Here is a 288,358-nt window from a genome sequence, read left to right as displayed (position 1 = left end):
GCTCCTGGGGTCCTTTTACTTCAAGGCTCCTTCATGCCGAGACCTTGTCAACTTACTGAAATTCCTGCGCCTCTGTTTTCTCTGCCTTAAAACAGGCATGACTGTAGAACCTTAATCATCTTGGCATTCTGAAGAGTAAATATAAGCACTCTGTAAATATTTGCTATGTTAAAAATTATTCCACTCTGCTTCCACCTTGAGAATTAGAGAAGCTTCACCTCTCAGACATTTATTGATTGACTGGGCATCTTTAGGCATTTATTTCAGCAAGTGAACAAGATGGCTTTATTAACACCTTCATTATATTTAAATTGGGCTTCCCTGGTGGCTCAGATGGTTAAGAATCTGCCTACAAAGCAATGTGGGAATCCTGGGTTCGATCCCTGGTCAGGAAGCTCCCCTGGAAAAGGAAATGGCGATCTACTCCAGTATTCTTGTCTGGAGAATGCCACGCACAGAAGAGCCTGGCGGGCTACACTCTATGGGGTTGCAAAGAGTTGGACACGACTAAGCAACTAACACTTTCACACTTTATATTTAGATTAAAAAGTATTTTAAAAATACTAATTTAGAAGATTTTCATCTGGGTACAAAATTATTTTAAAAATAAACTTAGGCAGAAACTTCCACTTATGGATCTGAAAGACTGAGACCTTCCGGTAGGATTCCCTTTCCTGGCAGAAACCAACTGTGAAAGCTGGACGTGAAAGAGTGAGATTCTAGATAGCAGAAGCAGACACACCATGCTGGCCAGGGCACGTGTGCTCCCAGGGAGAGAGAGACGTGGTCTTTAGAAGTAAGTTTCCATCACCGTGGCTTTTGGTCTAGGACTTAAGTGTCATCTGCCTGACTCACTCAGCAGTGGCAGGGGCGCGTATAGAAAAACTCAGTTTTTCTGATCTGAGAAAGTATAGTGAAGCCAGGAAACTGAATGCTGGAGAGAGTAGGGGTAATCCTGGAAGGAAAAGAGTCAGAGCATGGATCCCCAATCTCCATCCACAACATCTCTGCTGTACCCCAGATAATATTTATGCATGGAACAGACTCAGTGCAGCTCAGCTAAAGACAAGAGATCCAGAGTGAGACTGCACTTCTGCCCAGGAAACAATTTGCACTTCAAGACCAGCCAAGAAAATTACCTGCTAAAACAAACAAAACAACACCATTAGAGAAAATAACAATATCCAGGATCTGTTAACATTCATAATATCTGAGATACAGTCAAAATTATCCAACATACAGAGGTCCAAGAAAATGGAACACATTCTCAAGAAAAAAGAAAATGAGTTGTGTCTGACCTGAAGATGAACCAGATGCTGGAACTAACAGATAAGTATATTAAAGCAGCTATTATAGCAACAGCCAATGAAGTAAAACAGAACATGTTTTCAGTGAATGAGAACCTCAGCAGAGAAATGGGAGATCTCAGCAGAGAAATAAAAACAACAAAATGAGAAGCACATGGAACTTATAGAACTGAAATTAGAGTTATGATAAAAATAGTCACTGGGAAAACTTAATAGTCAAATAGATATGACAGAGGAAAGAGGAACTGAACTCAAACATAAAGCAATAGAAATTTGTCCAAGGTGAAAAGCAGAAAAAAGTGTGGAAAATGAACCAATGTCTTGTTAGACTGGATAAAATAAGCAAACATATAATAGGAGCACCAGAAGGAGTCATAAAGAGTTGGACACGACTAAGCGACTTCGCTTTATTATCAGAAGGAGAGGAGAGAGAACAGAGCAGAGAAAAAGTACCTGAAGAAATACTAGCTGAATGTTTTCCAAATTTGGTGAAAGTTAGAAATGTTTTGGATACAAAATGCCATGCAAACAAAACCACAATGAGCACAGAAACTCCAAGGCTAAGTTACATCGTGGTAAATTGTTAAAAGCCAAAGATAAAGAGTAAGTCTTGAATGCTGACACATTGCCTATAGAGGAACAATGATGATTAATAGCCACCTTCTCATCAGAAGCCATGAAGGACAGAAAAGAATGGAATAACCTTTTGAAAATGCAGAAAGAACAGCTGTCAACCCAGAATTGTGTATTCTTTGAAAACTGTTGTTTAAGAATGATGGCAACTTCCCAGAACAGTGCTGTGTTCACTCAACCCTCTTTGCATAGCCTTGCTCCTGGGACCAGAGCCAGACATTGTTTCAGGGATAATCAGAAAGAGTTCTGGAACTCTCTCGAGTTTCCAGTTCTGTTGGACCTTGTGTTTATTCCTATTGTTGTGGGTGAAGGACCAAATGAACTATTCAGTACTAACTCAAAGAAGAGAAGAGATAGGACTATGTTATGTAAATATAGAAAAGATAAAAGAATGCAGTCTGCAGTCAAAGATCTCATGGTGACAGCAGTGGGAAATCACACAAAAAATTCATTAGTGAAGGAGACCACATAATCAGATCAGTAAACAAAAACATAGCTTTTAAAAATTTTATTTATTTTTCATTGGAGGTTAATTGCTTTACACTGTTGTGTTGGTTTCTGCCATACATCAGCATGAATCATCCATAGCTATACATTTGTTCCCTCCCTCGTGAGCCTCCCTCCCACCCCTCTCAGTTCTCACAGACCAGCAGTTTGAACTCACTGTTAACAGCAACTTTCCATTAGCTAGCTGTTTTACACTTAGTAGTGTATGTATTTCAGTGATACTCTCTCAATTCTCAATTTGTCCCACTCTCTCCTGCCCCCGCTGTGTCCATAAGTCCGTTCTCTACGTCTGAGTCTCTATTCCTGCCCTGCAAACAGGTTCATTAGTACCATTTTTCTAGATTCCATATATATATATATGCATTAATATATGATATTTGAAAAATGTATTTTTTATTTGAATTTCTCAGTGGAGGCTAAATGGAATTGGAAGTAGAAAGAAATGCTCAGATAAGACATGCTCTCACTGACGACATCCTCACCATCTGAGCTTGTGATCTGTTCTTTTTCTTCTTGGGATTTAATGTAAATTATATAACTATGAAGACTAAGTATCAGCACTTCTCTGGCTAGCACAGTGAGCAACTCAGCAAACTCTTCTTCAGATAATAAAGGAAGACTTCACAGAAGAGAAGACATTTGATATTGTATGTCAGAGTGTGAGCATTTTCACTCAAAGGAGGGGAGGAGAGGGGAGAAATTGCTTATTGTATAGGGAAAAAAAAGCATATGCAGAGCACAATACCATTTTAATTAAACATGCTGCCTCATGAAGAAGTGTAAAATGTCCTGCAAGCGAAGGCTTCAGGAATCATCCTCATCTCTATTTCTCACACATGGTGTTTTCCAAAAATGAGAGCAAAAAAGGCATTTTCAAATAAAAGAAAATTAAAATAATTTGTCATCAGAAGACCATGTAGCATTACAATAAAAGCTAAAGGATATTCTTTAGGCTGAAGGCAAATGATAGCAGATGGAAAGTTGGATCCTCAGGGGGAAAAAAGAAGAGCCCTACAAATGATAAATATCTGGGTGATGATGCAAAAGACCACCCTTTTCCTTCCAATCTCTTTGGAAACAATTGTCCTGTGTAAAGAGAAATGTAATTCTGTCTCAAGGGGTTGTAACATATGGAGCTGTAACACAGAGAGCAACCATGATTATACTCCAGCACCTATCTCCAGCGTCCCCCCGCCAGCTCAGTTCAGTAGCTGTGTCACGTCCGAATCTTTGTGACCCCTTGGACTGCAGCATGCCAGGCTTCCCTGTCCATCACCAACTCCCAGAGTCTACTCAGGCTCCTAGAACAGGCAATATACTGGACAATTCTATCCCCCATCCACTAATTGCTTTCAGTTTCCCCAGACATTCAATTCAGTTCAGTCGCTCAGTCATGTCTGACTCTTTGCCACCCCATGGACTGCAGCACGCCAGGCCTCCCTGTCCATCACCAACTCCCAGAGTTTACTCAAACTCATGTCCATTGAGTCGGTGATGCCATCCAGCCATCTCATCCTCTGTCGTCCCCTTCTCCTCCTGCCTTCAATCTTTCCCAGCATCAGGGTCTTTTCCAATGAGTCAGTTCTTTGCATCAGGTGGCCAAAGTATAGGAGTATCAGCTTCAACATCAGTCCTTCCAATGAACAATCAAGACTGATCTCCTTTAGAATGGACTGGTTGGATCTCCTTGCAGTCCAAGGGATTCTCAAGAGTCTTCTCCAACACCACAGTTGAAAAGCATTAATTCTTCATCACTCAGCTTTCTTTATAGTCCAACTCTCACATCCATACGTGACTATTGGAAAAACCATAGCCTTGGCTAGATGGACATTTGTTAGCAAAATAATGTCTTTGCCTTTTAATATGCTGTCTAGGTTGGTCATAACTTTTCTTCCAAGGAGTAAGCTCCTTTTACTTTAATGGCTGCAGTCACCATCTGCAGCGATTTTTGAAATAATCTGGAAAAATATTGGAAAATTGGAAAAAATAAAAGTCAGCCACTGTTTCCAGTATTTCCCCATCTATTTGCCATGAAGTGATGGAACTGGATGCCGTGATCTTAGTTTTCTGAATGTTCAGCTTTAAGTCAACTTTTTCACTCTCCTCTTTCACTTTCATCAAGAGGCTCTTTAATTCTTCACTTTCTGCCATAAGGGTGGTGTCATCTGCATATCTGAGGTTATTGATATTTCTCCTGGCAATCTTGATTCCAGCTGTGCTTCATCCAGCCCAGCATTTCTCATGATGTACTCTGCATAGAAGTTAAATAAGCAGGGTGACAATATACAGCCTTGATATACTCCTTTCCTGATTTGGAATTAGTCTGTTGTTCCATGTCCAGTTCTAACTGTTGCTTCCTGACCTGCATACAGATTTCTCAAGGGGCAGGTCAGGTGGTCTGGTATTCCCATCTCTTTCAGAATTTTCCACAGTTTATTGTGATCCACACAGTCAAAGGCTTTGGCATAGTCAATAAAGCAGAAGTAGATGTTTTTCTGGAACTCTCTTGCTTTTTCAATGATCCAGCAGATGTTGGCAATTTGATATCTGGGTCATCTGCCTTTTCTAAAGCCAGCTTGAATATCTGGAAGTTCATGGTTCACGTATTGCTGAAGCCTGGCTTGGAGAATTTTGAGCATTACTTTATTAGCATGTGAGATGAGTGCAATTGTGTGGTAGTTTGAACATACATTGGTACTGCCTTTCTATGGGATTGGAATGAAAACTGACCTTTTCCAGTCCTGTGGCCACTGCTGAGTTTTCCAAATTTGCTGGCATATTGAATGCAGCACTTTCACAGCATCATCTTTTAGGATTTGAAGTAACTCACCTGAAATTCCATCACCTCCACTAGCTGTGTTCCTAGTGATGTTTCCTAAGGCCCACTTGACTTCACATTCCAGGATGTCTGGCTCTAGGTGAGTGATCACACCATCGTGGTTATCTGGGTCATGAGGAACTTTTTTGTTAGTTTTTCTGTGTATTTTTGCCATCTCTTCTTAATATCTTCTGCTTCTGTTAGGTCCATACCATTTCTGTCCTTTATTGTGCTCATCTTTGCATGAAATATTCCCTTGGTATCTCTAGTTTTCTTGAAGAGATCTCTAGTCTTTCACATTCTATTGTTTTCCTCTGTTTCTTTGCACTGATCCCCCTGCCAGGCACTAGCTACATCGGAGTGGTGGTTTTGCAGAGTCTCCTCATGCTCTCAGGTCATTGCATTGCCAAGAGAAATATGACAGTGTACACTCCTCAAGGTGAATCCAGAAGCTGGTTCTGCTAAGACTGTAGAGAAGCCATCTGGACCCACAGCAGAATTACCATCTGCATGTGCCTTCCAAGTCCTCTTTGCTGCTTGGCCATTAAGATGAAATGTGGCCCAGGACATACTGCAGTAACACAAGCACAAGATAATCTCATAATGGCCTTCTCCTTTGAGTGAAAACAATTCTTTCCCTGTATGTAATGTATGTATATACGTATGTGTGTATATGTACATATATATATGTGTGTTTATGATTATGCATGTGTATGTTATAGTTATATGTACACCAATTTCACTGTCCATCAGTCTAGGCTTCTTGGAAGAAAAGCTACACAGTTTATTAAAGAGCAGAGACATGCTTTGCCAACAAAGTTCTGTAGAGTCAAAGTTGTAGGCTTCCCTGGTGGGTCAGATGGTAAAGAATCTGCCTGCAATGCAGGAGACCTGGGTTTGATCCCTGGGTCAGGAAGATCCCTTGGAGGAGGGAATGGCAATCCACTCCAGTATTCTTGCCTGGAGAATTCCATGGACAGAGGAGCCTGGTGAGCTTCAGTCCAGAGGGTCACAAAGAATCGGATACGACTAAGTGACTAACACTTCACTTCATGGTTTTTCCACTAGTCATGTGAGGATGTGAAAGTTGAACCATGAAGAAGGCTGAGCACTGAAAAATTGATGCTTTTGAAGTGTGGTTCTGGAGAAGACTCTTAAGAGTCCCTTGGACAGCAAGGAGATCAAAACAGTCAATCCTAAAGGAAATCAGTCCTGAATATTCATTCGAAGGACTGATGCTGAAGTTGAAGCTCCAATAATTTGGCCACCCAATGCGAAGAAATGCCTCATTGAAAAAGACCCTGATGCTGGGAAAGATTGAGGGCAGGAGGAAAAGGGGACAACAGAGAATGAGATGGTTGGATAGCATCACTGACTCAATGGATGTGAGTTTGAGCAAACTCTGGGAGATAATAGGACAGGGAAGCCTGGCGTGCTGCAGTCCATGGAATCGAAGAGTTCGACATGACTGAGCAACTGAACAATAATTTTACAGATGGGGAAACTGAGTCTTAGAATGTATAAGCAATTTTCCCAAGGCTCCTGAAAGAGGTAGGAATCAAATATAGCTGACTCCAGGGCCCATGCTCTTAAAAGATTTTTTTACTGCTTCAACCTGTATCACCTTTTCCCAATCTGTATACATAGCACATTTACTTCCTGTGTGTGGGGAAATATGACCTGACTTGGATTATATCTAGATATGCATACTTTATTATGGGACTCTAATAAGTGTATTATAATATATGTATGTAATGTATATATGCATCCTTGTAAGGTTATGCTATTTTCTATAGGGTAACTAGCTTTAAGAAGGGCTTCCCTGCTGGCTCAGACAATAAAGAATCTGCCTGCAATGCAGGAGACCCGGGTTCAATCCCTGGGTCAGGAAGATCTCCTAGAGAAGACAGTAGCAACCAACTTCAGTATTCTTGCCTGGAGAATCCCATGGACAGAGGCTACAATCCTCAGGTCTCAAAGAATTGGCATGACCAAGTGACTAAGCACTAGCACATGCTTTAAGAAATTCTAAAAAGTAAAATACTAAAATATATTGAGAAGATAAAGTAGGCAATTTTTATTTGGAATCGTTCTTGCTCCTTTTTTCACAGGGACTCAGTAGGGACTTCTTTTTCAGATAAAAAGCTCTCCCAGCATATTTAAAATATTATTCCATTTACAAAATAAAACTAATATGCTTCCCCACCCAAATTGTGTAAAAACTGTTACATCTATAACAGACTGAATAACTATAAGAAATTATATCAACAGAAAAGGTGCTATGGCAATTAACAGGTGACTTTAAAAAATAATTGATGATTCAGTAGCATTCCTAACTATTATTTTTGAAAGCATTTTAGACATTTTATCAAGCAGTTTCAGGGGTAATTGTTACTGTTGTTATTTTTAGCAACATGGCAGAGCCTAAGTACCAATTTATGCTGCAGTCTACATGTTTGACTGTTTGCTACAGTAATGAGATTTATCTGTCCTCAGAGAGGTTGCCCCTTGGCAGCACACTGGGATTTCATTCAGGAGGAGGAGAAGAAGGCAATAACTTGCCCAGGACAAAGCCTCTTACCCTATGTATTCATTCATTTACGTGCTTTTTTGGAATGAAAGCACACCACATCAGACAGCTTTGCATTGTGCTGATCGAAGGATGGAATTCGGAAACTGTGCTTAGAATCTCCCACTCTTAAAATCTTGTCCCCAAAGTATTAATTCTTTTCAGAGTGTCCTGGAAGATTGCCAGAGGCCCTCCAATTCAATCCTTCTCTTCCTCTAGATTAATAGGAGGTTGACTCAAGGACACCACATCAGTATTTTTTAATGTGTTTTTTTTTTTTCTTTTTCCTTTCTGTTAACTGGGTTGATAACTTTTGACTACCTTTCAAGTTCTTTGATCCATTACGGATAAAGTCTTCAGTCTTCACTATGTGTAAGGGAAGGGTTGGGACTTGGTTATCACATGACATGGTTAAAACATGACAAACAAGTGAAGGTCTTGAGGCAAGGATCAGAAGTGCTGTGCACGTTGTCGGAGGCTGGAAATGTTGGAGTTGGGAGTTCTGATTTCTCTATCATCTGTTATCTTTATCTATCGTCAGTCATCTATCTATTATCTATCATCTATGTATCTAAAAAAAGTGAAAGTGTTAGTCACTCAGTCGTGTCCGACTCTGCGATCCCATGGACTGTAACCCGCCAGGCTCCTCTGTCCATGGAATTCTCTAGGCAAGAATACTGGAGTGGGTAGTCATTCTCCTCTCCAGGACATCTTCCCAACCCAAGGATTGAACCTGGGTCTCATGCACTGCAGACAGATTCTTTACCGCCTGAGCCACCAGGGAAGCTCTATCTATGTGCTATCTATCTATCTATCTATCTATCTATCTATCTATCTATCTATCTATCTATCATCTCTCCATCATCTATCTACCTATCATCTATCTATCTATGTCTGTCTATCATCTGTCTATCTGTCTACCATCTGTTATCAATGTACGTACCTACCCACCCATCTATCATCTATCTTTGCAGCTAGTGGCTCAGATGGATCTGGGAAAGACATTCTTTTCAGATGTATATCTGCACAATCAGAATAACCTCCTGTGGTCTTTGACCCTACTTCGGGTGAATGTCAGACTACAGAACAGTACAGACGTGACTACTGACCTACAGAAGCAGAGTGAGGCTGATGTTTGATTAACGACCAGAGGAATCTAGTTGCAACCACAAATGCAAATAGTAGCAGGTGAAAGATATTAGCAAAGCCTGCATGAATTTGAATAAGATATCATCAGGAGATGGAACTTACGCGTTAACACAAAGCCTCCTTATTCTTCTTGGCATCGCCATTTGGGTCACTTTACCGCTGTGCCAATTTTTCTCAATGGAGCTTTTCAGAATCACACACAATTTTCAGTTCAAACAACAGAATAAGCACTGGTAATTTTCCATTTTTCACGATCACCTATAGAATGGATTTTTCTTTTAGTTGAAGTGAGCTTTGTAGCTCTGTTATCTGCTTCATAATATTTGCCACATTTAATTATTATTTAGAGTTGAGTTTTTGAGAAAGAATAAAATGCTTTCAAAAACATCTCCTTCATTGTAAGTAATATGTTAAAAACAAATTGAACATATATACTGAGAAATATATTAAACATATATTTTAAATGGAAAATTTCCACAGATTTAGCCATAAGCTTATTTTCTCAAAACAAAGGTAAATGTTATTATTATTATATTTAAGTCCTGGCATTTTATCTTAAAAGAAACTAAGACCATTCTGTGGCTACTGCTTCAGTCTGGAACCCGAGAAACTTGCTTTCTAATGTTTTCTAGAATACTTTGAACCCATGTTTATCTCTAACTAAGCTGTGGTACCACATATCATTAATCTTTTATTGACAATACTAGGCTCCAGGAAAAGTGATCACTCATCAGATACACAAAACAGCAGCTTAACTGAACTGACATAGAAAACACGCAAGGAAACTACATGCCTGTTCTCTTACTGGTGACATTTGGAACAATAGAACTGTCAGACCCTCATGTGAACAGAGGGGCTTAATCATAGCAGGAATTAGTACACACGACAGGTGATTATGTGCTGGCGACATGCCAGGACCAGCTGTGAGCCTTCACATTATTTGTAATCTCAGTAATTGCAGCTTTGGAAAAAAAATTATTGGGGGACTCAGGGTTGGAGGGAGGAAAGTAAGCAAAAACCACATACAACCCATTTATTTCCACAATAAAGTTCTTTAACCCACATTATAAATTTAGGTCCATCCCCTTTCTCTCCAGTTAAACAAAAGAGCAATATAATCATGTCTTCCCTCCCTTTTTTCAAGTCCAATTTTAGTGGCTCCTTACAAATAAAATATGCCTTCTATCATTTATTTACTAATTTGAGATGGGATTTCCTTCTAAAATTACATAGGCTACAATATCTAAAGCCACTCAGGAAAACATGGGACCTAGTTGGCATTTTCCCATGTGGAATATTCTGTTATTTAGCTGTAGTAAATGTTTGATTTCTTTCTGTTGGGCGTTTATACAAAGAGATAATTCTTTAACTCTGAAACCATTTGTGGAAAATAATCCAAGTGTAACCCATGATTTGGAGAATTCCAGACGTGAGAGGCTGGAAAGCAAAGCAGGAACATGGAAAGAAGACAGATAATGAAGTTTTTCAAGATCCAGAAGCAAAATTCCCGGTTCACATTCTAGTTAACCTGGAACGAGAAGGCAGAATGTAAAAGGCAGCTTTGTCGTAACTGTTTATCTTTAGTCTGTTTGTTGATTGTTTTTCATGGAAATATACCCAAAACCTTTCTGTTTTCATTATACCCATGTGGTTATTACTACAAGTGCAATCTTTCTTTAAATGGTTTTTTTTTTAAGTTATTATTCTATTTATTTATTTATTTTTGGCTGTTCTGGGTCTTTGTTACTGCACAGGCTTTTCTGTAGCTCCAGCCAGCCAAGGCTTCTCTCTAGCTGCAGTGCATGAGCTTTTCATTGCGTGGCTTCTCTTGCAGAGCATGGGCCACAGGGCCCTCAGCCTCAATGGCTGTGGCTCCAGAGGTTTGGTGGCTGCGGCTCCTGGGCTCTGGAGCACAGGGCCAGTAGTGGTGGTGCACAGGCTTACTTGTTCCACGACACGCGGGATCCTCCCGGATCAGGGATTGAACCCGCGTCTCTTCCATTGTGGATCCTTTACCTCTGAGCCACCAGAGAAGCCCTGCAAATGCAATCTTTGCACCACAGCTTTCCTTTACTTATGTTTTGTTTTGCTTTTTGTAACTTTTAGATTTTACGATAATTTTAAACTTATCATTCCAAGAATAGTGTTGGAACTCCCTTAACCAGTTATCCAAATTCACCAAACATTTACATTTGTCTCATTTGATCTATCATTCTCTCACTATGTGTTTATTTACATCTGCATGTTTTTCTGAGCCTTTGGTAATGTAAAGACATTGAGTCCTTTTGATTTCTAAATATTTCTAAGTATATTTCCCCCAAACAAGGATATTACCCTATATAACCACAGTCCAATTTTTTTTAACATTGATACATGACTGTGATCTGATCCACACAGGCAAAACTGTCAGTTATCCTAATCGTGGCCTTTGTAACTAATTTTATTCTCTCATGTAGCATGTAATCCAGGATTACAAATGCTTTTTTGTCATGCTAATTTAGACTATTTTATATCCAACAATCCATCACCCTTTAAAAAATCTTTTGGACATTGCCATTTTAAAGGAAAAGAGGCATTATTTTACAGACTCTTCCTTTTGGGTTTGGCTATTTCTCCTTCATTAGATTCCAGTAATGTATATTGTCAGATATAGCACAGAAGTGATGTTCTGTCTCTCTCAGTACTTTGCAAGTGTGGAAAGCAAACTTACTAACTAGAGTTTAATTTTTCCTTACAGGGTTTCTTTGAATATAAAATTTATATATAATGATATGCACAAGTATTAAGTGCACACTTTGATGCATTTAATTAATACATACACCTGCCTAATGATTTATCCAGAAATAGAATATCTCCATCATCTTAGAAAGTTCTGTCACATCACCTCCAGATGAATCCCCTTCCCCCTACAGAGGCAAGAGTTTTTCTGACATTTTTTAGACACAAATGAGTTCTTCCTGTTCTAGAACATTCTGTAAACTGATCCACCTAGTAGGTACCTTTGTGTCTAGCTTCTTTCACACATAGTTTCTGTGGGATCCATCCATGTTTTCCTCTGTCGGTAGTTCATTCCTTTTTGTTATTGTTGTTATATAGCATTTCATTGTATGATACAGCACAGAAGTTGTATATCTGTGTTTCTATAGATGAGCATTTGTCGTGTTTCCAAGTTAAGGCTGTTACAAGCAAATGACTTTGAGCATGCTTGGAACAGATAATAAATTTTATTCCCTTGAGTAATATCGGGAGTGAAATTTCTAGTTGATAGGGTAGGTAACCAGGCGTGCGTGCATGCTCAGTCATGTTCGACTCTTTGCAACTTCATGGACTGTAGGCCCCCAGGTTTCTCTGTCCATGGGATTTTCCAGGCAAGAGTACTGGAGTGGGTTGCCATTTTCTTCTCCAGGGGGTCTTCCTAGTCCAGGAATCAAACCCTGATCTCCTACACTGGTGACACCTGGGAAGCCAGGCAAGGTAAAACATTTAATTAAAATTAAATAAGCTGCCAAACCTTTCTCCAAAAAGGCCTACAGGAATACCTCAGAAATTTTGTGGGTTCCATCCCAGACAACCACAATAAAATGAGTGTCAAATTAAAGCAAGTCACATGACTGCTTTGGTTTCCTAGCTAGCACAGATAAAAATTTACATGATACTATAGTCTACTGAGTGTGCTCCTCTGTCCATGGGATTCTCCAGGCAAGGATACTGGGGTGGGTTGCCATTACCTTCTCCAGGAGATCTTCCCAACCCAGGGACTGAACCCAGGTCTCCTGCTTTGCAGGCAAATTGTTTACTGCCTGAGCCACAAAGGAAGCCCCTATTATTACATCATAACTTATAAAGCAATGTTTATTCTGATGTGACCTGTCCATTCATATTCTCTACAGTGTCTTTTGATCAGCAGAATCTTAAATTTTGATGAAATACACTGTATCAATATTTCCTTCTGTGTAGAATGCTTTCTGGATCCTAAGGAATTTTCTCGAGACTACCCTAAGTGTGGAGAAATATTTCTCTATGTTTCCTTCTTTCTTGCTGTTCTTCAGTCATTCAGTCATGTCTGACTCTTTGTGATCCCATGGACTGCCACATGAAGGCTTCCCTGTCCTTCACCATCTCCCAGAGCTTGCTCAAACTCATGTCCATTGAGTTGGTGATGCCATCCAACCATCTCATTCTCTATTGTCCCCTTCTACTCCTGCCTTCAGTCTTTCTGAGCATGGGGGTCTTTTCTAATGAGTCATCTCTGCGTATCAGATGGCCAAAGTTTTGGAGTTTCAGCTTCAGCATCAGTCCTTCCCATGAATATTCAGGACTGATTGCCTTTAGAATTGACTTTTTCACTTTTTCACTCTCCTCTTTTACTTTCATCAAGAGACTTTAATTCCTGTTCGTTTTCTGCCGTAAGGGTCATGTCATCTGTGTATCTGAGGTTATTGATCTCTCTCCTGGCAATCTTGATTCCAGCTTGTGCTTCATCCAGCCCAGCATTTCTCATTATGTACTCTGCATATAAGTTAAATAATCAGGGTGATAATATACAGCCTTGATGTACTCCTTTCCCAATTTGGAACCAATCTGTTGTTCTATGTCCAGTTCTAAATGTGGCTTCTTGACCTGCATAGAGGTTTCTCAGGAGGCAGGTCAGGTGGTCTGGTATTCCCATCTCTTGAAGAATTTTCCACAGTTTGTTGTGATCCACACTGTCAAAGGCTTTAGAGTAGTCAATGAAGCAAAAGTAGATGTTTTTCTGGAATTCTCTTGCTTTTTCTATGATCCAGTTCAGTTCAGTTCAGTTGCTCAGTCGTGTCCGACTCTTTGCGACCCTGTGAACTGCAGCATGCCAGGCCTCCCTGTCCGTCACCAACTCTCAGAGTCCACCCAAACACATGTCCATCGAGTTGGTGATGCCATCCAACCATCTCATCCTCTGTCGTCCCCTTCTTCTCCTGCTCTCTATCTTTCCTAGCATCAGGGTCTTTTCAAATGAGTCAGCTCTTTGCATCAGGTAGCCAAAGTATTGGAGTTTCAGCTTCAGCATCAGTCTTTCCAATGAACAACCAGGATTGATCTCCTTTAGGATGGACCGGTTGGATCTCCTTGCAGTCGAAGGGAATCTCAAGAATCTTCTCCAACACCACAGTTCAAAAGCATCAATTCTTCAGCACTCAGCTTCCTTTATAGTCCAACTCTCACACCCATACGTGACTATTGGAAAAACCATAGCCTTGACTAGATGGACCTTTGTTGGCAAAGTAATGTCTCTGCTTTTTAATATGCTGTCTAGATTGGTCATAACTTTCCTTCCAAGGAGTAAGCATCTATTAATTTAATGGCTGCAGTCACCATCTGCAGTGATTTTGGAGCCCAGAAAATTAAGTCAGCCACTGTTTCCACTGTTTCCCCATCTATTTGCCATGATATGATGGGACCAGATGCCATGGTCTTCGTTTTTTGAATGTTCAGCTTTAAGCCAACTTTTTCACTCTCCTCTTTCACTTTCATCAAGAGGCTCTTTAGTTCTTCTTCACTTTCTGCCATAAGGGTGGTGTCATCTGCATATCTGAGGTTATTGATATTTCTCCCAGCAACCTTGATTCCAGCTGTGCTTCTTCCAGCCCAGCATTTCTCATGATGTACTCTGCATAGAAGTTAAATAAGCAGGGTGACAATATACAGCTTTGATATACTCCTTTTCCTATTTGGACCAGTCTGTTGTTCCATGTCCAGTTCTAACTGTTGTTTCCTGACCTGCATACAGGTTTCTCAAGAGGCAGGTCAGGTGATCTGGTATTCCCATCTCTTTCAGAATTTTCCACAGTTTATTGTGATCCACACAGTCAAAGGCTTTGGCATAGTCAATAAAGCAGAAGTAGATATTTTTCTGGAACTCTCTTGCTTTTTCAATGATCCAGCAGATGTTGGCAATTTGATCTCTGGTTCCTCTGCCTTTTCTAAAACCAGCTTGAATATCTGGAAGTTCACGCTTCACGTATTGCTGAAGCCTGGCTTGAAGAATTTTAAGCATTACTTTACTAACGTGTGAGATGAGTGCAATTGTGCAGTAGTTTAAGCATTCTTTGGCATTGCCTTTCTATGGGATTGGAATGAAAACTGACCTTTTCCAGTCCTGTGGCCACTGCTGAGTTTTCCAAATTTGCTGGCATATTGAATGCAGCACTTTCACAGCATTGTCTTTCAGGATTTGAAATAGCTCACCTGGAATTCCATCACCTCCACTAGCTTTGTTCATAGTGATGCTTCCTAAGGCCCACTTGACATCACATTCTAGGATATCTGGCTCTAGGTGAGTGATCACACCATGGTGATTATCTGGGTCATGAAGGTCTTTTTTGTACGGTTCTTCTGTGTATTTTTGCCATCTCTTCTTAATATCTTCTGCTTCTGTTAGGTCCATATCATTTCTGTCCTTTATTATGCCCATCTTTGCATGAAATGTTCCCTTGGGATCTCTAATTTTCTTGAAGGGATCTCTAGTCTTTCCCAGTCTATTGTTTTCCTTTATTTCTTTGCATTGTTCACTTAGGAAGGCTTTCTTATCTCTCCATGCTATTCTTTGGAACTCTACATTCAGATGGGTATATCTTTCTTTTCTCTTTTGCCTTTTGCTTCTCTTCTTTTCTCTGCTATTTGTAAGGCCTTCTAGATGTTTCTTAAAACTTTTAGGTTTACTTTTATCTCTGTGACACAAGCTGAATTACTTTCAACCAGTTTTTCTATCATAATGTTGAAAAGACTTTAATTTTCCCACTATATTAGTTTGGTCACTTGGCTAAAATAGTCAGTTGATCATATAAGAACGGATCTATTCCTTTAGGCTATTTATCAAACATATATCACTGTCATGTGCTGTGTTCAATCATGGCTTTTAAATAAGTTAAGAAAAGCAAAAAATGCATGGAGAGATAGATTACAAAAAAGAGCAAAAAGATAGATTACAAAAAAGAGCAAAAAGGAGTCTTATATATATATCCACTTGAGACAATCTGTTTCTTCCTGTAGAAACGTATTTTTTAATCTGGTGTTATTTTTACCTTCCAAGTAAAGCATTTCTATTAGTATTTCATATACTGCAGGTTTGCTGGTGGAACTATCTAAAGATGATTTTCTTCCAATGTCACTTTTTATATTTTTGCCAGACATAGTAGTCCAACCGTTATTGTTTCTGATGAGAAGTCAGCCATTGTTTATGTCATTGGTTCCTTATGTATAACATGACAATTTTCTCTGACTGCTTTCCAGATTTTCTATTTACTCTTCAGTGTTTGGCAATTTAACTAACGTGTTATGTACTTACTTCCTCCTTCCTCCCCGTACTTTTTTTCTCTTTCTTTCCTCGTCCTTCTGTCTTTCTTCCTTCATTCCCTCTTTCTCTCTGAGGTTTGCAGAGCTTCTTGAGGTCTATATCTTCTTTTCACTACATGTGAAAACCTTCTGGTCATTATTTCATCAACTTTGTTGTGCCCCACCTTGTTCCTCTCCTTCTGTTCCTCCAATTTACATGTGTTAATCATTTGCTGTTGTACCAGTAAGAGTGTTCACACTCTCTTCAATTGTTTATCTCCTTTTCTTCACATTTATCTTCAAGTTCACTAACATTTTCTTTGGCTATCTCCGGTAAGCTGATAAGCCTACACAATAAATATTTTTAATTATAAACATCTTATTTTTTTCTCTGCCAAAGTTTCCATTTGGTTCTCTTTTTATAGTTTCCGTTACTCTGATTTTTTCCTCCTATTAATTTATGATGATCATGTTCCTCTTTAAGTCATTGATATATTTATTAGACCACATCTAAAGTCCTTGCTGGGCTTCCCCGGTGGCTTAGCAGTAAAGAATCTGCTTGCAGTGCAGGAGAGGTGGATTCCATCCCTGGGTGGGGAAGATCCCCTGGAGAAGGAAATGGCAATCCACTCAGTATTCTTGCCTGGGAAATCCTATGGACAGAGGAGCCTGATGGGCTACAGTCCATGGGATCGAAAATGAGTTGGACACCACTTAGCAACTAAACAACAAGAAAGTCTTTGCCTTCTAATTACAACATCTGTATTATCTTAAAATTTGTTACTACCTCTACTTTTCTTTTAGCAATTGTTCACATTTTCCTGTTTTTTCCCATGCTTATAGAGCCCTGGACATTTTGAGTGATAACACTGATTTGTGAAAATAATGATTCAGGGTACTTTGTTTCTTCTCTTATAAGTGTAGATGTTTGTTGTAGCCATGACTTAACTGTATTAACAATATTGGAAGCAAACCTCAATCTCCCATTCCCCTGGAATGAATAGCAGCTGAAAATGCTCAGTTATTGCAACCTTCCAGCTGTTGCTTTTCACAGGAAATCTTGGTGTTGCTCCAGTGCATACAAAGTTCAGGGTTCAGCCAAAGGTTTAGACAGAATCATATGTAGTTTTGAGGATTCCTCTTCTGTGATCCTAATTTCTGGAATTTCTTACTTATTCCCTCTGCTCTCTACTATCTCCTGAATCCATCCTCTGACTTGTTAAGCCAGTGAGACCAGGTTTCTGTTCTAGTTTGTCCACCTCTTGCCACACAGACTGGGGTGTGCCCTTCAACAAAAAGTCATACGAGCACAAAGTTTTATCCAGAGAAATTATTTTCTTTCAAGGACAGACTCCTCTCCAGGTTCTGTGTGCTTTTGGTCAGTCCCTACTGCCTACATATACTTATTTTTTTTAAATACTTTGTCCCAAGTTTATCATTGTTGTCTGCAGATGGATTAGTTCAATAAAAAGTCCTTTGCTATTACCAGAAATGGAACTCTCCAGAGGGGAACTTTCATTATATAACTTTTAAAGATGGTATTTTTGGAGGTTAAATAATGTATTCAATGAAACATATAGATAAAAATGACTTTATCACCTTTTAATGAATATGTGTCACCTATTCAATTACAAGCCCATTGAAGGCTCTCTTGGTCTTCTACTTCTTTGTGGTCTTATTTCTGTCACTGGTACTTAACCAAGGTTTTACAATAATGAAGATGCTTATATTCTTCATTATATTGCTAAACAGACCAAGTGAAGAGTTATATATCCAAAAAAAGAGATCTCAGTTTTGAACACATGGTCAAATTTTAGTTATCAGATTACAGATTTCACAACTCTGGTTTACAAATCAGTAAACTATGGCCCACAGGCCAAATCTGGCCCAGGGCCTGCTTTTGCATAGGAATTTTTATTGGAACACAGCCAAGGTCATTCATTTATGTATTGTCAATAGTTGCTTTCACACTACGATGGCAGAATTGAGTAGTTGTAACAAAGAATGCATGGTTGGCAAAGCCAAATATATATAGGATCTGCTCCTTACAGAAAAAGTTTGCTGACCTCTCCTTTAAATCAATGTGAAATAATCACCAGTACTTAAATGAAGCAGTTGAAAGTGTATGCTTTACTGCTTATCAATATTTTGAGAGGCATCTTGGTTTTTCTAGGTCAGTGTGCAAGACAAGAGACTCACTGTGGCAGGCAGTATAGTGGTCCTTTAAAGAACCCGATGGCCTAATCCTCGGGACAGGTGAATATGGCCAAGGGAATTTTGCAGTTGTGGTTAAGTGTGTGATCTTGAGATGGGGAGATTATTCTGGATTGTCCAGGTGGCCCCAGTATAATCAGAAGAGTCTTCAAAAGCAAGAATCTCTACTGACTGTGAAGTGATGGAGGAAGGAAGGACCAGAGAGATGTGATGTTTCTGGTTTAAAAAGGGAGGTGGGGGATGGGAGCTGAGCCAAGGAATGCAGGTGTCTTCTAGAAACGGAAAAAGGCAAGACAATGCTTTCTCCCTTGGAGCCTCCAGGGAGGTATGGAGTCCTGCTGGCACCTTATTTCAGCCCACTAAGACACATGTCAGACTTCTAACCTATACGACTCTAAGATAATAAGTACTTGTTATTCTAAGCAGTAAGTTTGTGGTGATTTATTGTGGCAGTTAATAAGACTAATCCATTCACACACTGCAACACACAAAGGAATGAATTCATTTCATAATTATGGAGAAATTATATGAAAATTAGAAATATATTAGCTAACCACAGAACACAGCAAAGTATCTCTTGCCATATCAGCTATATTTTTGCAACAATACAGTTTGAACAGGTACTTTTGTATCAGTTTCTGCCATCTGTGGTGTTTGAAATTATTAGAAAAAAATTCATGTCAAAAGGAAGGCAATTCTATGGGCTTCATTCAGTTATGAATGCCAGGGAAACCATTTTACTTGGTGATCAATATGTCCAGTATGTCTATATCGCTTTGTGCTTAACTCCCAAAGAAGGGGCCGGCGGGGCGCGGGGAGAGGCAGTCCATGGAAAGCATTGGGAAAGAAAGGAAAACCCTGAACTTCAGTGAAAGAAAATCTGGATAACTTATTTTTATTCCCGTGAAACTGAAAACTATTAAGAAATGAATGACTTTGTTTGATTATTTTGCAAACTGAATAGAATGGGATTTATTTTTCAATAGCAAATTGGCAGAACCAAGTGAGGTCCCCAGGATTCTCTTGCTATGCCGTGAAAGCAAAGGTGCAGCTCACCCATTGGCAAGCCAAGCCCTTACCAACATTTTTTCCTCTCTGAATTGTCTTTCAATTAAGAAACATGCAAAAATGAAATGAACTTGTAGTTTTTAAGGACTCTTGGCAATACAGAGAATTGAATTCTATTCACTGTCCCTGAATCATAGACTGTTTTACACAGCCAAGGAAGTGGAACCCTAGAGAGACAGGGTGCCTTCTTATTCTGTGTAACTAGAGAAAATTAAAAAGTGCTTAAGGAAGGTCTCAGGGTACCAAGGGCCTGTTTCATGTGCTATGTTTTGAGGTTCAGTTCAGTCGCTCAGTCATGTCCTACTCTTTGTGACCCCATGAACCGTAGCACGCCAAGCTTCTCTGTCCATCACCAACTCCTGGAGATTGCTCAGACTCATGTCCATCGAGTCAGTGATGCCATCCAATCATCTCATGTTCTATTGTCCCCTTCTCCTCCTGCCTTCACTCTTTCCCAGCATCAGGGTCTTTTCCAATGAGTCAGTTCCTCGAATCAGCTGGCTAAAGCATTGGAGTTTCAGCTTCAGCATCAGTCCTTCCAATGAATATTCAGGACTGATTTTCTTTAGAATTGACTGGTTGGATAATAATTTTGAGGTTATTAACGTTCTTTTGCTTAAGAAACCTGAAGTTGACTCTAATTTGCTTGACCACAGGCAGATAATTTCAGGTTGGTAGGTAGCAATCTGAGAAGAGAGGATAAGCGTGACAGAGGGACACAGTGACCCTTCAATAAAGACACTTAGCAAATTAGCAAAGACTCGCTCTTGAGATGCAGTCTGAGACTCAGAACCTGAGGGATTTGACATTTGCTCATCAGTTGCAGTTGCTTTTACTTTTTGCGTGAAAACCATTTTGAAGTACATTATTGTGAGAATGATTAAATTTGAAATCATCTCGGTCAGAGAGACAGGCAGGCAGAAAAAAAAAAGACATGAAATGATGAACAAAAGAGCAAACATAAAAGAGATTTTTTTGTTTTTTTTATGGAACGCTTCACGAATTTGCGTGTCATCCTTGCGCAGGGGCCATGCTAATCTTCTCGGTATCGTTCCAATTTTAGTATATGTGCTGCCGAAGCGAGCACCATAAAAGAGATTTAAAAAAGGAAAGTGGAGAATTACAAGTGCATTAATAAATGTATTAGTGTCTATGTTTATCCAATTAAATAAAAATTTTACTTTTCACATTACTTTTTTTTTTAAAGCTCAGTGGCATTCTTGAGCTATGTTGTTGTGAAAGATGACAGAGTAAAATAAATTGATCTAATTTATATTTCAAAAGACAAAAATTAATAAATATAAGAGACAAAATTTAGATTTGTACCTAGCACTAAAATGGTCTGAAAAGGATGTCAGACAGTGTAAATGGAGACACACTAGCAATAAGATTACTTTTTTTACTGCTTAAAAAAAAGAATAAAAATTGTTTAAAAGATATTACTTATATATAGGTACTTAAAAGTTATTTTTAAAAATGTATAATTTTGTAGGTTCATAGTTCCCACATGAGTGTCCCTTGGGGTTTTGTTTTTTAATCCACTCTGACAACCTCTGTGTTTTGTGTATTTATTTTTTAAATTAAAACATTTTTTTATTGCTCTGGGTCTTTGTTGTGGTGCACGAGCTTCTTTAGTGGCAGTGCAGGCTTAGTTGCCCTGCAGCACGTGGGATCTTAGTTCCCTGACCAGGGATCGAACCTGCATCTCCTGCCTTAGAAGGTAGATTTTTAACCACCAGACCACCAGAGAAGTCCCTAGTTGGTGTATTTAGGCCATTCGTGTTTAAAGTGATTATTGATTCTGATGAGAAGACTGCTGTCATCCCCATCTTTGTTTCTCTGTAGGTAAAATGTTTTATTTTCCCTAGCTTCTTTCAGGTTTTTTTTTCTGTATTTTTGGTTTTCTACAGTGTACGTATGATGTGCCTAGGTATCGCTTTTTTTGTATTTATTTTTCTGGGTGTTCTCTGAGCTTGCTGAAGTTTTGATTTGTTGTCTATCTTTCATTTTGTAAAATTCTTGGCCATTATTAGTTAAAATATTTTTTGCTCCATTTGCTCTTTCTTCTCTGTTGGTATTTCCATTGCATGTAAATTATACTTTAAAACTCTTCCAGTAATTAAATGTCCTGTTCTGTTTTACTCATTCTTTTAAAATTTTCATTTCAGTTTAGGAAATTTCTATTGACCTATCTTCACGCTCACTGGTTCTTTCTTGGGTGGCTAACAGTCTACCAATGAGCCCATCTAAGGCAATTTCCATTAATTACTGTGTTTTTGACCTGGAGCATTTCCTTGATTCTTTCTTAGAGTTTCTTTTTTTCTGCTTACACAGCTATGTTATCTTGCATGTTGCCTACTTCTTTCATAAGAGTCCTTCTCATATTGGTCATGGTTATTTTAAATTCCCTATATGATAATTCCAGACTTTAGGTCATATCTGAGTCTGGGTTTATGTTTGCTTTGTATCTTCAGACTGTATTCCTTCTGGAACTTTAGCATGTCTTGTTTTTTTTTTGTTGTTGTTGAAATCTAGATGTGCTGTATCAGGTCATGGGAACTGAGGTAAATAGAACTTTAATGTGAGGTTTTATGTTAATCTAGCCAGGAGTTGGGTTATGTTTAATGTTGTTGTAGCCATTGGTGCCGGGTGCTCTTGAGGCTCCTTGAGGCCTCTCAGGTGGCTCAACGGTAAAGAATATGCCTGTCCATACAGGAGAGTCAGAGGGTGCAGGTTCAGTCCCTGAGTTGGGAAGAGCCTGTGGAGGAGGGGCAATGTTCTGTAATCTTACAATTAAAATTTAGATTTTTTGTGGGCTTGCACCTGTGGGTTAATACTTTCACAAATGTTTTTAAAATTAAAAACAAATTCCCCTTGGGTGAGACAGGAAGACCAGAGGGGGCTGGAGTTGGATGCCTCCCTCTCAGCATCCATTGAGACAGGGCTCTGGTGATGTCCTTTCCCTGGAGAGGGGCCTTTTCTCGAGGAACCTCTGATATTTCACAGTGGTGACTCCTTTCCTCCATCTGCATCATTCCTGGATCTTCACCTGGAGATCCTGCTGACATTCCTGGATTAAACACCACCACCTCCCTACCCGCCTGCCAAGCAGGAGATGCAAGTTTGATCCCTGAGTCAGGAAGATCCTTTTGAGAAGGAAATGGCAACATACTCGCTATTCTTGCCTGGAGAATCCCATGGACAGAGGAGCCTGGTGGGCTACAGTCCATAGGGTCGCAAAGAGTCAGACGTGACTGAGTGACCAAGTGCTCACACACACACACACACACACACACACACACACACACACACACACACAGTCGCTCAGGCTCATACTCACCCATACTCTGCCTCCAATAACTTACCCAAGCTGCTGTTTAACTGTTCCTACCAGCGTGTGGCTCCTGTAGCTTCTGCTCAGGGCAAGTGTGACTCCCTGGATCCTCCTGTTTTTCCAGATTTCAGGGTGGAGTTTGCTTTGCAACCCCAGTTCTCTGATGAGTCCCAATAAATACATTCCTTTTCCCACATTCTTTAAATTCAGAGCAGGAGCGACAAATTTCTCAGCTCATTACATGTCAGAGCTAAAACAAACCTATCTATCTATTTTGTTAAGCCTAATCTTTCATTTAAGGTTGCACTTACTGAGTAAAATTAAAAAGAAAAAAGACACTACACAGTCATGTAACATTTTGGGAAGGGGTTATGAACTGAGTCAAAGTCACTTTTTCCCATTTCTTTAGCAAACACTGCACAAAGTTGAAAAAGTTGTTCTTAAGCATTTCCCTTTTCTTCTTTTCCACTTTTCCATTGTGTGTGTTTGGTCTCTTTGTTGTTGTTGTTGAGTTGCTAAGTTGTGTCCGGCTCTTTGTGACCCCATGGATTGCAGCATACCGGGATCCTCTGTCCTTCACTATCTCCTAGAGCTTGCTCAGATTCATGTCCACTGAGTCAGCAATGCCATCCAACCATCTCATTCTCTGTCATCTCCTTCTCCTTTTGCCTTCAATCTTTCCTAGCATCAGGGTCTTTTCTGGTTCCCTAGAATTTGGACTTAGAAAATTGACATTTTATTGTAGTTGTTATTCAGTTGCTAAGTCGTGTCCAACTCTTTGCGACCCCATGGACTGCAGCACGCTAGGCTTCCCTGTCCTTCCCTGTCTCCTGGAGTTTGCTCAAACTCATGTCCATTGAGTCAGTGATGCCATCCAACCACCTCATCCTCTGTTGCCCCTACCTTCTCCTCCTGCCCTGAGTCTTTCCCAGTATCAGGGGGTTGGCCACATAGTTTATTGTGTTTTTCTGTACCATCTTCCTGGCCAACCTGATACTGGATTTCATTCCTGTGTACACATCATCACCATTCATTCGTTCAGCCTCTAGGATTCTTTCTCAAGAAGAGCCCTTTTCTGCTGTCATGGACCCTGCCAAGAGCTCAGACAAGACAAGTTTCAAAGGTCCTCTGTCAATTCGCCTTCAGAGCACCTTGACCTTTGTGCCACTGCCTGTACGTTTTCCTCTTAAATTTGGATGGAAAAGTTTGAACAGTGAGCTCTTTAAAGACCCTGTGTGCAGCTTTGAGAGTACAGACCTCTAATCTTCACCCTCAAAATGAGATTTTCATTGTGAGAAGTTTCTACTTTTTCACAAAAGCCCCCAATTTTTATGCCAAAAAAGAACCTAAAGAAATGTCACAGCTAAGGAAAAGCCTCAGTGTGACACCATTGTCCCTTTTGTGAATGTAGTGTCACTTAATGCTTCAGCCCATTTCACGTCTCAGATAAACAATGTCCAACTTTTGACTTTTCATCTCTTTGTTCAGCATGGGCTGGCCCGCTGATACCAGAGAGACTCTGGCTCATTGTGGACAAAATGAGTTCAAAGGAAACTGCTTATTGCAAAGTCTGCCTTTTCCTACAGCATAAATGAGAAATGGGGAAAGCTGTAATAAAATTAATTGTATGTACATAGAATCTTGATGCTGAAGTGCTTAGCGTTAGAAATTCTTTTGAGAACTTAACTCTGAGGAAAAAGGAATTTTCTCTTATATAGCTTTAAATATAATTCAGTTTCCATTAACTCTTTGAAGCTGCCAAAGACACATTAAAAAAATGCCAGTTCCTGGAGTGCACCTCAACTCCGTATTTTCAAGTGTTCTCGAGGCAGCTCATTTAGCAACTTGTTTTAGGTCCCATACGTCTCTATTCTGCTAAGGAAACATGCAGAATTTGTAAGTAATTGTCTCCTTTCATCTTTTATGTTACATGTGTGCTCAGTCATGTCCAACTGTTTGTGACCCCCCGGGACTGCAGTCCGCCAGGCTCCTCTGTCCATGGGATTTTTCAGGCAGGACTACTGGAGTGGTTTGCCATTTCCTCCTCCAGGGAATCTTTCCAATCCAGGGATTGAACCTGCATCTCCTGCACTGTAGGTGGATTCTTTACCATCTGAGTCACAAAGAAGTCCTGGTATGATGTGGAAAGAAGCTATCACAATATAGATCTTTTGATTAAAGAAAAGCAGACAGCATCCAGTTGATAGATGGAAAGAAATAGAGATTTGTTATAATATTAATGAGGTCTTCTTTGACTTTAATTATTTATTTACTTTTCTTCCCCTTGAAAAGGCTTAACTAGACACGGCCTATGTAGGAACATTTAGAAATAAAACAAGTTTCCAAGTCTTCAAGATTTAAGAGCACAGAGAAAGAAATAGGCAAAGAATACCATCCCCACATTTACCTCTGGAGGGAAATGGAAGAGACAAAATCTCTGTAATTGAATTTTCTCCAGTACATGTCAAGAGTACTTGCTTTTGTAAAAAATGTTCATGGGCCATTAATCATAACCTAAGAACCACATCTCACCTGAAAAATGAAAGATCCTCTTTTGGCCACAGCCCAGATGAGTTCCACAAGGTATAGAACGTTTCATTTTCAATTCTCCATGTGCTTATTATTGACCCAACTCTGAAAATCTCTAAAAATAATTCTCATTTACTCACATGGTGAGTGCTTTCATCCTAGAACATTCTCTTCTCTGGGCTTCAATAATGCAATCACACTCTCTTCAAATGTTCCCATCAGATCTCTTGGGACCTGAAGCATCAGAAGTGGATGAGGCCCTTCAAGAATGTTCTGGCATTAAGAGCCTGAGTGCCCAGAGCCATGGGAAAATATCAGCTGGAAGACACCCTTTCCCTGCCTTCTAAGGCCCCAAGAGCAGCCTGATGTTTTCTGAAGAGTTGTGCCTACCTCTTAGGCTCTCCAGGATCCTTCCAGGATGTTTATCCAACTCGACAGAGACATCATCTGAGCCATGGGGAGTGTGACTATGCCCTTTATTCCATACCCCTCACAAAGAACAGGGATTGGGTAATGGCAGAGGCATTTGAACCCTCTGTTTGCAACCTGTGTATCCTATAAAATAGCAGCTTCTTCCAGCCACATTTTTTTTTTGTATTTTTAAAGCCACATATTTTAAACTTGTTTCCTTAATTTTTGTCTGAAATGGTTCCAACACTCTTCTGTTCAGTTCAGTCACTCAGTAGTGTCCGACTCTGTGACCCCATGAACTGCAGCATGGCAGGCCTCCCTGTCCATCATCAACTCCAAGAGCTTGCTCAAACTCAGGTCCATTGAATTGGTGATGCCATCCAATCATATCATCCTCTGTTGTCCCCTTCTCCTCCTGCCTTCAATCTTTCCGAGCATCAGGGGCTTTTCTAGTGAGTCAGTTCTTCGCATCAGGTGGCCAAAGTATTGGAGCTTCAGTTTTAGCATCAGTCCTTCCAATGAATATTCAGGACTGATTTGCTTTAGGAATGATTGGTAGGATCTCCTTGCAGTCCAAGGGACTCTCAAGACTCTTCTCCAACACCACAGTTCAAAAGCATCAATTCTTTGGCACTCAGCCTTCTTTATAGTCCAACTCTCACATCCATACATGACTTCTGGAACAACCATAGCCTTGACTAGATGGATCTTTGTTGGCAAACTAATGTCTCTGCTTTTTAATATGCTGTCTAAGTTGGTCATAACTTTTCTTCCAAGGAGTAAGTATCTTTTAATTTAATGGCTGCAGTCACCATCTTCAGTGATTTTGGAGCCCCCCAAAATAAAGTCTCTCACGGTTTCCTTTGTTTCCCCGTCTATTTGCCATGAAGTGATGGGATCAGATGCCATGATCTTAGTTTTCTGAATGTTGAGTTTCAAGCCAACCTTTTCACTCTCCTCTTTCCCTTTCATCAAGAGGCTCTTTAGTTGTTCTTCACTTTCTGCCATAAGGGTGGTGTCATTTGCATATCTGAGGTTATTGATATTTCTCCTGGCAGTCTTGATTCCAGCTTGTGCTTCATCCAGCCTGGCATTTCACATGATATACTCTGCATAGAAGTTAAATAAGCAGGGTGACAATATACAGCCTTGACGTACTCCTTTCCCTATTTGGAACCAGTCTGTTGTTCCATGTCCAGTTCTAACTGTTGCTTCTTGACCTGCATACAGATTTCTTAGGAGACAGGTGAGGTGGTCTGACACTCCCATCTCTTGAATAATTTTCCAGTTTGTTGTGATCTACATAGTCAAAGACTTTGAGAATGGGTATAAAATAAATTACATGTAATATGAAAATGTATATTTGAAAGAGACTTTTATATTTTATAGTAAGAGCATAATTTTGTATTATTATCTTGAACTTCTAGAACTTTCCATAGCCATTTTATAATCATAAGTATTTTACAACCATCTTAATTAGTAATTTCTCCTAATAGTTTAACAAACCACTTATCTGCATCTTGTCCTTGTGCCAACAGCATGTAGAACCAGAAATAGAAGTTTTGCCTTTAAGCTTTTTCCTTGCTGTTTATTCCTTTATACAGGAGTATCCCAATGTGTCATGTTTGCCCACAAATCATCCAAGAAAGTCTCCCTGCAGACCCATCAGGGAGGCAGTGATGAGGGAAAATTTCAGGATTGCCCATTTATGTTTAAATATTATCTTCACAGGGCTTCCCAGGTGGTGCTAGTGGTAAAGAACCCTCCTGCCAATGCAGGAAACGTAAGAGATGAGGGTTCAATCCTTGATTTGGGAAGATCCCCTTTAGGAGAACATGACATCCCACTCCATTCTCTTGCCTGGAGAATCCTCATGGACAGAGGAGCCTGGCAAGCCACAGTCCATGGCATCACAAAGGGTCGGACACAACTGAAGCAACTTAGCAGGCATGCCTGATCTTCACAGGAGCCTGTAAACAAAACCTTATGGGTTTCTGGCTATTTTGAATGGATTGATGCGCTGCTGGACTTTACAGTGCTTGGGTTCAGTCTCTTGATGAGCAAGGACTAGGCGTGTGGGGCAGCCTGGCTACACTAATTTATACGGAGGCAGCGCATCTTGTAAGACAGGAAAACACCTAGCCCTGCAGTTGGAAAAGTGATGAGATGTTGTTTCTTCAGACAAGGTTGTGGATTTATAGCCTGCACTGTCTGTGCTCAATGTACTTTCCCCAGATGGTACAGAGAAGGGACGGAAGTTGCTTCCCAGAGAGAAGTGATCTTTCTCCATTCTGCTTTTTAGCTTCACTACCTTATGTTAGACCGGACTTCAGCCTTGGATGTTTCATGACCAATGTCCCTCCACGTGAGGATGGCTAACAGCATTTATTTCACTTCCCAAGCCTCCCCTAGCCCCATCAAGGGAGGCATGGCTCTTTTGCACCCAGTCTTATTTATTTAAATGAACCTTTTAAAATCCTCAGCTGTGTAACTAATATGGGTCGCGATATTGATTCCCTTGGTTTTGGCTGCAAGGGGCTTTTTATGAAAAGCATCGGCTCAGCTGTTCGGCTCAGCTGAGCTCCTCTGCATGCTCAGAATTCTGGGTTGCTGTAACTGCTGAGTAGTGAAAATCAAAGAGGGTCCTTTAGTCAAGACAAGTCTATTCAGATGACTGCGGAGGTTTGAAGTCTGTGTTGTGGACGTTTTAGCCCTGTGTTGCTGAGCTGGGAAAATAAAAAGAAAAATGATTGCTTTCATCATCATGGGGTCCTGCCCCATGCTTCCCGCCCCCTCCTCCCCACTCCCAAAGCACAGGATATCTTGAGAAAAGACTTTGCCATATGTGACTTTATTATAACTCTCAGTGAGAGTGTTTATAAACCTTTCCACCTTGTGACCACCATTCTCTGAGAGCCAGGTCAGCCATAAAGATGAACTACTGTGATATTTTAGGGTTCTGTCTTCCATAAATTAATTAACTTGGCTGCATCGGGTCTTAGTTGTGGCACACAGCACCTTTGCTGTGTCATGTGAGATCTTTCATTGCGGCGCGAGGATTCTCTAGTAGTGGCTCCCAGGCTACAGAGGGTGTGGGCTTTTTGTTGCTCACCTGTATAAGAAATTTTAGTTCCCCAACCAGGGATTGAACCCACATCCTCTGCATTGCCAGGTGGATTCTTAACCACTGGGCTGCCAGGGAAGTCCCTAGGGTTGTGTCTTTTCGATCAAAAATTACTGATTAGCCAGGGTGCAGAGATCTTGATAACCATGACTTCACAGTGTAAATAAACAAAGAATCACCAAACCATCCAGTTTTGGAATGAAACTAATAAATTCCTTAGGGTCAGAGATGGCTGGGTTTAACAAGGGTCAGTAATAGTTCAGGGGTTACTGTGCATGCGTGCTAAGTTGCTTCCCTTGTGTCCGTCTCTTTGCAACCCTATGGATTGTAGCCTGCCAGGCTCCTCTATCCATGGGATTCTCTTGGCAAGAATAGTGGCATGGATTGCCATGCCCTCCTCCAGGGAATCTTCCTGACCCTGGGATCAGACCCGAGTCTTGTAGGTCTCCTGCATTGACAGGCAGATTCTTTACCACTAGAGCCACCATACCAGAGGGTACAATAAGCATCTTTATCATTGACATCATGAGCAAGCTATTCAGTACTAGTCTTGGGACCACTAGTATTCTCTGAGAAGCCAGTAACCATTAGCCATTCTTTGGGACTCAAGCAAGGACAGTAACTTCTTCCAAAACATTAAATGAAAGTATTCTGTAGACAGTGTAATTGACTAAATGATATCAGGGCCTCTGAGAATTCATTCAAATCACTTGGCTGAGCACTGGCCTTAGCTCCTCAGAGACTTAGCAGTAATGTAAACAATTGGTCTTGGAGAGGCTCATTTGCTTTTTCTTATTACAGAGATCACACCCTTGAATGCCAAAAGGTTTCCCACTGACAGTTCCTAATATGGGCTTCAGAAAAGTCCAATCTCCAAAATGTATACACGTTTCAACACCTACATGGAGGAAGTCATGTGCTTCCTGTCCACCATGGGGCTGGTGACACAGCCTGGCTGTCTGGGCATGTCTTATCTTTATCTGGAATGTAGTGCATATTCCAACATTAGGGTAATTGTTTTTAACTTGCCTAAAAACTATATCTGTACTACAGTCGTTGACTCTAAATGTGACCACAGGACAGGCACTGTGGACAGTTTTACATACAGCATTTAATTGTCACCAAACTCCAGGAGTTAGATATTCATTTCACTTTATAGGAAAAAAGGAGAGAGAGAAAGTTAAGTCTCTGGCCTAAGGCCACATAGCTAATAAGAGTACATCATATTTTGAATAAAAATTGATCTGATTCTAAAAGCAGGACTTTTGTGCTAACACTGTACTGTCTGATGTGGAAGCTACATGACTAATAGCCCCTAGTGGCTGCTGAGCGCTTGAATGGGGAAACCTGGCTGGTCAAATGTACTGTATACACTGGATTCAAAGACTTTGCATGAAAAATCTATATATAGTATGTCAGTAGTTTTATGAATTGACCTTTATTCATGTTGAAATGATCATATTTTGGGTATATTAGGTTAAATAAAATGCATTATTAAAATTAATTTCATGATAATCAGGAAACTTCTATACTTCTCTGCCCTTTCTCTGATGGTGCTTTATTGTGGTCAACTGAATTTTTAACTCCTCAAGACTGAATCTGAACCACCATTTTAAAGCATCTTCAAAAACCTTGGCAAGTTTTTCAGATCAGGCATCCTGCTCAGTTCAAAAAACCATAATCCTGAACTCTTGCTGTTACCACCAGGGAGACAGGCAGTAAAGATCAATGAGACACGTTTGCTTGTTTCTGACTCGGACATTCTGTCTTCAGAAGCAGCTATAACCTGATTCTTAGAGAAAAAGATAGCCCCAGGATAAGGCACAACAAAAAAGTATCGCTCTCCAAATCCCTGGCCAGTTGTGTATCTCTTCTGCCATTGCTTCTATTGTGCACGGGATTTGAGTTTCTTTATTCTCATGATGCAGATTTTTGCCTATTGTTTATTATTGTTGATCAGATGATTTAAGCTTGTTCCAAATTCAGCCACAGAATTTGAATCCAAGACCTCTATGATAATGGATTCCCCAAGTTCCACAATGGATTGTTTGTTCTTTGAAAGTGAAAGTGTTGGTCTCTCTGTGTGTCCAACTCTTTGTGACTCTAGGGACTGTAGCCCGCCAGTCTCCTCTGTTCATGGGATTCTGCAGACAAGAATACTGGAGTAGGTAGCTATTCCCTTCTCCAGGGGATCTTTCTAACCCAGAGATTGAACCTGGGTCTTCTGCATTGCAGGCAGATCCTTTACCATCTGAGCCACCAGGAAAGCCCCCATCTGCTAAAATCCAGGACTAATTCGTCTGCAGCGTTACAAACTTCTTTGTCTCTCTGGAAAAGTACTGACCAAATACATGTCCATGGATATGCAAAGTAGAGGATGGAGACAAATATTTGGGAAATCTGAAAAAGTTAGGACTATGGATTACCCTGAAATATACTCATTGTCATCATTTAAATACCTGTATTGACTGTTACATTGGGTAGCTAATGAATATCAGTGTTCTAGAAAATTTAGAAAATATAATTGCACTAACTTATTTCTGAAAATTCTTTTTCCTTGGTCTATCTCTGACACAAAGGAAATAAGTTTGCTCAAGAGATATGATAATAATAAATGCAAGACAAAAGAACTTTCCTTGATTAATTTAGACAACAAATAAAAACCTGAAGGTAATTAAAGTAAAATCATAAATGCTCTCCACTCTACAATATAAGAAAGAGTCTCTAAATCCCCATTTAATTTTTTGTCTCATGTAGAATATCCAGCTGCAATAAAAGAAGAAATTTTCTAGTCTCTGCTTTTGTGTATAAATTTTATATTTTCTTTTTTCTAAACTCTGAATATCATCAATTAAACACTGTCCCCAGAGCAAATGCATATTTGCCTTAAATTCAACAGAGCTTAAGGTTTAAAATAACCAATGGTACATATAATAATTAAAAATAAAACTGTAATTTATCATACTTTATTAATGAAGATGACTAGGAAATGACTTCTTAGGAGAGAAATTTTCCATTCACAGCAAACGTCATTTTCTAAGATTAGCCTCCCAGGCTATGTCTACTAAGGAAAATTTCCATTGTAAATGGTTAGGCATTTTTATAGTTTAGGCTTGTTATGAGAAATGATACTTTAGATTATTGAAGATTTGGAGTGACAGAAATACACTGAAATAGAGCTTCCTTGCATGCCTCTATAGTAAGAGGCGTGGGTTCAATCCCTGGGTCAGGAAGATACCCTAAAGGAGGAAATGGCAACCCACTCAAGTGTTCTTGCCTAGAGAATCGCATGGACAGAGGAGCCTGGTGGGTACAGTCTGTGAGGTCACAAAGAGTGAGACACGACTGAACAACTGAGTGTGCAAGCGTGGGAAGAGAAAGAATGAATCTTAGAGCAAAAATACCCATTTGTTTTTGATGCTATTTAAAGTAATAAGGCTATTCTATGACAACCTGTAATGGGACCTACTTCTCCAGCCCCTGCCCCACCCAGCTTCACAGCTCTTTCTTGTAGGATGAAAGGAGGACTGTTTCTGCCTCTTAGCTTTCCTCTTAAAAATAAAAAAAGAATTAATTAATTTGGTTGTGCCGGGTCTTTGTTGTGGCATGTGGGGTCTATTTCCCTGTCCAGGGATCAAGCCTGGGCCCCCTGAATTTGGGAAGTCAGAGTCTTAACCTCTAGACCACCAAGGAAGTCCCCCGTCTCTCAGATCCCCTCTCACCCACCCCAGCACTCCCACTATATAGCCTGCCTTCCACATCGTCTCATCGCCAACATTCCCTCTTGGTTTGGAAGACTCCTCTCCTATTGACCAAATCTAATTTTTGTCAGTGCTAAATATTTCTTGTTGTTGTTCAGTTGCTCTGTCATGTCTGACTCTTTGCGATCCCATGAACTGTAGCACGCCAGGCTTCCTTGTCCTTCACCATCTCCAAGAGCTTGCTCAAACTCATGTCCATTGAGTCGGTGATCCCACTTAACCATCTCGTCCTTAAACAACACCAAAAACAAACAAAACTACTAGAATTCTATTAGCTAAATCTCTTCTGTATTTTGCCTCTTCACAATCCATCTCTAAACCTGGCTATATTTTGTCCATACTTCTGAGTGTAATAATCTGGAATAATCTGTTCAAGTTTCTCCTCCTGAGTTTGTACCCCACTCCCCATTTCAACTTTTATACTATTCTTTCTCTTTCCTACAGGTGAACTGAATGGACTCCCAAGCTATCTTGCAGCAAATTAAGTCTTATTATTAATATCTTTAACCTTTTTCTGTTTGTATCACTCATTTTGCTTGCCTCCATCACCATCAGTAGCAGACTTTTGTCTCTGGACAGAACCCTCATGTCACTACCATCCTTTGACCCAGATCAGAGAAATTCTTGCCCTTGGCTCCATGCTTTAGAGCAGGGGTCCCCAACCCCTGGGCCACAGATCAGTACTGGCAGTGGGTGAGCAAGCAAACCTGGATTAGCCACCCTCTAACTCCCTGGTCAGTTATCTGGTCTGGGAAATTGTAGCTACAGACTTGGGGACCTAGATCTGCTCTTCACTGGATTGTGAAGCAATTCGAAGAGTGACGAGTAAGCCAGAGAGTGATGTCAGAGCACACCTCCTAGAGCAGTCATTTTTAGTGTGGTCTAATGTGCGTGCATGCTTGCACAGTTGTGTCCGACTCTTTGTGACCCCATGGACTGTAGCCCACCTGGTGCCTCTGTCCATGGGATTCTCCAGGCATGAATACTGGAGTGGGTTGCCACTTCCTTCTCCAGGGGATCGAACCCTCATCTCCTGTGTATCCTGTATTGGCAGGCGGATTCTTTACCTCTGAGCCACCTAGCCACAGACCAATCAATATTGGTTCTGTGTTCCATAAAGCTATTGATGAATGATTGGCCTATTGATGAATATGTACTTATTAGGGTTCTCAAGAGAAACAGAACCAATAGGATATGTATATATAAAAAGAGACTAGTTATAAGGAGTTGGATCACATGGTTATGGAGACTGGTAAGTCACAATCTGCAGGGGTGAGGCTGGCAGGCTTGAGACCCAGGAAAACTGATGAGGTTCCAGTCTGAGGGGGCCACTGGAGATCAAGGAGACTCGATGGTGCTGATGAACCAGACAGAAGGCATTTGCTGGGGAATTCCCCCTGACAGGGGAAGGCTGGTCTTTTTGTTTTCTATTCAGGCCCTCAATAGATTGGATAAGATCCATTCACATTATAGATGGCATTCTGCTTACTCAAAGTTCACTGATTTAAATAATCTCACCCCATACACCCTCCTCATTAACATATAACATAAACATCACATCTACTTTCTAGGATTAAATCCCAGACAGCTCAGACACTGCAGAATGAAAGTGATTTGACAGTCTCCCTCAGTGACTCATTTCGATTTACTTATTTAGTTCAAATCATTCTTGCTTTTCATACCTCAATCTTCTGAAACTTCGCATGCATGGAAGTGTCATGGTGTACAAAGGGCCTGATGTGAAGAATGAAAATGAGACTGAAGGTGATGCCTGGGGCACAGTAAAATGCTTGTGCCATCTGTGGAGTTCCGTGATGGAAGGCTATCCATGGTTTCTGGCAGTTAACGAGTGGATAAGTGGTCATTCACGACTGATTAAGTACATTTTGTAGGGCTGGAAATTCCTGATTACTTGTTCACTTTTGCATGAAGAAATTCAGTAATAAACAGACTACCAACTAACGTGACCACATGGTGAGATTCGTCACTGAAGAATGCCTCCTTCTGCTGTTTCCCCGCTCCACCTTGGAAAGTCAAACCACCTGTTCATCATCAGTGATATGTCAGCTATAAAAATTAAATAGGGGTGGGGTGGGGGGGTTAGGAGGGAGGTTCAAGAAGGAGGGGGCATATGTATACTTTCGCTGATTCATGTATGGCAGAAGCCAACATAACACTGTAAAGCAATTATCCTCCAGTTAAAAACAAATTAAAAAATTAAGTAATGCCACAAGACATAATCCATAGAAATGTGATATCTTTTAAAGCATATGGTTCTACTGTATAGATGCTAAGTGTTACTATTGTCACTGTGAAAGGATAAGACCTATAAAGTTGGGGGTCTTCCTTACCTAGAAGAAGAGAAACAAATTCTCTCTGAGAATGCACCTTTGTATGTACATTGCCATATATGCAGGAGTTCTAGCATTAGGTTGTAAATGTCATGTACTCTAGGACACACCCATGCTTAAAATCATAACCAGACATCTCAAACCGGTAACATTTAGGCGTATTGCCCCTCCCATTACTGCAGGTTGAAGTGCTACTCGCTTAGTCATGTCCAACTCTTTGCAAACCCATGGACTGTAGCCCACCAGGCTCCTCTGTCCATGGGATTCTCCAGGCAAGAATACTGGACCGGGCTGCCGTTTCCTCCTCCAGGGGATCTTCCCCACCCAGGGATCGAACCCATGTCTCCTGTGGCTCCTGCGTTGGCAGGCAGGTTCTTTACCACTGGAACCATCTGGGTAGCCCTCTGCAGGTTACCCAAGGGTTATTTTCTTTTTCAACCTGTAAATAATTTATTTGCCACCATCCTTTTAAAATAACACAACCTTGCAGATCCCAACAGCATCTTAGGGCTTCTAGACAGAGCTGTTTCATCTATTCCATAGTGCTGAAGGGCATCAGTATGTTTTAAATTATACTGTTAATAGAAATAATACAACATGGAGTTCATCTTTGAAGTTATATCTCATCCAATGGCTAATACACTACTGAAATACTCTCACAACTATCAAGTTGTGTTACGCAACGTTTAGGGGGGAAGTGAAAAAATAAAGTCAATTAAAACAGCTCTTCTGTTGGTACAATGGAGCAAGTGAGGTGATAAAATTACAGAGATAACAGTGTCTTAAGCCGCAGACCTCAATAGAGTCATAAAAAGCTGTTTATCTGTGTACAACATCATATTCTGTCTCTGCTTTTGATAATCCTGAGTTAGAACCTAACTGTAGTATTTTCTAACATTACCTCAAAAATTGCTTTTATTTCATGTTCATGTGTTGTACAACGAGGAACCATCTTAGGAAGTAAATTATAAGGAGATTTAAAAAAATCTAATTTAAAGACTTTAGAATCGTGTTAAACCCAGTAGAGCTCCCTTTTTTCTTTCAGATTATTTAAATTTGCAATGTCAGCTAAGCTCTGCTTTAGAAGTTGAGCATGTTGCCTTGTTTTCCTTGTTAGGAATGGCTTCAGGTTACCAAGAAGATTGCTTTGTTGCTGTTGCTCAGTCACTCTGTCATGTCCGACTCTGCGACCCCATGGACTGCAGCATGCCGGGCTTCCCTGTCCTTCACTATCTCCGGGAGTTTGCTCAAACTCATGTCCATTGAGTCGATGATGCCATCAAACCATTTCATCCAACCATTCACCCATCTCCTCTTTCCCTCAGTCTTTCCCAGCATCAGGGTCTCAACTCCAATTATGCAACAATTATTGAGTAGAAAGCATTAAGTGTTTGGTTCAGTTCAGTAATCTTTGAGCTCATACAGGGAGACCTTAGGCAGATGTGCGCTAAGGTAAGTCTTGTTCCTCAACCTCAAGCAATTCCCAATTTGGTGTCGGAGAAGGACCCATGTATGGGTGTTTACCACAAGACCTGGTGTGGTCAGGTTCCAAGTCCTGAATGCAGAGGAGGGGACCTAACCCAGCCCAGGTGAAAATGACGAGGCACATGGTGAAACATCCGACTCCTGAGTTTTTGTGTTTCATGAGTCAGCCCATGAGTGACTATGATGTCAATTTATTTGGTCAAAACCAAAAAAACATTTTTTCTTCATTTTGAAAACATTTATTTTTGATTGAAGGATAATTGCTTTTACAATGCTGTGTTGAAAACTTTTTTAAGTGAAGAAAAATAAGCTAGAAAAATTTTGTCTCCATTCTGAAGCTTTCTTTAATCCATTCTCCTCCATCTCTCTGAGACACAAACTTGATTTTATCTTCCTGATGAAACTCTCCTGGGTCTCCCATCGCCTGCCTACAAGGTCTCAGTCTCTCCTTCTGGCATGTTCTTCTCTCGCCCTCCTAACTTGCCATCCTGGCCTGTTACTCACTTTTCTTGTCCTAGATCTCCAGCCAAACTCAAACCTCATGTATTTGCCAATTGCCCTAGAATGCTCGTCTGCTCTTGCGTGTGTGTGCTTGATCACGTTCGACTCTTTGTAACTCCCTGAACTGTAGCCCGCCAGGCTCCTCTGTCCGTGGAATTCTCCAGACAAGAATCCTGGAGTGGGTTACCATTTCCTCCTCCAGGGGATCTTCCTGACCCAGGGATGGAGCCCAGCTCTCCTGCATTCGCAGGTGGACTCTTTGCCAATGGGCCACCTGGGAAGCCGCCTCTACTTTTGATGATATCCTAGTCATCTTTTAGGACCCAGTTCAGGAGTTTTCTCTTGTGAAAACTTTCTTAGTTTCCCAAGCAAAGTGATTTTCCTTCCTTTGTGTTATCATTGTAGCTTATTCATATCTGTTTTTGTAGCAATAAGTGGTGTCTTGCAATTGCTTGTTTATATATCCACACCTAGCCTCTAAGCACCTTGACAGCAAAGAAAATATCTTATGTATTTTTCTCTGCCTAGCATGTAGAAAGCAGCAAAAGAGAAACTTGTGATGCATTACAAATGATTGCTCTTTTTGCTTCATTGTAGCAATTCAGTGTCTTGCAATTATTTATTTAATCATCCACTCCAATTCCAGACTCAGTATCTTCAAGGCAGAGACTATGCCTTATATATTTTTATCTGACTAACGTATAAGATGAGTAAATAACCAGATGAGTTAATTTGGGAAACTGGCTATCAATAATAACATTTCATCTCTGTAAGGACCATTAAATTTTCCTAATGAGAAGATATACAACATAAATATTAGATCACTTGAGAAAGACACAGCAAGAATGTTGTTGGGTAAAAGTTATCAATTAAGGTGATTGTGCAAGAATAAAACTGTGTCTCCCTCACCCCCCATAAAATATTAAGAAATGATGATCTGGAAGGGATATGCTACCAGATATGTACCAGATGTGCTAGAAGCAGGGCTTCCCTGGTGACTCAGTGGTAAAGAATCTGCCTGCAATAGGGAGACCTGTGTTCGATCTCTGGGTTGGAAAGATCCCTTAGAAGAGGGACTGGCAACCCACCCCAGTATTCTTGCCTGGGAAATCCCATGGACAGAGGAGCCTGGTAGGCTACAGTCCATGGGGTCACAAAGAGTTGGACACGACTGAGCACTTAGCATCACCTGAGTCCTATAAAGTCAGCCCACCTTGCTGCTCGTGACAATCTATGAAGGAGACTTAGAAAAACTCCAGGGGTCCCAATTTGAGAGCATTTTCCTTGCTCTCGGTGCAATCCTCTTTCCTCTTACCTAGACTCAGCCCTGGGACATTTAAAGGATGCCCACAAAGCTCCAAGGCTCCAGGTTCCCGGCCTCATAAAGCTCCTACCCCAGAGGGCATCCCATCTAACGACTAGATGTCAAGTAGCGAATACACTGGCACTCACTTCTCTCTCTCCGGTTGTGTTCACCGGCACCCATATTCTTGTTGTTCACTGATCCCATGGGCCCTCCAAGCCATTTGCGATCCATCACATCCTTTTGATCCATTTTCAGCTTCAAGTCCACAGTTCATCACTATGATAGATCTCTTGGATAGGCTCTCAATGCCCTAGACAATGGGTCAGTGAGCTAAGGCCCTCAGGTCAAATAGCCCACAGACAGGTTTTATAAATAGTGTTGAGTTGGAACACAGCCACCCCTCCCCCCTTTAATTGAGATATTGTCTTCGGCTGCATTTGCACTAAAGTGATGAGCTGAGTAGTTGTGACAGACACTGTGAGGTTGCAAAGCAAGCCATATATAATTTCATGTCCTTGTAATCATTATAAGGAAAGGAACAAACTTCTGCACACTTATAGGTGGACCAGGGAAGAAATGATTCCACTCTGCAAAACGCTGAACTTGTAGTTCTAGCAATGACTTAATGATGCTCTACTGAAGGCCTGTTAAATCTGTACATATTTCTTTTACTTTGGGTTCTCCATTGAGACCCTTGGGGTGAGGCTGAGATCCTTCCCTGATTGTGTTTGTAGATACCAGAGGGCTTGACCAGGGCTTATGTTAGGAAGGAGGAAGGAAGGACAGACAGCTGGAGATTTGGTGAACTGACCTGCAGTGCATAATGCAGAGGGGAGAATGTGGTCACTCAGGATACATGGACTTGATTCCATGCCTTATCCCAGGTCTAGTGGTTATGACACTTGCCCCTAGTCTGTTCCTTTTTCAAGAATGTATTTTCTCTCAAACATCCACTGGGGGAGTGAAAAACCCCTTGGAACTTCTGATTCCCATCACATTCTATTAATAATTCACAGAGGTAGACTTCCCTTTATAAGAAGCCTCTGTGTTCTTCCTTTGCCCTATAGACCAGACATCCTAAATAGTTTTCATCTTCTGCTTCTGATAGCATGTAATTGCATGTAACAAAAAAAAGTCCACTGATAGTTTCAATAAAATAAAAGACTTTTAATAAATACTTATTGAGCTATAACAAGAAATGACATATTCAGGTGAGAAAAAGACCCAGGCATCTGAAGAAAAGCATGTTAATTATGCACATTCAAGATTTTACTTTGAAAATAGCTAAAAAACCAACACATGCATCTGATTATCTCATATTCCTTTTCTCCAGGCTGCCCTTTGCATGCTTTCTGTGCACAGATATTTTTCACCATTGTGATTCTGACACACAAACCATCTCATCGCTTCTGCATTAACAATGACACAGAGGCAGCCAGTATCAGGCCAATAGGAAATGAACTACGGTTCTGATTTTATCCCAACAGGAAAGTAGAGATGTTTATAATTTCCCAGTAGGAAATCAGATCTATTTCTCTGCATAGCTTGACAAGATGGTATGTCTTTTCCCTCTCTATTAACTTAATACCAAAATAAATGGCAACTCAGAGTTAAATGAACAGGAATAGACTGCTAATGTCAATCAAAATATATGCCAATCTCACTTCTACTGTCAGTTGCATGGAACTCAAGTTCATTACTGAAAGTATTTGTAATTTTCTTTCCTCATTGTCTAAATCAGAGAAAGAGAGAAAAAAAGCCAGACTATGGGACTTCTGTGGTGGTGCAATGGTTAAGAATCCGCCTCCCAGTACAGGGACCTGGGTTCAGTCCCTGGTCAGGGAACTAAGACCACATGCTTTGGGCAACTGAGCCGGTGTACCACAACTCCCGTGGGTGTCATGCTTTAGAGACCTGAGCCCATGCTCTGCAACCAGAGAAGCCCCCTTGCGTCACAACTAGAGAGAAAGGCCACATGGCATAGCAAAGAACCAGGCCGCCCCCCAAAATGCCAGACTACAACTTTTATCACATCATTTTATTTCAAGAGTTGTCTTCTTATAATTTCCCCTCACTCTCCTCATCCAGTCGACTCCCGCCACCATTTTTAGCTGGAAGGTTACATATGAAATCAGTGATACACTGCTTATACTTACCTGAAAATGCAAATATAAATCTATCTGTGTAAAAATGATCCTTTAAATCAAATTTCCAGACTCAGAAACCTCCTATGTAATGTCCAGAGCTAGTCTCAGATCCTCAGAGACACATTTTGCTGCTTTCCAAGTTGAAAACCATATTCCAGATGACTCACGCTTCAGTGCTGATTTTTCCTTAGCAACATGACATGGACAAGAGAAGGATCCTGGTTGACTGACAGCAGCTCTCTGTCTGTGGGTGGGCATTGGCAAGTGCCTCCATATGTGTCACACTTAAGATGCTTCTTCTAGGAGGCTTCTTATCAAAACAGTGTGTAAAGCAGTGATGCTCCCAAGGAAGTGACTGGATAAAGACAGAGCCCGTAAATTGGTGCCCAAGGTTGGCCTATGCTCTTGTCAGGACATTTACGAATTCCTCCACTGACAACTTTCATCAGGGGTAGGTGGTCATATGGTTTGTGGTGAGTGCAGGGAGGAAATTTAAAAATAGAGAAGAACGAATGTTAGCTTAGATGCCTGCATTGCCATCAGATATTCATTCATATCTGAAAGAAATGGGGCCAGTTATATGCATTCATATAAATGTGTCTATCTCTTACTATATATCTGTCACCTGTTAAAGAGTGTACACACCTGTAGGATTTATTACTGCAATGTCTTTGGAGAATGCATGCTCAGTTGCTCAGTCGTATCCCACTCTGCAACCCTGTGGACACAAACAGGCTCCTGCCAGGCTCCTCTGCCCATGGGATTTCCAAGGCAAGAATACTGGAGTGGATTACCATTTCCTTCTCCAGGGGATCTTCCTGACCCAGGGACCAAACCCACACCTCTTTTGTCTCCCGCATCGGCAGGTGGGTTCTTCACCACTAGTGCCACTGGGAAGCCCAACAGTAGTGAGGACTTAAATAGTATAGTAAGGTGTTCTAGAATCTCATACATGGATCTCTTCCTGGGAAGAGCTCCCTATGCCCACACAGTTAAAATGATGTTTTGGAGAGTCATTAGAATCATGTCTTCCTATTTGGTTCCATACATCGAGGGGAGGATGAAGCCTACAAATAATGGCTAAACTAAATGTATTATATTAAATTACACCTATGTCTTAAATAATACTGCATCATAGATGTCATGGGTAAATTGCTTACTTCTTGACCTTCTGAATTCAATATAGTAAAACCTATTGTGTGGTTTATTAATTAAAGTGTATTTACCTCTTAGGCATGCAAGACTCCTAGAAGCCTCTCACTACAGGTAGAAGGAGAGGAAACTTAAGTCAAACTTTTCAGTTGTTGTTAGGTTATCCCATCTGATAAAGAGGTCTTGGTGAAAGCTACACCAGCACAAACAAATCAACGACAAAAAAGAGCTGCTGTCAGGCTATAACCCAAATCAGCTGACTAGCAACTCCTTGAGATTCTGGGGTCTCAAGATAGTCTTGGCCTTCTTCTCCTGGGGCCAACACTGAGGCCCCTGCTATTGAAATCTGGTCTACATTCATTGGTTAGAAAAACTAAATATTAAGTTTATTTGCTCGAGCACATGATTCAGTTACAGTAAAACTAATGTGGTTGGAAATGAATTAAATTTGAGTTTTAAAAGAAAGCTTTCTCTGTTATGTTTTTATCATGAAAAGGAATCACCAAAGTGATAAGGCAGTAAACATAAATGTGAAACTCATACACAAAAGTCAACAGAACCAAGTCAGTCTGTGAATGTACAATGAGGTTAGGAATAAGCCAGTTCCCAGAAAATTGAGATTTATTGCCTATAATCTAGGAATACAGAGCAAAAGTTTTATTTTCTGATATAGAGTAGTGTCCAAGCTGGGGTTCTGTGTGGGATTTTTTTTTTTTAAGTCTTAATATATGATTACTAGAGTAAAAAAGTTTTTCCCCAGAGAAATATTGGTTTAAAAAATGCTTTCAGACACTTCCCTGCTGGTCCTGTGGTTGAGACTCCAAGCTTCCAACTCAGGGAGCCCAGGTTCCATACCTGGTCAGGGAACTAAGATCCCACATGGCCATGCAATGTGGTCAAGAAGTAAAAATTAAAGATGCTTTCAGCTAACTAGATGGTCAGGCAGTTCCTATAACAGTTGCTTTGTGCAGTGAGTGCTAATATGATGTTTTTTCTGGAGAGTGTACTTCTCTACAAAGGGGCCTCATAGAAACATTTAACAACTGACTATAATTTGTGATTAACAATTCCTATGATAACTGGTTTGTATTATAGTAAATATACGGGCCACCCCCTTAATTAATCCTTACTACAAAATCTACAGATGATGTGATAGATTATCTGTAGGAATTTTTTTAGAGTCTTTTGATGTGGACCATTTTTAAAGTCTTTGTTGAATTTGTTGCAATATTACTTCTGTTCTATGCCTCAGTTTTATGGCCATGAGGCATGTGTGATCCCAGCTCCCCGATCAGGGATCAAACCTTCACCCCCTGCCCTGGAAGGCGAAGTCCTAACCACTGGCCCGCCAGGGAATCCCTACGTGAATGTTAAACTAGCAGTTCTTGGGGTTGGGGGTTGGAGGGTTGGAGTGACTTGTAGTGTTCAGCTATACTCTTGGTGTAAATAAACCCATCACGGCTGATTTCAGAGTACCAGCGTGATCCCACAGATTGTGGAGCTGGGGAGAGATGTATATTGGCCACCATTAGAGAGTGTTTCTACCATCTGGATACAAATAAAAGTGAAGAAACTTTACTCAAGAGGATAGAGCAGAGTAAGATGCAATTAAATAGTGTTGAGTTTAAAGTGTTTATACCTTTTTATAGAATATAACAATGTAATATTATGTAGTAATACAAATTATGTGATTTTTAATAATGGCTATATTTAACAACTAGTTTGCAAATTTCCTAAAATTTAACAATTGGTTCTTGTGCACTTGTGTGAGCTGGCTCCAGTGTATCATGACTTTTGGAGCTAAGTAATATTTTTTTAGGAACAAAGGTTTTATTTTTAAGGAATGAAAATGTAAAAGGCCTTCAGTTAATGTGTATTGCTGTCTAGATGAGTACTTTCTAGACACACTATTTCTTTTTTTTAAAGCTTTTTATTTTGTGTTAAGGTATAGCCAACTAACAAACTGAGAGTTGGACTATAAAGAAAGCTGAACGCTGAAGAATTGATGCTTTTGAACTGTGGTGTTGGAGAAGACTCTTAAGAGTCCCTTGGACTGCAAGGAGATCCAACCAGTCCATCCTAGAGGAGATCAGTCCTGGGTGTTCATTGGAAGGACTGAGGCTGAAACTTCAATACTTTGGCCACCTGATGAGAAGAACTGACTCATTGGAAAAGACCCTGATGCTGAGTAAGATTGAAGGCAGGAGGAGAAGGGGATGACAGAGGATGAGATGGATGGATGGCATCACTGTCTCGATGGACATGAATTTGAGTAAGCTCTGGGAGTTGGTGATGGACAGGGAAGCCTGGTGTGCTGCAGTTCATGGGCTCACAAAGAGTCAGACACAACTGAGTGACTGAACTGAACTGATTGCCTATAAAGAAAAGTTCTTCTTCTCTGCCTTCAAGGTTTGGCTGATCCTTTGTCCCTCGTATCTGACCACCGGGGCTCCTACTGTTCAGGGGTCCTACTGCAGAAGTTCATAACCTTTCCCAAATGTCTCCCAGGCTCTTCTGTCTTCATATCCTTGGTCCTACCATTACTGTGACATCAGTCATCTTCCTCCTTAACTTCCCCACCACATTCTCCAAGGGTGTGATGGATTACTCAGCCAAGGGAGTGAGTATTATGGCCAAAACTTAATGTTGGTGCAAATCAGTGTTCACCTCTAAGGTTTGCTGAAGACCTGTTTTCTGTTTCCATAGGGAACCTACTGTGCCTTTGGGGATGCGGGTGAAAACCCAGCATTTCTACAAACATTGCATTTCATCTTCCTAAAATGAAACTAGATAAAATGTATGATATTCAAAGAGACAATTTGTTACCTCAGAAAATCCCTCCTTGCAGTAGCTTTTAGTCTTAAGTTAATATAAAATACTTGACGTGATGTGTTGTATGTATGTTTCATGGCTCCATTACATTCTCTTCTGTGTATGTATGCTCAGTTGCGCAGTTGTGTCCAGCTTTTTAAAACCCCATGGACTGTAGCCCACCAAGCTCCTCTGTACATGGAATTTTCCAAGCAAGAATAATGGAGCAGGCTGCCATTTCCTTCTCCAGGGACCTTCCCAGCCCAGGGACTGAAACTGTGTCGCTTGCGTCTCCTACATTGGTAGCCAGATTCTTTAACACTCACATCATCTGGGAAGCCCTTTCTTTTTCTAGTAGCTTTATAATAGATATTAATACCATAAAGAAAGTCATCACTAAAACATAAAGTTAATATTCATAGGTAAGGCTTCTGATATTAGAAAATGGTACAAATTCAAGAGGACTTTTGTGACTGACCTTCTGGAGTCAGGAGTCTAGATAATAGAGAAATAGGAACAAATATCAATAATATTTTAAACAAATGGAATAGTAGCAAATATGGAATTGGTTTACTTGTGTCTTTACTGTTTAACTGAGTTATTTAAGAAATATTAATAATTTTAGTTCCATTTATAATTATTTAAAGGGTTCTGAGAGAGATATTTTATTCTCAGTGCTTCTTTTCTAAAAACAGGAATTGTAATAATTTTAGGAGTAAGTATAAACCAGAATTTTGAAAGGGTCAATCATAGTTCAGGATTTGGAAGATAAAATGTTCAAGTGAGCCTCGAGCTGAGTGTAACACATGTGCTGCTTCAATCCTTTTTGCAATAATACCTCAGAGCAAATAAAACCAGCTGTGTAAATGAAAAATTCAAATTAAGTATGTTTTGAACAGCCGCTGGTACCGAAGAATCATTTGCAACTCTATTCTATTCCTTCTGTTACTGAATTCAAGCAAATAGATGGTCAATAAAACTTCGTGAGTATCTAAAGTCAGAACATCTCTGATTTATGACAGACACTATTATAACTCAAAGGTTGTTATTGAGCAGAGCTAAAAGATATCAGAAAACAAGATGATAGAGATAGGTAAACGATAGAGATGAGTAGTGGGTTATGTGTCTAAATATTATGAATTTAAAAATCATCTTTAGTAACACAGTAGACAACCCAGAATTTTAAGAATTATATACTTATTTACTGTTCATATATAGTTCACATATTGTCCACACAGTTATATGTACATGTAAAGTATTTTGATGGTTTATTTAAAATTGGCCTAAGACATTTTATAATTATTTGCTAGCAAAATTACAAGTTTATTCATTAATTCTAGCTAAATAATCTGGCTATTACAAATAAAGGCAGGGTTAATTAAAGATTATTACTATAGTTACAGAAATGATATAATTTTCCTATGAAACAGAATTTTTTGAGAGATTAGTCTGTACCGTTACCTTTGAGAAAGTCTGGGTACAACGTCTCTCCTTGAAAGCAGATGAGCTCCCTTGATGCAGGTGAGGGTTGCATAGAGGCTGTCATTGGTCACAATTGGCCCCAGGCCCCTGTGAGCCCATTTTCAGCTCACAGGGAGATATATGTAGCCCACCCCGGAGAAGCTCCAGGTTTTTGCCTCCCATCAACATCCTTGAGCCACAGGCCTGAGCTAAAGGAGGTGACATACTTACTCGTCTTTCTTGTGCCCCCTCCCCACCCATGCCTTGAGAAGTCTTGTTCTGGGTAGAAGGAGATGGGGAATGAGGCAGGGTAACTTCGAGGCTCTGGATCATTCCAGCGGGAGGCCTGTTAGTTTGGTGTTGCTTTTAACTTAAGGGGTTCTGAAGCAAGAGGAATTGCTGAGAGGCGGGACTGCACAGAAGGGAGGGCTTGAGGCCTCAGGGACCCCAGGAACCATGTCCTCTGGCAATGGGAGAAGCACGGACCGAGCTGGGAGGGGGTAGAGGCTGGCCTTCTTGCTTTACTTCCCACGGTGCGCAGAGGTGTGGGCTTGATCCTCTGGCCCTGTCCGAATAGTCACCGGATATAACGACGTGAATTAATTGACAATATCTTTATCAAATAATTTGGGAGGCCACGTGGAAGAAATGAATTGCTTAGGATGTAGCAGGGAAGACAATGTCACTGAAAAATGCAGGTAAAGCTAATGAAACCTGGACACGTCCAGTGATTTTTGAAACCAACAGGCTGACTACTTTGAATGCACAATAAAATAAGCTATTTTGAGTGACATGGAAAAAATAAGATTCTTTTATAATGTATATTATATAAATAAACAACGTACAAAGCATTTGCATAGATTTTTTACGTCCTCCTGAGGAATAAGTGACGTTTTTCTTTAAAAGGCCCGATCATGCCTTCTTTCTTAACTTTTCCATGATTGTGATTTCACTGGTTCATCTAGAACAGAATTTAAATATCTTTTCAAGGTGGAAAGAATTACACACTTAAACTTAAAACACTCAAATACTCAACTTGCCCTTCAAAATACAGCAAATGGCTTGGGATTCAGAAATTTTAATAAGTTCCAAGTTTTTATACTATTAGCCATCTACTTAGGCAGCAGACAAATGAAAACCTGGGAATATGAATATATCAACTATTTATGGAAATCAAGTGATAATACACTCTTCAGAAAAAAAAAATCTCTGATACTTCTAGATGAACTACACCAGGCAAATCTGCATTTTGTCATCAGGTTTGTGTCTGTTGAGGGGACATCATACACTGTTTACTTTGCTTTAGACGTAACCTATGAACACTGATGGTTCTGAGTGATCTGTTCAAAATACTGTCTCTCCCCCTTCTGTGGGAACCAGCAGGAGCAAGAGGGCATTTTCAGTTAAATATAATTTGTATTCATGAGCTCCCTGAGTCTTTCTTACTCTCTCACTTCAGATCTTTCTCTGTGTGACAGGTTCAGAGGTTCAGTCTTGATAAGCATATGAAAGTTGGGATGTTTATTTAAACTTCTTGCCTCTGCAAAAACCCAGCCAGGATCTTTTGAGAGCAGCCTTTTTAAGGATGTTTGCTGGCACCACTGGCTTTCTTTCACATTAGCAATCCTAGGTACCTTGTCTACCTTCTGGCATTTCATCACTTCTCCTTTGAGCCCTGTCAGCAAAGGAGAGAGGCAGGTACCCGAGTCAACATGCCTATTTTGAGAAAGAAAGGAAGGACTGCACTTTCAGCATCAGCTTCGTGTGATGTCAACAGAAGCACAGGGATGAAGGAACAGCTGTGATCATCTCAGATCTGAGATCCTGGACTGCAGTAAGGTTTAAGGACACCAGGCTTTTAAGCTGTAGATTTTAGTAGATGGGGTGGGGAGGGCGGTGGGAGCGGGGTTCAGGATGGGGAACACATGTACACCCATGGCTGATTCATGTCAATGGAAGGCAAAAACCACTACAATATTGTAAAGTAATTATCCTTCAATTGAAAATCAATAAATTAATTTAAAAAATAACTTTAATCCTTTAGATTAAAAAGTCTTTTCTAGCTCATATACATCATTTTATATGAATCTATGTTTTGGATTTCATTCATCTAGTTGATGATAATCCCCCGACTCGGTTCTGGGTGATGAAGCACTGGGAATCCATCCATGGATGCGTGCTCAGTTGTTCAGTTATGTCCGACTCTTGTGATCCTATGGACTGTAGCCTGACAGGCTCCTCTGTCCATGGGATTCTCCAGGCAAGAGTACTGGTGTGGGTTGCCATTTCCTCCTCCAGGGGATCTTCCCTACCCTGGGACAGAACCCCAGTCTCTTATGTCTCCTGCATTGCAGGCAGGTTCTTTACCACTAGAACCACCTGGGAAGCCCCCATTCATGGATAAACTTGGATAAATAAGATGGATAAATAACTAACTCAAGGAGGTGCTCCCCTGGGAGAATTCCTTTTTTCCCCCTTGCAATGACTCAGTACATTATTCTATGCCCCCAAGGCACCAGATTCATTATTCACCAAATATTTCTTGAACATTTCAATCATCAGGTACTGCTACCAAATGAACAGTCACAATTATAAAGCCTCAGTGACAGACAACAATACCTTTTTGTTCCTTATTCAGTCATCTGCTTGTTAGGTGGGTGTTGGCTGATGGAGGCTGGCTGTGTTAAGCTTGGTTCTCAATTATGAAATGGATCTGGATTTGCTTCATTTACTTTCCATCTTCTTTAGGTTATGGGATATCCAAGGATTGGCAGAAGCATAAGAAGGGTGGGACGAAACATGGTGTTTTGCGGTCAGACCTGGCATGCTGGCACATTCTATGAGCCAGACAAGTCACATGGCCACGCTCACCCATAAGGGTGAGGTACCTGTCTTCCTTGGGGTCTGGCTGGGGAGGGAGGGGCTGAATATCTGCTGAACAACCATCTCCTCTATCACAAGAGCCTGCTGTGTGCCAACTATTGTGAGCTGCTAAAGAGGTAGTGGCTTCCAGGTCCGTCTTTACCCCCTACTAAATAGGCAGAGATAAAGGGATTGATTAAAGACTGTGGGAGAGGGGTTAAGAATTTGAGCTCTGATGTCAGGCAGTCTGTGAACTCTGGTTGCTCTATCTGTTGATTTATTTTTGGCTGCTCTGGGTCTTCGTTGCTGTGTGGGCTTTCTCTAGTTGTGGTGAGCAGAAGCTACTCTTAATTGCAGTGCTCGGGCTTCTCATTGTGGTGGCTCCTCTTGTTGAGGAGCATGGGCTCTAAAACACTCTGGTTTCAGTACCTGCAGCACACGAGCTCCTGGATTCTAGAGCACGGGCTCTGTAGTTGTGGTGCTCAAACTTATTTGCCCCATGGCATACGGGATCTTCCCAGACCAGGGATCCTAACCCTGGTCGAACTCTTATCCACTGTACCACCAGGGGAGTCCTGGTTACTCCATTTATTAAATTTGTGATCACAAACAAGATTTCTTTTATCATCTCTGAACCCCAATTTCCAAATCTGTAAATTGTAAGTGACAATAAGGTACCAATCCCAGAGGGTTCTTGGGGGGATTAAATAAATAATGCATACAAAGTTTTAAATTCAGGATCTGGTGCCATGTAAAAGAAAGTGATAATTGCTCAGACATGTCCAACTCTTGCAACCCATGGACTGTAGGACCCATGGACTATAGCCCACTGGGCTCCTCTGTCCATGGAATTCTCCAGGCAAGAATATTGGAATGGATAGCCATTCCATCCTCTGGGGGATCTTCCTGGCCCAGGGATCGAAGAACCTGGGTCTCCTGCGATGCAGGCAGATTTTTTACCATCTGAGCCATGGACACTCTTATCATCAACACCAGACACCCCAGGTGGCCAAGAAGAGCATCCTTGTTTTGGAGGTGCTGGGCGGTGAACTAGAGTGAGCTCTATCGTGACGTTGCACGTCTATCCATTTGGGTTCCTGGCATCTGTTGGCCCGTCTATGTTCCCAAGGGCCCGGAGAGCTCGTTAAGGACAAGACTGACCCCTCCTTCCTAGGATTCTGCCACAGAGCTGGCACTCATCGCATGCTGATGACAAATCGCTGAAACCCAGTCCCCTCGCCACTGTGCTTCCCACAGCACCACTGTTAAAACGGGCTGTGGTGAAGGATCTCTTTGGCTTTTTGTTAGTGTTCATTGTTGTTGCTTTCATTTCCAGTCTGTCGCAGACCAATGTTTTATCTGCCCAGTGAGACAGAGTTCCTGATCCGATGCTTGGCTGTTGTAGCCATGTCAAGTCGCCAGAAATGTTTCTGAACATTGACTCCATCCTGTAGATCCACACTGCTTCCCAGATGGACTGCTCCCCACCCCTGCCCCTCGAATAGGGCTTCTGGGTGTCATGTGAGTTTCCTCCTGATGTCCTTGCCAAGTGAAGGATGCAGATCAGCAGATGCATCCTTCAGAGCCTTCCAGGTACTCAGGGCCAATGGGCCAAACCATCATTTATCTTGTCAGTGGCTTTCTCCCATAATCTGTCCCTGCTGTTCTCCAGAGACTGGTTTTCCTGTAAAAACACAACAGAGGCTGCTTCAAATGCAGGTACATGAGTCTAGTGTTAAGTGAAAGAAAGTGAAAGTGTTAGTCACTCAGTAGTGTCCAACTCTTTGCGACCCCATGGACTGTAGCCTGCCAGGCTCCTCTGTCCACGGGATTCTCCAAGCAAGAGTACTGCCCTTCTCTAGGGAATCTTCCCAATGCAGGGATCCAACCCAGGTCTCCTTTGCAGGCAGATTCTCTACTGTATGAGCAGTAGAGTCTAGTGTTAGGCCAACTCCAAACTCCAAAGAAAACTCCAGTGTGCTTAGGGGGGCTGCCAAGAATCCTGTAGACCAGACATGCTTCCAGCCAGAGATCATGGCCACGAGGAGACAAGCCTGGCATGAGTGCCTTCAGGGGCTCCCAGGATGTTGATAAAGTTGGCTGAAAACCCAGAGCAGAGCTTCTGCCTGAGCATCAGGTATTATGGGCTGTTTGGCTCCTGTCTGCTTCTGGGTTCTCAGGTCACTCCTACACAAGCTGAGTGGATCTTTGGCCTCAGCTCTTTCTAACCAACCCAGGCTGGAACATGTGTCCAAGACCCAGCGGAAGTTCCACAAAACCTCCAGCCCACTTGCTGCATCTCAGCATGAGCCCCACTGCCTCTGACCACCTCTTGGCTGCTCTGTGTAGCAGGGGCGGGGCGACACAGCAGCTTGGCTCCCCCCAGGCTGCAGCAGCTAGTGGAGGGGTGTGTAACAAGGTCACCTCCCTCCCTCTTGTCCCCTGGGGGAGAGGAGCCCCTCTCCTTCCCTATCAGGCTGTGTGCCTTTATCCTCTAAGGCTCAGATCTCATTCTGAACACCCCCACTCTCCCCACCCAGATTCAGTAGCTCAGGGGGGCTCCCCCACTCTGTCTTCAAATCCTGTGCCCCCTGTACTGGGCCTCTTCACTGTGGAAGATCGGGATAGGAAGAGTGTAGGTGGGTGGGAGGCATGCATGGGTATGGATGAGTGAAAGCCAGCAGGGTCCCGTGGGGCTCCTGGGCACAGAAGCCTTCCAAACAGCTGCTAATCAAGGAAGGGAGGGGATGTGGAGACAGTAGGTCCTGGTTCCACCTCAAGGGGTGTGTGCAAGAGTTCTTAGTCACTCAGTCGTGTCCAACTTCGACTCCATGGACCATACCCTGCCAGGCTCCTCTGTCCATGGAGATTCTCCAGGCAAGAATACTGGAGTGGGTTGCCATGCCCTCCTCCAGGTGATCTTCCCAACCCAGGGATTGAACTGCAAGTCTCTTATGTCTCCTGCAGAGTTCAAATTCTTTAACCCTTATCTACCTTTCCAACATCGTGGCAGTGGTCCTTAGGTCCTTTATATAAACTCCATCCTTCATATAAGCCCCATCCTTCCCACCCCTGGTATGTGCCTGTAGAGCCCCTACCTTCCAAGACCACATGCACAAAGTCTACCCATCATCTATCCCCCTCTCATTCATGTCCTACATTAAACCTTCCTTAGTATCCCAAAGCATGATGCCTTGCACACAATAGGTGTTCATTAAATGTCCCACAATAAAGACATTTAAGCAAAACCTCCTTCCTCTTCAGGGTGCGGGCATCCTGTCATTTTGTTGTTCAGTTCAGCCCATCAAGACTTAGGTTTCTAAGTGCTAGAAGATTTTTATATCTTGAGGATTTTTTTGTTGTTGTTGGAGATATGGCTTTGGAAAATATGGTTCAACTAGTAAATGATTCAATGAGTGAATGATTTTGACCTGTTGTGGGGAGACACTGGGAGTTTTGCTTCATTTTTAATTACAGTTGGAAGGGTTTGCCTAGTGGGATAGGACTTCTTTTTCCCTGTCTCAAATCTAAGATAATGTAGTCATTTTGTCAAAACATCTGACTCTGAAGGAAATTGCTTCTCTTACAACATTCAGAACAAGTTTTCAAATCACACTGCAAATGAACGGTTGCCAAGACTGTGAAACAAGAGTTCAGACAGAAAGATCTACTGCTAGAATCATAGATGAGGCAGGAACTGCCTTTTCCAGAAAGGATCCCTCCTCCCAGCATCTCCACCCTGGCAGCCAGGGCAGGACAGGAGCCCAGGTCTGCAGTATGCCGCTCTGTGCACTCACCGCTAGGCTCCCTTCCCCTTGTTGGAGCCACTCATTACCTTCCTTGTATGTTCGAGGCCTGGGAGAGGCAGCAGGAAGTAGAGTAAAGACTTGGGCTGAAGCTGGATGTCCAGTGAGAGGCCCCACTCTGACACTTTCTTGCATTGACTGTTGCCAAGCCATCAACTTGCACTGAATCTACGTCCTTGTTTATGATGCAGGAACGAGCCTCTCCTATAGTCCCTGGGTTCCTGCGTCCCTGGGCTTGTCATAAGAACCAAGTAAGAGTCTTTCTGCTCCTTCTACATCCCAGTTCCTATTCCACATGGGCTCTATGGAGGTGATGCTCTGTCCTTTCACTGTATCTTACCAGGAATCATGTGCGGTTGGTTTGTCAGAATACTGATGATGTTAACTTGGTTCTGTTGGTTAACATGGTGTCCACCAGGTTCTCCACTAGAAGGTTAATATCTGTCCCTTTGTAATGAACTAGGAATTCGTGGGGAGATTCTTGGACACTACATAAATCCTCCTTCCTCACGAGGCATGCATGCACCCACGAGTCTTAGCATACATTGATGACTCTTGTCTGAATCAATTATTGCTGTGTTGGTGGTAAAATGGTGAAATTCTAATCCATTATTTCTTCCATATTCATTCATTGCCTGAATTAAATACATAATAAAACACTGAATAAGACTTGGGGCTTCCCAGGTGGCACTAGTGGTAAAGAACCTGTCTGCCAATGCAGGAGACAATGAGGTTGCCCCTCATTACTAATGATTCTAGCTGGGCTTTTCATAAAAGCCTGACCATTGTTCCCTGTAGTCCGCTCCACACCTGGGGCTGAGCAGGGGTCACCAGGCTCTGTTTGGGTTGGGGCACAACAAACCCCATATTTATTGGGTATATGCCCTCAAGCCTCTTAGACAGTAAATCTCTGTGACAGTGAAAGGTACGTGACCCCAGACAAACAATATGTTACCTGTTTCCAAACTAAGGTAACAGTGTTTCTGGAGTGATCGCAGGTGTATGGTGTTATGATGAGTACAGACTCTTTTCAGTAAACTGGCTGGAACTCATACATCTAAACGAGGCTTAACTTCTGAGCTGTCACTGCGGGAGATGCCCTACGCATCCTCATACAAGTGTCATTTCTTAAAATACTGCAGAGCTCTGTTTTTGGACTGTTTCTAAGGTTCATTTTGAAAAACTGCCTAAGAATCATCAATGTATCATTTCAGTTCAGTTGAGCTCAGTCGCTCAGTCGTGTCCGACTCTTTGCAAGCCCATGAACCGCAGCACACCAGGCCTCCCTGTCCATCACCAACTGCCGGAGTCTACCCAAACCCATGTCCATTGAGTTGGTGATGCCATCCAACCATCTCATCCTCTGTTGTCCCCCCTCAATCTTTCCCAGCATCAGGGTCTTTTCAAATGAATCAGCTGTTTGCATCAGGTGGCCAAAGTATTGGAGTTTTAGCTTCAACATTAGTCCTTCCAATGAACACCCAGGACTGATCTGCCTTAGGATGGACTGGTTGGATCTCCTTGCAGTCCAAGGGACTCTCAAGACTCTTCTCCAACAACACAGTTCAAAAGCATCAATTCTTCGGCACTCAGCTTTCTGTATAGTCCAACTCTCACATCCATACATGACCACTGGAAAAACCATAGCCTTGACTAGACAGACCTTTGTGGACAAAGTAATGTCTCTGCTTTTTAATATGCTATCTAGGTTGGTCATAACTTTCCTTTATTTACTCTTTATCTTTTTCTAAAATAAAAATAATAAATTCTAAAATTAAAATAAATCACTCCTATTATACTCCTTTGGTTGTTCCCCAAGATAAGTCCAGTTTATAAATACAAAGGAAATGTATCCTATTTCAGGTTTGTGGGCCCAGGTTCAAGCTCACACACCAACGAGGACACTCCCTATCTTGGAATGAGGGCCAAGGAAAGCCACCATGCAGCTGAGCTTCAGTACTTTGGGTGGAAAGAAGACTCCTCTGTCTTGGGCATCTTGGGAGAACAGAACCCAGTAGATGAAATAATTGCATCAGACCTTTATTGAAGCTAACAAGCCTAGCAAACCTGCAAGACAAGACAATACACATCTGGCTCCAAAGCCAAGTGCCCTGAGCACATATGAATCAGGACCACAGCCAGGCTGAGGCCAGGATCATTACCTGACCCACTTAGACCTCCAGTCCTGGAAGTGGCCTTGGCTTGCTGTGCTCCCCCATTTTTGTCTGAATTTCTTGAGTGGGGGTGGTCCTCTGCTCACTCCTTCTGCCCCTTGAAACAGACTTTCCCCTCTGTCCCACGGGGAGCACAGCACCCCATCGTCAGCATCCTTGGGTGCAGCATCTTTTACCTAATTCACCAACTCTGGTCACGTAAGAGATGCTGCCTCACACAGAGGTCAGTGATGCTGGAGATGTAACGGGCTGTGCCGGGCACCGTGTGCTCTTTGGAGAGATGAGGCCTTTGTTTCTGCTGGTTGCCAAGTGGCTGGTGTGTGGGGAACAGTCCCAGGAGGGTGTCTGCAGCTCCCTGGGCAGCCTTGTGTCTTATCTGCAGTCACATCATCTTATCTGCAAGGTCTCAGGGTAGAAACGAGATCAGTGTGCCTACAATAGCGGCTCAGAAAGAGCAAGCAGCAAATGAGTTCGCAGGGCAGAGTCCTGTTCCCTCTATTCACACTTTCCAATCCCTAAATTATAGAGCACAACTTCTCTAATGAAAGTGTAACACGCACACACACACACAAAATCCATTTGATGTAAAGCCTTCTAGTGTTCACTTTCCGACAGTGCCTAGAACATTGCTCCATCCTGTTAGGTGGTCTTGCGGCCCCTCAGCCCAGCGGTGAAAGATGTACACACCAAAGGTCTTGGTCCAAGGAACTCTGTAAATGGGGTGGTTTTCACTCAGGGCTTCCCACACTTGGTCTGTTTTCCAGCCAACTGCCTCCTTCTACTTCAAAGTTCAGGGCCATAACAGCATCACACAGCTGAGCTGGAGTCTTAGTGAGCAGGTATAAATGCTCATCTACTAGGTAAGGTATGGCATGCTGCAGAGTTAACAATACCAAATGAATTCTACAGAAAGCTTTAAAATTCCAGGGACTTCCCTCATGGTCCGGTGGTTAAGGTTCCAAGCTCCCAATGCAGGGGGCCTGTGTTTGATTCTTGTTCATGGAACGAGATCCTGGAAGCCACAACTAAAGACCCCACCTGCAGCAACTGAAAGGATCCCACATGGTGTAACTAAGACCTGGTGCAGCCAAATACTTTTTTTAGAAAACTTTATTTCAATGCTGAAGCTCTAATACTTTGGCTACTTGATGCAAAGAGCCGACTCACTGGAAAAGACCCTGATGCAAGATTGGGGGTAGGAAGAGAAAGGGGCAAAAAAGGATTAAGATGGTTGGATGGCATCATTCACTCAATGAGCATGAGTTTGAGCAAACTGCAGGAGATAGTGAAGGACAGGGAAGCCTGGTGTGCTGCAGTCCGTGGGGTTGCTCAGTAGACTGAGCGACTGAACAAGTTCACAATAGTTTACAGGTTTCAGGGGAACCTCTCTCTCTCTCCTCTTGGTTTTCCTCTCTCCCCTCCACCCCAACTGAAGTTCCTATTAGTATAACAAAGCAGCACAATGGAAAACCTAATTTAAAGCAATTAAATGGTATTGGACTCCAGGCATTCTCAGTGACAAGAATGGCCATGTTCAATTCAGATCCTGGATGGTCTCTCTAGGTCTTTAGTTAACTAACTGTGTCTACACATCTCTACACTCCACTGGAACCACAATTATTTTTTAGGACTACTGTTATTTTTATAGATAAAGCCAAACCAGAAAGTCTCAGGAAGTCAATTTGCATTGGAATTAAAGCTGGGCAGAGCGTAAGCAAAGTGGGTTTTCCCAGATGAAGCCATACTGTGAACAGTTCCATGGGTGGGTTTTCCCATTGCCTTCTCAGTGGGAAAAGTTAATAGACTAAAGTAACATTTAAATAACAATTTCTAACGACAAACTGAAACACGACTGAAGACATGCCATGGGGCCACTCATGATTTATTGCCAGATGTTCTCTGCAATGAGTAATTGTCATGAGCAAGTGTAGAAGCGAGGCCACTTCCTGGTGGGAAAAGCGGGTGTGTGTGAGGCTGGGGGGACAGGCTGGGAAGCGCTGGAGAGGAGGTCCTTCGATTTGGGTTTCACAGGATGGGGGCTGAAAGTTGGGGAGAGGTGGGTGGAGCTCCAAACATGGATGCCCCGCCCTCTCCTCTGCTCACCTGTGGGACTTCTCTGGGTTCCAGACTCTCCTGGCCAGCAGCAGTAATTCTTATGTAAATGAACGAGAGAGACACTTTCCCTTGGCTGATTCTGTCCTAAAGGTTGACCCTTTGTCCTGATGATACATTCTGCCCATCTTTCATGGAGAAGGGAATGGCTACCCACTCTAGTATTCTTGCCTGGGGAATCCCATGAACAGAGGAACCTTGCAGGCTACAGTCCATGGAGTCACAAAGAGTCAGACACAATTGAGTGACTAACACTTTGGGCTTCCCAGGTGACCTTAGTGGTAAAGAACCCACCTGTCAATGAAGGAGACACGAGATGTGGGTTTGATCCCTGGGTTGGAAAGATTCCCTGGAGGAGGGCATAGCAACCCACTCTAGGATTCTTGCCTGGAGAGTCCCATGGACAGAGGAGCCTTGTGGGCTATATTCCATAATGGTCACAAAAAGTCTTAGCGCACACTTCCAACATGGAAGGAAAGAGCACCACAGGGAGGAGGAGGGGAGGCACCGGCCCGTGTTCTGTTGCACACATGAATTTAACCCTGGCGCCTGCCGAGGAGGAGGCAACAGTGTGTCCACTTCACAGATGAGGAAACTGAGGCTCAGCAGATGTGAATGAGTTGCTGGAGGAGGAGGAGAAGGAACTGGGAGTGGGCTCCTCCAATCCCTGTGCTGCCTCCTCCTGGGATGGAGGAGGCAAGAGGGTCTGGCCATCCAGGAGCAGGTTGGAGGATGGGAGATGTCTCCACGGGCAGGAGACATGGATGCTTGGAAGTACCCCGGCCCCATGGTCGACCTAGGTCACTGACTTCCTGCTCTAGGAGACTTGACCCTGCGAATGTCTGCTGATCTCCATGGTTTTTCTGGTTTCTGTTGTCTTTCTTCTCCAGGTGGGGCTGGTGGCCTTTTCCAACTCACCACAGAGCTCTGAGCCTAAGGAGGAGGACCTACTATTACATATACATACACAAATACAGATACACATATACTGACCATGTACACACACACATATACACAGATGCATACATGTATTGTATGTATACTATATACACATATATTTATAAATATATCTATAGTACATGTATGTATATTATGTATGAACATTTAGCATAGGTTATAATCTGTGGTGTTGGAGAAGACTCTTGAGAGTCCCTTGGACTGCAATGAGATCAAACCAATCAATCCAAAAGGAAATCAATCCCGAATATTTATTGGAAGAACTGATGCTGAAGCTGAAACTCCAATACTTTGGCCACCTGATGCAAAAAACTGACTCACTGGAAAAGACCCTGATGCTGAGAAAGATTGAAGGCAGGAGGAGAAGGGGACGACAGAGGATGAGATTGCTGGATGGCATCGCTGACTCCATGGACGTGGGTTTGAGTAAGCTCCGGGAGTTGGTGATGGACAGGAAGCCTGTCGTGCTGCAGTCGGGCTGCAAATAGTTGGACACGACTGAGCAACTGAACTGACAATATGCGTGTATATATATAGTGTATGTATGTATTGATATATACTCATGTGAAAGTGTTAGTCACTCAGTCATGCCTGACTCTTTGCAATCCCATGGACTATAGCCCACCAGGATCCTCAGTCCATGGGATTCTCCAGGCAAGAATACTAGAGTGGGTAACCATTCCCTTCTCCAAGGGATCTCATCTTCCTGACCCAGGGATCAAACCCAGTTCTCCTGCATTGCAGGCAGATTCCTTACCATTTGAGCCACCAGCAAAGCCTATATATTTAAGTAAATGTATGTTATGTATATATAGTGTGTGCCCACTATCTATGTATAAATATAATTATACACATATGTGTTATTACTTTACTATAAGATACAAAAAAGGTGTCTATTTGAAATTATATTATTCTATGTTATTTACTCTTCTGTTACACAAATGCTGTTAATAAACAGGATAAAAATAGGACTGGCTAACGGTGGCAATTGGCAGTAAGGAATTTTTTGTGTGAAGAAAATGGAATATTTTGATAATATTCTTTCTGGTCATCTGACACAGCAGTTCCCTTTATTCCTCCTCCTTTTTCTTGGATTTTGAATGTCTCCAGCTGGTTAGGATACCCTGGAGACACAGCAGGTGCCCCTGAAGTTAGCCCCCACAACCCCCACCCCCACCCCTCAGCTTGCTTCTGTGATCTCTACAGATCTGAGTTGCCCAAAAAGTGGTTCCGGATTCACATACACTTAGGGAACAGTTGGCACTGAAATCGTCTTTCGGAGATTAATGGCTCTGATAAAGATCCCAGAGAAACAGCTTAAGTTTGCTTAACCTGGACTTTCCCCTAAGTGGCATTTGATTTCTAGAACATTTTTCTTTCTTCGATGCTTACCACTAAATAGCTAACAGGCCCTACCCGCTCTCCCTTCACCCCCTTCAGCCCTGGGAGCCAGCCTCCCCAGGTGTATTTGCAGAGTCTGCAGCTGGTCTGCTTTCTCCAGGTGTCTGCAAGCTTCCCCCCTCACTTTCTTCAGTCTTTGCTTACCTGACACCCTGAGTGAAGCCACTTCTAGCCCTCATCCCTGTTTTCTTCCTTCTTCCTAAGCATGCGTCACTGTCTAACAGTCTACGTATCTGACTTATTTGACTTACTCTCTAAGAGGACCAGAGCTCCTTGCAGGTAGGTGTTTGGTTGGGGGGCTCCCTGCTGTAGCTCCAGGCCTCAAGCCTAGATCAGAGTCTGGAGCAGGAGAGTGACTCCCTGAAGGGAAATGAGGTGGAAGAGGCTATGTACGTGCTAAGGCACTTTAGTCATGCCCAACTCTTTTCAACCCCATGGACTGTAGCCCTCCAGGTTCCTCTCTCCGTGGGATTCTCCAGGCAAGAATACTGGAGTGTATACATATCCCCTCCTCCAGGGGATCTTCCTGACTCAGGAATTAAATTCGAGTCTCTTACATCTCCTGCATTGACAGGTGAGTTCTTTTATCACTAGTGTTACTGGGACTGCAGCAAAGGATCATATGTGTAATTATGATTGGGGAACCCAGTGAAGGGAGTGGACACAGCGGATGGGAAGCAACCTGTTGGGAGCCTTTCTGGTCATCCCCTCAGATTAGACTCCCAAAGTGATCTTGGCTTCTCTCTACCCCACATTTATCCAACAAGCCTTAAGCACCTACACCCAGTAGACATCAGACAGTTAACCAGACAGCAGTGACCCACTTGTGGGGAAAATAGTAGAGGTGGGTCTTCGCTCACCCAAGGGCTCAATGATGGCTCAATGCAAAGAATCCACTTGCCAATGCAGGAGACGTGGGTTCGATCCCTGGGTCAGGAAGATTCCTTGGAGAAGGAAATTGCAACCCACCCCAGCATTTCTGCCTGGCAGTCCCATGAGCAAAGGAGCCTGGTGGGCTACAGTCCATGGGGTCGCAAAGAATCAGACACGATTGAGCATGCATGCACTGCCTTCTCACTAAGGAAGATGTTTGCTCTCCATTTCTTTCTTTTTTCCATAAAACTGAATGGGTGAAAAAGCAACTCAATCACCAGGAAAAAAAGAGTTAAGAGCAAATCAGTGCTAAAGAAGAGAAGATGCTTTTTATTTCATTTTTAGCTTGAAATCAGCCTCACTGTCTGCTGGGCTGCATAGAATTTCAAATCTCTCTGAACAGACCTTTCCAAATCACTAGGGTTCTAATTTAAGAAATAACTGTGATGTAACATGACCCTCGGCACATTTGTCTGGAATAAATTCTTTAAGAAATCCAACGTGCACATGCATATGAGCACATAATCGTTTAAGTGCAGAAAATACAAAAATCCATTTCAGCTATTAAACTAGATTTAAAAGGCATCAGGTGGTGAATTTGATGGTGAAAACAAAATCTTGGGAACCCAAAATGCTGTCTAAATCTCAATTCACAGATTCTTTCAACTAGAGAACTCTCAGCAGATGGATGAAAATCCGTAACTCAGGGCATCTTTAGGGAAGGAGGTTGGTTTTATATCAGATGCTTGTACAGTGAGGTGCTCTGGGAAATTCGAAACATGGACAAAACATATCCAGCCTTTGTCCAGGCCCAGTGGAGTGATTCTTCCGCAGCCACAGACATGAGTCCCACATCCTTAAACCATGTGCGTGTGTGCTAAGTCGCTTCAGTTGTGTCCGACTCTGTGTGACCCTATGGACTATATCCTGCCAGGCTCCTCTGTCCATAGGATTCTCCAGGCAAGAATACTGGAGTCGGTTGCCACGCCCTCCTCCAGGGGAATCTCCTGGATCCAGGGATTGAACCCATGTCTCTTAGTTCTCCTGTATTGGCAGGCAGGTTCTTCACCACTAGCACCACCTGGGAAGCCCTCATAAACCATGTATAGCTGTCAATTCATTGGAAGAAAATAGAAAAAGACTTTTGTGAAATAACCACATGATCATGAAGTTACTAAATGAGTATTTCATCATTTTCCACCAAAATAAAATGTTCAGTAGTTTAAGTCCTTAAATGGTCTAGAGCCCAAAAGAGGAAAGGGATGTGACTGAAACATTCGGAAGCCTGTCTGACAGAGCTGAATTTGTAATGCACGTAAATAACTCACCTGGCTGTTCTTCTCCATCTGTTATAAAAGAGAAGAAACAACCAGGAAATATTAAGGTTGCCTAGAAATCCTTGAACGCTTCCAGCTTATTTACACTTAGAAAGGCAAAACCTGCATCCTCAGAGGTGGTACTGTGAGGGTCCCCCCTCCCATCTTTGCTGCCCCAGTTGAAACTCTGTATGTTCTCAATTACCAGCCACCACGGTTTGACTCAGTGGAGGGAGCAGTTGCACTCATGCGTGGTTTGCTTTCTTTTTTTTTATCTTACCCAGTGAGTCTTATCTTACAACAGGCTGGTGAACCCATGTGGTCAGCACACACACATGGGAAGGCTGAGGTGGGAGGTATTTCTGCATCAGCTGTGCCTTGGAGACTGTCGGTCAGGAGACCTTCAGTGGTTACTACAGCAGCGCTACCTACCATATGGATTTTCATACTGTTAAGGGTAAGTTTTGTAGTCTGGCAAAGAAAAGATATGTATGCTGCTCCTTGACCTTTGGGACAAATGAGGGGCACAAGATAAAAGTCCTGTCTTCAGATTTAGAGTTTTGTTCCCCCTTCCTCCCCAACCCCAATAAGTGGAACTTTTCATTGCCTTTGTTATTGTTTGGTTTTATTTATTCATTGACTTTGAGGCATGTGGGATCTTAGTTCCCCAATCAGGGATGGAACCGGCACCTCCTGCACTGGAGATGTGGAGTCTTAATTACTGGGTGGGCCAGGGAAGTCCCTCACTACCTTTGAACTATAGTAATTACTGAGAGGGAGACATCACCTTCCTTGTAAGGTGGTTGTGCAAGAAACACTCATCCCTTTATACAGAGAGGTCCATAGTGTGAACTCCTCTTACCTTAAATGTGCCATTTGTTCATTTTCCAAAAATAAAAACTAGGGAAAGAAAGTCTTCAACGCCAGCCCCAGTCCCCATTTGTAGCTGGACGGTGTCACTGATGGGAACAGGATGGGTGGGAGGACAGGTCGTGGGGTGGGGTTAGTGGAGGGGCATGGCAGGGATTCATGCATTCATTCCAAAGACACATATTATTCACTGTCCTGGCCGGGTGCTGCAACATGTAGAGGGGATAAAAAGTGCCCATGACAGACAATAGCGTAATGAATGACAGTGTATCTGATTGTGGTCAGTGCCAGGAAGGGAAGAGGCTGGGATGGAGATGATCACCAAGGAGCTAAGAAAAATCCCATGAACACAGTGAGTGGAATGGAAGGGCATTCTGGGAAGATGGAAGCTGAGATCCCAATTTTAACATCTCAGAATCTTTTGTGGGCACTTGTTAAAAAAAGCAGATTCCTGGGCCTGGAGCAAAGCTTGGGAATTTACTGAGAACCTCAAGGAATTCAAGTGGGTTTTGAGGGCACACTTTGAGAAAGTTGTCCTCATTCAGGGTTCTGGTGACTCTGGGATTTTGCTGCTCTGAGGAATTTTGTTTGCTGCCATGTTTGGGGCAAGAAAAGATGGCAGATCTGGGACTAGATGTCTGAGCTGTAACTCTGGTCACTTCTACTCATGGTTCATTGGCCACACCTAACAATGTGGGGTGTGAGAATGCAAACTACTTGTGAGTCCAGAGGAGAGGGAATGGATACTGGAAATAGTGGCAATGTCTGCCCTGAGGAATGCAGGAGGCCGAGGCATCAGGCCTGGAAAAATGGTACCTAGGCTCTCATGGAGTTCTGGACATCTATGGATGGTAGAGGCACTATAATAATATGAAAATAGTGGTCCTCATTTCCAGAATTGACAACATTGTCCCTAGAGAAATTTTTTTATTTTTAAAAGGTTTTTATACCTGCTAGGGTTAATTGAAAGATAGTTCATATATATTAGAGCTTCCCAGGTGGTGCTAGTGGTAAAAAATCTGCCTGCCAATCCAGGAGGTGGAAGAGACATGGGTTTGATCCCTGGTCACTCAGTCATATCCAGCTCTTTGTGGCCCCATGAACTGTAGCCCACCAGGCTCCTCTGTCCATGGGATTCTCCAGTCAAGAATACTGGACTGGGTTGCCATTTCCTTCTCCGGTATAGTAGTATAGTAATGTGTATTAACAGAGAGCCTCCTAATTGAAGTTTCTTTAAATATCTGATAGTTTATGAGATAAGGGACACAGCGTAGGAATAACAGAGTCTATGCTAATCACATCATGTGATGTAACTGTTAGTGGTACTGGGTCTCCTGAGTCTGGGACATACTGGTTTGGGGGGTGCCACAGGGCACTTGGCTCTACCTCCATCTACTCTTCAACCCTGGCTGAAACCCATCACCTCATTTCTCTGCATCTCTTTCTTCCTCCATAAAATAAGCTGGAAAGAGACAATGGGTCACTATGGTCTCCCTCAGAAGAACTGAGAAGCTTCCATCTTGATGTGGTCAGGTATGATGAGGAGTTTTGAGTCACTCCCTGTATGAGAAATCACAAACCAAGATACACAGTGGTATTTTAAGCTTCTGAGAAATATTCTGCAAGACAGCTTACCACAAAGAAGCAAAAATGGCTCATACCAGCCTACATGCTAAAAACTCATTGTGGAATGAGTCTTAGGACATGCTTTATTAACTTGGGTTTGCATTTCACTTCTTCCACTTACTGGATATGTGGCTTCGAGAAGTTGTTTAATCTTCAGATCTCTCATTGGCAAAATGGATTCTAATTTATTTCCAAGGTGCTTGTGAGAGTAATAAGATAATGTGACAACAGGCTTATTTTAGCATTGCATCGAAGACATCCTGATGGTTGCTTCGTGAATGTGAAATGAATTAAACGCCCAGCTTGTGAAAGACTATATCGTTATTACTGTCATGCTTGTAGCTTTGTTGTGGTTGGTGGCTCAGATGATAGAGTCTGCCTGCAATGCAGGAGACCAGGGTTTGATCCCTGGGTTGGGAAGATCCCCTGGAGGAGGGCATGGCCACCCACTCCAGTATTCTTTCCTGAAGAATTCCATGGACAGAGGAGCCTGGAGGGCTACAGTCCATGGGGTTGCAAAGAGTCGGGCATGACTGAGTGAATAACACACCCTGTAGTTTTGTGTCTTGTGTGTATCTGGGCACACTCGATTCTATCAGCTTCCAACAACCCAGATAGTTGCTGGAGAGTCCTTCCATTCAGAGAAGAAGCCTTTTATAGATTTTCTCTCTTTCCCCAACTAAAACGTGCTCAGGTGACCAGTGCAGCAAATGCCCTCCAGTAATGGGTCTGGGTCCCCATCAGGCCTTGCCTGCTTTCCTGCCTGACAGGAGAAAGAGGAGCCGAGTCATCTCTGAGTTTTCACTCCTCGCACCTCATCCTGATGCTTCCCAAAGAGCTCTCAGTGCTGTCAAAAAGCCCCAAGGCCAAGGGAACACACACATCAGCCGGTTTCCTCCCACTTCACAGATGAGGGCGTGGAGGCCAACTTAGCCAGATGGGTCTCAGGTATTGAGGGAAGGGGTTCCAAAGGGCTGCGGATGTCCCTCGCCCTCTGAACTTTCCTTCTTCTGTAAACACCCAAGAAGCCCTCTGTGCAGCTGACTTGTTCAGAGCCAAGCCTGCAGCTGCCCAGCCTCTGACCACTGACCTAGCAGCTCTTAGACAGCAAAGGGAACGTCGGTGGAACCTTCCATCATCCTCCAGGGCTAAGCGGACAAGTCAGGTTGGACACTTCAAAAATCACAGTGAGATGAATTATCTTTTCTAAATGAAGACTCTCCTTTCTTCTGGAACACCTTCTCCTGTTCATTCCTTCCCAGGGCACCTCCTGGTCAGTGTACCCTGTGCATCCCTGAGGCTGGGATAGGGGAGTGGTGCCAAATCACCCCATCATCCGAATATGTCTCCTGATCCTTGAATCGCGGCCAGACCTTTTCCTCTACTGTTTGCCCTTCTTCACGTCCTTGACCAAAAAAGAAGGATAGGGCTTCAAAATGGCTCACTCAGAGCTGAAAGAATGACTCTACAGCTTTCTCTCTTTGAACTCAGTGGATTGAAGTCTTTAAAAAAGAAATTAGTGGTTACCATTTGGTAAGACTGAAATTGCTGAAAATCTGACTGTTTGAGACATGCTTGTACACACAGGTGGCAGATAAAATTATCAAGATAAATTTAAGGGTGCTTTGGTTTTTAAGTACAACATACCCGGTCTGTCTGTCCTGGTCCTGAGCTGGGCTGTAGAGAGTGCAGAGCAGGAATCACAGAATTGAGTTCCAGTTTCCTTCTGTCACTTACTTCCTCTGGGATCTTGCTTAAGGAGCTTAATCTCCACGGATCTGAGGTTCATCACCTCCAAAATGCGACAGTAACTACCACCTTGGGTTCATTGTAAAATTAATAACATTTATAGTGTAACCAGTATACGACTTAAATGTGATAGCTTAAAAGTATCAAGCCAACATGTAATGAGATCTACTATATACCTTGGGCTTCTATGCCCAGTTCTGGGGCCGTAGTTCACATCATAACCATCAGAGATTTGTGAATTTATTAGGAGGTTCCACCTCCATCTTCAGGCAGAAAATAAAATATTCTGGGGAAAGTATACCATCTCAAAATTCACAGAGAGGCACCCACGTAGTCCAGCAAAGGCTGGGGCCATGGTGGTCATGACAAAAATCATATCTAACAGGAAAAGGCAATTCTGACACTCAAAAAAAAAAAAATCTTACTGGTTGATAGCTGAGTCTACAAGGTCAAGGAGGGAAAGGAAAGCATTCCTCACAGAACGAAGAGTCCCAGGAACTCAGCAGTAGTGGTGATATTTATTAAAGTAAGTCCACAGGGATGTCCCTGGTGTAGCAGTAGAAGTGATATTAAAGTAAGTCCACAGGGACATCCCTGGCGTAGCAGTAGTGGTGATATTTATTAAAGTAAGTCCACAGGGATGTCCCCAGTGGTCAAACGGTTAGGACTTCACCTTCCAGGGCAGGGGTGCAGGTTTGATCCCTGGTCAGGGAACTAAGATCTCACATATGTCTAAGCCAAGAACTGAAACATGAAGCAAAACTGTAACAGATTCAATAAAGACTTTAAAAATAGTCCACATTTTAAAAAACTTAAAAAAAAATAAGCCCACAAATTCTTTGATCTTCCTTCTTTTAGAACAGTGGAGCCTCCTTCTCCTTTCCATGAGTGTGGGCTGTGTTTGGTAATACTCTCCTGATGAACTGGGCATGGTGGAGGTGTGTGACTTGGCTTCTTCCCTGCCCAGGTCACTCTCTCGTGGAGAGGGGGTAGCCAGCTGCCACTTTGTAAGGACTCCTGCTGATACCACATGAGCTCTCTTAGAAGCAGATCATCCAGCCTCAGTCAAGCATTCAGATAATGCAGCTCTGGCTGACTCCTCTCTGCAGCCTGATGAGACAGCTTGGGCCAGAACCATCTGGCTAAGCCTCACCAGGATCTCTGATCCACAGAAACCAAGATAACAAATACTTATTGTCTTAAGCTGCTGAATAGTGGGGAAATTTGTCAGATCACTGAGTGTGTTAGTTGCTCAGTCTTGTCTGACTCTTTGTGACCCCCAAGGACTGTAACTCACCAGGGTCCTCTGTCCATGGTATTTCACAGGCAAGAATACTGGAATGGGTAGCCATTCCCTTTTCCAGGCGATCTTCCCAACCCAGGGATCGAACCCAGGTCACCTGCATTGCAGGCAGATTCTTTACTGTCTGAGCCACCCTTACCACCACATAGATACAGACAGATCACTGATGCAGTGGTTAAAAAGTCCCCAGGGAAAACTTCGGTTTGGTTGGAGTGCAGAGGCCTAGGCGTGGTGGCTAAAAGGGACACAGAATGTGAGGCCTGACAGCAAGATGCCTGACGATCTTGTTAAGAAGTTAGGATTAATCCTACGAGCAACTTATTTAAGCGGAGGGATGTTTTTACTTAGAAGAGTGACATGAACAGAGTTGATTATAATATCCTTGGCAAGAAATGGGATGGGTAGAGGCTGACTGGGTAGAGGGGGACCTGCAGTTAGAAAGTTGTAGGAACAACAGTGCAGTCAAGAGAAGATGAGAGCCTGAACAGAGTCAATGATAGAGAGGTGGGTATGGGAGGATTGTCTTAAAATATGCTGCTTTGCAGAATGAAACTAGTCTCTAGGGCCAGCTAGTGCAATCCTGCGTCACTCTGCATTGTGTGGGGGAATAAAAGTGGGCTGAACTATATTACAGCCCAATACTCACACCAACAGTATCATCACACACGCACAATCAATATACTTACACCCGTGAGCTAAAAAAAGTGAGCATTTTGCAAAAAGGACTTCACAATTAGGAAGTGGCTTACTCTTAGATTTAATGTGAAGCATTTGAAATCATCCTTTATAGAAGCTCTAATTTCAAAGACAAAAAGAAAAGGAACTCCCAAATTCCATAAGAACCCAAAGCTTCACATTTGTTCATGGTATAAAGGCCACAGATGATTAGACTGAACAATAGTGGGGGTGATTTATAGGTTTGTTAGAACACAGGTTAAGGTGGTTTTGAAGTACTGGAAGACTGAAACAAAATCTATAACTAAAACAGCATAGGCAGTGATAGTAAATTTGCCAAGCCCTCATCTCCAACACCACCAGTTACTTTAGGAAAGTAACATCTATCTTTGGTATTTCAATAGCCCCAGAGAGAGATGGGTATATAAATACTAAAGCCATGAATATTTTAAATGGCTTCATTTCTATCTAAATGATGAAGGAAGAAAATGTGTGTGTATATAAAAATATTAAGCTTTCATCCTATTATCTTTAATCCATTGCACCATCACCACTCAGAGCAGTATTTCAGACTCTTCTGGCAAGTAGAGTTCTTGTTGAATTAAAATTAAGAAGAGAACCAGAAAAATTCAAAACCAGTAGACAGTCAAAGAATCAAGTCTGATTTTCAAAGGAAAATGTTGGTGAGTGTAAGAGTTGCAAATCATAGCAAATCATATTGTTTCTGAAACTTTTAAAATAATCCTTTCTTTTACTTTTACATGTTATATGCAACTTTAAAAAATGTTAATCTTCAAATAACTTGATTCATTAAATAGCTGTTGAATACTCAATGTCCTATTAATAACATGAGATAAGACAGGTCCACTGGGAGGAATGATACTTCACTAGAATGAAAATTCAAGTGAAAATCTAAGTTCCTTGAGGCAGACACTGTGTTGTTGACCACAGCAGTCTTGGGTCAATGGTAAGGCCTGAAAAGGGAATCACTCATCATATACCCTTTTGATAGAGGAATGAATGAATGAATGAGTGGACCACTATATAAACACATGTAACATTAATGAACTGGGTTTGTTCAAATAAGAACGAGGCTATAAATTTCAAAGGTCTGTCTCCACTGTAAGAACTCCACTGTGAGAAGTTGCAACAAATAATTACAACTTAAGAGTTTGGTGGAAGATATGAAAAATCCTGATTTTAAGAAAAGATAAAAAACTGAAAGTTGTGATCTAAGCAGCAGCAGCAGCAGATTTTAGGAACCTCGATGAAACTATTTTAGCAAAAAAGCACACTGATCTAACTACAATGAAGAATACAGCTGTTCAGAATGATTGGGATATGGTGAAAATAATTTAATGAAATGCTGCTTCTTCAAGACCCTCAAAAGTCTCCTTCTGGCTCACAGTCCAAAGTGAAACTTCTGTGGAGGGAGTGAAGGAAAAGACAAAGAGAAACCACCACCATGAAAGCCTGCACCAGAGCTATTTATTAGAGTAACGTTTCTTTTTTTTTTTCTTCTTAAAGATTTCATAAACAACTGAAGTATGTACAAAGTCTTACAACATTTACAGCATAAAAAGTGTCCTATGAGCTGATGAAGGCTAAGGCAGTGCTGCTAGGAGCTCCAGGGCGTGTCTACAAGAGCGAGGAAGCTGAGCATCCCAGGTGGACCCCTTGGCTACTGCCGGATGACTGTCAGCTGACCGACAGCCAACTAGACCACCTGTAGGACAGCTTATGGGGCAACAAGCTGAAATGCAGCCCTAGGGATCTTCGGGTTGAAAAGCTACACAGCGTCATGTTTCAAGTCCCTTACAGCCTCACAGGTTAACATATGCATGAGGACATAGCCATGCTGCCCAGATCTGGTTCAGCTCCCAAAGGTACTGACTTCTGAAGAGAAGGCTCTAAACTGGTATGGCTGGCATTTCCATTTGTGTTCAGTGGTCTTCAGGTAGTTCCCACCACCCAAGCCCCACTCCCCTCTCCCAGATAAAACAGTTACAACAAAGGGAGGGAGGAGAATCCACTTGGAATTCTCAACCAAAAAACCAACTTAAAAAAAAAAACAAAAAACATTCAGTATCAGCTCTAGGGTGGCCAGTTCTGTCAAATGATTGATAGTCGAAATTTCTAAATCAACCCAATCAGATTAATAGTAACAAACCCCTCTAACACCCAACCTCCTGATTTAATTCCCTTCATTGTATCTGATTGTCTTTCCTTGGGGTCAGTATTACACAGAACCACCAACGTTTATACACCAAATCAGACACAGAACGATGTGTCCCCAACCATTACTTGTGTAAATGGCAAGAGGACTGTCAACAGTAAATGACTGACATCGGATTCCCCACTTTCTTTCTCAGAAAGCCCAGCCCAGTCCTCTGGGATCCCTCACTATCTGTTTGATAGCAGAGCCCATTTATTTTCCCGTTTGGGTCTCACATGTAGGCAAATTGGGTTTTTTTAAATTCAAAAAGATGCTACTCCCAACTTAAAAGCCAGTTGATAAAACTTTTAATTAAGACACCATAGCGCGGGATATAAAAACACTAGAACCACATAAATATTGAAGAAGTTGTATACCGTTTTCCGTGTAAACAGTTTTGCCAAAGATTGAAGCCCTAAATTAGGATGTGGCCTGACACTTCGGGGCGGGTGACGCGCGACCGGCCAGGCTCTGCAGCGATGGTAGCCGAGGACGCCAGGTCAGTCCCCGTGTTGGCGGGCATGCAACTGGAAAGACATTGCACAACAAGCAACACAAAGAGAGTGGAGAAGCTCACAACACTTCAAGGAGACCTCACAATCTTCACAAGTGCCGAGGCGCGGACAGAGAACCCCCCCTGCCTCCCTCCGGGCGCGCTGCTGCCTCTTACACGTGGGACACCTTCTGCGACTCCCTGGCCTGCTTGATGCTGTACAGCCACTTGATGATGCGCGCGTTCCTCTCGATGGCGGAGATGCCGTAGGGCACCCGGTCATTGGCACTGTCATCGTTCCTAAGGTCACTGTTACTGTCCTGAGACTGTTCGCAGTCCGAGCTGATCATGCTGGCGCTGCGGAAGTTGAGCGAGATGATGTCCGAGTTGGCCCGCGCGAAGTTCTCCATGCCCAGGTTCTCCAGCTCCTCTGGATCCAGTCCGCAGTAGTTGAAGAAGCGCTCCACGTCGGCGTCCACGCGGAAATACCTGTCGCTCAGGTCCGACTTGGAGCGCTGCAGCGAGGGTCTCCGGCCCACCCCGCCGGCTGGCTCGGCCGCCTCGGCCTCGGGGGACTTCACTGCGGCCGGAGCGGCCACCTTGGGCTTGGGGGGCAGCGGCGGGGCGGAACTGCTGCAGGGGAGGATGGCCTTCAAGGGCCTGGCGCCGGGCCCCTGGCGGATGTCCGAGGAGCTGTGGGACACGTGCAGAAAGGCGTCGGCGGCGGCGGAAGAGGCGGGCTCGGGCGGCCGGCGGCCCACGTGCGAGCCGCCCTCCTGGGGGCTGCCCCGGCCCGGCGCGGGGCGCGCGCGCAGCGACTCGGCGAACGAGTGCCGGTGCAGCTCGGCCGCGTCGGCCCGGGGCGCCGGCCAGTTCCGCGCGCTGTGCTTGTGGCCCGAGCCCGCGCTCGAGCCTTCGGAGCTGTTGAGGATGTTCTTGAGGATCTCCAGCTTCAGGGTCTCGCGAGGCGCGCCCCCCTCGCTCTTGGCGCCGCCGCCGCCGCCGCCGCCGAAGCCTTTGAGCGTGGGGCTGCCGAGCGCGCGCTTGGCGGCCGGGCACACAGGGGGCTTGGCCAGCACCGCCGGCTTCACGGGCTCCTGCTTGGCGTTGATGACCTCCTGGCTCTTGACGTACTTGGCCTTGTCTGCCTCCAGCCGCTCCACGGCGCTGAGTCTCTTGGGGTTGGGCTCCGCCTGGCGGCGAAAGTAGTCGGGCCCCTTGTTGAGGATGCGCAGGGGCACGGCCGACGTGAAGGTGCCGGCGGGGCTGACCGGCTTCACCATGCTACCTGTCTGTAGGCTCTCCGTGGGCATGGCGGGCACTCTCTCCCCGGCGGCCGTGGTGGATGCTCGTGTGCGCGCCTCCGGATGCGCCGGGCAGACACATGTGCAGGCAGCACAAAGCGCAGCGGCTGCTCCAGAACCGAGGGTCAGCGGCGGCGGCAGCGCCTCATCTCCCGCTCGGTCACCGCCCCGGGACTCTAATCCCCTCGGCCCCTCGCCGGCCGGCCGGTGCGCAGAGGCCACCAGCCCCCAAGTTCCTGCAATCGGGCCTCGCCGCCTCCTTTCTCCTCCCCGAAGGATGTGGGAGTCTCCTCCAGGTCTTTGTGTTCAACTGCAGGCAGAGCTGAAACACACAACAACCAACCGCGGGTTAGGATGGGCGAGTGACATCACGGCTGTAGCAACAGCGAAGCCTCGCGCCCCCGCCCCGCCGCCCCCGCCCCGGGGCGCCCCCGCCAGCCCGGGAGGGAGCTGATCCCGGCTGCCGCACGGGGCCCCGCCGCCCGCGCCCGGCGCACGGAGGCCGGCGCGGCTCCGGAAAAAGAGCGGCGGAGGCTTCCCACGCGCCAACTCCTCCCGGCGCCTCCCCATCAGAGAGACCCGCCTCCCGATCACGCCCGGCCCGGCATCACTTAAATCCAAACCTAGGAAACACCAGATGAGAGTAGAAATGCGGGTCCCCAAAGCCCAGTTCCCACTTCATGACATGCCACTGGATTCCTGCGGCTCTCTTATCTGCTTAGGGTACAGTCTCCTTGACTTCTAAGATGCCTGTTTTGCAATGAAGCAAAACTTCTGACTTCTGTCACTCTAACACTTTAACAAGCACCTAACGCTTCAAAAACTTAAAAGATGGCAAGAAACGACAGTAATCACTCACGGTTTTTTAAAAGTCAGCATGTTTATCTTATTTTTGCTAACCAGTGTATTTGAAAACACCATCTCCTGTAAACGGAATGTGTACTAAGTTCATCTCATTAAATAACAAAGCTTATTTTTAACTAAACTAGCACCAAACTGACACGAAACCCACTAGAAATACTTCTAGATCAACCATATAAATAGACAGTCTGATTATAAATGCTCCATAATTTTTCACACAATGGGCAGAAATCAAGTTTTTTGTATGTATTTTACCAAGTCCCCCAGAGAACTAAGAAGACAAGCTGTAGGTGTAAATCATACCTAAATATGTTACTTTATAGAAAATTTGTATAATAGTTAAGCATTCATGGGTCTTATTTATGGCCTTCTGAACAACTTGACTCCCCCACCCCCCACCAAGACCACTACAGTGAAACACTTATTAATACTCCCAAGATAAATCTTTCTACTTAAAGAGATGGGAGTAACAGACCACTTACCTGTCTCCTGAGAAACCTGTACATGAGTCAGGAAGCAACAGTTAGAACCAGACATGGAACAACTGACTGGTTCAAAATTGGGAAAGAAGTATGACAAGCCTATGTATTGTCACCCTGCTTATTTAACTTACACGCAGAGTGCATCAAGTGAAATGTCCAGCTGGATGAATCACAAGCTGGAATCAAGCTTGCCAGGAGAAACATCAACAACCTCAGATGTGCAAATGATACCACTCTAGTGGCAGAAAGTGAAGAAGAGCTAAAGAGCCTCTTAATGAGGGACTGAGAAAGCTAGCTTGAAACTCAATATTAGAAAAAACTAAGATCATGGCATCTGATTCCATCACTTCACGGCAAACAGAAAGGGAAAGAGTGGAAGCAGTGGCAGATTTTATTTTCTTGGACTTCACAATCACTGCAGATGGTGCCTGCAGCCATGAACTTAAAAGACACTTGTCCCTTGGAAGGAAAGCTATGACAAACCTGGACAGCATATTAAAAAGCAGAGACATCATTTTGCTGTCAAAGGTCCGTCTAGTCAAACCTATGGTTTTTCCAGGAGTCATGTATGGACATGAGACTTGGACCATAAAGAAGGCTGAGCACAGAAGAATCGATGCTTTCAAAGTGTTGTGCTGGAGAAGACTCTTGAAAGTCACCTGGATTGCAAGGAGATCAAACCAGTCCATCCTAAAGGAAATCAATCCTGATTATTCATTGGAAGGAGTGATGATGAAGTGGAAGCTCTAGTACTTTGGGCACCTGAAGCAAAGAGCTGACTTATTGGAAAAGACCCTGATGCTGGGAAAGACTGAGGGCAGAAGAACGAGGTGACAGAGGGCCAGATGGTTGGATGGCATCACCGAGTCAATGGACTGAATTTGAGCAAACTCTGGGAGACAGTGGAAGACAGGGAAGCCTGGCATGCTGCAGTTCATGGGGCCGCAGAGTCAGACATGACTTAGCGTGCTAACTACTAGTTAGCACATGATACCGTGTCACATTTGTCTCTGCAGCCCTCTGAGCACCAACTAACTCTCTGTCACTGTTGGCAGAGAACACTGATGGAGCGCATCAGCATTCCAAAAACTGGTTCAGACCCACTCAGCATCGTTGGTTATAATTAGGAGTATTAAGAGAGTAAGTATTCAACTAACATCCTGAAGCTGAAACTCCAACACTTTGGCCACCTGATGCGAAGAACTGACTCATTTGAAAAGACCCTGATGCTGGGGAAGATTGAAGGCAGGAGGAGAAGGGGATGACAGAGGATGAGATGGTTGGATGGCATCACCGACTCTATAGGCATGTGTTTGAGTAAACTCTGGGAGTTGGTCATGAACAGGGAGGCCTGGCATGCAGCAGTCCATGGGGTTGCAAAGAGTCGGACACGACTGAGCGACTGAACTGAACTGATTCAACTAACATATCCAGTAACTAATTTACAAAATAAATAAAGTGGTATTAGTATAAAATCATCTGCTCTCATGGTAAGAAAAGGAAGTGTCTATTAAAATAAGCTTGGGCGGGGGCTGATAGTTTTCCTTAACATCTTTGAAAACTCAGTCTCTAAGAACACTCATCGTCATGTTTTGTTAGAGACCATTTCAGTAATCTGCAAATGGATTCATTCTAATAAAAATATTTTCCTATGCAAGATTTAAGAAGCCTCAAGGCAATTCCTCCTAATGATTTCCTTTAATTGTGTGGTGCTATTATGATACTTCAATTTAGTTTTTAAAAAACCATCTCCTCTTATGAAGATGAAGTAGGATTGTTTCTTTGAACATATTTTGAATGAAATGCCAGAGGAGTGAGGATTCCTCCTCAGAGCCTGGGGGTCCACTCATTCACTGCCTGGGTGCGCCTCCCCCATGGAGCCAGTCCTCCACAGACAGGGTGGGGAGCCAGAGCAGGAGAAGAGTCTGGGCTCAGAGGTAACCCCACTGGACCGCCCCCAGGGAACCTGAGGGCCCCCATGAGAGGACTTGTTTTTCCTAGGCGCATGTAACATTTTCACTGCTTATCACTGCAGCTTCCAAAATGTGTCTGCGGGAGGGACAGTGCTGGAAGATTCAGGAGCAGAGTGAAGGAGGTAACGGACATCTATGCCCATCAGCTTTGTGACTAAGAACCACTGCAAACCTCCAGCAAGTGGGAAGATCACCCATCGGGTGATGGTGGGCAGAGCCTGGGCCCCTTTCCCTGGGGCTTCGTCTCCTCATTTGTGACATGAGTGCTTGGATGAGATCCCCATTAGTCCTTCTCCCTCTAAAAGCACGAGGTTCTGAGCAGCCAAGAATGAGTGTGTGAGTAGTCACTTCAGACATGTCCAACTCTGTGTGACCCCATGGACTGAAGCCCACCAGGCTCCTCTGTCCATGGACTCTCCAGTCAAGAATACTGGAGTGGGCTGCCATTTCCTCCTTCAGGGATCTTTCCCACCCAGCTTTCAAACCCGTGTCTCTTAAGTCTCCTGCATTGGCAGGTGGGTTCTTTACCACTAGTGTCAACTGGGAAACCCAAGAATGAGTGAGTTATTTCCAATTTCAAAAAGGGCCCATAGGAATACTGGCCTGTGACCAGACTGTTCTATGATTCCAGCACTTACTGTTCTTATGGGAAGGTTTTTCAGATGATGAGCTGTAGTTATCACATAGCATCCACTGGCACTAGAGCTCACTCTGGCCTACACAATAGTGTTCTTTCTAAGTCCACCATATTTGGACTGGAACCCCCAAAATATCCACCCCAACTGACTTTCCAGCATGCCCACCTGTTCGTCCAGGGGGCTTTGGTACCATTCAAACTAAATGAGATTCATCCCTCTGCATTCTCAGGACCGAGGGCCCAGGACTCCCAGGCTCTGTTCTAGGAAGCATTCCCCAGAAAGCTTGTCTTCCTTCCACCCTACCTTCCATCTTCATGTAACAGAAACCCTGAGAATGGGTGGACACAGGCAGACAGCCTGAGGATGGTTCCTCCAGGCATGCACGGGGGTGGGGTGGGCTGTGTGAGGGTGTGTTACCAGACATAAAACCCACCTGAGAGGTTTGCGTTAGATAAAGTTATTATTTGTAACCACTTTACACTCCATTTCCTTTCTGTTTCTACCCCCTCTCCTGTCTTTCCTGTCATTCCCAATTTCCCTTATAATAGTCAACACACTGATGATGTCTAGACATGACTGTGGTCACAGTTGAAAAGTTTTAATTTAAACTCTTTGGGGATGGGGGAAAGCATCTTATAAGCAGCATCAAAAGCCACAGAAAAAGCTGTAGGAACTGGTTGGGTATAGGATAATGTGCTCAGTTGTGTCTGACTCTTTGTGACCCCAAGGACTGTAGCTTGCCAGGCTCCTCTGTCCGTGGGGTTCTTCCGGCAAGAATACTGGAATAGGTTGCCATTTCCTCCTCCTGGGGATCTTCCCAACCTAGGGATCAAACCCGAGTCTCTTGTATTGTCTGGAGCTGGCGAGAGAAACCCCGCCCATGACAAGGTCTGGGTTCAAGGAGCTGGCACGCAAAGGCGTCCGGACCTCCGGGGGTTTCTCGAGACCGCCCCACCATCCACCCCCAGGCCTTCGTCCTTTCATCTTTTGATGCTTGGCGTTCTTCTATGTTCCCTAAAAACTAGTCTGACTCTTACCTAAAATCCCTCCTTGAAACCTTTGCATGGCAGCAACACAGTCCCTGGGGGCACATGGGTCCCAATAAACAGGCCTATCTATCCCATAAGCAAAAGTAGATAGAGTCCATTACAGATTGAGAAGATTCCTTAGGGTGTGATCACGAGGGAATTCATGAGACCTCTGACCCTTAGGATTACATACCAGAGCTAAGTTGCCCAGGGCTGAGCTTCCCAAGATAAGGTTTGTAGATGGCTTTTCACAGTTGACTAGCTGCTGCCATTGAATTGTTTAAAAGTTATGTGTAGGTATTGGCTGTTCTGGAAAGTTATTTATGATGTAACCCATGATTATGCACCTGGTACAATCTTATCATTCCCCCCTCCTTAAACCTCTTTAAAGGATTATTGGTTTTAGGATATATAAGCACTGATGTAAAAGAATAAAGTAGTCTTGATCCTACACTCAACCAAGACTGGCTTTCTTTTCTTTGCCGACGCCACTCATCCGAAGGGAACCCCTGGACTCCGCCGGGGCTGGACCCCGGCATTATATTTCCTGCATTGGCAGGTGGATTTTTATGACTAGCGCCACCTGGGAAGCCCCATATGGCACAACTGATGTTTCCTACCTATTTGAGTCGACGCACTGAACCTACTTAAAAAATAATGATGGTGGCAAAGAGTGTGCCTTCTCTTAATCGTGTCATAATCCTTAATTCTGCTCTTTCACTTCTTGGTGCTTCAACAGTGCTGGCTGGCACACAGCAGTATAGACCACCTGGTGTTTTGGAGTGTAGACTCACATTGAAGACACCCGGAAACCTGGAGTTACACTGTGATGTCACAGATGTGATAACCGTGACCTGTGTTCATGAGCTGTGACCAGGCACAAGACCCTCTCCTGACGGCCGGCTCATTGGAACTCTGATGTCAAAGCAGGCCTGCAGGAGTGCCTGGGCACTGGTGGGAGCAGGCCCGGAGGGGGCTCTTTGCCTCTTCATCTTGTTTCAGGGGAGGAAAATTTGATCTCAGCCAAGTAGGGTTTCATCGACTAAAGTATTAGTAATTATCCAATCCTGCTTGATCCCTGGTGGAGGGCTAAGGAGGCAGAATAGAAGCCTGAGGAAAACTCCCATTCACAGACCATTTTGCCTACATTCTACTCCACTGAATATTCATTGAGAATGTCATGAAAGCATAAAAAGAACTGGAGGAGAAAATGTTGCAGAACCAGAGCATAGGGCAGTTCTCTGAGTCAGGGCAACGTGAACTCAACAGCAGCCCGGCCCGGGGGGCATCGTGGGCACAGCCCTCCCTGCCTGCTTCTTCCTGATGGAGAGGACTGGGGCTGGAGGGGCCACATTATCTGTGTGGGGAGGGCTGAAGGGGTGCAGAGCCAGCTGGGGACAGAGGACCCAGGGGTGAAGACAAAGTGGCTCCCTGCCGGCTCTGGCGATGCCTCTCAGACTTAGATGTGCCTGTGCTTCTGGGGATCTGCCCGACACCCTGAGTCTGACTCAGCAGGTTGGGGTGAACCTCAGATTCTGCCTTTCTCATCAGACCCCAGGTGGTGCCTGGGAAATGGGTCCAGCCTTTGGGTGGAAGAGGAATGGGAAAGACTCTGAGTCCTGTAGGGGTGAGCATCAGAGTAGGTCCTAGACACTGGCACAGAGGATGTGAGCCCGGCTTTCTGGTCTCTTACAGAGTAAAAGTCTGGCATTGGAGGCGTGGAAACAGCCATCCCAGCACACTGAAACTTCTAAAACCAGAGTGGCCTGGATCCTTCTAACTTCACATCTGCCAGCTCCTCACTGGGTGGTTAGGTAGAGACCAGGATCTGAGCTGATGTATGGGACACTGGGGAGACCCAGTACACTGGTCTCAGAGTAATTACAACCTGGGGAGCAGTGAGGGATAGAAAATGAGCTGATGTCCACACAGTTTATGTGAAAAATGCATAAAGCCAATTCCTGTAACCCAGGCAACGTGCATCCCGTGATTCTGAGGTCAGGCAGTCCACGGTGACTGTGGCCTCTGTGGAAGGGTCTCCAGCTACAGGACTGCCACGGGGAATGGCCTTCATTGTTGATGCAGCAAACCCAGATCTCTGAGTGATGGCTCTTTATTTTAAAATTCAATCATGGGCCACGCGCTCCTGGTAAGTAAAGAGAACCAAACAGTTAACACCTAACTGATCTTTAAACTTTAGGTGAGAACAAAGTCCTGGAGATGCAGCAAGGATCCTGGGATGGAACACAATCCCTGATTTATGAGTAGAAGCTCCTTCAGTACATGAACACTGATCATTTCTCATGTGTGTTATGGCAGAAGAAAAGGTGGAAATGGCTTTAAAGAGGGAGTCTGACTAATTCCATTCTGAGTCACCTCACATCTCGGTGTCTGGATCTCATCTATGAAAACGAAAATGTGTTGAATTTGGCGAGCTTGAAAATGCCTTCCATTCAAACATTCAGACAGCATATTAAAAAGGAGAGACATCACTTTACCAACAAAGGTCGGTATAGTCAAAGCTGTGGTTTTCCCAGTAGTCATGTATGGATGTGAGAGCTGGACCTAGACAAGTCTGAGCGCTGAAGAATTGATAATTTTGAATTGTGGTGCTAGAGAAGACTCTCAAGAGTCCCTTGGATTCTTTTGCAAAACTCTTTTGCAGAACTCTTGGACTAGCTTGCAAAAGCAAACAGTCAATGTTAAAGAAAATCAGTCCTGAATATTCATTGGAAGGACTGATGCTGAAGCTGAAGTTCCAGTTTTTTGGGCACCTGAAGTGAAGAGCCAACTCACTGAAAAAGAGCCTAATGTTGGGAAAGATTGAAGGCAGGAGAAGAGAATGACAGGATGAGATGGTTGGATGGCACCGCTGACTTCATGGACATGAGCTTGAGCAAGCTCGGGGAGATGGTGAAGGACTGGGAAGCCGGTGTGCTGCAGTCCGTGAGGTTGCAAAGAGTTGGACACGACTTAGCGACTGAACAACAACAAACGGTCTTGGAGGCAAAGAGCAAAGAAGCCGTTTACCTTTGAGGTTAAAAAGAGTTCTGGAAGAGTAACTTTCTTAGCTTCCTAAAGGTCAGATCACAAAATGTTTACAATCCAAGTAAACGTGTCCCGTGTTGCTTCCTGGTTTTCTGGAAACAGCATCTGAGCCTACTGACGTCGGCCGTTAAGATTCCAACTTGACTGGGGCCACCTTCATAACTGTAATCTTGGTTTTTTTCCATTTAAAAGCAGAGAAGCCTCATTGAAATAAGAATATAGTCTCCCACAACAGCATTAACTTTTGAATTCTTTATAAATGCAAGATAAAGGCACTCAAAATCTAATGGTGCTTACGGAACCGTGGGCTGGGTTGACTCAATCCATTAGTACCTAGTGACTGCGCAATTATGTGTAAGATGTAAAGAAACAGGAAAGTCTTGACAATTTAGAAAAAAGATTCAACAGACACACTATGACTATTAATTGAATAATGTTGATCAGCGTGGCAGAACTGTCAGAGCACTGCCCCGCCCGCCGCTTCTCGGGAATCAGAAGACAGAGGAGGAGAGGGGAACTGGACGGGGCGTCTGTCCTCAGGGCAGCTAGCTCTCCACTGAGTTCATGGTTCATCCGAGAAACTTGAAACATACCCAGTGGTCAGTGCGGAGTGCTGAGCTGGGGGGAGAGGGGTGCATGGGGACTGACCTACGGAAGTGAGAACGGGGTGGACAGACTCTGCATTTCAGGCAGCATGACGGGGGAGCCTTAGAGGGTGATGATGCATTAGCGACAGGGTCAGGTGTGTTGTTGGGAGGGAGGGGCTGCGGGGAGGGGCCAGGATGAGAGGGGAGCAGAGCAGCTGCAGGGAGGCTGGGCAGAGCTGGCCCGGGGAGGGAGAGGCAGCGGGCTCTAAGGGGTGACCCCCTAAAGGGCACGACCTTTAGGTCTGGATGCTGTCTCTGCCCTGGAAGGGCTGAGCAGCCATGGACAGGTCACTTCTCCATCCAGGGTCTCAGGTTTCCCATCTCCAAAATGGGCACAGTGATACTACCTACTTACTCAGGGAATTGAGAATGTTAAATAAGGGCATAGAGGCTCTTCTTATCCGTGTCACCCTCACAAGGCGGGTGTCTCTGGGGTTGGAGGGAAGACTGGACGATTTCAAGAGATGTTTTAAGACCTGCACTGGTCTGAACATGGTATTGGGTCTACAGCCAAACCACCCTGAATGCGTCTGAACGTGGCATCCGTCTGGTTGTGGGGGGTAAGGGGCTGTGGAGGACGATTCTGGGCTTCCTGCTCCACTGCTGACAAGCATCTGTGGGAAGCAGACACTAGTCTAATCTTTTCTCCTTCTCTTCTCTGCACCCCAGGCCTGAGCCCACGAGAATGGAACCAGCTGTGCATATCCACACACCTGCCCTCCCTCTGCTGAGATGACCCTAACCAGCGGGATTTCAGGAAACGCGTCCTCTCCCTCATTCACGTCGCAGACAGCCAACGATACTGTGGTCATCACAAAACCTACTTAGAAGCAAAATGCATTCCTAAATTCAATGCTTAGTTCCATGGGTTAAAGGAAGCAATGACATTGCATTTAGAGGACATTAACCTACCCATTTTAATATGAATATGCCATGTTTGTCACCCCCTTTTCCTTCCCCTCCCAATGCCATTCCCTTTAGTGACTCCTTCTATGCTGTGAAAATAACTTGTAAAGAGTGCAACAGGAGAATTATAAAACTGAAAAGGTAAACGGCGGAGTAACAAAAGCACGTATCCGAAAAAGACTGAATTTGCACAAGATAAATCAAATGGAAACTAAGAAATGAGAGGCCCAGACATCTGGAAGCATTAAGCCCAAACCACCACTCTTTCGGTGGGACCTGTACTTTTTCAATTACTGAGTGACGTGCCTCCTTGCTTATCGCCTGCTGCAATTCCTCAGCTCCTGATGGCTGGATCTTCTCTCTTCTGACCTCAGCCTTGCCATCAGCAATCAGCTCCAAGCTGTAAATGAAATCGTCTTCTGCCAAAAACACTCTCACTCTGAATATTCTCAGAAACCATGGACTTGTCCTAATAACATTTAAGCTTTTGATTCCAGTATCCCAGTTTTCAGCTTACTCTTTCAGTTAGCTGGAGAGGGTCTTCATGTGCTACATAATAAAAGAATCCTTGCCCCTGCATTTTCATTACTTTGTTTTCATTTTTCACCTGTTGGGTAAACTATTTCTCCACCTTTCAGCAGGTCCTTTAAGCCTTGTTTCTTCTGACATCCATTCTGTGCAGCTGGAGGATAGAAACGTAGGTTGGAATAGTGAAGAGATGCCAAGAGGCCAACTCTGCCTTCTCAGACCTTCATGGGTGTGTACCAAGGAGTAGAGCCCACCCTTCGGCTCTCCTAGGGCGTGCTGGACACACGGTTGGGCAGCACACACTTGCACTGGTATTTGGATCAATGTGTGAAAATTAGACAGTCATGTACTGCGTTACGGAAACAGCCTCCAGGTGGCGCTGTGACCTGAGAGAGTCTGCATGGAGGAGGGGAGCGGGTACAACTTGTTACCAGGAGCTTTGGTGTGACGTCGGGGCTGGTAGCTCAGATGGTAAAAAGAATCTGCCTGCAATGCAGGAGACCCCGGTTTGATTCCTGGGTTGGGGAGACCCCCTGGAGAAGGGATAGGCTACCCACTCCAGTATTCTTGGGCTTTCCTGATGGCTCAGCTTGTAAATAATCTACCCACAATGGAATTTGGGAGACCTGGGTTTGATCCCTGGATTGGGAGGCTACCCATTGCAGTATTTTGGCCTAGAGAATTCCATGGACTGTATAGCCCATGGGGTCGCAAAGAGTCAGACATGACTGGAGTGACTTTCACTTTCACTTTGGTGTGATGTCAGGGGCAAAGAAGGAGTGGAAGACAACATCACTTAAGGAACCGGTATCAGGCCACCTTGGTTCTCTGCTCAGAGCAGTGGTTTGGACCATGGCCTGTGCCCACCCCCATCTCAAATAGGCTGAGGCTGGACTCAGGACCCCTCACTCTTCCAGAAAGCCTGACACAGAGCTGATAGAATCTGAAAGGGTTAGACACAGGGTCTGTGCTGGACCCTCTACCCCAGGACATCGGCCAGAGGAAGCTCCATTTCCACCAGTACAAAGTGCTGGTTTTCTGGGCCACACGAGCCCTTGGGGAAAGGTGTTCTAGGGTTATCTTTAAAAAAAAAAATTTTTTTTTTTTAAACGTGGACCATTCTTAAAGTCTTTATTAATTTGTTACAATATGGCTTCTGTTTTATATTTCGGTTTGTTAGCTGCAAGGCATGTGGGGTCTTAGCTCCCCAACTAGGGATCGAGCCCACACCCCTTGCATTGGAAGGCGAAGTCTTAACCACTGGAGCCCCAGGGAAGTCCCAGTCTAGGGTTATCTTAGAAGGAACTGAGAGCCCTGCACTGAGGGGAGGCTGTGAGCACCCCCAGAGGTGGGAGACTGGTGGCTGCGCCCAGGGAACCCAAAAGCTCCCAAAGAGACCCAGCTCCGGGCTCCCCCATGCGCGGGGACACCAGGTACAGAGCCAAGGAGAGGACCCTGCCATCTTCACAGACCCTCATGGGGCTGCCCCCAGGTCAGAAAAGTGAAAGTGAAAGTTGCTCAGTTGTGTCCGACTCTTTGCGGCCCCATGGACTGTAGCCTGCCGAGCTTCTCTGTCCATAGAATTCTCTAGGCAAGAATACTGAGGTGGGTAGCTGTTTCTTTCTCCAGGGGATATTTCCCACCCAGGGTTGGAACCTGGGTCTCGCACAGTGCAGGCGAATTCTTTACCGTCTGAGCCACCAGGGAAGCGCAGGTTAGAAGTGACACCTAATAATGAGCTGGAAAGGGGGAAGAGGGAAAACCCACAGGTTTGTGAAGCCCCTGCCTCCACTGAGATTTCCAAGCCAACAGAAGGCCTGAGCTGGGAAACGGAGAGGCGGCCCAAACAGGATGAGAGAGGCTGGAGGTTTTCAGTCTTTCACTCCTGAAACTGATCTAAGGACTCTGAATTATTGAAGATGAACTGAAGAGGCTACTGGTGGTGTCTGAGACTTCATCCCAAAGGTGGAGAGGAGAATTCAGGGTGCATTCTTGGGGCCTGAGAAAAGAGGACATTCACTGCCCATTCATTCCTCATGAATCTAGGCCAGACAGTAGAAAGGGTCCAGGTGGCATCTGTAGGCCTGTTGATGCTGAGCCCCTCAGTTCAGAGCCAGAGCCGGGTCTAAGGTCAACCTCATTTACTCTGGAGTCTGGCACGTAACAGCTCTGTGACCCTGGGCACATTTACCAAGTATGCCTCAGTTTCCTCCTGACGACATGCTGACCGTAATAATGCCTACACGTCCCGGGGCTGTGGTGAGAATTCCGCGAGGGAGTGCGCTGAAAGGGTCAGGCGGGGCAGCCCGTCTGTTCAGGCAATACGAGCTGTTATTAAATTTCGCCCCCATATCCACAACTTGGCACCGTCACCCCCCATCATTACATTTCAAGCTTTACGGTAACTGAATGATCTTTTGTCTTAAAACGATTCCATTGCTCTCAGGAGATAGCGTGGGTGCTATTTCTGTCAAAGTGGGTTGACTAGGCAGTTTCTGTCTACAAGGTCACTGTTGTGACCCCATTTTTATTTGAGTTTCAATGAAAATATGTGGTTTTAGATTTCAAAACAAACAGTTGTGCAAGTGAAACAGCCTAGAGTAAATAATAAAACCATTATTAAAAATGAAATCAAATCTAAAATTGATAGGAGAAAAGCAGCTGGTTAAATCTCAGTCCAGAATGGAGCCTTGACTTTAATGTCATTCTCCAAGGTTACTTAGAAAACTTGTTCACAGGCTTCATTTGTTAGTAAGTCCACTCTAAAAAAGAAAATGTTATGAGTTTGTTTTAAAATGCCCTTCTCTTTATTTAAGACAATTAAAATGAAATCAACAATCAGAAGAAAAATTGTATTTCTGGTTCAACAGTCTTAACCAAAGGCAAAGAAAGTTTTGCTCTAACAGGGCCACCAACTTGTGTGGATGTGGGGGGCAGGGGTTCCTGCCCAGCACTGAGATGTCAGAAGTCGGGGCTGCATGGAACCAGCACCAAAAATTGCTTGGAAATACAATGGCTTCCTCAATAGAAAAAAAAGACAAGTAATTTAAAAGCAGGGTAACTGAATTCCTAATGACAGCCCAATAGGACTGCTGGCCTTATCCACAGAAACATAGAATGATCCTATTTTCAGCCTCTTTAGTCCTTTCCCATAAGTGCTTCAGGCAGTCTCTGTCCGGCTACAAGTACATGCGAGGCACACCAAACTTTTTATGAACCCAGAGTCCAGTGGAGGCCTGGCCCGTCCCACACACCAGCACCCTCAGGTCTCAGGTCAGGAGACCAGCTAGTTAACGTGAGGCTAGGCATTAGCTGAGGGACTTCTCAGGTGGCTCGTGGTATAGAATCCACCTGCCAATGCAGGAGACTTGGGTTTGATCCCTGAGTGGGGAAGATCTCCTGGAAAAGGAAATGGCAACCCACTCCAGTATTCCTGCCTGGAGAATCTCATGGTCAGAGGAGCCTGGAAGGCAGTGGACCATGGAGTCAAAAAGAGCTGGACATGACTGAGTGACTGAGCATGCACGCAAGAGTTAACTGGCTCCCCAGTTAGGCAGATCAGGAGCACCGTCTAGCAGCAGCAATGACGTCTCAACACACTCAAGTATTGTGAACGTTAGTAGCAGCTTACGGAAACCCCGGGCTTCCCAGGAGGCACGGGGATAAAGAATCTGCCTGTAGTGCAAGAGATGCAGAGACACAGGTTCAATCCCTGGGTCAGGAAGTTCCCCCGGAATAGGGAATGGCAACCCACTCCAGTATCCTTGCCTGGAGAATTTCATGGACAGAGGAGCCAGGTGGGCTACAGTCCATGGGGTCACAGAGTTGGACACAGCAGAGTGACTGAGCACACCCACACAAAGACTCCATTTCTGGGCTCACATTCACCATCTCATCCATCGTCACCATCACCCCCTTATGAAAGGTCTGATCCCCCTATACCAGCAAATGTAAATGGTACCCAGACCAGAATCCAGCACTGTGTGGCTCTGGGGACACTGTGTCCCCTTCTCCCACTGACATGGACTGTAGGCATGTACACTCTGCATGTTGCATTTTTCTTTGGCTGTAAATTTATACATACTCTATGACAATTGTAGCAGAGTGGCAATTCAGGCAGAAACTTTCTTTGTGAAAATATTTTCAATTTCTAATGAACAGCCTTGGGGTAAAGGAAATAAATATGTTTTAAATATGTGTGTAAGTACTGTGAAATAAATGAGTTAAAACAGTGACACATATCAACTTGAAAGAAGAAAAAGTAAATCAGTGATTTGGGGGGAGTGGACCAAATCCACCAGGAATGTATTAGAAAAATCACTATCTAAGTTATGCTTAAAAATTAACCTGTTCATAATGATCATTTCTTATTAAGCATGTACCATATATTTAATGTAGGGACTTTCCTGGTGGCTCAGATGGTAAAGAATCTGCCTGCAATGGAGGAGACTTGGGTTCGATCCCTGGGTTGGGAAGACCCCCTAGAGGAGGGAATGGCTACCCACTCCAGTAATCTTGCTTGCAAAATTCCATGGACAGAGGAGCCTGGTGGGCTACAGTCCATGGGGTCGCAAAGAGTCAGACATGACTGAGTGACTAATACAGACACGTGTATTAATGTACAGAGAACTGTACTAATGTGTTTTCTAGGTTTCAAAATTCAATCCCACCAAGATCTCTAAAGCAAGTGTTATTATCCCCAGTTTACAGATGAAGAATAGGCTTCCCAGGTGGCTTCGCAGTAAAGAAGAGACGCAGGAGATGCAGGTTCCATCCTTGGGTCATGAAGATCCCCCGGAAGAGAGCATGGCAACCCTCTCCAGTAGTCTTGCCTAGAGAATCCCATGGACAGAGGAGCCTGGTGGGCTACAGTCCATGGGGTTGCAAAGAGTTGGACGTGACTTAGCAGCTGAGCACATGCATAGATGAGGAAACTGATGTCCAAAGATAGCAACAACGTTGTCTGAGAGACTACCGGGCGGCTGTGGGTTCCACACCTGATCTCTATGCCTATACCCTGGTCCATCTTCCCAGGTCACAGCATCACTCCTGCTCTCAAAATAATACATGGGATGTAATTCTAAATGGTTTACATTTAAATACTGTGAGTATATTTACATTAGGAAACCACACTGATGAAATTGTACTTCCTAAGATCTAAGACCTACTCTCTTGGCCACTCACTGCTAAGAACCAGCTTCTTTCCCCAGCAGGAAGAAGATAAGAAATCGTTTAAACTTGTTAAATCAAATAATCCTGTTACTCGCTCACGGTGTAAATGTGCATGCAGAGAAGGTGAAATGTTTAATAACTGAGTTCCACGCATTTCTTTCTTGACACCAGTGACTGCAGATCCACCAAAGTTAGCCAAACTCTGATGAAAATAATGAGACTGAAAAGAACAATGGGAACATAGACCATGTTTCATTCTGTGCGTGACACAGAGCATTTGGAGAGCAAGGGGAACTTGCTTTTCATGGCCAGTTCTACCAAAGCCCCCAGCGGTGCACACAGTAGGCGCTCACTAAAACAGGTACCAGGTGAACTAAAATCTAAAATGCAAAGCTTCCCTGGTGGCTCAGATGGCAAAGAATCTGTCCCCAGTGTGGGAGACCTGGGTTCAGTCCCTGGGTTGGGAAGATCCTCTGGAGAAAGAACTGCTACCCAGTCCACTATTCTTGCCTGGGAAACCCCATGGACAGAGGAGCCTGGTGGGCTATAGTCCATGGAGCTGTAAAGAATCAGAGATGACTGAGCAACTAACTCTTTCACTTCAGTAGACTAGCGAGCTCATCGTTTTGTATAGTAAAGGCTCAAAATTTCATAGACAGAGGAACCTAGCAGGCTATAGTCCAAGGGGTCGCAAAGAGTGGGACACGACTGAGCATGAGTGTGCACACACACACACACACACACACACACACACACACACACACAGAGGATAGTCTCAGATAAAAAAACCTAGGAAGTGAACCTCAGGATGCACTGTTTACAAATTTGAAACAATATTACAAGTGCCTTCTTCCGACTGGAGAGCTAGAGGCACCAGCCCAGAAATGCACCCGAACTGTTTTTTCACAACTTAGTGGGCACATTAGCCCTGAACTGTGCTTAGAACACAAATATGGTCCAAAGGGAAGTCAACACAAGGTTGAGTTTTACAGTGGAACCAACTCTTAAAAACAAGAGCGAGTATGGCTGATCTCGTTTGCCAAACAACACTTAGAATTATTTTCCATCTCTGGAATCGTTTTTGGTTCTGGAAAAGTTCAGCAGTTGTTAGAATAACTAGTTCCTTGTCTCAAGTGTACTCAGAAAAGAGAAGCAGTATTTTTTCATTAAGGATTCAGACGGAATGGTGAGACAAATACTTTTCAAAGTAAGACACGCAAGTCTAGCACCTATTTCTGCAGCATGTATTTTAATCTTTAGCACTTAACGTGTCTCACATAAACCATTTTCAAGCCTAGAACGGCACCGGGTAAGGCTTCACCACAGTCTGCACCTGAAATGTTACTCTGGGTCCAGTGACAAGGTGCTTGGGAACGGTTGATGCCGTCATTCCACCATGCCCAGGCCTGCTCCGGCTCTGCTCTGAGCCGACTGGAAGGACAGCAGCAGGCAGATGGCCAGACTGCTACATGCTCTGCCTGTCCATCCTCACCTGCCCCAGGATCCCCTCCTCCTGGGCTTGCTCTCTGATGCCCGCCTGCCCTTTCTGCTCCCTGCCCTGGCTTCCCCCAGTCCTCCTCTACCAGGGCGCTACCAGAGCCTTGCCAGTGTCCCCAGGCCCACTGTGAAGCCTTTTCTGACCTTTCATTCTGGGTCCCCTCCCACCTCCCTGGGGCTCCCCTTGCAGTCCTGATTGTGGAGTGGGGTAGTGCCCCTTCCCCCACCTGGGGGCAGGGTGCCCGCTCTGGTCTGCCCAGCGCAGCTCTGGACCATGCAGGACAGTGGAGATCAGAGTCTCCTTGTTTGACTCATGTCCAGCACAGGATGTGATAAAGCTAAGGGACTTCTCTGGCCGTCCAGTGGTTAAGCTGCTTTGCAATGCAGCGCCATGGGCCTGATCCCTGGTGGGGGAACTAAGATCCCCTGTGCTGTGCGGTGCAGCTGAAAAAAAAAAAAGAATAAAAAGCTAAAACTATCAAAAAGGCTTTGCTTGTACCTCCCCACCTCCCTATGCCTGCTGCCAAAACAAACAAAGCCAGCTCACTGAAGAGGCTTTCTAAGGATGATGATAATTTTTAAAAAATCTATATGAAAAGTAATCTGATAAATACCTTGAAAACTATACACATTGCTGGACAAAAACCTTTCATGAGATCTGAAAACTCTACCTTCAATATTCATTCAAATGGAATATGCTTTTCTAACACTATTCCTTCATGCTTTTCTTTTCAAATGAAACTATCTGCCTCTATCTTGATTAACTGTAAGTTTCTCATTCCTGTTTACTAAAGAAAAATGACTCATTCAAAGTGAAAAAATGGGATTTGGCTTTTAAGCTTCAGTCTCTGGCATTGTTTAAATATGCTTAGAGAGACATGCAGTTTTCTTTTTTTAACAAGAAAGAGAATTACTTTGCTTTGGGGCCAAAGGTGGTTGTTGATGTTCAGAGCTTCCAGGTGTCTGAACGGGCATCACCACTAAACTTGAAGGGGGAAAAAGCAGTGAAAATCTTTCATGGGGAACCATCCTTCTGTGACACTTCATGCCAGATAGATGGACACCTTAGAATCAACAGGGTATCACCTGTCCCACTTAGCAGGTGGGGACACTGAGTCTCAGAAGGTCTAAGTGGCTTGCCTAAAGCTGATCAGTTGAAGGAGCAACCCCAGGTCCATCTGTTTTCTAAAAGCATGTGCCCTCATACAGCCCTCAACAGTTATGGAGACGTCCCAGGCTGCCAGGAGTGAAGAGCGGCCAGGTTTGGATGCGAGCCCAGAAGGAAGGAAGGGAGGAAACAGCGTTAGCAGGCTCCCTCCCCACCCCCAGCCTGGAGGATGCCAGACCTCAGGCTGCTTCCAGAACAAAGTGTCTGTCCTGCTTGTGGCAGATCTGTGTGCCCACTGCCGGGAGAAGCTGCAGTCCACAGGACTAGCTGTGCCCGAGGTTAAAGTCGTGGGGAGGGTGGGTAAGAGGCCGGAGGATGTTCTTCAAACTCCACGAGGAGAAGCATTCTTATAGCCCCCTAGACCTGATTAGACTGGCTTCCCTGGTGGCTTAGTCGGTAAAGAATCCACCTGCAATGCAGGAGACACGGGTTCAATCCTGGGTCAGGAAGATCCCCTGGAGAGGGAATGGCTACCAACTTCAATATTCTTGCCTGGGAAATTCTGTGGACAGAGGAGCCTGGCGGGCTACAGTCCATAGGGCCACAAAGAGTTGGACATGACTTAGCAACTAAACCACCACTACCACAAACCCAGTTAGTGGCAGTGACAACCGAAGCTCTTTGATAAGATTCTCTATGGGGCTCTCAAAGTCTCACTGCACCCTTGATGGGAGAAAATAGTTATCCTAACAGCTTGCTCAGGAAATGAGAATATCTTCTGAACAACAGAAACATCACAATCTAGTCCTCACTTGATAAGATAAAAATCAGACTTCCCTGTGCTTGCCTGGTGGCCCCAGTGGTACAGAATTTGCCTGCCAGTGCAGGAGATATAAAAGATGTGGGTTTGATCCTCAAATCGGGAAGATCCCCTGGAGAAGGAAATGGCAACCTACTCTAGTATTCTTCCCTGGAGACTCCCATGGACAGAGGAGCTTGGTGGGCTACAGTCTATGGGGTCATGAAGTCGGACACAACTATTCATGCATGCACAGTTGCACTGTGCTTGTCTGGAGGATTGGGCCTGAATCCTCCAGGGCACAGTGGTGGTGGTTTAGTTGCTAGGTCTTGTCTGACTCTTTTCGACTCCATGGACTGCAGCACACCAGGCCTCCCTTGTCCATCATCAACTCCCGGAATTTGCTCAAACTCACATCCATCGAGTCAGTGATGTCATCCAACCATCTCACCTTCTGTCACTTCCTTTTCTTCCTGCCTTCTGTCTTCTCCAGCATCAGGGTCTTTTCCAATGAGTCAGCTCTTCGCATCAGGTGGCCGAAGTATTGGAGCTACAGCTTCAGCATCAGTCCTTCCAATAAATTCAGGACTGATTTCCTTTAAGATTGACTGGTTTGATCTCCTTACTGTCTAAGGGACTCTCAAGAGTCTTCTCCAACAGCATAGTTCAAAAGCATCAATTCTTCAGTGCTCATTTTTCTTTATGGTCCAAATCTCACATCCATACATGACTATTGGAAAACCAAAGCTTTGACTAGAAGGACCTTTACTGGCAAAGTGATGTCTCTGCTTTTTAATATACTGTCTAGGTTTGTCATAGCTTTTCTTCCAAGGAGCAAGCATCTTTTAATTCTTACACAGCATGTTTCTATACACAGAACATGCAGAGTGCTTTAAGCAGGGCACAGGCTCTGAAACTGCCCACTAGTCTACAGGCTGATGGAGGAAATCCACATTAGGAGCTGTTTACTAGGCAGTGGGGTGATGACCAAGAGCCAGGAAGGCAGGCTGGTGCCTGGAGGTCAGAGGCAGCCTTTATGGTTACCAGGAGTGGGATGCTCACTGGAGGAAATGTGCCAACAGCAGCTACACTGGCGTGTAACATGTCAACCTGGGTTTGCCATCACGTCACCCCAAGTTCTTCAGAAAACATTCAGCCAGCAACTGGAATTTAGTAACCAAGTTAGGAAATTCTGTAGTCAGGACCCCATATGTCTGCAAAATGAAGCCACAGGCTTTGAACTGAGAGATGCTGCCAGAAACTACTTCAGATGCGATGCCAATGTCTCCAATTGAACATTTGGATTCATGTAATTTCCTCTTCCATTAGCTTAGAGGGGTTCCGACTCTTCTGGGACATTCTTTATTGATTTCTACAGGGAGGGAATGGGATTCTTCTCTTTTGTTTAATAGCCTTAAAGGTAGGTGGAGGCTTTTAAATGTTCATGTTCATCTATTTTACTCACTGTGCATGAGTGCTAAGTTGTGTCAGTCCTGTTTGACTCTTTATGACTCCATGGACAATAGCCTTCCAGTCTCCTCTGTCCATGGGATTCTCCAGGCATCAATACTGGAGTGGGTTGCCATTTCCTTCTCCAGGGGATCTTCCTGACCCCGGGACTGAACCAGCATCTCTTACATCTCCTGAATTAGCAGGTGGGTTCTTTACCACTAGCACCACCTGGGAAGCCCTAAGGACCTTTATTCACTAAGGTCCTCCAGATCACTCCAACCGCTGCTTCTAGAACTTAAGGAGTTAGAGCTTTCTTGTGTTTACAAGTGTATCTAGAAAGACATTTTAATAAATGAAGCCAATATGTACAATATAAAGACTGAATTGCTCCTTTTATCAACTTAAAATTGACCATTAAAATGAAATTTATCTCAGGGAGACACTGGAAAAAAGAAACCACATGAGAAACCTATTGTCTATCTCAAAGAATATCTCAGCAGCCCATTTCCAGTCATCGCAGGAAGAACCACTCAATATTCAACTTCTCATTTCTCAATGCCAGCTTTTTTCAAATACTATGATAAACACTCTAAAGTGACCTATTTCCCCTGACACCTGAGAAACTTGACGTGTCATTCCAAAATCCATTTCTCCCACTTGCACGGGAAGCGATGATACTTCTACAGTTGCCCTGCTCTGACAGGTGGGAACGTCTCTTCTAAGTAAAAATCTCAAGAAAAAAGTTATTCTGAAAAGGATCACATCTTCTCTTCAAGTTGGGCAATTTGGAACAGTGTTCGTGTTCACGTCTTCAGCTGGAACCAGAGTGTTAGACTGGGAGCACCCAGGATGGACCCTGGAGGGGAGTTAGGCAGTGAAGTGATGGAAGAATTACAGGGATTGTCAAAGAGCAGGATTATCTCAGAGGCCGGTGGCCTGAGACCCCCAGAGGGGCAGGAACACAGGGTGCAGATCAGGTTTTGGACTCTAGGGGGTCTACCTTGGAATCCTGCTTCTGTGTTCTCTAGCTCTGTGGCCCTGGGGCAAGTCAGTTCCCACTTGGTGCTTCCATTTTCCCATCTGTTATGTGTGGATCACAACAGCACCTTCCTTACAGGGGGACTGTGAAGATGATGGGGCACAGAACGGAAGGCACTCAGCCTGCGACCCAGCCCACAGAAGGCAGACAATGAATTTTCACAGTAACATGACTGAAAGCATTGAAAGTGCCTGGTGTTACTTGGAAAATCATTTCCCTGGTTAATTCATCGTTTTCAAGTCACACAGAAATTCCAGATGTTCTTGTAAAAAAAAGAAATGCATCAAAACAGAACCTATATCTACAAAAACTCTTTCTGGGATTTTGCCAGGCGTTTCAAATGGGGGAGGAACTGACATCTTTACTAGACTGAGTCTCCAGTTCATCAACACAGGATGTCTCTCCAGGGATGTGGATCTTCTCTGATTGCTTTCATCTGAGTTCTAGTGTTCAGCGTAAGACTCCTAAATGGGTTTTGTTAGGTATGCATGTGTGTGTGCTCAGTCATGTCTGGTTCTTTGCGACCCCATGGACTGTAGCCCACCAGGCTCCTCTGTCCATGGGATTCTCCAGGAAGGAATACTGGAGTGTGTTGCCATTTCCTTCTCTAGGGGACCTTCCCAACCCAAGGATTGAACCCGTCTCTTGCATTGGCAAGTGGATTAAGACGGAGCCACCTGGGAAGCCCAACTTTGTTGGGTGTACACTTAAGTATTTCATTTTTTTGAGCCATTGTGAAGAGTTTTGTATTTTAAATTTTGGCCAGTTCAGGACGCATCCTTATCATTTTCCACCTCTCTGGACACAAGTTACTAAGGTATAGGCTCTAATGGCTTTTCTGAGATGTGTCAGCAAGGTTAATCAAAAGGTCTAATCAGAAAAATAACTTGTGCAGTGTCATATGGAATTCCAGTCTCTATTTAAGGTAGCCGGTTAGATCTGTTTGGCTTGGAGGGTGAAATTTTTCTGGTAGACAAAGCAATCCAAGAACGGATCCATTACAAGTCCACTATGCTGTGATTTCTGGAGAAGGAAATGGCAACCTATTCCAGTATTCTTGCCTGGGAAATCCCATAGATCAAAGAGCCTGGTGGTCTACAATCCATGGTGTCGCAGAGTCAGATGCAACTTAGTGACTAAGCAACAACAATTATTAGACCTGTGGCCAAGAAGACGTTACTGGGGAACCCAGTTGTTTTCTTTTTTTTTTTAAAGGGCTGAATGTTTCCATTACCAATTTCTTCAGGTTGACACTTTTATTAATTAATCAGGGACCACTCCACTGCCCCTCCCTAAAATAAAAAAAAAAAAAAAGAAACTGAAATAGATAAAAGAGAGCTAAGGTAAAGTAGATTAACAGAGATGTAAAAGAGGATATGGAATTGAAGATCATTTTCCTATATGGATACCAAATCCTCCTCATTTGTAAGGAATCAGAATAACACATTTCCCATGGAAACAGAACAAAACTGAATCCCTGTCACAAACACTATTAATTAACTTAGAAATCTGCTTTTATTCTGTCTTCCAAAGGACATCTGTATAGGAGGAAACTGTTTCTCAGAATCTATAATCAAGACAGAAACAAAACCAAGTCTGGCACAACTGACAAATTCTTTCTCAATTAATCTTGATAAAGCAGGAGTTATGTTAATAATCCAATAATTTATAATTGCTAACTGTATAAAATCTTTACTGTGTCATGTGGATGTGTTACAGAATCTAGCTTTTTTTGCAAAGTGGTTTCTAAACATGGAAGCATCTTATGGGGACTATTATTAGCTTAGAAACGGACTGGCTGTAATTTGAATAATGTGAAATATACATAAGGTAAGTGAACAAAATCCCAAAGGTTACTTTTACTTCAAAACAGTACTGTGACTTCTTTTGTTTATCTACTTTCGTTCCCCAGACCTTATTAAAGGAGAAGATGAGAGTAAAAAGCTAGAAAGAGCAAGAGAGACACAAAGCAGATAGATGAGTAACTAACCTAATGGGTCTGGGAAGTTATATGCCAAGTGTCTGGTGGGAAATCCCAGGGAAAAGTGACTGTATTTTCCTGGAATCACCCCCCCAAAGTGACAGGACCCCCGGAGCAGGATAGGCCCAGAGCTGGGGGTTAGAAACCAAGCTGAGAACATGGAGCTTATGAAGCTCCAAGCTCAGTACTGGCTGGCCTGAGACCCCACTGTGACACGGCCCCGAAGCTAGCCCCCCATGCATGTCTGCTGGGGTGACAGGACTCTCAGGCGGGCAGAAACCAGGTGAAAGCAGGACTGAGTTATCCTGAAGCTCACCTCCTCCCCTGAGCCCTCCCAGTGCCAGCAGCGGGTCAGAGGGTGCTTTTCAGGAGGCAGCTTATCTCCCTCTGAGAAACATGATCAGCCTTGCCTAGGGGAGTGTGTGTGTGTGTGTGTGTGTGTGTGTGTGTGTATTGGGACAGGGCCCCTACTGATTAGCCTTGGATATGGGAGTGTGTGTGTGTGTATGTTGGGACGGGGGACAGGGCACCTACTGATTAGCCTTGGATATGGGAGAGAGAGAGAGAGAGTGTGTGTGTGTGTGTGTTGGGACAGGGGACAGTGCACCTACTGATTAGCCCTGGATATGGGAGAGTGTGCGTGTGTGTGTGTGTGTGTTGGGACGGGGGACAGGGCACCTACTGATTAGCCCTGGATGTGGGAAAGTGTGCGTGTGCGTGTGTGTGTGTGTGTGTTGGGATGGGGGTTGGGGCACCTGGAGAAAACCAGCTCAGCCTGTGATCCCAGCCAGTGCTTCCCACCATCAACAACCCTCACCTTCACACACTGAATTGTCCACCCAATGCTCAGCAGCTCCCTTTTAAGTGTTAATGGGCAGCCAAACACCTAACATAAAAGCCAGAGACTCAAGTAATCAAACAGGAAAAAAAAGAACTGGGAGGAAAACGAGAAATTCAAAGGACATTTGAAGAAAACTTCAAAAGGTCTAGGAAATTGTCTAGAAAAAACAAGTGAGGCTACGTATGGAAGCCCTAAAATAAAAACCTTAAAAAATTTTTTAAAAGGCAAAAACAAGAGTTGGAAATGAAATATTTAATTGAAATAAAGACTTCCATAGGAGGACTGGAAGGAATATCAATGAAATCTCTCAGAAAGTAGAGCAAAAGAACAAAAGTTTGAAAACAGGAAGGCAAAGATGATAAAAACGAGAGGATCCATCCAGAAGGTCCAATGGTCAAACAGTTAAAAATCCCAGGCAAAGAGAACAAAGAATGAGGGAGGGGAGAAATCATTTAAGAAATAATATGAAAAAAAGATAGTCTCATGGAAGGGTCCAGAGATCCAGAGCCAGAAAAGCAGTCCAAAGAAAAAGAAGCAAACAAACAAACAAAAATCCACAGTAAGAGTCACGTCACTGTGAAAGGAAACCATCAGGATACAGAGATCTTACAAAGCAGGACACATACGGTGCCTAAGTGCACTGGACTTCTTAAGGCAGCACTAGATTCCAGAAAACAATGGTGCCATCTTTCCCAGTGAGGGACAGTGCTTCTTAACCTACAATTATATGCCCAGGTAAGGATGAGATGCTTAGACAGCATCGCCGACTCAATGGACTTGAATCTGAGCAAACTCTGGGAGATGGTGAAGGACAGGAAAGCCTGGCATGCTGCGCTCCATGGTGTCGTAAAGAGTTGGACACAACTGAGTGAATGAACACCACCACAACCCTTCTTCAAGCACAACGACAAGAATAAAGACACTTTTCAGACATGTAAGGATTTAAAAGTAGACCTCCCAGACAGTGAAGCTCACAGAGGATGTGCTTTGTCAGATGGTGGGGGTGGGGATCAACCTGGAAAGAAAAGAGACAGAGACCCAGGAAAAGAGCAGCCCCCTACCCCTGCAAAAAAAAAAAAAAGACACAAAAAACATCCAAGGGTGTTTCTCAGGTTCTGTCAATGAGAAGTACCAGCAGCTGCTGAGCAGCTCAGAGCAACTGGGGCTGGAGTGACCCTGGGATAAAAAGCTCCAGGAGGAGATGTGTGCGTATTGGTGAAACACTATTCAGATGCCGGAACATGTGGGATTCAGACTGCCTCTAGGTGGATCAGAAAGTGACGTTAAAGACAAAAGGAGGCCATGAGGAACTCAATGAAACTGGACAGTTTTTGAAAAGACATGGTTGCAGTATACAAACTGTGTACACAGCAGAGTTTGTGGCTATGTTTTGTGTGCATATGTGTGTTAGTTGCTCAGTCGTGACCGAGTCCTTGAGATCCCATAGACTGTAGCCTGCCAGGCTCCCCAGTCTGTGGGATTCTCCAGGCAAGAAATACTGGAGTGGGTTGCCATTCCCTTCTCCAGGGGATCTTCCCGACTCAGGGATCAAACCTGAGTCTCCTGCGTTGCAGACAGATTCTTTATCACTGCACCATCTGGAAGCCCCGCTCTTGGGTAGATAAATCATAATGTCAACAGTACAGGCTGATATTCCTGTTCCTGCCTTTTTGAGTTCTCCACCACTGAACCTGGGCTACAACAAAGGGGCAGCTACTCCTGGATGTGATCCGGCAATCTGTAAGCACATGTTCTGATTTAAAAATAAATGATAGAGAAAGAAGTTACCTGTGGAAATATCAGTGCCCTTCCTGAGGCATCTGGCCTGGGATTTCTGCTGCTAGATGAGCATCAGTGGGTTATTCTCTTTTTCTTACATCCCCATCACTCTTCACTATTAAACAGTTAACAGGGTAATTCAGTGGATTATTCCCTTTTTCCTACATCTCCCATCACTCTTCACTATTAAACAGTTAACAGGGTAATTCAGTGGATTATTCCCTTTTTCCTACATCTCCCATCACTCTTCACTATTAAACAGTTAACGGGATAATTCAGATCAGGAGACCTAGATCAGGAAGAACAAAAGGGAAGCACCCAGGAAAAAAGACAACTAATGAAGATTTCCCAAAGTCATCTGGGAAGGAAGGGAGTATGCTACGTTCAGGGTGGCCTGCATAATGAGAACATATTTACAGGTGCACGGAATTTGGTTATCTTCTGTAAACGCTCTCAGGCCACATGCCTTTCCTCCATCCTCATCCTATCAGAAACCACGTGCTCTGGCGGAAGGTGCCCTTACAGTCAGGGACACAAGTGTGGGAGGCAGGATGTTTTGCTCCCTTGTTCGGTGACAGGACAAATGCTGACTCAAGGTATACATGAACTTGGCTTAACCTTGGGCGCCACTGCTCACAGACCGCATGTCCCCGAAGCAAGTTATTTACCTACATCGAGTCTCGACTTTCTTGACAGTGAAAGAATGGAACACTTAATATGCCTTACCAGATGCCTATGGGCTGAAAATCAGGTAGCAAGTGCAGAGCACTCAGCAGAATGCTGGGCACAGTCCACACCAGAGCCTTGGGGATCAGCGCTGTGGCCACCCGCCTACCTGAGGGCAGCCTGAAGGGTCTGTCGACAGGCTGGCAGGGTCCAGGGCCTTCAGAGTTGTCTGAACAACTTCTATGGGCACTGCCATAAGAAGGCTACAAGGACCCACAAGAAAAGTAAGGAGTCTAGTTCAGCCAATTTTTCAAAACCTTGCCAATGAGAAGCAAGTCATTTGGTGTGTTAGCTCTTCTATCCCAATGAGAAACTGACATTCTATGTTTCCCACTCAAACTCAAACTAAGAGAAATATTAACTTTCTTTGGGCTTCCCTGGTGACTCAAAAAAATCCACTTGCAGTGCAGGAGATGCAAGTTTGATTCCTGGGTCGGGAGGATCCCCTGGAGAAGGGAATGGCTACCCGCTCCAGGATTCTTGCCTGGGAAATCCCCTGGACAGAGGAGCCTGACAGGCTACAGTCCACAGGGTCACAAAGAGTCAGACACAACTTGGCGACTAAACAACACAACTTTCTTCAGCAATGCTGTCTGATCTTTATTCCTCTGTCTTGGGTGGAGTTCAGCCACCTCAAGACGCAGGCGTGTGGATGGAAACGTTGTAGTTTTGTTGACTAGAGGATACCATTATCCCACTTGTTCAGAAAAATCATGAATAACATTACCCCTGAATGTTTAAAGTAATATATAAAAATAATGTCTGTAGGCAATGTTAAAATGAGAATCAAAAGATGAGATTGTAAGGCTAGAAGCACAAATACGGTTGAGTGGTTTTTTAAATGCATCATTATTATTATTTTTGTTACTTGTTTTAGAATAGCAAAGGGAGATGGTGTTCTCCGGGCGGGCAAAATTCACATTTGCAGGCACAGCTATTAAAAAAGAGGCACTTTTCAAACTACACTTTAAAGGTTCAAGAGGGAACTTTCGGAGTTTTTAACCTCAGTGTCTGGAAGACATTCAGAACTGAAGCTGATGCAGAGTCTGCTGGTTTGCAGCTGGAAATAAGAGCATGCTGAGTTAATACCTCCTCAGTGCAGCCTCTCTGGAAGCTTCTGGGCTCTTTGTACCATGGCTGTACCTCTTCCCTGAGGATCCCCTGCTCAGAAGTAGTCATTTGTGATGAAGCTTTCCACCCCAGCCAGCTACCTACTGAACCTCCCAGTGAGGACCTTCTGATACAGCGCCCTGACAAGCCACTCAGTCCTGAAAAACGAGATGGCCAGTTTCTGGATGGGAAGAGCATTTGAAATCTGAACGCCCTGGAGTGTGAGGCCAGTTTCCCTTCTCATCGTCAGTGAGTCTCCAGACACTGATACCTGCTTTTTGGTTTTATCAAACCCGCACGGCCCCGACTAGTGGGATCAGCATTTCCACAAGAGAATGAGCTCATTCATCAAAGACATGGAAATGATGTCACAGAATGAGGTAGGTGCAGAGAGGAAGAAAGAGAAAAGGAGTATGTCCAACTAAGGCCCTCGGGATTATGGAAATGACATTATTATCAGTAAAGAGATTGATGATAACTGGGAAACATTTTGAAAACTTAACGACACTTGTGCACACAGGATATATATTTTGCACATATAAGGAGCCCACCCCAGAATCTTCCTGATACTCACGTTTTTGGAGGATGAGAGATTTCACAACACAGCATAAGTATTTATCAAGACAGATACTTTTTGATTTTTAAAAAATGCTGTCCTGAATTTAATCTCCTTTTGTTTTTAAATGAAACAGGAAACCTGCGTCTCTTTAATGCAGATTAAATAAGGAAACTGCAAAAAAACACCTTCTGGTTATAAAGATGGATTGTGTTTACTTTAAAATTTTACTTATTTATTTATTTTTGGCTGTGCTGTGTCTTTGCTGCTATGCCGGCTTTCTCTAGCTCTGGCAAGCGGGGGCTACTCTCCAGTTGCGATTCTGACTATGGTGGCTCCTCCTGTTTTGGAGCAGGGGCTCTACGCATGCGGGCTTCAGAAGTTGTGGCTACTGTGCTCTAGAACACAGGCTCAGTAGCTGAGCCGCTCCATGGCTTGTGGAATCCTCCCGGACCAGGGATTGAACCCGTGTCTCCTGCATTGGCAGGGGGATTACCACTGAGCCACCACGGAAGCTGGGGACTGTGTTTATTAACAAGACATATACACTAGGTACATGCTACCTGCCACAATGATGAGAGACACCACCCCCGGCTGGTGTTACTGCATCAGGCCTGCAGGAAAGGGCATCACAGATACTCAGACATCAACTCCCACAACATCTCTGTTAGGCAGGAGCTAGAATGAGCCTTCCTTTTATAAATGAAGAAACCGAAGCCCCAAGATGTCAAGATGCTCAATAATTTGTCCAAGAAAATACTCACTCTCCCTTCAGCTAGACAAAACGGAACTGGAACATGAACGGGACCACGCGGGGCCATGATCACATTTGCCCGATGAAGAAACCGAGGTGCCGAGAGGTTAAGGACACCCTCAAACTGCAGTAGCTCCCTCTGTGCTTCTGAGGACTCTGTGCTTTTCCTCTAAGTCTTCCCCACTCTTTTCCTGAACGTTGGTCCATGGGTTGTCCCGCCACGGAGGTGAACTTGACCAAATCGCTCTTTGCTCCTGACTCTGAGTCTGGTAGCCACCAGGAAAGCTCCACACAGCATCCTATCGACTCTGCTCCTGGAGTCGGCTTGCCTCCTGCTTCATTAGACTCGGAGAAACGGCTGCACTTAGATTCCCTAATTGGTTTACCTACGATTGATTTTATTTTATTTTTCTTCTTAAAGGATTCTGGATGGAGCTGCACAAAAATGCTAGAAAATAAACCTGTTATAAAAAGGCTCTGTGTGTTAAGCCATCCCCTGGGGTCTGGAGATGCATGCTTTCTGGCCTTCTTACTTGTCTTTCTTTAAGTCATGAGGAACTGCTAGACTTCGAATCCTAGAGGCAGTCCCCAAATGCCACATGCAGCGCAGTAAGGAGAATCTCAACATGGTCTGGGGTGAACAAACCATTCCGGATGCATTCCAGTTCATTATATCCTCCAGCCTCTGGAATCCAGAATCATAAGCCTGAAATGGAATAAATTCAGTTCTGCCCAAGAATATGATCATTTACTTGTTTTCTTCCTAATCTCTTCTTAAGAGGCTGAATGTTCATTCATTCAACATCTCTGCATTAAATGTCATGGCACATCCAAATCTTGGTGTCTTGGAGAAGGAGGACTTTTCAGACCTTTGAAATGGGCTGATGTGTTCTACAGCCGGGTCACAGAACAACCGGAAGTGGGACAGAACACATCTGATCTGGTCTGAATTTTAGGACGGGCATGTTCGCATGTTCAGTGACGGAATCACCTCCTCCTATTAAGACATCCTGGCAAGGTTCTATGTGTCAGACAGACAGAGACTCACTGGAAAGGGGGTGTCTCAGCAAAGCTTGAAGGGGGCGAGGGAGAGACCACAGAGGTGCTGGGGAGACTAGAGCAGAGGCCTGGAGGCACCTGTGTGGCTGGGAGGGAGAAGGGAGAAAGCGACGGGTGATGGGGGCTGCAGCAGGACCACGACGCTCCCTGTGCAGAGCAGGTGCCACCGGAGTGAGGGCCTGGACTCAGGAGGTGGGGGGCGCTCTGATGCTCTGCTGAGAAGAGGCTTCAGGGGCCAGGATAGAAACAGGGGCAAATAGCTGGATGGTACAATGATCCCAGGGTTCTGTAGCTCGGAGATAGTAGTGGGGCGGGGAGAACTGGTCCATTTCTGGATATTTGTTAAAGATGGAGCCAACAGGAATACTGTAGCTTCCTTTATTCACTGTCTGTCTCCCACACTGGTTTTCAGTTCACTGGAGCAGCCTTTGTTCTCTGCATTTCTGGAGCCCAGAACAGTGCTTGGCGCACAGGAGCCCACAGAAACTCGTTGAACCAGTGAATGAACCGCCCGAGTTCCAAGTAATGCTGAGTGGCTGCACTAGGATTCTAGCCCAGGTCTGTCTCACTTCCAAGTCCCAGCTCATAATCACTATGTTATTCTGCTTCTGCTAGAACTGCAGGCAGAACGTTACGAGGACATGCAGGGGAATTCCTTTCTGGAGTTGTAGAGAAAATGGAAAGCGAGCCAGGAAAGTCACTTTAAGAGACTGGCTGGGGTGGGGCGCAGGAATGGACATGAGTAAGTGAGCAATGGAATAGCTCGGAAAACAGCAGTGTTCATCCACGTGACTCACATGTTCTGAGGAAGACGGATGTCCCCAGGATTTACAGTGATACAACTACAAATGAAAATAATAACAAACGTTCCACGAGAGAGGCACAGGTGACCCCAGGCACTCGGCCACTCCGGAGGTCTGATGTCACTATTTTTTAAAAAATAATTCTAATTTATTTTTGGCTGTTCTGGGTCTTTGTAGCTGTGATGTATTTTCTCTAGTTGTGGTGAGTGGGGGATGTTCTCCAGTTGTGGTGCTCGGGCTTCTCATTGTGGGGGCTTCTCTGTTCTAGAGTACAGGCTCAGTAGTCATGGCCCACGGGCTTAGTTGCTCTGTGGCATGTGGAAGCTTCCCGGACCGGGGATTGAACCTGTGTCCCTTACATTGGCAGGTGGATTCTAACCACTGAGCCACCAGGAAAGCCCCCAATGCCACTTAAGACTGTTTTCCCTGCTGCCTGAAGTCTGAGGACAGCACAGCACGGAGTCTGGAGAGGCACCTGCGAGGTTTAGACATGGCCTCCACCTCACCAGCTAACCGTCCTTTGGCAAAAGATCAGTGCTTCAATTCCCGGTGTCTCAATCTGCTCATCAGTAAAGAGCCCATCTCCTAAGGCCATGACATCGGGGGTGGGGGGGGGGGGGAAATAAACTAACATATGCAAAGTGTCTAGAGGAGAGAGTGGCTCACTTGGATGATTAACCCCTTCTGAAGGTTTGTCTCTCACCTCACTGCCAGCAATGCACCTAACACCTTCCCCACCCCTCCAGGTAACTCAGAAAAGAAACTCCCTTTGATGTGTGAGTCCAGGAAGAGAAGCCTGGCGTCCCGCCTCCTGGGGTTCAAGAGAGATGAAAGAGGAGCCTCATTATCTTTACTATTTTTTTTAAAAAGTTTTTCAGCCACACCTGGTGGGATCCTAGTTCCCCCATCAGGGGTTGAACCTTCGACCTCTGCATTGGAAGGCAAAGTCTTAACCACTGGACCATCAGGGAAGTCCCTGGAGATTCATTATCAAGAACAGAAACTACGAGGCCAGTGTGAGGCTTGCGGGGATGAGGGGACCCTGGGGCTGGGTATGGACACACGTGGGGACAGTGTAGGTATCTCTTCTATTATGCTTAATTACAGCTTTCAAAGAAAGTCCTGAGAATTCTTGGAAATACGTAATTTATTCTCGTCTTCTTATCATAATAAATGACTATTAAATACAAATCTATATGACTCTAGGCCCAGCCACTATGGCTTCTGGGAGAATCCTCCCAGACTGACAATATCCCTTGTCATAGAAAGGTGAACGAATCCCAGACAGAATCTATCAGGACTTCTGAGGCCACCTCACATCATGGCAATAATCTGGAAAAATGGTGTCTCCCTGTACAAATATTAGCCTTGGAGTTATTAGTCCTTCCCTTCTGAAGGGACAGGGCTGGCTCATTAAAGACCCAGAGGGCAGGTGAGAGCAAACTTAGTAAGTTCACAGATTACTTTAAAGGCTGGGCAGGACTCTTTAAAACATAGAGTCTCCAAATAAAGAGGCTAGGAGTGAGTGTATAAATGTGTAATGTGCTCAGTCGTGTCCAACTCTTTGTGACCCCGTGGACTGTAGCCCACCAGGCTCCTCGGCCCATAGAATTTTCCAGGCAAGAATACTGGAGTGGGTTGTCATTTCCTCCTCTAGGGGATCTTCCCAACCCAGGGACCGAACCTGGAGTCTCTTGCATCTAGCTGGCTGGTGGATTCTTTACCGTTGGTGTCATCTGGGAAGCCCAGGAGTGAGCATGAGCCTTTAAGACATGATGGAGAGTCACTGAGACTCTCCTCTGACATCTACCTTCTTCCTTTGCTTGCTGAGTTTTAGCCAAGACCTGAGTCCAAAGCGGCTGTGGATACAGATGCCTATGAAATGTGGGGAAAGATTTGTACCCAGAGGCCCTGCTGTATTTACGAATCACTCTCCATCAGAGATCTGTTTCCTTCTTTTGCAGGAAACTTTAAAAGATCCCTGAAAGCCATAAAGCCAGATGATATTTCCTTCGGGAACATTCTTGGGAACACACTGCTAGAAACTGTTTCCAGGTTTGAAGGGAATCAGCGCTCATCTGGAAGCAGGTGGGACCAGGAGGGGGCTGGGTGGCCAGGAGTTGGGGCCGTGACCACAGCAGGAGCCCAGGCTCAGGCCAGGGGATTCTCAGCACCATTTGCTCCACACAGTGAGGTCCCGGCAGTAAGGTGAACCCGCAGGATGCCTGGGGGGCGGGGGGGGTGGGGGGCGGCATTGTAAGTGACACAAACAAATGCTTGAGGACAGACTATGGCAATCAGACCTTGGAAGTCTAGCTTACACACAGGGACAGTCAGGATTTTCCTGGCAAAAATGAATTAGAACTTACTTGTAAAAATGACTAAGTAAGCTACTGAAGTAAAGATGCATGTGTGTGTGTGTGCTCAGTCACTCAGTTGTGTCTGACTCTTTGTGACTCCATGGACTGTAGCCTGCCAGGCTCCTCTGTCCATCAGATTTTCCAGGCAAGAACACTGGAGTAGGTCATCAGTTCCTTCTCCAGTTGATCTTCCCGACCCAGGGATCAAACCTCTGTCTCCTGCATTGCAGGCATATTCTTTATCACTAAACCACTGGGGGAGCCCCTGAAGTGAAGATACTAATCTTAAACTTTAATATTGTTATAATTTTAAACTGTACTAAAAAACAACCCAAAAGAGAGTTATACCTTTTACTCGTGGCCTTTTGCCACGTAACTACACTGGCCTTTTGCCAGTGTAACTAATCCAAGTGATGGCCATCCGATATCCATGGCTAAATTTGATTCTTAGTTAAATAAGACACGAAGTGCCTAGCATGAGGCTAGAGATGAGCCTGGCCTCAGTGAAGGGCTGAGAGGATGTGGTATGAATCCCTCAATGAGCTCCTAGAGTCAGGGAAAGAGGGGCCGGTACACACTTGGGGGTCACAGAGAAGAGAAGCCCTTCCACTGACTCTCCCCATATTTATTTAAGCGTGTAAACATTTTATTTAAAGAAGCACTTGTGATGGGACCTTTCAAAAGTAGTTTATGAACTTCTATACCTGCTTATTGCTAATTCACGGCTATCACGTGACTACAGTACATGTAAGCAGGGTCTGCAGATGTTAGCTTTTCCAGATCTCTGGTGCTCTCCCCAGAACCAGGCCATTAGTTATGAACTGTCTTGTCATCATTTTTGTGTCTGGAAGTCTCCCAACCTCTTCACAATTCCTTCTTCTGATCTACTTGAATTTAAATTTTAAAAATCCACATTAACTATAAGTCAATCAGGCACTGGAGGGACAGTTTAGGAGTGGGGAGTGTATTTTCATGGCATTATACTGATAGAGCCATTTTCTGAACTATTTTTATTTTTATTTATTTATTTTTTTTGAACTATTTTTAAATTAATTTATGGGTAGATGAGGGATGTGTCTGATATAACCTCAACATGTATATTTAGAATGTTGCTTTCTGTTTGCAAAAAGAGATACAGAGAATGACAAGTAAACACAAAACATAAAATCAGTTTTACAAAGATGAACAAACTCACATAATTCAGAAGTCCAGTATTTCTCCTTTTTTATGGCCTGAGCCACTAGGGAAGCCCATATTAGGAAGATAGCAAACTTAATTTCTGTTAGCCTGAAATCACAGATTACTTCTTTTGGATGGAAACTTCAGATCTTCATGGTGTCTTATATGTCAGTTTCTCAGGGAATTCTGTTTTCTTGTGCCATTTGGTCACTAGTCATGGAAGAGAAGAAGCAACAGAATAAACACAGCAGTATGATGTCCTGAATTTTTTATTTGCCCCTGACTCTGAGCCTCTCACTACTATAGCCTTCGAGTGAGTAAACTGAATACATTACAGTAGAATTTTTTCTTCTGGCCTGACTCACTCCCATAATAAATTAGCCGCACAGAAGGGCAGCAGGGTGTTATTAATCTAAGGTCAGCTGCCATGGCCGGCTGGACTGCACCGGCTCAAAAGGCCACTCTGGCAACCCCACAGCCTTCTGCTTCTGAGGCCAGCGGGCTGGCCCTCTGGCTTCCCCATCAGTGTCTGGGCACCTTGCCACTGTCCAGGATAGCTGACCTCATTTTCCTGACTGTCCTTCAACCGTGGCAGTGGGGCACACGGCTGGGGAGGGGGAAAAGCCACTCAAGACACTGACAAGCGCTTGTCCCCAAATTGCCCTCATGTACCGCCTGGCCAGTGACCAGAAAAGGGGCCTGCCCGGGCTCAGTACTGCAGAAAACACTACAATCATCATTTTTGTAAACGCCCTTCACAGAAACAGCTACTGTGTCTTTGTTTGAGACCAATAAGTAAATTTAGCCCTGGGGCTTGTGAGAGTTCTATTTACAAAACCTCTCAACCAGGGCCAAACCTGAATAGCAGAAAATGATTCCTGCGCATTTTATGTTAATTTCATGAAACTGGATTTTAGTCTTTCTTGCTGATTCTGTTCTGACTGCGAGGCTCCTTGGGAACTGATCAAGCTTCCATTCAACCTCTCATCTGGTTCTTTGATAAACTTCGTTTATAGAACGAGGGCTCTGAGCCAACCATGGGGCTGGATGTGTAGGGTGGAGACAGAAGTGATGATAAACAGGTAAGGCAGAGGACCTAGTGGGGAAGACAGAAATGAAGGAGGCAGACCATAGTCCTGTGATGTGTGGAATGTGATGTGCTATACAAGAGGACAGTGTTGTATCCAAATGCCGCTCTTTCCTGGCGACTTCTTGAGCCAGGTGGCCGCTTCCACCTCCTACAGTGTCTGTAACAGGGTTAGAGAGGGTCCCTGAGGGACTGAGATCCTGCATGTCAGGTGTCTTGGAGCAATACAGGCACCCGATAAAAGGGAGGTACAGGGTTGGAAGAGGGTTCCCTGGTGGCTCAGCAGTAGAGAATCCGCCTGCCAATGCAGGAGATGCAGGTTCGATCTCTGGGTCCGGAAGATCCCGTGGAGGAGGAAATGGCAGCCCACTCCAGTATTCAAACCCACAGACAGAGGAGCCTGGAGGGGTACAGTCCAAGGGGCTCGCAAAGAGTCAGACATGACTTAGCGACTAAACAACAACAACGAAAGGGTGAGAAGAATAAATTACTTCTGGATGGACCCAGGTGAAGAAGGTGTGAAGTTCCCAGAAAGGGCGAGGAATTTTCCTCGCTGTTTTCACTGCAGTTCACCGAACCACAAAGCAGGAGAAGGGGTAGGCACCCCCTGCAGAAGGAAGAGTCTGAGTCAAGGGGTGACTCATCAAAAGCCAAACCAAGGAGGGTGGGCATTCACTGCTGATGTGAGCAGTGAGGAAGGCCCGGTGGGAGCTGGCGGCTTCCCGGGGCAGCTGGCGTCCCCAAAATGGACACTATAGGCCAGGGGGCCGACGAGGACCAGAGGCCAATTTCAAGTCAGCTGTTTTCCTGAAAGTGCCAGAAAGCTCACACAGGACTCCAGCAGAGCAGAGGCTTCATACAATTTTTCGCATCAAGCCTGAAGTAAGGGCCTGCCTAGAGGGGACCCTGGGGGTGCCTCAGGGGCCTGCACCAGCTCTGAAGGTTTCCCCTCATCGGTGCAGGGTCGAATAGTCCACATTTCCCTATTCCTGAAATTGCCTTTGTTTACAGATTTTAGTAAATAAATAAACATCCACAATTTGAGAAGTAGGAAAGGGTCTTCAAAATAACCACTTTTTTTTTTTTAATTAATTAATTAAATTGGAGGCTAATTACAATATTGTAGTGGTTTTTGCCATACATTGACATGAATCAGCCACAGACACACATGTGTCCCCCATCCAGAACCCCCCTCCCACCTCCCTCCTCATCCCATCCCCCAGAGTCATCGCAGTGCTCCGGCCCTCAGAACCGTGTCTCATGCATCAAACCTGGACTGGCGATCCACTTCACATATGATAATATACACATTTCAACGCTACCCTATGAAATCATCCCACCCTCGCCTTCTCCCACAGAGTCCAGAAGACTGTTCTTTACATCTGTGTCTCTTTTGCTGTCTTGCATATAGGGTCATCGTTACCATCTTTCTAAATTCCATATATATGCGTTAGTATACTGTATTGGTCTTTATCTTTCTGGCTTACTTCACTCTGTATAATAGGCTCCAGCTTCACCCACCCCATTAGAACTGATTCAAATGCATTCTTTTTAATGGCTGAGTGATATTCCATTGTGTATATGTATCACAGCTTTCTTATCCATTCATCTGCTTATGGACATCTAGGTTGCTTCCATGTCCTGGCTATTGTAAACAGTGCTGTGATGAACATTGGGATACACATGTCTCTTTCAATTCTGGTTTCCTCGGTGTGTATGCCCAGCAGTGGGATTGCTGGGTCGTATGGCAGTTCTATTTTTAGCTTTTTAAGGAATCTCCACACTGTTCTCCATAGTGGCTGTACTAGTTTGCATTCCCACGAACAGTGTAAGAGGGTTCCTTTTTCTCCGCACCCTCTCCAGTATTTATTGTTTGTAGACTTTTGGATAGCAGCTGGTATGAGGTGGTACCTCATTGTGGTTTTGATTTACATTTCTCTAATAATGAGTGATGTTGAGCATCTTTTCATGTGTTTGTTAGTCATCTGTATGTCTTCTTCGGAGAAATGTCTGTGTAGTTCTTTGGCCCATTTTTTGATTGGGTCATTTATTTTTCTGGAATTGAACTGCAGGAGCTGCTTGTATACAAAATCACCACTTCTAATTCTTTACTGTCACCAGCAACTTTTCTTATTATTAAATATTTATTTGGCTGTGTCAGGTCTTAGTTGTGGCATGTGGGATCTAGTTTCTGCATGAACTTGGGCCCCTGTATTGGGGGGTCTTAGCCAGCGGACCACCAGGGAAGTCCCTCAACAGCAGCTTCTTGCTGCTTCTCAAGCGAATCTTCACCTAGGTTCAGACCAAAGCATTTTGCAGTAAAAATTTTTATTTTTTTCTTATAAAGCTGATGAATATGATAAAATAAATCGTATGACAAACTATATGAAAATTTATGTATATAAGAAGTGGGGAAAGTGTTAGTTGCTCAGTCGTGTCCAACTCTTTGTGACCCCTATGGACTGTAGCCCACCAGGATCCTCTGTCCGTGTTTTCCAGGCAAGAATACTGGAGTGGGTTGCCACTTCCTACTCCGTGGGGATCTTCCCGACCTAGGGATCAAACCCAGGTCTCCTGCATTGCAGGCGGATTCTTTACCATCTGAGCCACCAGGGAAACTTGTATATAAGAAGGACAGATCCATAAAGGAACAAAATCAATGAGTTGCCTTGCCGTATGACCACTTTGCTATAAGTTGCAAAAGACAGCAAAGAAGTCACTCTTTCCACGCACAGATTTACTCTGTGTTTAAATCAGTTTTGTTCCCTGAACACGATTAAGCCAATGTTTAAAAGCACAAACCATGCCCACCCAAGGCTTTCGGTGCCTGTATGTGGCCCAGCAGGCTGTCAGCGTGAGGCCCCGTGAGGACCGGCACAACGTCACAGGCATGCTGGTGGCAGAGGGGACCTTCTCCAAAACTGTAATCAAGGGCCCTTTCTCCTCCACAGACCATAGCACTGGATCTGATGCATTCAAACAACCCAGAGGCTCTTGTTATTATTCATGATACTAACATCTTTCAAAAGCAAACAATTTGGAGCCTTTAAATTATAGGTATTTTTTACAAGGTTGAATGATGCAAGACAGTTTTAATTATTTGAGACATTTTAAAGTCAAAACATTCTGCCTGCACACCACAAAGTACACAATGAAGCCCCACTGCTTGTTGATTTAATGAGCAAACAAGACTGCCTCGCTCACCCCCCAAGAGATGGCAAATATAAACCGTAAATCTAGTGATCAGTCTGGAACTGACAGTACAACGCACTATGTGTGATCCAGTGACTTGGCGGTTGGCCCAGGGGGCAAACCAGTGGGGCCCTCCTGGACAATGAAAACAAACTTCTTTAGTACAAAAATATTTCCTAAAACTACTAAATATTTCACTAAAAAACTTTTATGGCACAAAAATATTTCACTAAAATGACCACTAAAATGCAGGTCTCTGAATACGAACTTTTAGACTCTTTGAAAATTAAAAGTCACAAATAACAGAAAGTCAGAGAAGTTCCAGCATTACTACGGGATCTTTGACGATATGAACTGCCATCAAAAGGCTAGGAAAATACTTGCAAATACTGACGATATTAAAATGAATGTGTGAACCAATTTTCAGTAACAGGCAATCCAAATGGCAACAGGGTTTGTTTGACTATTTGTCACTACAGATGGTCCCTTGCTTTGCAAGGTTAGGACTGTCAAAAGAACCAAACAGGCTGAAACCAGGCATGTGTGCTCAATAATCAACAGCAAAAACAATGGTTCTCTGCCCTTTAAACAATTTTTGGCCAAAACTTAAAAGCTTTTGTTGTTGGTTATAAATGTACAGGGAAATGAATGCTGTAACAACATATTTGAATTGGTAACATAATCACATTGAGAACTTTTTCTTTCTTTGTAAGTTTATCTAGAGCAGTTTGCATAATCCAGGCCTGCCTTCCTCATTTCATCCCACTGCTTATGAAAGGGGTGAGCATCTTTTCCATACTTGGAGAATTGTCACTTTTCTAAGTTTGGATCAGCTTCCAAACTTTAGTCCTTTGTGCTTCCAAAGTCGGAATATCTCTGAGAATTCCTTTAAAGTGACAATTCTGATGAAGTCATTTCCTCTGGGACATCTTCATTCTTGTTGTCACGGTCACTTTCCTCATCTCTCTTTGCTCGGCTTCTGTCTGAACCTCTGGGGCATCTGGGATGGTGGTAGTGTTACCTTCCCTACAGTCAGAGCATCTTCTACAGACTTTTGATGGGATTCTCACTTCAGCATCATCATGTTCACGGCTCTGCCGTGTTCAATTCTCTTAGAAGTATCCATGTTTATAAAATGTAAGTTACCATCTCAAGACAAGGAGGAAGCACAGCCCCATGCTTCCTGTCTGTGGGTGAACTGATCAGTACCTGCGCAGTGACCTATCAATGGCAGACTCTAAATAAAGCAATGTGACTAGTCAGAGGTCAAGCTGAGCCCCTGCTGTTTACTTAGAGATTTACAGACTGAAGAGCTAGCTATGAGGTTTATAGCTCATGCAACTACAGCTAATATACAGCAGTAACTGAAATGTGAGCTGTGGCTTTAAACAACTGGTTTTATTCAGCTAAAACATGTAACGGAAATTCACACAGACTGGAACCATGTACATGGGGGTAGAATTCAAATGCATCAGTTTTCTTCCAACTCCATGGGCTACGACAGAGTAGTTCCTATTTATTTAAGTTGGGGTAGCTGTCAAGTTCCTAAGGTTTGCATGAACATTCAGAGGTGAAAAAGACATTTGAATCTAGGAAAAATGAAACATTCTGAAAAGTAACCAGCCATCAGGCAGTAGAGCTGTGATGAAACCTAGGTGTATCCAGCACCAAAACTTGTTTTCCAACCTTAGGTAACATGCAGCCCAAAGCAATTTTATGAAAATGGCCAAAGTCTTTGAAACCATCCCCTCCTCCCCATCCCAGGGCACCTGGTTCTGCAGGTTACAGCTCTGGGCTGCACCCATCCAAGGAAGCTCTCATCTCCCAGGAAAGGCAAAGCAAAGGCAGACTTCTCTTTCTGTACACAATTGCTAGTATGGAAATCCAGTTGATAACAAGACAGCAATATTTTCTCCCAGGATGATAGACTTTTCTGAAGTACAAGTCTGATCATGTTACTCTCTTCTTGTACCTCTTTAATGGTTTTGAGGTTTCTAGCCTCAGTCCATCTTGGTTCATGGAATGGCCAATGTCAGAGGCACAGTGAGTTTGGGAAGGCAGTGGGCTTTGTGGAGGTAAGGTGGGCAGTCCTCCCGGGAAGGAGGTTGAGATAACCCCGCTGAAAACATATGGGACATAAGAACTGGCAAAAGCAGGAACTGCACTGGGAGTACTGACTAAGGCTCAACACCAGGAAGGGAGAATGGAGGCTGCAGGTGGAGGCTGAGGAGGAGAGGCTGTGAGTGACCTCTACTGATATGACCTTGGTGGAAATCAACTCATTTATGCAACAAACCTAACTACTTTATAGTCATCTTTGCCCAAATTTTTTTCCATAACTGAAACCATGTATTCTGGTTTAAAGCAGTTGGCTACATTAAAAAAAAAAAAAGTGAATTACTTAATTTAGACACAATTGGAAGCAAAAGTCAGACATGAAATATATGTAATTTTATGGAAGATCAAATTATGTAAACAATGGTAAGCCTCTAGTATTACAATCAAGTTATACAATAAGAAACTGGCTTGGTCAGAAGGTAAAGAATCTGGCTGCAATGTGGGAGACCTGGGTTTGATCTTTGGGTTGGGAAGATCCCCTGGAGGAGGTCATGGCAACCCACTCCAGTTTTCTTGCCTGGAGAATCCCCATGGACAGAGGAGGCTGGCGGGCTACAGTCCATGGGGTCGCAAAGAGTTGGATACGACTGAGTGATTAAGTACATACACACACACTGTATATACAGGCTTCCCAGGTGGTGCTAGTGGTAAAGAACCTGCTTGCCAATGCAGGAGGTATAAGAGAAGTGGGTTTGATCCTTGGGTTGGATCCCCTGGAGGAGGGCATAGTAACCCATTCCAGTATTCTTGCATGGAGAATCCCATGAAAAGAGGAGCCTGGCGGGCCACAGTCCATAGGGTCAGACACGACTGAAGTGACTTAGCAGCATGCAGGCTGGAGATTCACTCTAAAACAGAAGTGAATGGATTTGTGGGAATATCCTTTGCTGCTCCGTGTCATCTTTTCCCAGTTCTCTGGATCAGAGGCAGAGGAACTCACTCTGAGTTCCACTGAAGCAGTGGTAAAGTCATCTGCCATCTGCTTCTCTTAACATCCTCACTCTGCTTCAATGTAAACACATTCTTGAAAAGCGTTGGTGAAGAAGCCAGCATTGTTGAGAGAAAGGAAAAGTAAGATGTGCTGGTCTAGAAAATAACTAAGCAGCGTTAATACAAAAGGTTTCCTTTCCTTTCAAGTTTTAGATATGGGGCCTAAGCACCACTTAAATGGAATATATTTGAGTTAGCAAACTCCAGCTTTCTGCTGTAGCGTCTACCCTGGGAAAATAAACCACGTGGCCTGGGACTGTTAAGACAGTTACTTCGCCTCCTGGCTGGTGGGCCCAGACTTGCAGGATCAAGGAAACAGGTACCAAGAGATACAAATGCTGGTGAACCTCCAGATGCCATTTAGAACCTGGCTATCTTGCTGCTGGTAATATAAATCCACCATGATTAAACTGAAGTTCAGCAGCACACCATTGAGAAATCAACTCCTGAAATATGGAAAATACTAGATTTTGGAGGAAGTCAGTATACCTAGATTGGAAATCAATAGAGCTCTAATTAATAATAACTTGTGTTTTATTCTGTCTAAATAGTCATTATAGTCATGGCTACTCTGGGATTAAAAGGAAATTATCACTTGATGAAAAGGTTAGAAAGATGTTTATAGTGATTTCATTGCCATTTGGGAGTAACAATTGCTGGCACAAGTTTAGACACAACTAATTTATTCTTTTAACAAGGTTAAGCTGGTATGATTAGGAATAAGTGGACCCTCAAGGTCATGAACAAACAGAGTGTTCAGTGGAGCTGGCCGGGGCAGGAAGGCTCAGGCCTCCACTTTAAATGCAGCCACACTGATTGGGCTTCCCAGGTGGCGCTAGTGGTAAAGAACCCACCTGCCAATGCAGGAGATGTAAGAGACACAGTTAGATTTCCAGGTTGGGAAGATCCCCTGGAGGAGGAAATGGCAACTCACTCCAGTATTTTTGCCTGAAAAATCCCATGGACAGAGGAGCCTGGCAGACCTCAGGCTATGGGGTCACAGAGTCAGACACGACTGAAGTGACTTAGCACGCTTGCATACTACAAAAGGCAGCCCTAGGAAATGAATACAATATGTGAAATACACTCAACAGAGAACAGAATCAACATATGACACCTGCATGGTGCCCTCTTTGAAGGAGTCTACCTACCTTCACAGGGAATAACAATCTTATGGAACTAAACTACAACCCATCCCTGTCAATTGAACTGACTATTTTTTCCAAAGCTACTAAGGAAACACTAGATTAAGAAGTGTCATTTGTGAATGTGTATGTGATTGAGTACTACACAGAACCAGGAGACAGGCTTTTTACCTTCCCTGAATTCCAAAAGATTTTCCTAGAATCTAAGTTACAAGAGAAGAGAAGGGGGAAAGGGACAGAGGTGAGGGCAGGGAAAGGTTTAGCCAGACAGCATCGTGGGAGCAGGCTGTAGAGGCAGAAAGCCTGGACAAATTCACAAAACATGACTGGGACGCTGAACAAAGGAGCGGCATTTTTGAACGCTCAGCAAGCAGGAAGCAGGAAAGAGGATGAAGGGGTGGACGGAAATGAACAAAATTTTTTAAAATGAAAATAAGCATGTAAAACACACAGCCTTCATTAGGCCCTCCTCCATGTAATACCATATGCTACATGATAGAAAAATCACATATTAATAAATGTTATAAAAATACACACTTTTCTCAGAGTTTCAAAAACATTTAAACACTCAAAATTGCTTGTGTTTAATTTTTAAACTTATTATTCATTTTAAAAGCTATATTAAAATATTTAAGTATATCACAACACTACTATTAATATATAACCTTGAATAGTTCTGCACATTCCCAGTTTAAACCAAGAAATTTGCAGGAATACAGACATTGCACACAGAAGATTTTGAACAATTAGTCATCCTGTCTGAGTCCCTCCATTAGGAAGTTGAGATTTAAAAGAAAAGGTGAGTGTCCTGGCAGGGGTTACTCTGCCTGAATGAAGTATGATTATTAATAACATCAAATGTAATACTTCTCAGATGAGACGTGTCTATCTGTAATTTGAAAGGAATGCTTTACTTTCAATCATTATAACTATTCAAAAGTCAGATATTAATCTTGGATACATTTTAAAAAATACTAGTAGAGAGTTAATGTTCCTGGAACTACCCAGAAGAGCTTAGAGACTAGTAAGCACGTTTCCATGGTAACAGACTGCTTCGCTGTGGAGAGATCACTTCACACATCCCTAAAACCCAGCAAGCACAAGCGCAAGACAGAGATCTGCATTTTGGCTTTTCAGGGTCACCATCCATGGTGACTTTTGGCAGGATTATTATCTTTATGAGGATGCACACAGTATTCATACTTAGAAGTTGCCGAGGTTTCAACTGTTCCTCTTCTCCAGGGTGTGGACTGCACAACCTGGGAGGTGTGCCCTGGTGGTCAGCGGGGGTGACAAAGTCACCCACAGATTTCCCTTTGCTTCCTGCTGTTACAGCACCTGCTTATCCAGTCTTGACGCTGAGTCCCCAGAGATAGGGCAGGCTGAGCTGAAACGAAGGACCTTCCCAACAGCCTTGAAGTAGACCACTGTCCAGCAGGGACTCCATGCACACCAGCTGGACACCTGAGTCATGCCAAACGGCCAAGTGGTCATGAGAAGGAGGGAGCAGAGAGTGTGGATGAGGGTACGCTGACACCCCGACTGCCAAGAGATGTACAGATGCCCATGACCTGATGTAGACCATCAGCAACCCCTGAACTAGGGTGTCTCCACGAGGGATGGTGCTAGAAAGAAAGGTTTCCACTTGCTTTGCTTCACTGGCAGTTCTGGCTGGAGAGTAAGTGTGAAAACACCCCTCTCTCTTCTCTTCTGGAGCTCACTTCTAGACGGGTACTGCTCTGACCCTCTGCAGAGGTCCACCCAAAGGCACTGTTTACTTGCGGGACAAGCACCCAACCAGACCTACAGTCACAGACCCAAGTGGAAAGCAGTCGCACGGGGACAGGACCTGTATGTTTCGGTTTCCTCCTGATACAGGGATCTGAACCACGTGGTGAGGATCAAGTGAGAAGATCCAGGTAGAGCCTTAAAAGGAGGCAGAATGCACAGCAAGCATCCAATAAATGTCAGCTGTTGTTAGTAACTATTACTGTTCGTGTTGTTAGCATTGTTAATATTTTTCAAATCAGGCCGTGTCCTCTGCTAGGCCATGTGGGGAAAAACTCAAGTCAATCTTACATAAATGATGAGAGGCAAACACTGACTTTCTAAGAGTGTGCATAGACCTCAGCCTTTCTTTTGAACAAAACAAGTTCACTGCAGCTGAATCTGCTAACTGGTGACACATTTTGGGAAAAGGACAGAATCATATATCAGGAATAACAAACAAAAATTTCTAAAAGATGAATTACAATTTTAGAAACTCTATGTTTCTAATGTAAAAAAATTTGTTTCAACAGTATTTTACTTCTATGAAATGTTTTTTTTTTTTTCTAAAAGATGATCTCCTGATCTAAAAATAAATAAGGGCCATGTGACTTTTAAAATGAATAACTTTCACTCAGAAGTAAAAGTTATTATCAATATCTCCATATTACACCTGTTTCTCAAACTCTCTGTCATATCATTACAATGTTAGCAGGTTTACAGTGTTGTTCCAAGTGAGTGTCTTTTCAAGGTATCACAATTATTTTGGTTCTTATTTTGGTTGTAATCCATTTATCACACTGAATAGAATAACTGCCAAGTGGAATCACGAGTGCTAATAAAAATAAAAATGACCAGGGAAAGAAATGTATCTTGAGTAGTAGATGATCATGGCTTTGAGTTCAGATTCTATTATGTCTTTTCTTGAGGAAGGGTAAAACCATAAAACCAAGACACCGCGAAGTAAATCAAGTCACAAAACTAAATTACTGTGAATCTAAGACACCATGTTTTGAGCACCACTGCCGAGGGAGGCAGCAAGTCAAATATAATCCTTAAACAACTAAATAGATGCCCTACACAAAGGACCAGAGATCTCTAAGTTCTCAGAACAGTAGAAATCACAGCTTAGCCACCAATGACCTTCAAGTGACGAAATCCTTCATGATCCTTGCCTGCTGAAGCCCCCAGCTGCGCGGGGACAAGGCAGGGAGGCAGCCTCCGATGGCAGCATCGGAACCACGGAGTTGATGTAAAATAAAACCACTCGTCTGTGAAGGGTTTTACTTCAGCCTGGCCTTGCCCTTTGTTGGAGCATTTCATTGTCATTCTAAAACCTCAGAGCTTTATTACAGAGTTTTCACCATCGCTAAAGGAATATTCATGGCACCAGATTCCACCGCTGTCAGAGACAGTATTTATGTCCATGAGAAGGTAAAACCGTTTTAACAAGGGAAAATGTCGCAGATTTACAAGCAATCAAACTTACAAGGCAGCGAGTGGACGTGCATGGGTTTCACCGTGGGAGCCCTCTGATCCGAGACCTAGCGTGAAGGCCGAAAAATCTGTCCTTCATGGTTCTGGGGACAAAATATCACTTCCCCTCCTGCAGCCCCTCCTCACACTACAAGGAGGGGGCTGGCCAAGGATGAGGGCCTAACTCAGAACTGGCTTCAGTGTTCTTGAAACTTCCACACAAATTCCAGGGCATGCAATCGATAGAGAATCACACGTAAACCTTTCTAAAATCTGAGAAATGGGAGAAACAGAAATTGGCTTATTAAACTAACTGTTTATATTCATAAAAATGAACATGTTAGTGGCTCAGTCATGTCTGACTCTTTGCGACTCCATGGACTGTCCCTCTGTCTGAAGAACTCTCCAGGCAAGAATACTGGAGTGGGTTGCCATTTGCTTCTCCAGGGGAACTTCTTGACCCAAGGATCAAACCCAGGTCTCCTCATTGCAGGCAGATTCTTTACTGTCTGAGCCACCATGGAAGCCCTATAAAAAGAAGCACATACAGTCCCTCTCCTCAAATCTCTTCTAAAGACTAAAGAGAACACAATGCATTATGGAAAGAAAGGGGACTATTTCATCAAATTCAAAAGTGAACTGTGAAGGATGGCACATTCTGTCTGGAAATCTCATTTTACTAGAGGAGTTCTACACTAGATATATGACTTGAAAGCATCATCTGGGCCCTGAAGGGACTGGGAATACAGCAAGACAGTAAAATAATGAAGACAGCTATGGAGTGACTCTGGGGAGGTGAGGAAATCTGGTCTTTCATACAGACTCTCTGAATATACATATGCAGGTAGTAAAAGAAACGTTTTAATGGAAAAACAGAAAGTTGTGATTATCCCTTACTATTAACTATGAAATTATTTGTAATCCTAGCATACTCTACCAGGTATAAAGCAAGTGAAAGTGAAAGTGTTAATTGCTCAGTCACGTTCCACCCTTTGCGACCCCATGGACTGTAACCTGCCAGGCTCCTCTATCCATGGGATTTTCCAAGCAAGAATATTGGAATGGGTTACCACATCCTCCTCCAGGGGATCTTTCTGACCCAGGGATCGAACTCACATCTCTTATGTCCCCTGTACCAGCAGGCAGATTCTTTACCGTCTGAGCCACCAGGGAAGCCCAACATTTTCCTACTGACAACTTATTCATGTTTATACCAATTTCATTGATTTTTCAAAAAATTGGCACTGGCCCCTAGAGACCAGAGCTTTGGGTGTAGTAAGAACTTTGGGACTCAGATGTCTTTTGAAGCAGTTTTCAGCTGCAGCTTTCCTCAAGCTGAGATCACTGGGACATCAATATGTAAAACAGGCAGATGCAGAGGGTCTGGGCTGGAGCAGAGTTTCAAAGCCCCAGTACCTGAAGAAACAGAGTTCGAAAACCACTGACGAAGGTGAAGTAGTTCATTCTATGATGCACTCAGGAGGTGCTGGTCCCAGCAGAGGTCTGAGGTCTGGTCCTGGACCCAGGAGGAGCAGGAGACAGAAGGGCTTGTGTCCTGGCTCTTTCTGTGTGAAACATGCTACTCTGAAGTGTCACCGTCTCTCAGGTGTCTGCCTCCTCGTTTGCAATGCTAGGATAACATTCCCCCATCGCCAAGCGGATGAAGTGAAAGCGCTTGGTAAAATGTGTAAGTCTGTATGAAGAAAGCAAATGGCCTCTGCTGACCAGGGGCCTGCAATCAGAGGGCTGGGAACAAAGCCCGTGACCTGCATCCCTGGTGGGGGACAGGAGACTCATTCTGGCCCCACAGTGAGGACAGAGCTGAGGGACAGCACTGTCTCTTCAGGGCCATCATGTGATAAACCCACCTGAAGGGGATCCTGTGGTCAGAGAAGCCTTCAGTAAATCTAATCTGCTGAAAGAATATAGTTTCTAGGAAGGAAAAACACCTTTACTTCCAAAGGCTGAGAAATATCGAGCACAGCAGAACCATCACATCCGACATACTTTGGCAAATCGGTAAGGATGGGGCTTCCCAGGCAGCACAGTGGTTAAGAATTCCCCTGCCAATACAGGAGACGTGGGTTTGATCACGGTGTTGGGAAGATCCCCTGGAGAAGGAAATGGCAACCCACCCCAGTATTGTTGCCTGGAGAATCCAATGGACAGAGGAGCCTAGTGGGCTACAGTCCATGGGGTTGCCAAGAGTTGGACACGACTGAGCACAATCGAGAGAGAAGGATGGATCTGCAGCCAAACCAGGGCTGGAATCCACCTGCTTTGTTCAACAACTCCCTGCTGTGAGAACCTCAGGAGGTGATGCATACGGGGGACTCAGCACCACGCCTGGCCCCGGGAAGTGCTGGGTAAATGCCAGGCACAGCCCCAGCTCCACAGTCTCCTACTTCTGCCACATCACGTACTTCCCTACACCCTGCAGCTTTCGGTCCTCTAGCATGCCCGTGTCTTCACTGCGAAATGCTCCTGCCCCGAAATGCACCCGAGAGCATCACCCTCTCTGGTCCTCAGTAAGGTCATAACCTTACTGACCTGGGAGGAGACTGGAACCTGAAGGAGGCCATTTGTATGCATCACAGCAATAAGGCGCAAGTAGAAAACAGAAGTTGCACTCTCTGTGATATACCCTCAGGACAACACGGCTATCCTCCTCACAGACATGGCTAAATGCCAATAAAGTCACTACTTATTAGTTTAAAATTTAAGAACACTTCACATAGCACTTCAAAAGTGGGTTTCAATAGCACTAAAAATAAGAGATCGATTGGATGCAAATGTCTAATTATCAAAAAGTGCTCTGGAACATAGTCGTACTTAAGATTAATAAGACACTCTGCAAACACTAATGTCAAGTGTCATTAATATAGTACAATGAGAAACCCTAAAATGCTGCAGATCTGGCATAAAGTGTCTTCTTCAATTCCTGTTTCTTAATGGGAGATTTAAGGTCACGGGTTTACACAGTTTTTCTCAATCATACTGAGTATCTCTTACTCGAATGCTTAGTGACTGAAGGATGTTCAGAATAAAAGAGCTGCTCTCCAAGCCCCCAGTGAGGCACCTGACTCCACTCACTCCTGGAGGCCACCTTAGATGGGCGGCATGTCCCGCAGTGAAGTGAGCCCGGTACACAACTGACGGCCACCAACGCCACGCGTGCAGGCCAGCAGCTCTCAAGGAATGCAGCGAGGAATAAACAGCTGCACAAAAGCAGAATGCAGCACATTACATAACAGACACAGGTCCTGGGCTGCTGGCCCTGTTAACCCCTACGTGGCCACGGCCTACATCTGCAGACACGGCACATTTGTATAGCAGCAGACGAGAAACCCACAACCACCCTCTACACGTGCAGAACATCCTCAGTTCTGCTAAAGCCCACAAACTGTTCTCAGGCCTCATGTTAGGGGCTGTGCTGGGTTCTAAAGACACATTGACTTAACACAGAATTCCCACTCTCACACCACTTATAATCTATGAGAAACTGGTAGAGGCAACTTCCTGTAACACAAACCAGATCAATAAGTGCCCTTATGTACTCAGATGGTTATCCCCGGTGGCTCAGTGGTAAAAGAATCCGCCTGCCAATGCAAGAGACATGGGTTTGATCCCTGGGTTGGGAAGATTCCTGGAGGAAGAAATGGCAACCCACTCTAGTATTCTCACCTGGGAAATCCCATGGACACAGGAGCCTGGTGGCCTACAGGGGTGGCAAAGAGTCAGGCGAGACTTAACAACAAAGCAACAATAACAACACGTCCTTAAAGAATGATAAAAGGACCTGCCTGCACTCACAGATCGAGGCACCATGAGTACACGGAATATAAGTTATGAGTAGACGCAGATTTAGGGATAAGAAGGGCCTCCATACAGGAGAGGAACCCTGATCCAGGCCCCACAGTGAGTGGGATCTTGATCCAGTTTCTACTTGAGCTTCTTGCTATCTGTGGGTCTGTTTTACCTCTCGGAGGAGATGCTGTAATCTTCCTCCTGACTGTGTTCCCACGTGTCTATTTAGATGTCAGTCTATTATGGACATTTAAGAACTGACAATTGCTTTCCATTCTGTGTTGGTGCATAAAACTGTTCTTTTCGTGGAGGGCTTCCTGGGTTGATAAATAGCTTCTTCCCTCTCCAGGAAGTTCATCAGGACACAGAACTCCACTAATGCAGCAAGAACGACCTGCAGTATCTTCTCGGATTTCAGCCCCAGCCCACGTCCTCCCGCTGTGCCGTGCGGACACCAGGGCGGGCTTCTATGGCACTGCTGCTGATAAACAGCAAACAAATGAGAGCCTGGGTGGTGTTATTTATTTGTTTTTAATTGAAGGATAATTGCTTTACAATACTGTGTTGGTTTCTGCCATATATCAACATGAATCAGCCATAGATATACCTATGTCCCCTCCCTCTTGAATCTCCCTTCCACCTCCTGCGCCATCTCACCCCTCCAGGTCGTCACAGGCGCTGGTGTGAGCCCCTGGGTCACAGAGCGATCCCCCACTGGCTGTCTACGCTACACCTGGTAATGTCTATGTTCCCAGGCTACTCTCTCAATTCCACCCACCCTCTCCTTCGCTGCCCGCCGTGTCCACAAGTCTCTTCTCAACATCTGTGTCTCCACCATGGCCCTGCAAATTGTTTCATCAGCATCATCTTTACAGATTCCATAGATATGCGTTAGTATGTGATATTTGTTTTTCTCTTTCTGATTTACTTGTTTTTTCACTTTCTTACGTAGAGCTTGGGAAGTCTTTGCATTAAGGGACAAATTTTGTATCAAGTTGTCATGGAACTTGAGAATCATATACATACTTAAAGCAAAAGATAATTTCAAGACTACTGATAAATGTACCTGGTATATATTTAACTGTGAAGAAATGTGAATGAATGACTGGCAAAAATTCTTAGATTTTGCTCAAAAGCCTCTTTTTTTTTTAATGGAAAAAGTAACTTTTACAATGGGCCTCAAAGGAACTCCCAGACTCTGGGAGACAGGAATTGATAAGGAATTCCAGGCAAGGAAAAGCTCACAAACTCTGATGAGCAAGGTGTGTGCGGAACAGGAGGAGAGAGATGGACACTGACTTTAGATGAAGGTGGGTAGCCCAGTTGAGAGGTGACTTTAAAACTACCAAGCTTCCCTGGTAGCTCAGCTGGTAAAGAATCTGCCTGCAATGCAGGAGACCCCAGTTCGATTTCTGGGTTGGGAAGATCCCCTGGAGAAGGAATAGGCTACCCACTCCAGTATTCTTGCCTGGAGAATTCCATGGACAGAGGAGCCTGACCGGCTACAGTTTATCGGGTTGCAAAAATTGGACATAACTGAGGGACTTTCACTTTCACTCTGACATTTATAGGTAATGTCAGAGGTAACCAGAAAGGTAAACAGAAAGAAGGGCTTCCCTGGTGACTCAGCGGTAAAGAATCCACCTGCTAATGCAGGAGACTCGGGTTTGATCCCTGGGTTGGGAAGATCCCCTGGAGGAAGAAATGGCAACCCATTCCTGTATCATTGCCTGGAAAATCCCATGGAGAGGGGAGCCAGCAGGTTAGGGTCCATGGGGTGGCAAAAGAGTCAGACATGACTTAGCGACTAAACAACAACAACCAGAAAGAAACAGGATTTTGGAGCAGGAAGTAATAAGAGGAAAACAGGGCTTCAGAATTTTCTGCTTACTAAGTGGACTGGTCTGAGAGCAAAGACTAAGGCAAGCTGACAAGCAAATGGCAAAGTTAGGAATGGAGCTGTTTGGTGACAAAGAGATGACAATACCAACGCTCGGGGCACAGGGAGGGTCTGCAAGGTTTGATGCCTCTGTGGGCATATGGGGTAAAGAACCATGAGTCCCGCTGGTCAAGAAGAGTGTCCTTCCACTGACTGTCCTGGTCAAAGCTGCCTCTCTTTGACCAAGGATGTTGCTGAGCCCAGCTCTAAGTCTGTCTTTCAGAGCATCAGGCCCATGAGACTCAGGTAAAGACAAGAGATCAACATCTTAGGCTCAGATGAACCTACAAGAGTAAGTCTGTTTCCAAACACCCCAAAAAGACCAGGTGTGAGAAACAATTTCACCTCCTCTGCCAAACAGGAGAAAGCCCCCAAAGAAGAAACTCAGATTAGGAGGATTTTCAGGTTTTCTGTTATATCTATGAACACAGTACCTAACAAAATAACAGAAATGAATATTTAACTACATTTTTAAAATTTAGTTTTTAATTGGAGGAAAATTACTTTACAGTGTTGCATTATTTTCTGCTGTACAACAATGCAATTCAGACATAATTATACATATATATCCCCTCCCTGTTAAGTTTCCCTCCCCTCCCCCTACCCCACACCTCTAGGCCATCAGGGTGCCAGGCTGGGCTCCCTGTATTATGTAGTAACTACCTTTATCCTAGGTGTCTTAGTTATGTTTTGGCTGCTATATATATAATATGTATATATTATATATATATCAAATGCTATAGACTGGGTGGCTTATGAACAACAAATGTTTATTTCCCATAGCTGTGGAGGCTGGACATCCAGGATCATGGGGCCAGCACGGTTGTGTTCTGGTGGGGATCTCTTCTGGGCTGCAGCCTCCCCACTGTGTCCTCATGTGGCAGAAGTGGTGGGGCTTCTCCTTGGAGCGTTCTCTGCAGAGGGCACTAATCCCATTCAGGAGGGCCCCACCCTCAGGACTCCAGCACCGCCCGGAGGCCCCAGCTCCTAACACCATCACAGGAGCCACCCAGAGTTCAGCGTAGGAATGTGGGGAGGGACACACACACTGAGACCACAGCACTGGGCTATTGAAGAGAGACCAGTGTGGAGAGGACACCCCAGTGCTCAAGGATCACATGGTCTTGAGCAGTTCATGTGGTTTTGAACATCATTATTCAAAACACACAAAAGCTTTCTCGATCACGCTGATGCAGCAGACACCCAGCAGGCTGGAAAACAGACCAGACAGGAGGGTCTGGTCACTCTGAAGGTGTCTTCCTCTCTCTCTCATGTACCTGCTCTGATGGCCTCTTTATCACTTGACTTTTTGGCCTCTTCCCTTCTGTTATTCATCAAGGACTTGCCCTGGTTTCCAGCATGCATGCTCAGTCATTCAGTCATCTCCGACCCTTTCATAACTCCATGGAATGTAGCCCATGCTAGGCTCCTTTGTCCATGGAATTTTCCAGGCAAGAATACTGAAGTGGGTTGCCATTTCCTACTCCAGGGGATCTTCTCAATCCAGGGATCAAACCTGCATCTTCTGCACTGCAGGCGAATTCTTTACCACTGAGCCTCCAGGGAAGCCCCTGGTTTCTAGGGTCTCATAATATTCCACCAGACAGCTGTGTTCTCTGGAAACTTTCCCACCCCTTTCCCCATAGCCCAATTTCCCTCAACCAATCTTCCCGTTCCATTTATGACTCTATCAGTAAGCAATGAAATTCAGGTCTGGGGTCTGACAGGAGAGTCAGGGTGGATCTGGGTGTTATACCCAGCGTGTGTCTGGTCACATGGTCACCCTCTGTATGAGGTTAACCTCTTTGATTCTTGTGCCCTTGTCTACACCACAAAGACTAATCTACAGGGCATGTGAAGACTGCAGGGGGGGCTGTATCGCCCGCCCCAGAGCAGGCCTTCCATAGACAACAGCCTTAACTTTGTTGCTGCTCTTTGCAGAAAAGCAACTACATTGACAATGAACTAACTGACTTACAACGTAACAGTCATTAATAATGAACAACAAACTATGCACACAGCAATGTACAGAATATGTCTTTCATTTAAGAAAAGAGAATTTTAAGTATGCCAAATCATTTAATTGGTAATACAATAATTTAAATTGCAATTAATAGTGGCTTCTTGAACTTCATAAATAAATGTGTGCTAAATCCTCACAAATAGAATCTGTGTACTGGGGAACTTTATTTATTTATATAAGTTTTTTTGAAGATTTTTTTTTATGTGGACCATCTTTAAAGTCATTATTGAATTTGTTACCATATTGCTCCTGTTTTATGTTTTTTTTTTGGCCACAAGGCATAGGGGATCTTAGCTCCCTGACCAGGGATGGAACTTGCACCCCCTGCATTGGAAGGTGACGTCTCAACCACTGGTACACCAGGGAAGTCCTGGAGTTTTATTTTAGAGAGGGGAATAGCCCTGTTTCTATTCTTCTAGAAGTCTATACAATTTTTATGAGAGGAATAAAACAACTGAAATCCCAGCTGCTATTTCCAGAGGTTCTCCCCATCTCCCTCTTCTTTTCTAAAAGGCAGCGAGCCAGGTCAGGTTCTCGTTGGCCGCCAGCTCTCCCTGGCCCCGGGAGACCTGCTCAAGGTCAGCCTTGCCAGTTTCGAGGAGCCACCGGACAGGCCTGGTGGAACCTGAGCTCGGAGTCACTCGCCTGGCAGAGAGCTGATGTGGGAAAAGGCAGAAGTCAGAGATGTTGGCAGGAAAGGGAGATGAGTCATGGACAAGAACTAGATTCCTTTCTGCAGATGACCAGCTTTGCGAGACACGGAGATGGAGAAGAAGTGATGTGGAAAGCTAACAGGTCCGCCCGGTCAGGGCCACTTAACACACAAGCCAACGTGCAAGGTCGTGTCTGCTGCCAGTAATCCCAAGTCCCCAGCACTCATGCTCTAAAGGAACAAAGCTCCATCCCAAGAGATTTTGAAGAAGGCGACTTTCGGGGAGAAATCTGACTCTATCAATTACTTAAGTTTGATTAAGATAACAAGCAGCTATAACCAAAGGGAACATTATAATTTACTTCCTGAAATTCAATCACATGAATAATGCACAAAGGTTGGTGGCTGTGTGTCCCCCGAAAGGTGACTCACATACACATTACACAGGAGCTTGTAGGCTGAAAACACTCAACAGTTTGACCCAAAGAACATGATAAGGTCCTTTTATGCCTGCCCTTTCTTTTTTAGTTTCCTTAAAGAAGGGACCACTTTAAAAAAAAAAAAAAAGACCCATCTTGTACTTTAAAAACATAATAATCTTAAATGAACATGTCAAGGAGTGGTGAAAAGTGTTAATGACAGTAATAATACATATTCTTCATAAGGCAACTTATTTGGCATTTGTAAACTCAGAAAAGAACAAAGTTTTAACAAACTTTACATGTGAAAATAGCCTAAAACAACTGAAAACATCTGGACAATCAGACAGAAACTATGCTTTTCATAGCAATCTCTAGAATACTTTTTGTCTGTTTCTAGTTGATCTAGGAGAAAACTGATACAAAAACAATTTAAAGTAACTAGCACACAATGACTTGGCACTATTTGAGAATTAGACACAGGGGCCCAGAGCTAGACCTTACAGCCTGGTGACACTGTCAATGACTGACAGGGTTGACTCCTTTCTCATCTCCCTGATGCAAGACCTGGCCAAACAGTAATACTGACAAAGCTCAAGACGATGACGTCCGTGAAGGTAACTCACTAGCGCCTCCAGGGAGCATATCCAGGAGGGAAGAAGAGGAGCCCTCCTCTTTTAGGCCTATGCTTGCCCTGACACTTCCCGTGGCTGTCATGTGACCTTCCCCAAATCCTTAGGCGTGTGTTTGTATTCTTACTTGGGATGTGGGTAACTGAGGCTGGAGGTAAAAGCCACTGGCAGGGCCGGTAAGCTGAGGAGCTGAGGTTATACCTGTGTCCACTCCACCTCCCATGCCTGTACTTTCCTGGTTACTGTGCATTTGTGTTCAGTCCTGTCTGACTCTTCGCAGCTCTATGGACTGCAGCCCTCCAGGGGATTCTCCAGGCAAGAATACTAGAGGGTACAGCCATTTCCTCCTCCAGGGGATCTTCCCGACCCAGGGGTCAAATCCACGTCTCTTCCGTCTCCTGCACTGGCAGGCAGGTTCTCTGCCACTTGCGTTGCCTGGGCAGCCAATTCCCTTACTGTCAGGAGCCGGCTGTTGGGTGGAGGGGGAGAGGGGTGGTGCAGAGAGTCCTAAGAGGGATGAAGACGCCCCTTGTTGCTGGGGACTTGTCCTGCTGTTAGCACTTCAAAGTCCCGTGTTCCAGAAAACTCTGAAACATGAGGGCAAACCAAGAGGGGTGGGTTCTTAGAACAAGTGGAGTTGGGAAGACAGGCTCTGTTGGAGGCAACCTCCATAAAACCCACCTGTGAGCAGGTGCCTTTCTATGACCTGGGGGCTGGGAACAGGAGATGCTGAGTTTCCTCCAGCCAAAAGGAGCCCAAGGCTTTCATGTCAGAGCTTCTCACATCTGGGATAAGGTGACATGGTGATAACATTGATGGATTTCAGGGTAGATCACTGATAACGTGTTCTCGGCTTTTTCTTGAATCTCTCCACACATTGCAGAATTCCACTAGACAGAAGCTGATTCTTATCTGTCAGCCTGAGTTAGATGCTGAGACTGCTGGAGGCCAACACCATCTACCCAATAAAGTTCTGCATGATGCAATGATAAACAACTATAAAATGCATGGTATGCTGTCCAGGTAAAAAGGTATGTTACATATGAATGCTGGAAGAGAGGCTGGAGGAAGGCTGGCAATGAAACCAAAGCACGTGGTCACTCGGGGACATGGACACCAAGTCTCAATCTTAGTGATTGCATAAGGGTTGCTTTTCACCACTTGTCAGGTCCCTGCAGACCTGTGTTAACCAGAGAGCTGCCTTTCTTTCCTAAATATTCCCAACCTCATTTGGTGACACTGGGATCTCAGTTCCTCTGTCAAAGCAGAGGAAGCCCTTAGACACTGACCTCTGCTCACCCACTTCCTCAGCACCGTCATGAGAAGATGCGTCTGGCTATAGGAAGCTTCCACGCTCACCATCAGGAAGGAAGCTGGGAGTGGAGTGGACGTGGGACAAAGCACCCAGCAATGTCCTTTATGTTGCTGTGTTAGTCTTCAGTTGCACAGCCATGTCAGCTTCTGCGACCCCATGGACTGCAGCACGCCAGGCTTCCCTATCCTTCACCGTCTCCTGGAGCTTTCTCAAACTCATGTCCATTGAGTCAGTGATGCCATCCAACCATCTCATCCTCTGCCGCCCTCTTCTCCTTTTGCCTTTCCCAGGATGGACACAAACATTCCATCCTCCGATACCTGCCCGCCCCACCCCACCCCGGCCTGTCCCCTGGCTGGCATCGAGGCTCTGCCCTCTTGACATGACCTCCCATGGGAGGCCGTCCTGCAGAGATCTCTGTGTCCCAAACCCCAGGGCACTTGCTGCTAGCCCCACAGCATTAGGCCAGCCAGAAAGCAGCACCTCATTCCCCAAGTACATAGTGCTTCTCACTGTTCATTCATTTCATTCTGTCTTCAAATTCATACACTTCTAGATATCAGGGAGATTACTAGTAACTATTAATATGACACAGCCCTTAAAAGACTGTAACTGCCAGTAGACACGTCGACAACAACACGGAAACCCCTGAGAAAGAAGTCATCATTACTGTTATCAATATTTTTGGTCCTGCAAGACCTCAGTAGTGGGATGCCTTTTTTTTTTTTGCCAGATAGCAAGTATCTAAAACCTCTGTCTCTCTTAGTGCGATACTGACATGGGTTTCAGAGAGAATCAATATCTTCTGCTCAGAATGGATCAAAACAAAGAAGTTGACTTACCTGAGAGGGGAATGAGTGTTTGCCCAGTTGCAGGCAGCAATCGCAGGGAATCCTCGCTCCCTTCAAGTACTCTCCACTGCACGAAATAGCTAAAAATAGAGGCAAAAAAAGAGACAGCTATTGCTTTTCTATTTGACAAAAATAACCAGGCGATTAACTGTACACAATAACAGAAAATGATAATTCTTTTAAAACTTGGTCAATAAACTTGAAAGAAAACAATAACAAACAGGGAGGTAAACCAAACTGTGTTAGTCCTTATATAACCATCTCATTTACAAGCTCAGTGTTCTTGCTTTGACAACTTTTTCAAGGACATATTTAACCACAGACAGCAAGTATAAAGGTGGTTGTTGTTGTTTAGTCCCTAAGTCGTGTCCAACTCTTTGCAGCCCCATGGACTGTGGCCTGCCAGGCTTCTCTGTCCATGGGATTCTCCAGGCAAGAATATAGAGTGGGTTGCCATTTTCTTCTTCAGGGGATCTTCCCAGACCAGAGATCAAACACACATCTCCTGCACTGGCTGGTGGATTCTTTACCACTGAGCCACCAGGGAAGCCCTGAAAATGTGCCTAAATTCCATCAAATGTAAAAGGAGAGCAGAAGGCCTTAATCATAGTAAGGTCAAACAGAAGTGTTACATTCCAAGCCCAGATTTTACAGACTTCTCTTTAATGACCACGTACAAAATAAATGACTGAAGTAAATAAAAGGGCTAATTAAACAAATAAAAGAGCCAACAGGCAACCAATAGCAGATGATAATTCCTGGCAATGCAGGCAGTTCCAAAAGCCATCACTGAATTACTAAGAGCACAACAGTAAGGAAGGTATTTTGAGATTCCTTTAAGATGCGTTTTTATTTCTTATTTATTTCTAAAAGATTTTTTCATGTGGACTATTTTTAAAGTTTTTATTGAGTTTGTTACAATCTTGCTTCTGTTTATTATGTTTTGGTTTTTTGGCCACAAGGCATGTGGTATCTTAGCTGCCTGACCAGGGATTGAACCTGCACCCTCTCCATTGTAAGGCAAAGTATTAACCACTGGACCACCACAGAACTCCCAATGATGCATTTTTAAATTACTGGATATATTATAAATTTTTTTGAATCCCACATGATATAAATCTATCTATAAAAATACTCTTCATGCAACAATCTAGTGTGCATTCTGAGAAGCAAAAATAGGAGGAAGAAAAGACGTGATAGTTTCTGTTTATAACATTTATTACAGACCACATATAAGACATGTGATACTGAGTGCACACATGCATGCTAAGTTGCTTCAGTCCTGTCCGACTCTTTGCGACCCTATGGACTGCAGCTTTCCAGGCTCCTCTGTCCATGGGATTTCGCAGGCAAGAATACTGGAGTGGGTTGCCATCCCCTCCTTGGGGGAATCTTTCCAACCCAGGGATCAAACCTGCATCTCTTTTGTCTCCTGCATCTGCAGGCAGGTTCCTTACCATTAGCGCCACCTGGGAAGCCCCTAGAAAAAAAGCCTAATGTCTCCAAAAACATTTTCACAGCCCAGGCATGGAGTGTCAACCCTGCAATATTTATCGATTGCCAATGACAGACTTCCTTCAGTGCTTTTTTTTTAAATTTATTTATTTATCTAATTTAGCTGTGTCGGGTCTTAGTGGCTCTGTGGCATGTGGCATCCGAGTTCCCTGACCAGGGACTGAATCCAAGTCCTGTGCATTGCAAGGCAGAGTCCCAACCCTTGGACCACCAGGGAAGTCCCTTCCTCAGTGCTTTTGATACCACAGATGCCTAGGGGACCAGCCAGAAAGCCACCCGCAAGTACAACTCTGCAGCTCTTCCCTTCCTGGCCTGGACAGACCATTCCTCCTTTCTTTCCACTAGAACTTTCAGACCCTGATCACCTCAGTTTCTTTGTGGAACATGAAATTCTACATGGAAGGACTTTTCATTTTTAATCTGATTATCATTTTTCCTACTGTGATTATAAACCTCTAAAAGAAGAAGTTAGAAAGCATCACTTAGATAATGTTTTACTTTTAAACTATTATATGTTTTATACTCTAGTTCAAGCTCACAGGCCTATTTTTGATAGGTCAGAAGTGTCATTATTCATCAATAAAGACCTATGGAATTATAAGAACAAAATGTTAAAGTGCCTCAGACACTAATTTTTACTTCATTATCTCAGAAATACACAGATTCCCCTTCTTGTAGTTAAAAAAACTTAAGATGTGATTCATCTGAAGATAAAAGAGCAGATTTTGTTACTTTGCAACAAAATAAATAACAATTTATTTGGTGCTATCAGAATAGAAAAATGCCCCTTTAGTGTATGTTAAAAGGTCTGCTGGGATATCATAGTAAATCACTACACAATATTCACACACCGTTATATTAATGTTTACATCTTTAACAAGTTCCTTCTAGACACAGAAAGTCTCAGGAGCCAAACCTGAGAGTCAGCATCAGCCAGAACCACTTCCCACGGCTTCCCGTGACGCAAAGCCTAACAAGATGCTCACAGGGAGGTTCATACGGAGTATGTCTGACAACAATAATTTACTTTAAAGACAGTAACTTCTTAGAATGCTCTAAGGCCAACGTAATTTAGGAAGTGTTTTATGAGATTCAGAGAAGGAAAGGGGAGAGACGGGGATGGGATCGCATCAATTAATTCCTCCCCAAGTGTGGGTCCAAGCCCATCTGTGGGTAGGAGGTTACTTTCCACATCTGCACAAGGAGCAGGTCAGGCAAAAATGAAGAGGCAGGAGGGTTCCGGGCAGGTGAGGAAGAGCAAGGCCAGGAACTGGGCCATGCCCTCAGTCCCCTCTACGCAACCTGGTGCGATGTGACCAGGGGCGTGGTTTGCATCATCGGGGCATCCGAAGAGGAAGTCAGAGCTGGCTGCAGGGGGACCCCTCCACGGCCCATCTCACCAGACACAGTATCTCAAAACTGAGATGCCGGATGACAAGGAACCGCATCCAACTTATTACAGACAACACCCTATCACCATAAATGACAAACTTTCAGAATATTCCTTGTTCTTTTTTACAAACCGTTATTTGGGAGAAAGAGTTATGTCCCAGGAAAGGATTAGGGAGGGAATGTGCAGGGGCTGGGAGGTATGGGTGGGGAGGAAACCACAGTTAGTATCCTGAAGTTGTCCTCCACCAAAGAACACACTGAACCCCTTGAGCCAGATTATAGCTTCAATTCAAAGCAATTATTTTAACCAGATTCTTAAATGGCAATGTCTGGCTTTTCAGGAGTAGGGAGATAATTCCTGACGGCTTTCAAGATACCAGCAGGCTTCTTCACCGATCCCAGACGCATGGTGGCAGTCAGCCAGCCGTGTGACTGGTGACTCAATACACAAGTTTCTGTGGTCTCCACCGTCTGATACGGTGAGGACATCAATTTTTAAGTCTGGGGGCTAAACAGTGGCAAGGGGGCTCTTCCCCTGTAAATCAGAGCTCCGCAGAGAAGCTGTGCTCTAGATATGCTGAAAAGCAAGCACTTGGATTGCATTTGCTTGAGTTTCTTTAAGCTCAGCCTTGGCTGTTTAAATATCTTCTCCTTCCCAATGCAACATCTTTATCACAGAATTCAAGATTATTTACTGTTTGATTTGCAAAATCATCCAGGCAACCACAAAGAGAAATTTTTAAATGTTGTCAAACATCAGTCAAAGTGGCAAGAACTCCACCTTCGGTGATATCAACTCCCCAAAACAACATCCCTGTTAAACAAAGCCCGAGTCAAAAATTCCGTCTGGCACAGGCCAAATACACACCTTGCCTGTCTCTGGAAGAATGGGATATGCGAACATCCTCTACAAGAAAGAGGCTTCGCGAAAACTACAGAAGGGGAAACAAAGAGAACCCATCCAAAATGAAGGCTGCAGGCATCTTTGAAGAAACAATAGAGGTTACTTCTGCTGAGACCCTGCGCTGACACCAGGAGGGCCACTGCTCTGTCCTAATTAAAGTGTGCTTCTCCGAACTCTCCTCCAGGGCTCATTATTCAGGAGAGTCCGGACCCGTGCAAACAAAGTCGCCCGGGGAACCAAAACGCACCTCCAGAGACACCTAAATGGATGCAGCGTCGGGCTCCCCCAAACAGCAGAGAAACCAATAAGATTTGCTCCCCCAGCACTTGCACTCTAGCATCCAGGTAAAAACAAGATTCCTGCACGAAGAAGCTGGTTGTTCACCAGTTCAGCCTTCTCCGGGAGAGCATATTTGAGATGGAACGCTGGAGGGATGCGTGATATTAACAAAAGCAAGATAAATTAAGCAGATGACATGATGAGCACGCTTCATTTCATGCATGGCCGTGTTTTGCAGGCGAGATAAAGATGCAAAGTAATTACCATGAGCTGAAACTTTTCCCCTGAGCCCTTTCAGCAGCCGGTGACTGCCCTGCTCTCACAACAAAGACGACCGCCTTCTCCTGGGTGCCCGAGTCCTCCTGTAACGTTACCAGCTAAGCACCTCGGCCGTGGCCAGGACGCAGCGGAGTATTTCTGTATCCGTGTCTCCAATGCAGCATAAAGAGTTCTGTGGAAACCTATCAAACGGGCGAGCAGCGCGGCTGGCAACCAATGAGGAGCGGCCGGGGCGGAATCCGGCACATGCTCTCTGAGACTCAGCTGTCACCAGCGTTTAGCAGGCTGCTAATCTAATTATAGCTAGTTTGCTAGCACAGAGCGACCGGAGCCAAGCGCAGGAGCAAATTAAATTTTAATAAATGAAACCCCGCAGACAAAATCATCTTGATTTCCTGTCACTGTGAGGATTGATGGGTCACCTTATAAACCAGAAGTGGTTTTTTAAAGTGCATTCTTGTTTTTCTTCTAATCTAGAGAAACAAAGAGTGGTTAAATCAATGTATGGTATGACCAGCTTCCTTCAAGTTAACAGATTCCAGAGAATATGAAAAAGAATGTGTATATATATAGGTATAACTGAATCACTTTGCTGTACAGTAGAAATTAACATGACACTGTAAATCAACTATACTTCAACAAAATAAATTTAAAAAAAACTTACATTCCAAAGAATATGAAAAAGAAGATGTATATTTATGTATAACAACCACTTTGGTACAGTTAAAATTAACATGACACTGTAAATTAACTATACTTCAATAAAATTAATTAAAAAACTTAGCAGATTCCAAAGAATATGAAAAATTAAGTGTATATTTATGTATAACTGAATCATTTTGCTATACAATAGAAATTAACACAACATTACAAATCAACTGTAAGTGTGTTAAGTCGCTCAGTCATGTATGACTTTCTGTGGTTCCATGGACTGCAGCCGCTAGGCTCCTCTGTCCATGGGATTCTCCAGGCAAGAATGCTGGAGTGGATAGCCATTCCCTTCTCCAGGGGATCCTCCTGACCCAGGAATTGAACCCTGGTCTCCTGCATTGCAGGCAGATTCTTGACCATCTGAGCCATACTTCAGTGAAATAAATTAAAACAAAAAATAAACACAGATTTCAGCACAGAGGAATAAATAATAAATTCAGTAGTAGGATATTAGTGGTAGTGCTATAAAATTGGAGTTTTTATTTACCCTGATAAGCAATTTGCCACTTATTTGTCCTAAAGTGCTAATTAGTCTCTCAATATAGCTTGAAATACCATGCAAATTTCCACCCATCCTGAGAATGTACTAATCAAGGTGTCAAAAATCATCACCTTGACTACAGTGATGAATAATAATTCAGAAGCACAAGAGATGGAAAAGGGGCACCAGAAGTCATTGTAAAATAAAAAATTAAGGAAATCTGCCCACAGCACAATTTCTTGGTAAAAATAGCTTCAGAAACTGAATCTCGCGAGAGGCATAGGAGAAAAGCATGGTTTCCAACAACCAGGCTATTGGGGTCTGCTATTCCCTGCTGTGTGACATGGGGCAAGTGACTGGATGTCTCTGAGTCTCAGAGGCAATAGTGGGAAGTATCTTGCAGCATCACTGCCGGGAGCTGTGAGCACTCAGCGCTCAGCGTGGACCCTGGCACAGAGCGAGTTCTAAATTAAGCTGTTATTCATAGCAGCTATCTTTTCACAACATCACGGTGTCTCCCTCCTTTCCTGGTACCAGACGACTCTAAAAAGAAGTATCTAAACTTCTCCAGGGCACAGCTTTGTCAGAAACACCATTTAGAAATAATCAATGGGAACAGAATCTAGAAAGATGGTACAGATGAAACAATTTGCAGGGCAGTATTGGAGACGCAGACAGACAGAACAGACTTACGGACATGGGTGGGGGGAGGAAGGAGAGGTGGGACGAATGGAGAGAGTAGCATGGAAGCATATGCACTACCATATGGGAAATAGATAGCCAGTGGGAACTTGCTATATGACTCAGGGAACTCAAACCAAGGCTCTGTAACAATCTAGAGGGGTGGGAAAGGGTAGGAGGTGGGACGGAGGTTCAAGAGAGGGGACATATGTATACTTATGTATGATTCACGTTGATGTATGGCAGAAACCAAAGCAATATTGTAAACAATTATCTTTCAATTAAAAATAAAAAAAGAAGTAATCAATGGTGACAAGCCAAGAGCAGACTTGATAGCAGACAGAACCATTACTGGTATTCACTGTACTAACAAACATTATGTCCCCTACTTCTTTTTGGATATGAACTATTCACTAACTTCAGCTGATTCTATAAGAACCAATCTCCTACTTCTTTTTGGATATGTACTATTCACTAACTTCAGCTGACTCTATATGAACCAATCTCAAAAGGAATTGTCGGGAAATGAGGGTTTATAATTGTATTTTGTGAATGATTTGTAATACAGATTAAATGCTGTTATAAATCTGAAAAGGGCTTCCCTGGTGGCTCAGACGGTAAGGAATCTCCCTGCAATGCAGAAGACCTGGGTTCAATCCCTGGATCGGGAAGATCCCCAGGAGAAGGGAATGGCAACCCACTCCAGTATTCTTGCTTGGAGAATCCTATGGACAGAGGAGGCTCGTGGGCTACCGTCCATGGAGTCACAAAGTTGGATATGACTGAATGACTAACCACATACATCTGAAAAAGTGTTTTCAATGGAGTATAAATTGAGAAGGTCTGTAATGAGGAGACTGATTAAAACGACACATTTATGTGAAAAGAGCTCACAGCGGAGAGGTCAGCTAGTCAAATGCAACTTTTATCCTTGTATCCATTTATTTATTTGTTTTCCCTTCAAGTCAGTTTTTTCTTCCAATACATTCCTCAAAATTAATAGTCCTTCAATCATATTAATCAAATCTCTTAAAACTTCTTTTCCGTAATTCCCCCAAATCGGTATATGTTCTACCAATCCAAGTTCCAATCCAATGATAACATGCAAACTTCTGATTTCTGCAACTTTGCTGTGTTTTGGTTTTTCTTTGAAAACCTGTACAAAAAAACTGACATGCTCAACCTTCCTTAAGCACATGCATAATGTTTTTTAGGTGTAGTAGTAGCATGTGCGTGCTCAGTCATGTCTGACTCATTTGTGACCCCATGGACTGTAGCCCACCAGTCTCCTCTGTCCATGGGATTTCCCAGGTAAGAATACTGGAGTGAGTTGCCATTTCCTTCTCCAGGAGATCTTCCTGATCCAGTGATCCAATCTGCTTCTCTTACGTCTTCTGCATTGTTAGGCGGGTTCTTTACCACTAGTGCCACCTGGCATTATGACTTGCTGTGAGGAGCCAAATCCTCCCAGAGAGTAGCTGTGGGGGAAAAAAATTACTATGGGGCATCCTTCATCCTTCCCGCTTTGGGTATCACAAACTGTATGAGAAATAATCCAAGGGAAGGAATAGCATGGCCCATAAATGTCAGAGCAAAGCACAGAGATGCCTGGTCTATATATCAAAGAGTGAAAAACTATAGAAATGTAGGCATAGACACCAACCATGAGAAAATATGATAGACACACATTTCTTTAAATGACTGTCCCAGGTGCTACCTCGCAGCAGCGCCGGCATGGATTATCAAAGCACCATCACCATTATTGGGAGCTAAAACTCCAAGAGGAATTGGCTTCAGTGATTTGGCCTAAGGCACAGATCCCTGGAGGCTGCCAGCATCCAGCCTGGTACCACTCGCAGGCACTCATCTGGGAATGCCAACAGCTCTGCCTTCCTCTTCACGGAACAGACTGCTGGCTCAAAAAGGGGCACTTTTAAAAAGCTGTTTGATTAATTTGTCTCATGCCTGTTTGGTGTAAGACATTAAACATACTTTGTAAGAGAAAGAAGCAATAATCCCTTCTTAGGCCTCATCTTTCAACACTGAGAGCCCATATATTAGTTCGAAACTGGGTAACAATTAATTGCTGATCATTCTTTCTTTAAGTTTTGGCTGTTACTGGGTCTTCGTTGCTGCTTGAGGGCTTTTCTCTAGATGCGGCAAGCAGGGTCTACTCTCTAGTCGTGGTGCACAGGCTCCTCACTGCGGTGGCTTCTCTTGTTGTGGAGCACAGGCACTAGGGCACTTGGGCTTTAGTAGTTGTGGGGCATGGTGCATGTTGCTCTGTGGCATGTGGGATCTTCCCAGACCACAGATCAAACCTGGGTCCCCTGCAGTGGCAGGCAGATTCTTAACCACTGGACCACCAGGGAAGCCCTGCTGATCATTCTTATTGTCACTCTTCTGGGGGAACCTAGATCATTCTCTTCCAATGATCCTCATTTCCTAGGACTGGTGAAATGAGATGAAGTGGCAGAGAGCAAGGAGACATAAGGATTCAGGAGCCTGCAAGGAGGCCAGCTCTGGAGATACTGACACGAGACTTGCTTTGCCTGGGCAGTAGCTGTCAGCACATTAAGGTGCAGAAGCCCTGGGTACCCCCCCATCCAACGACCTGAAACACACTGCATCATCTCTACGCTGATGATCCAGCCCAGCTCATAGCTGCTCAGGGAGGGACTTCCTAGGACCCACCAGCCTGGCGTGGTGGACAGCATGAGTCAGCGATGCCTGACCACAGTGCCAAGATGGTGGGTAGTCTCCCAGGGACCCCCTGCCCATTTCCTTGGGCCACCTGCCTGCCATATCCCTCTAGTACAGACTTACATGGTCCCAAGCTCTCCAGCCGTTTGTCATTCCAGCCCACCCAGTGGACCACACAGGGCAGTACTCCGGACTTTGAAATGGCTTTATCACAGGTCAGTTTTTCACTGGATCAGCCCAGGGATGCCTGTTTTACTGAGAGTGTGCCTGCTTCTCAGGCCTCAGAGAAAGGGATCACGTGGTGGAAGAAGAATAAAAAAGCTTTTAGGTGGAGGCCCACATGTATTTGTGCGTGCTTCAGTAGTGTCCGATGCTTTGTGATCCCATGGACTGTAGCCCGCCAGACTCCTCTGTCCATGGAATTCTCCAGGCAAGAATACTGGAGTGGGTTGCCATGTCCTCCTCCAAGGGACCTTCTCAACCCAGAGATCGAACCTGTGTCCCTTGTGTCTCCTACACTGCCAGCCGGTTCTTGACCACTAGCACCACCTGGGAAGCCCTTAAGTGTCGGACTAATCCTCAAAAAGATTTGTTGGTCACTTAGCTGTGTCCAATTGTTTGCAATCCTGTGGACTGTAGCCAGGCAGTCTCCTCAGTCCACGGGATTCCCCGGAAAGAATACTGGAGTGGGTTGCCATTCCCTTCTCCAGGGGAACTTCCCAACCCAGGCATCGAACCCAGGTCTCCCACATTGCAGGCAGATTCTTTACCAGCTGAGTCACCAGGGAAGCTCAAATAGACTTACACACACATAATTCACATCTGCTGTGTCTCATTCCCTCCTTCTGGCCTCTAGCACCTGGGGCTGGGGTGTGGAAGGCCCAAGTGCTGACAGCCTGGGGATTCCATTTTGCTCCTCTTTTCACTAAAACCATGTCAAAGCTATGGTTTCTCCAGTAGTCATGTATGGATGTGAGAGTTGGACCATCAAGAAGGCCAACCACCAAAGAACTAATGCTTTCAAACAGTGATGCTGGAGAAGACTCTTGAGAGTCCTGTGGACAGCAAGGAGATCAAACCAGTCAATCCTAAAGAAAATCAACCCTGAATATTCACTGGAAGGACTGATGCTTGAAGCTGAAGGTCCAATACTTTGGTCACTTGATGTGAAGAGTCAACCCACTGGAAAAGACCCCGATGCTGGGAAAGACTGAGGGCAAGAGGAAAAGGGGACGACAGAGGATGAGATGGTTGGATGGCATCACTGATTCAATGGACATGAGTTTGAGCAAATACTGGGAGATTGTGAAGGACAGGGAGGCCTGGCATGCCACAATCCAGGGTCACAAAGAGTAGGACATGCCTTAGAAACTGAACAACAGCAACAAGATGGTTGTTCCTACACACACACAAAATGAATTATTAAAATCCATGGATATATAATTATATATTATTAAAATCTGATATATAATAATTATTATAATCTAATACTTAGAAGGGAAGGAAATGGCAACCCACTCCAGTATCCTTGCCTGGAGAATCCCATGGATAGAGGATCCTGGAGGGCTATAGTCCATAGGGTCGCAGAAGAGTCGGACATAACTTAGTGACTACATAACAGCAAACAATAATTAGATATGATAATAATACCTAGACATTATTATCTAATAAGAGCTATGAATTAGGTGGCAGAAGTTGTCCTGAGCTTAATAGCTCCCCTTCCATTCTCAGATCATACCAAGTTTCCTGAACTCCACCAGGCATTTTTAGGATTCGAATGTGTTTTCCTCATTGGTAATCTCCATTCCCAAAAGGACCCAGGATTAGACTCCCTCTACTGACCATGGGATAATTCCTACAAAACCTTCAATTACAATAAGTGGATTAATGTCCTAAATATCAGCTCTGTCTCTTGAAGTGGAATGCCTACACATTTCAATCAAAAGCAGTTTTCTACAGTTGTAAACCGTTCTATACAGTATCAGTACCAGTTCTGGAATTCAATTCTATGTGTATTGTCCAAAATCAAGACATATAATCTTGCATGAGTAAGGCATGTTACTATTTTTAGCAAGAGCTTCATAGAAGAACTTCAAGTATGCATGGCATGAACGTTCATAATTATATTTTAACATGACTAACTTTGAAAGATTAGACTTTTATCCAAACAAATGTGTAACTACAGAACATAATTTGGTATGAAATTCATCTGGGGTCTTTATGAAACTTTTAAAGTCAGTAGTGACCAAAGAATGAATTTGCGTAAACTCTGGGAGATAATGAAGGACAGGAAGCCTGGCATGCTGCAGTGCATGGAGTTACAAAGAGTTGGATATGACTGAGCGACTGAATAACAATAACAACAGAGGTCAAAGAGTAGCTGTCTTGAAAAGGGCCACAGCAGAACCTCAGAGGTTACATCCTGAAGGATACTCCTTGGGAGAATTGCATTGCTAGAATAATACCATCATGTGCTTCTCACCTTCTATCTCATTATTTTTATCTTCCGGGCTTCCCAGGTGGCTCAGTGCTAAAGAACCTATCTGCCAACACAGGAGACATGGATTCAATCCCTGGGTTGGGAAGATTCCCTGGAGAAGGAAATGGCAACTCACTCCAATATTCTTACCTGGAAAACCCCACGGACAGAGGAGCCTGGAGGGCCACAGTACATGAGGTGAAGAGAGTTAAGACACAACTTATCGACTAAACAACAACAGCCACCTTCCAGCTGGCAACCTTAGATAAGTTACTTAAGTTCCTCAGGCTTGAATTTTCTCATCTGTATCATAAGTGTGAAGATGCTGTGTAATAAAATGAGTTAATATACACAGAAAGCATGTAGGGAGTGCTCAGCATTTTGCAAACATTATTTAAATTCTCTCCACTTGGCTGATGGCAAAATTAAAACACCCAGGCCAAGTGGTATTAATGTAATTAGAAAAGCTGACCCTCTTAAGAAAAAGGACTAGATAATAAAAATAAATAACCATATGCCTTGAGTACAACACAGATGGGAAACGCTATATTGTTAAGAGTTTGTTAATAACATCTAGAAATTCTGAACCTTATATAGGCCTGACCTTTTTTCTGGGATAATCTGAAAAAACTTCTTGAAAATTTTACAAATGTGTATACATTTACCCCTGGCCACTCACTTTGAGAAACTCATCCTAAGGAAATAGTTGGGATCAAGTGCTAAATTACAAACCATTCCGGATATGTGCAAATAAAATACAAGTAAGGAATTTATCACAGTATCCTTTATTACAGAGCGAAAAGAAAATATCATTCAACAAGAGCCATTATGTAAATGACAGTGTATAAATAAAATGAATGGAATAGAATGCAGCTATTTCATAGTTATACTCTAGAGGAATATTTATTAAGTGGAAATATAGCTGAATATTAAGTGACCGTTGAATCGATGTATATTATCCTACTTTTGTTAAAATTATTTCTGTGTATATATGCACAAATTTCTGTGACTATATACGGAGAAAAAGTCTAGGGGCAAATGTGAGAGTGAGAGTTATTTTTATCTCTGCATGGTCAACTTGCCTGAACTTTAAAATGCTTCTACTGTGTTCTTACTAATGTTGAACATAATTTGTTATTTTTGCAATTTTATTAAATTTAAATACCATTTTAATTTTTTTGGCTGCACCACGCAGCATGTGGGATCTTAGTTCCCCGACCATGGCGAACCCAAGCCTCCTGAAATGGAAGCACAGAGTCTCGAACACAGGACCACCAGGGAAGTCTTTGAACATAAATTTTCAATTAAAACTTAATATTTTCCCCACCTCTTACCCAAGAAAAAGAAAAAATGATAGGAAACAAGTTTTTAAGGAGTGGCCCCTCTAACATCTCAGGCTCCGAGGTGCCTGCTGCCTTCCCAGGGTCAGTGACTCTGTTCTCTGGGCAGTTTACAGGATACAGCTCAGCATTGCTAACCAGTTAGCAAGTAGCAGCTTCAGCGAACAGGATTCTGATGTGCTAATTATTCCGAGCCAGAAGTCAAACCAGTAGAGTGGGAACCAAAGGTTCAGCCTGGACTGTCAATCTGTTGATGCTTATTAGGCATTAAAGCCTCAGCTGACACTGGAACAGGGACTCACTGCTCACGACGACTCAGATATTCCTTTCCTAAGTCATCTGGATAATTCTCTCCTTTTACCTAAAGGCGCCCTTATGCACTTAAAAGATATGTCCAGGTTCAAATGCCTGGAAAGAAGCCAGGAAGTCTCAGTGATGGAGAAAAAAGAAAAGAATTTCTTTGGATATAAAGGCAGAAACATTAGCATCACTGAAGATTGACTGGAACTCTGGTAGGTTTTGGAAGCATGCATTGCTACTCCTTCAGTGAGAAATAAGTTTAAAATAAGGGAGAGCAAAGCAGGGGCCTCCCAGATAGCTCAAAGGGTCAAGAATCTGCCTGCAATGCAGGAGACCTGGGCCGGATCCCTGGGTCAGGACGATCCCCTGGAGAAGGGTGTGGCAACCCACTCTGGTATTCTTGCCTGGAGAATTCCATGGACAGAGGAGCCTGGCAGGCCCCAGTCCTTGGGGTCGCAGAGTTGGACATGAGTGACTACTACTTTCACTTTCAAAGCAAAGAGGTCATCTTTCAGTATGTGCCTAAACTGACTATTTTTACCCTCACAGTTTAAAAAGTCTTGCAAATCACAGCTCAGTATCATTAACAGACAATGGTTCCAAGGTTTTGTTAGAAAGATATTTCCATTTATATGTGTAGATTTTAAAGGCAATTTTATTATATCTGGGGACCAATTTTTAAAGTTCTACAATAGAAATTAAAGTGCAAATGGGATTTACTTAACAGAAATTTGCCTTGAAGCAAACTGAGCTCTGTTCTACCTATACCGTTAAGTGTGTAATTACCTGTAATGTCAAAAGTCAAGACTTTTTTTTTTCCTTACTGAAAATAATAATCCCCCAGTTTCTTTTTAACTGTGAAGTTCTTCATAAATGGTGACTGGTTTTCTGAATCTAGATTCCCTAGATTCCTCTTATTTCTATTTTCATACGTAGGGATCCTTTTCTAAATTTCCTTTTACAGCAAAGAATCAACTCTTCATTACGTAATCCTGTTCAAGGCAGGGATAATAATCAGGGAAACTTTTTTCATTTAACAAGTGCTACTCTCCTGGAAAGGCTTCCCCAGTGGCTCAGTGGTAAAGAATCCACCTGCAATGCAGGAGACGCAGGAGACATGGGTTCAATCTCTGGGTCGGGAAGATCCCCTGGAGGAGGAAATGGCAACTCACTCCAGTACTCTTGCCTGAAGAATTCCATGGACAGAGGACACTTGTGGGCTACGGTCCATGGGGTCACGAAGAGTTGGACATGACTGAAGCAACTGAGCATGCATGCATTTTCCTGGAAAGTTTACCACCCAATAATTTGAGCAGAAAAAATACTATGCTCTTCAAGAATGAGGAAGAACTTATTTGAAGAGAAAGAATCCTTTGAAAATATGACCATCTGAATAGCTTCTAAGTAAAATAAAAAATCTGTGTCGTTTATTTAAGGTCCTTGCTTGGGTTAACAGTGTATGCTTTATGGACACAATAAAGGAAAATGTTGTCCCTCCAAACAGAACTGAAGAATCTGTAAATTTCTGGTGATGCTTGAAAGTCATTTCTTCAGATGTGGGTTCTCTCTATGTAGGGCACCTTTCCTAAGCCCAGCATCAGTGTATCAGGTAGAACAAGCACCTGGAAAAGATAAGCTTCACTGCATATTACCTTTATCATGTGTATGTTATTAGCTTTAAAACTGGAAGTGATCTGAAGGACACTAATTCCCCTTAAAGGAAACTTTCTTGGGCTTCTCTTTCACTTTATTTTCAAAGTCAGATTACAAGCTAATTTAAATTTCAAGTATTCTGATTACATTCCTCTTGAATGACTGCTTCTGATCTTTGCCAAGTCAGTGTTCCCATTCAGGGTGAAGCTATTTTAATTCTACTGCAGGCAGGTCTCCTAATGAAGTGGAGAGTTTAAATTCCTCTTACGTGGAAGCGCACAGGATGAATGCTTTTTAACACAGAGTCTGAGTCAAGCCTACACATTTGGCTTTCTTGTACCAAATTATATAGAAGGCTTTTAAATGAATATTGCAGAAATGTTCTGCCATAGGAATAAACAGCATAAAGTTCCTGAGAGATTAGTGTGAGAGCACTACAGGGGTCTATAGGGCAGCAACTGCCCATCTGACGTCTTGATGGTATTTTGCACCTTGTATAGATTAAAGAAGCTTTGGAAGTTTTAATCATCTTCCTCCAAAGGGGCAAGCATAATCTTCAAATTTGCTTTCAGTGATGTTTAAGAACAAGAATAATTTGAATATGTGATGCAAGTTAGTACCTGGCTTTAAGAAGATGGTACCTGGTGTTCCCTTATCCCGAGAGTGGGAGGTGGAAGAGAAGTGGGTGGTTCTTAGTTCATTTTATTTTGTCTACAATGGGCACAGCTCATCCACATGAAAGAGTGGATCCTGGCTTGCCTGGGTGAGATACACAGGAAACCTTATAGGCCTTGCTCTTCCATCAGTAGGATGGATGGTCCAACTGATGAGAATCAATACTTGAGCCTATGGAGGTGCTCCAGTTGAGAGCCAGGGTCCCCTAGAGATGAAGAAAAGACCTTCTGCCCCAAACCCTGCCCTGGGACAGGCCAGGTGAGGAAGGAGAGAGAAGCAATGTCTTTTTGATTTGTTATTACAACTTTTCTTAAAATGTCCTCATTTTCAGCAATGGAACATATAGAATTTTTTTCTATTATTTTCTTTTTGAAAAATAACTTAATTTCTGTCTTCCCCAAAGATGCTGATGCTGTGTGCCTTTTGGGAGGATCAAACAAACAAACAAACAAAACAAGCCTCTGTGGGGAACCAAGAGAAAGCAATCCTAAAGCATTGCTATTTTAAACAACAGTGAGGCTCAGTTGTGTGAAATTAATTGCAATTTCAGTCAATCTACTGTTCTTCCTGATTTACTAGTTTTGGGGCTGCTCTGTAGTCTGTGCTCACTCAAGCCTTCATATGTGTTTCTTTTCAGCATGACTCTGTGACCTAAATTGCAGTGAAATGGAATGTATGACACCAAATTTCTCATATCTGAACAATCTGAAGTCATCCAACTGCAAAACACAGTCCACCTGCAAAATTCCTGTCAGTCATCCATCAGTGATATTCTGCATTTCGTGGAAATGTATGCCACAGTGAGGAACCCACAGCGTGGCTGCCCTGAATTCCCATTGATAAGAAAGGATCATCCCCTCAGAAAAGGATGGGAAGCTACTACAGATGCTGAAATTCCAACACTGTCATTTAATGAGAATGAACAAGATAGATCAACAAGGCAGAAGAGAGAGAGCAGAGCTCAGAAATAGATCCACAAAATTACAAGTGACTTTTCACAAAGGAACCCAGGCAATTCAATGAAGGATGAAAAGCCCTTTCAACAAATTATGATGGGACAGTCAGATAACCATTTAGAAAAAATAGTAAGCTGCGATCCCTACCTCACATCGAAAATATCAACCAAGATAGCTCAGAGACCTAAAAGTTTAAAACTATAATCCCTCTAGAAAAGAACATAAGGGAATATTTTTGCAACTTTGGGGTAGGCAAAAATTTTCTGGAGTAACAAAAAAACACTGACTGTAAAAGAAAAAACTTATAACACGGTCTTTAGAAAGTATTTTCAACTTTTGCTCATCTCATCAAGACACTGTGAAGAAAATGAAAAGACAAAATGAGAGAAAATATATCCTTTACATAAACATAAAAGAACTTTTAGCCAGAAAAACAATAAAGAACTAATAAATAACAAAGGACAATCAAAATGCTTAAAAAAGGCAAACACTTGAACAAACACGTTGCCAAGAAGATACACAAAAGACCTGGGAGTATATGTAAAGATGGTCAAAGACATCAGTCATGAGGGAAATACAAATTAAACCCATAATAATGCAATAGCAAATGTTGGCAAGAATATGGAACAAATAGACTGTCACACACTGGTAACAAGAAAGTCTGAATTAACCAAACACTGATCCCGATTATCCAGCAATTCCACTCAGGGGTATTATCCACGGTAGAAGAAAATGAATATCCATAAAAAGACTCATTCAACAATGTTCACGTAACTTTATTCAAAATATCCAACTGGAAACAATCCAAATGCTCAGTAACAGAAGAACAGATAAACAAATTGCAGTACATAATGAAATAAATATTACTCAGCTACTGATATAAAAAGGATGAACTTCAAAGACATGATGAATCTCAAAGACATGATATGGGATGAAAGGAACTAGTATGAATGGTATTCACTGGATGATTCCAACATAGTTTTAAACTATGTTTAAAAACACATTAGACTAATTTAACTGGAATTCCAGTTGAGCTATTTTAAATCCTAAAAGATGATGCCGTGAAAGTGCTGCACTCAATAGGGCAGCAAATTTGGAAAACTCAGCAGTGGCCACAGGATTGAAAAAGGTCAGTTTTCATTCCAATCCCAAAGAAAGGCAATGCCAAAGAATGTTCAACTACCACACAATTGCACTCATCTCACACGCTAGTAAAGTAATGCTCAAAATTCTACATCAAGGCTGTATACTGTCACCCTGAATATTTAACTTCTACGCAGAGCACATCATGCGAAATGCCAGGCTGGATGAAGCACAAGCTGGAATCAAGACTGCCAGGAGAAATATCAATAACCTCAGATATGCAGATGACACCACCCTTATGGCAGAAAGCAAAGAAAAACTAAAGAGCCTCCTGTTGAAAGTGAAAGAGGAGAATGAAAAAGTTGGCTTAAAACTCAACATTCAGAAAACAAAGATCATGGCATCTGGTACCATCACTACATGGCAAATAGATAGGGAAACAATGGAAACAGTGAGAGACTTTATTTTTTTGGGCTCCAAAATCACTGAAGATGGTGACTGCAGCCATGAAATTAAAAGACGCTTGCTCTTTGGAAGAAAAGTTATGACCAACCTAGACAGCATATTAAAAAGCAGAGACATTAACTTTGCCAACAAAGGTCTGTCTTGTCAAAGCTATGGTTTTTCCAGTAGTCATGTATGGATGTGAGAGTTGGACTATAAAGAAAGCTGAGCACTGAAGAATTGATGCTTTTGAACTGTGGTGTTGGAGAAGAGTCTTGAGAGTCCCTTGGACTGCAAGGAGATCCTACCAATCAATCCTAAAGGAAATCACCCCTGAATATTCATTGGAAGGACTGATGCTGAAGCTGAAACTCCAATACTTTGGCCACCTGATGCAAAGAACTAACTCCTCGGAAAAGACCCTGATGCTGGGAAAGATTAAAGGCAGGAAGAAAAGGGGAAGACAGAGGATGAGATGATTGGATAGCAGTACTGACTTGATGGACATGAGTCTGAGTAAGCTCTGGGAGTTGGTGATGGACAGGGAAGCCTGGCATGCTGCTTTCCATGGGGTCGAAAAGAGTTGGACACGAATGAGCGACTGAACTGAATTAAAGACTAATTTATGGTGACAGAATAGAATAATATTTTTTCCAAAGTGGAAAAGGGAGATCTGAGTAGAATTTACCTCTAAAAACCCCATATTGTATTAAAAATCTACTCTTGCCACAAAGTTTTGAAAAAGGTTTATTATTGACTTGACATCCTAATGAAATTACATTTCAAATTCTTCTGAACCTTTCAATCTCTCATTTATATGTATTGGTAGTGTGCTGTGTATATACAGAGAAAATAATGACGACTCTGTTCTTCACGATTTTAAATGACAGTTAAAGTTTACTCATTAATATTGTGCCTGTTTGTGTGTATACTCAGTCATGTCCAACTCTTTGCGACCCCATGGACTGTTGCCCACACAGGCTCCTCTTCCATGGAATTCTCTAGGTAAGAATACTGGAGAGGGTTGCCAATTCCTTTTCCAGGGGATCTTCCCGACCCAGGGATTGAACCCACATCTCCTGTATCTCCTCCACTGAAGACAGATTCTTTACCCCTGAGCCACTAGTGAAGCCCCAGGAGGTAGTAAGATGACTTTTACATCCAGTTTCACTCCCCGACTCCTCAGGACTCACATCTAATACTGTATATTGAAACCAAACAGAAACATTTTTAAACTGAGCTGAAGTTCCAGAGAGGGAGAGAAAAATATTTTAAGTCAGGCCAAATATTGAACAAAATTTTATAATAAAGCATAAAACTCCCTGAGGTACAATAATTGAAAATATTTTCCTGGAACACCAAGGCCCGCGTTGGAAGCCCTTGTCCTGCCTCTCTGCGGTTACCGTCCTAGGGCTCATGTGGAAGTCCCGTATGTGATTCTGGCTCACACATGTCCATCTCCAGTCCATCTCCTCCCCTGATCTCAGGATTGCCAAGCCATACGGCACCTCAAGGTCTCCATGTATCTCTCCCCTCCTGGCGAGGCCCTCCCTGGTCCCCGTCTGCATCAGTTTCTGTTGCCGTGTAACATGCATCCCGCCCACCTACTATTGCACTGTCTCTGTCGAGGCGTGGCTTTGCTGGGTCTCCCAAGGCTGCCCTCAAAGTGTGGTCTGGACAGCCTTCCTCTGCAGAGCCCAGGGGCCTCCTTCAGGTTCCCGTGGTTGTTGGCAGAATTCAGTCCCTGGAGACTGGAGCACTGAGGTCCCAGCTTTCCTGCTGGCTGGGAGGGCCATCCTTTTCTCCAAGACGCAGCTCACAGCTCCCTTCTCCAAGGCCAAGGGGAGAATCTCTACTGCCAAGATGGAGTCTTACACGAGATAACCTAGTAGTCACAGCTGTGTTATTCACCCCTCTCACTGCATGCCATTAGCCCCACCCACTCAACACAGGGGTCATCTCAGAACTCTGCCAACCATGCCCTCTAAAATGCTAGCACCCACTCCCAAAACACATACACCTCCCTACTTTACTTTCCTCCGTAGTACTTTTTACCAGTTGAAATAACAAATATTTGATATATTTATCTTCTATATTTCAGCTTCACCTCACTGAAACATAAGCCTCACTAGGGCAGAATGTTTGGTCTGTTTTTCTTTACTACTATATCCCCAGCCTGCAGAAGATTACCACCTGGCTCAGAGCAGCTTATCAACAAATATTTATTGAATGAATAAATGATTTACTACCTAGAATTGCCTGAGAAACATCAGCACCTCAACATCTCCAATTTTACTCCTACACACAGATTTCTGCGACCTTTTTCCTTAGTTAGTTGCCTTACATCAGAACCTTTAGTCACAAAAGATCAAGCTAAACGTTATCTTTTCCACAGTTGCAAAGCTATATAGTTGTATTTTTTTTTTTATAGTTGTATTTTATTTATAGTTTTATCAGCCAACTATGTGGTGAGAATGCCACACTAAATATATGCAAAAACCACCATTTTTAAGCTTGTGTGAAAACAGATATGTTTAATGTCCGGTTCCCAGGCTCAGAGATGACTTCTGTTTGTTTGCTTTTTAATCTTAAAAATAATCTTTGGTCAAACAGTGGAGAAAATAGGAAGTAAAAACCAAGGTCCTTTGAACACTGACTCCAAGAAAACCACAAGTATGTGACTAAGTCAGTGACCGAAGCAAGAGAGAAGTATGGCGTTTGGAGGCAGTGAATATAACCGTGAAATCTGTATCTGACTGAAGACCTTTCCTGATGTCCAGACTAAAAACCTCTTACATACGGATGTGTGTGCTAAGTCACTTCAGTCATGTCCAACTTTGGGACCCCATGGACTCTAGCCTGTCAGGCTCCTCTGTCCATGGGATTCTCCAGGCAAGAGTACTGGAGTGGGTTGTCATTTCCCACTCCAAGGGATCTTCCCAACCCAGGGATTGAACCTGCATCTCTTATGTCTCCTGCATTGGCAGGCGGGTTCTTTACCACTAGCACCACTGAGAAGCTCTTACATAACTACAGCCTCCACTAAAAGTAACCGAATAGCACTCAGCTGATCACAGGTCGGCAGGTAGATCGTCTCTTTCATCTTGTTTAACTTTCCCTACTCTTGTTTATTTTACTAGCGCTACTACTACTAATGCAATTCAAGGGATACAATAAATTTTTAAATCTCCCTTGCCAATGATAAATGAGCATTTACTCCTGCATCCCTGGCTGGTTTCTCTTCTGCCTTCTCTCCTCTAACCATATATATGGTTTCCAAGTTAATCTGCGCCAAATAGTGATTCTGGCAAGCCTCTCCTCTGGTTATGAACACCGGGTGGCTCCCTACAGCCTCGCTCCTCACGTTCATGGTCCTCCCTGGGACCTCACTTGTCAAGTTCCTCACTTAGGTTAGGATGTAGCCTGGATCAATCTGGTTTCTATGTTAACTGCAAGACTCTGACCACTTGACTCCATCTTCATCTGGCCACCACTGGCCTCAGGATGACTGGCTAAAAGAATACAGATCAAATGAATGAAAATCACAAATATAAAACCCTAAGTCCTACTGACTGTAGAAACATATCTTCACATGGAGAACAGACTGCTTCTCTGACTCTTAGAAACATAGTAAGGTTAAGAAAGAAGAAAGTCCATGAAATACAGTCTCCAGTATCTCCAAGTGAAAGCATGATAAAGGTAAACAAAGTATTATGGGGACTTCCCTGGTGGTCCAGTGGTTAAGACTCCACACTCCCAAAGCAGGGAGTTCAATCCTTGATCAGGGAATTAGATCCCACATGATGCAACTAAAGATTCTGCATGCTAGAACTAAGACCCTGTGAAGCCAAATAAATAAATATTTTTTAAAAGGGAAAGTATTATGGAGGTAAATTTGGCATTTCCCAAGCATCTTAACTGAGCTTTCTGTAAGGCAGAATGCCAACAGTGGCCCCAGAATTCCCAGCACCCTGGGGCACAGCTCTGCCCAATCATAGGATAGTAAACACAATGGATTTTACTCCTGGGATAAGCAATGTTATAAGGCACATTAACCTAAGCAAGCACTTCCCAGGTTGCTCTGTGGGTAAAGAACCCACCTGCCAATGTAGCTGATGCAGGAGACTTGGGTTCCATCCCTGGTTCAGGAAGATCCCCTGGAGAAGGGCATGGCAATCCACTCCAGTATTCTTGCCTGGAGAATCCCAAGGACAGAAGTGAGCTACAGTCCAAGGGATCACAAAGAGTCAGACATGACTGAAGTGACTGAGCAGGCATGCATGCACAACCTCGGCAAGGGGGACTGACTGGGTGGACTCTTTACTCTCTGCACCCGTTAAAAGCAGAGAGCTTTCTATGGCTGGTCATAGGGGAGAAAATTAAGAGACTGTAGAGACCGTAAACTGAGGTGCTCTGACATGGATGCTTCTCTGATGCTGTGAGAGGGCCCAGGATGAGGAACTATGAGTGGTTTCTAGGAACTTTCAGGAACAAATGGCAGCCTTCAGCCTCAGTCTTGCCTACAACCTGAATGAGCTTAGAAACTGAGTCCTCCCCAGAGCCTTGGTCTAGAACACAGCTGGCCAACACCTTGAGTGTGAGACCCTGAGCAGATTCAGTCCAGCCACAAAGGACTTGTGATCACTGGACCCTGAGCTGAGAAACAACTGTGAAAATGTCCTGCAGCAAAAGAAAACCAATGCTCTTTCTTCTAAGCCCAGCTTCTATTTGTTCATAGAAAATAATATCGTAAAAGCACCTCCCAGTGCTGAAAACTGTCCTCATGGGCAGAAATGTATAGCCAACAAGTGAAAGAGGAAGAAAAGCATAAGAGCTCTTCCAGGAAATCACTTATCTTTCCTACAAAATCAAGACATTTGGGACCAAGCAGAATATACAAATCTTTAATGATCATGCCTACTCTGGGTGCTTCCCTGGTAGCTCAGATGGTAAAGAATCTGCCTGCAATGCAGGAGACCTGGGTTCAAACCCTGGGTGGGGAAGATCCCCTAGAGAAGGAAATGGCAACCTATTCCAATATTCTTCCCTGGAGAATCCCATGGACAGAGGAGCCTGGCGGGCTACAGTCCATGGGGTCACAAAGAGTGGGACACAACGGAGTGACTAGCGCACACACACACACATACACAGCTACTCTAAAGATCATCATGTATGAGTAGGACTTCTCAGAAATGTCAGAAGAGGAACCAGCCCTTCCATGATATTTTACAAACATGAACATCATCCATGGCATAATGAACATTATAATTTATTCAGGTTTCCATGATATATAGGAAAGGTGTTCATCTTTTATTCATCAAAAGAATAACTGATTATCTACTTTACACAGTATCCTTTGTAAGTGCTTATTGACTAGTTCCAAGAAAGGCTAAGAAATATATGCCATCTACATATTATACAGGAAAAAGTAAATATTAGAGGATGTTTGCCCACTGCTTTTCTTTTTTTTTTTTTTTCCAGTGGGTTTTGTCATACATTGATATGAATCAGCCATGGATTTACATGTATTCCCAATCCCGATCCCCGCCCCCCACCTCTCCTTCTCCACCCGATTCCTCTGGGTCTTCCCAGTGCACCAGGCCCGAGCACTTGTCTCATGCATCCCACCTGGGCTGGTGATCTGTTTCACCATAGATAATATACATGCATGCTGTTCTTTCGAAACATCCCACCCTCACCTTCTCCCACAGAGTTCAAAAGTCTGTTCTGTATTTCTGTGTCTCTTTTTCTGTTTTGCATATAGGGTTATCGTTACCATCTTTCTAAATTCCATATATATGTGTTAGTATGCTGTAATGTTCTTTATCTTTCTGCTTACTTCACTCTGTATAATGGGCTCCAGTTTCATCCATCTCATTAGAACTGATTCAAATGAATTCTTTTTAATGGCTGAGTAATATTCCATGGTGTATATGTACCACAGCTTCCTTATCCATTCATCTGCTGATGGCATCTAGGTTGCTTCCATGTCCTGGCTATTATAAACAGTGCTGCGATGAACATTGGGTGCACGTGTCTCTTTCAGATCTGGTTTCCTCAGTGTGTATGCCCAGAAGTGGGATTGCTGGGTCATATGGCAGTTCTAATTTCCAGTTTTTTAAGAAATCTCCACACTGTTTTCCATAGCGGCTGTACTAGTTTGCATTCCCACCAACAGTGTAAGAGGGTTCCCTTTTCTCCACACCCTCTCCAGCATTTATTGCTTGTAGACTTTTTGATAGCAGCCATCCTGACTGGCATGTAATGGTACCTCATTGTGGTTTTGATTTGCATTTCTCTGATAATGAGTGATGTTGAGCATCTTTTCATGTGTTTGTTAGCCATCTGTATGTCTTCTTTGGAGAAATGTCTGTTTAGTTCTTTGGCCCATTTTTTGATTGGGTCATTTATTTTTCTGGAATTGAGCTGCAGGAGTTGCTTGTATATTTTTGAGATTAATCCTTTGTTTCTTCATTTGCTATTATTTTCTCCCAATCTGAGGGCTGTCTTTTCACCTTGACTTATAGTTTCCTTTGTAGTGCAAAAGCTTTTAAGTTTAATTAGGTCCCATTTGCTTATTTTTGCTTTTATTTCCAAATATTCTGGGAAGGTGGTCAATAGAGGATCGCTGTGGTTTATGTCGGAGAGTGTTTTGCTATGTTCTCCTCTAGGAGTTTTATAGTTCGGTCTTAAACATTTTAGATCTTTAATCCATTTTTGAGTTTTATTTTTGTGTATGGTTTAGAAAGTGTTCTAGTTTCATTCTTTTAACAAGTGGTTGACCAGTTTTCCCAGCACGACTACTTGTTAAGAGGTTGTCTTTTTTCCATTGTATGTCCTTGCCTCTTTGTCAAAGATAAGGTGTCCATAGGTCGTGGATTTATCTCTGGGCTTTCTATTCTGTTCCATTGATCTATATTTCTGTCTTTGTGCCAGTACCATACTGTCTTGATGACTGTGGCTTTGTAGTAGAGTCTGAAGTCAGGCAGGTTAATTCCTCCAGTTCCATTCTTCTTTCTCAAGATTACTTTGGCTATTCGAGGTTTTCTGTATTTCCATACAAATTGTGAAATTCTTTGGTCTAGTTCTGTGAAAAATACCGTTGGTAACTTGATAGGGATTGCATTGAATCTATAGATTGCTTTGGGTAGAATAGCCATTTGACAATATTGATTCTTCCAATCCATGAACACGGTATGTTTCTCCATCTGTTTGTGTCCTCTTTGATTTCTTTCATCAGTGTTTTATAGTTTTCTATGTATAGGTCTTTGTTTCTTTAGGTAGATATACTCCTAAGTATTTTATTCTTTTTGTTGCAATGGTGAATGGTATTGTTTCCTTAATTTCTCTTTCTGTTTTTTCATTGTTAGTATATAGGAATGCAAGGGATTTCTGTGTGTTAATTTTATATCCTGCAACTTTACTATATTCATTGATTAGCTCTAGTAATTTTCTGGTAGAGTCTTTAGGGTTTTCTATATAGAGGATCATGTCATCTGCAAACAGTGAGAGTTTTACTTCTTCTTTTCCTATCTGGATTCCTTTTACTTCTTTTTCTGCTCTGATTGCTGTGGCCAGAACTTCCAACACTATGTTGAATAGTACCCACTGCTTTTCTTAACAGTAACCATTAGTCACTAAAATACAAATATTCTGCATTTAATTTTGCTTCTATAAGCAATCCTAATTAATGTATAGATATTTGTATCATTTCTACGCCATGCCAGGCTCCCTGCTGCTGCTGCTGCTAAGTCACTTCATTTGTGTCCGACTCTGTATGATCCCATAGATGGCAGCCCACCAGGCTCCCCCATCCCTGGGATTCTCCAGGCAAGAACACTGGAGTCGGTTGCCATTTCCTTCTCCAATGTGTGAAAGCGAAAAGTGAAAGCGAAGTCGTTCAGTCATGTCCGACCCTTAGAGACCCCATGGACCGCAGCCTATCAGGCTCCTCCCATCGATGGGATTTTCCAGGCAAGAGTACTGGAGTGGGGTGCCATTGCCTTCTCCGAGGCTCCCTGCTAGGCACCAAAAAAAAAAAAGATAGTAAGTCAGTCCCTGATTTCCAGTTATCCAGAGTCTGTTAAGAGAAACATGTCTACGAAGAACTGAAACAAGCAATTTCAGTCAGTAGGATATCAGCAGTATGGGGACTGCTTAAGATGCAGCGTTACCTGTGAATTATGTAATCTTGGTGCAACGGTGCTGTGCAAGCATGCTTGCTCAGTCAAGTCTGACTCTTTGTGATCCCATGGACTGCAGCCCGCCAGGCTCCTCTGTCCATGAGATTTCTCAGGCAAGAATACTGGATCGAGTTGCCATTTCCTCCTCCAGGGTATCCTCCCTGACTCAGGGATTTAAGCTGTACCTCTTGCATCTCCTGCATTGGCAGGTGGATTCTTTACCACTGAGCCATCAGGGAAGCCCACAATGATGCTGAGCTGTCAATTAAGACAGTCTGTATTTCCATCTGTCCATCCATCCAAGACGCTCATGAGTTAAACAGAAACAACTGACTGAATTAAGGGCTGTTCTGACATTTGTTGTGTGCCTAAGGACTGTGACCAACTACATATTTTTAATGAACGAAAACTAGCTTTTCATAAAATACATCTGTTGTTATTGTTCAGTCGCTAAGTCGTGTCCGACTCTTTGAGACCCCATGGACTGCAGCATGCCAGGCTCCTTGTCCTTCACTATCTCCTGGAGTTCGCTCAGATTCATGTCCACTGAGCCTGTGATGCCATCCAACCATCTCATCCTCTGTTGTCCCCTTCTCCCCCTACCTTCAATCTTTCCCAGCATCAGAGTCTTTTCCAATGAGTCAGCTCTTCGCATCAGATGGCCAAAGTATTGGAGCTTCAGCTTCAGCATCAGTCCTTCTAATGAATATTCAGGGTTGATTTCCTTTAGGATTGACTGATTTGATCACCTCGTGGTCCAAGTGACTCTCAAGAGTCTTCTCCAGCACCACAATTTGAAAACATCAATTCTTCAGCGCTCAGCCTTCTTTATGGTCCAGCTCTCACACCCATACCTGACTACTGGAAAAACATAGCTTTGACTACACGGAACTTTGTCAGCAGAGGGATGTCTCTGCTCTTTAATATGCTGTCTAGGTTTGTCAAAGCTTTCCTTCCAAGGAGCAAGTGTCTTTTAATTTCATGGCTGCATCTATCCATTGTTTAATATGAAACGTGGCTTATAGTTCTTAATCTGTCACAATGAAGTGTACACATCTCTAATATGATAGTCTGAGTACAACAAACTTTACCTGCATGGAAAGGGAACATTATTTTGTTCACTAACCTCTAAAATTCCCCAAACAGAAAGTTACATTAAAACCATGCAGACTCCCTAGAAACAGAGCATATGAGAGTTTGGGACCTAAATCAAACCAGACATTTCACCCCTGACCCAGCAATGTAAAATGACGATAACTGTATTCTGGGAGGGATAGAGTGATTACAGTAGAAAATACTGAACATTACAGTTTATGAACACACACACACAGTATCTATTCTACCCGTCCTGCTGGAAGGAAATGAAAATCTTAATCCCCATCATTCTACCATGGTTTTTCTTAAGTGAGAAATTTCCCTGCGATAATGCTTGTCTTATTTGGCGTTTATTTTTAAAAGGATGAGCTGTGACTTTTCACACAAGCTGTTTTCAAATTCCACCACTTAAAATTATTCCTGAAAGAACTTTCTTAGGCTCAGCCGTCAGATGTTTAACATCTGCTGTGCATTAGACAAAGTCAAGGATGCAAAACATGGTACTTAGAAATCACAGGCACATAAATAATGCATGGGTGGGATGCAGCGAAACTGACAAATCGTGACCCCAGCCATCGAGGCATTTATACATTGGTTGCGGAGAGCTGGTTAATAAATGTGCAAGACTTTAAAAAGCAATGATACATGAAGACAAGAGGACCAGGAGGGGAATACCTGGAACAGAGGATTTCTGCTGATGGGCTCCAGCCCAAAAGGCAATCAGCCCACCCACCACATGGTCCCCCGGAACTCTGCTGCATAAAGTTGTACTGGGGGTGGGACAAGGCCTCTTGGATTATGAATATTGAATTTTGGTTTCTTTAACTCAGTGGCTAATGAGCTAGTTTTTCCAGTAGCCATGGATGGATGTGAGAGCTGGACCATAAAGAAGGCTGAGCGCCAACGAACTGATGCTTTCCAACTGTGGTGCTAGAGAAGATTCTTGAGAGTTCCTTGGACAGCAAGAAGGTCAAACCAGTCAATCTTAAAGGAAATCAACTCTGAATATTCACTGGAAGGACTGATGCTGAAGCTGAAGCTCCAATACTTTGGCCACCTGATGCAAAGAGCTGACTCATCGGAAAAGGCCCTGATTCAGAAGAAGAAGGGGGCAGCAGAAGATGAGATGGTTGGATAACATCAGTGACTCAATGGGCACAAGTCTGTGCAAACTCCAGGAGATGGTGAAGGACAGAGAAGCCTGGTGTGCTGCAGTCCATGGGGTCGCAAAGAATTGGACATGCCTCAGCAACTGAACAAACAAATTTATTCTTGAGTAAAAACAAAAGCCTAAAGGTGAGCAGCTAGTGCTGGTGAGATCTACTTAAGGAGCTCAGAGCCAGGCTTGGGGGAGATCCTGGCACAGCTTTGGGGAATCTGCAGCCTTGGTCACACAGACCCACAGCCTCGCCATGGACATTGAATCTCGGTATCCCATCTGCTGAGGGGGCCAATGAAAGGGACAGTGATAGCTTGTATGAAGGGCACCTCAGCCCCAGCACTGCACTAAGTGCTCCTCAGGAACATCTCATATAATTCTTATCAGAACCTTTTGAAGCAGGAGCCAGGAGAACAATCTAGAAAGAATAACAGAATGGGGCCAGCACGATAGGGTGGTTGTGAGGATTACGTGAAGACGGTGGGCTGTGATGATCAGCATTTTACAAGGCACATAGTGCTTAATAGAGGGCACATATTATCATTCCTTGGCTGAGTGAGGAAAGGGGGCAGGGGATTTCAAGCAAAGGAAAAGAGCAGGGTTTGCAAAAAGCCTTCCAGATCACAAGTAGACCAGTACAGCTGGGAGGGGTTCCAGGGAGGACAGCAGGAATGGCTGGGATGTAAATCTGAACTCAATGTGGCTGCAGCTGAGTGGCTAGCCTCCTGCATCCATAACTTTTACCCCCACGGTCCAGGGGAGTTAGGACGAGGCTTTCAAGAATGAAGGTGAGAAGAGATACTAATTTCATTGAGATCCACCCACAGGCAACACTGAAGGAAGACTGAAAAGGGAGCAGATAGGCAGCAGAGAGACTGGTCAGAGGAGGCTTCAGCAATATCTGTTATCTTGCAACAGGTAGTACCTGGGGCATGGCTCAGATGGTAAAGAATCCACCTGCAATGCGAGAGACCTGGGTTTGATCCTTGCATCAGGAAGACCCCTGGAGAAGGGCATGGCTACTCACTCCAGTATTCTTGCCTGGAGAATCCCACAGACAGAGGAGCCTGGTGGGCTACAGTCCATGGGGTCACAAAGAGTTGGACACAACTGAGCGACTAACGCTGGAACAGGTAACACAGAAAGAACAAAATTACTTAATGAGAGGATACTCTGAGGTTCTCCGAAGATGCTTCCTTGGTAATGGAGGCTCAGTGGTACTAGGAGAACAGTCAGAAGAGGATGCTGGCATAACAGGAGATCGGGAGTCATTCATGACATCGTAAACTTGAGCCTGGAGTGGAATGTTGATGATATGGGTCTAGCGAGTGGTGTAAAGGTTGAATCATCAATGGGGAAGCACAAGTGTGGGTGTGATGTTCTGGGTGTAGGTGACCCAGTGACCAAGCCTGAACCCTGGGGGAGGGCACACTTAGGTCACAGGACGTGGATGGACAGAGCGGGCAGGGAGAAGATGAGAGACTGACCTGGGAGGACTGAAAAGCAGTCACGAGGTCCTGAGGGCAGGGGAAAAAGAATGAACCAAGCATGTCCCTGATTTATATATCAAATCAAGAGCAGAGACAGAGAAGACAAAACCGAAGCAGAGCTGGGGAAGCAGGAAGGGGAGAAAGGAGGAGGATGACCACAGACAGGATGGGTCCTAAAGGGGAAACTGTCAGGGCATCAGGGCTCAGAAGGCGAGAAGAGTGAAATTAATACTGAATCTTATGTCAATCAATGTCAACATCCCCTTTAAAATAAAAAATATATATATATTCAGCACCACCAAAGTCTTCCCCACCAAACCTGCACTAAAGGAACACTCAAGGCTTCTATTTTTATCCTCAAACTATGAACAGAAAATTTTCCTGAAAAGAACTGCAGGTGCTTCTGAAAGAGACTAAGTTAGAGAAAAACTACTGCAAAATATTGTTTATTAAACAATTCACTGCTGATTGACTCTGTGATAATGAACTAGGTTCAAGCACTGGAGAGCCTCAGGCTGGCTTGAAGGATTATTAGGCAAGTGTTTAGAATCAACACTGAATTTCAACAGTGCAGATGTAATCCAAGGAATGTGAATCCATTAAGCTTTTATGCTAATAACTGTTCAGGAGAAGTTGAAAGAGAGGTTAAAGAAAGAAACTGAACTTTAAGTCTCCCTTTGACATTAAAACGATTTTTGTTCAAAATTCTCAAATCGGTTGCCTAGCACACTAACCTCCTACGTGAAGAACCTATTTTTAAAGAAACTAAAATCTCAATATTCATTACACACATTAATAGTCTCTCAAGTTTTACAAGAGAGCAGTCATTCAGCAAAACAAGTATAAACCTTACAGAGACAGACTTCCTCCATTACTGTTTGATTGGAAACAACCTCTTCAAATCCTTACTAAGCATCTTGCTTGATTAATGTTAGTTTTGAAAGAAGAGAGAGAAAGCAAAAGAGGATAATAACTACAATCCCATGAGGTCTCTCTCTGGTTAACCACATCCCAGGTTCTGCAGCCTCCAAGCACAAGGCTAGGTGATGGGGAGAGGGGAAAACAGTAGCCTCCAGATCCAGCCACATAGGGTTATAGCCTATGAATACACTCCCTGGTCCTCACACCTCACTATAAGCAACCTACCCAAACACAGAATACAGAAACCATGATGACAGCACTCAGGTCATTAACACTGACCTCTTCTCTACAGAGTGACATAAGAGCGATGTCACCACCTGGACTCCTACAGAATGTTTACGTATCTGCTCCCCTCAAATGTAAAGTAGCTCACTCTTCTTGCTCAGTTTCATAGGAGGGGACATCTATCGAGTCTCCATCTGCCACCTAATCAAGTTCATGCATGGAACCCTATTTCAGGATTGTCTGAAACTGCTCCCTGCATCACCAGTATTTTCTCTTCGTAATTTCCAACTTTCTTTTGCTTTGAAAATATGTTGATATGATGGCTGTCGTCAACAGCTCTAGAAATCTGAATAGGCTCCTTGGTTCAAGCTGTGAGACCTAAGACCCAACATATGATTCTCCCTGTCACGTATAAAGTCACCTGGCAATGTGTGTTCAACTGGACCATGATCAACCCAGGAAACGGTGGCCCACAGCCATCCTCAGGTGGAACGGCACAGCTGAGCATAGGCACAGGGACTGAGAGCTTAAAACTCACCACTAATGCTCGCCTGACTTGGCATCAATCCCTCTTCTACAAAAGTGGATGTGGGGACTTCCCTGGTGGTCCAGTGGTTAAGAATCCATCTTCCAAAGCAAGGAACATGAGTTCAATCCTGGTTTCTAAGATCCCACAAGCCATGGGGCAACTAAGACCCAATGCAATAAAATAAATAAAGAAATTAGTTGTTGTTTTTTTTTTAAGTGAAAGTGAGCAGGTAATACAGGCTGAAGACTAAGAAATGGCAAAATGTACACAAAGATTTCCTTCTTCAAATCCTTAATCTATGGGGTTCCTAAAGATGAACCAAAAGGGAAGAAATGATATATGTAGAAGTGGTACTAAGACATCCTGGCTTTCTGATTTCTTAAAGGGCAGCTTGCATTTAGTGAGAGTTTTCTGATATATACAGTATAACAGGAAGAACACAATACATGGGATGATGAGGCTGTAGGTTATATCTGACAGTTAATGCCTGGCCTCCTACAAACTGTGCTTCAGTTTTCTCATCTATGAAGTGGGCACTCCAGAACTGCCACAGAAGAGCAAATCACTTCTGAGAATCTAGAAGACTGAATTACTAATATTTTAAAGTCTGTGAAGTGAAGTGAAAAGTCGCTCAGTCATGTCCGATTCTTTGTGACCCCATGAACTGTAGCCTGCCAGGCTCTTCTGTCCATGGAATCCTCCAGGCCAGCATACTGGAGTGGGTAGCCCTTCCCTTCTCTAGGGTATCTTCCCAACCCAGGGATCGAACCCAGGTCTCAGGTATTGCAAGTGGATGCTTTACCTGCTGTTGTGTATTTATATACAGTAGGGACTGGTTCTGACAATTCCATTGCAGAAAATATGAAAATCCAGCTATAGTTCAGCTGATAATGCTAAATTTGGTCATCATGCCTAGTGAAGGATAGAATTCATGCCCCCTGCATTGGAAGCACAGAGTCTGTTTTTTTTTAATTGGAGTATAATTGCTTTATAATGTTATGCTAGTTTCTGCTATACAAATATGTGAATCATCTATATGTACACATATATCCCCTCCCTTTTGAGCCTTCCTCCAACCCCCCATCTCATCCCTCTAGGTCATCACAGAGCACCAGGCTGAACTCCCTGTGCTATAGAGCAGCTTTCCACTAGCTATCTATTTCACACATGCTAGTGTATATGTCAATGTGGGAGCATGGAGTCTTGACTGCTAGACCACCAGGGAAGTCCCTGGTATGACAATCTTAATATAATTCCTTTTAAATAAGATGAAAAGAACCCTTGGTTTGTGTGTTCCACTACTGCAATTGTTTGCACAGGTGGCCAGTGAACCGTAATCAATAGATGCAGCTGGAATTGCATTACAAGGCCTCACATGAAATACAGCCCTTCATGGAAACATGAGAGACCCAGGTCTTCTGAGCATAGAGGGCACCCGGGCAGGGGAGCAAGCAGGTCAGTCCATTCAATGGAACACCCACTGGGGGTCGGGCACTACTCCAAACCCTGGGCACAGAGCTATCACAAACACACAGAACTCCCCGCCCGCCTGGAACTTACTACCTCCCAGCTCTACCTGTCAACTTTCTAAATGAAGAGCGATGCAACAGCCAGGGAGAGTATGATCACGTCATCAGAGATGGGGACACACTGCAGCCAAGAGGATGTGAGACACCCAGGGTCGCTCAGAGTGGCAGAGAGAACACAATTCCATGGACAAACAACAAGGTCCTCCTGTGGGGCACAGGGAACTCGGTTCAACATCCTGTGATAAACCACAGTGGAAAAGAATATGAACAAGAATGTATACATATGTATAACTGAATCACTTTGTATATAGCAGAAACTGACACAACATTTAAATCAACTATATGTGTGCGTGTGCTAAGCCACTTCAGTCGTGTCCGACTCTTTGTGACCCCACGGACTGTAGCCCACCAGGCTCCTCTGTCCATGGAATTCTCCAGGCAAGAATACTGGAGTGGGTTTCTGTGCCCTCCTCCAGGGGATCTTCCTGACCCAGGGATCGAACCAGAGTCTCTGACATCTCCTGCATTGGCAAGTGGGTTCTTTACTCCTAGCGCTATCTGGGAAGCCCCAAATCAACTAATTGTCAATAAAAAAAATTACCACCAACATATGGGAAAAGAACACATTAAAAAGAAAGAGAGAACGCAGTTCTAGTGCCCTGAACCACACATGTGGTAGACACAGTGACAGGCTTCCTCCTGGAATAAACATGGCAACAGTCAGCCCACTGCACACAGACCTGTACTCACCCACTTACTGTCAGATGGCGATTAATGTCACTTCACTAATTTTTAAAGCAACTCTTCAACAGACTATTAAACTCAGACTTTCAATGAATTAAAGCTCCCCTTTAACAAAAAAAGCTTTTTATTTTAGCCGTTAACTCATTATTTCCTAAAACTAAATCACATACAAACTTGTTGATCAGTAAATTGCTAAGTCGTGTCTGATTCTTTGTGACCCTGTGGACTGCAGCATGCCAGGCTTCCCTGTCCTTCACTATCTCCCAGACTCTGCTCAAACTCATGTCCACTGAGTCGGTGAAGCCATCCAATAATTTCATCTTCTGTCACCCCCTTCTCCTGCCTTTGATCTTTCCCAGCATCAGGGTCTTTTCTAAAGAGTAGGCTCTTCTCATCAGGTGGCCAAAGTCCTGGAGCTTCAGCTTGAGTATCAGTCCTTCCAATGAATATTCAGGGTTGATTTCCTTTAGGATTGACTGGTTTGATCTCCTTGCAGTCCAAATGTACATGCTATCCATTCTATTTAATGCTGAACATATTTAATTGATAAAGCACTTTGCAGGCTTTGTTTCAATTCATCCACACGGTCTTTTGTCCCTATTTTATGAGAATTTCCAAGTGCTGCCAGATTTTAACCAGAACCAGCACTTTCCTAAAGAGTATCCATGAATCCCCAATTCCAAAGCGTGAGTGAGTTTTGCTGGCCTGCAGCTACCCAACGGCCAAAATATTTTAAACTGGCTTTTATTCTGTGACTCTACTGCGTGAGGTCTATAATTTCCAAAATTACTAAGCCGATTATTTTGTAAGTATAATATCCACAGCCTGGCCGACTCCATCTACTTTAGAAATGAGCACAGGGACCTACTTTGATCCTTCTGGTGCAGTTCCGGCAGTTTTATTCTCCTAGTAGCTGTTGCTTTCATATAGGAGTTTTAGCATGTGGAAGTTGGCTACATACAATATTGATTTTTTTCGTTCATACATTTTTAACTGAAAGGGAGATTTGATGTACTCAGGTGAGCTTATAAAGCATGAACTCTTATCATAGGTACAGCATATTCATTCACTGTATGGTCATGAAAGATTTTTTTTTAGAGTATAATTGCTTGACAATGTTATGTTAGTCTCTGCTGTATAACAGTGTGAATCATCCATAGGTATACACATATCTGCTCACTCTAGAGTCTCTCTCCCACCGCCCTCCCATCCCATCCATCTACATCACTACAGAGCACCGAGCTGCTTACAGCAGCTTCCTACCAGCTATCTATTTTATACATGGTAGTATACATATATCAGTGCTACCGTCTCAATTCATTCTACCCTCTCTTCCCCCTCCTGTATCCACAAGTCTGTTGTCTACATCTGCATTTCTATAAACAAGGCTATCAGTCAGTTTACAAAGGGCTAGGTAGCCAGTGGGACAGGCTGCGATGTACTGTACACCCTGGGAGATGTCATGACCATGGTGGTCCATGTGAGTGGTACCCAGGACCACATGCCATTCACTCTGGTAAGCGCACATGGTGTCTCTGAGCGCATGAAAGTCTCTGTGTGCACCCACGCTGCTGCAGGAAGTAACCCCCAAGTATCACAGACAAGACTTCAAGCAAGCCCCCCAAACCTTTGTCAGTACCAGACCAAGGGTCATCATATTCATTGGTCCACACGCCTCCCAGGAAAGGGCACATGTATGTTCACATAATCAAACCAAAATACAAAGGAATCAGGCAGTATATTATTTTTTTGGAGAGACGGTGCCACATGTCTTTGAGAATGAAATTCTAGAGCCAGTCTGAATGGGTTCAAATCCTATTTCACTACTTCCTAGCTGCGTTAACCATGGACAAGCTATTTCACCTCTTTATGCCTCAGTTTCCTCATGTGTAAAACGGAGATAACTCAGCCCAGAGATGTGATGAAGATTAAATGAGGTGATACATGTAAAATATCTAGAACAGAGCCTGACAATGTAACCACTATTCAACCATTCAGATGTGCAATATTGTATCATATTATTGTTTTGGTAAGAAAATCAAAGCTGAAAGAGACTGAATAGCTTGCTGTGGGTTTTAGAATTCGTCAGCAGTTTATTCCAGAATGAAAATGAAATCTATAAGAGTTCCGCTGAGACCAACTTTCTGAAAAGGTAAAGCCCACAACGTGAAGTCATACGTGGGTCTGAAAAGCAAATTCCTGTGCATGTCAGGGCTCTGATGATGACATGGGGCATCCCTCACCAGGCCACCTGAGCTAACGTTGACTAGTTGCCTCTCCTCCTGGGGAGGGGAACACCCAGTGGACAAACAAGCCCAGTGTACACAATCAGCCATCAACAAGACTTCAAATCTTAGAAGAGAATCAGTGTCAAAAAGCCCTGGCATCTCGCCCGGGTGAGGGGCCTCCTGCTTTCATTCATGTTCTTTAAATATCAACCAATCCCCACTGTGTTCCACTCCCACCTTGGAAAATCATCTCACTCATTTCAGTGCAAACAGTGTCCCTGCCCAGTGCCCCGAGGGAGCCAGGCTATTTCCACAATGTGAAGTGGGACAGCTAGAAATCAGAAAAGAGCCGGGCGTGTTAACGAGCAGGTGCTTTTTATCTACTTCAAATTCCCAACAAGGGTCCAGGGAGAGTTGATAACTGATTTGGATGCAGATTACAGCTCTGAGATAATGGAAAACAACATCCACAGGAAAGCAGATCTTCCCCAGCACCTCCATCTAATGCAGGAGAAAGGTGTGGTCCTGCCCAGAGAACTGCACACAGGCCTTGCACACAAAGTCCAGCTGTTCCAAATGTGAACATCACTGAACTAGCCCTGCTCTCTTAAGAAATGATATGGGGAGGGTTTCCCTGATGGTCCAGTGCTTAAGAATCTGCCTGCCAATGCAGGGGACACAGTTCAATCCCTGGTCCGGGAAGATACCACATCATGCTGGGCAACTAAGCCCATGCACCACAACTGCTGAGCCTGTGTTCTAGAGCCCGGGAGCTACAGCTACCGAAGCCCTCACACCCTGGAGCCTGTGCTCTGCAACAAGAAAAACCAGCTCAGTGAGAAGCACACACACCACAACAAAGAGAAACCCTGGCTCGCTGCAAACAGAGAAAGCCTGTGCATAGCAGTGGAGACCCAGCACAGCCAAAAATAAACAAATAAATTAAAACATGAAATGATACAGGGAGATTACACTGGGCAAAACCTAAGTCTGTATATAAAGAAGTCCAGGTAAACCAAAGTCTGAAGGAGCCAGGAGCGAACAGGTATGCTGTATAAGACAGTCTGTGTAAAAGGCAGCCAAACCCCAAAAAGGGTCACACGGCATCATCTCTGAGTGACATCAACATCTCACCCACAATTCCCATCACTGTTGCATTGAGCTAGAAAAGCAGGGGAAAGCACCCAAACCCTGTTTTTCAACAGCTTAATAAAAATGCAGATGTTCTATTTTTAAATCAATGAACATCTATGATTCTCAAATGTCTTCATCATAAACGGAATTAGTGTAATATCCTGGATCAAGCAAAGAGTACAGTACCTGAAAAGTAGGAATAACATTATTTTCAGTCTAATAGCATTACCTGTTCTTACTCACTGCCTGATTGTGAGTCCAATCAGAAACGATGTCTTTATAGCCGATTCGCTTTGCCGTACAGCAGAAATGGATACAACCCTGAAAAGCAGTTACACTCCAACAAAAATTAACTTAGGAATGAGCTGTATTTACATGAAGCTATTTCTTACACATTTGTAATAAACTTTCAACATTTATCTAAAACTAAAAAAAACACGATGTCTTATGGAACAGAGAAATCAGAAGCAATCTCTCTTCAAGACAAATGTGAGGGAAAAAAGGCTTGGAGACTTTACACAGCTTATCTGAGGCCAAATCCTGCCAAAGACTCAAGCCGACCTCTGCTTATTCCACACGAAACAGACCCAGGTACCAGGAAATAAGTTTAATCTTTAGTGCTGCTCCCTGGCCTCCTGCAGAAGCTAGCTGTCCACCATGTGGTCAAGTCACAAAAGGGCTGTGGAGTCCTACAACTGAAACTGAGGCAGGGTGGGGGTGGTGGTGGTGTATACACTGGTTTAGGATTGTCCTCATTTACCGGACGGGTCATACCAGCCAGTGTTGTCCTTCCTCCGCCAAAACCCTGATGCCACATGCTTGTAACAGCCGGTGACCACCATGATGAGTGAATTTCACCCCCAGGGTACTGCCCTCAGCTCCCCTTCCTGGCGCTCATGGCACACCTGCTGGGACTTCCTTGGACCATGCCCCGCCCAGACCCCAAACAGGCAGAAGCAAAAGAACAATGACAAGTCACTATGGGGGAGGAGGAGGCACCGTATCCTGAAAGAACACTTGCAAACATGTGGTTGAAATGTCACCATCAATGAAGTGCTGGGAACACCGAAATCCTTAATCATGACAGGACGTTCTGAGTATGGGGGAAAGGACAAAAAAGGAGAAGAGTGGGAAACAGTGCCATGTTTCAGATTAAAAGGGTAGTCCTGTTTTTTTTTTTACTAAAATGACCATTTTCTCTTAGTATTTTTTTCATGTGGTTACATTATTACGCTGTGCCCTAGAAAAAAGATTTTCCCATTTCTAAACCGTTCTTTAAAAGCAAAACAAACAAAACAAAAGCATGTGCGTTTGTCACTAAAGGGCTTCCCTGGTGGCTCAGCTGGTAGAGGATCCACCTGCAATGCAGGAGACCCGGGTTCAATCTCTGGGTTGGGAAGATCCCCTGGAGAAGGGAACAGCTTCCTACTCCAGTACTCTGGCCTCCATGGATTGTATAGTTCATGGGTTCTCAAAGAGTCAGACACAATTGAGTGACTTTCACTTTTTTGTCACTAAAATTTATTTTACTAATAAACCCTATGCCGACAAAGTTGCTGAAACAAGGATGATGGAGAAAGGAAAAGCTGTAAGTGGACATTTATGGCCTCATTAAAACTGAGCTTACCAAATGCTGGTCTTGATCTGGCAGAGACCCTCGAGGACCCACAGCCCAGGAACACCTGGTCTGGTCTGTTAAGTGTGTGCACATGAGTCACTCTTTAAGAGTGTTATTTTGGATACTGGTAAAATGAAATGCTCAGGGGAAAACAAACTGCTTTTGCTTGCGAGACAGTCAATAAATTGCCACAGAACACAAATGAATTTGCTTTGGGGACAGTAATATGTGCACTTCTCAAGAGCAGGGGGCCTGCCTTCCCATATGGTACCACGGATGCCAGGACATATGTGTTAAGAGAACTGTTAAAGAGCAAATGCAACCACGTGGCCACTTAGGACACTCCTGGGTACCAGTTCTGCTCCCAGAGTCCCAGGTGAAGCACAGCTGTCCTTTACTGGGGAGTGTACCAAAGTCTGATCACGTTCAATATGATTTTTTTTTAAGTCTTTATTGAGTTTCTTACAATACTGTTTCTATTTTATGTTTTGGTTTTTAGGCCACTCGACATGTGGGATCTTAGCTTCCCTGATCAGGGATGGATCCTGCATCCCCTGCATTGGAAGGTGAAGTCTTAATTACTCAACCACTGGGGAAGTCTCTCAGTATGATTTAATACACTAATTATTAGTACTTTCTGTAAATGTTTTCATTACATGAAGAATACCTATATTCTCATAATAGAAAAAGGATATCTTTGCTGAATTCTTATAAATGTATTAAATGAAAGTAACTGTCAAAAGGTCTCAATTTTCACCTCTGTAAAATAAGGAATTAAACTTGCACCATCTCCATCTTAAACATTTCAGGATTTCATACGGAGAGTACAACACAGTTCCAAGACAAGAACACAGACATCAATGATGTCCTAGGATTGACGGGGAGTGATGGTGGCTCCTGATCCAGGGTGAGCAATACTGAGATTCACTGCAGCATTATTTACAATAGCCAGGACATGCAAGCAGCCTAGATGGCCATCGACAGATGAATGGATAAAGAATCTGTGGTACATATACACAATAGAAAATTATTCAGCCATAAAAAAGAATGAAGTTGAGTCAGTTGAACTGAGGTGGATAAACCCAGAAGCCTGTTATACAAAATGAAGTAAGTCAGAGAAAGAAAAACAAATATCATATATTAACGCATATATATGGAATCTGGAAAAATGGTACTGATGAACCTATTTGCAGGGCAGGTATAGACGCAGACACAGAGAATGGACTTGTGGACACAGCGGGGGAAGGAGAAGGCAGGATGAATTCAGAGAGTAGCACTTAAACATATATATTATCATATGTAAGACAGACAGCAAGTGGGAAGCTGCTCTGTGGCACAGGGAGCTCCGCTCAAAGCTGAGATGACCTGGAGGAGTGGGAGGGGAGGGGTGGGAGGGAGGCCCCAGAGGGAGGGACATACGTAAACTTCAGGCTGATTCATGCTGCTCTACAGCAGAAACTAACAACATTGTGCCTCAATTATCCTCCAATTAAAAATAAATTTAAGGAAAAAAAATTAAGTGAGAAAAGGCTAGGACACATTTACACGTCATCAGCAGTTACTCATGAGAGAAGAATGACACGCTTTTTCAATAGGTACAATTATCCTCCTACAAGGACCTTTTGATGACTAAGAAACACACATTGGGTGACTTACTAGGTCAGAACAATCTAGAATTCACTGGGTCCCCTACAGCCTGCATCACTGCTTGCGTCACGTTCTGGTGATGCTTATCTGCTCAGGCAGAGACTAAAGAAGGAAGAGGTTCTCTGAAATGACGTGCAAACTGCAGGGTGGACACAGGGGACAAAAACAAAGATAACAAGGCTTGGTGGCCCTGAACAACAGTGAGAAAGAGAAAAAAGAAACGTCTGCTTTCCAACTCCAATTAACTCAGAAAACAAGTCAGACAACACAGCCCAGACAGTACTCATTGAAAAGAGATGCTAGGAAAAAAAATTTAGAAGACTGTAAACAGCACTCCTTAAAATGGAACTTCATCTTTATGACTGAAGTGTGCACCTTGAATTTGAAACATTTTAAGTCCATAAAAGACACAAATTTTCCTTTAGAGAAGGAAAGCCAAATTACACATTTGTGTACAAAAACCAGAAAAAGTGCTAAGTATTGTGTTTTGTTTTTTTTACAAACTGACATATGTACCAATTAGAATCATTTACTGCAGATAACAGGCTTTGAAGAAGATTAATCAGAGTCTAGGATTAGAGACCAAACCAGAAATGTTTTTTAACATACTTGTACCTTTATGCCATGAATACATAGGAGGTCTATCAACTAACTTAACAATCTCAAAAAATCCTCAAAGCCCAAAAACCTACCATTGGCTGTTTTTCTCCTTTAACTAAACAATAAAACAAGGTAAAAAAAACAACAACAACAAGTAAGAGTGTGTGTTCATTCTTGTCTGACTCTTTGCCACTCCATGGACTGTGGCCCATGGACTGTGGCCCTCCTCTGTCCATGGGACTTCCCAGACAAGAATACTGGATAGAGTGTTGTCATTTCCTTCTCTAGGAGATCTTTCCGACCCAGGGATCGAACCTGAGTCTCTTGCAGCTCCTGTATTGGCAGGCAGATTCTTTAACACTGTGCTACCTGGGAAATCCAAGGAAAAGTATGGTTGGATATTAATCAGAGAAATCTAGTCTAGGAAAATCTAAGTGAATATTACAGAATCCTAAAGAGACAAGTCACTCAGTACAAATTCTTAGGCAGCAAAGGGTTTGAAGAACTGAATATCATTAAATATTGAAACATATTCCTGCTTAAATGGTTTGCTCTTAGGTGGTACTCAGGTCAGATCAATGCCAAAAGCAAATAAGGAAGGAAACTCAATGAGAGTTGAAACCAAAGGTCACCTCTGCAGGGGATGAACCCACTCTCTCCGTTTGGAGCCACAACTCAACTTCTCTGTGGTTTGCAGAAACTTTCCCAAGGCACTGCTACAAATTTTAAGTAGCTGTATTATTTTTACTGGCTTAAGTAGAATCATAACTTATGCGCAACCATGTAACCAAGTTGAATTTTTTAAGTTATGTAAATTAAAAAAAAAAAACAGCCAGCATAATTGTTCAGTCTCTCAGTCTTGTCCGACTCTTTGCGACCACATGGACTGTGGCCCAGCAGGCTCTCCCGTCCATGTGATTCTCCAGGGAAGAATACTGGAGTGGGTTGCCGTTTCCTTCTCCAGGAGATCTTCCTGACCCAGGGATCAAATCTGCATCTCCTGCTCAGCAGGCAGATTCTTTACCACCGAGGCACCTAGGAGGCCCCATTTTATGGGCACTACCTCATTTAATGCTTACAGTAACCACAAGAAATAGGTATTATCACCTCTGTTCTGCAGAAGACAATACAACAGAAGCTCTAACATGGGTTCTACATGGATCAAACATGGATTAACATCTCCCGTGTGCCAGCCTACACAGCAACTAATCCTTCAATGCTCACAAGGAGCCTATGATGTGGGCACTGCCTGTATCCTGATGTGACAGGTGAAGAAACTGAGGCACAGAAAGTGAACAGCTTTCCAACATCATGCACATCGCACGTGGCTGAGTCCAGATGCTGACCCAGAGCCCACTGTCACCAAAGCCACCAGCCCCAGGAAGTTCTGGCTCTGCCCACCTATGAGAAGAGCTCCAACAGCAGATGGGAGGGAACCAGGGCTGGGCTGCCCAGAGCTGGAGCCCACCCACCCACAAGCCAACTCATAAATCTAACTGGGGACCATCTCAAGTTTCCTAGAAGAACTCACAGTCAGGAAAATACGTCCTGCCTCAAAGCTGGCACTGCTCCACGGTCCCCGGAGCATCTGACCAGCGTACACGGCATCCCACGGGATACCGGCAGTGCCCACATCCCAGGATAAAGAGCCTGGGTAGGGACAATGCCCGATGTCCACCCAACACTCATCAATCGCTTATTTCCTACAGCCAACCAGGTGCCAGACCACAACGGGCTCTCTTGGTCACTGAGCTGAACAGGCCAGGGACCCCCTCAGCTGCTGACAACGCATGGAGACAGACAGACAGACACCTGGGAGAACAGTGGACCAAGGGCTACAGAATCGTGGCCAGTTGCTTTCGAATATTCAGTTGAGGGGGGCATCAAGTGGGGATGGGGCAGAGTCAGAGGGTATTTGAGAAGGCGACTGAGGCTGAAGAAGGAGGCAGGAGCTGGGTGTCTCGGAAGCGAGATGAGGCCCCTGCCCTCTAGGAGGGAGGGAGAAAGTCAGATGAGGGCAGTCCCAGCAGGAGGGAGACGGCTGGCTCCTTAAGGACAGGCAGAGGCGCCAAACAGAGATGCAACGATGTCTCCAGAGCCAGGCTGGCTGGTGGGGGTGTACCGCAAACGAGGATTTCAGCCAAGGGAGGGGCTCGCCATTCCCACCCAGCATCCGGGACAAGGATGCTCACCCTGGCTGGCAGTACCTGAGTCCAGGTTCTCCCCAGAATCCTGGTATGACTAATGCATTATCAAGGCAAGAGGAGGGGGTAAACAGCAGCTTGGCTGCTAAATGAGGGCAGAAGCCACCAGAATGAACAGGCGCAAGGGAGCAGCCATGGTGCCCAGCTCACAGAACCTGCCATCTGCATTAGCAAGGACCACGCACAAGGAAGAAACAAGGCCTGGTGATCAGCAGAAATTATGAAACCACCTTTTCCCACAGAATCTTACCCTGTTGGATTAGGGCACTTATTACAGACGAAGCACGTTCCCTAACAACATCAGTCTATGCAGAGAGGAAAGCGATTAAAGTGTGTGCACCCAAATTTAGCAGGTGTTATCTCCGGACTTTGGGAGAGACCAGTCACATTCTATGTTATGGATCAGGGTCATTTAAACTTTTTGCATGACACATGCTCTGTTAGTGATTGGAAAAAATATACCAGGTCTCACACCAAGTGAGAGTGCTTACAAATTCATCTGTCAGCTGACAGTCCACTGATGCTACTTTCTTCATCTCCACGAGGGACTGAGCCTCAAACAGCCCGAGAGTTTGCAGAAAAAGCCACTGTAAGCAACACCCAGGCAACCTCAAAGAGAGCCGGGGAAGCGCACACCTTTCAAGGCCCGGGTGGTTGGCGAGGGAGCGCTCTGGGGACAGCCAGAAGCAAGGACTGCCTCTCACTCAGACCCGGCACAGAGCTGGCGGGGAGGTCCTTTTCAGAGGCTGTCCCCCCATTCCTTCCAGTGACCCTACAGGACAGACTCCATGCACCCGTTTGTTGAGTGAATGTGTGTGAAGAAGGGAGAGGAAGGAGAAGGGAAGGAGGAGACAGAGAGAGAAGACCAGGAGGGATTGGGTGGTGGTGGGCGGGGGTGGTGAGGGGGGAGGGACAGGAGGAGATGGTGGGAAAACAGGGAAGGACACCCAAATTCCACTCAACAAATAAGGAGCTGCCATTACTTTATGATTATCAGATGTACACATGAATTTAATAACATAGTTTTTAACATGTATTACCTTTTACTTCCTTTCCAGGCTGCAGAGTCTTGTTAGCTTCAAATTCAAGAGTCAGAAAGAACAGGAGAGGCGCCCTGGATGTCCAGTTGGAGACAGCTAAAATAAAAGAGCAGAGATGATTATGATTATTCTAGAGAAGAAAAGTGATTAGTTTTTCAAGTATCATTAAAGAGAAACTAATTTTCACTGTGTAACAAGAGTGGTATTTCCTAATCTACCTGGGAAAAATCTGGGTCCAAAGGCTCTTTTTTACAGAGTTGCTCGATTTGGGAAAAAGACAAAAGTCAACTATAAGGTGGGCTTTGCTTGTGCCCTTAATGGAAAACAACTTAAAGAGCCTGTGGGCTGCCACTAGCCTGGCGATTGACCCCTGTGAGCCTCTCTCTGCCTCATTCCAAGCCCAGCATCCCCAGCAGGACACAGCATCCTTGTAATTCACAAAACCAAGCAGGAAATGATGTCGCCTCCTCACAAGAAACTGCATAGCTGGGGAGAAGAGGGATATGTTGCTTGTACTGCAGAAACTTTGTTAATGTTTGCAAGGGAAAAAAATATTACAAGTCAGCATTTTCTCTTATCTTGTCCTCCAAACGCAGTTCCTACCAGAGCTCACAAACACGTGCCTCATTGTCCTGGGTTTTCTTTATTCTCCTGATGCAAGGTCAGCTCTTGGAGGCGACACTACCCCAATTTTTGAGTATTTCATTTTTAGGAAGGAAATAATTAACAATGACTGGGCACATACTCAGGTCCAGAAACAATGTGACTCCACTTTACAAACGCAGAAAGAAACAGGCTTTTTGGAGAAAAGTCATGTTCTTAGGTCTGTTGTTTAGTCACTAAGTTGTGTCTGACTCTTTTGCAACCCCATGGACTATATATAGCCCGCCAGCCTCCTCTGTCCATGGGATTTCCCACGCAAGAATACATGGAGTTGGTTGCCATTTCTGTAAATGTTCTTACTCTATTTGGAGACACTTGGATGAATCATGAAAGTGATTGTTATGTGGACATCTAGCAGCTCAAGAAAATGTGATGGAAAACTTAACCATCTTTTCCTCTAGCATCTGCTTTCGTCTGGTGCCGTCAGCCCAGATAATGACATTTTTGTTTACTTGACAATGGGAGCCAGGCAACAGGGAAGGAAGATGCTCTTTCATAGATACCTTTTTTAATTGAAATTTATTCCATGTTTTGCACGGATACAGGAGTAATCAACAGTATGATTTTTTAAGGGGGCACTTGGGACTTCAACAGATGATGCCTGAGAACCACTTCATTAAGGTAGACACCAGTTTCCCCGCCATCATTAGTTCCTTTCTGGAGCAATATGCAGTGAACTATGTGCCAGGAGTTCGTGAGTAAGGCTGCAAATCTTGACCTAGATTTTGAATAGCTTCAAAAAAAGTAAAAAGCAAGCCTGAAAATGTCTATTTCAATAACTAACACTGATAATTCCCACTCTCACATTTAAAACTTTCAAAATAATCTACTTTCCCTTTGTCTCACTACCCAACAATGTTCAACAAGAACATAAAGTCAGAATTGGCACTAAATTAAAATAGAAACATAAACTCCAAGTTCTACGGGCTCTTTTTGATTGCTTACTGCCTGCAGTTTAAGATTTCATTTTATTTGCTTGCTGAAATATAAGGGACACCAAAAATTCAAGTGAAAAAATCACAAACATTTATGAGGACATTAGAGAAATTTTAATCCAAAACACCTTTGGGCCCAATTTGAATTGACTGTGACCCACAATAACAAAGCAAAAAGTTTTGCATTTTACTATTTCAAAAACAGGCTTTTGTTTTGCTCTAATATTGTATCAAAAATCCCTTTTCGTCTTTATCATTATTTTTACCTTTTCCTTTTCTTACTTTGGAAGAGAGAAAGTAATAAAGAGTAACAAAGAGAAAGCAATAAAGACAGAAAAACCATGCAATTATGACTGGAATGAGGAATAACACCACAGATGAAGAACTTCAAGATTGGATTTATTTTCAAAGTTGCCAAGTGACCTCAAAACCATTGTAATAAAAATAATCCACACCACAAGTCTTTCAACTGACTCATTTCAGAGCAGAGGAAAGCCCAGAGTGGCCAAGTGACCTCTCCAAAGTCACACAGCAAAGCTGGTCCTAGATCTCAGATCCGCTAGGTGCCAATCCAGTGCTCTACAGATCATAAATTTCAAAAGCAACCCCCCATGAGCTCACACTTTCATCAGCTTTTCTACTCATTCATTATCCTACACAGCATGGACACCTCTTGATGAATCAACTCAACTTTATATTAATACAAGTGTTAGTTGCTCACTCATATACGACTCTTTGAGACCACATGGACTGTAGCCTGCCAAGCTCCACTGTTCATAGGATATCCCAGGCAAGAATACTGGAGTGGGTTGCCATTTTCTTCTTCAGGGGATCCTCCCAATCCAGGGATAGAAACCCCTGTCTCCTGCATTGACAGGCGGATTCTTTACTGTCTGAGCTACCAGGGAATCCCATATTAATACAAAACATGGCTCACAATGATGAAGAACATATTCTGCCTTTGGCCCACAGATACAACAACCACTAAAGGCCACAAAATACTCTTAGGTTGTCTATCCTAGAAACATCTACTCTAAAAACAGAATTATTGGACTTCCTTGGTGGTCCAGTGGTTAAGAATCCATCTGGCAATGCAGGGGACATGGACAGGTTTGATCTGTGGTCCAGGAAGACCCCACATGCCGCAAGGAAACTAAGTCTACGGGCCACACCTTGAGAGTAGCCTCTGCTCACCCCAACTAGAGAAACCCCATACGCGGCCACAGAGACTGAGCACAGTCAAAAATAATTAGATTAATTTAATTATTTTACAAAAATAAAAATAGAATTACCCTGTCTTATTCATAGTCCCTTGGACTGCAAAGAGATCAAATCAGTCCATCCTAAAGGAAATCAACCCTGAATATTCATCAGAAGGACTGATGTTGAAGCTGAAGCTCCAATACTTTGGCCACCTGATGTGAAGAGCTGACTCACTGGAAAAGACCCTGATGCTGGGAAAGACTGAGGGCAGGAAGAGAAAGAGGGAACAGAGGATGAGATGCTTGGATGATACGCTCTGGGAGATGGAGGACAGGGCAACCTGGTGTGCTGCAGTCCGTGGGGTCACAAAAAGTGAGACATGACTTAGCGATCGAACAACAACAACAACTCATAGCCAAATTACAATCACAGCTTTGCTACAATACTTTTTCCCAAGTAGATTTTATAGCTAGCTATCAAGCAAAACCTTGGTATTCTAAAGCTTACAGAAGCAGTTTTTAAAGTAAGGATTTCAAACTAATTTACTACTCCATCCATCAGTTTAGAAGATCTCTTGTTCTCTAACACTGGAGTCATTCAAGAGCACTTAACCTACCCAGGTCAGCAGCTTATCATCACCAACAGTCACTTGTTGACTCCCCAGTAATTTACACTGAACAGCGGTGGGTGCAGGGGAACCAGAAAGCAGGAGAGGATGTTGTGCCCGCTGCAGAGTGTCCACTGGGGTCACTAGGGTGCCCTCACAGTGGTAGGGGAGTCAAGGTTTGCCTGTGACGGATGGATATGTGTGTGTGTGTGTGTGTGTTTAGAGGTGTAATGAGTACCTTCACAAGTCGTTTTCCCAGAGATTATGAGTTGACAGAGTCAGTAAAAAGTAGATTTAGCAAAGCAAGTTAAATTAAAACAAACCAAGAGATGACAGGCAGTTCCTGCTATACATGTCCAAAAAAGAAAAAAAAATGGTATAGGAAACAAAATATCCATTAAAGAGATTCCTTTCCTGAAAATATGTCAGCAACAAAATACTTCCTTTATAACTCTCCACATTACCTCATTAATGGTATTAAAACTCAATGGTATTAAAACTCATGGGGACATGTCCCCAGTGCAGGGGACATGGGTTCCATTCCTGGTCAGGAACTAAGATCACATATGCCTCTGGGCAATTAAGCCTGTAAGCCACAACTTCTGAAGCCCTCATGCTCCAGAGCCCATGCTCCTTCAACAAGAGAAGGCTCTGCAGCGAGAGGCCCACAGCTCCTCTCCACCACCAGAGAAAGCACAGATGTAGCAACGAAGATCCAGCACAACCCAAAAAATAGACAGGATCCAAACACAAATTTTCAACGAAGAAAACCAACGCCAAGGAAGCACAAGAGCTCTGCTACATAATTAGCAGGAAATGCAAACTAAAACCTCAATGAGATGCTGCTGTATACTCATGAGAATGGCTAAAGTCACAAGGATAAAAACATTAAGTGTTTTGCATGGATACAGAGCAACCGGGCGTCTCATACAATGTGTTTGTATGGGGTTGGGGGTGTTAGTGACTCTTTGCGACACCATGGACTGTAGCCCACCAGGCTCCTCCGTCCATAGGGATTCTCCAGGCAAGAATACTGGAGTGGGTTGCCATTCCCTTCTCCAGAGATCTTCCCAACCCAGGGACTGAACCTGCATCTCTCCTGCATTGCAGCAGATTCTTTACTGTCTGAGCCGCCACGGAAGCCCTAAGTCAGGACAAATGCCCCATCACCTTGGAGCTACAGAATATGAGGGTGGTGACTCCCTAAGGAGTCCAGGCAGTCGAAGCTGGACTACAGCAGTGGAACCAAAATATTTACCTGATGGAGACTCTTAAGTGTTCTTCCATCAGCTGAGTTCAATCCTGCTTTCACGCCTTCACTAACCATGTGACTTTGAGTGAGTAAACCTCTCAGAGGCCAGATTTCCTGGTCTGGAGATGGAGATAACTACAGCCAGGACCTCACAGGTCATCTCGAAGATTAAATGCCAATGGATCGCAAAGGAAGTAGCTAAAGAGGCGTTCACTCACTGGACAGGGCCTGGTAGCTGAGCCACCTCCTTCTGCCCACTTTTCATCAACAAATGGAAACAGTCCCTACTTTGGAGTAAGACGTTTCAGTAAAAACATGTGAAGACGCCAGGCACACAGGAGTGACTGGATTATGAATCACTGATTTCTAAACATTCTGGAAAATTAACTTGTATTTCCCAAAAGGCAGGATCACACAGCTAGAGACATCTTCTTGAGGTTCAAACTAAAAAGATCATAATCACCTCACTGTCAGGCTCCTCACAGGCTGTGAACTCAGCTTAAAAAGAAGGCTTTCATGTGTTCCAACAATTAATTTCTTTGGACTGAGTTAAAATAGATCTATTTCTCTAGACTTGACAAAGAAAGAAGCATATGAAAAGTTTCATTAAATTCACTCAGATGTGTTCTGTTCATTGATTCTCTACATAATAGTAACACTTAGCAAACCCACAAATATCCAAGATAGAATTTTCTAAAGAATGTCACAATGGAAAACCTGTAAAATATTTCGTCTAATGTCAATGTCACAAAAATATTTTTAAAGATAAATGCACCTAGTTTCAAATAATATATTAAAAAACATGTTGCCCATCTCAACTGTTCATTCTTAACACTCTTCAAAATGGTACTCTGACACACAGCTTATTATACAAATACATTTTTTAAACCTAGTACAGTTATTAATTGCTTGCAATCCAATATCATACATTGTCATTTTCCAGGGTTTTAATGATTCTGACTCAGTAGCTGGAAATGGACTTCCCTGGTGGCTCAGAGGGAAAGTGCAATGTGGGAGACCCAGGTTTTATCCCCGGGCTGGGAAGCTCTCCTGGAGAAGGAAAAGGCTACCCGATCCAGTATTCTTGCCTGGAGAATTCCTCGGACAGGGAAACCTGGCAGGCACAGTGTATGGGGTCAGGAAGAGTTGGACACAACTGAGCGACTAACACACACAGCTGGAAATAATAGCTCATTTAGAAGAGGTTAATAAAGTAACAAAACAAATAGAGTTTATAGTGTTTCCCTGACTATGCACCAGCGGAGATGGGTGGGAAGGTTATTCGCATAAATGTGAATATACACCAGAATGACCTTCACATATTCTGTGGGACTAACACGCTAATCTGGAAAGAAGGAACAGAGGAGCTTCCTTCCTTCAAAAATTTTAAACTTGTACAACACCAGAGATTTCCCAAATCCAAAATAAACTAAGAGAGATTTTCTTTTTGGTCAACACGGTTCTTCCAAAGTCACTGTATTTACAATCTCACTTGATTTACAAAAATAAACTCAAATTGGATTAAAGACCTAAATATAAGATCGGAAACCATAAAACTCCTGGAAGACAACAAAAACAAAACACTCTTTGACATGACTTGTAGCAATATTTTTTTCTATCTGTCTCCTCTGGCAAAGGAAATAAAAGCAAAAATAAACTGGGGCCTAATTAAATTTAAAAGCTTTTGCACAGCAAAGCAAACCATCGACAAAACAAAAAGACAACTTCCTGAATGGGAGATAATATTTGCAAATGATACATCTGATAAGGGGTTAATATCTAAAATACATAAGGAGTTCACACATCTCAGTATCAAAATAACAAACACCACAATTAAACAGTGGGCAGAGGACGTGAATAAGTATTTTTCCAAAGAAGACACACAGATGGCCGACAGGTACATGGAAAGGTGCTCACCATCACTAACCATCAGGGAGAGACAAAGCAAGACCACAATAAGCTATTACCCCACACCTGTCAGAATGACCGTCATCAAACAGACCATAAATAACAAAAGTTGCTGAGGATGTAGAGAAAAAGAAAGACTTGTACACTGCTGGTGGGAATGTAAACTGGTTCAGCCACTGTGGAAAACAATGCGAAGGTTCCTCAAAACACTGAAAAAAAAAAACCCACAAATTACTCTGTACTTCTTCATCCAGCAGAACCTATTGTAGAAAACATGTATTTTGCAGTTACTCAAATTTTTATGTGCAAAATCTCTTGCTAACCTACATTATGAAAAATATTTCCGTCAAGAAAAAAAAATAGGGATAAGGAACCCATTAAAACCTAAGATAGAAAGCATTTATCTTTTCTGGAGGCTGATAAATTTTCTTTCATTTTTTTCTACTATGGTAAACTACACAATACATAAAATTTGCCCTCTTAACTGTCTTTAAGTGTACAGTTCAGTGGTATTAAATACATCACAATGTTGTACACATCACCATTCATCTCCAGAACACTTTTTATCTTGTAGAACTGTAACTCCAGACCCATTAAACAATAATTCCCCATTCCCCCTTCCCCAGCCCCTGGCAACCACCATTCTAATTTCTGTCTCCATGATTTGCCTGGGTATTTCACATGACTGGAATCATACTGTATGTCTTTTTGTAATGGGCTTATTCCAATTAGCATAATGTCCTCAAGGTTCATCCATGTTGTAGCATATGTCAGAATTTCTTCCCTTTTTAAGACTAAATAGTACTGCATTGTGTATTAACCACATTCTGATTAGTCATTCATCATTTGATGGACACGAATTGCCTCCACATTTTAGCAGTTGTGAATACTGCTGCTATGAACATGGGTGTATTGAAACAAAGATCTCTTCTAGACCTTGCTTTGGATTCCTCTGGGTATACACTCAGAAGTGGAATTACTGGGTCATATGATAATTCTACTTCTATAAATTTTAATTTTTAAATGACTATCTATTAAATAAGTCACTATGTTCCTTGAAAACCAAAAATAGAAATTATGTAATACTATTTAAATAATCCTAGTATATCATGCCAAGAAATTATGTCAACAAATTTCTGTTTTCTGCTTTGATTATAAACTGGCAAACTTCCATCCTCCTGGGCATCTATAAATACCAAGTAAGAGATAGTGTTGATGAGATTCAAATCTCCTCTTTTTTTTCCCTTAAAAAATTAGTCTACATGATATAGTCAGTGTTGGACTACAGGAGCTCCAGGAATCACTTAAGTTGTTTGAAAGGCATACACTCTTTATGTTCATTGAGAATGTGGGCACAGTTTTCCCACATTATTTTTTTTTTTTGATCCTTAGGAGAACAGACCTGTTTCACAGCCCTGAGGTTTGGGCTCTCCGGACTAGGTGAGAAATATAACTGGAGTCTCCTCCAAGGGCTTTCTAGAGCAGGTGGCAATGATTTCAGGCCAATAGATCTCTACTTTCAGCTTCTTCTAAAAAAAAAAAAAAAAGAAAGCTATTCATCCCATTAATAAGCATGTGGAGAAAAGTGCCAACAACACTGGTATTTTCTGTCCTCTACAAAAATTCAGCATGATGTTAATAAAATGTAATATAATCTACTGGGCACTTTTTTGTTAACACTTGAACACAAGCTTTATTGAGGCATCATGTTTTATATTTTTACAGTTTTTTAATTGTGGGAAAATATGTACAACACAGAATTTACAATTGTAACTGTTTTTAAAGATATGGTTCAGTGACATTAGGTACCTTCGCACTGTTATGTGACCATCACCACCAAACATTTCCAGACTGCTTCATCTCAAAAAACTGAAATTCTGTACCCATTAAGTATTAACATCCATTCCCCTCTCTCCCTGTGTATGTGCTTAGTCGTGACCGACTCTTTGCAACCCCATGAACAGTATAGCCTGCCAGGCTCCTCTGTCCATGGGATTCTTCAGGCAAGAATACTAGACTGGGTTGTCATTTCCTTCTCCAGGAGATCTTCCTGACCCAGGGATGGAACCTGGTCTCCTGCACTGCAGGAGATTCTTTACCATCTGAGCTACCAGGATAGTCCCTCTCTCCCCCGTCCCTAGCAACCACTACTCTACTTTCTCTCTCTCTTTCCAGGAATCTGACTCCTCTAAGTACTTCCTGTAAGCAGGAGGATGCAGTGGAGGTCCTTTTCTGACTGGCTTACTCCACTCAGCACCATGTCCTCTGGTTTCATTCAGCGGGTAGCAGGTGTCTACTGGGCACTTCTTACTTTTCAAGTCACAGGAAAACGGCCTTCAGGATGGAAATGTACAGCCAGGTGCTTCTCACTCAGCAAGGCCACAGAAATGGAGGGGCTAAATATACATTGGGCTTCCTAGTGACCCAATGGTAAAAAACACACCTGCCGATGCAGAAGATGTAGGTTTGATCCCTGAGTAGGGAAGATCCCGTGGAGCAGGAAATGGCAACCCACTCCAGTATTCTTGCCTGGGAAATCTCATGGACAGAGAAGCCTGGTAGGCAACAGTCCATGGGTTCACAGGAGTTGGACACAACTTAGTGACTAATAAACAACAAAAAAATATACATCACTGTGTTTACAACAGAAAGAACCTGACTGCACTGGCCACCTCCAGAAAGACAAGCATCACCAGCCCTGCAGAAAGCTCTCTCTCTCTGGTATACCCCTGAAACTGTCGATGCTGTCCCCCTAGCACATGAGCAAGGGGAGGTATGAGTGAGGCTAGTGGCATGTCTCTAAAATAAGTCAGGGTGCAATTTCATGGAGGACTTAACTTTTTATATTCAATGTCTCCTGTAGGCTATTAATATCTTCAGAGCTTTGGGAAATTAATGTCAGTATAAAGGACTGGCAGGGAAAGATTGACACTACGAGTAAACGTCAAATTAATGGCTCCATTACATTTAAGGCAGTTCTGCTCTCTTAATGGTAATACTAAATTGCATGGTAAGAAATATAGCTTGCTCCATAAAACAGAGCATTTACTGTATGATCTTTTGTAGCATTTTTTTGGCTGTTTGGCTCTTTTATGTAAGCCTTACTTTTCAGCTAAATTGCATGTTTCACAAACAGTCTCTGAATTCTTTTATGTCTATCATGTTCTACTCTCACATCAATGTCCACGATAAAGTAGATGTTAGATAAAATATTACTGGTTGAACAAGAAGCGATTGATAAAACAATCTAACACATAAAAAGCAAATTGATTCATCATCAAAGAAGTCTTTGAACCAGGTAGTACTTATAGCTTGGTGGTTAAAGGTGATTGTTTTACAGTCAAACCATCCAAATTTGGACCTCAGTTCTGCTTGGGGTTGTTTTGAATTAAATGGCAATACATTTAACACCAGTGATTTGGAACCTGAAAGATGGTAACTAATCAAACACCTTTCAACCATTAGTACTAGGAATGCCATTGCAATGGACTGAATATCTTCCCTCAAACTTAATATGTTGAAATCCTGAACCCCAATGTGATGGTATTGGGAGGTGGTTAGCTCACAAGGATGGGGCCCTCAAGAACAGGATTCGTGCCCTTATAAAAGAGACGCCAGAGAGCTTTCTTGCACCTTCTGCCAAGCAAGAACTCAGAAACAAGAAGAGTGTTGTCATGAATAGAACCTAGCCCTCATGGTACATGGAACCTGCCTATACCTTGACCTTGGACTTCACAGTCCTCAGACCTATGATAAATAGATCTATTCTATTTCTTACTGTCTGGGGAGCCCCTCAAAGCAACCACAAAGCTATGAATGCACTTTATCTCTGAATCTTTAACTCTTACTGTTCTCTGACCTACATTTGATTAGTCAGTTTCATAAAGGAAAAGGAGTTTGTCTCAGGGCAAGTCCAAGAGAACAATGCTTGATTTTACTTTTTATTCCCTTTCAGATATCTTGTTCTGTTGGCAGGTATCAGTAACCAGCAGTGGCTCATTTGAATAGCACAGGTATCACAGATTCCAGTCTTGGGAAAAGGAAAAATAAGAAGAATGTCACTCATACACTCAACTGGGCACTGATCACCTGCCAGTGCTTTCCACTCAATCCAGGGCCAGAGGGCAAGGGAACCCACTGACTGACTTCTCAGTTTCAGGCATTTACTTTAAAAATGCATATATATGGGTTCCCCTGGTCGCTCAGTGGTAAAGAATCCACCTGCCAATGCAGGAGACACAGGAGATGTGGGTTTGATCCCTGGGTTGGGAAGATCCCTGGAAGAAGGAAATGACATCCCACTCCAGTATTCTTGCCTGGAAAATTCCATGGACAGAAAAGCCTGGCAGGCTATAGTCCACAGGGCCACAAACAGTTGGACACAACTGAGCATGCACACACACACACACACACACACACACACACACTATTGATACTATGTATAAAATAGATAACTAATGAGAACCTGCTATAAGGACAGAGAACTCTACTAAATGCTGTATGATGACCTAAATAGGAAGGAATTCCAAGGAAGAGGGGATATATGTATATCTGTGGCTGAGTCACTTTGCTGTACAACAGAAACTAACACAACATTGAAAAGCAACTATACTCCAACAAAAATTAATATTAAAAAAAGGAGGAGCTTGCACTCTCCAAGAAGTGAAACAAATAAAATATTATACTTCAGTCTACTATTTTATTCATGACTCCTGGAATACAATTTTTTAAATTACAAAATATATAAAGAAATAGGAAACTGTGATCCATAATTAAGAATGAACAATTAAGAAAGAGAGAATCTCTACTCCATTGATGAAATGAGTAGTTGGGGATTTAACTATAATAAATATGTTAAAGAATTTATAGGAAAATAAGTATATAATGGAAGAAGAGATTGGTTATTTTATGACAGAACAGAAACTCTAAAATAGAACTAAATAAAAATCTAGGGCTAAAAATACAAGATTTGAAATAAATTTACTGAGTGGGCTTGCTAATTGGACACTGCAAAAGAACGGGTCAGTAAACTTACATTCTCCAAATTAAACAGAGAAAAAGAACAGAAAAAAAAGAACTAAGTATCGGTGATTTGAGAATTAGTGTCATTTACTGAGATAACAAGTACAGTAATTAGAGAAGAGAAAAGAGAATGATAAGATTAAAATATTTGAAGAAATATGAATAAAATGTGCCAAATTTGAAAAAGTCATCCCACCAACCCAAGCAGCTCAATAAATCCCAAACAGGTAAATACCAGGAAAACTAGACCCATCTATATGATAGTCTAACTGTTAAAATTAAAACACAGAAACAACTTTTAAAAAGCAAGGAGAAAAGAAAAGACACACGGCAGAACAAAAATAACGATGCTCAACTTCTCATCAGGGCCCAGGGAAACAGAGTGGAACAGCAGAGGGACTTGCCAGGTGGTCCCGTGGTTAGGACTTCACCTTCCAAAGCAAGGTTGTGGATTTGATCCCTGGTCAGGGAAATAAGATCCCACATGCCTCATGGCCAAAAAAAACCAAAATATAAAACAGAAGAAGTATTGTAACAAATTCAATAGAGACTTCAAAAATTGTTCACATCAAAAAAAAAAAAAAATCTTTAAAAAACAAGGAATGGAATAGCATAGCTAAAGTGCTAAGAGGAAAAATAATGCTGCCAATCTAGAATCCTATATGTGGCAGAATTATCCCTCAAAAATGGAGGCAAATGAAAGAAGTCTCCAGTTAAACGAAAGCTGAACACTCTGTTCCTAGCAGACCCACACTGCACTAAATGACTGAGAAAGTCCTTCAGGTTGAAGGGAAATAGTACCAAATGGAAAAACTGAAAAATACAGGAAGGGATGAAGAGCACAGAAAAGATAAATGTGGGGATAAATGTTTTTAAAAGTATCTTTGTAAAGATTTTTTTTAAAAAGTTACAAGTGCAACTCAGACTTTAGCTCCATTCTGAGAGATCTGAAGGTCCACTTCTTAGTCTACCCTGATCTCCATCAGGAAGAAAGAGCTTGCACTCCCAAGAAGTGAAACAAAATATTCTTTAAAAAGGTATCTGGATTTATCTCTGGGCTTTCTATTCTGTTCCATTGATCTATATTTCTGTCTTTGTGCCAGTACCATACTGTCTTGATGACTGTGGCTTTGTAGTAGAGTCTGAAGTCAGGCAGGTTGATTCCTCCAGTTCCATTCTTCTTTCTCAAGATTACTTTGGCTATTCGAGGTTTTTTGTATTTCCATACAAATTGTGAAATTCTTTGGTCTAGTTCTGTGAAAAATACCGTTGGTAGCTTGATAGGGATTGCATTGAATCTATAGATTGCTTTGGGTAGAATAGCCATTTTGACAATATTGATTCTTCCAAGTCCATGAACACGGTATGTTTCTCCATCTGTTTGTGTCCTCTTGATTTCTTTCATCAGTGTTTTATAGTTTTCTATGTATAGGTCTTTTGTTTCTTTAGGTAGATATACTCCTAAGTATTTTATTCTTTTTGTTGCAATGGTGAATGGTATTGTTTCCTTAATTTCTCTTTCTGTTTTTTCATTGTTAGTATATAGGAATGCAAGGGATTTCTGTGTTAATTTTATATCCTGCAACTTTACTATATTCATTGATTAGCTCTAGTAATTTTCTGGTAGAGTCTTTAGGGTTTTCTATGTAGAGGATCATGTCATCTGCAAACAGTGAGAGTTTCACTTCTTCTTTTCCTATCTGGATTCCTTTTACTTCTTTTTCTGCTCTGATTGCTGTGGCCAGAACTTCCAACACTATGTTGAATAGTAGTGGTGAGAGTGGGCACCCTTGTCTTGTTCCTGATTTCAGGGGAAATGCTTTCAATTTTTCACCATTGAGGGTGATGCTTGCTGTGGGTTTGTCATATATAGCTTTTATTATGTTGAGGTATGTTCCTACTATTCCTGCTTTTTGGAGAGTTTTAATCATAAATGAGTGTTGAATTTTGTCAAAGGCTTTCTCTGCATCTATTGAGATAATCATATGGTTTTTATCTTTCAATTTGTTAATGTGGTGTATTACATTGATTGATTTCGGATATTAAAGAATCCTTGCATTCCGGGATTAAAAGCCCACTTGGTCATGGTCGTCATGATTTTTTTAATATGTTGTTGGATCTGTTGCTAGAATTTTTCGTTTAAGGATTTTTGCATTCTATGTTCATCAGTGATATTGCTGGAAAAACTGGTCAACCACTTGTAAAAGAATGAAACTAGAACACTTTCTAACACCATACACAAAATAAACTCAAAATGGATTAAAGATCTAAATGTAAGACCAGAAACTATAAAACTCCTAGAGGAGAACATAGGCAAAACACTCTCCGACATAAATCACAGCAAGATCCTCTATGAACCACCTCCCAGAATATTGGAAATAAAAGCAAAACTAAACAAATGGGACCTAATGAAACTTAAAAGCTTTTGCACTACAAAGGAAACTATAAGTAAGGTGAAAAGACAGCCCTCAGATTGGGAGAAAATAATAGAAAATGAAGAAACAGACAAAGGATTAATCTCAAAAATATACAAGCAACTCCTGCAGCTCAATTCCAGAAAAATAAATGACCCAATCAAAAAATGGGCCAAAGAACTAAACAGACATTTCTCCAAAGAAGACATACAGATGGCTAACAAACAAATGAAAAGATGCTCAACATCACTCATTATTAGAGAAATGCAAATCAAAACCACAATGAGGTACCATTACACGCCAGTCAGGATGGCTGCTATCCAAAAGTCTACAAGCAATAAATGCTGGAGAGGGTGTGGAGAAAAGGGAACCCTCTTACACTGTTGGTGGGAATGCAAACTAGTACAGCCGCTATGGGAAACAGTGTGGAGATTTCTTAAAAAACTGGAAATAGAACTGCCATATGACCCAGCAATCCCACTTCTGGGCATACACACTGAGGAAACCAGATCTGAAAGAGACACGTGCACCCCAATGTTCATCGCAGCACTGTTTATAATAGCCAGGACATGGAAGCAACCTAGATGCCCATCAGCAGATGAATGGATAAGGAAGCTGTGATACATATACACCATGGAATATTACTCAGCCATCAAAAAGAATTCATTTGAATCAGTCCTAATGAGATGGATGAAACTGGAGCCCCTTATACAGAGTGAAGTAAGCCAGAAAGATAAAGAACATTACAGCATACTAACACATATATATGGAATTTAGAAAGATGGTAACGATAACCCTATATGCAAAACGGAAAAAGAGACACAGAAGTACAGAACAGACTTTTGGACTCTGTGGGAGAAGGTGAGGGGGGGATGTTTCGAGAGAATAGCATGTATATTATCTATAGTGAAACAGATCACCAGCCCAGGTGGGATGCATGAGACAGGTGCTCGGGCCTGGTGCACTGGGAAGACCCAGAGGAATCGGGTGGAGAGGGAGGTGGGAGGGGGGATCGGGATGGGGAATACGTGTGAATCTATTGCTGATTCATATCAATGTATGACAAAACCCACTGAAATGTTGTGAAGTAATTAGCCTCCAACTAATAAAAAAAATAAAATAAAATAAATAAATAAAAAGGTATCTGGCTGTAAAGCAATGTATAATAATATGCATTCCTGCCTTTGTGCTAAGTTGCTTCAGTCATGTACGACTCTTTGTGACCCTGTGGACTGTAGCATGCCGGGTTCCTCGGTCCATAGGACTCTCCAGGCAAGAATACTTGAGTGGGTTGCCAAGCCCTCCTCCAGGGGATCTTCCCCACCCAGGGACGGAACCTGTGTCTTTTATATCTCCCGCACTGGCAGGTGGGTTCTTTACCACTGAGCCACCTGGGAAGCCCACATAATACAGGCAGAAGTAAAATATATAAACAAGCCCACAAAGGATGGGAAGATGGTAAATGGACTCAGTCCCTCGACCTGGTCCTGCCCACCTGGCTAGAAGTTCCATCCGAATCTCTCCCCAACCAGCTCCGCACGGCCAGCCCATCCCTTCACCTACCAACATCCACTTTCCCCAAGAGGAAGGAAGATCTGACTGGGCCCAGATGGGACCCTCTTCAGGGAAGCCTCCTTGGGTGTGTCGCCTCTCCCCATGACCTGCACCTGTGTTTCTGCTCATGGCATCCACGTCCCCTGGGGGCCCAGAAGCTGGCGCCTGGCACATCCTGGCACCAGGAGGCACCTCAGGACAAACTCCCTGGAGTTGGGCAGCGAGCCAGTCTGAGACACTGAAGGATCACCCTTCTGGCGCTTCCCTGGACAAGAAGCTGACCTCTAACCAAAACAATGAAAGGCCCCTGGGGAGAGTGAACTGAGCTCCCCCTAACCCACCAACAGCAGCGTCAACCCACCTGCCACCCACCTTGGATGCAATTCCTCCAGGTGACTGTGGTCCTGGCAATCCCTGAATGCAGCCTCCGAGATTCTTGAATCCCCAGAGAAATGCAACAGTGAGAAACCTTTATCCCTTGGAGCCACTACATTTTGGGGTCACTGGTTATGCAATAGTTGACAACACAGATTGCATGCCAACTCCCACTGTTCTTTTCGCCCAGTGCAGTCATTTATCTAAAAGTATCTATTTCGTAGATAGAAAGATCATCAAAAAGGCAGAGAATACCTGTTCTGGTTCTCTCTGGCCCCACTCACCAAAGAGAAGGCGGATAGCTCAGATTCTAAAATTGTTTAAAAGATACCCTAGTTTCTATTTTGTGAGGTACTCAGATTAAATGGGTCAACTATATAATTAAACCATAAAAATAGAATGAATTGAACGATATAATAAGAAATAGCTCAACTTTCTATGAGTCAAATTTATTTCCAAATGGGACTTATTTTAATTATAGAATACACATTTTACTAGATGTCACTTTAAATCCTTGTAACTTGGAAAAAAAAAAAAAGTTTCAGCTCACTGAGGGCAATTTTACTTAAGGACCTAAGACTAAATTTAGAAATTACCTTCACTCTATTCATTTAAATTTAATCAATTTAATAGCATCTAACTGACTTTTGTTGAAATAAGAAAAAGTGTTCCAAGAATATAAACTTCATGTACTCTGAAATAGTTTTTAAAAAGAGCCAAGCTGTCTGAAAGGAGGAACACCACTAACTCAGCTAAAAAAAATTAAAAGTCCTCAAATCTGGCACTTCCCAGGTGGTGCTAGTGGTAAAGAACCCCCCTGCCAATGCAGGAGACAAAAAAGACAAGAGTTTGATCCCTGGGTCAAGAAGACCTCCTGGAGGAAGAAATGGCAACCCAGTGTAGTATTCTTGCCTGGAGAATCCCATGGACAGAGGAGCCTGGTGGGCTACAGGCCATGGGTTTGAAAAGAGTTGGACATGACTGACTGACTTAGCACGCAAGACAAGGATGTTATTTCAGAAAAACATTTTTTAAATCTAAGGCAATAAGTACAGTTTCATGGCCCAGAGTCTTGATGCTAATGAACAAAGACATCTTATACTGAATACATTTTAAAATATTTTATGAAAGCTGAGTATGTTCAAGAACAGATTTCCATTATAATCATAAATAAAATATGAAGATCATAGTTCTGCTTTTGAAGGACTTAAAATGTTTACTAAATTGCACCCCCCAAAAGCAAATCATAACTGAATTGATATTTTAACTATGAAAACGCACACAGACTAAAGACAAATGCAAAATGCTTAGAGAAGAAGATACACGTCCATAGCTTATTAAACAGCAGTGTTATATCAAACATTATCCACTTTGTTTCAGATTCATGGTGAGAAAGTTAGAGCCTGTGACACACGGGTCATCTCCCCCGCCCCAGGGAGAGCTTTTATAACCCTTTCTGTCTTCGCAGCATTTTCCCTACAAGACACCCAACCTCAATCACCAACCCTCCAGGACCCTGCAAAGTTGTATGGTGCCTGGACAATCTCAAATGAAGCACCAGGCAACCTTTAGATTAAATGCTTCAGGTAGTATGTATGTGTGTATCTGTGTGTCTGTGAGCATGCAACTCTTTGCAACCCCATGGACTATGCAGTCCACCAGGCTCCTCTGTTCATGGGATTTCCCAAGCAAGAATACTGGAGTGGGTTGCCATGCCCTCCTCCAAGCGATCTTCCCAACCCAGTGATCAAACCCAAATCTCCAGTGTCTCTTGCATTGGCAGGCGGATTCTTTACCACTGAGTCACCTGGGAAGGCCCTCAGGTATTATATCATTCGATTTTTCAAAAATGCTACTGTTAAAGGAATTTGGAATCTAAAACACATGCATTAACTGAATCCAGAAATCGTATGTTTTCCTTTCCTATAACTGAGATGAACATTGGGAAGCCATCATTTGGCTTTGAAAACTGTACAATTGACCGATACTATTAACTGAATGGACTGAGGTCTTCATTTCAATTTGCCCAAGCAGGATTTCCTATTTATATATATTTTTCTCCTTGTGTTTTTTATAAATCATGGTTTTCAAAAGCTAACAGATTTTGACATCATTTAGTACACCGAACTTAATCGTGATGAAATTATATTAGCCAAAATAGAATACCCAAACCTTTGAAACTTGTGATTATCACAGGTTCTCAATTAAGAATTGCTAAAGAAACACTCAATGCAAAACAACTTAATTCACTAAAGATATCAAGGTAGTATTAAAAAATTTTTTAATGATATCTGTTTACTCACAAAAGAAAAAAAAGAGGACTTTGCCCAGATCAGCGATTCAATAACAGCAGGGAATGTGTTAAAAATGCAAATTCTCAGGGACTTCCCTGGTGGTCCAGTGGCTAAGACTCCATGCTCCCAATGCAGGGGGCCTGCGTTCAATCCCTGATCAGGGAACTAGATCCCACATGTTGCAACTAAGACCCTGTGCAGACAAAATAAATAAAAATAAATAGTCTTTTTTTAAAAAATGCAAATTCTTAGGCCTTCCAAAACCCAGTGAATCAGAAACTCTGGGAAGAGACCAGCAACTATTTAACCCTCCAGGCAACTGACAAGCTAGAGTCTGAGAATCATGGCCCAGATGCAGGGGTCCTAAAGCCACCTCTGCATCACTGTCACCCCAGAAACAACCTGGGCAGCCCCCCCACCCAGTTTCCACTCGGATGCTCCAGAATCTCAGGTGTGCTAAGGGGTTCCACAGTATGGACCACTGGAGCAGGTGACCCCGAAGGGCCTTTTGAGGAAGAACTGTGACACCATGTTCACCCTGAGAGCTCCCATTCTGCTTGACCCTCTGCCAAGCCAGACAGAAGACAAAAGTGTCGCCCTGCAGACAGGAGGTCAGGATCTCAATTCACAGAAACTCCCGTCCCCAAGAGATACAGGGTCTGGCCTCCTTTCCAGCCGGTAACAAACGCCCCAGGATTGAAGGCCGGCCACTTCGCTCCCCTCCTTCTCCACTCACAGGCATTTATCAGTTTATTTTGGTGTTAAAGGGAGGTATGACCTTGTTTTCCAACAACGACGCGCCCCTGAGACAGGGCCCTGAATAGATTTTGTGAAATCTACCGTGGAGCTGACTCCGAGCTTCTGAGCAGGAGGCAACAGAACCAAGATGAGAAGTTAAAGAAAAAAAAAAGAAAAGATGGAACTGGAAATGGCAACCCCAGAGGCAGGTTATGGGTGAAGAGGACATGAGTCAGGGTTGAAACACTCTGGGCTCAGCGTGGGGGACAGAGCAGTGACTGTCCACCACCCCTTCTGGACCGCTGCTTGCCTGTCCACCAACAGCCCCTCGAGGCCTGGGTTGGGGAGGGGACAGGGTGGACATATGGACACCCCAGGGCAGAGTGGACCCCAGGACCTCTTGGGAGAAGCCACGGGCAGAGATCTCCAGCTGGGAAGACAAGGATGGGGAGCCAGCCCGGGTTGGGTGGGAGCACAACCCCAGGAAAGGGGAGGCCAGGCCAGGAGGGCAGTGGGGGCCTCTCTGACTGCTCACAGCTGAGGCAGCCACCCTGACTCCCCGAGTACAGGCACCAGACCAGCTCTTCCCTTGCCAGCACCTCAAAGAGGCTAGCTCAGCTCTTGACACCACGTTACATGGGACGGTAGTAACAGCACCCTGCAGGCTGTTCTGAGAAAGAAATGGGGTAACCCCAGGGGACCCTGAGCAGCTCTCCACAGGCACAGGAGCCCAGAGGCCTGCCCGCCCGGTACTGCGACCACCCAAATACGCCCATAGGGCACCTTGCTCATGGCCCAGAAATCTAATCAAACCCCTCTTTGAGATATTCTACCCAAGAGATAACTAAATTGTAAAAATTCCGCCTCATCCCCCTTCACATAGGACTCAACAAGTCTTATAAATTTGAACAGAAAAAAATGTAACCTCTAAATTTTTTTTCTCATCTACAAAAAAATACATAAATAAATCGGAAAGCTGCTCATCGCTGATCTAAGTATTTAATATGAAAGCTTTGATAAGGTCAAATATAAAACTCCTATCTTTCCAAGGTAAAGAGTTCTAAAAACCAACTTCTAAACCAAACATTAAGAAAGCCTCTACTTTTACTTTAAATCGGCCTTCCTTCCCCAAAAGATGTGAGATACCTTTAAGAAAAAAGACAATAAAATCAGAGACAAACAGAAAATTAAAAATTTCAGGGTTTAGAGAAAATTAAAGCATAGAAACAGGGCAAAATACAGAAGAAACCAGCCATAAATTTCTTCTAAGTTGCTACAGCTGAGCTTCATTTCTGCCTAAAGTTTACTGTCATCAAATTATTTGTCTTTTGTGTTTTTGACAAATCTGTAAGCATGTAAAGTGTCAAGCACAGTGGGTAATAATGTAGGACATACTGACAACACCTCCACCAAAATGCGGGCAGAGATGTCATATGGCTGCTTCTGGAATATCCTGCAACCCAGGTGAAGAGCAGGACAGACAAGGGGACTACTGCCTCAGGAAAGTGATTCAAGCAGAGTCTAAGATAAATCCATGCCACCTGAATGTGGCCTGCACCCACTTTCCACACACGTGGAATATCAAAGATGAGGGAAGCAGGGCCATGGATGGGCTACATCCACTCTGAAAAGAATTTCCCACAAGCCTCTTAGATTGCTAAGAGCTCAGAAGATCCATGAACATGTGCATACTCAGTCACTCAGTCGTGTCCAACTCTTTGCGACCCCATGGACTGTAGCCCACCAGGCTCCTCAGTCCATGGGAGTCTCCAGGCAGGAATACTGAAGCAGGTTGCCATTTCTTACTACAAGGGACCTTTCTGACCCAGGGATCGAATTCACGTCTCTTATGTCTCCTGGCATTGGCAGGTGGATTCTTTACCAGAGCCACCTGGGAAGGCCCAGAAGCTCCATAATTTTCAACTAAAGTTCAAAAAGCCTGAGCAGATACAGAATCATCCACTTCTGTACAGATGCAGCCAAACAGGGACCTAGTGGGCAAAGTCAGAATGATCTTTCAAAAACAATAGCTTGAAGGTCACTCCAGAGGTCAGGGACAGTGTATCATTAGTCCTCACTCCCAGCAGCCAGTCAGCATGGTGCCTGAGCAAACACACCCTCAACACATATGATGGATGAATGAGCTACAGACCACGGCTGGCGTGGGTAACCTTTTCCAGACTACCCAAACCTGACTGAACTCGACCTCTTCACAAATGACCCTCATTTGTGAAACAAGCACTATGGGAATCCTGAGAGCATCTCCCAGCCTGTTCTCAACACAACCATCAACACAAGATATTCTGGGAACTGAGTTCAACCAGCCACAGAGGCAGCCATGCCATCAAAACAACTTCACACTCTCTAAATTGTCCTCAAGCTTATCCGAGGAGAACTCATCTGATCTTCTAGCCTCGTAACCTTACAAAAAACAAATGAGGTTCACTTGGCACGATTTGTTCTTGGCAAAACTATCTTGCCTTTAGTTCTCACTACTTCCTTTCCTATGAGTGCCCAGCCATCTGCTCCACACTATGCTCTAGGATGCTGCCAAGGATGTGAAGGAAAAGCCATGAGTCGTAGAGTCTAAAACAGCATCCTCCCAGGAAAACGCAATGCAAGTCACAAACGCTAACCGTGTATGTTCTTTTAAATTTTCCTGTGGGTAACATGCTAAGTCGTTTCAGTCATGTCTTACTCTGTGACCCTACGGACTATAGCTCACCGGGCTCCTCTGTCCATGGGATTCTCTAGGTAAGAATAATGGAGTGGGTTGCTATTTCCTTCTCCAGGGGATCTTTCCGACCCGGTATTGAACATGCGTCTCTTATGCATTAGAAGGCAGGTTCTTTACCACTAGCGCCACCTCTTGTGGCTATAGCAAAAATTAAAAAAAAAAAAAAAGATGAAATAATTTTTATAATCTATTTTACTTATAAACTTGATAATATATTTTAATAATACTATATCATCAATTCAAAACAGGTGAAATTATTTTGACAATATATTTTATTTATAAGCTTGATAATATATTTTAACAATAATATATTACCTGTCCAAAATAGTATCATGTAAACATGTAATATAAAAAATTATTCACGAACTATTTCACATGTTTTTTTCAAGCAAATCTTCAAAATGTGATATTTTATGCTTGGAGGCATTCAAGCAATTCAGGCCAGCCACCAAGCCAGTACCCAGAAGTCACGTGCGACCAGCGGTCAACACACTGGACAGTGCAGGGCTAGGATCTCTTGGCATTTTCTGAAGAATCAGGGCATTTAATTCTGGCATTTTTTTGTCTTCTCCATAATCTCTCAGGATATTATCAATAGTGGTATCTTCATCCTATCTTCAAATTTACCCTACACTGGAGAGGACCTTGGCCTTGATCTTGAAATGCAAAACACCCTCAGGGCAGCAGAGTGGACTCGGACACAAGGAGATACTCACATGAAGCTGTGAGATACAATTCCTGTCCTTCCATTGAATCCTACAGTAGCGATAAGGCAGAGACATATTTTACGCCTTTGCATTCAAGTTACTTGGGCTTCCCAGGTGGCTCAGCAGTGAAGAACCTGCCTGCCAAGGCAGGAGACCCAAGAGATTTGGGTTCAGTTCCTGGGTCGAGAAGATCCCCTGGAGAAGGAGACAGCAACCCACTCCAGTATTCTTGCCTGGAAATCCCATGAACAGAGGAGCCTGGCGGGCTGCAGTCCATAGAGTGGCAAAGAGTCAGACACGACTGAGTGTGCATGCGTGCATTCAAGTTACTTGAACATCACAAAAGGTGTGATTGTTTATTCTGTTCTTTTTATTTAGACTACATGAGGTCAAGGAAAAGAACTAAAGATGAGGCATAACAGAGCCTTTTAGGATGATCAGGAGGGCATGAAGCAGAGAGAGAAAGCAGCAGATGCAGTGCCAGGCAAAGCCCAGGGAAGTGGCTGCAGAAGCCCTCGGGCCAAGGCAGGACAGCCCTGGATGTTGGGTTAACAGGACTTCGTCCTGGGCACTTGAGTGGGGCCTGGGGTGGCCAGGCAATGTGACAAGCCGGTGACACAGCTGCTTCAGAGGGAGCACAGCGGAGGCAGGAAAGGGAAGACAGCAGAGGCGGGGCTACCAGTCAGAGAGGAAAAGAGGACCAAGGTCTGAGCTGTGGGGGAAGGCACGCCAGGAGCAGGGGAGATGATCTCAGAGTCAGATGGAGGGGGAAACCCAGAAAGGATGTCAGAGGGGACTAGGGTCCTCACTGCAGGATCAGGGTGATGGTGAGCTCCAAGCATCAGCTGGCAGGAACATGGGCTGAAGGATACTGGCCAGACTTCTGCCCTCAGTCCGGAGGCCTCTCCCGCTCAGCTCAGGGCGGGGGACTTCAGTCAGCCACAGCCTCAGCTCAGATGCAGTGGGGCGGCAGGAGACAGAGGGGAGAAGTCACCCCTTCCCAAACGGGAGCTTTTTGTGGCTCTCACACAGTCGCTTCATTAGATCACAAAGCATTAAACATCTATGAGCACAGACAAAAGCTGTCTTGCTTACTACTAGGTTTGCTATTTTAGGTTTGAGGAATTTACCCTCTTAACAGTAGAGGGAAGTTTCTTATGGGAGGTTTGCAACTTTTCAAAATGCAAGAAAAAAAAAATAGCTTTTCATACAATATTCCCTCGGCACTACTTTTTGTTCAAAGAAGGGATGGAGGGGCCAAAAAGTAACAGTGAAAAGAAAAAGGAACAAAGCTTTACTTTTTTCTCTTGTAAAGACGAATCTGGGCTTTGTGGATGCTGCATCCCCCATGCCAAGTGAGTAACACTGTGATGCATGTGACCCCAGTCACATGGACACTTTCCACGAAGACAGCAGGGCATTTCAGATGATGGACACGGCTGGAAGAGGTCACGTCAGTTCTTCCACGACAGGCAGGAACTTGGAGGCAGAACTAGGGAAAGGAAGTTCTAAGAGATGGCTGAGATGAAGATGAAGCTCTACAGGAGGTGGCCCAGAGGCTCAGAGCCACCAGAACTTCAAGCAAGACAAGTGAAGTCCACCCCACCAGGGAGCATCACGGTCCCTGGTAAACAGCAGGCGCTCAAGCATACATGAGTATGGGGGCCACACCACTGGATTCCAAGGGCTACAAAGAAACGGAAGTGGTGTCAGTCACTATTGACACCACTAGTTACTGTATCAGTCGCATCTGACTCTTTGTAACCCCATGAACTGTTGCCAGCCAGGCTCCTCTGTCCATGGGATTTTCCAGGCAAGAATACACCCAAGCCAGGTGACACTTGGAGCTCACCATCACCCCGATACTGCAGAGAGGACCCCAGTCCCCTCTGACATCCTCTCTGGGTTTCCCCCTCCATCTTACTCTGAAATATCTCCCCTGCTCCTGGCGTGCCTTCCCCCACAGCTGAGGCCTTAGTCCTCTCTTCCTCTCCAGCTGATATCCCTGCCTGGGTCTTCTTCCTTTTCTTGCCTCCACTATGCTTCCTTCTCCAGTGGGTCTTCCCAACCCTGGGATCGAACCCACATCTCTTCTGTCTCCTGCACTGGCAGGCGGGTTCTTGACCCCAGCGCCACCTGGGAGGCAGTTACTACATCAGTTGGTCCAAATCTGAGCATGGGTTTTGGAAAACAGCTCAGTAAGGCCCTGGCATCCATGTCCTAATGCTGAAACATGGAAAGAGAAAAGATTTTAGCTCTATTTACCTTTGGCCTCAGCCAGTTTCATCTAAGGGGATTAGGATTCTAGACAAAACTCTTGTCTGGAGTTTAATAAAGACCCAAAAGTCAACCTACTGGAACCTGCTAAGGCCACACCACCCGATTCCAAGGGCTACCCACCACAGTCAAGGCTCCCAGGCTTGGCACCAAAGGGCTGCCTGTGGTTGTTTCTAGTCTCACACCAACTCATGGTCCAGACAGGAGCAGATAAGGAACCTCAGGCCCAGACCATTCTAAATGAGTCGATCTAAATGTGAGCTCTGGGAGAAAGGAGTACGTTTTGGTTATATGTGACTGATCAGTTACTGCCCTCCCCAGTGCAGGTGGCCTCGTCTCATCGGTGGAGGACCTGAATCCCACAAGGCGGGTGAGGGGATGAGATCTCTCTGTGCCTGGCTGAGCTGAGACCCAGTCTCCCCCCACCCTCCCACTGGGGCTGACCCCTTGTCTTTGCTGCATTTTCTGCTGCAAACGAAATATTCTGGGACTTCTCAGCCTGCAAAACCGCTAAGAGCCAATTTGTTACAATAAACTTCGTTGAGATCAAGATTGAGATCCTATTGGTTCTGCTTCTGTGGAGAACCCAGACCAACACAAGGTACACGTGAATAGTCAATACTATCTGGTAAAATGAAAAATCCAAAGTAATGTGAAGGTCCTTAAGACCTAATGTACAGCACCGGGAACTCCACTCAATGTCATGTGGCAGCCTGGATGGGAGGGGAGTTTGGGGGAGAATGGATACATGTGTATGCGTGGCTGAGTCCCTTTGCTGCTCACCTGAAACCATCACAACATTTTTTGGTAATCAGCTATATTCCAGTGCAAAATAAAAGGTTTTAAAAAATTTTTAAATAAAATCAGAAGGGTAAATTTCAGTGATAACCATAAAAGTTTGGGGGCAGCTATATTCCAGTGCAAAATAAAAAGTTTTAAAAAATTTTTAAATAAAATCAGAAGGGTAAATTTCAGTGATAACCATAAAAGTTTGGGGGCAGGAGAGTTGTTCATTTAACAGAGAGCACCCCTTTCTCCTGTCCTCAGGTATAGGATATTGCTCCATTTTAAGCCACTGAGGGAGAAGGGCTTTATATTTTAAATTGCAAGCTAATAGACACTCTTTTCCTCATCTAAATAAGTACATAAATAAAATGAAGATCCTTAAGTATTCCTGAGACAGAATGTATAACAACATGTGATAACGTCTTGGTTTGCTTAATTAAAAGGCCTTAGGGTGCGGTCTCTTGATCATGAACTCAACTCACTTCAACACCTTTTGGGTAAGAGCCAGAGAGACTACAGAGCTTTTCAACAGCTGAATGCTTCATGTTGAGATTCTACTGGAAAAGGCACATGGAAATAGCAATGGGGGATTAACAACCGAAGAGGTTCGGACGTGTGCCTGCGGATTCTGAAAGGAAAAACTCCTGTGGGAGAAATCCAATAAGCACACCTGCCTGGCCAGGAGAGCTGGAACCCTTCACTCTGCGGTGAGGGCAGGGTGGCTCCTACCTGGGGAAACGTGGCCGCTGCAAAGCTCACGCTGAGCACGGGGATTACAGCTGGAGAAGTGTGACCCCACTCAGACTACCTGCCATGCATAGGACTCCGGGGGCTTCCCAGGTGGCCCAGTGGTAAAGAATCTGTCTGCCAATGCAGGAGACAAAGGAGAAACGGGTTCGATCTCTGGGTCAGGAAGATCCCCTGGAGGAGGAAATGGCAACCCACTCCAGTATTCTTGCCTGGGAAATCCCTGCAACAGAGGATCCTGGTGGGCTACAGTCCATGGGGTCACAAAGAGTCAGACATGACTAAGTTCGCACACACCCACGCATGGGACTTCCATCATTTGTATGGAAAATTCACTTAAAATCAAATTCCAAGGACTTCCCTGATGGTCCAGGGATAAGACCCTGCCTTGCAAGGCAAGGGGTACCAGTTTGATCCCTAGACTGGGAAGGTCCCACATGCCGTGGAGCAGCGAAGCTCGTGTGTGTTCTAGAGCCTGAGAACTGCAGCTACTGCCGGCTCTAGGCTCTGCAACAAGAGGAACCACCACAGCGAGCAGTCAGCACGCCACAACTAGAGAAAGCAGCCACACAGCAACAAAGACCCACCACAGCCAAAAAAAAGAATTCCAAACAACGCAGGGAGACTGCATACATCCTCCAGCATGACCTAACAGAATATTTCAACTTCCCACAAGAAATAGATTTTATATGGCTCTGTAATACTCTCCCCCTACAAAAGTTGTAAATATAAATTCACTAACAAGGATTAGAAAAATAATCTCCGTTAAATTAAAGAACTAAGTTATTAGACAGCTGGTCTATCCCCTGAAAGATGGTGGCCACTTTGACCAAAAACTGTAAGAAGGCTGGTTAGACACCAAGTCTTGTTGTAGGTTAAAACAGAGCCTACAGGAGTTGGGAAGAGCACCCAGGACTAGTCGAATTCCAGACCACCACAATGATTTCTCTTCTTCCTTCAAGGTCACTGAACAAGAACAAAACTCACAGAGAAGAAAAAATGTCTGATTCTTAAAATCACAACGTTCCAATCAGTGATCATTTGAATGAGCACTGGCCAGGGATAGACTGAAAGGATTTTAAAAATCCCCATCTCATAGTCAAGTGTACAGAGAACCTCCCAACTCATCTTGTTCTAACTATGTAGTCAAAACAGAAGCGCTGTCAGGGGTCACTGGTATCTCCCAACCCTACTGAGTTCCCAGTTTCCAACTGTCCATTTCTGATGGAAACAGTGGCCCCCTGAGAGCCAGGGATCAGAAGATGATGCATAGTTTTCATGTGGGTGAATAAACAGGCTCACCCATCTAGGATGGTTGGAGGGTTTGCACGAGAATTTGAAAATACATCCTTGCCATTTTATTTGCTAAACTTCACCCAAAGACTACAGTCAACAAGCAAACACTGGGAAAGATGAAAGCCTAGAGAACAACATACCAATATTCTTATTTCCAAAATGATTTCCTTTTCAAAAAAATACAAAAACACAGCATCAAAATCAGTGAAGCAACAAAAGCCATTACAATGGATACAGCATCACCAGTAACAAAATATGACTTAGAAATGGGAGGAATAACCCATGATCCAGAGGGCTGACCAGGCAGGTTCACCGGGCTGCCAGCTCCACCCCAACTCCAATGCCAGCTTCTCAGGGGGCAGAGCAGAGTGACATGTGATAGCCCGGTCCCTTGTATGGCAGGCACACTTCCCGAGCACATTTCCTTGTGTGCTTTATAGAAGGAGATGGGTGCCTTTAAGCTGGTATATCAGGTATTAGGTAATCAGCCTCTGGTGACATTTGCTGGAAGATGAAGCAGGTGACACCCTCTGAAACGCAAAACCACAAGCAGTCCCACAGTCCCAGGAAACCCGTATTTCCAGATAGAAATTTTCCCTCTTCCCCAATTGCCATCCCCAAAGTCCGCTCTGAAGGCTGGCTTGGAGCCTGCTTGGTGGATCCCAGAATTCTACCGCTGGGCTGGAAGGCCCATCATCACAGCCGAAAAAACGGAGAAGAGCCTTGCTGTCTCTGGGTCCCATGGGAAGGACCCGCTCTCAGCAGTATCACCGCACAGCCAGTAGGTAAATAAGCCACGTCCCAGGCCCTGTGGACACAGCAGTCCTTGCAACAGTGACCTGCTCAACCTGGAGAAACACACTTATAACAACAACACATACACAATTTCCCTTAGGAATGAGGTGAAGAAAATAGCACAAGAGCGGGGGCCAGAGAGTGGCTGGAGAAGCAGGGACCTTAGCTTCAGCAGTCGGGGTGAGTCTCTCAAAGAGACTTTCACGCTGTGATTGTGTAATGAGAACACACGAGACGGATGGAGGGGCAGATGACATCCAAGAGACGGTAACCCCTGACACCAACCAAGCTCCACAGAGAGCTGGCTGCTCTGCCAGCACCATCCTCCTTAAACCCCACAGCGATCCCTTGAAGTGAGTCCTGCAGTTTCCCATCTGATAGATCAGGAAACTGAGGTTCCCGAAGCCTGGGTAACCTGCTCAGCCCATCCAGCCAATCTTTAAACCCACACCAGCTCCAAGAGCAAGGCGCCCTCTCCCAGACTCTCAGGCATCCGCTTACTGGTCTGCTGGCTGACAACTACTTGGCCTGATTACCCAAGCCCTCACCCCGCCCCGCTCCCAGTGACAGAGAAACAAAGCTCGGCGCTCCCAGGGGATGTGCCGCCCACTCTGAATGACACACAGTGTCTGAGTGTCCCCTTGGGCCTGGCAGATCCAGACTGTCCCAGTTCCCTTGATTCTCTGACACCCACCGTCTGCAGTCCACCTGCGGGAACAGAATCTGCAGATGCCTTCTCGTGTGGTTGCGAAGCAGCAGAAAGACACTTACAGGGGATGCAGTTTTCTACACTAGCTTCCAACCCAGAGGTTGGAGATCCCACTACACAGCCCCTCCCCCCAGAGCCTTCCAAATAACAGAATTCAACTCATATTACGCAGGCGCAAATAAAACTGAAATACAAACCAGCAAGCCCTCTCAGCCTGGTCTCCAGAAAAGACCAGATTTTGCCAAATCTAAGGCAACTCTGTTTTCCAGTGTTGACATCTGAAATGAGGATCCACGTCACAGCAGGTCCTTAACAGGCGAAGCTTAATGGGAAGTTTGCTTTCTTTCTCAGTGGTGTACACAGCAATGACGCATCTTAAGAGCAATACTCTGTCAAAGTGTTAATCGCTCAGTCGTGTCTGACTCATTGCGACCTGGTGGACTGTAGCCCACCAGGCTCCTCTGTCCACGGGATTCTCCAGGCAAGAATACTGGAGTAGACAGCCATTCCCTTCTCCAGGGGATCTTCCCAACCCAGGATCGAACACAGGTCTTCCAGGCAGATTACCATCTGAGCTACCAGGGAAGAGTGTGTTGGGTGAGCAGTAGTTCAGCGTATCGCCTCTGCTTTCCTTCCCGCCCAGCTGGTACTGGTCACCACGAGGTGGGCACAATGAGCTGCCAATCTGCAAACGAGAGCCTGCCCCCACATCCCGAGTCACACCCTCCAGCAGGACCCACTGCATACAGAATAAACAGAAACTCCCCCCTCCCTCACCCTGGGGCCTCAAGGTAGGCCCTGCTGACCTGGCTCTTCTGCTGCTGTCCCCTGTTCCTAACGAAGGCCACAGGGCCTTTGCACAGGCTGTCTGTCCTCTCGGCCCAGAGACCTTCCAGAGGTTGCCTCTTTTTCCTCACATAATGTCTTCACTCAATCAGCCTCCATGAGGTCCTCAGATGAGAATGCCTCCCTCAGTCTTGATTGCAATTATTACTGCTTCAAATGAGCTTTTCACTTACTTGTTTACTTCATCTATTTTGTCCCACTTTATACCTGACTCCCTCAATGAGGCAAGGACCTTATCTTTCCTGGGTACCACTTATCTCCAGGACCTGGCACACAAAGAACCCTCTATAAATATCTCTTTAATATAGCAATCATAATAGAAGAAATTACTAAACTACATTAATTCACATAATTACTTTATTTTCATTACCTTCCAGTCAACGGGATAAAAAAATTGCTGCCAAGAATAGCTATTTTGAAAGATATCAGTGGTTCTTCCTGAAAAAGACAAAAAAGATGAAAGTAACTTCTAACAGAGTACTGAGGGGGAAAAAATGCTTTGCATTACAACCTAACTACTCCAAAATTTCCCATATGCTTCCGAATTGTAATTTTAAAAGCTTTACCTGGAAATGGACAATTTCAAAATCCACTGATCTTGCTCTGATGTATAAAACACAGCACAGAATTCTTAAAATTTTTCTAGAAATCTGTCTGCCAAATGACATATTGTTTCCTTGGGCAGAGTTTTCACCTTTGAACTTTTCCCCAAAGTGTTTATAATGTTCAAATTCCATCTTTAGTGTCAGTTCCACTTTAGAATTGTTTAATCATACTGGGAAAAGGAAACAATTTGCTTCACCTACTAATGTTTCCTTAAAAAAAAATTAAAAACAAGTCTCATGCCTTTAAATGCTGTGTTCTTATGTGATTATCCTTAGGGGACTCAAACTGCAAAAAGTTAGAAATGTGAAAATCACTTGCAGGCCCTTCTCACAAGCAGGAGGGACTCAAACATGTCAGAATAGGAGAGAATACATATGATTTAACTTCAAGAATTGTGTATCACATAAAGACAGTCCAGAAACAAACCTGGGTTTAAAAACAATGAAAGTGTATTCTGCAATACATTTCCTCACTGGTATCTAATGACTTGAACTAATTGGACCATGACATCTATGAGCAACAAAAACCTAAATTTCTTACTACTTAGTGTTCACCAAAATCGTCCATACAAATCACCCCATAACTTATCCCAACAAAATTTAGAATCAATACTACATTTATATGTACGCATGTGTGCGTAGTTGTCTCGGACTCTTTCAGACCCCATGGACTGTAGCCTGCCAGGTTCTTCTGTCCATGAGATTTCCCAGGCAAGAATACTGAACTGGGTTGCCATTTCCTTCTCTAGTTGATCTTCCCGACCCAGGGATCGAACCTACTTGCATTGGCAGGTGGATTCTTTACCACCGAGCCACCAAGCCACAGGCACACCTGGGTTAAAACTGCAGCTTTGCTTCTCTGGAGCTCCATGACTCAGCCAGGTCACTTAGCCTCACCTGAAGCAAGGAGATAACAGCAAGGACTCTGTGCTGCAAGAGTTTAGAGAATGCAGCATCATTTGCATGGGACTCGACCAGAGAGATAATCCTCATTACAATCCAGAACCCCCTTGTTCCTGCACTACCTCCTCTGCTCGGTGCTGTACTAAGTGGAGTGAATATTTTTTTCCTGGATGAGTCATGGCTTTGCAGAGCTCCAGAGGCTTCAGCCTGAATTTCAATTCTTGCAGCATTGTATGGAGTGGCACAATGACGGTAAAAATCAGAATACACGAGAATCCACCCTAGTAAGTGGCTGTCTTAAAGTCAAGAAGTGAGTAGGTTTCTTATTTGTTTTTCTCCCCTAGGAGTTGAGTGTTGAGGAGAAAAAGAAAAAAGCGCAGGTTTGCTGAGAGATCCTCTAGGCTCAGAATGATCAATCTTGCTCTGTTATGGGAAAAGAGTCGTCTAGGGGACAGTCAACTAAATCAAATTTTGACTGACAATGTTTGTCTTAACACCTGGAATACCATGGTTTTCAGAGAGAAAAATTTGGCTAACAGTGGTAAAAAGCTGAAAATGCAAAGAACAAACTTTTCTTACAAGTCCATTTCTAAGGAGATTGTTAGAAGGTATTAATGCAGAAAGAGTGTATTTTGGGGAGAGGGCGAGAAACAAAACTGAGAAAGGAATCCCTCCTCCAATTCGACTGGATCACACGTATCAGTCCACCAGCACCAGTCACAGCACCATCTCCTGCCACAGGGTCCCCACAGCAGCCCAGCTCTGCAGGCCCCACGAGTTAACATCAAGCCTTGGCTTAGCTAAGAAAACTGTTTAGGAACGAAAAAGATGCCACTTCAAAGGTAAAAGTGACGAGCAGGGGGGAACCTCAAAATGAGGGTTAACTCCTAACAATCTTTTCAAATATCTAGGTAACAAACATCATCTTTCGGTTACGAACGCATGATCATTAAGCCATTTTACTTTTTCTTTGCTAGTTACACTATACACTCTGCAGATTTTAAAGCACGGGTAAGAATTATGTGTTCTGGCTGATGTAGGTGTAAAGGGTACATATATCTATCTTTTATTGCCTTTTGACACAGTGCGAGTCACAACTGCTGTGCTAGCAGCCACAGCACAGGAATTGAAAGCGAGGAATTGAAAGTATGATCCCAAACCTACAGAACCAGGGGGTTCAGGATGGGGCTCAGAGCCCAGGTTTCTCCAAATGTCTGGGCTTCTCCCTAGACAAGAAGGCCCCTAAGGTCTTCTTGAAATGTCTTGTGAAATGTACCTGTATACGAGCAGGTGCAGAACTGTGTTCTCATTCTGAGATCTGCTATATCTCATGTATAAGAACATACACAACAGCCTGTCTGTCTTAAGCAAAACAATGACCCAACCTCAATCCTGATCTAAAACTAAACCACAGACTTAAAACAGACTATAAATTAAAAGATTGGGGATTAAAAAAACCAAAACAACCATTTTCCATAGAAAAAAAAAACATATGGACTGATAAGAAAAATTATAAATAAAACCAGCTGACACTTCCCTAGCACCATGTCCCAGAGGGCATGATGCTAAGCTCTTTACAGATTATCAGGCTGTCAAAATACCATCTATAGTAATAGCACAGATTAAATACCACAGGGCAAGTCGATGGAGTGTTAACTCGAGGAAGACGCCTGGCTTACCATTAACTCACCCTTATGTCAGAATAACTGTACTTAATAAATAGCTCATTGGAATGACTAGGAGTGGTGACGTCGCAAAATAAGTACAAGTTAATTCGGGTATTTTCCATGGAACGACTCTAAGTGTAAATTGGGAGGAAAAAGGCTAAATAAATAACTTGAGCTCCAACAGGGGAAATGAAGAAAATGGAAGTCGTTTACAGTCATTTACTATTTATACTGCAAAAAATGCTTACTCTACTATCCGCCTCCTCAAAATCAGACCAGCGCGCAGCCCTGACCATATCAGCTACGCAGTGTTGTCACAGATGTGTGCCAGGTTGTGAATAGGACGTGGCCGGCAGGAAAAACGCAAAGTTAGCTCCTGTCTCGGGCGGGAAAGAAAGCCTGCTTAATTTTTTGTGGCTCAATAAAGCTGAACACCAACTCTTAAGGGTTAAAAAACCGGGCATCAGGTGCTCGCTTTCCGCTCTGCAGAGGGATTTGAGCTCACGGCGAAGTTCCCTCGCTTCCCTCCCCGGCCTGCACCCCGCAAGGAGGGAGAGCTGTCACCGCCCGGGTCCCCACCACCAGCAGCAAAGCCCCCGGACTGGGCAGCCCGCTCGGCGGCCGGGCTCCCAGCTCCGCGGGGTGATGGGGCGCCAGCGCGCCAGGGGTCACTTAATTCCATTTCAGATCTGAACGCTTTCAAAGAAAGTCCAGACAATTGAGACCACGGATGGGGCCCGAGAGGGTCCCCCAAAACAAACTTTCGGGGCCTCGGAATCTGCATATCTTGCAGGAATTCCCAGCCCGCGAGGAAAAGAGACTGATACTCGCAAAGTACTCAGGACCAGAGATGAGAGGCCGCGCGAGGGGCCCCTGGCCGAGGGCGTCCCAGGCGGAGCCCCTACCCGCGCGCCCAGCTCGCCGGGCCCCCGCTCCGGCCTCCCGCCAACCCCCGGCGCGCGGCGAGCTCGCGGCCCGGAACGCCGGCCAGGGTCGGTCCGGGCCACGCGGCCCGCGCGCCCCGTTGAGCCGAGACCCAGGCCGGGCGGGAGCTGCAGAGGCGGACCCGGCTGTTCGGCGGCCGCGCGCAGCTTCGGCGTTGTGCGCGATCGGGGCGCGGCGCTGCCCCCCAACTCGGCCCCCGGCCCAGACTTACCTCGGCCGCGCTCCCCTGTGCGGCTCGAGCCGGGCACCGGGCTCCGGGGACGGCGGGGAGAAGGAGTCGAGGCCCGCGAGGGACGGGGGCCGGGCCGCCCGGGCCGCCGGAGGGCAGAGCGAGGGACCGGGAAGGCCGCGGGGTCCCGGACGCGAGGCAGCTGGGGGCCGAGCTGGCGGCGGCCGCGGCGGCTCGGTCTGAGTCGAGTGGGAGGGCTCCGGCTGCCAGCGCCGGGGAGCGAGGGAGGGAACTTGGAGCGAGTTGCCGCTGCCGGTAGCGCGTGTCCCCGCCGGTGTGCACGCCCCCGAGCGCCCCGCCCCCGGCCCCACCCCTCCCGCAACCCCCCTTCTAGCCCCTCCCCCAGATCATCCCCACCCCTCACTCCCATCACCCCGCCGCCTCGCCTCCAAAGCGCTCCGGCATTGGCCCCCCATTCCCTCTGGGTTGGAGAAGCGCTGGATCTTAACTGCCAGGAAACCCCAAACCTGGAGCCTGTTCTGTGAGTGTGAGAACTCGCCAGTCCACCTACCTAGATGTCGGTGCCTGACAACATTTTCTATTGACTTCCATCTGCTCAGATACACCCTCTCAGTATTTGTAAACTAAGTGTCTGAAGGCTTTTTTTTTTTTTTTTTTTTTTTTTTTTTGATTGGTTGGTTTTGTTTTGCTTTTTAATTTTTTTAATTTAATTTTTATTTGAGTATAGTTGCATCTCCTGTGTCTCCTGCATTGGCAGGCGGATTCTTTCCCCCTGAACCACCTGGGAAGACCTCAATACATAGTTTCTTCTTAATTTTGCATCAGTTTCTGCTCTACAGCAAAGTGAATCAGCTATCAGTTCAGTTCAGTTGCTCAGTCGTGTCCTACTCTTTGCGACCCCATGAATCGCAGCACGCCAGGCCTCCCTGTCCATCACCAACTCCCGGAGTTTACTAAAACTCATGTCCATCCAGTCCGTGATGCCATCCAGCCATCTCATCCTCTGTCGTCCCCTTCTCCTCCTGCCCCCAATCCCTCCCAGCATCAGGATCTTTTCCAATGAGTCAGCTCTTTGCATCAGGTGGCCAAAATATTGGAGTTTCAGCTTCAGCATCAGTCCTTCCAAAGAACACCCAGGACTGATCTCCTTTAGGATGGACTGGTTGGATCTCCTTGCAATCCAAGGGACTCTCAAGAGTCTTCTCCAATAGGTATACATAAATCTCCGCTTTTGTGATTTCCTTCCCATATAGGTCACCACAAAGTGCTGAGTAGAGTTCCCTGTGCTGTACTCATTAGGTTCTCATTAGTTATCTGTTTTATACACACTATCAGTAATATGTATATGTCATTCCCTGTCTCCCAATTCATGCCACCCACCCTGTTCCCCCTTGGTATCCATACTTTTGTTCTCTACATCTGCGTCTCTGTCTCTGCTTTGTAAATAAGATCATCCATACCATTTACTTAGGTTCCACATACATGCTGAAGGTATTTTTGAGACTCCAAAGAAGATTTGAAGAAGACATTAGAGAATATAGGAAAAAAATCTTTGGGTACCATGTACCACCCCTAGAGTATGGACCAGCTGATGTTTAGAAATTAAGTAATTCTTTTCGGGTGCATCCTTATTTATCTCATAATGCATGGTTTGGTAATGCTTTTTCTTTTGATTTGCTTAATAACTTGGTTGGGGTTTTGAGGGTTTTATTGTTTTAGGAATATTAAACCCATTCTAGTTTAACGTTTACTATTGGGAATGCTAAAAGAGAAAATCTGTATTTATCAAAATGGTTGATTTTGAATGAGATATGAGTTCACAGCATAATTACGTCTCTAAGATATGTAACAAAATTTTATTTTATATCTTTAGCACATTTGAAATGCAGTTGCATTCATCCTGTTTTCTCAGAAGGATCATCTATATTTGAATTATGTGACTCTTGTTTCATGTAAGTTCAGAAATTATCAAATAAAGAAAACTCAGGCTCCCATAATAAGCCTTTGGCTTTTTACAAGAGAACCATTTTAAGAAAGTGACATGATACTGGGTTTTCAATGGAACTTTCCTCTGGCATACTAATGCATTCCATGTGATCACAGATTATATTGTGGTCTCCATTAACTCCTGAAGTCGTGTAACAGTAGAATGAAGTTATTTTTCATCCTTCCCGTAGCAAATGGAACCAACCTTTCTCAAAGTAGTCTATTAAAAAAAAAAAAAGATTAATCTCTTTACCCCAACCTCTTCCTTTTGGGAATTGCTTCCTGCCTTTGTGTATGACACACCTCCACCGACATTTTAGGAGCACATGACCCAGGTCTGTCAATCAGACTGCATCTCATCCCTGGCACAAAGTGGAGGGGGGCTGGCACATGTTCTAATGAGGGGGGGTGGGCCTTTTTCTGAACTGATGTAGCAGCTTCAGAGACCATGCCATGGAAACCTGCAGCGGCTGGAGGAAACCTATTAGGGAAGAAAACCACCTGAGCCAGGAAAACAGATAGAGTCCTGACAAAATTAACAAGCCCCTCCAGGCAGCCTGGTGGCTCAGAGGGTAAAGAACCCGTCTGCGTTGCAGGAGATAGGCGTTCGATCTCTGGGCTGGCAAGATCCCCTGGAGAAGGAAATGGCAACCCTCTCCAGTATTCTTGCCTGGAGAATGCCATGGACAGAGGAGCCTGCAGGCTACAGTACATGGGGCTGTAAAGAGTCAGACACAACTGAGTGACTAACACACTAATAGTATCTTCACTTAATCATCTACTAACACTTTCGCTTTTCACGGGCAGCCATCTCTGAAACCAGTTAGAACTGCTGCACGTCTGAGGAAATGCATCAATAAATTGTATTTTTAGCTTATTCTATTTTGAGCTACGTTGCTTTCCAAAATACTCACTTACAAAGCCATAAACAATTCCCATAAGACCTAGGCTCTGAAAATCAGGAATGTAGCCAAACAGTGCAGCTCCCTTGTCACCTAAATGGCCTGCATAATAAAGTAGATGACAAGACAGTCACTTATCAGGAAGGCTTGCCTTGAGACAGGACTAAGGGTGTCATTTAGGGCATTACTGTTGCCCAGGGTAGAATCCATATTTTCACTTTGTCCTTCCCAAAAGCAAAAATCAATAAAAGATGTGGTTAGAAAACGAGAGAAGATAACGACACCTCAAAACTAGAATATCCCAGTAAATGCTTTTGTCTTAATTATTCCAATAACAGGTGCCTTCATAGTCCCCAGTATTTGCTGATATAAAACATTTCTCTTCTGGACTCACAATTGTAGGGTCTGCTACAGACTCTGGGGGACTGCTGACTTTGGTTCATCATGCTGGAATTTTACTGATCAGAAGTGGGCTGTTGGCCTGTGCTTGGAATTCTTTTGTCCCAGAGAGATTCTTGTCTCTAAAAGTAGATAACAATATTCGACTAGTACCCTACGAGCATTCACACACTAGTCAGAGGGTTGCTTAGCCATTACTCACAGGTCCCATGAATGATAGGAGTGTTGGTGGTGAGGGAGTGGGCTGCATGCACTCAAAGGCATTGCTTTGAACCTCTGATTCCAAGGATATTTTCTTATGGGAATTCTGATCCTTATTCAGAGTTTTCAGCAGTCTTTCTTCACATGGGTACGTACCCAATTGTGTGGAGAACTAGTGACATTTCATGTATGAAAGCCTGTAAGCAAAATAGTAATACATCATAAACAGATCTGAGCCCCAGAAAAGAACAGTACAAGGAGGTGAACCATCTCCAGAATTGTGAAAGGGTAGCTTAGGAAGAAAAGAAAGAGTAGTTCTGAAATCCTCGCCCAGCTCTGAATGACATTTATTCAAATGATTGGCTGATTCCCCAGTGAAAATGTCAATCAAATATCCAAAGATTTCCCATGTCCATACATCAGATCTATGTGATGTCAGTGCCATTTCCTTGCCCAAGAGCACTGTAACATCTCTCAGTTCACCAGGGATCCAACAACCCCAACTGTCCGGAACCCATTCCAGGAACAGAGCATACATCACTGCTTTTCAGACCCTAAAAAGAATCTGTTGAGTGCCCCTAAGACACCACCTCTCTGGTCTGGGGGGAAGAGGGATAGACTTATGTATTAAAAAAAAAAAAATCCCCCAGGAGATTGTGATGTTGAGCCAGGGTGAAGGTAAATAAATTCTGTGAATACCTGCTCTTAATTCCACAGGAAAAGACTCTTTGGATTTAGGATTGTATGTAAAATTATAGTTATTGATTGAACAAGCTTGATTTGTCTTTTCCTCTGAACAGCTGAGGTTATAGAAGAAGCGCTGAGGGATGCTCCTTAGGAGGAGGAGGATTTGCTAGAAGCAATCAGGCTGAAAAAGCAGAGCTCACGGCAAGGCGGAGATAAGAGACTCTCTAAGTAGAAAAGCACCACCAGTTGCTTTGGGAAGAGGTGACTCCACCACAGGTAACAGCCAGGGGTTATCTTTATTGCACATTTCACAGTTTATTACATGTTCATGCTAATAATCGATGAATCAAAACAGTTGAGTTATGTCCAATGAGTACTGACTCACATCATTTAATACTAGTAATAGCTCTCATTTATTGTGTACCAGGTCTGTGCTTCCCAGGTGGCGCTAGTGGTTAAGAACCCACCTGCCAAAGCAGGAGACTTAAGAGATGCGGGTTCAATCCCTGGGCCAGGAAGGTCCCCTGGAGGATGGCGGGGCAACCCACTCCAGTGTTTTGGTCTGGAGAATCCCATGGACAGAGGAGCCTGGAGGGCTACAGTCCATGGGGTTGCAAAGAGTTGGACACAACTGAAATGAGTCAGCATGCATGCACAGATCTGTGTAAGGCAGTATACATGCCTCATTTCCAGTCATCACAATGGCCCTAAACATAAATATTTTGATCCCCATTTTATTAAGAAGAAACTCAGGCCCAGGGAAGGTGAGTGAGGTATCCAAGGTCGTGGAGTTAGTAATTAGGGGATTTAAAGTCTGGTTTACAGGGTGCCAAAACCTACGTATTGTTTACTCTAAATCAACCTTGCCTATGAATCATATGAATCACAGTCCCTAACCACGTGAGCTATTTAAATTTAAAAATTAGATTGAATGAAGGCTTCAGTTCCAGTGCCACTAGCCGCTTTTCGAGTGCCATTAGCCACATGGTGGAGACACAGAGGAAAAACATTTCTCTCATCATCCCAGAAAGTCTTGTTAGTATTGACATAATGAAGGCAGTGTCTGTGATTAGATTTTTCAAGTAAGCTAGTCCAACTTTATGTTAACTATTTGGATGGGATGTTTTCAAAATGATGTCATATGTTCATGTGCCTGTGTCTTGTTTTGTTTGGGCTGCTACAACACAAATGCCATAGACTGGGTTGCTTATAAACCACAGAAATTTGTTTTCTCACAGTGTTGAAGGCCAGGAAGTCCAAGATAAAGGCAGCCCCTGATGTGGTGTCCGAGAGCCCAGCTTCTTGTGTCTTCAGATGACAGAGGGAAAGGGACAGCGAGCTCTTTGGGGGTCTGCTTTATGAAGGCACTAACCCCATTCCTGAGAGCCCCACTCTCATGACCTAATCACCTCCAAGGCCTCACCTACTAATATCATCACTTTGAGGGCGGGGAGCATGATTTCACTGTATGAGTTTGAGGGATACACAGACATTGTAGCCTGCCTTAATTAGCAGAGCACATGGAACTAAATGTCTGTTTGAGGAATTCTGGGCAGGGCGCCCACCTCAGTGGACCCAAATGGCCTGCCCCAAGCCCATACTTCTATCTCCATGGGCCCTTCTGCTCCTACCCTCACGCCTCGTTTTCACCTTTGGCTACATTCTAGTGCCTGTGATGTTCTGCCCTCAGCCTGCTTGTGCTTATGCACTCTTCCTGTGGGTTTTTTTTCCCCAGTTCTCTATCTTCAGCTACCATCAATTTGCCTGTAACTGCAGAATTTTCATCTCTAACTCCCACCCCATTTTCTGATCCTCAGGGAAGTTCTCTTTCTAGCCTTTTACTGAACTGGTGCTACTCACACTGCTCTGTCTCTAGACCATCAGCATCTGTGAACTGTTGCTACTGCTCTAAGCCAAGATGAGTTTAGAAGACAGAAGTCTGTGGTTACACACATCTAGCAATTTGTTTTTTCAATATTTGTTTATTTGGCTGTGCCAGGTCTTTTACTTGTAGCATGGGAACTCTTAGTGGCAGCATGTGGGATCTAGCTCTCAGGGATGGAACCCAGGGCCCCTGCATTGCGATCTTGGAGTCTTAGCCACAGATCACCAGGGAAGTCCCATTTCTAGCAATCTGACATTGCTAGGACATGATCTTGTATTCTGTGCTGCTGCAAAGTCGCTTCAGTTGTGTCCAACTCTTTGTGACCCCATGGATTGTAGCCCTCCAGGCTCCTCTGTTCATGGAATTCTCTAGGCAAGCATACTGGAAATGGTAGCCATCCCCTTCTCCAGGGGATCTTCCCAACCCAGGACTTGAGCCCAGGTCTCCTGCATTGCAGGCAGATTCTTTATTGTCTGAGCTACGAGGGAAGCCCCTTGTATGCTATAGTATGTACGTAAATACCAGACTACCATGGATTGGACATTTTAAGCAAACAACTACTGTACCTGACTCCCCTCAGTTGTCTCTGGGGCCCCTAACTCTCTTTTCCTACACTGTCAATAATGATATTATTATCCCCCGGGCATGAGTCAGGATCCAGGCAGGCAGGAAACAGGGATGTGAATACAGGGAACCACTCACAAAAATGCTGGAGAAGCTGAAAGGACAAACACGGGAAGGTGAGTCAATCTAGATTTTAGCAGGAGCCGGAAACTCTCCCATGAAGGGTGAAGATGAAGGAGAAGTAGGTGTCATTGGCCTCTGAGATTTGGAGTTGTTGAACTGATCCATTACCAGGAATAACAAGGATTGCCCCCAGGAGCTGAGACTGTTCAGGACATGCAGATGTTGTCAGTTTAATTGAACTGAATTAAATTGATTTTCCTATTCTGTTATTCACACCGAACACATAAAAATTTCCTGAGGAAGTCTAGATTGCCAAATATCATCTATAACCAATTAGTGATGGAGAGAGTTTGAATCTGTTCAGGTCCTTTCCATCTATGAAACATCTAGGCTTCAGTACTGAGATGTTGTGGCCGCTTCTATGAAATAAACGAACTCTTATTTTCATCTGGCTCAGCATTTCCAGTTACTTCAAGATTTTGAACTATTTCTAAAGGGTTAAGTCATCAGAATTTGCTTGCATAGTATGTGAAATTTTAGGCTAATATACATACCCTGTGCATTCTCATAGACTGGGTAGAATAATGTACTAAGGATAGTTTTTAAAGTATTTGTAACAACTGTGAGCTTAGAATGTTTAGCTACTTCCATAATAGAAACATCATCCATCTATTTTGTATAGAGCTTACGAATTCTTATTTTCCCCAGAATAAAAAAATCAGAGGTGACACAAGTAACTGAAATCTCTAATTTCATTCCAGCCTCTTCCTAATCAAATATTAAATCAGTTCATTAGCAGCCAGAAAAAATGAAGTAATTTGGATTTTGCTCCTCCTTTCTACCATTATACCATAGAGTGTCTAACGAGCAAACTAGATAAGAATAAGGAGAAAGGGAAAAGTCAGGAAACATGAGGTCCCTGAACCACAGATGGTAACGATGCTTAATCACCAATTTCTTCTCTTTAAAACACGGGTAAGTAGGTACACAGGCTTCTGAGTCTTTAGGGTTCAATATGTATTTTTCCCCTGAACTCTTTAAAGCAGATGTTCTGGATTCTCAGTGTTTGGTAAAGATATACTCAGAATTTCATGGAGGCATTTTATTTTTCAGTCACCTGGTGTTACAGGATGAGCAATGCTATTTCTGACATTTGTAGAAATCAGCTGCAAATGATCGGGAGGTTTTAACAAAATGTCAGAATGCCTTTTAGCTCCTCCACCCACTCATCCTTCCCTGACTCATCTGTTACAGAATCTCTCATTGTCAATATTTTCACTCATGCATCTAACCATCCACTTCTTACCTGCCCTCAATACAACACAATAACTTCCCCTGTTTACTTTCACAACCAGTCAGATGTGTTCTTTGTTACCTCTTCTGTGATTCTTCTTCCTTTCCCGAAATCGATAAAAATCAATCTTTCGAGCAACAGCTCAATGATTCCAGCTTGTTTTATTTACTCACAAATTCCACATATCCTTAACTTTCTGCTCATTTCTCCACCGGTGGCCAAGACTTCGAAGTAGATATTTTTGGAGGTCATCAACACTTGCCAATTGCCAGCCAGTCTGTCACAAGAGAGGGATGAGGTAGAGGAATGGAGGCAGAGAGGTTGGGAAAAAACAAAATGGGATGACCAAAGGAGTGTCTCTACTCCCCATTTCACCATTCTACCCAATCGACAAGCTCTGTCTGACTCAGGTGTCTGATTTACAGTAAGACTAAGTCATAGTCTATCGATAGCTTTTGGGACAACAAATTAACATAGGTTGCCATTCTGGTGCTTCTGATAAAATAGAAGTATGGATCCTGGAGAAGGGCATGGCACCTTACTCTGGTATTCTTGCCTGGAGAACCCCCATGGACAGAGAAGCCTGGCAGACTGCAGTCCATGGGGTTGCAAAGAGTCAGACATGACTGAGCAACTAAGCACCCACACATTTAATGTTTCTACCTCCTACCTTGAATAAAACTCTCAACTAACTTCCCTGGTGTCTCGGACAGTGAATAGTCTGCCTCCAATGCAGGACACCCGGGTTTGATCCTTGGGTTGGGAAGATCCCCTGGAGAAGGAAATGGCAATAGAAGTATGGCATCAGCTACAAAAATGTCCATGTGTGATTACGGGTTTTTATCAGTTTGCACTTGTCTTCCTCTGATAGTCTGTACTCCCTATTTAGATGTTGACTGATTGTGTTAATCGTTCAGTTGTGTCTGACTCTTTGTGACCCCATGGACTGTAGCCCTCCAGGCTCCATTGTCCATGGAATTTTCCAGGGAAGAACACTGGAGCGGGTTGCCATTTCCTTCTCCAGGGGATCTTCCCAACCCGAGGATTGAACCCGGGTGTCCCACATTAGAGGCAGACTATTTACTGTCTGAGACACCAGGGAAGTTAGTTGAGAGTTTTATTCAAGGTAGTAGGTAGAAACGTTAAATGTGTGGGTGCTTAGTTGCTCAGTCATGTCCGACTCTTTGCAACCCCATGAACTGCAGTCTGCCAGGCTTCTGTGTCCATGGGGATTCTCCAGGCAAGAATACTGGAGTGAGTAGCCGTGCCGTTCTCCAGGGGATCTTCCCGACTCAGGGATCAAACCCAAGTCTCCCACATTGCAGGTGGATTTGTTACTATCTGAGCCACCAGGGAAGCCCAGAAACTTTAAACACCAGCACGATTTTCTCATAGTCATAAAGCAGAATAATTGCTTATGAATTTTAGATTGGCTGGATTCCCAAACTCCTAATCAACATCGTAAGCATGCTGTTCTTGGAAGGTCTTCCTGAGTTACACTGGATTAGATTGCATACATCTCAGAGCTCAGATCTCACCACATACTCATAAGTTGTCCTGTTCAATTGATGGCAGTTGAACGGCTCCTCATTAGTTAACCTCTCCAGACCCTAAGCTACATGAGAACAGGGGATGGAGCTGACCTCCCATCCTGCCCCAGGTGAAATTTCTCATACTGCTTAGCAAAAGCAGAGGCAGCTGACAGAACTTCATCAGACACTCACTGAGATAAACAGATGCTCTGATAGTGGCATAATCATGATGTCACTTTATATTCATCAACTCCCAGTCCTCAGAGAGTCTGGACACCACAGCACTTCCTGCACAGTCCCGAGCACAAGAAGTGTTGTCCTGCCGGAGAAGTCCCAACTCTGAGCATAGCTACCAAGAGCAGCAGGGCATCTTTCCCACCTGGTAACAGCCACCAGAATCCAGGAGAGAATGAGGACCGGACATTCCAGAAGCATCTAACCCTTAAAAAGATCCACAAAGTCACACTCAGGAATATGAAGCACAAAATATTCTTGTTAATCTTCTATGAATGCAAGTGCTGCAGGAGATGCAGGTTTGACCCTTGGGTCGGTAAGATCCCCTGGAGGAGGAAATGGCAACCCACTACAGTTTTCTTGTCTGGGGAATCGCATGGACAGAGGAGCCTGGAGGGCTACAATCCATGGGGTCTCAAAGAGCTGGACGTGACTGACTGAGCACACACACACGCATTGTTCATAAGCTTCTAATGTCCTATGTGTACACTAGCATGTATCAGCATCTATCTGCCTATCTCTATGTGTACATGTATTAATAATTTCACTAAGAAAATCTTTGCTGTTCTTTTTTAAAATCTTTTTTTATTTATCTGACTGCACGAGGTCTTAGTTATCACACAGGGATCTTCAATTCTGGTTGTGACATAAGAACTCTTTATTTGTGGCCTGTGGGATCTAGTTCCCTGGCCAGGGATAGAACCCAAGCCCCCTGCAGTGGGAGTGTGGAGTCTTAGCCACTGGACCACCAGGAGAAGTCTCAGTCTTTGCTGTTTTTAATGAGAGAATCTTTTAAACAAGGACACAACTACTTAAAATGTAGACACTTATTGTATTTTAAAGGGCATTTTAATAAACCTTTGCATGAGGACTAGATTGGTATGTACAGGTTGTCATCTTCTACCCTGTACCCACTAGAATAAAGCAGTTACATAACTTACGGAGATGCACCCTGTCAACGGTTGTGTTCTGTTGTAACAAAGTTTTATAATAATCACACATCAAACTGTAGAATATTCATTGTGCATATGATATAGACAGGCTGTGAGGGGTCATAGCAAATTAAAAGATGTGATTTCCATCCATGAGTAATTTTCAACTACTTTAAGCAACATAATACACCCATGGAAAAACCTCAGCAGATGAACAAGGTCAAGTAAATATAATGCAAGATTACTTTCAAATAAATTCAAACAGCTGCTTTATAGAGAAATCAGATGGAGGAAGATTATAAAAGTTTCTTCAAGGAAGTAAAATTTAAATAGGACTTTATATCATGGGGTGGTTACAAAGAGGAGTATAGGGTTTTTCTCATAGAGAAATTACAATTTAAATAAGGTGTAAATTAGAAAAAAATTGATAACTACCCTGAAGAAACTATGGTAGACAGATTTATTAGAGATTTATTAAAGGAGTTAGTTTGGAAGTGAGAGAGTAAGAATCATTAGTGGATGACAAATAACACACCAACAGTTTCTTGCTTCTAAACAGTATTTCAGAAGATTCTAGATATTCATATGAGAGGCACTGTTCCTTTATCTCTAACTTTAATATAGAATATTATTGTTGAGTATCTTTGACCTCTATTGATCGACATGATTAAATGATAAAGTAAGACTTTATAATGTACAAATAAAGACAAGATTAGTTGAAGTATACAGTATTATGTATCATAATTATATGATTTAATATTCAACAAATTTTTATATAAAACAGATGTTTTGAAATTGTACATACAAAACAACTGTGAGCATTTGGAATAAGAAGAAGTTTTGGTTTATGCTTTTAAAGTCATCTTAATTTTATAATCAGGTTAGAAGGCCTAAATCAGAATATTACAGACATAGGAATTTTTTAAGTTCCCATAAATTCTCAAGATTGGAAAGAAAAATAAAGCAGTAGATCTTGAAGAGCAGTAGATCTCAAGACTAAATACTAAAGAAGTGTTTCTTTTTCTTGTTAGTGAAATTGATGACACTACTGAGAGTGTCAGAAACTAAACCAAATAATTTGATGATTTTAATGATTTTATTTTTTTAAACATTTTTTTGGTTTTTATGTAGACCATTTTAAAAAATCTTTATTGAATTTGTTATAATATTGCTTCTGTTTTATGTTTTGGTTTTTTGGCTGCAAAGCCTGTGGAATCTTAGTGCTCCGACCTGGAATTGAGCCCACACCCCCTGCACTGGAATGAGAAGTCTTAACCTCTATATTACCAGGAGAGGCCCTTATTTTATTTTTAAATAGTTCATATTGAAGAGTGTAATACATGTAACAGAAAACTCTGTATACATTGTACACATTGATTTACCCCCACCCAATAATGGTAGAGAAATGTTATCTGGAATAGAAAAGTTGAAAATTTCCTGTTGTAAGCAAGTCTGATATATTTATAACTCAGAATTCTTCCTTTTGTCTTTCTCGATGGGCAAGTCTTACTTATTCCATATATTCCTATGCATAAATGACTTCACTAAACCTAAAGGCATCCCCCGCCCCGAACATTTATGGGATTGGAACGTTTTTAGTGAAGGCTTTTAATAAAGGTAGAGCAAGCAGAAACATACTTTTTGAAGATAACAATTGTTTCTTTAAGCAAGTATACATTAATTATTCAGAAAAGATTTCAGCATATTATGCGTTCATCATAAAATACTTCCAAGAAAGAATAAACCATCTAAGTTACATGATACAACTACCCCCCATACAATGAAGCACTTACGTATTTTTCCACACATTGAGGTAAACCACATAATGTACAAGTAGAATAACTCTAGCCACAAGTATGCCTGCATATTTCCAGCTTCTGTTCCTTTTAATTTACTTGGATTTCTTTTCTTGCAGTGATAAGAAAAGCTTCAAAACTCTTAAAAGAGATGATAAGAATAATATCTTATGGAAGAGAAATTTCAGGTATGTATAAGGTTATTTGGAAGGCAACAAGTATGAAGTGTCTTTGGTGCTTCTTCAAACAACAAATCCTTCCAATCATTTATGACTATGTGACCAGCCAAAGAGGAAAGAATCTAAAACATTTATATGCTGAAGGTAATTGTTGTCTGATTGTATATAAGTAGAGTTACAGAACTCACCAAGCAAGATGAGACCTTAGTGGCTATATACTCGACAAACCAGAAACATAAATTATATGCTATTGTTTTTACAACAGTAAGTCAGAATTAGGAGGAAGGCAGTGAAGGAAAATGCTGAATGTCTGGGTGCCTCCTAAAAAGAGTTCACTCATTCATTTATTCATTAATTCATTTGTTTGTTCAACCAACATAGAGGGCAAAGTTTCTGTCTCTGATAACACAACAGGAAGCAAGTAGACAAAGTTTTTGTACTGTATACTCATGGGAAACAAAAATCTTCAAATAATATGATAATAAACGTATAAGACAATTTCAGGTGATGTTGAGTGTGTTTGTTTCAAAGAGCAGAAAAATCTAGTGGCTGTGAAGGTATGGAGTTGTTGGTCATGTCTTCAGGAAGGTCTCAATAGGGAAATGGCATTTGAGCGAAGACCTCAGGCAATAGAGGGTCTTCCCTGGTGGCTCAGTGGTAAAGAATCCACCTGCACTGTAAGAGCTGTGGCTTTGATTCCTGGGTCAGGAAGATCTCTTGGAGGAGGCAACCCACTCCAGTATTCTTGCCTGGAGAATTCCATGGACAGAAGAGCCTCACAGGCTACAGTCCATAATGTCACAAAGAATCAGACACGACTGAGTGACTAAGCCCAGCATAGTGCAGAGTTTGGGATGGACATGTACACACTGCTCTATTTAAAATGGATAACCAATAAGGACCTACTGTATAGTACAAGGAACTCTGCTCAAAGCTGCGTGGCAGCCTGGGTGGGACGGGAGTTTGGGAGAGAATGGATACATGTGTATGTATGGCTGAGGCCCTTTGCTGCTCACCTGAAACTACCAGGACATTGTTAATTGGCTCTACTCCAATACAAAATAAAAAGTTAAAAAAAAAAAGAAAAGAGTCGATTTTGAGCAGGGATCTGAATGACACACTAAAGCCAGCCAAGTGAGTGTAACATTTCTGGCGGGAGAAAACCAGTGCAAAGGCCATAATATAGGAATTAAGTCAGCATGTTCGAAGAATAAAAAGAAAATTGATGTAGGTTTATTTTTAAAAAATAAAATCTCTAATAACTGCATCTAATGGTCTACTCTGCCACCATTTTTGCTTCTGTTTTGAATTCTAATTTACTATCAAACCTGCTTTATTTCCCAGCTTGATGTCATTTTGTAAATTTAATCAACTTATATTCTATTTTTCATTAACGCTATTGCTAATAATTTGAATAGGACCAAACCAAGTATAACCCAAAGAAGGAATCAATTCAAAATCCTATTTCGGGATAACATCTGTTAATTAGTGGATCCATTTTGGGGAGGGATTCACAAATTCACATAACTATATATTTCCTCATGTTGCCATTATTAATAATTATAATAAATATAACTACCATTTAAGAGCAATTAATAATACACAAAGGCATGAAGTTAAATTTTACATAGTCCTCTAAACAATCTTCAAAGTATTGTACATAAGAGAAACCTGGGCCTGAGAGAGGTTAAATGAATTAATTGCTTGAGGTCCAGAACATAATATGTGTGTTAGTCGTTAAGTTTTGTCCGACTCTGCGACCCCATGGACTGTAGCCCACCAGGCTCCTCTGTCTATGGGATTCTCCAGGCAAGAATACTGGAGTGGGTTGCCATGCCCTTCTCCGACAACATGAAATAGAACAGTTAGTCCTCAGTTGTATAGATGAGTGTCATTGCATGCAGTAGAATATCCCAGGGTTCAATGAAAAGAGTTACTTCTTCCCCAGGGGCCGATTTTCCTTGAGATTATCTTGTCCTGGGTCATAGTAACAAGGCCGCATATATTCTGATAATTCTTAGGCTAGATCTCTATTGTCAATCACTCTTTACCTAGAATTTACCTTCCCTTTTTTCTCATCTCTTAGTTATCTGCATATTTTTCTAGGACTCAGTGATTATTATCTCATCTTTACAACTTCTCTTTCAACTACTCCAACAATACCCCTACCCCCAAACCTAGGCTAGGCTAGCATGAGAACTGACCACTGCTTCTTTTCTGATAAACTTTATTGAGATACAGTGACCACCACTTCTTCTAAGCTCGTTCAGGAAGAGCATGTGTCTTTCCATTTCCAATCCTTTCCCCTTTGTTCCATGGTCCACACTGCAATCAGGGAGACTTCTATGAATTTTTGGTGGTTGTTATTTAGTCAGCTAAGTCATGTCCGGCTACTCTAGTGACATCAGTCTATTGATATAAATTTAAATCTTTTTGATGACTCCCTATTATTTTCAGCATAAAATGTTCATACTACCCAGCCTGGCATGCTCTAGAGGTTATGGTGAGTCAATAACTTCTGGAATTTGTGGGCAGGATTGGTCAATAGTTCTTCCTCTTCAGTCTTCTGGCATCTTTCCCCTTTTCCTCAATTTCTAAAAAATTATATGCTAGAAGGTGTAAAATAGGATTTGCTTGGTCTTTCAAAAATTTGGAGATGTGAACCTGGGTCAGGATGATGGTAAGATGAGGTGAGTTGCCTGGTATACAAGATTTAAGGAGGTTCTGGCTCTCAGGATGGTGCAAATGCCAACCCCAAGGGGAAGGGGAGAGAGGATAGGCCTGTGAATGGGCACATAAATGTGCATCTATATGTGAGTGCTCATAAAGGGTGATCTTAGAGAGGAGGAGTTTAATAATCAGCTGAAGAGGACAACCTATTCTGTAGATACCAGTCAGCCTCATTCTCCAACCCCTCCTTTCATCACCCGCTGGGCTCGTGAACAAAATGGCCCTAGTGGTAGGGATGGAAGTTCTGCCTGGGCTCAGCAACAAGGACTTTTGTTCACCAATACTGGCGTGACTACAGCCATTGTGAGTATTCAACCTGCGGCAGAGACTAACCCTGAGGACCAGCCATGGCACATTACCCATGGTTGTCAGCCAGCTACCTGGTGGCAGGTTGATTTCTTAAAGTACGTCCATCACAGATGGGGCAGGGCTTTGTTCTCACTTCGGTAGGCACTTACTCTGGATACAGATTTGCCTTCTCTGCCTGCAGTGCTTCTGTCAAAACCCTTATCCATGAACCTACAGAATGCCTTTTCCCCATCATGGTGTTTCACATAACATTGTGTTGCAGGGAAAAGCCAATTCTGACTTCACGTTGGAGCTGTTCCTTTGACTTGCTTTCCATTGCTTTCGTTATTATAATCATACAGAATGGCCTGCCTCAGAGAATCCTGCCCCTCTGCCTGACTGTTAAACTAAAGTGCCTTTGTTTAGAACCCTGTCCACCTGTAGATGGCAGGAAGGAAGAAAAGAACACATCTCCTGCCTGAGGCTTGCATTCTAGGAAATGTTTGCAAGATTAGCGGCCTTTTTACTTTGTTTCCTCACCTCCCTGCTCATCTCTGATCTACGAAAGAATCTGGCGGTAGTCTGCTGTCATCTTAAAGAGTTCCTTGCCTCAGTACCTCCTCTCTGATTCATTGCCCTGTTGTAGAGTGAGCAGAGCGAGCTTGGACTCTGAAACAACTGCGTCTGATAAGGAATTTACTTCATAGCAAATGCAGTGCTCTTCTGGGCCCTGGCTCACAGATTTCACTGGTTTTACCATGTCCCCACCATCCTGAAGCATTTTGTGAACTAGCCTTTTGAAGACTTAACTCGCAGCATCAGTTATATATTATAGCAGCACCTTGGGGAGCTGGGGAGATTTCCTCTAGGATGCAGTATAAATTCCTAATCAATTGTTCCTCCCATACCCAGGATTCAGGCATTCAGGAATCAGAGATTGGAAATGTCTGACTCGTGGTGATCCATGAGAAAAATATGCACTTCCTGTTTCTTCAAATGTAGACTCTTTATATGGAAATGGAAATTCCAAAGGGAGAAATCCTGGCATCAGGGGAAACAAAAGTAATTCCACTAAACTGGAAGTCGAGACTGTCACCTGGCCACCTGGTGATGCTCTAGCCAGCAAAGCAACAGGCAAAGAAGGTAGTTACTATACTGGCTGGGATTGATTAATCATAACCACAAGGAATAATTGGGTTCTACTTCACAGAGGGGATAAGGAGCAGCGTGTCTGGAGTGCAGACAGTCCCCTGGGGCACTTCTTAGTACTTTTCTGTCCTCAGAGTTAAATCAGTGGAAACTACAGATACCCAATTCAGGCGCGATTTCTAGTGATCAGACCATTCGGGAGTGAAGGTTTGGGTCTCACAGAGGCGCACAGGCACCACCAGTGGTGCATAACCTGGAGGCAAAGGGAACTTTGGCTGATAGTAGAACTTGTTATAATTAATGCGCTAGCAGTAAAGAACCCACCTGCCAACGAAGGAGATTTAAGAGACGAGGGTTCGATCCCTGGGTTAGGAAGATCCCCTGGAGAAGGAAATGGCAACCCACTCCAGTATTCTTGCTTGGAGAATCCCATGGACTGAGGGACCTAGCAAGCTACAGTCCATGGGGTCACAAAGAGTTGGACATAACTGAAGTGACTTAGCACACACAGTAGAAGAACATATTGTAGTTGCCAGCTATGACCATGTAATATTTAGAGAACTGAATATTGTGATAGTTGAGCATTTTTCCTTAATTGAATACAATTATTTGTATTAATTAACCAAGAATTTTTTCTTCTCCTTTCCCAATATCCTAACATATATTAATAGTAGTTTACTTTATAGCTCAGTATTTACATTACAAGGTAGCAAATAAGGAGTGGAAGTCATCTCGAAGAAGACAGGTGGTTAAGAAGAGAGATCGACATCAGACAAAGGAAGATTTTTGCATTCATTTTTGGGTAAAGAATTACCCTGCTTTTGTTGTATGCCTCATGTCCAATAGAAATAGGACTTTGCTATCATTTCTGTTTGGAAATTAAGTGTGGCTTAAAGACATGTGTATGGCAAGTGGACAAGGTGTGGTTTTATAATGTGTCAACTAGTCCAGGTTGAATTATTTCCCAGAACTCCCTTCCCTGAATATTTCCAGTCCAGGTGGGCCATAAGAGATACTTTGGTGCAAGATTTGGAATGCAAAACTAAGGAAGCAGCCATTTTGTAATGCAAATCTTGGATGATAGAAATGTTCATTGTCTTGATTGTGTGATGATTTCAAGGGTTATACATATGTCAAAATTGATCCAATTGTGTGTTTTAATATGTGATATTTAATATGTTTCAATGATGCAACAATAAAGTTATGGAAAAAAATCTATACCTGGAGAGGAGGCTAGCATTGACCTAGACAAAGTTCTGATGCTTTACAGACATTTGCACTAAACACTGTGTGATTTTTTTCACTCTTTCTTCTGAAGTGTTTCCCTCTTCTTGGGTGACTTCTTCTCTCTGAGTCCCACCATGGTGTCAGAGGCAAGTGATCCAAGCCATGCTGGCCATGTTGCTATCTCCCCGCCACCGAGATGTTCCTGTAGACCAAGCCAAGCCTCTTGGCGTCCTTCAAGATGAAAATGGAGCTGGCCAGGAAGACATCTTCTCTCTCCTGTTAAAGCCCTTGGGATGAGCCCAGGGCTGCTGGAAGCCTGTTTTCCCTGTATGTGGAGTTGTCTGACTGCACTTAGGACAAAGCTGAGGTGCAGAGAGGAAAGATGAAGGAAGGGGCAGAGAGCAGAGGGTTGGGGGAGGGGAGGAGGAGACATGAAGAGAGGGAGGGAGGAAAGATGAAATGAGAGGGAGAGGGAAGGACGGGAGGGAGGGAGAGATGGTTAGATGTGGTATCAGGCCCCCGGGAACCAGTTTTACCTCTGCCCTTCCTAGACTGTAGACATGTGAGCCAATGAACTTCCCTCTGGCTTAACTATGATTCAGGTTTCTGTCATTGCCAACAGAAAGAGTCCTGACTGATGCAGTATTTATTTAGTACCTTTCTTTTAGACTGAGGCGAGAGGTGAAATTTGTATTATTCTCTTTTACCCACTGCCTTCTCGTTGCTTAGGAAGTACCTCTTTTTGGTCCAGGCTGGGTACACAAAGGACAAGATTTCCTTAGCATACATTTCTTTTGAGGTCTTTTCTCTCTTCTCTTGCCTTTAATGTTCTTTTTTTCCCCTTAAAGTTTGTTTGCCTTCTGGGATGCCCTCTGTACTTTGTACTTGAAGTTTCAGTTTCTGGTGGGTGGGAAGGATGAACATTTAAAATGAATGAAGCAGTGGAAATCAGCATTTTTGCTTCTCCCAACCATGCTCTACTGGTTTTAGTGTAGGGTGACCAATTATTTATTTTCTTAGCTGAGCCCTAATAGTAGTGAGTAAACGTCTGCCCTAGAATCTTGGCATATCATGTTCTGTCATTCTTAAGTTTAAAATGCAGGTACAGGGACTTCGCTGGTGGTCCAGTGGTTAAGACTTCACCTTTCAATTCAGGAGTTGAGGGTTCGATCCCTGGTCAAGGAGTTAAGATCCCACATGCATTGGGGCCAAAAAAACAAAACAAAAAAACAGAAGCAATATTGTAACAAATTCAATAAAGACTTTAAAAAGATGTTCCACATTAAAAAAAATCTGATAAAATGAAGATATACAATTTCATGCTTTTTTTTTAAAATATATATTATCTTGGGAAATGCATGAGAATTTGGGAAGAGATGAGCCAAGTGGTGCTTGGGCCCTTCCTTGTTCAATGAGAAGCCTGGCAATTTGGCCTTTTAACATATGAGTTATTCCCTATCTCTGTTGGATTTGTAATGCTTCCCTGGTGGCTCAGTGGTAGAGCATCCACCTGCAATGCAAGAGACGCAGGTTCAATCCTGGCATTGGGAAGATCCCCTGGTGTAGGAAATGGCAACTACTCCAGTATTCTTGCCTGGAGAATCCCATGGACAGAGGAGCCTGGTAGGCTACAGTCCTACAGTGCATAGGGTTGCCAAGAGTCGGACACAACTGAGCACCAATAAGTGAAGTTTTCTTTGATGGTGAAATGTCAGTTGCCTTAAGGGGATAAAGGAGAGATATTTCTGGAGAAGTAAAACAGCCCGGCATCACCCCCAGGGACAGTATATATTCAGTCTATCAACTCTGTGGCATTGGTCTTGCTTCTGAAAGGTCAGAGGGCAGAGCACAGAAGAATATTTGATGAGACTCTGGGAGTGGGGTGGGGGATTCCCTGATAGTTGGTGAAGAATCTGCCTGCAATGCAGGAGACCCTGATTCAATTCCTGGGTCAAGAAGATCCGCTGGAGAAGGGATAGGCTACCCACTCCAGTATTCTTGGGTTTCCCTTGTGGCCAGCTGGTAAAGAATCCACCTGCAATGGAGGAGACCTGGGTTTGACCCCTGGGTTGGAAAGATCCTCTGGAGAAAGGAAAGACTACCCACTCGCATATTCTGGCCTGGAGAATTCCATGACTGTGTAGTCCATGGGGTTGCAAATCATCGGACACCGCTGAGCGACTTTCACTTTCACTGGGAGTGGAGCCACCCATCTCAGCAACAGAAAGCCTGTGGAAACCTTCCCAGACTAGACTTGGAGGGTCCTCTCCATTTTTGCTTCTCAGATGCTTCTTGCTGGTCAGTGACTTCCTGTGACAGGACTAGCTAGGGAATCAAGTTGTGGTCAGACAGAGGCCGAGAGGTTGGGAGAAAAGTCATGGAAGAGGTAACTTGCTCCTGGGGTATTTATATTTAGGGGCTTAATATATTTTTTCCCGAAAAGTTCCTGGTTTTATAATTGGATGCTCACAGTAAGACAGTATTCTTATCTGAATTTAGAATTGCTGGAGACATGTTGTCCCTGTTTTATATGGTATTTCTGTAAGTCTTATGCATATGTGCTTAGTCACTGCAGTCATGTCTGATTCTTTGCAACCTTTAAGACTGTAGCCCACCAGGCTTCTCTGTCCACGGGATTCTCCAGACAAAAATACTGGAGTGGGTTCCGTGCCTTCCTCCAGAGGATCTTCCCAACCCAGGGATTAAACTCGGGTCCCCTGCATTGCAGGCAAATGCTCTACATTGAGCCACCTGGGAAACCTTATATACCTCCCTAAAAGGAGCAAATGGACTTAATTTTGGGCAAAGGAGCCTACAGATGCTGTTTGCAGAGCTCAGTTGGGCAGAACGTGCAGTGAAAACTGGTTCAAAAACCTTGCTGACACTGCATCGACCACAGGGCTCTGAGAATCACACTAGAATTCCACCCACGATCTTAAAATTCATAAAAAAAAGAAATTATACCATAAAATTTGAAGTCAGAATAGTTGTGATAAGTGCTGCAATATTTCTTCCTTATATTCTGTCAGAAAAAAAATCTGCTTTTCATAATGGACGTTTAGTTAATTGCCCTGCTGCTGGCTGGCTCGCTTTGTCTTTATCATATCATGCATCTCTTTTATTTATGCCCAGAAAGATGCTTCTGAAAGAGTGGATTTCTAAATGAAAAGTATTTACACTCTTGGATTCAGGACGTGGAAGAATGCACAGCAAACTTTTACTCTTTGTTGGTTCTCCTTGTTTCCATATGCCTTTCAACTAAAGGGTGAAAATAAAACTTAATGATTAATAATCTATGTGGATCTTCTTAAAATTTTGAACATAGGTGCATAAAATACATTAAGAGGTAGTTAAATTCAGGTCAACAAGATAGAAACCTTCTCAGACCTCTCAAATAATTATAGGTAAATTTACTAGGGAATTTTGAATATAAATTTTAATTGGTTTAGTAATGTTTCCAGTCACTATTTATTATGTAACTTAAAAATTACACAGTACCTTGCTGATGTTTTATAAAGCCATTATTGATATGATTTATTTATGAAATAAAGTGAGAATACTGTACTGCTAATCTTCATGACTCAGTCATAAATCTTTACTCTTTTGCAATAAAATGCATTTCCAATAAGGCTGAATATACTTTCCATGGCATTTTAGTCTCTTGGGCTTTGACCATTCCACATTCTTAAGATCATGATATATGTTTCCAAATGAACCAGATGTTCTTTAGAGTTTGAAATGGAAGATCTCATTAAAATGGGTATGTGCATGTGTGTGTGTGTTCTGCTGTATTTAGAGCAATTTATTTTTTTCAAATAGTATAGATGCCAAGGACTGCCAATTATTTATTTCTTTCTTTAAGCAGTTAGCCCTGGACAAAATAACTGTGAGCAAGTCAAACTCATCACATTTGGGGACTATGCCAATAACGTTGAACAAAGGTGCTTCCTCGGTCTTGGCCTTATGTGCTTTCAAACATTCAGCAACCTACATTATGAGCTGGATTTAATTTACTTGGTAGAACTTGTGAAAATACTACAAGGGAAACAAAATATTCTCTTTATTCAGGGTTAACAATGGAGCAATACAGAAAGTCCAATACATGAGGAAAAACATCAGTCAGTTCAGTCGTTCAGTAGTGTCCAACTCTTTGCTACCCCATGGAAACCAGCATGCCGGGTTTCCCTGTCCATCACCAACTCCCGGAGCTTGCTCAAACTCATGTCCATCGAGTCAGTGATGCCATCCAGCCATCTAATCCTGTATCGTGCCCTTCTCCTCCTGCCTTCAATCTTTCCAAGCACTAGGGTCTTTCCAATGATTCAATTTTTCACATCAGGTGGCCAAAGTATTGGAGCTTCAGCTTCAACATCAGTCCTTCCAATGAGCACTTAGGACCGATCTCCTTTAGGATGAACTGGTTTGATCTCCTTGCAGTCCAAGGGACTCTCAAAAGCCTTCTCCAACAACACAGTTCAAAAGCATCAATTCTTCAGTGCTCAGCTTTCTTTATGGTTCAGCTCTCACACCATAAAACCATAGCTTTGACTAAACGCACTTTTGTTGGCAAAATAATGTCTCTGCTTTTTAATATGCTGTCTAGGTTTGTCATAGCTCTTCTTCCAAGGAGCAAGTGTCTTTTAGTTTCATGGCTACAGTCACCATCTGCAGTGATTTTGAAACCCAAGAAAACAAAGTCAGTCATGATTTCCATTGTTTCCCCATCTATTTGCCATGAAGTGATGGGACCAGATGCCATGATCTTCACTTTTTGAATGTTGAGTTTTAAGCCAGCTTTTTCACTGTCCTCTTTCACTTTCATCAAGAGGCTCTTCACTTTCTGCCATAAGGGTGGTGTCATCTGCATATCTGAGGTTATTGATATTTCTCCTTGTGCTTCACAGCTGGTATTTCACATGATGTACTCTGCATATAAGTTAAACAAGCAGGGTGACAATATACAGCCTTGACGCATTCCTTTCCCAACTTGAAACCAGTCTGTTGTTCCATGTCTAAAAACATAAAAATGTTTAAAGAAAGATGTGCCAATGCAAAAAAATTCAAGAAACTTCACCAAGATTATTTGTATTTAGAAAATATTTTTATATAGAAATATACATAAAATATCAATATTACCCACTGTTTGAGTTACCTCCCTAAAGATACATTTGTGGTTGTTAATAGCAGTGAACCACAGGCTGGATCAAAACACATTTGTATATACTTATTTCTTTTATAGAGTGCATATCATCTTAAGTATTAATATTAAGATTCATATTGAAGTCTCACCACTTCAAAGAAGTGAAATCCTAATTAAAAATAACATTGTAACTCTTCGTGAATGGACATGAGTTTGAGCAAGCTCTGAGAGATGGTGAAGGATAGGGAAGCTTGGCATGCTGCAGTCCATGGGGTCACAAAGAGTTGGATTCAACTGAGCAACTGAACAACAACTTTGTTAATGAGAAAAGTCTTTTTTAGTTCTCCAGAATGTATTAATTTCTAGAATACTTATTGATACCTATGTATCAACCAAACTTTAAGGAATAGAATTCTTTCATTCATTTAAAAATGTTTATGACAGCTTATTATGTGATAGGCATTCTCCTCAGTGTGGATGACACACGAATGAATGAAACACACATCTCTGCCTCCAGGGTGCATCATTCAAGGATGAGGAAGAGGGCAGGAAACCGAATAAACAGTAAGGTGGTCCTTGGATGGGATGGTTGCTGTGAGGAGGCATAGAGCAGGGGAGGAGGACAGGAAGGACCGGCGGCGAGGCCACCCAGACCTGAAGAAGTGAGGGAGCTGCCCAGGTGGTACCCAGCCCCAAAGCTTCCTGGACAGGGGTCATTGCAGGAGTCAGGGCCAAATGGGAGGGGTGCCATGTTCAAGGTCCATGGAGAGCAGAGTCATGGGAGCGGATGATGTAGGGGTAGAGAACTGGATGTCAGGAAGGTCAGTGGGGCAGGAGGGGCAGCCCAGGAGGCCTGGGGCCTCAGAGACCAGGGCAAGGCCCTTGGCTTTTATTCTAGATGAGATGGGAAGTTTTCCAGCAGGAGAGAGTCACGACAATGATCTGATCTGTATTTTAATAGAATCGCTCTGATTAACTTCTTTTTTCCTTTAAATTTGAAATAAAAAAGTTTAACTTAATTTATTTTATATATTAAATATTAATGTATTTTATATTAATTATATTATGCATTTATTGCTGGATCATATGTTCATTTTACTTTTAATTATTTTGAAGAAATTCCATACTGTTTTCCATAGTGGCTATACCAATTTACATTCCTACCAACAGTGCATGAGGGCTCCCTTTTCTCTCATCCTCACTGGCACTTATATGAATATTTTTTAAAATTTGCATTTCCTTGGGGATTAGTGATGCTGAGCATCTTTTCATGTACCTGTTGGCTCTGTGTGGCTTCTTTGGAAATGTTTCTATTCTGGTTTTTGTCCATTTTTCACTCAGATTATTTGCTTTTTGTTTGGTATTGAGTTGTATATTAATTTCCTCATATATTTTGTGTATTAATCCCTTATCAAATATTCAGTTTGCAAATACTTTCTGCCACTCTGTAAGTTGCCTTTCCATTTTGCTGATGATTTCCTCTGCTCTGGCAGAAACTTTTTATTTTTTTTTTATTTTTTTTTTTTAATTTTTTTATTAGTTGGAGGCTAATTACTTCACAACATTTCAGTGGGTTTTGTCATACATTGATATGAATCAGCCATAGATTTACACTTATTCCCCATCCCGATCCCCCCTCCCATCTCCCTCTCCACCCGATTCCTCTGGGTCTTCCCAGTGCACCAGGCCGGAGCACTTGTCTCATGCATCCCACCTGGGCTGGTGATCTGTTTCACCATAGATAGTATACATGCTGTTCTTTTGAAACATCCCACCCTCACCTTCTCCCACAGAGTTCAAAAGTCTGTTCTGTATTTCTGTGTCTCTTTTTCTGTTTTGCATATAGGTTTATCGTTACCATCTTTCTAAATTCCATATATATGTGTTAGTATGCTGTAATGTTCTTTATCTTTCTGGCTTACTTCACTCTGTATAAGGGCCTCCAGTTTCATCCATCTCATTAGGACTGGTTCAAATGAATTCTTTTTGACGGCTGAGTAACATTCCATGGTGGTTATATTACCAAGCTTCCTTATCCATTCATGCTGCTGATGGGCATCTAGGTTGTCTTCCATGTCCTGGCTTATAACAGTGCTGCGATGAACATTGGGGTGCATATGTCTCTTTCAGATTGGTTTCTCAGTGTGTATGCCAGAATGGTATTGCTGGGGTCATAATGGCGTTCTATTTCCGTTTTTTAGAGAATCTCCACACGTTTTCCATAGTGATGTACTAGTTTGCATTCCCACCAACAGTGTAAGAGGGTTCCCTTTTCTCCAACTCTCCAGATTTTTGATTGTAACTTTTGGATGCAGCCATCTGACTGGCGTGTAATGGTTACTCATTGTGGTTTTGATTTGCTTTCTTAATAAATGAGTGATGTTGAGCACTTTTCATGTGTTTTTGTTAGCCATCTGTATGTCTTCTTTGGAGAATGTCTGTTTAGTTCTCTGGCCCATTTTTTGATTGGGTCATTTATTTTTCTGGAATTGAGCTGCAGGAGTTGCTTGTATATTTTTGAGATTAATCCTTTGTCTGTTTCTTCATTTGCTATTATTTTCTCCCAATCTGACGGCTGTCTTTTCACATTACTTATAGTTTCTTTTGTAGTGCAAAAGCTTTTAAGTTTCATTAGATCCCATTTGTTTAGTTTTGCTTTTATTTCCAATATTCTGGGAGGTGGGTCATAGAGGATCTTGCTGTGATTTATGTCGGAGAGTGTTTTGACTATGTTCTCCTCTAGGAGTTTTATAGTTTCTGGTCTTACATTTAGATCTTTAATCCATTTTGAGTTTATTTTTGTGTATGGTGTTAGAAAGTGTTCTAGTTTCATTCTTTTACAAGTGGTTGACCAGTTTTCCCAGCACCACTTGTTAAAGAGGTTGTCTTTTTTCCATTGTATATCCTTGCCTCCTTTGTCAAAGATAAGGTGTCCATAAGTTAAAGTGGATTTATCTCTGGGCTTTCTATTTTGTTCCATTGATCTATATTTCTGTCTTTGTGCCAGTAACATACTGTCTTGATGACTGTGGTTTGTAGTAATGTCTGAAGTGGCAGGTTTGATTCCTCAGTTCCTTCTTCTTTTCAAGATTACTTTGGCTATTCGAGGTTTTTTGTATTTCTAACAAATTGTGAAATTCTTTGGTCTAGTTCTGTGAAAATACCGTTGGTAGCTTGATAGGGATTGCATTGAATCTATAGATTGCTTTGGGTAGAATAGCCATTTTGACAATATTGATTCTTCCAATCCATGAACACGGTATGTTTCTCCATCTGTTTGTGTCCTCTTTGATTTCTTTCATCAGTGTTTTATAGTTTTCTATGTATAGGTCTTTTGTTTCTTTAGGTAGATATACTCCTAAGTATTTTATTCTTTTGTTGCAATGGTGAATGGTATTGTTTCCTTAATTTCTCTTTCTGTTTTCTCATTGTTAGTGTATAGGAATGCAAGGGATTTCTGTGTGTTAATTTTATATCCTGCAACTTTACTATATTCATTGATTAGCTCTAGTAATTTTCTGGTAGAGTCTTTAGGGTTTTTTTCTATGTAGAGGATCATGTCATCTGCAAACAGTGAGAGTTTCACTTCTTCTTTTCCTATCTGGATTCCTTTTACTTCTTTTTCTGCTCTGATTGCTGTGGCCAAAACTTCCAACACTATGTTGAACAGTAGTGGTGAGAGTGGGCACCCTTGTCTTGTTCCTGATTTCAGGGGAAATGCTTTCAATTTTTCACCATTGAGGGTGATGCTTGCTGTGGGTTTGTCATATATAGCTTTTATTAGGTTGAGGTATGTTCCTTCTATTCCTGCTTTTTGGAGAGTTTTAATCATAAATGAGTGTTGAATTTTGTCAAAGGCTTTCTCTGCATCTATTGAGATAATCATATGGTTTTTATCTTTCAATTTGTTAATGTGGTGTATGGCAGAAACTTTTTAGTTCAATACAGTCCTGTTTATTTTTCTTTGTTGCCTGTTCATTTGATGTCATAGCCAAAAAACAGTCTTTTCTGAGACCAGTGTCAAGGAGCTTTTCTCCAATGTTTTCTTTTAGGAGTTTTATAGTTTCAGGTCTTATATTTAAGTCTTTAATTCATTTCAAATTAATTTTTCTAAGTGGTATAAGACGGAGGTCCAGTTTCATTATATTGCATGTGGATATCCAGTTTTCCCAACAGCATTTCTCAGAGAGGTTTTTGTTGTTGTTGTTGCCTGTGTATTTTTGGCACTTTTATCAAAGATTAGTTGATTCCATGTGTTCTTTTTTATTAAAAAATAGAATATTGTTCTATTGTGGTGCTAATATCACTTTTTTCTTTTGTAGAAAAGTTACTGTTGTCAAACGTGTGTATATATATGTATGTATATATATATATGTCCATGGGGATTCTTCGGGCAAGAATCCTGAAGTGGGTTGCCATTCCCTTCTTCAGGGGATCTTCCCAACCAAGGGATCGAAAAGTGATCAGCGAAGCCCATCAGTCAGTATACCAGTACTTTATTACCTACTGGTGTAAAAATACAGAATTCCAACATAAAGAATTTTTTATCAACAAATATTTTAATACTTACATACATTTGTGCTACATCAGATTAAAAGCTTCACTCTGAAGACTCCTTGATATGGCTGTTCACAATCCTTTACAAAAATCAAGCAAATGAAACACTGAACTTTATTACAGTGCATTACATTCTGTGACATTCTGCATGGGCTCCATCGAGCACAAATTAGCATTTCTCTCCAGGCACACGTTCACTTTATGAGAAATGTGAGTACGTGGATTTATTACTGACTCAGAGTCATCAGAATTTAAAGTCTGTTAAAAATGGGTTTTGGGCCCTTTCTGGTGGGAATTAAAAAATAGGAAGCTAGAGCTGGGAAATAGAATAAGGAATAATAGGAATCATAAAACAAGAAAAGTAAGGAAACACCTGCAGGGTATTTGCTTCTAGCTCAGGTACCCTTGCTCTATCACTCGTGTGGATTTTTCCTGGATTGAATAATTTTTTTTTTTTTTAACAGCTTTGTGTTCAGTCATTCAGTCATGTCCAATCCCCCAGACTGCAGCCCACCAGGCTCCTTTGTCCATAGGATTCTCCAGGCAAGAATACTGGAATGGGTTGCCATTTCCTCCTCCAGGAGATCTTTTCCACCCAGGGATCGAACCTGGGTCTCCTGCATTGGTAGGTGGGTTCTTTACCACTGAGCCACCAGGGAATTCCAGCCTTATTGAGATGTAATTTAGACACCGTTCCATTAATGAATTCTACATGTATAACTCAAGCAAAGTTTTTAGTGGTGTCACAGCGTTGTCTGGCCTGGTTTTTCACCCCCATTTCCCCCTCAGCTCTTTTCTTTAATCCAAATTCTCCAAACCTGTTCCAACTCTGTTCTTTCTCCTTCGAGTAACTCACTTAATAGCATCATCCACGCTATTCAGTCAAGCAAGGAGACCCAGGTTAAGTAGATGGCAAGCTTCTCTTCTTGCCGAGCGAGAAAAATCCAGTTGATTCTACCTCCAAAGTGTCTCTCAATTCTCTCCCTTGAAACCCACTCAGGTCTGAGCCAGGTTTCAGGCCTCCCTGAATTCTCGCATGAATTGATGTGAAGGCTGCCATGTGATTTCCACAGGCAGACCCTTCCCGGTTTTCATTGATTCATGTCCTGGACTCCCTGAGCCCAAATCTGTTCATCTTTCTCTTGTGTCTCTCAGCAACTATGAGGTCAGTGTAGATACTTGCTGCTTACCTGGGACCTTTACCATCTGGCTTCAGTCCACACTTCCCGTTGCAGCTTCTACCCCTTTCCTGCTCATCCATTCTAAAATTCCCACCACGCTTCTAAACTACAAGGCATCAGTGTATTTAGGTGCATGGGTTCTCTTGTACATATTTATCTTTGCACCAAGATTACTCCTTTGCTCTGTTCCTGGCCTGGGAAATTCTTCCATATCCTTCATATACCAAATATGACACCAGCTTGGTGAAACCTTTCCTGAGTAGTCAAGACTGTGTGCACAGATGTCCCAAGCTGCAACTGCACTCTGCAAAAACTTCTTTTTCTGTGTGGATGTTAAACTGCAAAAAGCTGGTTCATGTCTCTTTCAACTGCTGGGGGAAGTTCTTCAAGACCAGGGACTGCCCTGTCTAACTCAGTAGGTCCTGCCATTCTGAATTCATGGCAAGGCTTGATATGTGATGCTGAGTGAATGAAAGTCAGTGTTCTCTTCAAGGTTATCTGCAGTACAGTTGATGTCACAGTGATATCCCTGGAGGTCTAGTGGTTAAGACTCCATGCTTCCAATGCTGGGGGCATGGGTTTGATCCCAGGTCAGGGAACTAAGTCTTCACTGGTGGCTCAGATGGTAAAGAATCTGTCTGCAGTGTGGGAGACTTGAGTTCGATCCCTGGGTTGGGAAGATGCCCTGGAGAAGGGAATGGCAACCTACACCAGTATTTTTGCCTGGAGAATTCCATGGACAGAGGAGTCTGGCTACAGTCCATGGGGTTGCAAAGAGTCAGACATGACTGAGTGACTTTCACACACACACACAGACACACACTCAGGGAACTAAGATCCTACATGCTGCAGGGCCACAAAAGAAAAAATAAATCAGTGTCACATTTTTTAAGAAACTGGCCAGGTGACATCTTCAGTACTGATCTGGTTTGGAATTTTTATCTCTATGCTAATTTCTCACTATTTTTTTTCCTTCTGGCTGTGCAACATGGCTTGTGGGATCTTAGTTCCCCAACCAGGGATCAAACCTGGGCCCTCAGCAAGGAGAGTACAGAGTCCTAACTACTGGACTGCCTGGAAATTCCCTTTTCTCACTTCTTCAATATTTAAGAATATTCTTATTCTTCCCATTAGGCTGAAAGAGGGACATCTGGTCCCTTTTTCAGACCAAGCTCGTTTAGAACTAGCCTGGTAGGAGAGAAGAAGCCATGTGTCCCTCCTCTGGACTCCCAACCTCATGGAGTCCAGTTGTCCTTGGAATCCAGGAAATCAGTGAGAATGGAGTGGACAGAAAAAGAAGCTGGAAGGTAAGACTAAAAATAAAGAACTTTTAACGAATTTATTGAAGGTTTGGGAAGAATAGAGATGAAGAGAGGAGTGATACGCTGTGAATGACATTGGATTTTGAGCATTAATTATATTTAAAAATCCATTCCTCAGTAAAATGCTTAGAATGTAACAACCAGATGGTATATTTTGCTTTTTATAATTTTTAATGTTTACATTCATGCTGGTTTTACGAGGAGTTACTTGACTTTTAGTGATTCAGATTTCCGATTGAGGATTGGGGTTGACATAGTTTAGGGCGTCACCCACCACCCACGTGCACTCCTGGGGAGAGATTTCCTCACAGAGCATCTCCATCCCAAGTGGTGTGTTTTTTTCTTTTTTTCCCCCACCACAGGATCTTTTCCTAACCCTTTCTCCCCTGTCCTGGGGAGGGAACTGATAAGAACCTCAAGGGCAGCCAATCTATAATCTCTGACTGTAGCTCTGCTTCAAAAAGATAAGATGGGGCAATCAGACTTTTGTGTCTTGGAGTAAGCCACTCCAGAAGAAATTGCCAAAAGCTATTCAGAGATGAATGGAGTTAGTAGCCATTCAAACCCAAGCCAAAAGTGAACGTGAAGAAAACACCCAGAGCATAGATGAACAGAGACGTATGCATTGTTGTTGTCCAGTCACTCAGTTCTGTCTGACTCTTTGCTTCCCCATGGACTGCAGCACTCCAGGCTTCTCTGTCCTTCACTATCTCCCGGAGTTTGCTCAAACTCATGTCCGTTGAGTTGATGATGCCATCCAACCATCTCATCCTCTGCTGCCCTCTTCTCCTTTTGCCTTCCATCTTTCCCCACATCAGAGTCTTTTCCTACGAGTCAGCGTTTCACATCAGGTGGCCAGGGGATTGGAGCTTCAGCAACAGTTCTTCCAGTGAATATTCAGGGCTGATTTCCTTTAGTATTAACTAGTTTTAATAAGTGATATTAAGAATACAAAATAGCCAAAAGAGAAAACTCATTTTATTATACTTTCTGGGCAAGAAAGACCTACATTTGGAAACACATCAGTATAGCAGCAGATCTATATCTATATATATCATGTTGGGTAAATGAACAGGGTTTTGACTAGCTCAAACAGAAGTGGGAAGATTATGGCAGGACCTATCAGAGAAGGAAAAAAGTTCCATTGTCCCCAGACTGAACTGAGGGTGTGTCACCATGCTCACCATTCTAATTTGTCTCAGCATACCCAAGTGGTGCAGTGGTAAAGAATACGGCTGTTAATGTAGGAGATTGTGAATTCGATCCCTGGGTCAGGAAGATCCCCTGGAGTAGGAAATGGCAACCCACTCCAGTATTCTTGCCTGGAGAATTCCCTGGACAGAGGAGCCTGGAGGGCTACAGTTCACAGGATCCCAAAGAGTAGGACATGACTGAGGACCATAGTACTAGTACAGTGTATTTAATTTGTTTTTGTAACCCCTAATGTGGTTTTAAAGACTAAGTTCTCAGGGTCTTTAACTTTAAAGAATAAAACTTTTTAATATATGTCCTTGATGCTGATATGACTGAACGGAACAAGGTTTATTAGTGTCTAATCTTAGAACTTAGTAACCAGAGAAATTTCTACAAATTTACACAGCATACATATGTGCCTGTACTACCTTGTCCTTAAGTGCAGTAATTTTATCAAAGTATTAAGGAATCATAAATATGCTGTTAAAGAATGGACATCAAACAATAATGATCCACAAAAGCAAGTTACTATTTGTTTTTCAGGTCATAAATGAGAACAGACATTCACAAGTGCATGCTTGTGGCTATTGTTGCTCTTGATTTAACCTAACACTACTGGATCTGCATGGTGGTGGAGTTTTAAGAAACTATTTCATAAACTCTACAACTATGTCTGAATTCTGACTATGATGGGGCCCATAATGGAGGTCAGTCAGCCCACTTGGAGGTCATTCATCATTTCCTTATTTCCTAGAGACAGTTCTGATATGGAGAAATTTGTAAGGACCCTGCTGAAGTGGAACTTTAGCTATAATCAGGGAGTCACAGAAGCTCCAAAATTACACTGAGCTGCACAAAGTTTTTTGGGAATGATTTGTAAGTTCACATTTGCAGAGTACTTTCATGGCATCCTTGTATGAGATCACATTTAGGACATATCCCTATATTTGAATTCCAGGTTTTCACTAGACTATATTAATGACTCTTCTAGTTGAAAATATTATTTTGTAGACATTAATCAGGCTGCTGGCTTCCCAGGTAGCGCTAGTGGTAAAGAACCCACCTGCCAATTCAGGAAATAAGAGAGGCGAGTTCGATCGCTGGGTCAGGAAGATCCCCTGGAGGAGGGTGTGGCAACACGCTTCAGTATTCTTGCCTGGAGAATCCCATGGACAGAGGAGCCTGGTGGGCTACAGCCCAGGGTCACAAAGAGTTGGACATGACTGAAACAACTTAGCACACACACATGCAATCAGGCTGTATTGTTGGTATCCATTTTTTAAAAAATTGCATCATCTTTAAATGCATTAGATTCAAGATTCCTGAAAAATGACTCTGGAGAGGAATTTTAAACTTTAAACTCACCACAACATGCTTAGTCTGTAAGAGGAAGTGTCATGACTGACTTTGTCATTATCTGCTTTCAGTAGGTTTGGAAATACCATTCAGATATGAAAATCAAGATTAAGTCCTAAGAATGCATTATAACCCAGGGAAACTTCTTTCTTCTTTCGGTTCAGTCCAGTTCAGTTCAGTCGCTCAGTCATGTCTGACTTGTGACCCCATGGACTGCAGCACGCCAGGCTTCCCTGTCCATCACCAACTCCCAGAGCTTGCTCAAACTCACATTCATTGAGTCAGTGATGCCATCCAACCATCTCATCCTCTGCCATCCCCTTCTCTTTCTGCCTTCAATCCTTCCCAGCATCAGGGTTTTTTCCAAGGAGTCAGTTCTTCGTATTAGGTGGCCCAAGTATTGGAGTTTCAGCTTCAGCATCAGTCCTACCAATGAATATTCAGGACTAATTTCCTTTAAGATTGACTGGTTTGATCTCCTTGCAGTCCAAGGGGCTCTCAAGAGTCTTCTCCAACACCACAGTTCAAAAGCATCTATTCTTTGGCACTCAGCTTTCTTTACAGTCCAACTCTCAACTCTCTTCTTTACAAAGAAATATTGACTTGAAGGTGAGCACAGTAACAATTATAGAAATGAAGTTAAGCATTGCAATCTGATACATTCATTTTTACCCAGGAGTGTTCTCCTGAATTTAATGATGTTTCATAGACACTAAGAGTATTTTCATAAGTGGATTCTTCTTCGCTAAGAACAAGTACATCAACATTTCTACAAAGAAATCCCTTGAAAATGTTTTTTTTTCTGTTATTTGAGTGTAACTCAAGATCTCTCAACTTATTTTTCTTTTCTACTAAATGATTGGAATGAAAACAGAAGAGGAACATATGTTTAACTTACTGATATTTCTAGTGAAGAGTAATTATTAACATCATTAAACAAAATGGCATCAACTTTGTGAGAAAGCAAATTATTGTATTACCTCCTTGATCTAATTAAGAAATCCAAATTGTTTTTTTAAAAGGCAGGATTTGAGACAAAAGAATTTTCTGTCAGTGAAAATTCATAAATTAGATTCAGTGCCATTTTGGAGACCGGCTAAGAATAAGAGAGTTCTGATTTGAACATTTTCCAAGTTCAACCATGCTTGACTTGGTTCCTTGGGGTGAGGAAGTTATTGCTAGATGCATTCCTGAAGATGTAGGGTAAATGATATTCCCTCAGAACTTTCCAAGTCCTAAGTTATGAGTCCATGTGGGAGTTGGGACATGGCCAAGGGTGCTTGTGTGGAGGGGATGATTCTGTGTGCAGATAAACATCCGCAGAAGCTACCAGTTCTGCCCAGTGACAAGGTTGAGTATGTTCCGCCATTTTTCACTGAGAGCAAGTTCCTTGCAGCAGAATGAGCTGCAGAAGCAGCTTTGTTTCCTGGAAAGAGGGTGGAAGCAATGGTCTTCCTGTTCATGGAGTGGACTAGAGAAAAAGAGGAAGAATGAGAGAAGAAGCGGGAGGAGTCCTATGAGCTCTCCTGGCCGAGTCTGGAGAAGGCAGGGTGAGCTCCTCGGGGGTTCTTATGAGAAGGAGACTCTGAGGCCCTGATGGAAATTTATGACTAAATAATTTAGAAACAAAATACAGTAAGTCCCCTACAAATGAACCTTCAAGTTGCAAAGTTTCAAAAATGTGAACGTGTGCTTGCATGTCCAATCGTGTAGGTTAGTTCATGTGTCTGGCATACATTGTCACCTGCGTGCATTCTCGACAAAGGGCTGTGCTTCTGTGTACTTTAGTGCAGTAGTACAGTATCTTTATTTCAAGCCCAGGAGGGACCCAAGCATCACTGGATCATTTTTTCAGAAGGGTAGATAGAATTGAAACCAGTAAAGAGCCAGAACCTGTGCCATCAAGGTCAGGCATGAGTGATATTTCAGCTTGTCCTCCATCTCCTATTGCTGACGACCCTTCAGCTCTACCATCTCCCTCCTCCTCTCCCTCCTCCAGTCACTCTTCTTGCCTATTTACTCGATGCCAGCTCCTGTATGCCAGCTATTGTACTATACAGCTGTACTATTCAAAGTACTGTACTGTAACATTAAAAATATTGTGTGTGTGTATGTTGTTTTTTCTGTATTATTTGCATGAAAAGTAAACATATTACAGTATAATATCATATAGCTGATTGTGTTATTTGGGTACATAGGCTAAATTTGTTGGACTTATGAACAAATTGGTCTTACGAACATGCTCTGGAAAAAGAACTTATTTGTATGTAGGGAACTTATTGTGGTGTAGACTTGGGTTGGAGTTGGTCAGAGGAGGAACCAGAGGACAAGAAGAAGGAAAAGAGAAAGAGAAATGGAGAAAACCCTGAATGGCCATTTTAGCACATGCCAGCTACAAACGAAGATTTGAGTCTCAAAAATTTTCACTTCAAATGAAGAAATAAAAGGAAGGAAAAAAATCAGAGAATCTCTAGAAAAATTTCAGTCAAGTTTCAAATTTATGTACCTTCCTCCTCCTCACCCCTAGCCTGTATCTTAAATTCAAGAGGAATGCAACTTTCCTTGATGATTTTTTTCCAGAATTAAGTACTTAAAAAAATGGTAGATTAAAGAGAGTTGCAAAGGTCTGGGATTCATCAACTGGAGATCTAAGAAAGTAGGGTTTTTCTTTGTTTTGAAGTTTTCAGAAAAAATTGTCTTCCATTTTTCAGTTTGGATCCTATTTAAAAAGGTGCAGAGCATTATAGTAAGAGTTTTTCCATGAATTCTTCTCACTTGGTACAACGTAGGAGATCTTAGAGAGTCAGGAGAGGGAAAAACGGGCAGTTAAAGCTCCCTCCCATAACTTAGTTTCTGCTTTTACAGATCAAGTTTTGAGAAGATGTATAGAGGAAGAACTCCAGTAGAACAGTGGTCCCCAACCTTTTTGGCACCAGAGGCTGGCGTCTTGGAAGATCATTTTTCATGGACTGGAGGAAGCAGAGGATGGTTTCAGGGTAATTCAAGTGCATTACCTTTATTGTGTACTTTATGTCTAGTATTATTGTATCAGCTCCACCTCAGATCATCAGGCATTAGATCCTGGAGGCTGGGGACCCCTGCAGCAAAGGACCAGCCTGGAAATTTTTTGTTTTTTCAAAATAGGTGGAAACCTGGGTAAATAATGGTTTCCTTTCTTCCTGTGTTAAAAATTGTGTCCACATACATGTATATGTATGGCTGAGGCCCTTCCCTGTTCACCAGAAACTATCAAAACTTTGTTAATTGGCTATACCTCAATATAAAATAAAAAGTTAAGAAAAAATTGCATCTTTGAACCATAGTAGGTACTTGTTTAAATTGAAGAAAAGTAAGGAAAACCACTAGACCATTCAGGTATGACCTAAATCAAATCCCTTATGATTATACAGTGGAAGTGACAAATAGATTCAAGGGATTAGATCTGATAGACAGAGTGACTGAAGAAATATGGATGGAGGTTCATGACATTGTACAGGAGTCAGTAATCAAGACCATCCCCAAGAAAAGGAAATGCAAAAAGGCAAAATGGTTGTCTGAGGAGGTCTTACAAAGAACTGAGAAAAGAAGAGAGGCTAAATGCAAAGGAGAAAAGGAAAGACATACTCATCTGAATGCAGAGTTCCAAAGAATAGTAAGGAGAGATAGGAAAGCCTTCCTCAGTGATCAGTGCAAAGAAATAGAGGAAAACAAAGGAATGGGAAAGACTAGAGATCTCTTCAAGAAAATTAGAGATACCAAGGCATCCAGTCCCATTACTTCATGGCAAATAGATGGGCAAACAGTGGAAACAGTGGCTGACTTTATTTTTCTGGGCTCCAAAATCACTGCAGATGGTGACTGCAGCCATGAAATTAAAAGACGCTTACTCCTTGGAAGGAAAGTTATGACCAACCCAGACAGCATATTAAAAAGCAGAGACATTACTTTGTCAACAAAGGTCTGTCTAGTCAAGGCTATGGTTTTTCCAGTGGTCATGTATGGGTGTGAGAGTTGGACTATAAAGAAAGCTGAGCACTGAAGAATTGATGCTTTTGAACTGTGGTGTTGGAGAAGACTCTTGAGAGTCCCTTGGACACTCCAACCAGTCCATCCTAAGGGAGATCAGTCTTGGGTATTCATTGGAAGGACTGATGTTGAAACTCCAATACTTTGGCCACCTGATGTGAAGAGCTGACTCATTGGAAAAGACCCTGATGCTGGAAAAGATTGAGGGCAGGAGAAGGGGATGACAGAAGATAAGATGGTTGGATGGCATCACCAACTCAATGGACATGGGTTTGGGTGGACTCTGGGAGTTGTTGATGGACAGGGAGGCCTGGTGTGCTGTGGTTCATGGGGTCGCAAAGAGTTGGACATGACTGAGTGACTGAACTGAACTGAAGGGAACATTTCATGCAAAGAAGGGCACAAAAGGACAGAAATAATATGGACATAGCAGAAGCAGAAGATATTAAGAAGAGATGGCAAGAATACACAGAAGGACTGTACAAAAAACATCTTCATGATCCAGATAATCACAGTGGTGTGATCACTCACCTAGAGTCAGATATCTTGGAATGTGAAGTCAAGCATCACTATGAACAAAGCTAGTGGAGGTGATGGAATTCCTAAAAGATGATGCTGTGAAAGTTCTGCACTCAATATGCCAGCAAATTTGAAAGGCTCAGCAGTGGTCACAAGATTGGAAAATGTCAGTTTTCATTGCAATCCCAAAGAAAGGCAATGCCAAAGGATGTTCAAACTACTGCACGATTGCACTCACCTCACACACTAGCAAAGTAATGCTCAAAATTCTCCAAGCCAGGCTTCAACAGTATGTGAACCAAGAACTTCCAGATGCTCACGCTGGATTTAGAAAAGGGAGAGGAACCAGAGATCAAGTTGCCAACATCTGTTAGATCATAGAAAAGGCAAGAGAGTTCCAGAGAAACATCTACTTCTGGTTTATTGCCTACGCAAGAGCCTTTGACTGTATGGATCACAACAAACTGTGGAAAATTCTGAAAGAGATGGAATACCAGACTACCTTACCTGCCTCCTGAGAAATCTGTATGCAGGTCAAGAAACAACAGTTAGAACTGGACATGGAACAATGGACTGGTTCCAAATTGGGAAAGGAATATGTCAAGGCTGTATATTGTCACCCTGCTTATTTAACTTCTATGCAGAGTACATCATGTGAAATGCTGGGCTGGATGAAGCACAGTTGGAATCAAGATTGCCAGGAGAAATATCAATACCCTCAGATATGCAGATGACACCACCCTTATGGCAGAAAGTGAAGAAGAACTAAAGAGCCTCTTGATGAAAGTGAAAGAGGAGAGTGAAAAAGCTGACTTAAAACTCAACATTCAAAAAACCAAGATCATGGCATCAGGTCCCATCACTTCATGGCAAATAGATGGGGAGACAATGGAAACAGTGATAGATTTTATTTTGGGGGGTTCCAAAATAACTGCAGATGGTGACTGCAGCCATGAAATTAGAAGAGAAGCTATAACCAACCTAGACAGCCTATTAAAAAGCAGAGACATAACTTTGCTTACAAAGGTCTGTCTAGTCAAAGCTATGGTTTTTCCAGTAGTCATGTATGGAAGTGAGAGTTGGACCATAAAGAAAGCTCAGCACTGAAGAATTGATGCTTTTGAACTGGGGTGTTGTAGAAGACTCTAAAGAGTTCCTTGGACTACAGGGAGATCCAACCAGTTAATCCTAATGGAAATTAGTCCTGAATATTGATTGGAAAGACTGATGCTGAAGCTGAAGCTCCAATACTTTGGCCACCTGATGCAAAGAGCCGACTCATTGCAAAATACCCTGATGCTGGGAAATATTGAAGGCAGGAGGAGAAGGGGATGACAGAGGATGAGATGGTTGGATGGCATCACCGACTCACTGGACGTGAGTTTGAGCAAGCTCCGGGAGTTGGTGATGGACAGGGAATCATTGTGTGCTGCAGTCCACGGGGTCGCAAAGAGTGGGACTGATTTGAGGCACTACTTGCTCAGCAGACATTTCTGACCTTCTAGAAGGTGCTGTGAACTTGGGGTGGACCCCACCTCAGCCAGACCCCACCTCTGTGTCGACTCCATGCAGCACTTAGAGGACTTTGGCAGCACCTGAAGTCACACAGTGACTACCGACAAAATTGCTCAAGTGGGTTGACTGGTCCACAAGCAGAACCAAGAAATTCTCAGTGAGCAGGGTCACCAGCTGTTTCCAAAAGCTAGACCTTAAGACGGATTGTCACCAGAGCCCTGAGGCTCTTCAGCTGTATCTAAGCTTTCCTGTCCCAGTAACAGGTGCCAATCAACCCCAGAATAACTATTTATTATACACACAGAATGAAGACATCAATTTGATGAAAATGAAAATGGTGCATTTAAATTGTCAAACTATCAAGCCTATTTGTCTCATTAGTTTTAATGAAAAAACTCAGATATTCTTTAGTTTTTTCAGGAATACATGAATTATAGTATTTCAAAAGCATAATTTTATTTTTATTTCACAAGAAAGACTGCTAAAGAATACCTTACCTTGTTTCACATTCTACTTCCAATAAATAGGTTCAGACCAAAATAGAAAAGTTGGTAAATAATGCACATATTTTAAAAATTTTACTTTCATGTAATGACATCCTAATCCATCTTGAGAACTAGCCTTATTGTGAACCTGCTTTACAGAACCACCAAGGAAACATTTTGGTCAGCAAAAATGCAGTTAAATTTTTTTTTAATATTAAGACTTATATGAGTTTGTATTTCTTTTTTTTTAGAAGAAATGAATTTCCTGTCCTTGTGTAAATGAAGATCCTGACTAGAAAATATTTAATTAATAAAGACGTAGATTGCAAGCAAAATTGCAGTTTTTAGAAGAAGGAATAGAGCCTTCAGTCTTCTACTTAATTAAGAATTGATGAGGATAATCTCAGTGATCACACTCCATGACTGCGTGTCCCTTCTATGCAGACAAAGGAGCACTGAGCTGAGAGGGGAAGGACTCATACCAAGTCTCAAAGAGTCCTAGTTAGCACTGTTTAACTTACCTACTCCCGCTCCTGCCTGTTTTGCTGATAATAGACAGGGCATGTTAAAAAGCCTACTCTTTAAGTGAACAGGACAAACAAAGGAACCAAAGGAGACTTGTATTTTTCAAACCTTTGAATTGTGCTGTATCTCTCTCCCATTAGCCCTCTGTTCAGCCCTGAAGACTCATTCATGGGGACTACCCTGGTGACTCAGACAGTAGAGAATCTGCCTGCAGTGCAGAAGATGTGGGTTCAATCCCTGGGTCAGGAAGATCCCCTGGAGGAGGGCATGGCAACCCTCTCCAGTATTTTTGCCTGGAGAATCCCATGGACAGAGGAGCCAGGTGGGCTACAGTCCCAAAGTGTTGGACACAGCTGAACGCTTGTGCACACCAGGATTCAAAGGTTTATTTCCCCACCAAAGACCCCCTCCTCCTTTACTGATGCGCTTATCAAATACTGAACATGACAGTGACCTTTTGAGGCCTGCAGCATTTCCAACATTCCCATTAGAAGGAAATCAGTTTCATCCTTTTCTATAAGAACTGAAGTAATTGAAAATGATTTAGCAAGTGATCTATATGCAAGGATAGGAGTCCTTACAGAGATGACTCTGTATTTCCTTGTCTTCCTTCTGCACAAAAGTAAACATTCAGAGTCCGGAAGGGGGAGCATTATGTTGGAGGAGACACAGAATCAATACAACCAAGCCCACAAGTGAAGCGTGTATCTGGGTCGCTTCTCAGGCACTGGGACTGGAGTCGCCACAGCCCAGGGCTCATCACAGCTCTCAGTCCTGTCTGCATCAGGGGCTCAGCACCACCAGGACTTTTTGTCCCCTCTATGGTGCTCTCTACACAATCCCCGGAGCAGAAGTACACCTGGGCAGGGGTGCATTTCACATTCTGTGAAAGTGGCACCTTTTCAGCAATTCTCTGATATGATTTGCTGACATCATGATTAAAAGATTATGATTAAAAAAAAACAACACTAGAGGAAGCCCTGGGAAGCGAGATGGTAAGACACATAGGAACCTCTGCCAGCTTGCTGCCTTGTGTCTGGCTGGCTTCCTGATGTGTTAGAGGTTCACTTCCTCCGCCTGGGAATCCACCCATTGTCCCTGATGCAATCTATCAGGACTGTCACCCCAGCCCAGGGAGCCTCCTGTGCTGTGCAAGACGGACTAGATACTTCCTTTATCTTCTCTTGGAGGAGGCACACGCCAAAGGCCTGTGCTGCAATTACAGGCTGCTCTGCCCGCCAGAGGAATGGGGAAATAAGAGGATTAAGTATCACCGAACTTTTCAGACAGGGGAGGGAATGTCTCTCAGGATCAAACAGCAATAGCAACAGCTAAGGAGGAAAAAACAAAAAGATTTCACAGAGTGAAGGGACCAGGAGGAGGGAACTGCACAAGTGATGCTCCTCGTGTTGGGGGTGGAGGAGTCCTCTTATCGGCAGGAAGCATGCTCAGGGCCCAGGAAGGGCAAAGCCCCTGCTCTGGGAGGAGGTTGTCATGGCAACCAGGACCTCCTCCAGGGATTGTTACCTGCGTAGATCTTACAGGGAAGATAGCGGTGGTGGTAGTTTAGTCGCTAAGTCGTGTCTGACTCTTTGTGACCCCATGGACTGTAGGGACCCCCATGGACTCCAAGGTCCTCTGTCCTCGGAATTTCCATTTCCTTCTCCAGGGGATCTTCCTGACCCAGGGATCGAACCTGAGTCTCCTGCATTAGCAGGGAGATTCTTTATCACTGAGCCACCAGGGATACCCTACAGGGAAGGAGGGTCTGCCAACTCAGGTCAAACACCTGAAATTTGAGTGGGAGGAGAAAAGACACCTGGCAAAGGCCACACCTGAGTCAGGCTCCTCTGAACTCTTTTTCCTCTAGGCTGTCTTGAGACCGAGAGTAAGAATCCGGCTAAGTCAGTTGAGTGAGAATCCACTACTGTTGTATCTGATCAAATTCCGGTGATATGTGATCCCCTGGGTCTGCCTTCTGCAGCAATACCATCAGGAAGGTTTAGCCAGAGGCCCCTTCATTCTGGATGTTTCATCTTAGCCATTCTCACCCTGCGTCTTGGCTGTAAATCCCCACTTTTCCTTGTTGCCTTTGGAATTGAGCCTAGTTCTAAACTGGGATTTCTTTTCCTCCCTTGCAATAGTTCCTGTGTAAAATCATTTTTTTAACCATTTTAGTTTCTCCCCATCTCTGATTTTTCATTGAGCTAGAAAAACTAGGTGGAGGACAGCAGTTAAGAAAATGAACACTGACAGAGAAAGCTCTAGATGATTTTCAAGAGACAGCAGGCCAGGCAATAGGTATGGATGGAAACCAAAGTGAATGTAACATTTCAATTTAGTTCACCAGGTATGAGGGGGTGCTGGACTCAGGAGAGAGCTGGATTAAGGGAGTTAAGAGATGGATGAGCCTGTCCTTGCTCTCATGTAAAGACAAGAAAATTACTCTGTTGGAGGAGGAAAGTATATACATGGTCATTTTCCTTTTTTAGTGAATAGATACTTTGAAGCTTTTATATCACTGACATTATATGTAGTAATAGAAATATGAGATGACACAGAAGAGCAAAATAAAGGGAGTAAAAACCACCCATAATTCCTCCATCTAAGTATATATGTACTTCTAAATTTTTTTTCTTCTGTATGTATACTTTTGGGCTTTCCAGGTAGCACTAGTGGTAAAGAAGCCATCTGCTAATGCAGGAGACTTGGGTTGGATTCCTGGGTCAGGAAGATCCCCTGGAGGAGAAAATGGCAACCCACTTGCTGGGAATTCCCATGGACAGAGGAGCCTGGCAAAGAGGTGGACATAACTCAAAGTGCGTGCACATGCACACCCACACACACATTTAATATATGTTCTCAATAACCTGAAGCAGGGATTGGCAAACTTCATCTATAAAAGCCAAGAAGTAAGTGTTTTAGGCTTTACAGATCATGTGCTCTCAGTTGCATCTATTCAACTCTGTCATAAACAATATGTAGACAGATGAGCTCCCATAAAATAATCTACAAAAACAGGCAGCAGGCCAGGTTGGGGCCATGGCTATAGTTTCCAAACCTGTGACATAAATGAAGACAAAGAATGTGCAGAGAACACAGAGCTATGAGGGATCTATACTACTTTGATCGAGTGGAGGGCTGGACACATATAAAATAGTAGCTCTCATTGTTATCATCATTTCTACTGCATGACTGGGTTTTTAAATTACCTTCAAAGCATGAAAAGTGAGCAAAAAGCACAAGACTAAAATATGAATGTACGGAAGGCTACTTTTTTTTCAAGGAATAGATTGGAATGTATAAAATATGGAAACATTTGCCATGAGAGAAGTTCATATAACAAAGCCTATGAGTGGTTTCAATTAAGATGGTAAATTAGAGTACTTCCCTGGTGGTCCAGGGATTAAGAATCTGCCTGCCAATGCAGAGGACACAGGTTTGATCCCTGGTCCTAGAAGATTCTACATGCCCAGGGGCAGCTTAGCTCGCACGCTGCAACTGCTGAAACCCATACCTTAGAGCCTGTGCTCTGCAACTAAAAAGAAGCCCCCACTTGCTGCAACTAGAGAAAACCTGTGGGCAGCAATGGAGACCCAGTGCAGCCAAAAACAAATAAATAAATAATAAAAAAAAATTTTTAAAGTTTATCCCCCTTAAAAAAAGATGGCAAATTAGACATGCTTATTTATCCATGCACATGCCAAGTCCACAGTTAATTGGATCATTTAAATGTATATATATATATAAAAGCATATATATATATAAGCATATATATATACATATACATACACATACACACACACGTGTGTGTATATATATATATATATATATATATATTCTGTCAGGAGCAAGGAAAAGGGAGAGCAGAAGACAGCTGGAAAGCTAGAAAACAGATGGATGAATGGTTACTGGTCTAGTGGACTTGACTTAAGAAAGCTAAATCTCAACTGGTCTTGGGAAACCTGGGAAGCATCTGATCTTGGCTGGATAAAATCCTCAAGGCTGAGAGTTGAAAGCACCAAGTGCCCCTGGAAGATGGATGAGAGGGGAGCTAGAATCTGAAAGATGTATTTTTAAGAAATTGGTAGTCCCAGTTTTGTCCTACTTTGGGAAAGGCTGGATATTAGTCTCTGGGGCAGGTAAACTCCTGAATCTCTGGTTGACGCGGAGGACTCTTGATAGAGCTGAAAGCTGGGATTCTGTATTGGAAACAGGAGGATTATGTGACAGTATGCACATATTGACAGTGAGACCCCCTTACCACCAAGTCTTCTTCCCCTAGCTAGACCTAGGATGCTGGCCTCTTCATTCTAGGCATGATGCTGAAACTTGGCCTCTGTGTACCAGTGCCCAATAGAATCTTAGAGAGAAGTTTTGGGAGAAGTAGAAAAGAAGAGCTTTATTGCTTTGCCAGACAAAGGGGAACACAGAGGACTCATGCCCTCAATAACTACGTATCCCAACCTGGAAAGATCAGTGAGGAGTTTTATAACAATGGGCTTCCCATGTGGTACAGTGGTAAAGAATCTGCCTGCCAAAGCAGGAGATGCATGAGACACAGTCTAGGTCCCTGGGTTGAGAAGATCCCCTGGAGGAAGAAATGGCAACTCATTCCAGTATTCTTGTCTGGAGAATCCCATGGACAGAGAAGCCTGGCAGGCTACAGTCCATAGGGTTAAAAGAGTTGGACATGACTGAGCTCACATTCTCACAAAGAGCTCAAAGATACTGTTCTGTGTATCCTTTGAGGTAGAACTAGGACCTGCCCCAAGGCTGTCTTGTTCCTTGGCTGTTTCTCGCTTGTCTCTGCATCCTCTTCCTTCCCTGATTAGCAGTTGTTCAAATCTGCCCTTTGGAACTCAGGGAAGGTGATGGAGGCTGGGATCAGTTCCCTACAATCAAGAAACGGGGGACTTGGTGAAGCTTCCATGCCCAGGAACCCTGCAGGGTCCCACTTGGTTTTAGGCAGAGATTACAAAATTCTTCTCTGTCAAGCCAAATAACCATAGGAAAAAAGATCTAAAGGTATGAACATTGGAGCTTCTCCAACTAGTTGGTTCATTTAGATGGCCCTACGGTGACACCCATAATTGACAAGCCCTGTCCACTTTTGTAGAGCTTCCAATAAGCTTTTTGGTACCCAGCCAAGAATCACAGAAAATAAGAGATCAAAACAAGAGCGGGAGAGAAAAGCAGTTTGGAAGAAATAAAGACAATACAAAAAGAAGGTTACAAAAAAGAAAATGAAACGAAACTGAATTATCAGAGAGATAAGGGCAGCCATTTCATTGATGAGCTAAGAATGGGATGTTACCAAAAAAAGAGCATTTGCAGATCACAATAAGTGCTCTTGAAAATTAAAATTATAATAGCAGAAATGGAAACCTCAATAGAATGTTTGGGAGATAAAGTTGAACAAAATTCTCAAAAAGCAGAGCAAATGACAAAGTATGGATAGAAAAGGAAATTAAGACTCTTCTGAAAGTTTCAGCATTTCAATAAGAGAGGTCTCAGGGAAAAAGACATATGAAAATAGAGGCAGAAAAATTACTAAGGAAAGGATTCAAGACTCTTCCAAAACTGAAGAACTCAAGACTACATGCAAAAATTCAAGAATCTAACTGATATCAGACTTATTAATTGCAGCACTGGAATGGGGAAAGAGCAGAGCAATGCTTTCCAAACTCTGTAGGGAAATACTTTCAGCTTCTATACTTACAGAAACCATCAATTAAGTGAAGAGGTAGAGTAAAGACTATGGGGACATTTGAAATCTCAAAAGTAATGACTTTCCAGGCAGCTCTGCTTAGCAAGCTCCACAGAAATGTGTTTCCACCAAAATATGGGAGGAAACATTTCAGGAAGAAGAATGTCATGGGATCCAAGACACAGGTCAACACAAAAGAGAAATAAAAGGAATACCCAGTATGACCAAAGGTGTCTGAGCGAGCAGCTAGGTCTGAGAAGAGACGGTTAGGAGCTTTGAGAAAGATTTCTTAAAAAAAAAAAATTGTTAACCTGATCAACAGAGAATGCATCGAATGAATTGAGAGGAGGTTGATACAATGGGGGATGAGTTTGGGGCTTATGCAACTGGGGAAGATAAGAACATAGAAAACCAAGCAAACAAACAAAAACAATGATTAACTCCAAGGTCAACAAAAAGGCTTTCTCAGTGATGAATACTACATGACTCAGGTGTGTTGTGTGTTTGTCATGGTGATGTGAATACCAAATGTTTATAAACCAAAACTGTGATCTTGTGCAGTTGGTCGGTGGACAGGAATGTGCATGCGTGTCATAGTGAAAAGAGATGCATCTTTACCTTTGGTGGTGGGAAGTTGATAGATAAACCTTCAAGTGACAAGATGAAGCCACATGCACCTGCTGTTTAGAATAGGGAGGCACGTACCATAAGAGTCAGCAGAAAGAGTTGGAGTTGTTACATCTGGGGACTGGAAAATAGGGGATTGGAGGAGCCTGGTACTTGCTTTTCTTCTAATGGCTTTGAGAAGTCTACTTGGCTCTATGCTGTTCAATGACTGATTTTAAAAGCCTAAGTTAAAAAAGATGTGGTTTGAATTCAGCTGATCTTGTATTTCGCTTGACCATCCTCATTTCTTCTTCTTCTTCTTTTTTAAAAATATTTATTTATTTACTTGACTATGCCAGGTCTTAGTTGCAGCATGCAAACTCTTGGTTGCAGCATGTCAGACCTAGTTTCCTGATCAGGAATCAAGCCTGGGTTCTCTGCATCAGGAGCGCAGAGTCTTAGCCACAGGGCTACCAGGGAAATCCCTCCCATTTCTTTTTTCACACAGAGTCCTATGGTTGCTTCCACAAAGTCTGTGCAAAACAGGCTGCACACAGACTCCGTGTAGAATTCGAGTCCCCAGAATCCACAGCACACTTAGAGTATTGTGCCCACAAGGTCCATTATATTTTTATTTTAAATAATATTTAAATTACAAAATAGTACAATGCACATATCATTTTAGAAAAAATGCAGAGATGACAAAAAGGAAGAAAATAAAAATAAACCATATTAAACTCTGGGTTTCCCTGGTGGCTCAGATGGTAAAGAATCTGCTTGCAATGCAGGAGAACCAGATTTGATCCCTGGGTTGGCAAGATGCCCTGGAGAAGAAAATGACAACCCACTCCAGTATTCTTGCTTAGAGAATCCCACGGACAGAGGAGTCTGGCAGGCTACAACCCATGGTGTCAGAGTTGGACACGACTTAGTGACTTCACTTCACTTCAGATCTCTGGAAATGATCTTAATAGTTCATTGAAAGCCTTCTCAGATTTTCTAAAAATGTCATCATACAGATTTGTGTCTTATTTTTTTATATTCAGCAAAAAAAAAATCATGATTTTTCTTCCATCAATACATACATACATCATAAACAACTCAGTCTAACTTTGGATATTTAATTTACTATGGGCCTCTTTTTTTGCCTATTATATCATTATTGCATTAGAGGGTTAAGACTTCACCTTCCAATGCAGGGGGTGCAGGTTTGATCCCTGGTCGGGAGTTTAAGATTCCATATGCCTCTCGGCCAAAAAACCAAAGCATAAAAAAACCTCAGAAGCAATATTGTAACATATTCAATAAAGACTTTACAAATGGTTCACATAAAAAAAAATCTTAAAAAAAAAAAAGGAACAGAACACTGCTGTTACTTCAAAATGTCCCATAAACCCAACCCAAGGCCTTCTGAATCATACCTCCATTCTTTCTCAAGAAGTAAGTGCTGTGATGACTTTTATAATAACCATTAACTGGCTTTTCCTTATAATTATATTATCTATATATGCAACCTTAAACAAAGTAGATTTTGAATCTACAAGAATTTATAAGAATGGAAATATATCTTACTTATTTTACTAAGTATTATTTTTGTAAGTTTAAAACATATTTTTGCCTAGAATTGGAGGTTACTTATTTTATTATTTGAATAATTTTTTAAAAGAGGGGCATTCACAAAATAGCAAGCAGAATTAATGAAATGGATGATAAGATGAATCTAAACTATTTCACATAAAGAAATGGTAAGGTTTAAACTCAGATAAACCATTTAGGGGAACAGGAGAAGTGTTAGTCACTCAATCTTGTACTACTCTTTGTGACCCATAGACTGTAGCCCACCAGGCTCCTCTGTCCGTGGGATTTTTCAGGCAAGAATACTGGAGTGGGTAGCCATTTCCTTCTCCAGGGGATCTTTCCAACCCAGGGATCGAACCTGGGTCTCCCACGTTGCAGTCAGATTCTTTCCCACTGAGCCACCAGGGGAGAGCTTCATATAAGTGAGCTACTGCAGAAAAGAAAAGGTGTGAATGAATTCTCATCAGGTCCTGTAGAAACCACAGTCAGATGCCACTTAAATATAAAAATCACGTTTCTAACAATTCAAGTAATCGAAACTAGAAATATATGGCTTTGGGGATGGTGAATTTCCTGTTCTGGAAGTGTTTGTGCAGAGGCCCATGATGGCTGGAGGATAGAAGTTTCAGATGGAACCCCTGCCTTGGGTGGAAATTGGATTAGAAGATGATGAAGGCCCCTTTCAACTTCAAAACTCTTCTCCTCTGTGACCTCTCCAGGTATTGGAGGTGACCCTGAAGACCTGGGGACCCAATGTACACAGAGTACCTACTATCCAAAGCACTGTTGAGCAGCTGTTTTCAATTTCCACTGTTGACAGACCAAGAGGAAATGGCCTTTGGTTGCTGCAGTGGAAATGTCAGAGGAGCGGAAACCTGAACCCTGAGAGTCTGACGCAACAGAATAATTGGGGAAGTTTTTGAGAAAGATCGACATTGTCTTTTTGGAATGCTTTAGGCATTAGACACCTAGAGGCTATGTACCAAGATCTTTCCCCATTGCACACAGAATGTGAAACAGTGGGAAGAAGAAGATGGGAGGAATTGAAAGTAGCACTGGAACATATAGATTACCATATGTAAAATAGCCAGTGGAAATTTGCTAAATGACGCAGGGAGTTCAAGTCCGGTGCTCTGTGATAACCTCTAGAGGTGGGGTGAAGTGGAGGTGTGAGGAAGGTTCAAGAGGGAGGGGACACATGTTTGCTTATGGCTGGTTCGTGTTGATGTATGGCAGAAACCGATAAAACATTGTAAAGCAATTATCCCCCAAGTAAAAAGAAATAAAATTTAAAAATCTGAAGCAAAATTTAATTATGATGTTGAAATTATTTTAATATCCAGTTTTACTGAGAGTAAAAAATTCCAGAAATTAATATACATATTCATATACTTCATATCATTCAATTCAACTGGTACATTTACTTATCATAAAGGGAAGTCGTAGAAAGTAACATACTCCCTGGTCAAAGCATCTTTTTGTTAGAATTATAACTAAATTCCTAGTTTCAATGTATTTATTGCTAATAGGTATCACAGCTAGTAAGTTGGAGAATGCAGAATGTCATGTAAAAAAATGAAAACATACAAGCATTCTTTTTTCTTTTAAAGAGTTACTAGGTTTTTCTTTTCTTTTTTAATTTTTTTGGCTGTGCTGTGTGGCATGTGGGATCCTGTTTCCCTGACCAGGTTTTGAACCTGTGTCCCCTGCAGTGGAAGTACAGAGCCCCGACCAGTGAACCACCAGGGAAATCCTATAAGCATTCTGAACTGCTGGTTAACCTCTGGTCAAGGAAGCATTTTCATGTTTACACTTTGAGGGTCAACAATTCCAGTCCTCCAGTCATTCAGTCAAATGTTAATTTAGTTACTCCTGTGAAAGGACTTTTCAGATGGAGTTAAGGTTTCTAATCAGCTAACCTTAAAATAGGCAGATTATCTGGGTTTATGGGTTTGGACTCAGTGTAATCCCATGAAATCTTAAATGACAAAAACGAAGGCAGAGGGTCAAAGTTGAGGGCAGGGAGCAGATGAGAGAGATTCCAAGCGGGTGAGGGACTTTTGAGGGCTTTCAGATGGAGGAAGGGGGCTGTGAGCTTCGGAGCCTGGAGGCCCCTGGACACCCACAGACCTCAGTGCTACAGCCAACACCTGAGTGAGCCTGGGAGCAGATTCATCTCTTGAACCTCCAAAAAGTAATATAGCCCCGCTGACACCTTGACTTCTGCCCTGCGAAATCTGGAGCTGAGAAACCAACTAAGCCCACTGGGGCTTCTGACCTACACACAGAGAGATGATAAATATGTATCCTTTAAATTCATGATGATTTGTTCAGACAGTAAGAGAGAACTAAGATAAAGAATTGCACAGAAATTTAACAATGTTTCGACACTGTAAATAAGAACCAAGACATAAAAAGGAAAAAAAAAATGAAGAAAAAGAAAAGGAATTAAGAATGTTACTTTTTTTTTGAGAACACATATCCATAGCCACCTGGAGTGGCAACTTTTCTGCGAGGACTGGAGTAAACCAGGACTTTGGTTTAGTCCCTAGACTTCCCTGGTGGCTCAGAGGGCAAGGAATCTGCCTGCAACTTGGGAGACCTGGGTTAGGTCCCTGGGTTGGGAAGATCCCCAGGAGAGGGAAATGGCTATCCACTCCAGTATTCTTGCCTGGAGAATCCCATGGATGGAGGAGCCTGGTGGGCTACAGTCCATGGGGTCGCAAAGAGTCGGACACGACTGAGCAACTTAACATTTTGGGTTGGTCTCAGCCCTGCACTGCTGGCAAAAGGCAGGTTGCCCAGAGTGTTTATTCTCGGCTGCAAGAAACTCCTAGAATGGAATTAGTGTGATACTAAGTCTTTTTTTTTTTTTTTTTTTTAATATTTACTTATTTATTTGACTGCATCAGGTATTAGTTGTGGCACACAAGATCTTTGTCATGTCACGTGGGATCTTTCCTTGCAGTCCAGGGACCCTCTCCTTGTAGAACGCAGGCTTAGCTGCTCGGTGGCACATGGGATCTGAAGTTCCCCAGCCAGGTTTAGAACCCCACATCCTCTGCATTGCAAGGCAGATTCTTACCACTGGACCACCAGGGAAGCCCCTGGTACTAAGTCTTAACATTCAAAATAACTTTGCATTTTATGAGGCTAAATAGATTTAAATCTTTATACATACACACACATACCCTAAAAGAATAAATTGTTAAGGACATGGATGAGACTTTAGGGAACTCGCCATGACAGATTTTGGGTGGTTGATCAAATGTAAGGACTGAGCAACTAACCCACGCTGTTATGGCTCACTTCTGAAAGGCCGAGAATTCAAATAGGAAGAGTCAGTCTTTGTCTTGCATGCCAAAGCTGCTGGGATTTGTGCAACAAAGCACAGGAAAGAGAGGCAAGAGCGAACTTTCAGAGCTGGGAGAATTCAGGGACGTCTTCCTAGAGGAAGTGACATTTAGCTAGATATCCCCAGGATTCTCAGATAAATGGAAGGCATGGGTGAGAAGAGGGGTCATTCAGTGTAACACAGACCTCCGGGCTTCCTGGACTCTGGCACTGAGCCTACAATTGCTGATTTCACTTAACTTTGGGCAAGTGATGAACAACAAAGCATGCTTTCTCAGTAACCTACATCAGTGCACAGCCCTTGTGTTGACTTCCAATGGCATCATTATTATTCCATGACAATATTAGAGCTTTAAGTGATCATTTAACACTTGCTGTAGTTTTTACAGCTGACTAATTTTATTAGTCTAGGTGATTGCCTTCACCTGTTTCAACAGTCAAGTGGACTTTTTGGTTTACTAAATGAACTCAATTCTGAGCAGTTTTAACAATGCACCTATTTTAAGAAGCAAACAGAAAAATTTGGGCTGTGCCTTCTGTACCATAGACACTATTGTGGACATGTATGTCAGAATGTAGTCATGAATGCCTTAATTGAGCGATTTTTTTTCTCTTCTCTTTTGGCTCATTGTAATGGATCTGGGTGGTGGGTCACTGTTGTCATCTTGTTCTTCTCTACACTGGGTCACAGCCTCGGTCATTATTTAATTCATAATTTATCAGTGTTTTTTTTCTTTTTTCAAACTGAAGTTTTGATTTACAATGTTGTGCTACTTTCAGGTGTGGAGCAAAGTGATTCAGGTTTTTCAGATTCTTTTCCATTGTGTTTTTACAAGAGTTTGGATATAGTTCCCTGTGCTGTATAGTAAGTCCTTGTTGTTTATTTATATATACAGAGTGTATATCTATTCATCCCAAACTTCTAATTTATCCCTCCCCCTCCTCTCCCCTTTGGAAACCGTGAATTTGTTTGCTAGGTTTGTTTGCTATCAGACTGTTTTTGGTTGGAAACTTTTCTCTCACCCACAACATCTTGGGTGTCTTAATGACTAATTCATTTTTCACCATCCATGGACTCTTCAGAAACCAAAAATTATATTTAACTGGTTTTAGCTAGAGTCTGTTGACACAGATGATTTCAAAGTGATTTATACTTCAATTCCTTAATCCTCAGTATTCATATGAGATTAATGATAAATGAAATGATAATGGTGAAATTTATGAGGCTAATGGGTATTAAAAATTTTTAAATATGTGTAAGAAAATAAGTATCTTTGAGCTAAAACTTATGTTGGAGATATTTGAATCCCCTTGTGTGTGTTTTGTTTTTTGTGGGGCTTAATGCTAAGAATTACCAAAAAAAAGAATCACATTTTATTACCAAGGGGTAAAAGTGCTGTCAAATTATTATACTGATGGTCCTAACTCAAAGCTTCCAAGAGGTGTCTAAGTCGAGTGTCGATACCAAGATACTGAGCACACACTCAGTCACTATGGTTTGTTGTTGTTTAGTCACTGAGTTGTGTCTGACCCTTTGCAACCCCATGGACTGGAGCCCACCAGGGTCCTCTGTCCATAGGATTTCCCAGGCAAGAATGCTAGAGTAGGTTGCTATTTCCTTCTCCAGGGGATCTTTCCAACCCAGGGTTGGAACCTGCATCTCTTGTGTCTCCCGCATTGTCAGGCAGATTCTTTATCACTGAGCCATTCTTAACTAGGAAGCCCCAGTCCTGGAGAAGGAAATGGCAACCTACTCCAATATTCTTGCTCGTCAGAGGAACTACAGTCTGTGGGGTTGTAAAAGAGTCAGACATGACTAAATAAAATAACATGCACAGTGTTAGAAACTCCTATAATATACTTCAGGGAGCAGTGGTTCCCATCTTCCCTTCATTAAGTTGTGCTAAGGTAGACTGACAAAAAGGGGCCAGGCTCAAAGCCACAGATTTTGGAAATATCGGGGAAAAATAGCACTACGGTTAAAATTGTGTGCAGAAAGTTTAAATTCACTGCTGTAGCTGGAACACCAATACTTTGGCCACCTGAGGCGAAGAACTGACTCATTAGAAAAGACCCTGATGTTGGGAAAGATTGAAGGCAGGAGGAGAAGGGGATGACAGAGGATGAGATGGTTGGATGGCATCACTGACTCAAAGGACATGAGTTTGAGCAAGCTCTGGGAGTTGGTGATGGACAGGGAAGCCTGGCGTGCTGCAGTCCATGGGGTCACAAAGAGTCAGACACAACTGAGTGACTGAACTGAACTGATCTTTAAAAGACATTCCCATCAATAACTTGGTTTGGTTGATTTTGGATTTTTCCCTTTTAGTTTCTAAGGCTGGTAAAAATATAATTGACTACCGAGAGAAACAAGTTCTAATTATCATTCTATTTCTGTGTCATAATTAGTTTTTATTAATTTTTCTCTTCAAATCTGGGCTGCTGTGTGCAATAATGAGCATGTCTTAGTACATGTGGGTTTTCATTCTATATTTTTAATAATACAGTTATAGTGTTGGGGGAAAAAAGACTCCCCAGTAAAGCTGAAAGATTGCAAAACTACTTTGGTCCTTCCAACCTTCCTTTTTCTCTGTTCTTGAACTGTATTTCATGATCATCAGTATTTCAACATTGAAGTTAAAGAGAAAGTGATTACATATTTACTCTTACCCCCAAAATCATTGTTTATACTTAAAATATCTTTACCCTGGAAGATTAGCTCTTCTTTCTAAAGTGTTGTCCCTTTTTTTCTTGCCTCTAATGTAACCAAGAAATATTGTTGTTTATTTGCTAAGTCTCTTTGAGAACCCATGGACTGTAGCCCACCAGGCTTCTCTGTCCATGGGATTTCCCAGGGAAGAATACTGGAGTGAGTTGCCATTTCCTTCTCCTGACAATCTTCCCAACCCAAGGATTGAACCCATGTCTCTTGGGTTGCAGGCAGATTCTTTACTGCTGAGACACCAGGGAAGCCGTAACCAAGAATGAATCACTCTAATTGGAAAAATGTAAACAAGCCCCTAAGTACTAGACCAGGCATTCAAGGAGATATCATTTATCTCTAATATGTTTTTTTAAAGTGGTATTTGCTGTTCCAAACAGTCTTGTTATCAGGGCATTACTCAAGTCTGGTCACTCATTATCAGTTTTTCAACATCAGCCTTAAACAGATGGGACCACACGTCCTACCCCAAAGGCAGGCTCATTCTGGTCTAGTTCATCATCAAAACCCAGCTCAAACACAGCTGTCAAGGGCATTTATTCCCCAAATGCTGGTAAACTGGAGATATCAGATTAGTGAGATTTGAAGATCACGCACTAAGTGTATTGTGTTCAGTAACCACACAGACACACACAACAGGAGAGTATTGGGGCTGTCTCACTGGTTTCAGGAGTGAAGCCAAAGAAGTTGATGTTAGACACTAACTAGAGAGCATTCCACTATGGCTGCCTTAAAGCCGAAAGCTTTAAAGTTAAAGGTTTGACTTTGCCAAGGAAAGAAAGTGATATAGGCAGGCAAATAAACTGTGTAGGCGTCTCAGCCCCCTGATCCAGTCTCTCTCTCTCTCTCTTTTTGGCTTGTTTGTTTTGGTTTTCTTGGCTGCATTGCATGCCTTGTGGGATCTTAGTTCCCCCAGCCAGGGCTGAAACCTGGGTCCCCTGCATTGGAAGCACAGAGTCTTAGCCACTGGACCACCATGGAAGTCCCAGAGACAATCTCTCCTTTATCTCTCTGTGGGGCATTCAGCCCTGCCCCGGAGAGGTTCACCGTCTAGTGTGGGCAAGACCGACACAGAAAGAGATGACTGCCTGACATGGACTGAAATGAGAAGGCATTTTTCCTTCCCTAGAAAGTGTAGCCCAGGAGCCAGGAAGAAAGCCTTTCCCTTCTGTCCCGGAAACTGACCTCCAAGGCATGTGACTTAGTTGATAGTCATAACTAGAAGCAGCAGTCTGGGACAGAAATTATACATGAACCATACCTCTTACCCACTCAACTGTGCTAAAACGTGAATACTATTGCAAGAATTAAGATGGGGATTGAGTATGTATGTGCTCACGTTGCTTAATTTACTCTTATCTTTCTAACACCTGGCATATAGGAAATTTCTTATTTTCATTTTTATGGCAGCTGAAGAAGGAAAGAAAAATTGTTTTAGAAGCACTTTTAGAAGGGTATACGACAAATTATTTCCTGAGGCATAATATTCAAACTGGCAGTTGGGCTGATGCAATGCTGAATTCTGAACTAATTTCTCTTTTAGGGTCCCATTTACAGACTGAATTAGGCTCATAGTTGGATAGTGGCAGGAAGTACAGCTTGAAATTTGCAGTCAAGTTAAGTAGCAGAGGGCAGGTGAGTTATTTAGAATACTCTAAGGAAGATCCCCTGGAGAAGGGAATGGCAACCCATTCCAATATTCTTGCCTGAGAAATCTGATGGATAGAGGAGCCTGGTGGTCTACAGTCCATAGGGTTGCAAAAGAGTTGGACATAACTTAGCAACTAAACAAAAACCATATATATTATTATCATAAATGCTTCTGCCAATTCAAGAAGTGGCTAACGATTGGCCTCCTCCAGGAAGCTCTGCTCACTGATGTTCCCACTCCTGGTCCACATGTACATGATCATGTTCTGGTTCTTTGTGTTTCCCTCTTTCCACTCTGCCCTGGGCTCTTGCTTTTCGTGAGTTTACTTAGGACTGTGATACTATACTAGATCAGAACTTGAAAACTAGGTCAACTTCCATTTCTTTGATTGATTCAGTAGCACAAAGCATTGTGTGCTAATTAATTCTCATTTTAAACAATCTTAATTTTTAATTTTTAAATTATTTATTTATTTATTTGGCTGTGCCAGCCTTAGTTGTGGCATATGGGATCTAGTTTCCTGACCAGGGATTGAACCTGGGCCCCCCAGCATTGGGAGCATGGGGTGTTAGCCACTGGACCACCAGGGAAGTCCCTTAAAGAATCCTAATTTTTCAAAAGATTTAGGAAACCAGCTTATGGTTGCTGGGGGGAAAGGGATAGTTAGGGACTTTGGGAAGGTCACAGTACACACTGCTATATTCAAAATGGATAACCAACAAAAAGCTACTGCATGGCACATGGCACTCTGCTCAATGTTATGTGCCAGCCTGGGTGGGAGGGGGAGTTTGGGGAAAATGGATGTGTGTTATGCATGGCTGTGTCCTTCCACTGCTCACCTGACCCTATCACAGCGTTGTTAATTGACTCACCCTGATACAAAATAAAAAGTTTAAAGTTTGAAAAGCAAGTAAACAAAAATTCTTATATTACCATTTTCCTGAGAAAATTGCTTTTTTTAAAAAAAATAAGAATAATTTAAATTCCCTAATTTTCAGTAACAGACAATGGCACTATCCTAAATGATGAAATATTGTAGTCTCTTGGACCCAGGACCAAAGCTTTGAATAAAGCCAATTGTAATTTCCAACCCAGTATTAGCTGCATAGAGAGAACCAGAGGACGTTTAATTTACAGTAAGGAGAAGACGTTGGTTTGGTGAGTCAGTGAAATAGCATCAAAAAATTAAGTGTTTCAGAGAATAAAGTCTGTCAGTTCCTGGATTTGACAAACTAGTTGGCAAAAATTCAAATGAGTTAGTTACAGAGTTGTTGCTGCTCAGTCCCTATATCGTGTCAGACTCTTTGAGATCCCGTGGACTGCAGCACGCCAAGCTCTTCTGTCCTTCACTGTTCCCTAGAGTTTGCTCAGATTCATGTCCATCGAGTCGGTGATGTCATCCAACCATCTCATCCTCTGCTGCCTCCTTCTCCTCCTGCCCTCGATCTTTCCCAGCATCAGGGTCTTTTCCAATGAATCAGCTCTTCACATCAGGTGGGCAAAGTAACTGGAGCTCTGGCTTCAACATCAGTCCTTCCAGTGAATATTCAGGGTTGATTTCCTTTCGGATTAACCAGTGGACCACCGTGAAATTTCAAGAATTACAGGTGTTTTTAACTCCATGAGTGTGCACAGTACTAAGTTTATAATTTAAGTTTGAATAGTACTTTTCTAGTGTCATTGTTAAACAAATAAATGCACTCATTTTATTAAAGAATATTTATGAATATTCTTTATGAATAATGGATAATATTAATCTTTAATAACTGGCATGGTAGGTTACTAATACAGAGCCTTTAGTGAAATGTGAAATTAAAAACACTTTCGGCATGGACATTGTACTTCCCTGAGAGCCTTTCACTGTCCACTAGTTGGCCCTTCATGACTGGCTGGTTGCTCTCCCCAGTTCTACTTTGAGAAATCCTGCTCTGGGTAATGTTATCGTTTCTCTTCTCATCCTGGTCAACCAGAATGTGGTGGTTATAAACCACTATAAAGAACCATGTTCTTCTTACTGTTTCTGTCGAGTCCTTTCTCTGGTATCATTTTTCTGTACCGTTGTTCTGTGACAGCTTATTGGTGTAATTTCAAACTGGCTTACTAACCCCATGGCTTGGTTAAAGAAGCAGGCAATGTTTTCAAGATACCCTCTTTTCTATTTTTAAGAATAAGAACCTAAATACTTTGGGCTCTTAATATGTATCACAGCCTGCAGTACACAGGCTTGATGTTCTGTGTACTTTATCTCATTTAATCCTCATAGTAATACTACAAGACCAACATTTATGCTCCTGATATTAAAGGAGAGTAAACTAAAGCTGAGATTGGTTTAAATAACTTGGTCAGTGTCATGTAACCAACAGGAGATGGAGTCAGAGAAGGAACCTAGGTTTTTCTGACTCTAAAACCCAGTCACTCTGTATAGACCATACCTCCTGCTAAAGAGGTAAACTTGATGACCACTAACTAGTTCAATATGAGAGTGGTGAGGTTATTCCCAGGAAGAGGTAACCCAAGAAAGAGAAATGGCTGGAGGCAAAATGGGAGAGAGAGAGCTAATAACCTTAGTTTAAAGCATGATGAGTTTGGGGTGATGAATAAGCACCCAAATAAAAGTTACTCTGGAATATTACTTCTATACACCAATTTTCCAATAATGTATCTCAAGACAATAGCAATATTCATTGACAGTTACTATCAAGAGATGTTGCATAACTTTGTGTTAAGATCCTAAGGGGGGAGTATGTTTATCAAGAAGGGTTTTCTTTTCTTGTCAGACAGACTTAATTTGCAATTAACTACAAAGAATATTTGCCTACTCCCTCCCTCTTTGCTTTCCTGCTGGCAGCTCTTTCTACCTTGGCTTCTTCTACTTACATCTGAGGTATTTACTGCTATGTTAACTCACCCAGGCTTTGAAGGTTTTATTCAAATCTAGGAATGATGCAGAACTGATTAGATGGGCGATTCTCATCTGAAAAGAACCGAGGGAGTCAGAAGAGAGATTCAGTTTAGGCTGTAAGAAAATAAGCCAGCTGGAGAATTCTCAGATTAAATCTAATTCAACAATATTGAGAAAAAAAAACCCAATGGGGACATAATTCATCAGGAAGGCTTAGACTAGGATGCTTTGCTATGCCAAATGAATTCAAGGTACACTGCCACTTTGAAAACAAACAGTTGTTGCCAAGGCTCATGCATAATCACATGGAGCAAGGCTGGTTTTGTACAGGTTGTGGAAAACCTTTCCTTTTATTCACACCTGTAGGATGAGTTCATCAAGGTAAGGTGGATGAAAATTCCTTTTGTGAGGAGGGAGTTTTATGAGAGGATGGGTTCACTCTTTAGTTTTAAAGGTAAAGACTCATCATGGGGAAAGAAAGCAGGTGAAGCCAGCTTTGGCAATAGGGAAACAAATACAAATCACTTTATCCACCTGACCATAAACTATAAAACGAAGTCTCGTATTACCTGGCATGTGGTTACAGTACAATTATCTCAGGCTTGAGGGTTAGGAAAACCTGGCTTCAACCCTGTGTTTGCCACATAGTAGCTTTGGGGCCCTGAGCAGTTTAATGAAAGCACTCTCATCATAAAAGGAGTATAAATCCACTTGTGTGTGTCGGCGAGGGGGGCAGGGGGCGGGCAGTGATGGATGTTATTGTGAGAAGAACATGAAACAAACTTAGTAGAGCATCTGGACCACGTCGGATCCATTTCATCCCAGGATCTAAAATCTATGCTTCGGCAAAGTCTGATTAAAGTTTAAACACCTTTTTCTTTCTGATTCCATACATTTTCCTAGTATCAAAATAGGATGTTGTCACCATGGATCTCCAGGCCAAACTTATGGACTCAGAGATGAGTCAGAACTTTTTGGGGCTCTCTAAAGTGTTGCAGAGAAGCCAATTCTGACTCCATGTTAGAACTGTTCCTTTGACTTGTTTTTCATTGCTTTTTTCTTACAGTCATACATAATGGCTTGCTTAAAAGGAACCTGCCGCTCTGACTGTTAAACTAAAGCCCTTTGGTTCAGAACCCTGTCCACCTGTGGATGATAGAAAGGAAGAAATGAACACATCTGCCTGAGGCTTGCCATTCAAGGAGATGTTTGCAAAATTAATGGCCTTCTTACTTTGCTTCCTCACCTTCCCCCATCTTGATCTATAAAAGAAACTGGCATCCAAACCCCATAAGGTGGTTATTTTGAGGCGCTAACCTACCATCTTCTCTGTCAGCTGGCTTTCTGAATAAAGTCATTTTCCTTGCCGCACCACCTCATCTCTGGGATTCTTTGGTCTGTCCTGTGGTGAGCAGAGTGAGCTTGGACTCAGTAACTAAAGGTATTGATCATGTCTGCTCACATTACTTGGTATGGCTAACGGTGTCATTTGGGGAATAGCTTACAAGCCATAGGTAACTTGAGCTCAACGTGGCTGCTCTTCTAACAAGACTTTGAAGAGAGGGGCCAAAGAGAAGTAATTAAAGAGTCAATCTAAAATAGCAAGTGAAGTTACTGAAACAAAGGACACAGTTGGGGCTCAAAATAAGACTGTTCTAGTCGCTGCCAGAAACACTTGTGGATTTTTGAAAATTTACTGGTGTCTGGATTGGCTGTACTGTGCTTAGTCACAGAGTTCTGTCTGATTCTTTGAGACTCTTCGGACTGTAGCCTGCCAGGCTCCTCTGTCCATGGGATTTCCCAGGCAAGGATAGTGGAGTGGGTTGTCATTTCCTTCTCCAGGGGATCTTCCCGACCCAGGGGTTGGACCCGAGTCTTCTGTGTCTCCTGCATTGCAGGTGAGTTCTTTACCTGCAGAGTCATTAGGGAAGGACTTCCTAAACCTACTGAATTGGAATGAAAGTTGGGGCAATGTTGGGGATAGGAACATGCAATTTTTTTAGTGCCTCTCTACCTCTGCCTTATGGGGAGTATGTTTGTTTCATTACTCATTTCCAACAACTAATTTGAGCTTTGTTGATTCTTTAAATGATGTTTTGCTTTTCTTTAAATTTTGAAATAAATTTGACGTAGAAGATTTGCAAAAAACAGGACAACGTGAGTAGAAATAAATAGCAAAACTGTTGGATTATAGACCAAAAATATTTCTCTCAATAAGAACTCATGGATATTTATTTTATTCTTTATCCCATGATGTGAAAGTGTTGGGTCTTCCCAGCTGGTGCTAGTGGAAGAGAATCTTCCTGCAATGAAGGAGATGTGAGTTTGATTCCTGGGTCAGAAAGATTCCCTGGAGAAGGAAATGGCAACCCACTTCAGTATTTTTGTCTGGAAAATCCCATGGACAGAGGAGTCTGGCGGGCTACAGTCCATGGGGTCACAAAGAGTTGGACACACTGAACAACTGAGTATACATGAAAGTATCGCTACTTATTTGTTGCTCAAGTTATTCTAATTTGGCCACTGTGAGCCCTTTCAGGTTGGTTCCTATGACTTTTGCAAAGATCCCATCTTTTAAAATTTTTCTTTTTGCCCCCTCCCTTCTTTCCTTCCCTTTTTCTTCTCTCCCTCTCTCCTTCTTTCCTTCCTTCTTTATTCTTGCCACAAATTTTGATATGTTTATTTTCATTTGACTTCAGTTCTAAGTAATGGTTGATTTTCCTGAGGCTTACTTTTGGACCCATGGATTATTTAGAACTAAGTTATGTCCAACCATTTTGAGATTTTCCAGATATCCTGTTACTGATTTTCAATTTAATTCCATTCAGATCTGAGAGTATATTTTGTGTGATTTCTGGTTTTTAAATTTTTTTTTTTGAATTTGTGGTGGTTTGTTTCAAGGCCCAGAATGAGACTGCCAGGTTTGAACTTTGTTTTTGCTTTGGTAACTATCAGTATACAAAGTGCTCTAAGGTATAGTTTTTGTTTGGGGTGAGGGTCTAGCTGCTGAATTCTGAGTTTAGGTCATCCCTTGGTGCATCAGGGAACATTGCCGGAATGTTCTAGTTCCTCTCTTTCCTCCCATCAGTGTTCTGCTGCTATTTACTATTCCTAGCTTGTTAGCCTGGAGCTGGGGTGTTGGTTGCTGTTGTTTTGATTAATGCTTTGCTTTAGGCATGCATTGTTTATCCAGGTCTTGGGGGTGTGGACATCTTCTTCCCCTTCCCTGTAGTTGTAATTCCAGCTTCTCTCTGGGCTTAGAGTTTGCCTCTGCTCCTTTCTTCCAGTTGCCTGGTTTCCAAAGGCGCCCTGGGGACAGCACACTTTCTGCCTTGCCTGCACTTCTGCTCTTTCTCCTCTTCTCCGCACCACAGTGAGTGCTGCTTAGGGCTCTTTCTGATCTTCTCTGTGAATAGCCAATGGGGTTTGCAGAGAATCACTCTTCAAGGGTGCCAAGACTCATTTTCTGCAGCCCTTAGGACTTTCGCTCTCTGACTGGTCCACACTTCAGTCAGTTCAGTTCAGTCGCTCAGTTGGGTCCCACTCTTTGCAACCCCATGGATTGCAGCACACCAGGCTTCCCTGTCCTTCACCACTCCCGGAGCTTGCTCAAACTCATGTCTATTGAGTCGGTGATGCCTTCCAACCAATTTATCTTCTGTCGTCCCCTTCTTTTCCTGCCTTCAACCTTTCCCAGCATCAGAGTCTTTTCCATTGAGTCAGTTCTTTGCATCAGGTGGCCAAAATATTGGAGCTTCAGCTTTAGCATCAGTCCTGATGACTATTCAGGACTGATTTCCTTTAGGATTGATTGGTTTGATCTCCTTGCAGTCCAAGGGATTCTCAAGAGTCTTCTCCAGCACCACAGTTCAAAAGCATCAATTCTTCGTTGCTCAACTTTCTTTATAGTCCAACTCTCACATCCATACATGACTACTGGAAAAACCATAGCTTTGACTAGATGGACCTTTGTTGGCAAAGTAATGTCTCTGCTTTTTAATATGTTGTCTAGGTTTGTCATAGCTTTTCTTCCAAGGAGCAAGCATCTTTTAATTTCATGGCTGCAGTCACCATCTGCAGTGATTTTGGAGCCCCCAAAAATAAAGTCTGTCACTGTTTCCATTGTTTCCCCTTCTATTTGCCATGAGGTGATGGGTCAGGATGCCACGATCTTAGTTTTTTTTAATGTTGAGTTTTAAGCCAACTTTTTCACTCTCCTCTTTCACTTTCATCAAGAGGCCCTTTAGTTCTTTTCCACCTTCTGCCATAAGGGTGGTGTCATCTGCTTATCTGAAGTTATTGCTATTTCTCCCTGCAATCTTGATTACAGCTTGTGCTTCATCCAGCCCAGCGTTTTGCATGATATACTCTTCATATAAGTTAAATAAGCAGGGTGACAATATACAGCCTTGACGTACTTCTTTCCTGATTTGGAATCAGCCTGTCATTCCATGCCTGGTTCTAACTGTTGCTTATTGACTTGCATGCAGATTTCTCAGGAGGCAGGTCGGGTGGTCTGGTATTCCCATCTCTTTCAGAATTTTCCACAGTTTGTTGTCTGATCCACACAGTCAAAGGCTTAAGTGTAGTCAATGAAGCAGAAAAGTGAAACTGAAAGTGTTAGTCATTCAGTCCTGTCCTACACTTTTGCAATCCCATGGACTGCAGCTCACCAGGCTTCTCTGTCCATGGGATTGCCCAGGCAAGGATACTGCAGTGGGCTGCCATTTCCTTCTCCAAGGGATCTTCCCAACCCAGAGATCAAATCCAGGTTTCCTACATTATGGGCAGGCTCTTTACTGCCCGAGCCACCAAGGAAGCAGAAATAGATGTTTTTCTGGAATTCTCTTGCTTTCTCTCTTGAGAGTCCACCCTTGGCTCTCACCAATTCTTCATTTGTTCTAGCCTGACACTAGGGCTCCCCTAGTGGCTTAGAGGTAAAGAATCCACCTGCCAATGCAGGAGACCTGGACTGGATCCCTGGGTCAGGAAGATCCCCTGGAGAAGGAAATGGCAACCCCCTCCAGTATTCTTGACTGGAGAATCCCATGGACAGAGGAGTCTGGCGAGTTCTTTACTACTATGCCACCAATATTTGCTATCCTCATGACTCAACATAGTTATTTAAAAGGTATTTTCTAGAGTCATTTTTGTCCTTTACCTCAGTAGTGTAACCCATTTACTTTTGTGAATATTCATACATTTACATTTTTCCTATGATTCTAATTTCTCAACATTTACATTTACTTCCTGTTATTCTACATTTTTGTTTCTTTTCTTCTCTGCGGTTTACCCCTTCTCTTGTATTTGCCTTCTTTAAGAAAACATTTTTTGTTGGAGTATAGCTGCTTTACACTGCTGTCAGTTTCTGCTGTAAGCAAAATAATCAACCCTACATATACACATATCCCCCCTTGTTTGGTTTTCCTTCCCATTTATATCACCACAGAACACTGAGTTTTTTCTGGGCTGTACAGTAGGTGCTCATTAGTTGTCTATTTGATACACAATAGTACATATATGTATATCCCAAACCCAATATCCCAATTTATACCCCCTCACTTTTCCCTCTTGGTGTCCATACCATTGCTCTCTACATCTGTGTCTCTATTCTTGCTTTGCAAATAGGATCATCTGTACCATTTTTCTAGGTTCCACATATATATGTTAAAAATCAACACCTGTTGGGAAATTATATGCTTTATGTCTATTTGCTTGCTATTCTAGCTATTTTTAACATGCATTCAACCTGTTATGCTATCACATTCTGAAGCCTCTGGCAAACTCAATTGCACACTCAGGGAAAATAAGAGTGAAAAGGCAATAGCATCACAGTATTATTATGAAAGTGGTTTTGGCCTGTTTACCTCTCTTATCTAGTCTCAGGGACCCCCCAGGGGCACCTAGTACATACTTTGGGAACCTGAAGTTTCAGAAACTTGCATTTATTTTGTAAGTGCTATATGTTGCTCTGGGGCTTCCCGAGATGGCTCAGCAGGTGAAGAATCCACCTGTGACACAGGAGAGGCAGGTTTAACCCCTGGGTTGGGAAGATCCCTTGGAGGAGGGCATGGCAAACCACTCCAGTATTCTTGCCAAGAAAATCCCATGGACAAAGGAGCCTGGTGGACTATGATCCATGGAGTGGCAAAGAGTCAGACACAACTGAAGTGACAGCATACATATAGATTATTCTGCTGGACATGTCTGGTTGAGACCTATCATGGAATTCTGAGCAGCTTCAAAGCATTAGGTTTTTAAAAACAGAGGCCTGATGTGGGGCACAAAGGGCTCACTTTTTCTGCTTCATTATTTCTCTTGGGGTTGACATTTTTGTGATCTTCTCTCTTCAATGTCATCCTCATTTCCTTTCAGACTTTAAAAACTACTTTGCTAGACCCTTTATAAATTTTCAGTTTGGGATTAAAGGTTATGTGTATGAAAAGAGAAAAAGCAGGTAAAAATTCTGATCACTTAAGAGAGTCAACAGTCTCAGACTGAGTCATGCTGGTAAGAATGAGCCTGCCTGTGTTCTAGTTTCAACATGATGATTTGTGTACATAAAGATTTAGCTTCGTACTACACATCAGTGATGAATGAATTTCTGACTTTTGTCAGTGGAAGTCCATTTGTTTGACTTAAAGAATAATTCTTTAATTGCTGAAGCCAAGTTTAAGTCACAAAAGGTCTCTGAAGTCACTTTATCTTTTAAAAATATGGGCAAATGGTATCTGAAAACATCAGTCTATTGGATATTTATGTACAAGGCAAGCTGTTGGCTGAGATTTTTACATGAAGTCGTCTTTTAAACAAACATATACCCTAGGTAAAGCACATGGTTTTCTCACAAGAAGTCTTACTATTCAGAATTACTATGTGTGATTATCTCTAAAATACGATAAAGCCTTGATTTTTATGGTTGATTAACTAGGTTATTGCAAATCACGTCAACTTGGAGTTTGGCATGCCTCCCAGAAAGCAAACTTCACAGGCTAAACTCAAAGTTCCTTTTTCCATAACAAAGATCTGAATCCATAACATCCCTTGAGGTTTCTTGCATCCAGCACAGACATTTCCCAGGGTTTCGTATGGTTTTCTGGAAAGCTCTTAACCCAACAAGTGGTTCCATATGGAGCCATCTGAGCTAATGAAGGTTCATTTCCTGTGAATTCATCTTACTCTGGGTATTCTCTTCAAGTCATTCTTTCAGCCATCACCAGTCCCTTCTGCTTCTGTCCCAGCCTGTGTTTTGCTGAGGGAAGCCACAGTCACACCAGTGACCTGAGGAAATATGCTACTTATTTTTTTAGCAATCAAGTTAGCAAGGCGTGTTATTTTATCTTTGGGGATATATTAGGTGACTGTGGTAGCTTTGTAACAGACTCTGCACAGAATAAGTAGCACTTAGGTCTTCGGTAGATGTCATGATAGGAAGATCAAGAATGTCCTTAGAAAGTGTGGTTTTAGACAGTGGAAGACTCAGTGAAATCGTGATCCTTTAAATTTGAAAGCCCAGTAGTCATGTACAGATGTGACAGTTGGATCATAAAGAAGGCTGAGCTCTGAAGAATGGATGTCTTAAAATTGTGATGCTGGAGAAGACTCTTGAGAGTCCATTGAACAGCAAGGAGATCATACCAGTCAATCCTAAAGGAAATCAACTCTGACTATTCATTGAAAGAACTAATGCTGAAGCTGAAGCTCCAGTACTTTGACCACCTGACATGAAGAGCTGACTCATCGGAAAATACCCTGATACTGGGAAAGATTGAAGGCAGGAGGAAAAGTGGGCAACAGAAGATGAGTTGGTTGAATGACATCACGGACTCAACAGACATGAGTTTGAGCAAGCTCCGGGAGATAGTGAGGGACAGGGAAGCCTGAGTGCTATAATCCATGGGGTCACAAAGAGTCTGACATGACGGAGCAATTGAACAACAACTATATTTAGCTTCAAATTGTCATGGGAAAATCACTCAGTCCTTTTGAAGCTGATACTGTCAATGTTACACCCAAATGCCTTGGGATCCCTTTGATCGTATCATGCACATACACCCTGGACTCAGTTTCTGTGTCCTTTTGCTCCTAGCATGACTATATTTTCAGAACTGTAATCGGGCTCCTGGACCCGATTTGCCCCATGCCAGGGGAGCCCAAAGTCCCTGGGAGTCTTCATTCCTACCCCACTCCCATTGCCCAGCTCACTGCCACTGACCAGTGGTGAAGAAAAAGGGTGTGGGGTGTGCGTGGGAGGTGGGTGTAAAGGTCTGCTTCCTTGCAGAGTTCTTCTGCTGAACAGGTGAGGGTTGGGCCTTTGCCTGAAATCACACCATTGTTGGATTCTGCCCCTTCTAATCTGGGGTACTAATTCTTACCAGACAGTCCTACTGTAAAAATATGATGACACAGCATTTGTAAAAGGACTGATGAATAGGAAGAGAACTTGTTCTGACTCCAAGGCAGGGATGTCACACAAGTAGGGTGGCCTGAAGCTCTGAGTTGAGAATTTAAGCCCTAGTCTGGGCCTCATGGGTTTAAAGAAAAGGCATTGTCAGTTAGGGGATAGGCCACTTAACAGTGACTCTTTCGCTAAATGGAGAAAAAACAAAAAGCAATGTTTAGTCTCTCGGTCACGTCTGACTCTTTTGTGACCTCATGGACTGTAGCTCACCAGGATTCTCTGTCCATGAGATTTTTCCAGGCAAGAATATTGAAGTGGGTTGCCATTTCCTCCTCCAGGGGATCTTCCCAACCCAGGGATCGAACTTGGGTCTCCTGCATTGCAGGTGGATACTTTACCATTAAGCCACCTGGGTAGCCCCCAAAGCAATAGTGCTTGTTTTTAGAAACTGGATGTCAATCCACAGAGAAGGGCTTCTTTTCTGGGTTCTTATTGAAGGAACCTGGTGGGGTTTCTGAAGAGGAAAAACCCATGAAAGTGAGGGAGTGTCTCTGACTGTGGTCTCGAGGAGTTTCTCACGCCTGTCACAGTCCACATTCAGGCTCCAGCAATTTGTCGTCATTATCTGTTCCTACCTCCCGTCTATGGCTCCAATGGCTATTGCTCTGGGCCAGCAGATCTTGGTTTCTGTCTCTGTCTAGACACACCTGAATCAGGAATTCAGGCTAACGATTTATCCGATGACTTCAGTTCTCTGACAGCTCCAAGAGAAGTAAATGATTTTTAATTAATTGTCCAATTTTTCCTTGTTATAAGGACAGTTGTTGTTGACAATGTTATATGTTAGTGTAAGTCACTCAGTCTTGTCCAGCTCTTTGCAACTCCATGGACTGTAGCCCGCTAGGCTCTGCTACCTATGGAATTCTCCAGGCAAGGATACTGGAGTGCCATTCCTAGAGAAAGGAGGTCAGGCCATCTCATCCTGTGCTGTGATGCTTAGTCACTCCCACCAATATCCCACTGGGTGACTCCCATGGGCTCTCCTGTGGACCCTACTCCTAATTCCCATGTGCTCTAGGCTCTTGCTCCAAGACTCAAACCCCTATTTCTCCCCTTCCTCTCTCTCCTTCCTTCCCGATCTTTTCAGTGTGCTCTTTCAAATTTCTGTTCCTAGATAGCCAGGCTCTACTTCACCCCAATCATTCGTCCTGCTTTCCTGGACCTCTCATATGGGATTGTTGCCTTTTTTCTTGAGATGGAAGCGAAGACACAGCACTTGTAGATTCTGAGTGCTGCTTCCAGCCTGATGTGCAAAACCTTCCATCGTGTCCAAGGCTTAACTCTCCTCTGGGGCTCAGAATGTACCCTCTCCCCATCCTTGGGAGCATCACTCATCTTTTTTCTTCCCTATATCCTCACTTTCTTCTTCTTAGTTGGAGTCTTCATTTCCACCTTAATGTACTAAGTCTCTTCTGTTTTTAAAAAACAGTGCTCTTTAGACTCTGCATCCTCCCTTAGCTCCTGCCTGCATTTTTTCTGGACACAGCTAACTTTTAGAAAGAACTCTGAAGTGTTCTTTTTCCCTAGATGCTGTGAGCTCTGGTTTCTCCTTTGTTTCCTTCAAAGCTCTTTCTCCTCTGCCCATCCTTACCTCTGGGGTTCCTTTTGATTTTTTTCCCCTCTTTCATCTGCCTCTTCCCTCCTCACTTGTCTGCCTCTTACCTCCTAACTCTATGTATCTTGCTATCAACTTTATCCTTTCTCAAGGCTGAAATTATAGCCACACAATGATGTGGACACTATCTGTATCTCCTGGACCCATCTTACTTCTGAGATACAGACTCATGTAAGTCCAGCAGATTAATGACCATCTAAACTTGGATGACTCTGCTTTTATTTTCAGCATGGAAGCTGCCAATGCATACCTGTTGATGTGTAGGTTGAAAACTCCACTGCACCATAAGGCGGGTGGGTTATGCCATAGAAGGTAGTAGGCTGATTCAAAAGTGCTTTGGGGAAGCTGGCTTATTCAGGACCCTTCACAGCATCATAGCACACTGTCTAGGATAACCACCTGCAGGGGCTCCTCGATTAACTAAACCCATGCACAGTACAATCAATCACATGAGCCAAATCCCCAAATACAAGTCTGCCAGGTGAGTCCCTGCATTGCTCTGTCTACCCATCAAAAATAACCACCATTTTTAAAAAGATTAATTTATTAATTTATTTTTAATTTATCTTTGTTGCAGAGCACCAGCTCTAGAGTGTGCTGTGTGCTCAGTAGATGTGGTATGCAAGCTTAGTTGCCCCATGGCATGTAGGGTCTTCCCAGACCAGGGATTGAACCTGTGTGTCTTATATTGGAGGTGGACTCTCAACCACTGGACCACCAAGGAAGTCCCGCTGTTAGTTTCTAAATTAAACCATTTAGATCTGAAGTCTGCTTATCTTAGTCACCTCTCTTTATGAAGTGGTAAAGAGATTTCTGAGTTTCTTTTGCCTGAAATATTGGTCCTGCATTCTACATGGAGTTCCTGTTCTCTGGTGTCACCTGGTCAGAAAACATGTATTCTCAGGGGGTCCCATTTGGGTTTTTCTACAGATACACAGTTGAAAATGGACTTCAGCCTGATGGAAACAGTGCATTAATTTGGGTTCATTACGAATTAGACAGTCTTTGAGGTCTTGCCTGAAAACCTAAATACCGTTTGTGACACAGTTTCCGTGGGGAAATATATTCCAGATCCAAATTACTGCCTTAACACATTAGCTTGTTAACTATATAACGGTTCCCAAATTGGACGCTGCCCACACAGGCAGAGTACTAATGTGTTTGTAGAGCAGGCTGGCTCAACCGCAGCTGGCAGAGCCACAGGTTCGGGAAATGCTGAGTTGAAGCTGCAGACACGGGAGCTTCCATGGTGGTCCAGCGGTTGTGAACCCACCTACCAATGCAGGGAGTGTGGGTTCGACCCCTGGTCAGGGATCCCACGTCTGTGTGAAGCTCAGTCGCTTAGTCTCGGCTAACTCTTTGCGACCCTGTGGACTGTAGCCAGCCAGGCTCCTCTGTCCATGAGATTCTCCAGGCAAGAACACGTGTGGATTGTCATATGCTCCTCCAGGGGATCTTCTCTGACCAAGGGATCAAACCTGCATCTTCTGCATTGGCAGGTGGATTCTTTACCACCAGGAAAGCCCATGGAGCAACTAAACCTGCACGCTGCAACTAGAGAAGCCCAAGCATTGCAAGAAGAAGACCAGCACAACCAAAACAAACACAGAAAACTGCAGACACAGCCAAGGACAGCAGTGACAACGGCAGAGCCTCATACTCGGCTGGAGTGGATTTTCAGTAGCTCCATTATCATTCAGTGATTGTCCATGTGGAAGATTTTGAAATCGTTTTCTATACCAAGAAAGGCCATGGCATAAGCGATATGGCTACAAGATTTTCTCTCTTCTGTGTAATGAATGGGTGATGAGAGCTGGTACAATTTGGAAGATGGAGAACCTTGGACCAAGCGCTGAACTTCTCTCCCTTCATTATTTCCATCTGAACATTAGATATTAAAATGAAGTGTTACTGCCAGTCAGGATGGCTGCTATCCAAAAGTCTACAAGCAATAAATGCTGGAGAGGGTGTGGAGAAAAGGGAACCCTCTTACACTGTTGGTGGGAATGCAAACTACTACAGCCACTATGGAAAACAGTGTGGAGATTTCTTAAAAAACTGAAAACAGAACTGCCATATGACCCAGCAATCCCACTTATGGGCATACACACTGAGGAAACCAGATCTGAAAGAGACACGTGCATCCCAATGTTCATCGCAGCACTGTTTATAACAGCCAGGGCATGGAAGCAACCTAGATGCCCATCAGCAGATGAATGGATATGGAAGCTGTGGTACATATACACCGTGGAATATTACTCAGCCGTTAAAAAGAATTCATTTGAATCAGTTTTAATGAGATGGATGAAACTGGAGCCCATTATACAGAGTGAAGTAAGCCAGAAAGATAAAGATCATTACAGCATACTAACACACATATATGGAATTTAGAAAGATGGTAACGATAACCCTATATGCAAAACAGAAAAAGAGACACAGAAATACAGAACAGACTTTTGAACTCTGTGGGAGAAGGTGAGGGTGGGATGTTTCAAAAGAACAGCATGTATATTATCTATAGGGAAACAGATCACCAGCCCAGGTGGGATGCATGAGACAAGTGCTCAGGCCTGGTGCACTGGGAAGACCCAGAGGAATCAGGTGGAGAGGGAGGTGGGAGGGGGGATCGGGATGGGGAATACATGTAACTCCATGGCTGATTCATGTCAATGTATGACAAAACCCACTGCAATGTTGTGAAGTAATTAGCCTCCAACTAATAAAAATAAATAAAAAATAAATAAATAAATAAAATGAAGTGTTACTTTAAAATGAGTGGGAAGGCCTGGATGATCAGCATGTGAAGTTACATCATTCAGAAAATTTTAAGGCAGGGAAAATGGTACTTCCCTGTCATGCTCCATCCCACACACTCAATTTTTAAAAAATTTATCAGGTTCAGGGTTGAATGTCTGAAACCACCATGATTTTAGTCCAATTTGATCTGTATATTTGCCCCCAAATGGGTATGGCTGTGTGCAGCAGACTTGGGTATGGCATAAACCCTCTTGGAGGAGGTCACCATTAACCCCACCATAGAGCTGCCAGAACTTCCACAGGACTGGGAAATAGACTCTTGGAGGGCACAAACAGAACCTGCGCCCACCAGGACCCAGGAGAAAGGAGCAAAAGACTGACCCAGACTTGCCTGGGAGTGTCCAGGAGTCTCCAGAAGAGACGTGGGTCAGCGGTGGCCTGTTGCAGGGTTGGGGCACTGAGTGTGGCAGTGCGTGCATGGGACCTTTTGAAGGAGGTCGCCATTGTCTTCATTAACTCCACCATAGTTTGGCCCCAGGTGAATAACATGGAAGGAACACAGCCCCACCTATCAACAGAAAATTGGATTAAAGATTTACTGAGCATGGCCCTGCCCATCAGAACAAGATCCAATTTCCCCCTCAGCCAGTCTCTCCCATCTGGAAGCTTCCATAAGCCTCTAATCCTTCTCCATCAGAGGGCAGACAGACTGAAAACCACAATCACAGAAAACTAACCAATCTGATCACATGAACCACACAGCCTTGTCTAACTCAATGAAACTATGAGACATGCCGTGTAGGGCCACCCAAGATGGACGGGTCACAGTGGAGAGTTCTGACAAAACGTGGTCCACTGGAGAAGGGAATGGCAAACCACTTCAGTATTCTTCCCTTGAGAACCCCATGAACAGTACGAAAAGGCATAAAGATAGGACACTGAAAGATGAACACCCCAGGTTGGTAGGTGCCCAATATACTACTGGAAATAAGTGGAGAAATAACTCTAGAAAGAATGAAGAGACAGAGCCAAAGCAAAAACAACACCCAGTAGTGGGTATGACTGCTGATAGAAGCAAAGTCCGATGCTGTAAAGAGCAATATTGCATAGGAAAGTGGAATGTTAGGTCCATGAATCAAGGCAAATTGGAAGTGGTCAAACAGGAGATGACAAGAGTGAACGTCAACATTTTAGGAATCAGTGAACTAAAATGGACTGGAATGGGTGAATTTAACTCAGATGACCATTATATTTACTACTTGTGATACTATTCTTGTGAGCAAGAATCCCTTAGAAGAAATGGAGTAGCCATCATAGTCAACAAGAGTCTGAAATGCAGTACTTGGCTGCAATCTCAAAAATGACAGAATGATCTCTGTTCATTTCCAAGGCAAACCATTCAATATCAAAATAATCCAAATTTATGCCCCGACCAGTAATGCTGAAGAAGCTGAAATTGACCAGTTCTATGAAAACCTACAAGACCTTCTAGAACTAACACCCCCAAAAGATGTCCTTTTCATTATAGGGGGCTGGAATGCAAAAGTAGGAAGACAAGAAATACCTGGAATAACAGGCAAATTTGGCCTTGAAGTACTAAATGAAGCAGGGCAAAGGCTAACAGAGTTTTGCCAAGAGAACACACTGGTCATAGCAAACACCCTCTCCCAACTACACAAGAGAAGTCTCTACACATGGACATCACCAGATGGTCAATACCAAAATCAGATTGATTATATTCTTTGCAGCCAAAGATAGAGGAGCTCTATACAGTCAGCAAAAACAAGACCAGGAGATGACTGTGGCTCAGATCATGAACTCCTTGTTGCCAAATTCAGACTTAAATTGAAGAAAGTAGGGAAAACCGCTAGACCATTCAGGTATGACCTAAATCAAATCCCTTACAATTATACAGTGGAAGTGAGAAATAGATTCAAGGGATTAGATCAGATAGACAGAGTGCCTGAAGAACTATATCCAGAGGTTTGTGACACTGTACAGGAGACAGGGAGCAAGACCATCCTCAAGAAAAAGAAATGCAAAAAAGCAAAAGGGCTGTCTGAGGAGGCCTTACAAATAGCTGTTAAAAGAAGAGAAGTGAAAAGTAAAGGAGAAAAGGAAAGATATATCCATTTGAATGCAGAGATCCAAAGAATAGCAAGGAGAGATAAGAAAGCCTTTCTTAGTGATCAGAGCAAAGAAATAGAGGAAAACAACAGAATGGGAAAGACTAGAGATCTCTTCAAGAAAATTAGAGATACCAGGGAACATTTCAAGCAAAGATGGGCTCAATAAAGGACAGAAATGGTATGAACCTATCAGAAGCAGAAGATATTAAGAAGAGGTAGCAAGAATACACAGAAGAAATGTACAAAAAAGATCTTCACGACCCAGATAATCACCATGGTATGATCATTCACCTAGAGCCAGACATCCTGGAATGCAAAGTCAAGTGGGCCTTTAAGCATCACTATGAAGAAAGCCAGTGGAGGTGATGGAATTGCAGCTGAGCTATTGCAAATTCTAAAAGATGATGCTGTGAAAGTTCTGCATTCACTATGCCAGCAAATGTGGAAAACTCAGCAGTGGCCACAGGACTGGAAAGGGTCAGTTTTCATTCCAATCCCAAAGAAAGGCAATGCCAAAGAATGCTCAAACTATCGCACAATTGCACTCATCTCACATGCTAGAAAAGTAATGCTCAAAATTCTCCAAGCCAGGCTTCAGCAGTACATGAACCATGAACTTGCAATGTTCAAGCTGGTTTTAGAAAAGGCAGAGGAACCAGAGAACAAATTGCCAACATCCGTTGGATCATCAAAAAGGCAACAGAGTTCCAGAAAAACATCTACTTCTGCTTTATTGATTATGCCGAAGCCTTTGACTGTGTGGATCACAACAAACTGGAAAATTCTTCAAGAGGTGGGAATACCAGATCACCTGACCTGCCTGTTGAGAAATCTGTATGCAGGTCAGGAAGCAACAGTTAGAACTGGACATGGACCAACAGACTGCTTCCAAATAGGGAAAGGAGTATGTCAAGGCTGTATATAATCACCCTGTTTATTTAACTTATATGCAGAGTACATCATGTGAAACACCAGACTGGATGAAGCACAAGTTGGAATAAGATTGCCAGGAGAGATAACCTCAGATATGCAGATGACATCACCCTTATGGCAGACAGTGAAGAAGAACTAAAGGACCTCTTGATGAAAGTGAAAGAGAAGAGTGAAAAAGTTGACTTGAAGCTCAACATTCAGAAAACTAAGATCATGGCATCTGGTCCCATCACTTCATGGCAAATAGATGGGGAAACAATGAAAACAGTGAGAGACTTTATTTTTTTGGGCTCCAAAATCATTGCAGATGGTGACTGCAGGCATTAAATTAAAAGACCCTTACTCCTCGGGAGAAAAGTTGTGACTAACGTAGACGGCATATTAAAAAGCAGAGACATTATTTTGCCAACAAAGGTCCATCTAGTCAAAGCTATGATTTTTCCAGTAGTCATGTACGGTTGTGAGAGTTGGACCATAGAGAAAGCTGAGCACAGAAGAATTGATGCTTTTGAACTTTGGTGTTGGAGAAGTCTCTTGAGAGTCCCTTGGACTGTAAGGAGATCCAACCAGTCCATCCTAAAGGAAATCAGTCATGAATATTCTTTGGAAGGACTGATGCTGAAGCTGAAACTCCAATACTTTGGCTACCTGATATGAATAACTAACTCATTTGAAGCGACCCTGATGTTGGGAAAGATTGAAGGGGAAAGGAGAAGGGAATGACAGAAGATGAGATGGTAGGATGGCATCACCAACTCTATGGACATGAGTTTGAGCAAGCTCTGGTAGTTAGTGGTGGACAGGGAAGCCTGGCATGCTGCAGTCCGTGGGGTTTCACAGAGTCGGGCACAAATTGAGCAAATGAACTGAACTGAACTGAGGTGGTGCTAGTGGTAAAGAATCTGCCTGCCAGTGCAGGAGATGAAAGAGATGTGGGTTGGATCCCCAGGTCAGGAAGATCCCCTGGAGAAGGGCATGGTAACCCATTCCAGTATTCTTGTCTGGAGAATCCCATGGACAGAGGAGCCTGGTGGACTACAGTCCATGGGGTCTCAAGTAGTCGGACACAACTGAAGCGACCCAACATGTAGTTAAGCCTAGAGGCTAGATATAATTTTAAAAAAATTCCTGATTTGTACATTTTCCCACTGCTGAACAATCTATCATCACAGTGATTTTCTTGAGGTCTCAGTTCAACACACTCATTCTGACTTTGAGACTCCCTGTTTGCTGTTCCTCTTAAAAGATGGGAATGGGTTATTCATGGTTTTTTTTTTTCAACTGAAAAAGTAGCAAAGCTTATGATAATATTTTCATGAATATTTAAAAATTGCTTCTATAAGTGCTCGGTATAAGTTGCATCCAAAGGCCTTATTAAATATGAAGAATTCCTGTCTAAATTGCAAATATATGTAGAAATATTGATACATAATTCTTCGTGAAAATACTTACCTTCTTATGGAGACACTTATGTTCTAGTTACTGTGCCAGTTGGCGTAAAGGGCGACTTTCCACATTCTGCCCCTGGGAAGCTTGATACAGTAAAGTGTGCTCTGTAGTTTCCCTGTAAAATCTAACAATATGCTTTGGGTCAGCTGCTCTGTGATTGGAGGCTCAAGAACAAGAGAGTGTAAACTACCCGAATTGCTGTGAACAGCAATTGTGTCCAGAACTGGATGTGCTGATGCCCAGACTCAGCGGGCAGCAGCTGGGAGGGGCCGTGGGGCTCTGAGAGCTGAAAGGACTGGGAGAGATAGCATCGTAGCCCCTTTGCAGAGGAAGATGGGCTTTCTGGGCTGCTCCATTCTTGACTGAGCCAATGCAACTTCTTTTTAACCTGTTTATATACTTAGAATTCTGTATTTTGTATGTATATGTGAAAGGAGGGTTTTGCTGGGGAAAAAAAAGCTGAAATGGAAACCACTGGTCCCAGGTTTTCACCGGAGGGGATTAGATGCTCTCCCCCATGTCAGGGTGTCTGCGGTCTAAGCAGAGCTTGGGGCTTGGGGTTGGGCTGTAGGAGAAGCTCTTCCTAACAGTTTTCATTGTTGTTCAGTCGCTCAGTCATGTCCAACTCTTTTCGACACCATGGACTGCAACACACCAGGCTTCCCTGTCCTTCACCATCTTCCAGAGTTTGCTCAAACTCATGTCCATTGAGTCGGTGATGCCATCCAACCATCTCATCCTCTGTCGTCCCTTTCTCCTCCCGCCTTCAACCTTTCCCAGCATCAGGGTCTTTTCCAACCTGTCAGTTGTTCGCATCAGGTGACCAAAGTACTGGAGCTTCAGCTTCAGCATCAGGCCTTCCAGTGAATATTCAGGGTTGATTTCCTTTAGGATTGACTGGTTGTTTCCAACAGTTTTTACTCATCAATTAATCAATTTATTGAGCATCTACCATGTGTCATCTAATGTTCTAGGTGCTGGAACTCCAGCAGTGAACAAAAATGATACATTGCTTGCCTTGTAGCATTTACCTTCCAGTGGTGGAGGGATACAATGTATGTATGTATGTAATATAATAATGAGACAGTGATGAGAACTGGAGGAAAACAATGGGGATGGAAGGGAATGGGTCAGTGTTGCAGAATGTTTCTCCTCGAGGATGTGACATCAGAGCAGACCTAGATGTAGTGAGTGACCTAAACAGTGCCAGGGCCTAGAGTCAGAGTGGCAGTCACAAGAATAAGTAAATTCAAAGACTCCTGGGTGGTATTAGGTTTAGCCTCTAAGAAGCCCTACACTGAGGTCAGAATGGCTGGACTGATGTGAGGGGCAGAGGGTTGGAGAAGGTCAGAGAAGGGGTCAGGAAGCAGATCACGTGGGGACAGGAGGTCATGGCAGGGATTTTGGACTTCTTTGAGATTGGAATGGGAAGCCAGGTTCATGAGATTGTCATCACTGTAAATTCCAAGTTATGGCATTAAGGGAAGTTCAGAGATGAATAGGGCTTTACTTCTGTCCTCGTGGGTATAATCCATAAGGCAGATTTTAGGGAGAACTGCATACAGAAATTATCCTTTGTGTGGCTTCATGTGATAATACATGTTACAGTCTTTGGTTCTCAGCAGTGGGTCAGATTTCTGTGGACAGAGCACAGAAATGGAATCTGTTTCATGTAAAGTGAAAAAGTCACATAAGCTTAGCTGACGAAGTAACTCCAATTTCATGAATTTGATTCTAAAATGTGAGTTAATTTCACCACGAACTGTCAGTAGTATAGATTAGAAATGTAGAGTCTTTTGGCACTCATTTTCTCACTAGTCATCAGCATTGCCAGGGTGCCCACAGCAGCCTTCTCTGATAATGCTTGTGTTTTCAGAATCCTTTTCAATCCAGAAATCTAAGCAGTAACTAGCCATCAGCTAGAATTCAGCATAGGAAACATGTTTACAGACTGACTGACTGGCAAATAAGTGGAGACAAGGATGAAATCGATCACATTTCAAGCAGCAGTGATGCCACTGTGTGACAAAGACAGCCTTTGCTCTTTCAATAGGAATCAACCGATCAGTGAAAAAGTTCAACCAATTATTTGGTGTTCAGTGTAGAAAAGTGGCTGATTTTCTATTGCCCCTACTGTACATTAAGAAGAAAAGTTGATAAAATCTGAAGATGAGAGAAAGAAGTTTTTTCCAGAGTGAATTCTAGCACCCCCAGATTTAATTCCAAATAAAGAAACTATCTTTAAATTCTTATTGCAATTTCAAAATACAATATTCCAAGATGGCTGCAAAATTTTGTCTTGATCATGTGAACTTCAGCGAAGAAAGCATAGTCTTTTTTAGAAATTAGATTTTTTTCTTCTTCTTGGTTAGTATTCTACCTTGAGCTAGGACAATAGATGAAAAAAAGTGAAAGTTTCAAGTGCTCAGTCGTGTCCAGCTCTCTGCAACCCGCCTGGCTCCTTTGTCCATAGAATTCTCCAGGCAAGAATACTGGAGTGGGTTGCCATTCCTTTCTCAGGGGACCTTCCCCACCCAGAGACAGAACCCAGGTCTCCTGCACTACAGGCAGATTCTACACCTTCTGAGCCACCCGGGGAGTCCCATGGGCAATATATGCATTATATAAATTAATTTATTAATATATCCATTCTTTCATAATCATGATAGATACATTCAGCTACATGATTGACTAATTATTCTTCTTTGGCCAAAAACAGGCAAGCGGGTCATTAGATGTCATACAACTAAGAAGAAAGAAAAATTAATTTGGAGAAAGTACTATTTAAAGTAAATGCTACAGAACCTGAGGGAGGTGCCCAGCAATGAAAGAGATGTTAAGTCCAAGATGATCTGTGTTTTTTGGTAGTAAGAACCTTCATTTCCAATCAGTATTGTGCTCAAATATTTAGGTTGGTTTGAGAGTTGAACTTACAAAGAAAATATTTCCTTAAAAATCAGTAGCTTAAAGAGGTTTTAAGCTATTGTTTCACAATCCTATTGCTAATAACCCAGAACGTGTTAAAAGACTATATTTATATAGGAGACTATATTGAATGCAAAGGTAAACGGCACTGCTATGCTTTCTATCCTGGGGAGTCTGGAGGAGTCTTGCAGAATTCTTTCATCATAAAGATCGTTCCTCATCTCTTTTCCTAGGCTCTGCTTCTGTTTATGTAACTGGCCTGTGGACACAAAGTGACAGTTAAGCTTAAATAAAATCAATATCCTGAACTGCTGTGTTTTATATTTCTCTTTGGAGAAAAGCTGTCTTCCAGAGCCTACTCATTCTAAAGGCTTTTTTTTTTTTCTTTTTCCATAAGATATTAGAAGTGTGATCTGCATAGTGAGTTGTTCATTCCTACTTAAATTTTCTAATTTGTACGTGGAAACACCAAAGTGTCAGAGTTGACCAGCTAATTATTTCCTGATTCCTTTCTCTTTCAAAAATAAAGCCAGTTGAGGGTGAAAGGGAGGCCAGTGCTGAGCTAAGGAACTTCAGGACTGAGCGGAGTCTGTAAGACTCAGGCAAAGGAACTAGATTAGCACTGACTCCAGCTGATAAAGATGATTCCCATGGGATGTGGGTTACCAGTTCTGACACTGCTGCACACGTGTACTGGAACTGAGTCATTCAGAACACTGGTCCTCTCACTGTTGGAGTGGGAGGTTACTGTATGTAACAGCAGGCTCGAAGGATCCATAGCATTAATGGATAAGAGTTGAAGACAACAGGATAATCTCATGGTTGGCTTAATATAGAGATAGATGGTTACATATTAGAGATACTTATAGATATATGTATATACACAGAATACTTTACAATATGTATTTCCTTTCTCTGACAGCTGAGATGGCCTATAAGAAATAATATCTAGTAACTATAGGCGGATCTAGTGCCCAGATCTGGGTCTTTAATATGATTCTCTAATAAAAGAAATTAGGACTCTGGATAAATGGCTAATTCTAGGCCTGAAGCAGGAAGTAAATACAATGATCCTGGAGTATCTTAATGTGGGAAAATAACACACTGCTAAAAAATAAAACTGAACACCCAAACCCCATATACACATAATGTTAGGGTTTATGGGACAGGAGTCAGCTGAAAGAGCTCTGATGGGCCAAAGCTGGAACGATTTGAACAAAATAAATTAAGGGGTATTGGGATTATGACACAAATATAAAATAAATATCCATGAGTCCATATTGATTTAATTATAAGAACAAATAAATTGATGGGGAAGAATAAACAAACTTCCTGTGCAGAAGAATTCAAAATGATCTGCATGGATGCTTTGTCCTCAAGGAGATGGAACATAGCTCCCTAGTGCCGAAATGTGGGCTGCGCATGCTTTCTAAGGGGAAAAACTGGAGCAACTTGACAGTGATAGAGCTGGCAAACACTTCTTCAGCCATGCGATCAAATTTACCATCATGTGATAAGTCAGCCTGATGATATGTATCTTTGATATGATGTGATAAAAATGGCACTTTACTTCTGTGAGCTTTCTCTGCAAAATGTGCAAGCCCAGTCTAATCATGAGGAATTTGTTTAGTCACTCACTGGTGTCCGACTCTTTGTGACCCCACGGACTGTAGCCCACCAGGCTCCTCTGTCTATGGGATTTCTCAGGCAAGAAAAATGGCGTGGGTTGCCATTTCCTTCTCTAGGGGATCGTCCCGACCCAGGGATTGGACCTGAACTGGCAGGCAGTTTCTTTACTGGGGAAGAACCAAATCATGAGAA

The 288,358-nt window shown here is 43.1% G+C and overlaps 1 protein-coding gene and 1 non-coding gene across 5 annotated transcripts; both read right to left on the bottom strand.

Annotated features, from left to right (window-relative positions):
* Positions 1-20,553: 20,553 nt before the first annotated feature.
* LOC122451587 lies at positions 20,554-20,660 on the bottom strand. Its single transcript, XR_006272481.1, has one exon. It is a non-coding gene; the product is annotated as a U6 spliceosomal RNA (small nuclear RNA).
* Positions 20,661-69,141: 48,481 nt separating this feature from the next.
* Positions 69,142-208,148, bottom strand: FAM110B (family with sequence similarity 110 member B). 4 transcript variants are annotated; one of them, XM_043483192.1, is made up of 5 exons: positions 207,839-208,148; positions 181,613-181,739; positions 173,643-173,738; positions 129,413-129,501; positions 69,142-72,004 (listed from the first exon to the last, which is right to left on the bottom strand). In XM_043483192.1, exon 5 carries the CDS (start codon positions 71,689-71,691, stop codon positions 70,552-70,554), a length of 1,140 nt encoding a protein of 379 aa, XP_043339127.1. In that variant the 5' UTR covers positions 71,692-72,004; positions 129,413-129,501; positions 173,643-173,738; positions 181,613-181,739; positions 207,839-208,148; the 3' UTR covers positions 69,142-70,551. The 4 variants fall into 4 exon arrangements, with proteins under 4 accessions (XP_043339127.1, XP_043339126.1, XP_043339128.1 ...); XM_043483191.1 differs by lacking the exon at positions 181,613-181,739; XM_043483193.1 differs by lacking the exons at positions 181,613-181,739; positions 207,839-208,148 and adding an exon at positions 173,861-175,191.
* Positions 208,149-288,358: the final 80,210 nt, after the last annotated feature.

The sequence above is a fragment of the Cervus canadensis genome, chromosome 12 (genome assembly GCF_019320065.1).
Source record: "Cervus canadensis isolate Bull #8, Minnesota chromosome 12, ASM1932006v1, whole genome shotgun sequence".
Taxonomy (NCBI): domain Eukaryota; kingdom Metazoa; phylum Chordata; class Mammalia; order Artiodactyla; family Cervidae; genus Cervus; species Cervus canadensis.
Note: the sequence above shows the minus strand (reverse complement) of the source record. Positions and strands in the feature narration are given on the sequence as shown.

Coding starts and splice junctions, on each gene's coding strand:
- FAM110B (XM_043483192.1), bottom strand. CDS start 71,691: ATGCCCACGGAGAGCCTACAGACAGGTAGCATGGTGAAGCCGGTCAGC.